The sequence below is a fragment of the Bufo bufo genome, chromosome 4 (genome assembly GCF_905171765.1).
Source record: "Bufo bufo chromosome 4, aBufBuf1.1, whole genome shotgun sequence".
Classification (NCBI taxonomy): Eukaryota; Metazoa; Chordata; class Amphibia; order Anura; family Bufonidae; genus Bufo; species Bufo bufo.
The window spans coordinates 307,996,157-308,258,413 of record NC_053392.1 but is presented as its reverse complement, the minus strand read 5'-3'; the positions used below and the strand labels follow the sequence as shown (position 1 = coordinate 308,258,413).

General features: G+C 42.6%; 1 protein-coding gene and 1 long non-coding RNA gene across 2 annotated transcripts; both read left to right on the top strand.

Moving 5' to 3' along the window:
• Window positions 1-3,767: 3,767 nt before the first annotated feature.
• Window positions 3,768-22,814, top strand: LOC120996944. The gene is made up of 3 exons (XR_005777993.1): window positions 3,768-3,899; window positions 16,227-16,230; window positions 22,799-22,814. It is a non-coding gene; the product is annotated as an uncharacterized LOC120996944 (long non-coding RNA).
• A 34,045-nt stretch (window positions 22,815-56,859) lies between these two features.
• On the top strand, window positions 56,860-182,150 carry LOC120998184 (gamma-aminobutyric acid receptor subunit rho-2-like). The gene is made up of 9 exons (XM_040428756.1): window positions 56,860-57,050; window positions 63,686-63,792; window positions 154,789-154,856; window positions 159,379-159,602; window positions 162,069-162,151; window positions 172,795-172,935; window positions 176,980-177,132; window positions 178,401-178,597; window positions 181,851-182,150. Exons 1-9 carry the CDS (start codon window positions 56,860-56,862, stop codon window positions 182,148-182,150), a joined length of 1,464 nt encoding a protein of 487 aa, XP_040284690.1.
• The last annotated feature ends 80,107 nt before the right edge of the window (window positions 182,151-262,257 follow it).

The following is a 262,257-nucleotide window of genomic DNA, read 5'->3' as shown; positions in this document are numbered from 1 at the left end:
CACTCAAAATTAAAGTGGAAAAACACACTACAGGCTGATCCAACTTTGATGTAATGTCCTTAAAACAAGTCAAAATGAGGCTCAGTAGTGTGTGTGGCCTCCACGTGCCTGTATGACCTCCCTACAACGCCTGTGCATGCTCCTGATGAGGTGGCGGACGGTCTCCTGAGGGATCTCCTCCCAGACCTGGACTAAAGCATCTGCCAACTCCTGGACAGTCTGTGGTGCAACGTGACGTTGGTGGATAGAGCGAGACATGATGTCCCAGATGTGCTCAATTGGATTCAGGTCTGGGGAACGGGCGGGCCAGTCCATAGCATCAATGCCTTTGTCTTGCAGGAACTGCTGACACACTCCAGCCACATGAGGTCTAGCATTGTCTTGCATTAGGAGGAACCCAGGGCCAACCGCACCAGCATATGGTCTCACAAGGGGTCTGAGGATCTCATCTCGGTACCTAATGGCAGTCAGGCTTCCTCTGGCGAGCACATGGAGGGCTGTGCGGCCCTCCAAAGAAATGCCACCCCACACCATTACTGACCCAATGCCAAACCGGTCATGCTGGAGGATGTTGCAGGCAGCAGAACGTTCTCCACGGCATCTCAAGACTCTGTCACATGTGCTCAGTGTGAACCTGCTTTCATCTGTGAAGAGCACAGGGCGCCAGTGGCGAATTTTCCAATCTTGGTGTTCTCTGGCAAATGCCAAACGTCCTGCACGGTGTTGGGCTGTAAGCACAACCCCCACCTGTGGACGTCGGGCCCTCATATCACCCTCATGGAGTCTGTTTCTGACCGTTTGAGCAGACACATGCACATTTGTGGCCTGCTGGAGGTCATTTTGCAGGGCTCTGACAGTGCTCCTCCTTCTTCCTCCTTGCACAACAAAGGCGGAGGTAGCGGTCCTGCTGCTGGGTTGTTGGCCTCCTCCATGTCTCCTGATGTACTGGCCTGTCTCCTGGTAGCGCCTCCATGCTCTTGACACTACGCTGACAGACACAGCAAACCTTCTTGCCACAGCTCGCATTGATGTGCCATCCTGGATAAGCTGCACTACCTGAGCCACTTGTGTGGGTTGTAGACTCCGTCTCATGCTACCACTAGAGTGAAAGCACCGTCGGCATTCAAAAGCGACCAAAACATCAGCCAGGAAGCATAGGAAGTGAGAAGTGGTCTGTGGTCACCACCTGCAGAACCACTCCTTTTTGGGGGTGTCTTGCTAATTGCTTATAATTTCCACCTGTTGTCTATCCCATTTGCACAACAGCATGTGAAATTGATTGTCACTCAGTGTTGCTTCCTAAGTGGACAGTTTGATTTCACAGAAGTGTGATTGACTTGGAGTTACATTGTGTTGTTTAAGTGTTCCCTTTATTTTTTTGAGCAGTGTAGTTTATATACTGCTTGAGTTATCATATTTTCTAAATTACATTAGTATGAAGAAATACAAAAAAAAAAAAAAAAAACATTTTTTTGGGACGGGCACTATAGTAATCTTATTAACACTGAGGTGGGTGGTGGGCGGGCGCAATTTAATCTTTCTCTGTTTTCCTGCCCTACAGAGGTCAGGGATCAATCTCCTATTTTATGCCGTCACGGTGGATTCATGGAAAAGGAATTACCTTTAAGCCTAATTCAGATTTTCTTTGTTTCTTTTTTTTAATTTTTTATTGCAAAATGTGTGTATTTCCGCTAGTGTTTTCTTTTTGGCATTTTTCCCCTATACAGTGACTTCCTGAAAAAACGGGAAGAACTACAGCTTAATACGTTTTGGAAAAGGAGCTAGAAGGATGAAAAACAGCATCTAATTAACAAAAATGTCAGTAGCAAAAACAAACACGTGTATGTCCTGCGTTTCTTATTTCCCATACATCTCCAGCTAACATCTGGAGCATACGTTTTTACCCCCCAAAAAAGCACCAAAAACGTGAGTACAAAAAACACAGCTAAAAACGCAAAAGTGCAAAAAAAATCTGCCACCCAATGCTGAAGTTTTTAAAGTGCTCAATCTGTGACACTGTTACTTTTGTACTGGGTTTCTTCTGTGATATTAACAGGATGCAATTGTTTTAACACCACTCATCTGTGAAGATTTACGTTAAAAAATTTCCAAAACTTTATTTATTGAGCGAAAGCTATGTCTGCACCATACTTTGTGTACAGTATATAGTAGGCATAAATCCATGGGAATGCAGCTGATGTATATACAGTACAGACCAAAAGTTTGGACACACCTTCTCATTCAAAGAGTTTTCTTTATTTTCATGACTATGAAAATTGTAGATTCACACTGAAGGCATCAAAACTATGAATTAACACATGTGGAATTATATACATAACAAACAATTGTGAAACAACTGAAAATATGTCATATTCTAGGTTCTTCAAAGTAGCCACCTTTTGCTTTGATTACTGCTTTGCACACTCTTGGCATTCTCTTGATGAGCTTCAAGAGGTAGTCCCCTGAAATGGTTTTCACTTCACAGGTGTGTCCTGTCAGGTTTAATAAGTGGGATTTCTTGCCTTAGAAATGGGGTTGGGACCATCAGTTGCTTTGAGGAGAAGTCAGGTGGATACACAGCTGATAGTCCTACTGAATAGACTGTTAGAATTGGTATTATGGCAAGAAAAAAGCAGCTAAGTAAAGAAAAACGAGTGGCCATCATTACTTTAAGAAATGAAGGTCAGTCAGCCGAAAAATTGGGAAAACTTTGAAAGTAAGGGCTATTTGACCATGAAGGAGAGTGATGGGGTGCTGCGCCAGATGACCTGGCCTCCACAGTCACCGGACCTGAACCCAATCGAGATGGTTTGGGGTGAGCTGGACCGCAGAGTGAAGGCAAAAGGGCCAACAAGTGCTAAGCATCTCTGGGAACTCCTTCAAGACTGTTGGAAGACCATTTCAGGGGACTACCTCTTGAAGCTCATCAAGAGAATGCCAAGAGTGTGCAAAGCAGTAATCAAAGCAAAAGGTGGCTACTTTGAAGAACCTAGAATATTACATATTTTCAGTTGTTTCACACTTGTTTGTTATGTATATAATTCCACATGTGTTAATTCATAGTTTTGATGCCTTCATAGTCATGAAAATAAAGAAAACTCTTTGAATGAGAAGGTGTGTCCAAACTTTTGGTCTGTACTGTACATTGGACCCATTGACTTGGGGTATATCTAAAGAGTGTCCTTTTTGTATATGTTTGGGTGGTATGCTCCAGAATGCCTTTTATTTGGAATTGAGCTAGAATGTGACAAGCGGTATACCATATAGGTATATAAATGGCTAGATCAGTCATTGCTAGGCATTATTATAATAGGAAAACCCATGAAACCCAGAAAAACTGTCTGGTGTAAGGACCCAGCATGTATAACTGGGATTGGATTACTATAGGGTCATTTTTTTGTGGTTGTCCTGTTTAGAAGAACAGTTATTGATACTTGATTTGGATCTCCTACCAGTGGCGTAGCGTGGGTTGCCAGCACCCGGGGCAAGCCAAGTATTGCGCCCCCAAATCTATGACCATGCCCCTTTCTACAAAAAATTCTGTAGATGTTACCTGCAGTCCTACGTAACACCACAGATAACACAGTGATAACTCTCTGAGTACAGATAATGAAGTAGATGGGTGTGAGGCCCCAGAATCCAAAACGCACACAGTGTGACCTAAAGTCTGGGGCTAGGCTTCGGCAGTGTGGGCCAAATTCTATATCCAACCCCCCCCCCCCCCCCCCCCCCCGAAACAGCTATTTGGATGGACATAACATACATTGCTATAAAATATACAGAATACAGCACCATACCTCTTACATCCAGTGACCTCTCCTGTGATGTAGACTTTCCTCAGCATCTTCATACGGAGATAGGACCATCATAATACCTTCTTTCAGCCACGTCTAGTCTCTGTAGAGTTTCACAGAATTTTTTTTAGATACCTCACTTTATTATCATCCTCAGATAACAGACCTCCCCTCCCCCCGTAGTGCCCATAAGTATAATGCCCTCTGTATAATTATAATATACAGTCCTGATCAAAAGTTTAAGACCACTTGAAAAATAGCAAAAAATCATATTTAGCATGGCTGGATTTTAACAAGGTTCCAAGTAGAGCTTCAACATGCAACAAGAAGAAATGGGAGTGAGACAAAACATTTTTTGAGCATTCAATTTAATGAAAACAACGAATAAACTGAAACAGGCTGTTTTTCAGCTGATCAAAAGTTTAGGACCACACCTCCAAAAAAAAAAAAGAAACCCCCACAAAACAGAAATCCAACTTCCAAACATGAACTCAGTAATGAGTAGCTCTGCCATTATTGTTTATCACTTCAAAAATTCGTTTCGGCATGCTTGATGCAAGCGTTTCCATGAGGTGAGTGGGAACATTTCTCTAAGTGGTGAAGACGGCCGCACGAAGGCCATCTACTGTCTGGAACTGTTGTCCATTTTTGTAAACTCCCCTTGCCATCCATCCCCAAAGGTTCTCAATTGGATATAGATCAGGGGAACACGCAGGATGGGCCAAAACAGTGATGTTATTCTCCTGGAAGAAGTCCCTTGTCCTGCGGGCATTGTGTACTGTAGTGTTGTCCTGTTGAAAAACCCAGTCGTTACCACACAGACGAGGGCCCTCAGTCATGAGGAATGCTCTCTGCAACATCTGGACATAGCCAGCCCCTGCACTTCCTGAAGCTCCATTGTTCCACTGAAGGAAAAAGCACCCCAGACCATTATAGCGCTCCCTCCACTGTGGCGCGTAGAAAACATCTCAGATGGGGTCTGCTTGTCATGCCAGTAACGTTGGAAACCATCAGGACCATCAAGGTTAAATTTTTTCTCATCAGAGAATAAAACTTTCTTCCACCTTTAAATGTCCCATGTTTGGTGCTCTCTTGCAAAGTCCAAACGAGCAGCTCTGTGGCGTTCAAGGAGACGAGGTCTTTGAAGACGTTTTTTGTTTGTGAAGCCCTTCAGTCTCAGATGCCGTCTGATGGTTATGGGGCCTTAGTTTGGGTCGAGGATCGTCCAGTGTCTTGACAAACAGCCAATTGGATCCTCCGGCTCTGTGCTGATGAAATTTTTTGGGGTCTTCCACTTGACTTTTTTTGTTCCATAACCCTCAGGATCATTTAAGAAATTCCAATTCTTACTGCGTCCAACCTCAGCAGCGATGGCGTGCTGTGAGAGACCCTGCTTATGCAGTTCAACAACCCGACCACGTTCAAAAAGGGAGTTTCTTTGCCTTTGCCATCACAACGTGTGACTACCTGACAGAAAATGACAATGAATCCACATCTTTGCACAGATTTGGCCTTTTAAAGGCATGTGGTCCTAAAATTTGGATCAGCTGAAAAACAGCCTGTTTCAGTTTATTCGTTATTTTCAAATAATTGAATGCTCAAAAAATGTTTTGTCTCACTCTCATTTCTTCTTGTTGCATGTTGAAGCTCTACTTGGAACCTTGTTAAGATCCAGCCATGCTAAATATGATCTTTTGCCATTTTTCAAGTGGTCTTAAACTTTTGATCAGGACTGTATAATGGCCCCTCTGTATTATTATTATTATTATTATTATTATTATTATTATTATTATTATTTTTATTGCCCCCTCTGTATTATTATTATTATTAATATTATAATGCCCCCCCTCTGTAGTATTATAGTAATAATTATGGCACCCTCTGTATTATAGTAATAATTATGGCCCCCTTCAGCCCCTCCAGCATTCAGTCCCATGTAAGATACATCACTCTCCTGCCTTCAGCCCCTCCAGCATACAGTCCCATGTAAGATACATCACTCCCCCTGCCTTCAGCCCTTCTTGCAAACAGTCCCATGTAAAATACATCACTCCCCTGCCTTCAGCCCCTCCAGCATACAGTGCCATGTAAGATAGAAGCTTCTCCCTGCCTTCAGCCCATCCAGCATACAGTCCCATGTAAAATACATCACTCCCCTTGCCTTCAGCTCCTCAAGCATACAGTCCCATGTAAGATACATTACTATCCTGCCTTCAGCCCCTCCAGCATATAGTCCCATGTAATATACAACCCGCCCACCCCCCGACTTCAGCCCCTCTAACATACAGTCTCCAGTACAAGGATTATTCCTCATCCTATCAGCCCATGCAAAAAGCCCCCCAAGTAAAAATAAGTCAATATTCTCCTCCACACACCGACCTGCAGCCTCTGCTCCTCTCTCCAACAACGTGCTCTGTAGAATCTCCTGCAAATCTTGAGGCCCTGCCCCCTGGATGACAAGAATCTGCCTCTTCCCCTGACATCATACCTTCCAGGAGCAACTCCATTCTAGTTACTACCGTCGCTCTACTGCCTCATAAGCTTCAGGCCACTAGCCTGAAGCCTTTGAGGAAGACGGAGGGGACAGGAGCCATAGACTCCCAGGGCCCTCATTGAAGTGCTTGCTGCCTGTAGCCCCCTGCAATTTTGCACCCGGGGCAACGGCCCCCCCACGCTATGCCACTGTCTTCTACAATCAAGCAGATTATTTACTAATGGGATTTAAAAAACGAATCATAACTTTTCACAATTTGCATTCAAATGGTCATTGTACAAAGATGTTTTCATGTTCATGCCTTTATAGAGTCACTACTTTAACACAATTTCATTTAATAGAGAATGGTGTACCGTATTTTACGCCTTATAAGACACACCTAGATTTTAGAGGAGAACAAGAAAAAAAATATTTTTCATTCGACCTCAGAGCAGACCACCAATCAGACCCCCCAATGTTAACTCTAGGATGGATACCAGGTTTTTCCATTGTTGCGTTTTCCTTTTTCTTCCCTGCCTTCCTGGATCCATAACTTTTTTTATTTTTCCGTTCTTGTACTTTCTAATGCCACCATTTAATATTGCATACAATGTAGCGGGGGGAATTCCAAATGGGGTGGAAATGGAGAAAAACGCAATTCCGCCTCCGTTTTACAGGTTTTGTCCCTGACTAAATACAGATTTTTTTTCATTTTTTTTTTTACATCACCATATTTTACCATTTTTTTTACATCACCATATTATGACCCCCAACTTTTTTATAGTTATGTCTACTGGGGTCCTCATTTTTTTGCAGGATGATCTGTAGTTTTAAATTATACCATTTTAGAGAGTGTGTAACTTTTTGATAACATTTTATTACATGTTTTGGAGTAAGAAGCGATGAAAAATGGCGATTTGGCCATTTTGATTTTTCCGTTACACCATACGCAGTATTGGAAAAATATTTTTATATTTTAATAGTATGGGTGTTTTTGGACGCGGTGATGCCCATGATGTTTATATTTTTATTATTTATGTATTTTTTTTTTATTCTAAGGAAAGGGGGTGTTGATTGAAATTATTATTTTTTTTTTTTTAGATTTAGATAATTTTTTAAAATGTTTTTATGTTTCCAAGTGGTATCTTAGAACCAAACCCGAGTTCAGGAACTGTTTTTTTACAGTAAAAATGTATTAATGAAGTTATTGGGCGAAGTCTCGCAAGACTTCGCAAAGCAATAACTTCGGCTCATCGGAGCCAATACATTCTAATACTGTACGGAGCTCCTGTTCCGTATAGTATTAGAACGAGGTTTTATGCGAATCGACTTTGGATGTTTCATCTGAAGTTGATTGGCTCATCCCTAGTAGCCACTCTAGGAGGCTACAATATCTACTACTGTGTTTTTTATAGACTATTTCTAAATTCCCATAGGGAGTATAGTATTACATGAATTGCTGATTTCCCATGTTGGCCTGCCACCTGCTGGCCAACATAGGAACTGCACCTCTAATACGCTGGTTCTCTTCAGAGAGACCCAGCCTATTAGAATTAATGACTGGCATCCAAAATTGCCGCACGGGGATGCTGGTCTTAACCCGGAAGCGCACACATCCGTTTTTTACCCTTTAGATGCCGTGATCACTTTTGAACATGGAATCTAAAGGCTGTAATGACTGTGATCGGCATCATTGCCGTGGGCCTCTACATGTACGGCGCTGGTAGTTAAACAATTAATCAGACCTCAGCTCACATCCCCAGCCAGACCCCAAGTGTACATAAGACCCTCAATCAGACCTCCAATGTTAATAAGACCCCAATAAGACCTCAGCTCAGACCCCAATGTGAATGACTCCCAATCAGACCTCAGATAAGATCCCCATTATAAATAATACCCCCCTATTCAGACCTCATATGAGAACCCCATGCCTCAGAGCAAATAAAAAAATAAAATAAAAATCATCTTACCTCTCCTCCTCCGGACGCCGCCGCTTCTAGGATCCAGTTTTCTTCCTCTTTCTGCCGCGCGCTGTGCTGTGACCCGACGCGCACAGCATGAGGTCACAGAGTGCTGTGCCACAGTACAGGAAGAGGCAAAGGACCAGGAAGCAGTTCACCACTTCCCGATTCAGTGGTACCAATTAGAGATGGCCTTACGGTGCGCCATATTCTTTTGCATTGCGCCGAACTTTGACCGATGACACATTCATCAGGTGGGACAGGACAGCCAATTGAGACATTTCAGTACATGGACACACCCCCTACCCTGTAAATAAACCCGATCTGGCCGCCATTTTACATTCAGTCTTTTGCCAGTGTAGGGAGAGGTTGCTGTGCAGAGCAGGGACACCAAACGCTAGCTAATAGGGCCACAAAAGTCCTTTTAAGGACTGGTATAGGTGTGTTATCGATAGGTGTGACATACTGAGGGGTGTGATATACTTATACTTTCTAACATAGAAAGTATATTATAGTGCATTTGTATAGTGCAGCATTTGTGTTCGGTTCTGCTGCGATACTGCAGCTATACAAAGAGACAAACACTATTGGAATAACTAATTGCAACTGGTGTGATATACCAGTTGCCCCCAAAAAACTGATTGAGGCAGGGGTGTGATATACCTATAATATAATTTCTATATAGTGCATTTGTATTGTGCAGCAGTTGTCTGCGGGTTTGCTGAGATAATGCAGCTATACAGAGGGACAAACGCTATTGGAACAACTAATTGCAACTGGTGTGATATACCAGTTGCCCCCCAAAAAAACTGATTGAGGCATGGGTGTGATATACCTATAATATAATTTATATATGGTGCATTTGTATTGTGCAGCAGTTGTGTGCTGTTCTGCAGCGATACCACAGTTATACAGAGGGACAAACGCTATTGGAACAACTAATTGCAACTGGTGTGATATACCTGTTGCCCCAAAAAAACTCATTAAGGGGTTTGGTATACCTGCTTCCAGCAAATACTGCTATTCTATAGGGACTTTGTCACAGGGTCATTTTGAAAATGACAGGCAGAGGAAGAGGCAGGCCATAACACAGGGGTGGTAGGGGTCAGGCAGGTGCACCAGGCCGGAGCCTAAGTGGGAAGTTGGAGAAGGGGCATGAGATTACGTCAAAGGATGCACCTGAGTTGGTTGAGTGGCTCACTCAGCCTTCCGCTTCTCTACCCTCCTCATCCTCTGTATCAGCACCCTCCTCACTCTCTGCTGTGTGCACCCCCAAAGACATTACCACCACCACCACCACCATAGCCCCTCAACTCGAGTCAGAGGAATTATTTTCCCATCCATTCCCAGACCATACAGATGCGCAGCCATTCTTGGCATCAGATGAGTAAGAGGAGGTAGCAACAGTCGCCACCCAGCGGTCTGACGACAGTACCCAGATCAGCCCAAGGAGGGTGATCCCCGCTGTTGCTGCCTACTCCAAGATCTCTAATGTCAGTGGTGGTGAAGGTGACGATGATGATGTGTCGATGGACATCATGTGTGTGCCCACAAGAGAGGAAGAGGAGGAGAGTTCAGAGGGAGAGACGGAGCAGCAGATAGGGAGGAGAAGGTCGAGAAGCAGGCAGAACTTGCAGTGCACTAGAGGCAAAAAGCAGACTGCAAATGTATCTGGAGCTAGCCATCCACCATGCACGGCCACATCTTGCGCTCCCAGGACGCTGGGACATGGCTCCGCAGTGTGGGCTTTCTTTAACGTGTCAGCTGCTGACAATAGTGTTGCCATCTGCAGCCTGTGCTGTCAATGCATAAGTCGCGGTAAGCCCAACACTCACCTAGGGACGACCGCCTTAAGAGGGCACCTGGCCTCCCATCACCGAGCCCAGTGGGAGCAACACCGTCAGAACCCACAAAGCCACACTCCCGGCGCTCCATGTCCTGCCTCTTCTCCTTCTCCTCTCCCCTCCCATTTATCCTCCACTCCAACTTCCACCGTGCTGTCATCGCGTTCATCTGGCAAAAGGCAGGCTTCTGTGGCCCAAATGTTTAAACGTAAAAAGTTGATGACGCCGGATAACCCTCTTGCCCAACTGCTGACCCCCGGCTTGTCGGAGCTGCTAGCCCACCAACTACTGCCATAAAAACTGGTGGACTCCTTTTCCACTGCTACTGCCTCTTCCACTGCACCCCCCCCAGCTCCCCAGAACCTATTCGACGTGCCAGGTGAGACGTTGCCATGCTGTGCTGTGGCTGTTGTGCCTGGAAGCCAAGAGCCACACTGGTCCTGCACTCCTTTCAGCTCTGCAGTCACAGGCTGATCAGTGGCTAACCCTGCTCAATTTGAAAGTTGGTAAAGTGGTGTGCGACAACGGTGCCAATCTGCTGAGCGTGCTGAAACGGGGCATGCATGGCACAAGTCCTGAACTTAGTCGTGCAGCGATTAGTTGCCAAATACCCCGGGATCCAGGACGTCTTGTGGCAGGTCAGGAAAATCTCTGGCCATATTAGAAATTTTTACACGGCCATGGCTCGCCTTGCTGACGTTCAGCGGCGACCCCACTTGCCCGTCAGACGTCTGATTTGTGACTGCTCGACCGCTGGAACTCCACCTTGTATATGCTTGATAGGCTGCTCCAGCAGAAACGTGCTGTTAACGACTACCTGTACGAACTCTGCGGCAGGACAGGTTTTGGGGAGCTTGGTTTCTTTTAACCACGCCAGTGGCTGCTAATGCGCGACACATGCAGACTTCTGAGGCCATTTGATGAGGTCACCAAACTGGTCAGTGCGCCATCAGTGACATCGTACCTTACGCCTTCTTTTTGGCGCGTGCATTGCGTCGTGTCATTAATCAAGCCGTCGAGGAGCAGGAGCTGGAAGATGAGGAAGTCGCAATGCTGAATGAATTCCCAGGAGGGGGCTACTCCATCTGAGACAAGTCAGCAGGAGTCTGAAGAGGAGTCAGAGGAGAATGGTGCCTTGGGGAGGAGGAGGAGCAAGAAGAGCAGGCGATGAGCAGGAGCCAGGCTGCTCCACTGCTTCCAAGTTAGGGCAAATGGGGGCCTTCATGCTCCAGTGTTTGAAGAGGGACCCCCTTATAAAAAGCATAAAGGGCAAGGACCAGTACTGGGTGGCAACGTACTTAGACCCGCAGTTCAAACACAAATTTGCAGACATGTTACCAGCATCACAGAGGGCTGTCAGAATGCAGCATTTCCAGGCCTTGCTTCGAGAGATGCTGCATTCTGCTGTTGCGGGCGCTGGCAGAGGAATTTCCACCCACAGAGAAACCGTTGCGGGTACCTATCCTACCGTGCATGCAAGAAGAGGGCGGTTTGAAGATGCGTTGGTCACTTCGGATATGAGATCATTCTTGCAACCAACCCATTGACAGCCGCCCTCCGGATCCAGCCTCAGGTAACGCCTAGACCGACAGCTGTCCGACTACATCGGGTTAACGGCAGATGTGGAGGCTCTGAGAAGCGAGGAGCCCCTTGACTACTGGGTGTGCAGGCTTGACCTATGGCCAGACCTGGCACAATTTGCCATGGAACTCTTGGCTTGCCCCTCGTCCAGTGTCCTGTCCGAAAGGACGTTCAGCACAGCAGGGGTGATCGTGACAGATAAGCGCACTCGCCTAGATCACAATTTCTAAAAATGAATGCGGCATGGATCTCGGAGGAATTCAACACCTGTGACGACCACGTTTAATTGAATTTTACCTATTACCATTATTATTTTTTTCAAGAGGGGGGATTTCGTTAGCCATGTTTTTAATCCAATTTTATATTTTTAGTTCTTTTAAACAAATGTATTTGACATGTATTGGTACTGGCCTGCAGTAAAATTGATATCCAATGGCCGTCTAATATACCTCCAGCCACATAATCACTTGATGTTTTCTGTCCGGTGAATGCCTAATGTTTGGGGCCTGTACTCCACTGGCCTGCAGTAAAATTGATATACAATGACTGTCTAATATACCTCCAGCCACATAATCACTTGATGTTTTCTGTCCGGTGAATGCCTAATGTTTGGGGCCTGTACTCCACTGGCCTGCAGTAAAATTGATATACAATGACTGTCTAATATACCTCCAGCCACATAATCACTTGATTTTTTTGTACGATCAATGCATAATATTTGGGGCCTGTACTCTCGTGGCCTAAAATGAAAATTCTCTAGGCTCCAGCAGGGCACATTTTTGAGAGTTTCCCTTTAAGACGCATAAAAATGGCCCCTGATTAAAATACATTTTTTGCCATTGATCCTCCTCTGGTATGTCACTGTCCATGTTGTGGGACGATTTGTGCACTTCTAGTAAGTATTTGGTGGCTGCAAATATGACCTGAAGGATTTTCGGGTTCACCTGCCATTAAAGGGAATGGTGCCCACCACGAACTTGCGGTTCGCGATAATTTGATCGCATTCGTGAATCGTCCCAGCCGATATTCGTCCATCACTAGTACTAATGAGTGCTAATTAGTATTCTCCCCATACGACGCACTGAGATTTACCGCCCACTTTGGAAAAAAGTATGTTATAGGACAAAAAATACAGTAAATAGAAAATTTCTAAATCACTTCATTTAAAAAATATGCCTGCATCCACCTGTTGTCAGGCAAGATCCGTCCCTAGTAACAGAGACACAAAACGGCAGAGTGGAAGTGGAGACGTGTCAGAGCTAGCTGAGATCCTGAGCCTGATGAAGAACTGCTTCTGAAGATCACGCGAGGGAGACGTCCCCTGCTTCTGAGAGAAATGCACCTAGCTGTGCAACTGAAGAGGGGAATAAATAGGCCAGAAAAGACAATGGGGAAGCCAAAAAAAGACCATTATGCAAACTTTGATAACTAAGGTATGCTTTAAACTGCATTTATATGGGCCAATTCACAGGGAGTTACCAGGAACAAACCTAACATTTCCATTAATTGCTGCATTTAAAGTCTACAATCATCACCACTGTGTGGGAATGAGTGATGGCTACTGTGATCGCTTGTTACCCTACAGATATTTGCCGGCAGCAAGACAATCTGCTGCCAACAAATGACAAGTTTGGGTGCTTGTTCATTGGGATATTGGCAGCACATTCACATTTCACAGTTATCGAGAATGTATATTAGAGAATGGAGTACCGCACACTGTTTTACTCTTCCCGATGCCAGCAAAGACCCGACGGTAATCCAACAATAGTATAAATATGTGGCACACAGAATATTTTTTACAATTTAAAGGTAATTTTATTTAGTGATTTTCACAATAAGGTTCATGATCCAGTTTATAGGAAATTAAATGCTGCGTAACCACTATCAATATATGTGCTGGCCGTTTCGTTCCATAGGGACCTTCTTCAGCGGCTTGGAGTTTCTGTGGTCAGAGAGAAAGGGATATCTGGATCGCCGAGTTATCGAGAATGTGTATTGGTACAATTGTTCATTTCTGCTAATCTGATCTAAAAGGGCCTTTAGAAACGTCAGATGACAAAGGCACTGTTACAATGACGGTTTATGGCTGCCACTGTCCTATGTGCACGGCAGCCAGCTTCCTGGGCGGATTTATAGACAGTTATCATGAGAGGAGTTATTACCACGAGAGGAGGTAATAGCTGCATTTAAAGTCAGCAAGTCAGACTGTGGCTCGGCGGGCCTTGATGAGCCAGTACAGAAACCTTGAGAGAGAGGTTATCCAAAAATCTGTTCCTCCGACCAATATTGTGCCAGTGAATACAGTCCGTTTAAGTGCCCAAATTAAAGTTCATTTTCTTGAATCTTTCCTTTCTGAAGTACTGGCACACCTGTCTCTACTGCTAGTAATTTTATTTTTTATTTTTTATTTTTTCAGATTTGGCTTGAAACTTCTTTTTCTCTATTACAGTCCCCTGTTCCCATGAAGACAGTTGCTGAGCCACTCATTCACAACCAGTATTCCTTATTTCCTTCTCCTGCTGTTTCTCCTATTACTTCGGAGGGTTTTGGACCAGAGGAGAGATCTTGGGAGCATTTGGAGAATTTTGATGCCCCTGTCCTTCTGCAAGTATCCAGACCAAAAAAGACAAAAAAGAGAGGGTCTGAGCGCTGGGGAGGTGGTGAGCGCTGGGGAGGTGGGGGTACTGTTACAATGGTGATTCATGTCCGTCGCTTTCTTGTGTGAATTAGGGCTGTTGTACATTGTATATCTCCTCAGTTGCAGTACTGCAAGGGTTAACCTTCTCTTGCTCTGTGAGCTGCTGCCAGGCTCTTTCCAATTGCTCATTAGCCAGGGCTACATAATCTGTGCTGTTTCTTTCATTCTTTGCCTCAGCAATTGCTCTAGCTTGATAGAGCCTGTAAAAGAGCTGGAAGAGCGCTGGCTTCTCTTCACTTTTTACCTGCTCCCTGTATTGACTGCACCGGCGAGCAGGTGTAACTACAACGCCACCATCTCATTAACTTCAATGGGACGGCTCCTTCCTTTTCAAATGAATAGGAAGAAACCGTCTCTTTGAAGTGAATGGGGACGGTGGAGTTGTAATTACACCGCTCGCTGCTGCCGTTGCGATGGCGAGCAGGTAAACAGTGAAGAGAAGGCAGCTTTCATACGAGCGCTGCATTCTCCTCAAACAGATGATCGTCGGGGGGTGTCGGGAGTCAGCCCCCCGCCGATCTGATATTGATGACCTATCCTGAGGATAGGTCATCAATATAAAAAAAGCAGACAGACCCTTTAAAGGATGAAAACCAGGGGACTGGCCCAAAGTCAAACCAGTTGGTTGACACAATGGGTCCACACTTGCTGCCTGTAACAGACACAGATCCATACACATAAGTGGCTGTGTGTGGTTACTGCAGCTCAGTGCCATAGAAGTTAATGGGGAGACAGCTGCATTAACCAGACATGACCAGAACTCAGTGTGTGGAGCTGTGCAACCCACTGATTGGAGGTTCCTGAAGTCAGACTCCTGTCAGTCTGATACAGATGGCCTGTCCTGAGTCCTGGAAAACTTCTTTAACTGTTTTAGTGACTCTTCCCTAACTGCACTTGGGCCAAAGAAGGTTACAGACTGATTCCTAAAGATTTCCGATTCAGTAACAATCATTATTGCTTTCATGTTTACAGGACCATTTATGCATTGTACTTACTTAAATGATCATTACTTTCTATGTTTTTATTGAATACTGTACATTTGTTAAATACTGTAAGCCAGTGGTCCCTCACCAGTGGCTCTGGAGCCATATGTGGCTCACAAGTCCCTGCAGTGTGGCTTGCCATGGAATACACTAGTGTTAAATTTCACACTGAAATTTATATCGGCAATTGTTTGCAATTTCATGTTTTTTTCTCCACATTTAAAATTTCTCTCTATTTTTGAATTCTCTGCATGGAAAGTTGGGGATCTCTACTGTAAGCAACCTAGAATAACTGGTCTCTTTTCTTTTGTTCCTGTTATCTTTTATACCAGTAGATGGCACATTTCCTTCAGAAATAAAGCTGGAAGATCTTTACTGTTTTATAAAAATGTAAAGGCCTCTTGCATGCGTAAAATGTGATGCTGATTGGAGTGACCCATTTTGGGTTATTTGCAATTCATCTGAACAGTTGGTTAATCCCCAGTTTTCAGTGCTTAAAACCACAAGTGTGAAAGGGCTCAGTGAGTACAATACACAAATATACATAATCGAGCACCATATATGGCCATATTATACCTTCTGTTTTCAGCCATCCAGTAAAATTTATATACTGTATTTCAACAAAGCAGTTTCTGATTCCAAGACTATTTTATTTGTAGTTTCAGTTCACGTAATAGTTATTAATCTTTTTAATTTTTTTTATAAAGAAAACTAAAAAATAACTGTGCTATCAAACAGTCCAACATTGTTATGCTCCCCACTTCCCCTAGCTCCCCCCTTCCATCTCCTATGTGGATCATAGTTGTTCATCATACTTTTCATATTTTTCGTACAATTCTTGTTAGGAAGGTTTGGCTTATGTACTGTTAAATGCTGGTGGACCTATCTCTAGGATTGTATGGATTTATACTCTACTGCAGCAGGGAGTAGAATAAGAGAGACAGGTTGTGTGGAGTAGGGACACTCAAGTAGGTTTAGCATAGTTTTAGCTACCTAGGAGACACCTGTGGTCAGGTGAAGGTCCAAGCCAAACAACAACATTAAAGATGACGTATTGTTAACGTTATGTAAATGTATAAATTTATAAAACCAGACCTGGCCCCCTAAATTGATTAAATGAGTCCAGACCATACCCCAAAAGTAATTAAGATCTCAGACCCTTAAACTCATGCCAGAAAGCTGGCTTGCCCAATCTGGATTTGGCCTGCGCTCCGCCAATTGAGGACCACTGCTGCATAGGATAAACCTACTATTCATCTATACTAGAACTGAATGCCGTAAAAAATAAATAAATAAAAATTATGCCAGAACAGACTTTTTTTGGTCACCTCATCTCCCTAAAATTATAATATCAAGAGATAAAAAAGTTGTAGGTACTCCAAAACGGTACCAATGAAAACACCACCTCACCCCACAAAAAACAAGCGCTCACACAATACCATCACCAGAAAAATAAAAAATCGAAATATGGCTTTCAGAAAATGGTGATGCAAAAATATGGTTATTTTTTTTAATTTTTTTTAGTACCTAAGTAGAACTCACAGAGCTGATGAAATGCCATATCTGTAGAAAACTTGTAATTTTCACTTTGTAGGGCCTGCTGCACATTAATATGTGCAAAATACCTGTTGAGTCAAAATGCCCATTTCACTCTTGATTAGCGGAGTTTCCAAAATGGAGTCACTTCTGAGTTGTTCCATTTATTATTTCACCTCAGAACCTCTACAATTATCAGCACAAGATGCGTAGATCACCACATTGGGCCTTAAATGCGTATGGTACCCTTTTACTCCTGGGCCCTGCACTATGTCCAGGCAAAGGATAAGGGCCATATGTAGGGTGTTGATAAAACTAGGAAGCACAGCATAATAATAATAAGAGGGTTTGCTTTTCACACTAACATATGGTGGGCACAACATATTGGGCGCTGAAATTACATTTCTGTGGAAAAATTTCAATTTTCAATTTGCACCATCTGCTACGAAATAATTTTTGCAATTCACCTGTGGGGTCAAAATGCTCACTACACCCCTTGGTAAATTCTGTGAGGGGTGTTTCTAAAATGGGGTCACTTCTTGGGGGTTTCTTTTTTTAATTCTATGAGGAGGTAAGTTCTAGACTTGACAGCGGCGAATCAATGGATGTCGTATATCTGGACTTCTCCAAAGCATTTGACACTGTACCGCATAAAAGGTTAGTATATAAAATGAGAATGCTCGGACTGGGAGAAAACGTCTTTTATGGGTTAGTAACTGGCTCAATGATAGAAAACAGAGGGTGGTTATTAACGGTAAACACTCAGATTGGTTCACTGTCACTAGTGGGGTACCTCAGGGGTCAGTATTGGGCCCTATTCTCTTCAATATATTTATTAATTATCTTGTAGAAGGCTTGCATAGTAAAGGTATCAATTTTTGCAGATGACACTAAACTGTGTAAAGTAATTAACACTGAAGAGGACAGTATACTACTACAGAGGGATCTGGATAGATTGGAGGCTTGGGCAGATAAGTGGCAGATGAGGTTTAATACTGACAAATGTAAAGTTATGCACATGGGAAGGAATAATGCAAGTCACCCGTACATACTAAATGGTAAAACACTCGGTAACACTGACATGGAAAAGGATCTAGGAATTTTAATAAACAGCAAACTAAGCTGCAAAAACCAGTGTCAGGCAGCTGCTGCCAAGGCCAATAAGATAATGGGTTGCATCAAAAGGGGCATAGATGCCCGTGATAAGAACATAGTCCTACCTCTTTACAAATCACTAGTCAGACCGCACATGGAGTACTGTGTACAGTTCTGGGCTCCTATAAACAAGGCAGACATAGCAAAGCTGGAGAGGGTCCAGAGGAGGGCAACTAAAGTAATAACTGGAATGGGGCAACTACAGAACCCTGAAAGATTATCAAAATTAGGGTTATTCACTTTAAAAAAATGACGACTGAGGGGAGATCTAATTAATATTAGAGTTGAGCGGACACCTGGATGTTTGGGTTCGGCAGGTTCGGCCGAACTTGAAAAAAAAGTTCGGGTTCGGGACCCGAACTTGACCCCGAACTTTTGGCCACTAAAATGTCTCTAAAATAGCCCTGGAAAGAGCTAGAGGGCTGCAAAAGGCAGCAAAATGTGCTTAAGAGCATGGCAAATGCTCTGCAAATAAATGTGGATACGGAAATGAATTAAAAAAACATAAAAGATCTTAAAAAAATTAAAATTAGGAATGATGTAGGAGGAAGAGGTTGAGGAGGCGGTGAATGGGTGGATGTGGCCGTGTAGGCTCACGTGGTGGTCTAGGTGGAAGCGGCGGCGAAGGAGGAATAGGTAGCCAACCCAGATGTGTGTTATTTAGCATTTTTACATAGGGGTATCCCCCAAAATATTGGGACATATAAAAAAAAGAAAAAAAAAGGAATAAGTGCACTTGAGTAGGATGGATGGTTGAGGCTGTTAGAACTGTCTATTCTGCACAAGGTACAGACAAGTCTTGTGGGATCCAGGCCTGGTTCAGTTTAATGAACGTGAGCTTGTCCACGTTGGCTGTGGACAGGCGGCTGCGTCTGTCTGTAATGACGCCTCCTGCCGTGCTAAATACACGTTCAGAGAGTACACTGGCTGCAGGGCAGGCCAGCACCTCCAAGGCATACAGGGCAAGCTCTGGCTATGTGGACAATTTGGAGACCCAGAAGTTGAATGGGGCAGAACCATCAGTCAGTACGTGTAGTCGTGTGCACAGGTACTGTTCCACCATGTTGTTCAAATGCTGCCTCCTGCTAACACGCTCCATATCAGCAGTTGGGGCCGGTTGTTGCGGCGAGGTGACAAAGCTTTTCCACATGTCGGCCATGCTAACCCTGCCTTCTGAGGTGCTGGCGCTGACACAGCTGCGTTGGCGACCTCTTCCTCCTCCCCTGCCTTCGCCTTGTGCTTCCACTTGTCCCCCGGCATCAGTCGGGAATGCGCTCAGGAGCGCGTCTACCAGCGTGCGCCTGTAGTCGCGCATCTTCCGATCACGCTCCAGTGAGGGAATTAAGGACGGCACATTGTCTTTGTAACGGGGATCCAGCAGGGTGGCCACCCAGTAGTCAGCACACGTTAAAATGTGGGCAACTCTGCTGTCGTTGCGCAGGCACTGCAGCATGTAGTCACTCATGTGTGCCAGGCTGCCCAGAGGTAAGGACAAGCTGTCCTCTGTGGGAGGCGTATCGTCTGGGTCCTCCGTATCCCCCCAGCCACGCACCAGTGATGGGCCTGAGCGGCGTTGGATTCCGCCCCGCTGTGAACATGCTTCATCCCCATCCTCATCTTCCTCGTCCTCCAGTAGTGGGCCCTGGCTGGCCAAATTTGTACCTCGCCTTGCTACTGCAAAAATCCTCTTTCTGAGCCACTTCTAAAAGACTGGCCTGAAAGTGTTAGAGATGACCCCTCTTCCTCCCCCTCTTCCTGGGCCACATCCTCTTCCATCATCGCCCTAAGTGATTTCTCAAGGAGACATAGAAGTGGTATTGTAACGCTGATAACGGCATCATCGCCACTGGCCATGTTGGTGGAGTACTCGAAACAGCGCAACAGGGCACACAGGTCTCGCATGGAGGCCCAGTCATTGGTGGTGAAGTGGTGCTGTTCCGCAGTGCGACTCACCCGTGCGTGCTGCAGCTGTAATTCCACTATGGCCTGCTGCTGCTCGCACAGTCTCTCCAGAATGTGCAAGGTGGAGTTCCACCTGTTGGGCACGTCACATATGAGGCGGTGAGCGGGAAGGCCGAAGTTACGCTGTAGCGCAGACAGGCGAGCAGCGGCAGGATGAGAACGCCGGAGGCGGGCACAGATGGCCCACACTTTATGCAGCAGCTCTGACATGTCAGGGTAGTTGTGAATGAATTTCTGCACCACCAAATTCAGCACATGCACCAGGCAAGGGATGTGCGTCAAACCGGCTAGTCCCAGAGCTGCAACGAGATTTCGCCCATTATCGCACACCACCAAGCCGGGCTTGAGGCTCACTGGCAGCAACCACTCGTCGGTCTGTTGTTCTATACCCCGCCACAACTCCTGCGTGGTGTGGGGCCTGTCCCCCAAACACATCCGTTTCAGAACGCCTGCTGACGTTTACCCCTGGCTGTGCTGAAGTTGGTGGTGAAGGTCTGTCGCTGACCAGATGAGGAGGTGGTAGAAGAGGAGGAGGAAGCCGAATAGGAAGAGGAGGCAACAGGAGGCAAAGAATGATGCCCTGCGATCCTTGGCGGCGGAAGGACGTGCGCCAAACAGCTCTCTGCCTGCGGCCCAGCCGCCACTACATTTGCCCAGTGTGCTGGTAGGGAGATATAGCGTCCCTGGCCGTGGTTACTGATCCACGTATCTGTGGTTAGGTGGACCTTGCCACAGATGGCGTTGCGCTGTGCCCACTTGTTTTTATTCGATACTTGGTTGTGCAGGGAGGGCACGGCTCTCCTGGAGAAGTAGTGGCGGCTGGGAACGACGTACTGTGGGACAGCAAGCGACATGAGCTGTTTGAAGCTGTCCGTCTCCACCAGCCTGGATGACAGCATTTCAAAGGCCAGCAGTTTAGAAATGCTGGCATTCAGGGCCAGGGATCGAGGGTGGCTAGGTGGGAATTTACGCTTTCTCTCAAAGGTTTGTGAGATGGAGAGCTGAATACTTCCGTGTGACATGGTGGAGATGCTTGGTGACGGAGGTGGTGTTGTTGGTGGCACATCCTCTGTTTGCTGGGCGGCAGGTGCCAACGTTCCTCCAGAGGCGGAGGAAGAGGCCGAGGCAGCAGCAGAAGAGGGAGCAGGAGGGGCCTGATCCCTTTTTTGGTTTTGAAGGTGCTTACTCCACTGCAGCCCGTGTCTCACATGTAGATGCCTGGTCATGCAGGTTGTGCTAAGGTTCAGAACGTTAATGCCTCGCTTCAGGCTCTGATGGCACAGTGTGCAAACCACTCGGGTCTTGTCGTCAGCACATTGTATGAAGAAGTGCCATGCCAGGGAACTCCTTGAAGCTGCCTTTGGTGTGCTCGGTCCCTGGTGACGGTGGCCAATAGCAGCGAACTGTTTTGGCCACGGCTGCTCTGCTTTTGCACCCTGCTCCCTCTTTTGCTACGCTGTTGGCTCGGTCTCACCACTGCCTCTTCCTCCGAACTCTGAAATTCAGTGGCACGACCTTCATTCCATGTGGGGTCTAGGACCTCATCGTCCCCTGCATCGTCTTCCACCCAATCTTCCTCCCTGACCTCCTTTTCGGTCTGCACACTGCAGAAAGATGCAGCAGTTGGCAGTTTCGTCATCATCAGAGACATGCTGAGGTGGTATTCCCATGTCCTCATCAGGAAACACAAAAGTGGTTGTGCGTCAGTGCATTCTATGCCTTCTACCCCTGGGGAAGGGCTAGGTGGATGCCCTTGGGAAACCCTGCCAGCAGAGTCTTCAAACAGAATAAGAGACTGCTGCATGACTTGAGGCTCAGACAGGTTCCCCGATATGCACAGGGGTGATGTGACAGACTGATGGGCATGGGTTTCAGGCGCGACCTGTGTGCTTTCTGCAGAAGACTGGGTGGGAGATAATGTGAACGTGCTGGATCCACTGTTGGCCACCCAATTGACTAGTGCCTGTACTTGCTCAGGCCTTACCATCCTTAGAACGGCATTAGGCCCGACCAAATATCGCTGTAGATTCTGGCGGCTACTGGGACCTGAGGTAGTAGGTTCAGTAGGACGTGTAGCTGTGGCAGAACGGCCACGTCCTCTCCCTGCACCAGAGGCTCCACTAACACCACCACCACCACGACCACATCCCTTATTAGATGTTTGCCTCATAGTTAGCATTCACCAAGCAAAGTAAAAAGTGGTTAAGTCTGTTAAAAATAATTAACCGCCAATAAAAACCCTGATGTAGGGTATTGCACTCTTTTTTTTTTTTAACTCTATATGACAGCGGTATTTGTGGCCTAAATTTCACAGTAACTTATGCACATCTAATCCCAGATGTGCAGTATATCAGAGGGTTTTTTAACCCCAGTAAGCAAAAAGCCGTATTTGTGGCCTAAATGTGACACTCACTTATGCATGTCTAATCCCAGATGTGCAGTATATCAGAGGGTTTTTATAACCCCAGTAGCCAAAAAGCCGTATTTCTGGCCTAAATGTGACACTCACTTATGCACGTCTAATCCTAGATGTGCACTATATGAAAAAAAGGTGTTTTTTTTAACCCCAGTGTCTCAAAGCAGTATTTCTGGACTTGCAGACATGCAGATATAGTGGTGTACTATTGTTGCATAAAATGGCTGCCAATTATGTATTGACTAACTAAAGGAAAAAAAGTTTGTTTTCAGTAGTAGTTGGCTCAGGGCAGGCTTAAAAAATTTATGCACTGCACCCACAAAAAACATTTGCTGTAGATCGCTGAGTAAAGAAGCAGTTCTTCATAAGATTTCTCCATGATCTCTCCCTCACAGCAGCTGCAGCCTATCCCTACACTAATCCGAGCAGAGTGACGGGCGGCGCTACGTGACTCCAGCTTAAATAGAGGCTGGGTCACATGCTGCAGTTGGCCAATCACAGCCATGCCAATAGTAGGCATGGCTGTGATGGCCTTTTGGGGCAAGTAGTATGACGCTTGTTGATTGGCTGCTGTGCAGCCTTTCAAAAAGCGCCGAACACCGAACCCGAACCCGAACTTTTACGTAAATGTTCGGGTTCGGGTCCGGGTGCCGAAAAACCTAAAGTTCGGGCTCGCTCAACTCTAATTAAGATGTATAAATACAACTCGGATTCCAAAAAAGTTGGGACACTATGCAAATCATGAATAAAAACTGAATGCAATGATGTGGATGTGCCAACTTCTAATATTTTATTCAGAATAGAACATAAATCACGGAACAAAAGTTTAAACTGAGAAAATGTACCATTTTAAGGGAAAAATATGTTGAATCAGAATTTCATGGTGTCAACAAATCCCCAAAAAGTTGGGACAAGGCAATTTTCACCACTGTGTGGCATCTCCCCTTCTTCTTACAACACTCAACAGATGTCTGGGGACCGAGGAGACCAGTTTCTCAAGTTTAGAAATAGGAATGCTCTCCCATTCTTGTCTAACTGTTAAATCGTCTTGGGCCTTCTTTGTTGCACCTTCCTCTTTATGATGCGCCAAATGTTCTCTATAGGTGAAAGATCTGGACTGTAGACTGGCCATTTCAGTACCCGGATCCTTCTCCTACGCAGCCATGATGTTGTGATTGATGCAGAATGTGGTCTGGCATTATCTTGTTGAAAAATGCAGGGTGTTCCCTGAAAGAGATGACGTCTGGATGGGAGCATATGTTGTTCTAGAACCTGAATATATTTTTCTGCATTGATGGTGCCTTTCCAGACATGCAAGCTGCCCATGCCACACGCACTCATGCAACCTCATACCATCAGTGATGCAGGCTTCTGAATTGAGCATTGATAAGAACTTGGGTTGTCCTTGTCCTCTTTGGTCCGGATGACATGGTGTCCCAGATTTCCAAAAAGAACTTCGAATCGTGACTCGTCTGACCACCGAACAGTCTTCCATTTTGCCACACTCCATTTTAAATGATCCCTGGCCCAGTGAAAACGCCTGAGCTTGTGGATCTTGCTTAGAAATGGCTTCTTCTTTGCACTGTAGAGTTTCAGCTGGCAACGGCGGATGCCACGGTGGATTGTGTTCACTGACAAAGGTTTCTGGAAGTATTCCTGAGCCCATTCTGTGATTTCCTTTACAGTAGCATTCCTGTTTGTGGTGCAGTGTCGTTTAAGGGCCCGGAGATCACGGGTATCCAGTATGGTTTTACGGCCTTGACCCTTACGCACAGAGATTGTTCCAGATTCTCTGAATCTTCGGATGATGTTATGCACAGTTGATGATGATAGATGCAAAGTCTTTGCAATTTTTCGCTGGGTAACACCTTTCTGATATTGCTCCACTATCTTTCTGCGCAACATTGTGGGAATTGGTGATCCTCTACCCATCTTGGCTTCTGAGAGACACTGCCACTCTGAGAAGCTCTTTTTATACCCAATCATGTTGCCAATTGACCTAATTAGTGTTAATTGGTCTTCCAGCTCTTCATTATGCTCAAATTTACTTTTTCCAGCCTCTTATTGCTACTTGTCCCAACTTTTTGGGGATTTGTTGACACCGTGAAAATTGGAATCAACGTATTTTTCCTTTAAAATGATACATTTACTCCGATTAAACGTTTGATCTGTCATCTACGTTCTATTACAAATAAAATATTGACATTTGCCATCTCCACATCATTGCATTCAGCTTTTATTCACAATTTGTTTAGTGTCCCAACTTTTTTGGAATCCGGTTTGTATATCAGGGGTCAGTACAGAGATCTATCCCATCATCTATTTATCCCCAGGACTGTGACGAGGGGACATCCTCTGCGTCTGGAGGAAAAAAGGTTTGTACACAAACATAGAAAAGGATTCTTTACGGTAAGAGCAGTGAGACAATGGAACTCTCTGCCTGATGAGGTGGTGATGGTGAGTACAATAAAGGAAGTCAAGAGGGGCCTGGATGTATTTCTGGAGCGTAATAATATTACAGGCTATAGCTACTAGAGAGGGGTCGTTGATCCAGGGAGTTAGTCTGATTGCCTGATTGGAGTCGGTAATTTTTTATTCCCCTAAAGTGGGGAAAATTGGCTTCTACCTCACAGTTTTTTTTTTTTGCCTTCCTCTGGATCAACTTGCAGGATAACAGGCCGAACTGGATGGACAAATGTCTTATTTCGGCCTTATGTAATATGTTACTATGTTACTAATTTCACCTCAGAACCTCTGCAGCTGTCTGTCAGTGCTATACAAATCACCAAACTAGACCTCAATGCACATGGTGCTCTTTCTCTTCTGAACCCTACAGTGTGTCAAAATAGCAGGCAACGGTGCTGCTGTGTTCAGGAGAAAATGGGTAAGAAGTAGTGTTGAGCAAACTTGTGTTTTAAGTTCAGCGTCCAAAGTTCGGGTTCGGGTTATCGAAGAATCCCGTTATGGATTTCGCTTCAACTATAACGGAATTCAGAATCTATAATGGGATTCTTCGATAACCAGACCCCAAACTCAAAACACAAGTTCGCTCAACACTAGTAAGAAGTTTCAGAGTCCTTTTTCTCCTGTTACCCCTTGTGAAAATAAAAATTCTGGTCTAAAGCAACACTTTATTCGAAAAAAGGTAATTTTCCATTTTCATAGTCAAGTGTGAAATGCCTGTGGGGTCAAAGCAATACAATCCTTGTGGGCTGTAGTTTCCAAAATGGACTTACTTTTTGAGGGGTTCCACTCACTTTGGGGCTAAAAAACCATTCCCTCAAAATCTGGCCTCCAAATACCATAAGGCGCTGTTTCCCTTCTGAGCCCTTGAGTGTTGCCGTATTTAGGTGAAAATTCCTCCTGTTACCCCTTGTGAAAATGAAAAATGTGAGGCTTATTTCATATAGGAAGAAATGAAATTTTTCATTTTCACAGCCAACTGTTTCTAACTTTTTTCAAAACACTGTGCGGTCAAAGTGCTCATTACTCTTGTCAATAAATTCCTTGAGGGGTGTAGTTTCCAAAATGTTTCTGTAAATTATAGAATTAAGTTAATAAATATTGAGGTTTGTTTTGCTGTTAACTCTTGCTGTTTCCATTATATAAGCCCCTCTAAGTGACTTTATAACTGAGTTGGTCCTTAAAAAAGTCTTGAAAGTTTTGGAAATTTTCCTAAAAATTAGAAAAAAAAAATGCTCTTTGGAATGTGGGCCCCTTTGCTCACCTAGGCTGCAAAAATGTGTCACACATGTGGTATCTCCGTATTCAGGAGAAGTTGGGGAATGTGTTTTGGGGTGTCATTTTACATATACCCATGCTGGGTGAGAGAAATATCTTGGTAAAAGACAACTTTTCCCATTTTTTTTATACAAAGTTGGCATTTGACCAAGATATTTATCTCACCCAGCATGGGTATATGTAAAATGACACCCCAAAACACATTCCCCAACTTCTCCTGAATACGGAGATACCACATGTGTGACACTTTTTTGCAGCCTAGGTGGGCAAAGGTGCCCAAATTCCTTTTAGGAGGGCATTTTTAGACATTTGGATACCAGACTTCTTCTCACGCTTTGGGGCCCCTAAAATCCCAGGGCAGTACAAATACCCCACATGTGACCCCATTTTGGAAAGAAGACACCCCAAGGTATTCAATGAGGGGCATGGCGAGTTCATAGAAAAAAAAAATTTTGCCACAAGTTAGCGGAAATTGATTTTTTTGATTTTTTTCTCACAAAGTCTCCCTTTCCGCTAACTTGGGACAAAAATTTCAATCTTTCATGGACTCAATATGCCCCTCAGCGAATACCTTGGGGTGTCTTCTTTCCAAAATGGTGTTATTTGTGGGGTGTTTGTACTGCCCTGGCATTTGAGGGTCTCCGCAATCATTACATGTATGCCCAGCATTAGGAGTTTCTGCTATTCTCCTTATATTGAGCATACGGGTAATGAGATTTTTTTTTTCCGTTCAGCCTCAGATTTCTTCATTCGCATCGATCAATGTGGATGAAAAAATCTCTGCCAAAAAAAAAAAGGAGGGGAAAGGCGTCTGCCAGGACATAGGAGCTCCGCCCAACATCCATACCCACTTAGCTCGTATGCCCTGGCAAACCAGATTTCTCCATTCACATCAATCGATGTAGATGAATAAATCATTGCCGGGATTTTTTTTTTTTTTTTTTTATATACAAAGTGTTTGCCAAAGCATAGGAACACCGCCACCTCCTCAGCTCATATGCCTCGGCAAACGTATCTTTTACTGCAGAGGAGAAATCTCGTCTTGCAGCGCCGCATACACCGACTTGCGTGTAATCTGACAGCAGCGCAATGCTTCTGTCAGAATGCACATCAGTGCTGCAGCTAGTCGATCGGTTGGTCCACCTGGAAGGTAAAAAAAAAGAAAAAACCAGGCCGCAACACAATAATTTTATTAACTTTGGAAGAGAACATATAAACTTTAACTTTTTGAACTGAACATTAAACTTTTTGCTTACTGGTGTTTTTTTTTTTTTTTGTTTGTTTTTTTACCTTTATAGAACAAACCTCTCCTTCCCCATGGGTCAATGTGCAAAGCGCAAATCGCCCAAAGATGTGGCGAAGTACGTTATGCACTTTGTCCCATGTGAAAGGAGACGTTTGCAGCAGCTGTGAGTGAATGGGCCCTAATAGCCCTGTGTGCCTGTCCTGGTGAGATGTGATCCCTATGCTAGGTGTACCTGTGTGTGGTACTTCCGGAAACACTCTCCTAAGCATAGGGTAGGGTGGTCAGGACAGTCAGGACAGAAATAGCTGGTGTCACGCCTTATTCCACTCCTGCTACAGACACAACATCTTTTTCGGGGTGACGGTTGGGTTGAGGTACCAGCAACGACATTGGGGAAATGTCGCTCGTGTAGACGGCTAACTACACTGGTGGATGGGGCCACGGAACCTTCTGGATACAGGAGGTTCTCGATGATCTCTTCCTGGAATTTGAGGAAGGATTGTGTTCTCCCAGCCTTACTGTAGAGAACAAAACTATTATACAGAGCCAATTGAATCAAATATACAGACACCTTCTTATACCAGCGTCTGGTTCTGCGGGAAACTAAATACGGAGACAACATCTGGTCATTGAAGTCCACCCCTCCCATGAGCAAATTATAGTCGTGGACTGAGAGGGGCTTTTCAATGACACGGGTTGCTCGCTCAATTTGGATTGTCGTGTCTGCGTGAATGGAGGAGAGCATGTAAACGTCACGCTTGTCTCTCCATTTCACTGCGAGCAGTTCTTCGTTACACAAGGCAGCCCTCTCCCCCCTTGCAAGACGGGTGGTAACGAGCCGTTGGGGGAAGCCCCGGCGACTAGGTCGCACGGTGCCACAGGCGCAAATCCGTTCTAGAAACAAATGCCTAAAGAGGGCCACACTTGTGTAGAAATTGTCCACATAAAGATGGTACCCCTTGCCGAATAAGGGTGACACCAAGTCCCAGACTGTCTTCCCACTGCTCCCCAGGTAGTCAGGGCAACCGACCGGCTCCAGGGTCTGATCTTTTCCCTCATAGACACAAAATTTGTGGGTATAGCCTGTGGCCCTTTCACAGAGCTTATACAATTTGACCCCATACCGGGCACGCTTGCTTGGGATGTATTGTTTGAAGCCAAGGCGCCCGGTAAAATGTATTAGGGACTTGTCTATGCAGATGTTTTGCTCGGGGGTATACAAATCTACAAATTTCTGGTTGAAATGGTCTATGAGGGGCCGAATTTTGTGGAGCCGGTCAAAAGCTGGGTGGCCTCTGGGACGGGAGGTGGTGTTGTCGCTAAAATGCAGGAAACGCAGGATGGTCTCAAATCGTGTCCTGGACATAGCAGTAGAGAACATGGGCATGTGATGAATTGGGTTCGTGGACCAATATGACCGCAATTCATGCTTTTTAGTTAGACCCATGTTGAGGAGAAGGCCCAGAAAAATTTTAATTTCGGAAACTTGGACTGGTTTCCACCGGAAAGGCTGGGCATAAAAGCTTCCCGGGTTTGCGGTTATAAATTGTGTGGCATACCGATTTGTTTCTGCCACAACTAAGTCTAAGAGCTCCGCAGTCAAGAACAGCTCAAAAAATCCCAGGGCCGAACCGATATGAGCCGTCTCAACCCGAACTCCAGACTAGGCGGTGAAAGGGGGAACTAATGGTGCGGCTGAAGTTGGTAAATGCCAATCAGGTTTTGCCAGCACCTCAGGGATTCTAGGGGCTCTACGGGCCTGTCTGTGCGGTGGCTGCGACGGGGTAACTACTGGACGTGCCACCGTACCAGCTTCAACTGCCCTTCTGGTGCTCGCTACTTCACCATGTTGTACGGCAGTGCTGGTACTAGGTCCAGGAAGGGCTGCGCTGCTGGTGTATGCCTCACCACGTGATCCGGCAGCGACAGCCCCACTCTGCTGCTCTTGAAGCGGATCCTGCGCAACCTGTGGTCTAGCGACACGGGACCGGGTACGCCTGGTGCTATCAGGGACCTCAGCCTCCTCGTCCGAACTTTGGGTCAGAGAGCCACTGCTTTCTACAGGTTCATATTCTGACCCGCTAGATTCGTCAGATGAGGGTTCCCACTCCTCATCCGACTGGGTCAGAATCCTGTAGGCCTCTTCAGAAGAATACCCCCTGTTTGACATTTTGGACTACTAAATTTAGGTCTATTCCCTGAGACTACCCAAGAAAAAAAGCAAGCCTGTCTTACAAAGGGGAGGCTAGCGAAGTACCGGAGGCCGCTGCGGTTGATAAAAAATATCAAAACTGATTTTTTTATCGCCGCAGCGCGTGTAGAGTGAATGTGCAGTGATCAAAAAATATATATTTTTTGTCACTGCGGCGGGGCGGGCGTGGGTGAACGCACGTGTGGGCGACCGATCAGGCCTGATCGGGCAAACACTGCGTTTTGGGTGGAGGGCGAGCTAAGGTGACACTAATACTATTATAGATCTGACCATGATCAGTTTTGATCACTTACAGATACTATAAAAGTACAAATGCTGATTAGCGATACGCTAAACAGCGAATAAGTGACTGCGGTGCGGTGGGCTGGGCGCTAACTCACGCTAAACTACCTAACCAAGGGGCCTAAACTATCCCTAAAACCTAACAGTCAATACCAGTGAGAAAAAAAAAAGTGACAGTTTACACTGATCACTTTTTTTCCTTTCACTAGTGATTGACAGGGGCGATCAAAGGGGTGATCAAAGGGTTAATTGGGGTGCAGGGGGGTGATCTGGGGCTACAGTGTACTGTTGGTGCTACTCACAGTTCAGTCTGCTCCTCTGCTGGATCCAACCGACGAAAAGGACCAGCAGAGGAGCAGACAAGCCATATAACAGATCATATTTACTAATATGATCTGTTATACGGCTTGTGATTCGTTTTTTTTAAAATCGCCAGCCTGCCAGCCAATGATCGTTGCTGGCAGGCTGGTGACGAAATTGTTCTTTAACTTTTGCGGGCCCGCGATGCGCATGCGCGGGCCGGCTCTGACCGAAATCTCGCGTCTCGCGAGATGACGCATGGATGCGTCCAGGAGGAATGAATCAACCACCTTCCGGACGCATCCGTGCTTTAGGCGGTCGGGAGGTGGTTAATGCTAGGGCTACACGACGACATGTGTCGCGCAACATTTTGTCTCAACAATTTTTATAAAGATAGGCTATGGTGTCGCACTGCAACATGTGACATGCGACACGACAGTTGAAAAAAATCCATCCAAGATGGATTTTTATGCGACTGTCGCATCGCAGTCGCAGCATGTCGCATGTTGCAGTGCAATACCATAGCCTATCATTATAAAAATTGTCGTGCAACATTGGTGCGACACATGTAGCAGTGTAGTTGTGCCCTATGTGTCTTGCGACTTATTATCGTCGTGTAGCCCTAGCCTAAAGGTGACCTACAACAGTGAAAAAAAATAGCTGGGTTGTTATGGAAACCTGGAGTAAAACTGTGTGTATGTGAAGACTAAGGGCCTGCAAGCTTCTATTGGCTGATAAGGGACATGTAACCGTGTGTATGGCAGTTGTGATATGAAGAGAAAGACTTGCAGGCTTGTATTGGCTAATGCAGGTAATTTTTTGGGAATATCTCAGGAACGGTATGTCCTAGAGAGCTCTGACCCCCACAAGATTTCTTTCCAGGTAGCAAGGCTAGTGTATACCAAGTTTAGTTGAAATCAATAGTTGCGTTTTTGAGTGATCGTGGAACATACATACATACATACATACATATATACGTCCTTCTTTATATATATATAGACTAGCTGAAGGACCCGGCTTCGCTCGGGTATATTTAATCTATTTAAATTAATGTTTGTGTGTGTCGTTAAAAGATATCAACACTATCTACTATAACAGTGACATCTACAGCACCCGCCCCCAAAACAGTGACCTCCACAGCCCCCCACCCCTTAACACTGATCCCCCCACAGTGCCCTGTCCCTTAAAATTGGACCTCCACAGCAGCCCACCCCCTTAACTTTGACCTTTACAGCAGCCTTCCCCTTTAACAGTTACTTTCACAGCATACCACCCCCTTGACAGTGACCCCCACAGGGGCCCGCCCCCTTAACAGTGGCCTTCACTGGATCGGGGGCATCTCCTTTTGAACAGCTCACTCTAAGACAGCAGCACTGTGCTGTCTGAGTGTGAGCTGCAGGGAGAAAGTCACCCTCCCTCCCACCTCTGCAGCTGACAGAGATTTTTACCTTTATTTTTTAAATCCCTGTCGGCTAAGGAGTGGAGGGGGCGTTGAAAGGATTCAGACCTTTCTGGACCTTTGGAACCACCTTGGTTTGACCCTACTGACGTCAGGAGAGTATTCCTCAGCAGCAAAGAAATGACACGCACATAGGTATCACTGAGAAACACTCTAATTTTATTGTCCTACAGTTCAGCCTTTTATTAGGCAGAGGGTATAATTTATATAGTGTGGCAATGTGAACATTGAGGTCTTGTTTCCCCAGGTTCCAGTCCGGGACTTAGGGCATGCTCATGTCCAGGGATCCTAATTAATCCTGCTACTGGATCTTGGGTGTGTCTCACTCTGGAGAGTGTGCAGACAGAGGCCTGGTGAGGCTCTGTCAGTGTGGTCTCAGCTAGGCAAGGCTGAGGGGCCACGAGGCTATGCAATAGCCTGGACTTTGGGGGACTCAGCGACACCTGGGAACAAGCATTGAAAGGTCAGGGTCAGGAGGACTCCTAGACCACAACCCCCTCCAAAGGTACTGCATTTGTTACAGCCTGAGGGCTGGTGGACTGTATGTCTGGCGTAAGCCGCACCTGGTTCCATGTGGGAACTCTATCGTATAGCCGAGTTAGGGACGCAAGGTGCCAGATGAGCCTGGTACATGCCAGCTTGGTAGCTGGGGACTATGTGCACAACAATCATGCGGATAGTAAGGACTATCCGGTGGCTCTCACTGAGTGTGAGACTCCAGTGGGAACTGGGACTTATACGTTTGGGGTTGCAAACAAGCTTGCGCATGATGTCGTTTTGGGCCTTGATTTCCCCTTGTTTTGGGAGTTGTGGAGTAATGGAGACACTTCTGCAGATAGTGACAAAACTCCTGCAGAACCTGTACCTGTCCCTTTAAGTGAAGATCTAAGGGAGCTGCACTTTGACCTGCATGGGGAAAGAATATTGACCATTGGAAACAATGGTGCTGCTAAATTGCAAAGTGATAGTGACAAAAATGCGGAAATGCATAAGGAAAATGTGATGTCATATGAAATATGTGGTGACAGTGATATATCTTTTCCGTTGCAGGTTGTGGTCAGGGGAGAAGCGCCCCCTGGTGGTAAAAATGTAAATGATGATGAAGCTGTATTTTCTGCATCTGCTATGTTTCATGAAGCGCTATATGACTTAATCAAAAAGTTAGAAGACATGCATATAAGTAGTGTGGAGCAAAGCCCAGCTCCAGCTCAGTGTTTGAAGGTGCAGGAAAATATGATAGGGCTAGAGGGTGTACCGCATGGACCAGAGGTGGACATGCAGTCTCCACAATGTTGGTTGGTTACTAAGGAAGTGTCCCAGGTGGGGATTAGCTCATCGGTGCCCCTAGAGGTGAGGATTGATAATGACACGAGCGGTATAGGTGACGAATGTGCTGTGACTGATAGCAACCCAGAGAATGAAGCTACCATGTCAAGGTCTGGCGAAATTAAAGTAGTTGCTAGTAGTGACCAGACAACAGTTACACCTGAGGTGACGAGAGTTAAGTGGGGAGACGTCAGCCTAGTGACTGAGACCTATTCCCAGGCAGTGGTAGATGACCAGACGTGTCAGTACAGCTGCAATCAGAAGGAGATAAGTGAGCTGAAGCCTGATATCCAGGTGACATTAGAGCGGCTGAAGGGTGGTTTAAAACTGACCAGCCGGATCTCCAACAAAAGTAGAAGGCGGGAGCTCCCCGTGGAAAATGCGGCTGTAAAGGTTGCGGAAGTTAAAGGTTGTGGGACTAAGAAGAAATCTAGAAAAGAAGCAAGCCAGAAAGCTAAGTTCTCCAGCGAAGAGATTACGGAGGAGGCCCTTAGACACTGTACTCTAGGTAGGAAGGCAGTGTTTATGACAAACCAAGCTCTGATGGCCTGGGTCTGGCAAAATAAAGGGAAACATGTGACACTGGCCATCTCTTCCAGGGGGAACGTTGAGCCGGAAGATGGCAGTATAATGCGGATGCCCTGTCACGAGCATCCAGTTGGTACATGTGTTCACCCCCACAGGTTTGAACAGAGGGGGGGGATATGTGGCAATGTGAAGATTGAGGTGTTGTTTCCCCAGGTTCCAGTCCGGGACTTAGGGCATGCTCATGTCCAGGGATCCTATTTAATCCTGCTACTGGATCCTGGGTGTGTCTCACTCTGGAGAGTGTGCAGACAGAGGCCTGATGAGGCTCTGTCAGTGTGGTCTTAGCTAGGCAAGGCTGAGGGGCCACGAGGCTATGCAATAGCCTGGACTTTGGGGGACTCAGCGACACCTGGGAACAAGCATTGAAAGGTCAGAGTCAGGAGGACTGCTAGACCACAACCCCCTCCAAAGGTACTGCATTTGTTACAGCCTGAGGGCTGGTGGACTGTATGTCTGGGGTAAGCCGCACCTGGTTCCATGTGGGAACGCTATCGTATAGCCAAGTTAGGGATACTATGTTTATTATGTTTAGGTAGAGCCCAGACGGGCAGGCTTTTGTTTTATGCCATGTTGTGTATGAAGAGTGTAAAATAAATTGCACTGTTTGGACCTGAAACCCAGTGGTTATGAAGATCATTGTGAGAATGACCCCCTAATAAGAGGCGATCCCTTACAATAGTAACAGCATTAACCAATCGTATGTAGGCACATATAGGCCGGTAAACATTAAGCCGGAATGACCTTGTAAAGCATGACTGTCTTCACTGAAATTTAGGAATTTCAAGAAACTGTCCAAGGACAGGGAAACGAAACCTAAATCCTAGTGGGGGAACTTGAAACAGTGCATGAACAAGATGCTATCACAATACATATTGTTAGAACAGACAAAATGGAGTCACATTTCTCTTCAATCCCCTCTTAGAACCAAATTTCATATAATATGGTTCTTATTCTTGCCCTTTTCTCTGTAAACAGCTAAATATTTTTTATAGCCTTCAGGGCAATGATCTTTAGTGTCAGGTATCAGGGTCTCATAGAATGACATGTTGGAAACACCTTTCGTTATCAATTTCCTGACGCACGGTATAATGCATATTGTGACGGCGGCTATTATAACTATGATTACTAAAATAATGATACCTAACTGTACAAGTGCTTGTTTCCAATTGGAGAACCAGCCAAAATATTGATCCCAGGGGTTATTAATACCTGAGTTCTTCTTGAGCTCGATGGATAAGTCCTCGAGTTTCTGTATCGCCAGTGTGACCTTACCATTAGGGCCGGTGTTGTTGGGTATGAAGGTGCAGCACCATGCATGGTCTGTCAATACCTTACAAACACCTCCTTTCTCTGCCAGTATCATGTCTAATACCATGCGATTCTGAAATGTCATGATGGAATCTGCCTGTAGCTGTTCTGCCACTCCTTGCATGGGGTCTCTAGTATAATTTATAAATCTCTGTTGATTATAGTAAATATAATTGATCCAATCTACATTTTGGGACGCCCACAGCGTCTATATACACATGAGGGTCCAAACTACCCATGGGGAGTGATCTTTTGGTCCTTGTCACTCTCCCTACACTAGGGGTCTCTTGTTCACTAAATATGTTTATATTCATTATGGCTTTAGCAAGAGCACATTCACCTTTCCATGAACCTTCTAATCTAGATCTTATCTTTCCATCCCCACAGATCCCCAATATTTGCATTCTTGTCCCCAGTAATTATCAGTTACACAGATATGTATACTCCTGGAATCGGGGGTGTCTCGGTACATGTTACACTGCCATGGAACCTGAGGAGGGCAACTTACCATATTACAAAAATCTAAAGAAAATGTAGCTATATGTGTGTTAGAGGAATTGTACCATCCTTCTGAGTTATGGCCACTTCTCCTTTGTTACCACCCAGAAAAGTCAATGAGATTTGACAGGAGTATTATGATGGTCTTGGACCATCTCCCAGAATTGGGGAAGGGCATCCTGGTGGAGGTCAGAGCTGTCTGCTCCCGTTAGTACCTTGTTCTGTTCCCCTTCAAGGTCAGTGCTGTCTGCCCCCGTTAGTACCTCCTTTTGGGATGTCTTTGTGACCAACTTTAATCTGGTGGCGTGTATCCAGATGGGTGTTTCTTCTGTAAGGACAGCTGTGCGGGTCACTGCTACCAATGTGGTCGGTGGTCCGTAGGTAAAGTCCCCTGGAGCTTTTCCTTTCCTCAGAGTCTTTACCAGCACAGTGTCTCCCACCTGAAATGGGTGGGTGGGTTCCTGTGGAAGAGAAGGAGACTTATAAGCAACTTTTTCTTCAGTTTCACTTAGGACCTTTATTAGTTTGGTAACATACTCTTCTCTGATGAGATCCATATCCCCTTCCTGCACTACCAGTGGGTGCTTGGCCCAAGGGGTGGGGAATGGCCTACCCATGAGTATCTCAAATGGTGACATCCCTAGTTTCTTATTAGGTGTCATCCTGATCTCAGCTAGCACTATTGGTAATACTTCTTTCCATTTTTCAAATGTGTCACCTGTTGCTTTTCTCAATTTATCTTTTAATTGTCCTGTTCATGCATTCCACAATGCCTGAGCTTTGTGGGTGGTATGGGATATGGAATTTCCATTCCATCTCCAGAATTTTAGCAAGTTCCTTATTTACCCTTGAGGTGAAGGCCGGCCCCTGGTCAGATTCAATCACCAGTGGGCAGCCCCATCTTGGAATGATGTTCTGTGCGAGTATCCTTGCTACTGTTTTTGCATCTTCTGATTTTGTAGGATAGACCTCTGGCCATCTTGAAAACATGTCAACTATGACCAAGGCGTATTCCTGTTTCCCTTTCTGCCTAGGTATGTGTGTAAAATCTACCTGCAAATGTGTGAAAGGAGTGGTGGGGTAGTCAAGATATTGGTGTGGGACTTTGACATTGTTGTTTGGATTGTTCCTCAAACATGTGAGGCATCTCCTTACATACACTGCGTGCAGAATAATTAGGCAAATGAGTATTTTGACCACATCATCCTCTTTATGCATGTTGTCTTACTCCATGCTGTATAGGCTCGAAAGCCTACTACCAATTAAGCATATTAGGTGATGTGCATCTCTGTAATGAGAAGGGGTGTGGTCTAATGACATCAACACCCTATATTAGGTGTGCATAATTATTAGGCAACTACCTTTCCTTTGGCAAAATGGGTCAAAAGAAGGACTTGACAGGCTCAGAAAAGTCAAAAATAGTGAGATATCTTGCAGAGGGATGCAGCACTCTTAAAATTGCAAAGCTTCTGAAGCGTGATCATCGAACAATCAAGCGTTTCATTCAAAATAGTCAACAGGGTCGCAAGAAGCGTGTGGAAAAACCAAGGCGCAAAATAACTGCCCATGAACTGAGAAAAGTCAAGCGTGCAGCTGCCAAGATGCCACTTGCCACCAGTTTGGCCATATTTCAGAGCTGCAACATCACTGGAGTGCCCAAAAGCACAAGGTGTACAATACTCAGAGACATGGCCAAGGTAAGAAAGGCTGAAAGACGACCACCACTGAACAAGACACACAAGCTGAAACGTCAAGACTGGGCCAAGAAATATCTCAAGACTGATTTTTCTAAGGTTTTATGGACTGATGATATGAGAGTGAGTCTTGATGGGCCAGATGGATGGGCCCATGGCTGGATTGGTAAAGGGCAGAGAGCTCCAGTCCGACTCAGACGCCAGCAAGGTGGAGGTGGAGTACTGGTTTGGGCTGGTATCATCAAAGATGAGCTTGTGGGGCCTTTTCGGGTTAAGGATGGAGTCAAGCTCAACTCCCAGTCCTACTGCCAGTTTCTGGAAGACACCTTCTTCAAGCAGTGGTACAGGAAGAAGTCTGCATCCTTCAAGAAAAACATGATTTTAATGCAGGACAATGTTCCATCACACGCGTCCAAGTACTCCACAGCGTGGCTGGCAAGAAAGGGTATAAAAAAAGAAAATCTAATGACATGGCCTCCTTGTTCACCTGATCTGAACCCCATTGAGAACCTGTGGTCCATCATCAAATGTGAGATTTACAAGGAGGGAAAACAGTACACCTCTCTGAACAGTGTCTGGGAGGCTGTGGTTGCTGCTGCACGCATTGTTGATGGTGAACAGATCAAAACACTGACAGAATCCATGGATCGCAGGCTTTTGAGTGTCCTTGCAAAGAAAGGTGGCTATATTGGTCACTGATTTGTTTTTGTTTTGTTTTTGAATGTCAGAAATGTATATTTGAATGTTGAGATGTTATATTGGTTTCACTGGTAAAAATAAATAATTGAAATGGGTATATATTTGTTTTTTGTTAAGTTGCCTAATAATTATGCACAGTAATAGTCACCTGCACACACAGATATCCCCCTAAAATAGCTAAAACTAAAAACAAACTAAAAACTACTTCCAAAAATATTCAGCTTTGATATTAATGAGTTTTTTGGGTTCATTGAGAACATGGTTGTTGTTCAATAATAAAATTAATCCTCAAAAATACAACTTGCCTAATAATTCTGCACTCCCTCTAGTCTGAAACTAACTCTTTGATACGCATAATATAAAAGTTTTGTGTTAGCAGCATGTATGTTGTGTGAATGATGTTGTGTCCTACTCCATGAAAATGTGCAATGAACAGAGGAGCACTGTGTTTTGGGTTTCCCCTCTCTGCAGATTAATCCAGTCTTAGGATTCTTCTGCAGAATTGGGAAACACCAATCAGCCATTTCATCTTCAGTGGCTGAGGACTGGAGGTCCACTAACATCTGGGTTACTTCTAGTGAAGGGGGTGCCAGTCTTGTCATTTGCAGTGTTGCTGGAGCCAACAATGCCGCTTTCTTAGCTTCTGCGTCTGCCAAGGCATTGCCCTGGGAAACGTGGTCCTTTCCTCCAGTATGTGCTCTACAATGAACAATTGCAAGTTGTGAGGGTAACCTGATGGCTTCCAGAAGCTGTGTGACAAGTTGTGAGTGTGAGATGTGCTTACCGTCAGCTGCAACAAATCCTCTTCTCTGCCAGATAACACCGTCCATGAGCATACCTACTGTCAGTGTAAATGGTCACTGGCTTACCTTTGTGTAATATGCATGCTCTGGTGAGTGCAATCAATTCAGCAGCTTGTGCAGACTGTTAAGTGATTGGTCTAGCTTCAAGGACAATGTCAGGTAACATGACTACTGCGTACCCTGCGTGGTAAGAATTGTCATTTGGTCTGCTGCAAGATCCATCTACAAAAACTTCAGGTGCATCCTCGATTGGTATGGATGACAAATCGGAGCGGGGGGATGTTTCATGTTGTATGGCATGTATGCAATCATGTATCTCTACCAAGCGGTCCTCAGGTCCCTTGAGTCCAAGCAGTGCATTGAGTATGGGTGCTGGGCCTGAGGTGTGTGCAGCATACTTGATCTGTAGGGAGGGGTTGCTGAGGAGCAGGATCTCATACCCAGACAACCATTGGGCTGACATGTGCTGTGTGTGTATGCCTTTTAAGAAGTCCTACAACATCATGTGTGGTGTACAGGATTGTATCATGTCCCATTGTCAGTGGAGTTGCGAGTTCAACCATCATTGCACAGGCTGCAAGAGATCTAAGACATGCTGGCATTCCTTGGACAGAAGCCGGAATTACCTTTGAGAAAAATGCACAAGGACGCAACTTGCCTCCGTGATACTGGGTCAGCACACCCGCCATGGTTTTACAATTTTGTCGAGCATATACGTGGAATGTGAGGTTGTAGTCGGGGAGGCCCAAACCTGGACTTGTCATTAAAGCACATTTCAAGTAATCAAATGCATTCAACATTTCCTTTGACCATTTAATCAAATCTGTATGTTCGCTCAGTGTGGCTTGCCTCAGAACATTGTCATAGTAGGAGCAATCAGGAATCCATTGTCTGCAGTAGTTTATCATACCAAGGAAAGATAGCATGTCTTTCTTGGTGTGCGGGGTGACCAGGCCCGCAACAGACTGGACTCTTTCTGTGTTGATTCTCCTTTCTCCCTTTGTGAGGACAAAGCCCAAGTACTCAACTTGCTTTTCACACCATTGCATTTTCTTGCGTGACACCTTGTGTCCACATTCTGATAACCATTTTAACAAAGATACACCATGAGTAACATTGGCCTCCTCTGACTTACTACACAATAACAAATCATCCACGTATTGCAAGAGCACAGAACCCGGGGTGTGCCATGGTTTTTAAACTGGCTTGGAGGACAATGCTGTACACTACAGGTGAATCAGCATATCCCTGTGGCATCCTGCACCAGGTGAGTTGATGACCCTCAAAAGGAAAAAGCAAAAAGGAGCCTAGTCTGCTTGTCAACCGGGATAGAGAAGAAGGCATTCTTCAAATCTATCACGCTGAAACAGACAGCATCTGCAAGGATAGCTGAAAGCAACTGTCATGAACTGATACCCTATTGTCATGAAGGGGAATGTCTCGTCACGGACATTACTCCTCAAACGTTGCGAGATGGGAGGACTTGCAAAACTAACACTCTGAGGGGCCCTCTTCTCCCTCAGCTCCCAAATCTTCCCCCTGCACTGAGGTAGAAGTGGGTGACTCAGCTGGTGGGCTTGTTGCAGCTGCGACCCCTGGTGGACCATGTGGGGGTTGCACCTGCTGTTGTGGTATCAGTAGCGTGGATGGTGCAGTGGGTTGTTGCTGCAGGCTAGTATGAGCTGCAGCTGCTAATTCTTCTTCTGTAAAACTAGGGTAGATCTTTTGTATATTACAACTTTTCTTACCCACCGAGCTCTCTGTATTGTTACAGGGGACATTAGGAACATGGTATGGAGGAAGTCTGTCTAAAACTTGACTCTTTCTACCTTTTCTTAGGTCTGCCTCAAGATAATGTTTCTTTGATTCATCAGGCATTCTTTTAGGTGGTTTAGTTTTCTTTGTACTCCTATCATACCAATGGGGCGCTATTTCTAGCCACTGTTCCCCTCCCTTCTGCATATATGTTGTATCCCACTCAGGATCTGGTTCAAAGTGTGGCCAGGCGACCTTGTACCCTAGGCACAACCCTTTGACCATATCCATGTGATAAGGACCATTGTCCCCGTCACGTGAAAAAGGACTACAGGCTTCCATGAATTCTGTCCAGCCCGCCAAATTATCTATCCATGGATTTATGAAATAGTAATTTGTGGGGCTAACCCTAGCAACATATTCTTTACATGTTTCTCCTACATTAGGGGGAGGGAAATCTAGTTTTGAACCTTGTCCACCCATAACAGGACACAATATAATGACAGTGGAGTATGTCTGCACACTTACCACCCAGACAGAATCTCCACACAATATAACAAATAATCTTATCACTCTATAATAATCTTATCACTTTACAAAGTTATCTATGTGGGTCAAACCATGGTAGGTTAGTCTCCCTGAGACTTATGCCTTATTCACGTTAGTCTCCCTGAGACTTATGCCGTATTCACAGCAATACGCAGTACTCCAAGTACTGACTATAAACTCCCTGAGTCTATATTAAGGCTTTAACTATGTATCCTGGATACAAAAGTAAAACTTACGGATAGAGACGTGACCAGTGCCCTCTGACCGGACAGGTGGACAAAAGGATGTCTTTCTTACCGGACGTGAGGATGACCTTCTCGATCCCGGACGAGAGCCCCTAAATTGAAAGGATTCGGACCTTTCTGGACCTCTAGAACCACCTTGGTTTGACCCTACTGACGTCAGGAGAGTATTCCTCAGCAGCAAAGAAATGACACGCACATAGGTATCACTGAGAAACACTCTAATTTTATTGTCCTACAGTTCAGCCTTTTATTAGGCAGAGAGTATAATTTACATAGTAACAGCATTAACCAATCATATGTAGGCACATATAGGCCGGTAAACGTTAAAGGGAGTCTGTCATCAAAGTTTCACCTTTATAACCCTTCCCATAGCTTTCTAGCAGCCTTACAGTTAATAAAAATGTTACCTTTATGAGCAATCCTGGACTTATAAAGTTGGCAAAAAACAACTTGGTAGCATATGCAAATGAGGGCTCGCAAGTGCCCAGGAGCGGCGTTACCCTCGTAGGTGCCCAGCTAGCTCAGCCTTATCGTCGCTTCCCCCCGCGACAGGACAGGGAAACGAAACCTAAATCCCAGTGGGGGAACTTGAAACAGTGCATGAACAAGATACTATCACAATACATATTGTTAGAACAGACAAAATGGAGTCACATTTCTCTTCAGGCGTGACCTAACCAGATATGGGCGTGGCTTAGCGGGACCTAGAAGTTGATTTTTAACTTAATTTTTTCAATCTGCCGGCTGAGGAGTGGGAGGGGGCGTGGCCTAACAGGATCGGGGGAGTGTCCTTTTGAACAGCTCACTCTAAGGGTTCATTCACACGTCCGTAGAATGGGTCCATCCATTCCGCAATTATGCGGAACAGGTGCAGACCCATTCATTCTCTATGGGGCCGGAAGAGATGTGGACAGCACACAGTGTACTGTCCGCATCTGCATTTCCGGAGCGCGGCCCCGATCTTCAAGTCTATTCTTCTTCGCAATTGCAAACAAGAATAGGCATTTCTATGGGGGTGCCGGCTAGGTGTATTGTGGATCCGCAATGCACTAAGGACGTCTGAATGGAGCCTAAGTGTAGTGGAGCCTAAGTGAGTGTAAGCTGCAGGGAGAAAGTCACCCTTCCTCCAACCCCTGCAGCTGACAGAAGTTGATTTTTTTACCTTCATTTTTTCAATCCTTGTGATCTAACTGGATCAGGGGCGTGTCTTAGCGGGACCTGGGGGTGGGGTTTTAAGTTTTTTGAGGGTGGACATATTGTGGCAAGGGGCGTGTCTGGGATCCTTCTTGCAAGAGTGACGCCCCTCTTGGTACCATACTGGCTCATTTGCATATCAAATAAACTGGATTTTCCGAGGATAAAGACATCTATTGCTGGAACAAAGGCACATCTAGAAATAAGGTACTAAGTGCTATTAGGCTAAGGCTTTACTTCAATAGCGATTATCCTGGTGACAGATTTCCTTTAAAACTCATCTACAGCAGTGAAAATAAATGGCTGGGTTGTTATGGAAACCTTAAGTAAAACTGTATGTGGAGGCTGAAGGACCTGAGAGCTTCTATTGGCTGATGAGGGTCATGTGACCAAGCTTCTATTGGCTAATGCATTTTTTGGGAATATCTCGGCAACGGTACCTCCTAGAGAGCTGAGACTAAAACCTGCTCTAAAACCTTCCCGGACACCTGATATACCTGTGTGCCAAATTTCGTGATTGTAAATGTGATGGTGCGGATTCCATTAGCGGACACACACGGACACACACACACACACACACACACACACACACACACACACTCAGCTTTATATATTAGATATATTCTCAAATACCTTTTTATTATTTATAATGGTTCATTTTGTCTGGGGAAACAAAATGGCCGCTGTCCCATTAGTTCACACAAAACCTGTCCTGATCACACATGAGGACAAGTTACTTTACAACACTGAGGTAAAGAGCTGCCTCATCCTCCTCTCTGCTCTACCTGTCAGGAATTATGATCCTGAATACAGATCATAATGGAATTTAGTTCATGAGGAGACATGAAGTACAGAGAGGACGGACAGGACAGACTGTGGTAATGTGTTGCTGTGGTAATGGAGACTGTAAACAAGTGCTGCTGCTCATTAGCCACCCCTTACCCTCCTCTCATGTCTCCTCATCATCTCCATTCCCACAGAGATTCACCTTTATTCGGGATCATGATTCCTGCTAAGCACATCAGAGAGGAGGATGAGGCAGCACTATGGCTCATTGTGGTGAAATATCTTGTCCTCCTGTGTAATTAAGACAATTTTGTGTGTACAAATAGGACGACGGCCATTTTATTTCTCCTAGTGATTGCTCCCTAGACAAAACAAGCCATTCTAAGTAATGAAAGGTATTTGTGAATATATTTAATTTAACATAATATATAGTATTTTTAATTTTTTTTAATTCCCGGAGAACCTCTTTAATACTTCCAACTGTCTTGAGACGGCTTCCAATGTTTATAGGATTCTATGCCCTGTTAACAATGATCTTTTATAGACTACTAGCAGAAGGACCCGGCTTCACACGGGTATATTTCATCTACTTTATGTTTCTGTGTGTCGTTAAAGGATATCGACAGACCTCTACAAAACCCCACTCCCTTAACAATGAACTCTACAGCCTCCAACCCCTTAACACTGACCCCCCCCTTAAATGGACCTCCACAGCAGCCCACCCCTTAACTTTGACCTTCACAGCAGCCCGCCCCTTTAACAGTGAGTTCCACAGCACTCCACCCCCTTGACTGTGACCTCCACAGGGGCCCACCCCTTTAAGAGTGACCTCTACAGCACCCCGCCCCTTAACACTGACCTCCATAGCAGACCGTCCCCTTAACTGTGACCTCCACCATTCCCTGCTCCCTTAACAGTAACTGCCACAGTACCCCACCTCTTTAACAGTGACCTCCACAGCGGCCTGCCCCCTTAACAGTAACATCCACAGCGAACACTCATTTAAAAGTGACCTCCACAGCGGATGACCCTTTATTAGTGACCTCCACAGTCCCACACCCTCTTAACAGTAACCTCCACAGCTCCTGCCCCTTTAATAGTGACCTCCACAGTAGCCCGCCCTTTATTTGTGACCTCTAAATTACCCCCTCTCGTTAACAGTTCCATAATAAGCGATGTGCTAATGTCAGCTGAACATAACTATATTAGTGCCATCTCACTGCCTAAAGCCTTTATTGAGAAAAACAAACTTTTATAATATGCACGACACATAGGACACAGCTACTGGATTGCACCTGCTCCTAGAGGCTCAGTTTGCCCACCTCTTTTCACGCCCTTCTTCTCTTGATTAACAGGGCCAGGGTAAAAATTTAACGGCGCAGACGCACTGAGTGAAGGACGCTTGGCGGCTGCTGGCTTCCTCACTGCACGGCTCAAAATCTTTACACTGCAGACACACGGCCGGCGGATGAAGAGCAGCGCTGCCCTGGCCCTGTCAATCAAGAGAAGAAGGGCGTGAAAAGAGGTGGGAAAACGGAGCCTCAAGGAGCAGGTGCAATCCAGTAGTTGTGTCCTATGTGTCGTGCGACTTATTGTCGTTGTGTAACCCTAGCCTAAAGCTGACCTAGAGCAGTGAAGAAAAATTGCTGGGTTGTTATGGAAACCTGGAGTAAAATGGCACAAAATAGTGATAATTAGTTGTATTAAAACATAACTTTTACTAATGTAATTAAAAGATAGGCCCTAAATGTGAAAATCATACAAAATGGTAAGATAAAAGAGCGGCGGTAGTGAAAACCAATGTGCACGGCGGCACCCAAACAATTGATTGTAAAGTAAAGGTGCACGGCGGCACCTGGGATTGATAACCGTACTCCTACCGCTCTGTCGTCAACGTCCAGGGTGCAGTCTGTGTCCTGATGACACCGGAGTTATTGACTCCAATCTGGACAATCGGCTGCTCGAGGCGGCGGGGTCAGAACAAACCCTAATATGACCCTGTGGTGTAGTCTAGAGCTTGCCCTGTTAACTAAATTCAAGTAGCAGCCTCACCACAGGGCACTCGTCCTTACAAGGGCGACCCCGTCAGGAACCTCTCCCTGTGAACTGGCCCTGTTTGGCCCTAATCTAGTCCCACTCCCTACATGCACGTTTCATATCTCAGAAATCATCAGGGGAAATTTAACTAGGACTTTTAAAATAGAGACAATCGGGTGATAGCAGTTATAACACACCCGTATGATCGTCTGTAAAATCTATGGACTAGTGGAAGAAGGAGTGCTGGATAAAGCTCCTGAACCACATGTACGGGCATCTGACTAGCCACGGGCAATAGATCGCTCCCTAGAAACATGGAGTAAAACTGTGTGTATGTGGAGACTAAGGGCCTGCGAGATTCTATTGGCTGATAAGGGACATGTGACCGTGTGTATGGCAGTTGGGATATGAGTGAAAGACTTGCAGGATTCTATTGGCTAATGCAGGTCATTTTTAGGAATATCTCAGGAATAGTACGCCCTAGAGAGCTGATGTACCTGTGTGCCAAATTTGGTGGAGATCGGTCCAGTCGTTTGGTCGCGCACAAAGGACAGACAGACAGAAACAAATTTTTATATATATACAGTCAGGTCCATAAATTTTGGGACATCGACACAATTTAACATTTTTGGCTCTATACACCACCACAATGGATTTGAAATGAAACAAACAAGATGTGCTTTAACTGCAGACTGTCAGCTTTAATTGACGGTATTTACATCCAAATCAGGTGAATAGTGTGGGAATTACAACAGTTTGCATATGTGCCTCCCACTTGTTAAGGAACCAAAAGTAATGGGACAATTGGCTTCTCAGCTGTTCCATGGCCAGGTCTGTGTTATTCCCTCATTATCCCAATTACAATGAGCAAATAAAAGGTCCAGAGTTAATTTCAAGTGTGCTATTTGCATTTGGAATCTGTTGCTGTCAACTCTCAAGATGAGATCCTAAGAGCTGTCACTATCAGTGAAGCAAGCCATCATTAGGCTGAAAAAAAACAAAAAAAAAAACATCAGAGAGATAGCAAAAACATTAGGCGTGGCCAAAACAACTGTTTGGAACATTCTTGAAAAGAAGGAACGCACCTGTGAGCTCAGCAACACCAAAAGACCCGGAGGATCACGGAAAACAACTGTGGTGGATGACCAAAGAATTCTTTACCTGGTGAAGAAAACACCCTTCACAACAGTTGTCCAGATCAAGAACACTCTCCAGGAGGTAGGTGTATGTGTGTCAAAGTCAACAATCAAGAGAAGACATCACCAGAGTGAATACAGAGGGTTCACCACAAGATGTAAACCATTGGTGAGCCTCAAAAACAGGAAGGCCAGATTAGAGTTTGCCAAACGACATCTAAAAAAGCCTTCACAGTTCTGGAACAACATCCTATGGACAGATGAGACCAAGATCAAATTGTACCAGAGTGATGGGAAGAGAAGAGTATGGAGAAGGAAAGGAACTGCTCATGATCCTAAGCATGCCACCTTATCAGTGAAGCATGGTGGTGGTAGTGTCATGGCGTGGGCATGTATGGCTGCCAATGGAACTGGTTCTCTTGTATTAATTAATGATGTGGCTGCTGACAAAAGCAGCAGGATTAATTCTGAAGTGTTTCGGGCAATATTATCTGCTCCTATTCAGCCAAATGCTTCAGAACTCATTGGACGGCGCTTCACAGTGCAGATGGACAATGACCCAAAGCATACTGCAAAAGCAACCAAAGAGTTTTTTTAAGGGAAAGAAGTGGAATGGTATGCAATGGCCAAGTCAATCACCTGACCTGAATCCGATTGAGCATGCATTTTTCTTGCTGAAGACAAAACTGAAGGGAAAATGCCCCAAGAACAAGCAGGGACTGAAGACAGTTGTAGTAGAAGCCTGGCAGAGCATCACCAGGGATGAAACCCAGCATCTGGTGATGTCTATGCGTTCCAGACTTCAGACTGTAATTGACTGCAAAGGATTTGCAACCAAGTATTAACCACCTCCGGACCGCTGTACGCACAGACGCGTCCTGGAGGTGGTTGATTCATTCCGCCTGGACGCATATACGCGTCATCTCGCGAGACGCGAGATTTCCTGTGAATGCGCGCACACAGGCGCGCGCGCTCACAGGAACGGAAGGTAAGAGAGTTGATCTCCAGCCTGCCAGCGGCGATCGTTCGCTGGCAGGCTGGAGATGTGTTTTTTTTAACCCCTAACAGGTATATTAGACGCTGTTTTGATAACAGCGTCTAATATACCTGCTACCTGGTCCTCTGGTGGTCCCCTTTGTTTGGATCGACCACCAGAGGACACAGGTAGCTCAGTAAAGTAGCACCAAGCACCACTACACTACACTACACCCCCCCCCTTCACTTATTAACCCCTTATTAGGCCCCTGATCACCCCTGATCACCCCATATAGACTCCCTGATCACCCCCCTGTCATTGATCACCCCCCTGTCATTGATCACCCCCCTGTAAAGCTCCATTCAGACGTCCGCATGATTTTTACGGATCCACTGATAGATGGATCGGATCCGCAAAACGCATCCGGACGTCTGAATGAAGCCTTACAGGGGCGTGATCAATGACTGTGGTGATCACCCCATATAGACTCCCTGATCACCCCCCTGTAAAGCTCCATTCAGATGTCCGCATGATTTTTACGGATGCACTGATAGATGGATCGGATCCGCAAAACGCATCCGGACGTCTGAATGAAGCCTTACAGGGGCATGATGAATGACTGTGGTGATCACCCCATATAGACTCCCTGATCACCCCCCTGTCATTGATTACACCCCTGTCATTGATCACCCCCCTGTAAAGCTCCATTCAGATGTCCGCATGATTTTTACGGATGCACTGATAGATGGATCGGATCCGCAAAACGCATCCGGACGTCTGAATGAAGCCTTACAGGGGCGTGATCAATGACTGTGGTGATCACCCCATATAGACTCCCTGATCACCCCCCTGTCATTGATTACCCCCCTGTAAAGCTCCATTCAGACGTCCGCATGATTTTTACGGATCCACTGATAGATGGATCGGATCCGCAAAACGCATCCGGACGTCTGAATGAAGCCTTACAGGGGCGTGATCAATGACTGTGGTGATCACCCCATATAGACTCCCTGATCACCCCCCTGTCATTGATCACCCCCCCGTCATTGATCACCCCTCTGTAAGGCTCCATTCAGACATTTTTTTGGCCCAAGTTAGCGGATTTTTTTTTTTTTTTCTTACAAAGTCTCATATTCCACTAACTTGTGTCAAAAAATAAAATCTCACATGAACTCCCCATACCCCTCACGGAATCCAAATGCGTAAAATTTTTTAGACATTTATATTCCAGACTTCTTCTCACGCTTTAGGGCCCCTAGAATGCCAGGGCAGTATAAATACCCCACATGTGACCCCATTTCGGAAAGAAGACACCCCCAGGTATTCCGTGAGGGGCATATTGAGTCCATGAAAGATTGAAATTTTTGTCCCAAGTTAGCGGAACGGGAGACTTTGTGAGAAAAAAATTAAAAATATCAATTTCCGCTAACTTGTGCCAAAAAAAAAAAAAATTCTATGAACTCACTATGCCCCTCATTGAATACCTTGGGGTGTCTTCTTTCCAAAATGGGGTCACTTGTGGGGTAGTTATACTGCCCTGGCATTCTAGGGGCCCAAATGTGTGGTAAGGAGTTTGAAATCAAATTCTGTAAAAAATGACCTGTGAAATCCGAAAGGTGCTCTTTGGAATATGGGCCCCTTTGCCCACCTAGGCTGCAAAAAAGTGTCACACATCTGGTATCTCCGTACTCAGGAGAAGTTGGGGAATTTGTTTTGGGGTGTCATTTTACATATACCCATGCTGGGTGAGAGAAATATCTTGGCAAAAGACAACTTTTCCCATTTTTTATACAAAGTTGGCATTTGACCAAGATATTTCTCTCACCCAGCATGGGTATATATAAAATGACACCCCAAATCACATTCCCCACCTTCTCCTGAGTACGGAGATACCAGATGTGTGACACTTTTTTGCAGCCTAGGTGGGCAAAGGGGCCCATATTCCAAAGAGCACCTTTCGGATTTCACAGGTCATTTTTTACAGAATTTGATTTCAAACTCCTTACCACACATTTGGGCCCCTAGAATGCCAGGGCAGTATAACTACCCCACAAGTGATCCCATTTTGGAAAGAAGAGACCCCAAGGTATTCGCTGATGGGCATAGTGAGTTCATAGAACTTTTTATTTTTTGTCACAAGTTAGTGGAATATGAGACTTTGTAAGAAAAAAAAAAAAAAGAAAAAAAATCATCATTTTCCGCTAACTTGTGACAAAAAATAAAAAGTTCTATGAACTCACTATGCCCATCAGCGAATACCTTAGGGTGTGTACTTTCCGAAATGGGGTCATTTGTGGGGTGTTTGTACTGTCTGGGCATTGTAGAACCTCAGGAAACATGACAGGTGCTCAGAAAGTCAGAGCTGCTTCAAAAAGCGGAAATTCACATTTTTGTACCATAGTTTGTAAACGCTATAACTTTTACCCAAACCATTTTTTTTTTACCCAAACATTTTTTTTTTATCAGACATGTAGAACAATAAATTTAGAGCAAAATTTATATATGGATGTCGTTTTTTTTTGCAAAATTTTACAACTGAAAGTGAAAAATGTCATTTTTTTGCAAAAAAATCGTTAAATTTCGATTAATAACAAAAAAAGTAAAAATGTCAGCAGCAATGAAATACCACCAAATGAAAGCTCTATTAGTGAGAAGAAAAGGAGGTAAAATTCATTTGGGTGGTAAGTTGCATGACCGAGCAATAAACGGTGAAAGTAGTGTAGGTCAGAAGTGTAAAAAGTGGCCTGGTCTTTCAGGGTGTTTAAGCACTGGGGGCTGAGGTGGTTAAAAAGTGAAAGTTTGATTTATGATGATTATTCTGTCCCATTACTTTTGGTTCCTTAACAAGTGGGAGACACATATGAAAACTGTTGTAATTCCTACACCGTTCACCTGATTTGGATGTAAATACCCTCAAATTAAAGCTGACAGTCTGCAGTTAAAGCAAATCTTGTTTGTTTCATTTCAAATCCATTGTAGTGGTGTATAGAGCCAAAATTTTTAAAATTGTGTTGATGTCCCAATATTTATGGACCTGACTGTATATAAGAGATTTAAACTCAGGAAGTAATTGCTTAATCCCTTAAAGGAGTTGTTTTAGACTTCAGATTTTAATGATCTATCCTCAGGATAGGATATCAGTATCAGAATGGGGGGGGTCCGATGGCACCTCCATTGATCAGCTGTTTCGGACAGCCATGGCACCTGAAACTATACAGTGTAAATAGCATAAGCTAAAAACTAGGTGTGTCTTATGGGCAGGTATGTCTTATATAGAGGAAAATACAGTGCGTGTTTGGTATTCTCATGATTTTAACAAACTGTACAATAACTTATAGTAGTTTACAAACAAGTCCCCCCAAAATTATCTGGTCCTTAAAGAGGTTATCCCATGACTAATGTAAAAAATTAAAATCAGACATCATATAGTACATGACAATCTCTTTCTAACAGAACCAGCCCTGTACCTCACATGGATCCAGAGATCTCCCCACTCATTGCTCAGCTAGATTTATATCAAGCTGACAGCTCAAGGGGAGTGTCTTTTCTGCTGCAGCTAAGGGGGCGTGTCCATGCTCTCCCTATCACAGCTCAGGAGGCGTGTCCATGCTCTCTTTATCACAGCTCAGGAGGCAGTTGAAGGATGAAACTGAGCATGGTGGCCATCTAAGTGAGCAGGTCAAAGAAATAAGAAAACACACAAACAGCAGGTGGTGCTATACAGATACATTTTATTGAATAACTCAATAGCTATACCAAAGGTTTGATTACATGCAAATAAAGTATTCAGATGCAGGTGCTCTTTTGAAAGCTGTAGAATATTTTTGTGGAACAACTCCTTTAACCGCCTCCGGACCGCCTAATGCAGGATCGCGTTCCGGAGGCGGCAGCTCTGCGCAGAGTCACACATATACGCGTCATCTCGCGAGACTCGAGATTTCCTGTGAGTGTTCACAGGATCGGAAGGTAAGCGAGTGGATCTCCAGCCTGCCAGCGGCGATCGTTCGCTGGCAGGCTGGAGATGCGATTTTTTTTTTTTTTTTTTTTAACCTCTAACAGGTATATTAGACGCTGTTTTGATAACAGCGTCTAATATACCTGCTACCTGGTCCTCTGGTGGTCCCTTTTGTTTGGATCGACCACCAGAGGACACAGGCAGCTCAGTAATAAGTAGCACCAAACACCACTACACTACACCCCCCCCCGGTCACTTATTAACCCCTGATCACCCCATATAGACTCCCTGATCACCCCCCTGTCATTGATCAACCCCCTGTAAGGCTCCATTCAGACGTCCGTATGTTTTTTACGGATCCACGGATACATGGATCGGATCCGCAAAACACATACGGACATCTGAATGGAGCCTTATAGGGTGGTGATCAATGACAGGGGGGTGATCACCCCATATAGACTCCCTGATCACCCCCCTGTCATCACCCCCCTGTCATTGATCACCCCCCTGTAAGGCTCCATTCAGACGTTCATATGTGTTTTGTGGATCCGATCCATGTATCCGTGGATCTGTAAAAAACATACGGACGTCTGAATGGAGCCTTACAGGGGGGTGATCAATGACAGGGGGGTGATCACCCCATATAGACTCCGTGATCACCCCCCTGTCATTGATCACCCCCCTGTAAGGCTCCATTCAGACATTTTTTTTGGCCCAAGTTAGCGGAAATTTTATTATTATTTTTTCTTACAAAGTCTCACATGAACTCACCATACCCCTTACGGAATCCAAATGCATAAATTTTTTTTAGACATTTATATTCCAGACTTCTTCTCACGCTTTAGGCCCCCTAAAACGCCAGGGCAGTATAAATACCCCACATGTGACCCCATTTCGGAAAGAAGACACCCTAAGGTATTCCGTGAGGGGCATATTGAGTCCATGAAAGATTGAAATTTTTGTCCCAAGTTAGCGGAAAGGGAGACTGTGAGAAAAAAAAATAAAAAAATTTCCGCTAACTTGCGTCCAAAAAAATAAATTTCTATGAACTCGCCATGCCCCTCATTGAATACCTTGGGGTGTCTTCTTTCCAAAATGGGGTCACATGTGGGGTATTTATACTGCCCTGGCATTTTAGGGGCCCTAAAGCGTGAGAAGTCTGGGATCCAAATGTCTAAAAATGCCCTCATAAAAGGAATTTGGGCCCCTTTACGCATCTAGGCTGCAAAAAAGTGTCACACATCTGGTATCGCCGTACTCAGGAGAAGTTGGGCAATGTGTTTTGGGGTGTCATTTTACATATACTCATGCTGGGTGAGATAAATATCTTGGTCAAATGCCAACTTTGTATAAAAAATGGGAAAAGTTGTCTTTTGCAGAGATATTTCTCTCACCCAGCATGGGTATATGTAAAAAGACACCCCAAAACACATTGCCCAACTTCTCCTGAGTACGGCGATACCACATGTGTGACACTTTTTTGCAGCCTAGGTGGGCAAAGGGGCCCACATTCCAAAGAGCACCTTTAGGATTTCACAGGTCATTTTTACACATTTTGATTTCAAACTACTTACCACACATTAGGGCCCCTAGAATGCCGGGGCAGTATAACTACCCCATAAGTGACCCCATTTTGGAAAGAAGACACCCCAAGGTATTCCGTGAGTGGCATGGCGAGTTCCTAGAATTTTTTATTTTTTGTCACAAGTTAGTGGAAAATGATGATTTTTAATTTTTTTTTCTTACAAAGTCTCATATTCCACTAACTTGTGACAAAAAATAAAAACTTCCATGAACTCGCCATGCCCATCACGAAATACCTTGGGGTGTCTTCTTTCCAAAATGGGGTCACTTGTGGGGTAGTTATACTGCCCTGGCATTTTAGGGGCCCGAATGCGTGAGAAGTGGTTTGAAATCAAAATCTGTAAAAAATGGCCGGTGAAATCCGAAAGGTGCTCTTTGGAATGTGGGCCCCTTTGCCCACCTAGGCTGCAAAAAAGTGTCACACATCTGGTATCGCCGTACTCAGGAGAAGTTGGGCAATGTGTTTTGGGGTGTCTTTTTACATATACCCATGCTGGGTGAGAGAAACATCTTGGCAAAAGACAACTTTTCCCATTTTTTTTATACAAAGTTGGCATTTGACCAAGATATTTATCTCACCCAGCATGGGTATATGTAAAATGACACCCCAAAACACATTGCCCAACTTCTCTTGAGTACGGCAATACCACATGTGTGACACTTTTTTGCAGCCTAGGTGGGCAAAGGGGCCCACATTCCAAAGAGCACCTTTCGGATTTCACCGGCCATTTTTTACAGATTTTGATTACAAACTACTTCGCACGCATTTGGGCCCCTAAAATGCCAGGACAGTATAACTACCCCACAAGTGACCCCATTTTGGAAAGAAGACACCCCAAGGTATTTCGTAATGGGCATAGTGAGTTCATGGAAGTTTTTATTTTTTGTCACAAGTTAGTGGAATATGAGACTTTGTAAGAAAAATAAAAAGAAAAGAAAATCATCATTTTCCGCTAACTTGTGACAAAAAATAAAAAATTCTAGGAACTCGCCATGCCACTCACGGAATACCTTGGGGTGTCTTCTTTCCAAAATGGGGTCACTTGTTGGGTAGTTATACTACCCTGGCATTCTAGGGGCCCTAATGTGTGGTAAGTAGTTTGAAATCAAAATGTGTAAAAAATGACCTGTGAAATCCTAAAGGTGCTCTTTGGAATGTGGGCCCCTTTGCCCACCTAGGCTGTAAAAAAGTGTCACACATCTGGTATCGCCGTACTCAGGAGAAGTTGGGCAATGTGTTTTGGGGTGTCATTTTACATATACCCATGCTGGGTGAGATAAATATCTTGGTCAAATGCCAACTTTGTATAAAAAAATGGGAAAAGTTGTCTTTTGCCAAGATATTTCTCTCACCCAGAGAAACTACTTACCACACATCAGCGAATACCTTTTAGGGTGTCTACTTTCTGAAATGGGGTCATTTGTGGGGTGTTTGTACTGTCTGGCCATTGTAGAACCTCAGGAAACATGACAGGTGCTCAGAAAGTCAGAGCTGCTTCAAAAAGCGGAAATTCACATTTTTGTACTATAGTTTGTAAACGCTATAACCTTTACCCAAACCATTTTTTTTTTTTTTACCAAAACATTTTTTTTTTTTTATCAAAGACATGTAGAACAATAAATTTTGAGAAAAATGTATATATGGATGTCGTTTTTTTTTACAAAATTTTACAACTGAAAGTGAAAAATGTCTTTTTTGCAAAAAAATCGTTAAATTTCGATTAATAACAAAAAAAGTAAAAATGTCAGCAGCAATGAAATACCACCAAATGAAAGCTCTATTAGTGAGAAGAAAAGGAGGTAAAATTCATTTGGGTGGTAAGTTGCATGACCGAGCAATAAACGGTGAAAGTAGTGTAGTGCAGAAGTGTAAAAAGTGGTCTGGTCATTAAGGGTGTTTAAGCTAAGGGGGCTGAAGTGGTTAAAGGTTATGGACGCCTTTTGAGGAAATTTTATTTTATAATTCCATTTTCCTCATTTTGGGCTAAAAATCATTTTTCATTTGGTCTTTATTAAAAATCTTCAGCAGTTTTTGTGATACATGCGGTTAAATGTCAGTCCATCTGCAAACTATCCTAAGGTCTATATAGCCTTTAAAGGGGTTGTCGATAGAGGTGACGGCATTGATTGTAAATGAATCGAAGTTAACCCAAATTTATCAAAAATTTAAGTTTTGTCCAAATCCAAAAAATTTGGGTGATTTGCTTCAAGCGAATTTTGAAGATAACGAGAGAAAAAAAACTAATTAAAAAAATTAAAGGTCAGAGATTAGGTGACCTAAGAGTTTCATCCACACATTTTCAGGACAATTGGAGTATCGTATTTTTCGCTTTATAAGACGCACTCCCCCCCCCAAAAGTGGGGGGAATATGGCAGTGCGTCTTATAAAGTGAACACTGCCATGTTTACTTTGGTGACGCTGATACATTGCGGCCTGCGATGTATCAGAGGGGTGGGAGGAGGGGACGGAGGCTGGCAACACTTGCGGCGGGGCCTGATGCAGTCACTGTACTGTAATACATTCTTAGTCCTTCACGCTCCTCCCACTTCATTCATGAAGGAGGAGCAGGAGCGTGAATGAGTGAGCATCGCGAGGTTACGCTGCCGTCTGCCTGACGCTTTCATAGTGAGTTGTACTACTACAGAGAATTGCCCTAGTTTAAAGCAGAGACACTGATTGAAGATTATAGACTTTACATATGAAAACTGCTTTCTTCTATAACAGGTCATGCTCCTCCCACTTCATTAATGAAGCTGGCAGGAGCGTGACTGACTGAGTGAGTGACGTCACATGCTGGCCGGACTGCTGCTTTTTATAGTGAGTACTGTTATAGAAGAAAGCAGAGCCATTAAAAGATTTTACATATAAAGTCTACTGTGTGCCCTGTGGTGTAATGGGGGTCACTATTCGCACAGGGACAATATACTGTCACACATATGATACTGTGACCACTATAAGATCATCTTATGCTGGTCACAGTATCATATGTGTCACAGTATATTGTCCCTGTGTGAATAGTGACCCCCATTACATAAGATGTTATATGTGTGTCATCCACACATCCCCCGTAGTAGTATATCATCCACACATTCCCCTCATAACAGTGCGTCATCCACAGATTCCCCATAAAAGTGAGTCATCCACAGATCCCCCCATAACAGTGTCATCCACAGGTCCCCCATAACAGTGCGTCATCCACAGACCACCATTAGTTCAAAACCCCCCAAAAGCACACCTTTTGGTTCAAAATATTTGTTTTCTTATTTCCCTCCTCAAAAATCTAGGTGCGTCTTATCATCAGGTGCGTCTTATAAAGCGAAAAATACAGATTTCTATCTGGGCAGAATCAATTTAGACCCAAATTAAGTTGATTGACCAATTCGGCTAAATCAATCTAAAATCACTATTGAAGGGCAGCGTTCCTTTCAGTGGATCCGGCTATTCATTTGAGTGGCTGCAACTGCAACTTCCTCAAGCAAAATCTGCTGAAAGGTTTTTCGAACCTAAATGTGAGGGCTCGGCCAGCTCCACTCTAAAAAGGATCATCTTCATGAGACAAACAGAGCTAAGTTTGGCAGCATAGTACATTTATGCTTTGTCAATTACTACTGTTCGTATCACTCTATCCATAACCTGTATAACTAATATACAGTCTTTCTCTAAATATTTAACATCTCTTTGTTTATAGAGCTTTAGAATATACGATATGCGGTTCTATATTATTAGTTAAAATGACAAAATACAAATCTTAAATCCACATTTCTAAATGTTTGAAAAGATTCTGTGGTTTACCATGAAAATCTAACCCAGATTAGTGCTCTGATGAATCATCCAGTGTGCCCATGATTGCATTGTGAACCACATGCCTATTATGTAAGGGGTTTAATGAAATCTCTGTTCTACGACCCCGGGGGATATGTAGTATAGCACAGCCAACTTCTAGTAGCCCTTTGAAATGGCCAGTGCTTATCATTCATGTAAGGAAAGCCAGTGATATCAGTAGTACTTTACAGGAATCAGAAGCACAGCCTGCACACTGATCTGTCCTGCCAGTATGTTTCCTGGGACAAACAGCTGACTCAATGTGTGCTCCAGTAGGCACTGCCACTGCTGGGAGAAACTACAGAGCAGATCATTTTCCATCCACTATTCTGAAAATGCCTCATTCATTTAAACTCCTTCTGTTGATTTTCTGCCTCATCCTCCTCACAGAAAGCAGAAAGCATAGGAGGAGAAGATGGGCAAATCAAATGGAAGTGCAAAAGCAAGCCAGGTAAGCATTCCTAGAAGAGGACGTACTGTCTTCTATGCGATTTTGTCATAGCTGTGCCTACTGTATTAGACTAAACCTATTGCATTACAGTAATATGGGGAGTTACCTTATGATGCAAAATGACAAATGCATTTTATCTGTATATGCCCTATATAGTATAACACAGCACTATATTTCTGCATATGGATTTACATGGTTTTTACTTAGAACATTGTATGCACTATCCTAAACCATGGTGATCTGATAATATAAACCCAGGATAAAAATAGGATGTTCCTAGTCTGGTGTATTTTGAGGCAAACAGTTGATTTGTTTCTGGGTATCATTGGTATTTAAATACTGTATTTAAAGTATTTATGTGGGAATTAGAGAGGGGTAAAAGTGATAGAGGGGAAACATTTATTCAGCACCACTTGGACACATACAGTAAATAATACACTTAAACAATTGTGAATAAAAATAAATACACCGCAGCACTTCCAGTATGTGAAAATAGTGGGATCCTTTTATTCACCCGTGCAACCTTGGTAAGGTGCAATACCGCTGACAGCCCTTGCTACTGGTTGTTTCATCAGGTATGCTGCCCTGAATTTTTGTATCTTCATATATATATATATATATATCATCATCTATAATCAGTAAGCTGTACAGTTGGCAAAGCTGTGGTTTTCAAGAATTTTTGAAATAATGATCTGTATTGCTAATAATGATGCCATGTCACACCTCATTCCTGTTCCCTAGAATGAAATGACTTGGAGATATGCCTTTATAGTGTAGTGCAAAGACAAGAGTTAGGAGTAAAGACTAGTGAATCTGGGTCTTGTGACTGCTAGAAGGCTTCGGAGACAGGTTGTGGTTTGCAGGTATGAGGGGGGGGGGGGAGGGACGACACTATTGTTTAATAGTATCCTATGGATATTTAGTAACATAAGTATGAATGTAGCAGTATAGAACACAGCTTCATAGGTCTAATGATTCCATAATGCCACAAATCTGAATGTCATCATTTCATTTAACTTCATATATAATTTAAAACATAGTGTTTTGCAAAAGAATTCACCACCCTTCACTTTTTTCGTGTTTTGTTACATTACAGCCTTAAGTTCAATGTTTTGTTGATCTGAATGTTATGTGATGGATCTGAATGTTATGTGATGGATCAGAACACAATAGTCTGGTGAAGTAAAATGAGAAAAATGTATAAATAAAACTATTGTTTGGAAATGGAAAACAGAAAATTAGCATGTGCGTATGTGTTCACCCCCTTTGTTAGGAAGCCCATAAAAAGCTCTGGTGCAACCAATTACCTTCAGAAGTCACATAATTAGTGAAATGATGTCCACCTGTGTGCAATCTAAGTGTCACATGATCTGTCATTACATATACACACCTTTTTTGAAAGGCCCCAGAGGCTGCAACACCCAAGCAAGAGGCATCACTAACCAAACACTGCCATGAAGACCAAGGAAATCTCCAAACAAGTAAGGGACAATATTGTTGAGAAGTACAAGTCGGGGTTAGGTTATAAACAAATATCCAAATCTTTGATGATCCCCAGGAGGACCATCAAATCTATCATAACCAAATGGAAAGAACATGGCACAACAGCAAACCTGCCGGCCACCAAAACTCACGGACCGGGCAAGGAGGGCATTAATCAGAGAGGCAGCACAGAGACCTAAGGTAACCCTGGAGTTCCACAGCAGAGACTGGAGTATCTGTACATAGGACAACAATAAGCCGTATGCTCCATTGGGCTTTATGGCAGAGTGGCCAGAAGAAAGCCATTACTTTCGGCAAAAAACAAAAAGGCACGTTGTGAGTTTGCGAAAAGGCATGTGGGAGACTCCCAAAATGTATGGAGAAAGGTGCTCTGATCTGATGTGACTAAAATTTAACTTTTCGGCCATCAAAGAAAACGCTATGTCTGGCGCAAACCCAACACATCACATCACCCAAAGAACACAATTTTTTAGCAGCCAGGACTGGAAAACTGGTCAGAGTTGAGGGAAAGATGGATGGTGCTAAATACAGGGATATTCTTGAGCAAAACCTGTACCACTCTGTGCATATTTTGAGGCTAGGACGGAAGTTCACTTTCCATCAGAACAATGACCCCAAACACACTGCTAAAGCAACACTTGAGTGGTTTAAGGGGAAACATGTAAATGTGTTGGAATGGCCTAGTCAAAGCCTAGATCTCAATCCAATAGAAAATCTGTGGTCAGACTTAAAGATTGCTGTTCACAAGCGCAAATCATTCAACTTGAAGGAGCTGGAGCAGTTTTGCAAAGAGGAATGGGCAAAAATCCCAGTGGTAAGATGTGGCAAGCTCATAGAGACTTATCCAAAGCGACTTGGAGCTGTGATTGCCGGAAAAGGTGGCTCTACAAAGTATTGAATTTAGGGGGGTGAATAGTTATGCACATTGACTTTTTCTGTTATTTTGTCCTATTTGTTGTTTGCTTCACAATATATATATATATATATATATATATATATAAAATAAAAAAAACATCTTCAAATTTGTGGGCATGTTCTGTAAATTAAATGATGCAAATCCGCAAACAATCTATGTTAATTCCAGGTTGTACTTGTGAGGCACCAAAACAGTAAAGGGGGTGAATACTTTTGCAAGGCACTGTAACGGACGAATATTCAGATGTTCTCACAATATGATAATTTTTTTTATAAAGGGGCAACAAATAACATTTCAATAACATTATTATCACATAGAATACATCTTGGCTTTACCTATGATAGGATGGTATAATCATGAAATATTATCTGGCTCAGTGTGCCCTGGGTTACATCAGAAACTAAATCTTTTAAACCAGTCATACAATCTGTCAATGGTCTCGATGTGCCCTTTGATTATAACATTATTTATAAAGTGCCCCTTTAGATTATTTGATAGAGCTGATTTACAGAAACCCAACCAGAGTATTCAGTATATTAGCCTCCAAAAGAAACAGTTGCATTTTCTTCACAAATGATTCTTCTTGGCACATATCCAACAAACATGTTGTACTTAGTCTAATATCTGAAATACGGATTTGTTAGAGTTTGAAAGTTCATTAATAGCAACATTTAGGAATAATTTAATGCTTCCCAAAATTTTTAATTCTCTGCAGATTAACGTGGTGTACGTACATAGAAACTGTAAAATGCAGGCTTTATGTATTGTACAAAGCAAGAGAAATGTTGGAAGTCCTGCTTTAGAATAAGCCACTGCTGACCGTAAAAAGGTATCACCTGAAGCCAAAACAAGGAATTTTCATTTAAAAAAATAAACTCTACGACTAAACAGACTATTTAGAAATGGTTTGGAAATTACATAATTACATAGGTCCCAATAGTTACAATATTAAAGGGGTTGTTGTGCTTAGTTTGCAAAGAGCCCTTCACGTGACCCAAAAATCTTAAAGATAATTTCTAACTGGCGTTCATAGGAATGCTCATTAGTGATTATCTGGCAGAGTAAATGTACCGCTGAATACCCGATGATTGTTCATCGGGTAATCCGATCGTTTGTGCAGACACAAAACTTGTTGTTTGCTTGCAGCAGATCGTGCTGTGTATACACAATCTGCTGTCAGCAAACAACAAATCAGTATGGGAAAGAGCGATGGCATTAGCGAGTGCTCCTCGTACTGTGGAGGAGATCGCTGCATGTAAATACAGCAGCCTCCTCTACCAGCAAGCAGCAGATTGTCAGGAAGGTTGACTTCCTTCCCGAGTCGTCCTGTGTAAAGAGACCTTAACTGATCACTCGGGACACAACCGCTGGGACCCCCACCAAACCAAGAATGGGGGGTCCCGTTTTCCCCATCTGATGTAGTGGCAGGTGGAGCATGTGTCCTGCTGCTTCATTCATTCTCCAAGGGACTGCCGGAGATAGCAGAGTACAGCGCTTGGCTATTTATGGAGGTCAGACCTCCAGCGGTCAATTAGTTATTCCCTATCCTGTGGAAAGGGGATAACTTTCAACCCCTTTAATTAATTCTGTGATGACAATTTTAACTTGAAACCATAATTCTTTGGCAAAGCAATAATTGCTTTTAAGGCCATCACAATGTCATATCAAAATAAGAAAAAAAATGATATAAAGAAATATAAAACTAATAAATATAAAGCAAATCGATCTGTATAAAATACAGAAATAACTGCTGGAAAAAAGGCAATAGCTGCTGGAAGCTGTAAAAGACAGGAGCTTCTTTAGGATCCAGTATAGTACACACAGGCCCTTATAACGCTGGTTTTGATAGGGCCTAAATGACACGCCTCCTACGGCATTCCGTGTTCCAAAATGAAATCTATGGCAGCTTAGGGCTGCCTTAAATTTCATTAATTATTTACACCAGTTTCTGGCAATGATGACTGTCCTAGAGCTGATGGCCCTGCCCACACCCCACCCCTTTCCACGCCCCCTTTCTGGAAACTTGGGGAGGGCGGTGTAAAAATGCCAGTTGTGACTGAAAAAGTCACAAAACCGAGTTTTGTGACTTTTTTAATGCCACAGAACTGGTGCTTTTCAGTAATACAGGTTTTGCTAGTGAAATACCCATGTTGATTGCCTGGATCTTCGAGTCAATTGCATGTGGTGCAAATCGGCAGTGTCTGTGCCACTGAATGTGGTTTCAAGTTACAGTGGTGCAAAAAAATACCATTGCGTGTTGAAATATTTGTGACCAGAGGCTATTATACACTACTCACAAAAAGTTAGGGATATTTGGCTTGTGGGTGAAATTTCAGGATGAACCTAAAATGCACTCTAACCTTTACAGGTGAACTTAATGTGACCTTCTCTAAACTTTCGAATGCACATGTCCAACTGTTGAATGTTTCAGTACTTTTTGCACAACTTTCTGTTCTCTATCAAGGAACTTAACGGCAAAATTCTCAACAAGTTTTTTGATCCATGAATCGCCCAATAAATTTCCTGGTTCAATTAAAATTGGTATTTAAACAGTCCTCCTCATCATGCTGTTCACATTTTAAAATCATGAGGCCAAGACGACACCTAACAATTGATCAACAGTACCTGGCCATTGCGAGGCTTGAAGCAGAATGTTCTCAGACGGAAGTTGCCACTGAGTTTAGAGTGTCACAGAGTGTCATCGGCAGGTTGCAACAGAGATACAGAGAGACTGGAAGAGTCACAGGATGGCATAGAAATGGACGTCCTTTGACCATATTCCACACTGATGACCGCTTCATTATGAACAATACTCTGCGGAACCGGATGATCAATGCTACACAACTCCAGGCACATTTAAGGAAGGTGAGAGGCACCCAAGTGTCACATCAGACCATTTGAAACTGTTTACATCAGCGTGCTAGACGACCTGCAAGGGTACCTGACCACAGGCGTCATCACCTTGCATGGGCCAGGGAGCATCTACGCTGGACAAGGGACCAGTGGGCCTCAGTGCTGTTCACTGATGAAAGTTAAATCACGCTGAGCAGAAATGATGTTGGAAATATCAAGGAAAGCACTATGCATCAGCCACTGTTGTCACTAGACGAGTCTTTGGTGGTGGTGGTGTTACAGTGTGGGCAGGTGTCTAGTCAATACAGAACTGCTGTACACTTTGTGACTGGTACAGTGACAAGCCCATACTACTTGAATAACATCATTAATCACGTTATTGTGCCTCTGCATAAACAACACAGGCCTAATTTCATCTTCATGGACAGCTCATCGAGGTTGCATCATTAGGGAACAGCTGCTGGAGACTGGGGTACCTCCAATGGAGTGGTCTGAGCATTCTCCAGACCTGAATCCCATTGAAAACCTACGGGATCAGCTGAGTCGTTGTGTAGAGGACCACACTTCAAGAGTGGGATGCCATGCACCAGAAGACAATAAGTTCACTTGTGAACTGCATGAGACACCATTGTCAAGCTAGAATTGATGCTCAAGGCCACATGACAAGTTTTTGTGTGTGTATACCGACCACTGTTGGCTTTTATTTCAATAAATTGTAAGAGATGAGGAAATCACCATTGCATGCTTCTACTTAAAGGCCCTACTTTCATGATATGATATCACTGTACCTTTTAACTTTTTATGTTTTCCATACATTGCACCCGAAAGCCAAATATCGCTAACTTTTTGTGAGTAGTATAATTTGAAGGACCCACTGTAGTTAAAGGGGTTGTCTCACTTCAGCAAATGGCATTGATCATGTAGACAAAGTTAATACAAGGCAGTTACTAATGTATTGTCCATATTGCCTCCTTTATGGACTTGATTAATTTTTTCATTGCATTATGCACTGCTTGCATCAAGAGGTTACATCCACCCTGCAATCCATCAGTGCTTGAACACTATAGGAAAAAGCGCCAGCATGTCTTGTGGCCGTGACTGTGGGAGTGAGCATAGGCATGCATGCACAGCAACTCCTGCCCTGGCCACCTCGTATCTGTATAATGTGATGAAAAAAATTGTCCATATTGCCTCCTTTGCTGGTTTGACTATCACAATACATTAGTAAGTGTCTTGTATGTTCTTTCTCTACATGATAAATGTCATTTGCTGAAGTGAGACAACACCTTTTAAAGCCCTTTTTTCTGGGGAATGATTAAGGTAATCTTTACAAACTGATAAATTATACATTTTTATTTTTCAGCCATGTATATAAAAAGAATCATGATCTCACTAAACTTCGAAAACATAAAAATGATCAGCTGATTAGAGTTGATGAACATGATTTTACTATGAGGCCAGCATTTGGAGGTAAGATTTTATTCACATTAAAATGGCATGTAGCCATACTTTTTGAACCACGATCCGATGCCTAGACATATACAGTATATATGGTTCAATGGGAAGAATATCTAGGAAGGACATTGCTTGACAACGCCAGGTGTCTCATATGGAGGAGAGTAGCGAAGTCTTCATGGTCCATTATATCTAAAGTGAATCAGTAGAAGATACATATTTATTGGTATCATACTTCCGACCTCCTCCATAGGATGAATCCGGCGGTTCCAGGGGTATGTTGGAGGTGTGGGACTTCTGGGGGAACTCTTTCACATATTTTTTTGGGATTGCCCACTCATTCGTCTTTTTTGAGGTAATGTTAGCACTCTCCTCTATGACCTCTTGGGCTGCAATATCTCCCTTGCCCCTTTATCATATCTACTGAACATAACGCCCACACCAGTTAGGAAGTACTCACTTAAATTGTTGTTACAGGTACTGACGGCAGCTCGCTGCCTTTTTACCTAGTTTTGGAAGTATACTGATCCTCTAGGTATTTCGGATCTACTTACTAGGGAGGCGGAGGTCAGAACTATGGAATACTTGACTACATTAGTGCAAGATAAAGTGGACCTCTTTCCTATCTGGGATGTGTTGGATTCTTACTGCGTTGCCAGACAAATGTGACCCTGGAGTTTGGCGAAATAATCCTTTCCCTTCATCCTTCCTGTACTCTACTCTTACAGTGTCTGTCTTGTCAGTAGTCATGACTGTTTTTTTTCCCTTTCCATTGTTTTTCCATTTCAGTTGGCAACCTCTGATTGACGTCCTACTAAGAGTTTCTTCAGTGATTCCTAATAGTTAGGACACCTAATATAATAATGATAGCATATAGAAGTTCGATAAATTGATTTCTAATAGTTTTTTTTTAGCTTTTTTTTTGACAGTGGTCACTTTTGGAAGCTATTAATTCTGCATTGCTGATGCTGTTTTGTTGGTTGATCTTTCTGCCTTTGATCCTGATTGTAATTCCTGTTCAAAATGAAAAATCTTTAATAAAATTACAATTAAAAAAGTGCATGTAGCAAAATATATTTGTGAATTGTGACAATTCATAATGTGTATGATTAATGGATGGATTGCTGGTGAACTGCAAGATTTGAGACTTTTTTAGCTCCTTAATACCATACGTGTTTTGGATGTTAACCCTTCAAGGACTGAGACAGTTTTGGCCCATGTTTTAAATCTATAATGTGTCACTTTATGTGGCAATAACTTTGGAATGTTTTTACTTATCTAAGCAAGTTTTTTTTTACATGACACTTATGTTAATCATAAATGTTGGCCAATATATTTTGGAGGTTATTTATTAAGACTGGCGTTTTAGACGCTGGTCTTAATAACCCTTATAGCTGGTAGTGGATTTGCTGAAGTTATAAAATAAAGTGCAGGCCTCTACATAACTTCGGCGCATCCAGTGCCAGTCTAAATGTAAGCCAGCTTCCTTGCTGTCTTAAATTTAGACCATTTTCTACACCTAAAACAGGCATAGAAAATGATGAATAAGACGGGCCTGCCACCTCATCTCCTTCCCTGAACCCACCACGCCCACTTTTTTAGACCTGGCGTGAGCGGGGAAAAGTTGTGATTGCAGCACAAATAACCTTTGTGCCGTAATGTGCACCAGAAATACGCCTATAGGCGTATATCTGGATAGTTACATAGTTAGTTACATAGTTAATACGGTTGAAAAAAGACAAACGTCCATCAAGTTCAACCAAGGGATAGGTGGGGACACGAATCCCAGGAGGAAGTGAGACTTAGATTTCTACACGTTTTCATAAGCATTTATGTTTTTTACTTTTAAGAATTCGTCTAAACCCTTTTTGAAACTGTCCACTGTTCCTGCTGTGACCACATCCTGAGGAAGTCTATTCCACAGATTCACAGTTCTTACAGTAAAGAAGCTTTGACGCTTCTGGAGACTGAACTTTTTCCTCTTCAGTCGGAGGCAGTGCCTCCGACTGAAGAAGTAAATGACCCCCTTTGTTTTTTTATTTTTTTTTAAATCCAAAATGTAACAAAATTGGTAGTTTTCCAAATCTGAATTTCTCTGCTTTTAAGACAGTCATACCTGACAAAATGGTTAATGAAGGGTTCTCCGGGATTTACATATTGATGACCTATCCCCAGGAGAGGTCATCAATATGACAACAGCGGGGATCCGACTCCTGACAATCACCTATATGAATCGGCTGCAGTGCTCCATGACCTCTTAGGCCTTTTCTAAGGCTAGGTGACGTCACATAGCCTATGCACAGCTCAGCCCCTTTCAAGTGAAAGGGGCTGAGCGGCAATAACAAGCACAGCCACTATACGATTTATGGCGCTGTGCTTGAGGTTCTAGGAGTCGGACCCCAACTGATATCACATTGATGACCTATCCTAAGGATAGGTCATCAATATGTAAATCCCTGAGAACATCGTTAAAACTTGCCATATGTCCAGTTTGGTATAATTTTCCAAAACATGTTAAAGGGCTTATAAGTTTAGCAGCAATTTATCAAATATATATATAAAAAAATAATCCTAAACCTATTTTTAATGGACCAGTTCAATTCTGGAGTGGCTTTGAGAGGCCTATGTATTAGTAACCTCCCATAACTCACTCTCTTATAAAACTGCAACCCTCAATGTATTCAAAGTGGCACTTAGGAAGTTTGTCAACAGTTTGCAGAAATTATTGCAATTTTTTTTATTGTATATTTTCAATTTTAATTCAGTTTTGGAACACAGGTGATAAAAAATAAATTTATATTTATTCCCTTAATTCAGCAGTTTATATAAATATTCCATATGTGGCCTAGAGTGCTACTTGACTCAAACACCAGCTTTAGAAATGGATGTGCTCCTTGCGGATTATGGAGTCTCAACTTTTAGTAAGTTTTTTAAACACCATTTCAGTTTTTCAGGGCCTTGAGATGCCAAAAATCCTGCTCAAAGGACCTACAGTATACCCCTCAAGGAATTTATCTAGGGGTGTTGGGAACATTTTGACCCCACACAGATGTTTCATTAAATGTATTAGAATTGGAGTGTGAAAATAAAAAAAATCTATTTTCACCAAGGTTAACAGGAGAAAAAGCGCCACAGAGATTGTTAGATAATGCCTGTCAGGTATAGCAATAACCCATATTTGGTCATAAACAGCTGTATGGGCAAATCACAGACCTCACAAGGGAATGGAGTGCCATTTGGCTATTGAAGCACTCAAGCTTGACTTCAAGTGTGAAAGATGTTGCTTCCTTGATTTCAAAAACCTTATCTCCATATGACCTGCAGGGGAATAAAAGTTGTTTTACGGCGATCATGCAACTTGGACATCTTACACAAGAACATCATTCATCATTAGAAACCTGATGTCAACAGCTTTAAGGTACTGCTGGCGGTTTATGGTCCATTTTGGTGCTAACAGGTTCCCTTTAAAGATCATTAGTTTTTTGCATTGCCATATTCTAATACCCATATGATGGTTTGCTTTTTGTAGGACCAGCTGTAGTTTTTATTGTTATCATTTTGGGGTACATATGACTTTTTAATCTTTTTTTTTTATATCATTTTGAGGTGACCAAAAACAGCAATTACATCTTTTTTTTTTATACTAGTAGTGTGATCTCTTTATAGATCAAGTTGTTATGGATGTGGCAATACCAGTTATGTGTATCTTTTTTTTTATACCATTTTTTGGGAAGTGAGGTGACCAAAACAGCAAGTCCATCTTTTTTTTTACTAGTAGTGTGATCTTTTTATAGATCAAGTTGTTATGGATGTGGCAATACCAATTATTTGTATCTTTTATTTTTTCCAGTTGCTAACAATAATAAGTAACTGGATATGGGGGGGAAAGCGATTTTTATTTTTACGTTAAAATTTTGATATTTTTTATTTTTATTTTCATACCTCTGTAAGATAATGTTTCCCGTGATCGAGTTGTGGGGGGCCCAATGCTGTACAGATGGAACCCAGTTCCTCTGTAAACCATGTCATGGTTGCTGCAGCAATAATTGTTTTACAACCAGCTCCCGCTGCAGATGGTGTGGGCTCAACTACTGAACCCCAGCTATCCGTATACATGTACGGTTCTGGGCCTTGAGAATCAGTGCCCAGCAATGTACATGTATGTGATATTGCGTTAAGGGGTTAATGGACAATCAAAATTTTTTTTAAATTATTTTTCATTAGTTTTTCATTTCAAGACCCATAACTTTTTATTTTTGTATTGATATAGGGCTTGTTTTTTGCAGGACCCGTAGTATTTTTGAATTGTACCATTTTGGGGTACATGCAATTAATTGATTAAAGGATTATTCCCATCTCAGATATTGGGAGGTTATCACGAGGATATGCCCCAATGTCTGACAGGTGCAGGTCCCACCTCTGAGACTTGTACCTATGCTTAGAATGGAGCCCACAAAGCATGCCCGGCTGCCCTCCATTTATTCCTGTGGGAGCGCCAAAAATAGCCAAGCTATTTCTGTCAGCTCCATAATGTCTGAGATTGGAATAACCTTTTAATTTTTTTTTTTTTTAGACGGATTGATGCAAAAAAAATCCTCCAAAATGTCACCATTGTTTTTTTTGTGCTTTTTTCCCCTGCTGTTTACATGTCTTACTATTAATAAGCTAACTTTATTCTATGGGTCATTCCGAAAAAAAATAAGTGAAGTTTTTTTGTGTTTTAGAACCTTTTGCATAAAGCATGCATTTTTGGAAAAAGTTATTTTTATTTTGCTGTATTCAATGTACAGTAGCCTTATAAGGTCTTGTTTTCTGCAGGTAATATTGAAGTTTTTATTAGTACTATTTTGGATTAACATATAATTTATTATTCATTTAATAATTTTAGGGGGAGAGAGAAAACAAAAAAAAGCCTTCGGTTCTGCCATTTTTCATTTTTTACTTGCAATTTACCATTTGATGTAATTAACAAGTTAACTTTATTCTATGAGTTGTTAATGGGTTTCTGTCACCTGAAAAATGGGTATTATGCTGGCTGATGTTAGCGATGTGCTAATGCCAGCTGAACATAACTATATTGTGCCATCTCACTGCCTACCGGCGTTATTGAGAAAAACGAACTTTTATAATATGCTAATTAGCCTCTAGGAGCAGGGGGGGCGTTGTACCTGCTCCTAGAGGCTCAGTTTGCCCACCTCTTTTCACGCCCTTCTTCTCTTGATTGACAGGGCCAGGGCAGCGCTGCTCTCCTCTCCTCCCGCCGGCCGTGTCTGCAGTGTAAATCTCACGCCGTTCAGTATTCGGCGCAGGCGCAGTGAGGAAAGGACGCTCGGCGGCTGCTGACTTCCTCACTGTGCCTGTGCCGAATACTGAACGGCGCGATATTTACACTGCAGACAGGGCTGGTGGTAGGAGACCAACGATGCCTGCCCCTGTCAATCTAGTGTAGCAGGGCGCAGCCAGAGGTGGGAGAACAGAGCCTCTAGGAGTAGGGGCAACGTCCCCCCCTGCTCCTAGAGGCTAATTAGCATATTATTTAATATATATAAAAAGTTTGTTTTTCTCAATAACGGCGACAGGTAGTGAGATGGCACTAATATAGTTATGTTCAGCTGACATTAACACATCGCTAATGTCAGCCAGCTTAATACCCATTTTTCAGGTGACAGAAACCCTTTAGGACTGTAATGGTACTAAATATGGTTTTGTTTTTATAGTGAACTGTTTAAAAAAAAACTTGATTTCTTTAGGGGGGTGCACGTTTTGTTTTATGAAACTTTTTTTTAGACATTTTTTCTATTTTTCGTCCTCCTAGAGGACTTAAATTATTTTTTTTCATTTTGTTTCTAATGCTTTGTACTGTAGGTATTTTCTGTCCTGACAGACAAACTTATAGGACGTACCTCTGACAAGACTTAAAGGGAACCTGTCACCGGGATTTTGTGCATAGAGCTGAGGACATGGGTTGCTAGATGGCCTCTAGCACATCCGCAATACCCAGTCCCCATAGCTCTGTGTGCTTTTATTGTGCAAAAAAAACGATTTGATTCATATGCAAATTAACCTGAAATGAGTCCTGTATGTGAGATGAGTCAGGGACAGGACTCCTCTCAGGTTAATTTGCATATGTATCAAATCGTTTTTTTTACACAATAAAAGCACACAGAGCTATGGGGACTGGGTATTGCGGATGTGCTAGAGGCCATCTAGCAACCCATGTCCTCAGCTCTATGCACAAAATCCCGGTGACAGGTTCCCTTTAATAGACAAATACTATACTTATGTCAGGCCAGTGGTCTTTGATAGGCACCTGCCAACTTTCATAGTAAATTGGTCCAGTGGGTGAGAGATTGGGCCCCTCCCTCTTTTAAATGCTATTAACAGCACAATTTTTCTTCAATTTTGGCTCAATTTACAGCGAGGTCTGGATGCACTCATATTAGTAGATGTGGGACAGTGTGCACCAGTTTAGGGGTAATTTAAAAAACAATTCTTGTGGGTAGATATTGACTAAGCGAAAAATTGATCAGAGCCCTGATGCAATTCAGGCTTTGAATACACTCCGAAGTAATGAGCAGGCAATGGGCCCCTATGCAAAGGGAGGGGGGAGTGTACTTATTTAAAATGTAACTTTTAATAAATTATGCGATAGGCAGAGTAAAAAGGACTCACTAGACGAATAAAACATACAAACATAGATAGGACCAATTGGTACCAGGCTGGTACAAATGAAAAATTCTGCTCCGTCCGTGAGGACGCGAACAGTCTTACCAGACCCTTTGTAGTTAGTGGGTACGGTTCCTTGGTAACAGGAGGCAGGAAAACCTGGGAGTATGCCGGGCGGAGGACGGATGCTTCAGCTGTGCAGTCAGGTAGATCAGACAGTGTAGTCAGGTAGATCAGACAGTGTAGTCAGGTAGATCAGACAATAGGAGGAGTCCTATATATCCCTATCAAGGTGAGAGGGGCTATTATGCTGCTACCTGTCTATACAGAGCACTCGCCGTCCGGTAGCCTGTCCCTATGGTGGACCTGTACCCTGGAACAACAGAAGGTTTTTTTCAGTGATGAATGGATGGTGATACTTCCAGTGGTCACCCGACGTGGCACGTTTCTGTCCGTGACTTCTTCAGGGGGAACGACTGCAGGAGGTAACAGTATAGCCGTAGGTATTTAGCCTTAGGCTAGTTTAACACTGAGGAAAAAAGAACAGGCTGTAATGGCCTGTGGACTGCTAAAGCCTGGTTGGGCTGCAGTGACTGCTTAATCCAGGGTGGAAAGCAGAGTGGCACAGGAGGGGTAGTCCTGTGCAGGACGGTCTGGGGAATCTAATAATCCCTTTCAAACATGTGCAACCCCTATGGTTAGGGGTGACAGTATAGACCAGCCGCGATTGTATGTCTCAAAAGTGAGTTTTAAATAGCCGCGCCTCAATTCCGTCGCCCCGCCCCCCCAGTGACGTCATCGACGCAGGACGCCACCCGGGAGCGCCGCCGTACGTCCAGTCACGTGACCCAAGCATCAGGGAAACCCGAGGAGAGTCACAGTGAGCAGAGCAGAGGGCGGACGCAGCCAGTGACGTCACACGCCGGCAACACCACTCAGGCAAGGCGGGATAGCGGCAGAAGGTGGGCGGAGACCAATAGTCACACAGCCAATGTCTAGGTGGTCTGGTGACGGCGTCGGACGCAAAGTATATGCGTCACCTAGGTTACCAAGTAAATAATAATAGAGCCTGGATGCGGCTAGTGGCATTTAGTGCAGGGTGGACGGGCACAGGGCGGGATACAGATGATGCTAAAGATATAACTAGCTGGGCCACATGAAATTGATATATAGATATGGGCGCACTTTTGTGGTGGACAGGGGTGCCATGAGATGGTGTATCAGGGGTCCCTGTAAACAATGCACCATATAGTGCAACCACAGTATTATGTGGATGGCAGTCAAAACGTAGTGGCTGCATCAATTCCGGAGGGGAAATGGGCCAAAACCGGCGCATATACCCCAAAGGAATTGAGTCAGGGGTAGCACATGTGTGTAGTCGGGCGCAGATCACATACATGTGATGATGCAGAAGGGGCGAGGGGAGGCTCTGCACTGTGTGCCCATGCACCGCAATGCGTGTCTGAGAATGCGCAGCAGTCAGTGCCTGCCCAGGTGCGGCTCACCTCCCCAAAGGGCCATAAGGGAAGAACATGATTGTATTAGTCTTTATAAGCCAGGCTTGATGACAGAAATAGAGTGTCATTGTCACAGAAAGCAGGCATAGTTTAGCCTCTTGTTCATGCCGCCTGGTGCAGCTGTTTTCAAATTGAAAATCCAGCGTGCTTCACGTTGGAGTAGGCTTTTGTCCCAGTCCCCTCCTCTTGGCGGGGGTTTCACAAGGTCTATGCCCATGAACTTCAACCGGGCCTTGCCATTATGATTGGTGTGCACGTGTTTGGACAAAGGGGTGTCCCTCTTGTGTGTGACATCCCCCATGTGCTCACCAATCCGCCTCCGAAATTCCCTAATGGTTTTGGCCGACGTAATTCCAGACCACACTCACATAAGATGCGATATATCACACCTCTGGATTTGCAGTTGATGAAGTGTGGAATGGAATACGTCTTGCCCGTGACCGAACCTGTAAAGGTTTTGGTGGTCAAGATGTGCTTACAGGCAACGCACCTGCCGCATCTATGACTGCCCACCACGGTGGACCGCAGCCATGTTGAATGCATGATAGGTGAATAGTGGCTGCGGACCAATTTATCACGCAGGTTGGTGCCACGTCTGTATGTAATTTGTGGACTGTCACCTAGTATATCCTGGAGGTCAGGGTCCATCTTGAGGATCCCCCAGTGGCATTGTAGGATTTTTCTGACCTGGTTCGAACCTCTGTCGAACGTAGTAATTATACGGGACAGTTTAGTGGTAGGAGCGTTCGGCTGTTTAGTCATTAATAGGGTGGGTCTCTGTCGTGTAAGAGCTGCTTTGTAAGCGGATCTTAAGATGTAGTCAGGGTACCCCCTTTGTAAAAATCTTGTCCTGAGGTCAGCTGCCTGGGCCACAAAATCCTTCTTGTCTGAGCAGTTTCTGCGCAGACGAAGATACTGCCCTTTTGGTATACCCCTCCTGAGTGGGAGAGGGTGACCGCCCGGCATACTCCCAGGTTTTCCTGCCTCCTGTTACCAAGGAACCGTACCCACTAACTACAAAGGGTCTGGTAAGACTGTTCGCGTCCTCACGGACGGAGCAGAATTTTTCATTTGTACCAGCCTGGTACCAATTGGTCCTATCTATGTTTGTATGTTTTATTCGTCTAGTGAGTCCTTTTTACTCTGCCTATCGCATAATTTATTAAAAGTTACATTTTAAATAAGTACACTCCCCCCTCCCTTTGCATAGGGGCCCATTGCCTGTAGATATTGACTACTCTAACAATCCATCTTCCTTGACAACCACCAAAATGAAAGGAATAATACTAATAATTACAACTCATATTTTAGTGCTTCGGACTGACATTCATCTCTCTCTCATGGGTGCTGGGTACAGAGTTGCTATTGGCACACCAACCCTGTGTGTAGTACCAGCCCTTCATCCAAACAGTAAGGATAGTCTGCAGTGGGCAAGGAGATTTGTTGGTGCCATCTATGTAGTGTGGCCCACTACATATCAAAGAACACATACAGACCTTCCTAATAATGAATAATTATAATGGGAAAGCACTCTTTTATTCTTATTTTTTCTCATTCAAGTATTTTATTGGGGTTTTAGTATAGTTTTTTCTTCGTCAACAAATGATACAATCTCGGAATAGACATATAATAAGGGTGAACACATATATCTTCCTGTGTCCATAAGTACCAAACCATGAGGGTGAATAATCATACATAAAACATAACTGATTGAGTGACTAAAAAGAAAATAGAGAGCAGGAGAGGGGAAGGGGAAGGGGGGTAGGAGGCTGAATGTGTTTGACTCACAGCTGTAGGTTCTGGAACTTCTCGGTTACGGAATGTGTCTTGTGGGCTCCAGGTTTTCAGAAATCTCGAGGAGTCTAAGGGGGTTAGGATAATTAGGTCCTCTATCCGCTGATACAGAGCGACCTCCTTGAACCATTCCTCTAGTAAGGGTGGGGAGGGGGGTTTACAGTGTTGTGGAATGACTGCTTTTGCTGCCTGAATCATGTACTTGAAGTGAGTTCTTATAGGCAGGGATGTTAAGGTCAAGCACAAATAATAGGAGAGATTCAGGGGAGTTTGGTACAGGGATGCCCGTCACCTCTTGGATTGTCTTGTGTACAGAGTCCCAAAAGGGGCGTAGGGCAGCACAGTGCCACCAGATATTAATCATCATACCTTCCGCTGTGTGACATCTCCAACAGGCGTCTGATACTGTGGGGAACCACTTGTGGAGAAGCGCAGGCATGCTATACCATCGGGAGAAAATCTTATAACTCGTTTCCTGGGCCTTAGTGAAGATCAGCGCTTTAGGAGAGAGAAGGAAGCTCCTGTTCCACTGAGAGGGGGTGAGGTGTATACCTAAGTCACGTTCCCAGGCCTGACAGAAGGGGAAGGGGGGGGAGTGAAGAGCGTTGATGTAGTAGTAGCTTGTATATAACTGATATATTTCTAAATATTGCTGACATGGCCACGCATAACTGTTTGAATGCCGAGAGGTTTTGGGTTAGTGTGTGGGTCATGCGTAACAGTAGAGATAAAGGTTTCAGGGAGAATCCCGAGAGGACATGACAGAACCTGAGCGGGCACATTTTCGTGCTTTGGAGAAAAGAAGAGGGGGAGTGCCCTGGGGGGAAACGTGGATGATCAGTGTAACGGATCCGCTTCCGTTAATGGACGCTTCCTAGCTTGCGCCGAGGTTTACAAGCACCGCACTGGACACCAAAAGCACCGCAGACTCCACAACCGCCGTAGCTTAACTGGAGCCCCGCCGTCTTCCTTCCACCCTGAATGAACCTCCAGCATTCAGGACCGTGTGGGAAAGATCTCTCCTCCAGGGAATATGCAGAGCATAGCAATCCCCAGCGTGATGCAGCAATTCCCTCCAATAACGAGACGAGGCTCCGTTTTGAAGTGTTAGAAAAACATGAACTGAACTCTTTATTGAGGGCTACCCGCCCGTATTTATGCAGGTCCCCACAATGCATCATGGTTTCCTCCTCTCTGCCTGGAGACACCCGAAGTGCAATTCAATTATCTCCCAGGACAAAGGGAGATCACCAATACACATGTGGGAACAATAGGAGAGGAATACCCACCCGAATACACAAAATCCTCCCTTCTGTCTGGGATATAATTATGGATTAACATAACTATCACAGACAGTAAAAATACAGTTTTTAAACATACACTGTAACTTTAAAACCATACATTCCATCTCCATAAAAATTACATATTTAAACTCTGCATACATCAAACATAAACACTTCCAAAAATCCCACAAATCCCTCCAGCGGATCAAAAGTTAAGTGGAAGTCCTTTATGACCGACCGCAAGCACAATTTCCTGCCCAAAACAGTTCCATAGATTCTTTAGTATACACCGCTGACCGCGTTCGGTCCTAAGAACAGTCCAGACATGCGGCATATTTCTGTTCTTGAAGGGTAATATGTTGCGGGGCCATAGTCGTAGGGTAGGAGGCTAGCCATCAGTCCTCTACAATGCCCAGTGGCAAATGGCAGTTTGTCACAATCAGCAATTGGGATGAGGGGGCCTTTAGGGTCAATGAGAGAGGTGTGACAGCTAATGGATGCTAGTATCGCAAAAGTATGGTGGGGGATGAAAGACCACGTGGGAGAGGTAGAGCGTGGAGTACCTACCAACCAGGGGAGTACTGTCAGAGAACAAGAGGAAAAGTCTTGTGCTATTTGTACCCAGGACTTGGAGCTATCAGTGCTCATCATGTCTAAAAGCCTAGCATAGGCAGTAGAATGATTGTATAGGCAACAGTACAGAAGACCAACCCCTCTCGCCTCCTTAGGACAGGTCATTATTTCCCACTTGATCGTGGTTTACCAGGAGACCATACAAATTTCGTGAAGCAGCAGCATATCTGGGACCAGAATAGTGACAGTATGTGGAGGGGGATGGTCTGCAGGAAATAGAGTAATTTCGGTAGCAGATTCATCTTTAAAATGCTGATTCTGCCAAACCAAGAAAAGTCCCACCGATGCCAGGACTCGAGGTATTTCTAATTGTTGAAGAAGAGGGGTGAAGTTAAGTCTACAGAGTTGTGACAGGTCAGCGGTAATTTTGATATTTAAGTATGTTATCCCATTTGATGGCCAGGCGAAGGGAAAAGAGGCTTTGAGAGAGGAGACCAGGGAACCAGGTAAGGAAACATTTAAGGCTTCAGACTTGGTCATGTTGATCTTAAAATTGGTCCATTCACCAAAGCGGGAGATCTCACGGAGCAAAGATGGTAGAGAAATGCGGGGGTTAGTTATATAGAGCAGGACATCATCAACGAAAGCCGCGCATTTGTATTTATGGCCTCCAATTTTTACTCCTGAGATGTCTGGGTTACTGCGGATGGAGGACATAAGATGTTCCATAACCAAAACATAAAGCAGAGGAGACAATGGGCAGCCCTACCATTAGGAATAGGGAAGGAGGGGGAGAGGGTGCCTTTGACTTTGACCCGTGCTGAGGGTTGCTGATATAAGCTAAGAATCTTTAATAGAAATCCCGAACCTACGCCTATGTGGGAGAGGGTGGTGTGGAGAGAATACCAGGAAATACGGTCAAAGGCCTTTTCAGTGTCTAGGGACAGGATCATGAGACAGGTATTGTTTGTTTTTGCGTGGTGGATAAAATCTAATGTACTCAGTGTGTTGTCACGAGCCTCCCGTCCCCACACAAACCCCACCTGGTCAGGGTGGATGATCGAGGGCAGAAAGATGTTCAGTCTGTTACCCAGTAATTTGGCATATATTTTAAGGTCTACATTTAGGAGGGAAATAGGACCATAGATGGCACTTGTGTGGGTCCTTATCAGGCTTAGGAATAACTGCAATATGATCCTCCTCTCAGGAAGGGAAGCTCATCAGACACCATGTTAAAGACCCGGAGCAAAAAGGGGGAAAGAAGTCAAGAAAGTTTTATAGAACCTAACTGTGAACCCATCAGGCTTTTGCCCCCCGGTAGAGATTTAAGGATCGTTTGGAGTTCAGCCTCCGTGAATGGAGTTTCTAAACTGGCAGACTCCAGTTCAGATAATCTAAAGGACTGAGGGGGGAGTTCAGGTCCATGTTCTGGTCAACTCGAAGCAGAGCGGGGTAGGTTATAAAGTTCAGAATAGGAGGAGTGAAAGGAGGAGGCAATATCTGCGGAGGTATGGACCACACGACCCGCAGGATTCTTGATGGCGGGGATGTGAGAGGTAGCCAATTTTCCCCTGAGAGCCCTTGCCAGCAGACGCCCACTCTTGTTGCCGTATTCGTAGAATTTACTACGGCAGAGTTGGATCATGCGCTTCTAAGATGATTCCAGGAGGCGTTTAGCGTCTAGGCGTGCGTTCTGGAGATCGCGGAGAGTCGATAAAGAGAGTGCTCGTTTGTGGGCAAGCTCGAGAGAGGCAACCTTTCATGCGAGTTTGAGAGAATGTGCCTTCTCCTTCTTGAGACGAGAGCCATGTTTAATGAGTACCTCGCGTAGAAAACACTTCAGAGCTTCCTATTGTGTTTGGAGAGAGGTGGGGTCTGTGCGGTGGTCGGTGAGGAAATTTTCTATGGTGCTGGTAAGACCAGCAGCGCATACTGACTCAAGGAGGAGAGATTCATTCAAACGCCATGTCCACTTCCACTTGGTAAGGAAAGGAAGGTTTAAAGAGCAGTATATCGGGGCATGGTCTGAGCACAAGATATTGCCTATGTGTGTGGAATCCAGCCACGAGAGAGTCGGTTGTTGGAGCAGAATGTAGTCTATTCGGCTATAAGAAGAGTGTGGGGCGGAGTAAAAAGTGTAATCTTTGTCTGCAGGGTGTTGAAGATGCCACGAGTCATATAATTGTAATTGGAGTAGCGCTTTCCTAACTTTTTTAATGGCCGAATAGGAAAGGGAAGCGCGCCCAGTAGAGTTGTCAAGCGTGGGGTCTAGGGTGAGGTTAAGGTCACCCCAGAGGACAACCGTACTATAGACTAGGGGCAGGGCCGTATCGACAAGGTCTAAGAGAAAGGGAACCTGGTTTTCGTTGGGGGCGTAAGCATTAAAGGGCTTCTGTCACCCTCCCAAGAGAGTCTTCTCTTCCGGGTGTAGGGCTGACATCATCGGCGCAGGCGCACTGAGGAAGGAGCAGTCAAGCGAGCGTCCTTCTCTCAGAGCGCCTGCGCCGAATGAGGACCGGTATGGCGCGGGATTTCAGCTGCAAACAGGGCCAGCGGAAGGAGGAGAGCGCTCGCTGGACCTGTCAATCAAGTGGAGGAGGGGGCGTTTTTTTAGACCGAGGATGCGGCGGCTAGTGAAGAAATTTGCATATCACAAAAGTATTATTATTAAAGAATTTTTAAAGTACAGCCAGAGGTAAGAGGGGTATATATGGACTCTGCGTGCATTAGCAATTATATTAAGTCCAATACTGAAAATTGCTGTTTGGGGGGTGACAGAAGCCCTTTAACCCCTTATGCTGGGTTCACACATGAGCTTACTTTGTTGCGCTCTGTATGCGCGATTTTATCGGGCGTCTCACATACGCGGCTCTGAAACAAGCAAACGCCCATTGTCGCGCGTTCCCGGAAGTCTATGTAAGGGAACGCACGACCATACGCCCCAAAGAAGCTCCTGTACTTCTTGGGGCGTAGGGCATTTTACAGCGCGTTCGTACGCGCTGTAAAACGCTCAGGTAAGAACCATTCCCATAGGGAATCATTGGTTCTTGCCTGTTGAGCGCTTTACAGCGCGTAGGAATGCGCTGTAAAACGCTCAGGTGTGAACCCAGCCTTAAGGACTCAGCCCTATTTCACCTTAAAGACTTGGCCATTTTTTGCAAATCTGATCAGTGTCACTTTAAGTGCTGATAACTTTAAAATGCTTTGACTCATCTAGGCCATTCTGAGATTGTTTTTTTGTCACATATTGTACTTCATGACACTGGTAAAATGAAGTAAAAAAAAATTCATTTTTTTAAATAAAAAAAATACCAAATTTACCAGAAATTTGAAAGAAATTGCAAATTTCCAAGTTTCAATTTCTCTACTTCTATAATACATAGTAATACCGCCAAAAATAGTTATTACTTTACATTCCCCATATGTCTACTTCATGTTTGGATCATTTTGGGAATGATATTTTATTTTTTGGGGATGTTACAAGGCTTAGAAGTTTAGAAGCAAATCTTGAAATTTTTCAGAAATTTTCAAAAACCCAATTTTTAGGGACCAGTTCAGGTCTAAAGTCACTTTGCGAGACTTACATAATAGAAACCACCCAAAAATGACCCCATTCTATAAACTACACCCCTCAAGGTATTCAAAACTGATTTTACAAATTTTGTTAACCCTTTTTAAGTGTTCCACAAGAATTAATAGAATATAGAGATACAATTAAAAAATTTCACTTTTTTGGCAGATTTTCCATTTTAATAATTTTTTTCCAGTTACAAAGCAAGGGTTAACAGCCAAACCAAACTCAATATTTATGGCCCTGATTCTGTAGTTTACAGAAACACCCCATATGTGGTCGTAAACCTCTGTACGGGCAAACGGCAGGGCACAGAAGGAAAGGAATGCCATACGGTTTTTGGAAGGCAGGTTTTGCTGGACTGTTTTTTTGGACACCATGTCCCATTTGAAGCCCCCCTGATGCACCCCTAGAGTAGAAACTCCATAAAAGTGACCCCATCTAAGAAACTACACCCCTCAAGGTATTCAAAACAGATTTTACAATTGTCGTTAACCCTTTAGGTGTTCCACAAGAGTTATTGGCAAATGGAGATGAAATTTCAGAATTTAAATTTTTGGGCAAATTTTCCATTTTAATCAATTTTTCCCAGTAACAAAGCAAGGGTTAACAGCCAAACAAAACTCAATATTTATGGCCCTGATTCTGTAGTTTACAGAATCACCCCATATGTGGTCGTAAACAGCTGTACGGGCACATGGCAGGGCGCAGAAGGAAAGGAATGCCATACGGTTTTTGGAAGGCAGATTTTGCTGGACTGGTTTTTTTGACACCATGTCCCATTTGAAGCCCCCCTGATGCACCCCTAGAGGAGAAACTCCAAAAAAGTGGCCCCATTTTAGAAACTACGGGATAGGGTGGCAGTATTGTTGGTGCTAGTTTAGGGTACATATGATTTTTGGTTGCTCTATATTACACTTTTTGTGAGGCAAGATAACAAGAAATAGCTGTTTTGGCACCGTTTTTATTTTTTGTTATTTAAAACATTCATCTGACAGGTTAGATCATGTGATATTTTTATAGACCAGGTTGTCACGGATGCGGCGATACCTAATATGTATACTTTTTTTTTATTTATGTAAGTTTTACACAATGATTTCATTTCTGAAGCAAAAAAAATCATGTTTTAGTGTTTCCATAGTCTGAGAGCCATCATTTTTTCCGTTTTTGGGCGATTACCTTGGGTAGGGTATGATTTTTGCGGGATGAGATGACGGTTTTATTGGCACTATTTTGGGGTGCATATGAATTTTTGATCGCTTGCTATTACACTTTTTGTGATGTAAGGTGACAAAAAATAGTTTATTTAGCACAGTTTTTATTTTTTATTTTTTACAGTGTTCATCTGAGGGGTTAGGTGATATTTTTATAGAGCCGGTCGATACGGACGCGGGGATACCTATCATGTATACTTTTTTTTTATTTATGTAAGTTTTACACAATAACAGCTTTTTTCAAACAAAAAAAATGTTTTAGTGTCTCCATATTCTGAGCCATAGTTTTTTTTATTTTTTGGGCAATTGTGTCAGGTAGGGGCTTATTTTTTGCGGAATGAGGTGACTGTTAGATTGGTACTATTTTGGTGGGCAAATGCCTTTTTGATTGCTTGCTGTTGTACTTTTTGTGATGTATGGTGACAAAAAATGGTTTATTTAGCACAGTTTTTATTTTTTATTTTTTACGGTGTTCATCTGAGGGGTTAGGTAAGGCGATACCTAATATGTAAACTTTTTTTTTTCCCTATTTTTTACCCATTTTTTTTACTTTATTTGGGGAAAATGACGTTTTTGTTTATTTTTACTTGAAACTTTAATATTTTTTTGGGAAAAACTTTATTTTTTAAACTTTTTTTTTCACTTTATTTTTTGTCCCACTTTGGGACTTGAACTTTGGGGGGTATATTCCTTTACAATGCATTCCAATACTTCTGTATTAGAATGCATTGGCTGTATGAGTAATACTGTGTGTATTACTCATACAGCTTCCGGGGCCTGTGAGATCCAGGGGGATGGATCTCACAGGCTTTTCACCGGAAGGCAGCGCCGATGCCTTCCTTAGACATCGCACTGCCTTCCATGCCATCGGGTCCCCCCTACAGCCGCATGGGAACCCAATGGCACCGCCGCACAGCCGCCGCAACCGCAGGTCTGAATTGCCGATAGGGGGGGTCCCATGACCCCTCCCCCCAACATTGTGACAGGATGCCCGCTGAATGATTTCAGCGGGCATCCTGTTCCGATTAACCCCCGCCGCAATCACGGTTTAAACCCATGACGTACCGGTACGTCATGGGTCCTTAAGGACTCGGGAAACATGCCGTATCGGTACGTCATGCGTCCCTAAGGGGTTAAGGAAGGTGAATTCTCGTCCGCCAATCAATAGCAAGAGAATCAAATACCTGGCTTCAGCATCAACAGTGCAGCCCAGTCAAAGATTTGTGGATCGCTATGGCGACCCCCTTTGTCTTATTCGCTGGGTTGTTTGCAAAGTGCCAGGTCATTTAGTGTTGATGCCGAATGCTAGGGGTACTACCCTCTTTGAAATGTGTTTCCCTAAAACAGATAACATGTACCTTCTGGCGATGAAAATGGTAAAGTACTTGGACCTTTTTTTCAGGAGTGTTAAGGCCTTTCGCGTTGAAGGACACTATCTTGAACAACGTCATAACTGCGGGGAAGGGAAGAACAAGAGGAGCAAGGGGAGGGGGCAGGAGGGTATAAAAAAAAGAGAAACAAATGAGGTTACCAAGTAGAGAAGGAAAAAAGAAGGCAAAGCAACAAAAGAGAAAAAGAAAGAACGAGATAACTATCTAGTGTGACCAAAAGGAGACAATCACCAGGAACCAAACGAAGAAAGGTCTTGCAGCGCGTGATGGGGGTCCCTTCATGAGACAAGGGAGATGATTGTCGAGCTTTGTTCAGGATTTGCTCTTTAATTGCATAGAAATGGATTCTGCAAATGACATCTCTAGGTCTAGCGCCATCTGTATTAGGAGGCCTGAGGGCACGATGGGCCCTGTCAATCTCTATGGGAGTACTTGGCGGGCGGCCCAAAATGTTGTTGAATATTCCCACAATCGTGGGCAGTAAGTCAGCCATTGCTTCTGACTCTGGGAGACCTCTGATCCATATATTGTTGCGGCGACTGCGGTTCTCTACATCATCCAAATGTTGTAGGACATAGAGTTGGGCATCATGAGTTTGGCTCTTATCTTGTCGGGCTTTGACATCCTCTGTCATGGCGGTATGGTCTTGTGTGACAGAGTTCACTCTTGTGTCAATTGCTGCCAGCTCAGAGCGGATCTGGGAGAATTCCTGTTCACATTCTCGTAAGATGTTGGTAGCAAAACTGGACAGGCCTGCCTTAGAGGGTAAAGAGAAGATGAGGGTACGTAAGTCTGCCATGGTCGGCGGTCTAGAGTCCTTGTCAAATAAATCTGCAGGGGATGAAAGTCTCAAAGAGGAGTGCAAAGGAGACCCCTGGGGGGGTATGGCTGCGAGATCAGTTGTGTTCTTGGGGCCAGGGGGTATTGTTTCAGGCGCCTGTGGATGGGAGCGGGGATGAAGATCCAGTCGACCAGTGCGGGGATGCTGCCAGGGAGGGTCCAGGGGAGTGAAAGGATGAGAGAAGGGGGTCTTGTACAGTAGGAGAAGAGGGGATATGGTGCGCAGCCAAGTTGAAGGACCGTCGCTGGTGGTCCAGAGGCTGTCTCTGATGGGGGGACCAGAGCCTAGCAGTGGCTGGTCACAAGAGGGCCCATGGTGGGTATCTGGGGAATTTAGCACCGTAGGTGGGGGCATTCTGGGCCAGAAAGGGTGAGCTGATGGCCTCAGTGCAAAGTCCACATGGCTAACAGGGCTAGCAGCTGCTGCTGCTGAAGATAGTAAGGAAGGGGGTGAGCCCCCTGGACTGACCTGTGGTGCTGCGGTCCATTACAGAGTCCAGCAAAGGTTCCAGCAGGTGCAAGGAGGTGAGGCCAGAGTGCGCACATGGTGAGTGTGATTGTGATGGCGTCGGGGAGACCCGGTTGGGGCCTTGGAGATGCTCATGGTGCTTGGCAGGAGAGTGCAAGGAGGGCACTGATGCTGAGCGGCGTCCTTGAAACTGTAAAGAACGTCTCCCAGGCGCAGCAGGCATTGATTCAACAGTCTGCGAGGTATGAGCGCCAGCGCCATCTTGGGAGCGCATGGCGCGGTCATTCAGGGCCGGGCCCAGGGAAATGGATTGCCGGGCAAAGAAGTGTGGCAGATCACCTTGAGAGGATGTCAGGGGAGCACAAGTTATTTTACAACACTGAGGTAAAGAGCTGCCCCATCCTCCTCTCCTACTTGTCAGGGATTCTGATCCTGAATACAGATGATAAGTACTTTAGCGGAATCTCTGGGGAATTCGGTTCATGAGAAGACATGAAGTACAGAGAGGACAGACTGTGGTAATGGAGGCTGCCTACAAGAGCTGCTGCTGCTCATTAGTCACATCCACACACTCCTCTCATGTCTCCTCATCATCTCCATTCCCACAGAGATTCACCTGTATTCAGGATCATGGTTCCTGACAAGCAGAGCAGAGAGGAGGATGAGGCAGCACTATGGCTCACTGTTGTGAAGTAACTTGTCCTCCTGTGTGATTAGGACAGGTTTTGTGTGTACTAATAGGACGGCAGCCATTTTATTTCTCCTAATGATTGCTCCCTAAACAAAACAAGCCATTCTAAGTAATGAAAGTTATTTGTGAATATAATTTAGTTTTTTTAATTCCTGGAGAACCCCATTAAGGGTCCATTCACACATCCGTGTGTGTTTTGCGGATCAACGGATCCGCGGATCTGCAAAACACGGACACCGGCAATGTGCGGTCCACATTTTGTGGACCTCACATTGTCGGCATTATTAGAATATGCCTATTCTTGTCCGCAATTGCGGACAAGAATAGGGCATGTTCTATTTTTTTCGGGAACGGAAATGCGGACCCTACAGTGCGGGCCCGCATTTACGGATCAGGGCCGCACGTCGTGCGGCCCCATAGAAATGAATGGGTCCGCATTTCCGTTCCGCCAAATGCGGAACGGAATTGCGGATGTGTGAATGGGGCCTAAGAAGAACAATTTCTTTTTGGTCTATTATCCAATACATTCCAGAACTGTAAGGTTACATAGCATTATAAATCAGTATAATGCTATGTGAATCCCGTCAGTGCTGGGAGGTCAGGCCGGGTGCTGCAATGCGGACTCGCTGCGGGAGGAACGCTCGCCTGCAAGGGGCCTAAGTTTGGAGGTTGATGTGAACCCAGCTTTAATTGTGATGCATCTGATATTTTGTGAATTAAAAATTTCTTTCTATCTGTTCCCTGACTCTTTGTGGTCACATATTTGCAAGGAAAGAATTCAGTAGCTGCAAGTGCCCAGAATTTTAATACTTAAAGGGAACCTGTCATGTGGATATTTGATTATAATCTAACTAATTATATACAATCATTAACTACTAAAAAGTGCCTAAGGCTACTTTCACACTAGCATTCGGGGCTCCGCTTGTGAGCTCCGTTTGAAGGGGCTCACAAGCGGCCACGAATGCATCCGTACTGCCCTAATGCATTCTGAGTGGACGCAGATCTGCTCAGAATGCATCAGTCTGGCAGCGTTCAGCCTCCGCTCAGCAAGTGGACACCTGAACGCTGCGTGCGGAGGCAAGCGGATCCGTCCAGACTTACAATGTAAGTCAATGGGGACGGATCCGTTTGAAGTTGACACAGTATGGCTCAATTTTCAAACGGATCCGTCCCCCATTGACTTTCAATGTAAAGTCTGGACGGATCCGTCTGAAGCTACTTTCACACTTAGAATTTTTTCTACAATATAATGCAGACTGATCTGTTCTGAACGGATCCCAAGTCTGCATTATATGAGCGGATCCGTCTGGGCAGACATCAGACGGACCCGCTCTGAACGGTAGTGTGAAAGTAGCCTTAGATGTATTCACTTACTGGTGTGACAGATGGTTATCTCATAATATACAAACAAAGATGCCACATGCCGCATGCTAATGAGCTGATTTGAGTCCAGCGTGATGTCATTGAGTCCAGCGTATATTTAATTCAGAGCTATAGCCACTCCCCTGCCTACCTGCTGCTGGTTCATATGGAAACAAACTGTCATTCAGCAGCAGGTGGGCGGGGAGAGTCAGGAGCTCATGAATATTCATGACTCATCATTATCAGCTGGAGCTTTTCAATACAAGATGTTGGCAGATTGACTGGGTCAATTAAAGAAAGTGACCCAGCATTGTGCTAAGAGAATCAGTCACTTATTTATGTTGCCCTTAGTTAGGACACCATAAAACTGGTGACAGGTTCCCTTTAAAGAGTAACTAAAGTTTTCTAATAATTTTTAATATGTTGTCCCTAATCCCCTAAATAAAATTTTTCTAATATACTTTATTTATTACTCATGTGCTATGTACTATGCCAAGATTAGCTGAGCGGAGCAGGCTCCTGCCTGTACCTGCTCCGCAAAGCTAAGAGAACTGTCATGCGGTTCTCTTAGCTTAGTGGAGCAGGCAGAAGCAGGAGCCTGCTCCGCTCCACTCAGCTAATCTTGGCATAGTACATGGGTACAGGGTACCCATGTACAATGCTAAGAGTTAGTAATTGTCCGTGGAGCACGGGCAGGAGCAGCAATGAGCGCTCCTTCCCGTACTCCCTGCGCTGCTGCGGCCCCATTCATAAAATGAGTACTCCGTACTTTGTACACCAGTGAGCTGTCAGCGGTGTAGGGAGAACAGAGTTTTAAGTGCACACTGAATGGTGCGCTTTAGGGATATAAAAGTACAGTAAAAATACAAAATTAATAAAGTATATTAGAAACATTGTATTTAGGGGATTAGGGAGAACATATTAAAAATTCTTATAAAAGTTTAGTTACTCTTTAAAATAGCCTCAAACTGCTAGACAATTATTATACTGTATGTACCGTATTTTAAAGTGTATGTTTACCATTGGGTTATATATTAGAAAACTGCATAAACTATGTATTAGAAAACTAAATAAACAGCAAGTCTATGGAATATATTCATATTGCCCAGTATGCATTTTGCCCAAGTGGGTACAATATGATAATATACTTAAAGGGAACCTGTCGACTTCCATATGCTATTCCCACTGTGGGCAGCATAGTGTAGTAACAGACCTGCTGACAAGCTAGGAACCTATAGCTCAGGCACTTTCCCATAGGGGAAGGCACCCTATATTCCCCAGGGAACACTGCAATTGGATGGGGAAAGATTAGCCTGTGCACCCTTTAAGACCCAGGGCAGCATGCGCCATAAGGATAAAGGAACGAGCAGCAGGAAGCAGGTGGGGACAGACTGTAGGAGCACACAGCATGAAGCAGAGAAAGGGTGAGTGCTCAGGCAGCTGTACTCACCAGGAGAGGGGAGATGGAAATGGTCACTAACCGCTGGCATTACAAAGTAAATGTATCAACTTATTTTTTATTATTTATTTTTTAACTAAAAATCTGATACTGCAGTATTCTTTTATATTAATCTGTGTTTTATTTTCTGTACATGATTATAGGGGCAGCCATCTTGCCTGAGCTGTTTACAGTGTACAGGGATATGCTTTACAGTAGCCACGTGGACCATAAGAATATGTAGTCTGGAGATAATGACATTAACTTCTATGAAAGAGTTTTGTAGGCATGCTGACCAGTACAGAGGCCAGGTATATATAGAAGCAGCTGATTAATAATAGGACACAGCCATGCAGCTACTCTCTAGCAGTTCTGAAGACAGAGTTACAATAAATACAAGCTCTAATTCAACACACCAAGCCAGCATCTGCATGCACAGGACAACAGTGGCCATAAACCGTCATTGTAAGAGTGCTTGGTCAATGATCACATAGCTAAAGTGGTGCTCCCCCGATGGTATGTCATTCCAGACTCTTTCAACTTGGGCTTATAGTTCAGTCAAGGTGGTTGTTGGCTACTGTGCATGGAGGATTCATTCCCCCATCCAGACATTCTCGATGGTAGAAGGATCTGGCAATTGAGCTGGCCATGGGAGCTGCTGGATACCCTGAAGAGCATGTTGTGTAGCTTGGGCACAGTGTGGGTGGACGTTATCTTGTTGGAATATCACATCCTCTAACTAAATTTTAAAAAAAAAAGCAGTAGGACTGGTTCCACAATGTACTCGTCATACTGAAACCTTGGTCAATGTTTTGTTCACGAAAACCAGATGCAAACAGCCATGCTAGCTAATGGCAGCCAACAGCATGACACCTGGTGTTGGACCCAAGTGTCTCTGCACTATGCATGATGGCATTAGGCGCTCTTCAACCCTACTACAAACTCTGATGTGGTCATCATTAGTAACAAGGGAGAACCAGCTTTTATCACTGAACACTATTATTTGCCATTCTTGCCTCCAATAAGCTCTCTAGCAGCACCAGAACAGGCGTTCCTGGCAATAACGAGAGGTTAGCAGCAAATAAGCTAGTGGAATATGCAGTCTTGCTTCAGGGAGATGGTTTCTTATGGTTCAGGTGGTCAATGCAGGTACTCCTGCAGAACTAATTTGTGATGCCATGGTCATCCCTTGAGATATAGCAGCTTATCTCATATGGCAATCTTGATATGAATCTGTCTCTCTTAAGGGAATTTGCCACTTTGCATTATTTTTTTTGTTTCACACTGTATTTGTCACTGCTGAAGTTGTCCTCACTAGCACCATCATATTATTTTTGTTGTCCTTTTACTGCTCCTGGCTGTTACCCTGGCAAGCAGTGCCTCTGCACTCCTGCTGGCAGTGTGCACTCCTGACCTGTTTTCTGCTGTACAGACTCACCATCAATTGTTTGGCATCTGCGCGGTAGAAACAATTCTCTGCCTCCAGTGTCCCGGCTTGGAAGAATATGAGCAGCCACTGCTCTTTTCTCCTGGCCTCAGAGCACAACTGACTATAGAAATTAGCATACTATGAAAGCCTGCTACAGTGGCCAGAAATGGGTTGTCAGTGGGCTCTATCAGATGCCTCTAGGTTAACTTTGTTCAAAATACACCTGTCATACTGTATGACAAGTGCACTTTACCTCTAGGAGACCTGTAGCACTGGCCATTGAAAACACTGTCCTGGAGTAAAATTAACAAAACATCTGTCAAGTGTTGAAGATTATGTTATTAGGAGATAATAGCTTCTGGCTGTTTTTGGAAATGAGTCCCTATATTTATCATACCATTGTTGCCTACTTTTTGTACTGTACATACTAGATGTTTTATCTAAAAAAAAACTCATCAGGGCATTTAGGGTTGCTGTTTGTATCCTATATCAGCAAGAGGGCGACAGATGCTTGAACTCTGTTTCTACCTTTGGTGCCCAAACCTTTGAAAAAGCAACTGCAGATTATTAGCTCACTGGCGGTGTTGTTTGTGCACCTTATGGCAATGTTATTTGTACACTTTAGCCTTTGTCTTTACTCAGTGGCTCAAACTACTATATGATTGTATGTTGATTCTGTGAGGAATCTATATAACAATAAAAATCCTAGCCATAATCTCACAGCCTTGCATGTGAGGTCTGTATCCAGATCTTTTCAGATGACTTTGATGGTTCACGTGTGCAATAAACATCTGGAACCATACAGCATGTGTGTGGGTGTCTTTACAGGGCAAAAGGATTAACTAGAGAAGCTTCCTAATGATCATAAGGATTAGTTGAACAAAAAACAGCAGGGCATCTATGTGAGAGTGATCAACAGCTGCTTAACCTGCCCTGAACCCCCTCTTGCATTATTTTATGCTGGAATTCCCCATTAAAATCAAAATATTACTTTATTTTACAGTGCATAATGCTAATGTCGTAGCCACTATCTGCCACATGTTTAAACCTCATACGACAGCTTGTTCATCTTGTAAGCATGTATACATAGAACACCCTCTCTGGTGATGCAAGTGTTTTGCTGTGTTTGTTCTTTTATTTTTTTAACGTACATTTTATGACATTAATCGAAAATAAGTTGTTACAGTGTTCAAACCTAATGAAGGAAAAGAAGATCTGCAATAAGATGTAAAGAGAGCTGGATTATAAAAGGAGATGTTGCCCAGTAGGATACCACATTTTAAAATGAGAATCAGAAATGATTGGCCAGTTCTCAAAGTCTGCTTAGTAACCCACTGTCATTGAGCTTTAACTGTTGGAGATCAAGACTTACAGACCACTAGGTTTGTTACTATAAGTGTTTCCAAATAAAAAAAATTATTTTTTCTGCCAATTTATAAAAAAAATCAAAACAACATCAAAATTAGTAATGAATGATTATAAATAATATATGTCTATAGCAGCTCAATATACTGATATAAACTCAGCATTTAAGGTCAGTTGTAACATGACGATAATGATAATCACAATGATCTATTTTGAACTTTTGTCAGGCAGAGGAAGAGGCAGGCCATTCTGCAGGGGTGGTAGGGGTCAGGCTGGAGCCTAAGTAGGAAGTTGCAGAAGGTGCGTGCGATTACGTCAAAGGACGCACCAGACTTGGTTGAGTGGCTCACTCAGCCTTCCGCTTCTGCACCTTCCTCATCCTTTCTATCTGCACCCTCTTCACTCTCTGCTGTGTGCACCCCCAAAGACCCCACCACCACCATATCCCCTCCGCTTGAGTCAGAGAAATTATTTTACCATCCATTACAAGACCTTACTGATGCGCAGCCATTCTTGGCATCGGATCCGGAAAAGGAGGTATCAACGGTCGCCACCCAGCAGTCTGACGACAGTACCCAGATCAGCCCAAGGAGGGTGCTCCCCGCTGTTGCTGCCTACTCAAAGATCTCTAATGTCAGTGGTGGTGAAGGGGACGATGATGACGTGTCTATGGATGTCACATGGGTGCCCACAAGAGAGGAAGTGGAGGGGAGTTCAGAGGGAGAGACGGAGCAGCAGATAGGGAGGAGAAGCAGGCAGAACTTACAGTGCACAGGAGGCAAAAAGCAGACTGCAAATGTATCTGGAATGAGCCATCCACCATGCACGGTCACATCTGGTGCTCCCAGGACGCCGGCACATGGCTCTGCAGTGTGGGCTTTTTTTAACGTGTCCGCTGCTGACAATAATGCCATCTGCAGCCTGTGCTGTCAATGCATAAGTCGCAGTAAGCCCAACACTCACCTAGGGATGACCGCCTTAGGAAGACACCGTCTGAACCCACAAAAACACACCTGGTGCTCCACGTCCTGCCTATTCTCCTTCCCCTTCTCCTCTCTCCTCCCATTTGTCCTCCACTACACCTTCCACCATGCCGTTGTCGCGTTCATCTGGCAAAAGGCAGGCTTCTGTAGTCCCAAATGTTCGAGCGAAAAAAGATGATGACGCCGGATAACCCTCTTGCCCAACGACTGACCGCTGGCTTGTCGGAACTGCTATCAGCGCGCCATCAGTGACATCGTACCTTATGTCTTCTTTCTGGAGCGTGCATCGCATCGTGTCATTGATCAAGCCGTCAAGGAGCAGGAAGATGATGAAGATGAGGAAGTCGCAATGCTGGATGAATTCCCAAGGGGGGCTACTCCATCTGAGACAAGTCAACAACAGGAGTCTGAAGAGAAGGATGGTACCGGGGTGGAGGAGGAGCAAGAATAGCATGCTTTAAATGTTTCTGGGATCCCTGGTGTTGTCAGTGGCGGGGGGGAAGACCGAGGATGACATTATCCTGGACGATGAACAAGAGCCAGGCCACTCCACCGCTTCCAGTTTACTACAAATGAGGGCCTTCATGCTCCAGTGTTTGAAGAGGGACCCCCGTATATAAAGCATAAAGGGCAAGGACCAGTACTGGGTGGCAACATACTTAACCACTTCCTATCTGGGCCATTTGCACCCTTCCTGACCAGGCCTAATTTTGCAAATTGGACATACCTCACTTTATGTGGTAATAACTTTGGAACGCCTTTACTTATCCAAGTCATTCAGAGATTTTTTTCTCGTGACACATTGTACTTCATGATAGTCAGAAATTTGAGTCAATATATTTCACCTTTTATTTATGAAAAAATCCCAAATTTACCAAAAATTTGTAAAAATTTGCAATTTTCTAAATTTCAATTTCTCTGCTTTTAAAACAGAAAGTGATACCTCATAAAATATTTATTACTTAACATTCCCCATATGTCTACTTTATGTTGGCATCATTTTGGAAATGTCATTTTTTTTTTTTTAGGACATTAGAAGGCTTAGAAATTTAGAAGCAATTCTTCAAATTTTTAAGAGAATTGCCAAAACCCACTTTTTAAGGACCAGTTCAGGTCTGAAGTCACTTTGTGGGGCCTACATAGTGGATACCCCCATAAATGACCCCATTGTAGAAACTACACCCCTCAAGTTACTTAAAACCGATTTTACAAACTTTGTTAACCCTTTAGGCATTCCACAAGAATTAAAGGAAAATGGAGATCAAATTTTTTTTATTTCACTTTTTTGGCAGATTTTCAATTTTAATCCAATTTTTTCTTTAACACATCGATGGTAAACAGCCAGTTTTATTGGTACTATTTTTGGGTACATATGATTTTTTGATCACTCATTATAACACTTATGGGGCAAGGTGACCAAAAAATTGGTTGTTTTAGCACAGTTTTTATTTATTTATTTTTACAGCGTTCACCTGAGGGGTTCGGTCAAGTGACATTTTTATAGAGCAGATCGTTACGGATGTGGCGATACCTAATATGTATACTTTTTCTTATTTATTTAAGTTTTACACAATAATAGCATTTTTAAACAAAAAAATAATGTTTTAATGTGTCCATGTTCTGAGAGCTATAGTTTTTTTATTTTTTGAGAGATTTTCTTATGTAGGGGCTCATTTTTTGCGGGAGGAGGTGACGGTTTTATTGGTACCATTTTGTGGGACATACGCCTTTTTGATCACTTGGTGTTGCACTTTTTGTGATGTAAGGTGACAAAAATTACTTTTTTTTACAGTTATTTTTTATGGTGTTTATCGGACTGGGTCGATCATGAGATATATTTATAGAGTCAACCGTCACGGATTCGGCAATACCAAATATGTCTATTTTATTTTAATTTTTCTATTTATAAAACTTTTTTTTATTCCTTACTTGGGGAATTTTTTTTTTTACATGTGAAACCTTTTTTTTAATTTTATTTTGTTAACACTTTATTTATGTATTTTTTATTTTACACTTTTGGTCCCCCATAAGGTCATACAAGACCTCTGGGGGACATTTACGTCACATAATTTTTTTTTTTCACTGTTGATTTCTCCTATAACTGGGGCTGACATAGTAGCCCCAGTTACAGGAGAAATACACCCCTCCAGAGAGGCTGTACAGCGCAATACAGCGCTGTACAACCTCAGTGCAGGGCTGATCGAGGTCTCTGAAAGACCTCACACAGCTCCTGCACTCTCCGATCCCGGCGATCACATGACCGCCGGGCCAGAACAGGAAGCGCATAGCGATTCCTGCTCTGCATACACAGCGCTCGGTGAGCGCTGTGTATGCAGCGATCCAGAAGGCAGGGACACCTGGGAACTGTCCCTGCCTTCTCTCTGGGTTGCCCTGCTGTCACTGACAGCGGGCAACCCGATCAGTAGCTGCACGATTACCGTGCAGCTGCAGTTTCTAAATGGATGTTCTGGAACGTCCATTCAGAAATAGAGGACCACCTCCCGGACGTTTATAGTCTATGGGCGGACAGGAGGTGGTTAAACCCCCGGTACAAACACAAAATGGCGGACATGTTACCAGCATCACAGAGGGCTGTCAGAATGCAGCACTTCCAGGCCTTGCTTAGAGAAATGCTGCATTCTGCTTTTGCAGGTGCTGGCAGAGGAATATCCACTCACAGAGAAACAGTTGCGGGTACCAATCCAACAGCACATGCAAGAAGAGGGCGGTTTGAAGATGTGTTGGTCACTTCGGATATAAGATTATTCTTGCAGCCAACCCATCGACAGCTGCCCTCCAAATCCAGCCTCAGGGAATGCCTAGACCGACATGTGTCCGACTACATCGGGTTAACGGCCGATGTGGACTCTATGAGAAGCGAGGAACCCCTGGACTACTGGGTGTGCAGGCTTGACCTGTGGCCATTTCTGCCACAATTTGCCTCTGAACTCTTGGCTTGCCCCTCGTCCAGTGTCCTGTCCGAAAGGACGTTCAGCGCAGCAGGGGGGATAGTGGCCGATAAGCGCACTTGCCTAGCTCACGACAGTGTGGACTACCTCACATTTCTAAAAATGAATGAGGCATGGATCTCGGAGGAATTCAACACCTGTGACGACCACGTTTAATTGAATTTCCTCATGCCATATCCTACAACAACAAGAACAAATATTAGTCCCTGTCTTGAATGCCTTTTCTGTCCTTTAAATGCCTAATGTTTTGGGCCTCGGAGGAATTCAACACCTGTGACGACCACATGTTTTAACAATTATTATTAAGGTTTTTTTTTCAAGAGGGGGGATTTCGTTAGCCATGTTTTTAATCCAATTGTATATTTTTAGTTATTTTAAACATATGTATTTGACCTGTATTTGTACTGGCCTTCAGTAAAATTGATATCCATTGACCGTATAATAGACCTCCAGCCACATACTTACTTGTTCTTTTATGTACGCTGAATGCATAATTTTTGGGGCCTGTAGTCCACTGACCTGCTGGAAAATTGATATCCAATGACCGTGTAATCTACAGGGTGGGCCATTTATATGGATACACCGTAATAAAATGGGAATGGTTGGTGATATTAACTTCCTGTTTGTGGCACATTAGTATATGTGAGGGGAGAAACTTTTCAAGATTGGTGGTGACCATGGCGGCCATTTTGAAGTCGGCCATTTTGAATCCAACTTTTGTTTTTTCAATAGGAAGAGGGTCATGTGACACATCAAACTTATTGGGAATTTCACAAGAAAAACAACTTTATTCTTTCATGAGTTATTTACAAGTTTCTGACCACTTATAAAATGTGTTCGATGTGCTGCCCATTGTGTTGGATTGTCAATGCAACCCTCTTCTCCAACTCTTCACACACTTATAGCAACACCGCAGGAGAAATGCTAGCACAGGCTTCCAGTATCCGTAGTTTCAGGTGCTGCACATCTCGTATCTTCACAGCATAGACAATTGCCTTCAGATGACCCCATAGATAAAAGTCTAAGGGGGTCAGATCGGGAGACCTTGGGGGCCATTTAAATGGCCCACGACGACCAATCCACTTTCCAGGAAACTGTTCATCTAGGAATGCTTGGACCTGACACCCATAATGTGGTGGTGCACCATCTTGCTGGAAAAACTCAGGGAACGTGCCAGCTTCAGTGCATAAAGAGGGAAATACATCATCATGTAGCAATTTCGCATATCCAGTGGCCTTGAGGTTTCCATTGATGAAGAATGGCCCCACTATCTTTGTACCCCATATACCACACCATAACATCAATTTTTTTGTTCCAACAGTCTTGGAGGGATCTATCCAATGTGGGTTAGTGTCAGACCAATAGCGGTGGTTTTGTTTGTTAACTTCACCATTCACATAAAAGTTTGCCTCAACACTGAACAAAATCTTCTGCGTAAACCGAGGGTCCTGTTCCAAATTTTGTTTTGCCCAATCTGGGTCATGCTCATTGAGATGCTGCAGTAGCTGGAGTTTGTAAGGGTGCCATTTGTGAGTAGCTAATATCCGCCGAAGGGATGTTCGACTAATGCCACTCTCCAGTGACATGCGGCGAGTGCTACGCTGTGGGCTCTTGCTGAATGAAGCTAGGACAGCCACTGATGTTTCTTCATTAGAGACAGATTTCATGCGTCCACATTTTGGCAAATCCAACACTGAACCAGTTTCACGAAACTTAGCAAGCAGTTTGCTAACTGTAGCATGTGAGATGGGTGGTCTCATAGGGTGTCTTGCATTGAAATCTGCTGCAATGACCCGGTTACTGCGTTCACCAGACATCAACACAATTTCTATCCGCTCCTCACGTGTTAACCTCGGTGACATGTCAATGGCTGTAAACAAAGAGAAACTCATGAAAGAATAAAGTTACGTTAAAACCAAGCACACCGTTGTTTTTCGTGTGAAATTCCCAATAAGTTTGATGTGTCACATGACCCTCTTCCTATTGAAAAAACAAAAGTTGGATTCAAAATGGCCGACTTCAAAATGGCCACCATGGTCACCACTTATCTTGAAAAGTTTTCCCCCCTCACATATACTAATGTGCCACAAACAGGAAGTTAATATCACCAACCATTCCCATTTTATTAAGGTGTATCCATATAAATGGCCCACCCTGTACCTTCAGCCACATACTTACTGTTTTTATGTATGCTGAATGCATACTTTTTGGGGCCTGTAGTACACTGGCCTACTGTAAAATTGATATCCAATGACCGTGTAATCTGCCTCCAGCCACATACATTTGTTCTTTTATGTACGCTGAATGAATAATTGTTGCAGCCTCAGAGGAATTCAACACCAGTGAAGACCACATGTTATCGAATTTCAACTATTATCATTAGGTTTTTTTTTTCAAGAAGGGGGATTTTGTTAGCCATGTTTTTAATCCAATTTTATATTTTTACTTATTTTAAACATATGTATTTGACCTGTATTTGTACTGGTCTGCAGTAAAATTGATATCCATTGATCGTGTAATATACCTCCAGCTACATAATCACTTGATTTTTTTCTGTCCGGTGAATGCCTAATGTTTGGGGCCTGTAGTCCAGTAGCCTACAGTAAAAATTTTATCCATTGACCGCATAATGTACCTCGAGCCACATAATCAGAATTTCTTTTATATCAGGTGAATGCCTAATTTTTAAGGCCCGTACTCCCGTGGCCTAAAATAAAAATTTTCTAGGCTCCAACAGGGCACATTTCAGAGAATTTCCCTTTAAGACACATAAAAATGTCCCCTGATTAAGATACAGATTTTTTTGTTGGAATTTTTTTCATTGTTCCCCCTCTGGTATGTCACTGTCCATGTTGTGGGACTATTTGTACACTTCTACTAAGTATTCGGTGGCTGCAAATATGAGCTGAAGGTTTTTCAGGTTCGCCTGCCATTAAAGTGAATGGGGCCCACCGTGAACTTGCAGTTCGCAAACATTTGATCGTGTTTGCGAACTGTCCCGGGCGATGTTCGTCCATCAGTATCACCAGCCTCAAAACAATCACAGAAGCATATATTTTATTCATGGGCACTGGAATAAGTCCCCTATTTTTATGGACTATACAAGAATTTCTGATCATTTGACAACACTGGTAATTCTATCTATCTATCTGTCTATATCTATCTGTACACTACTAAACATTAAAATTGCAATGCTAAGAAGGAAGTTGTGAACGTATGGAAATCACAATCTATAGACATTTTAATGATATGCAAATGATAAAATATGGAAACAACCAAACCACAACCAAATCAATGTAATGCCAAGCTGTTAGTATATATGAAATGAAGACTAGAGGGTTTTGCCTACCGTAGATTATGCCACACCACACCAAAATCCTGGGAGTAGGACTGGAGTGACGTTCACTTGTGAAGGCCTTTTTATGGCATTGTCCATGTGGTCTCCAGAACAATCATTGCATCTGAGACAAAAAAAAGCAGCACTTATTACTGAAGAGGATAGACTTCCAATCCATCTTCTATTGGCATCTTACTGTGCACCATGATAGCCTTTGAGGGTGGTGGCGTGAAGTCAATGGAACACCCATAAGTTGGACGTCTATCTCGTAGCCCAGCTTGTAGCCCAATGTCATGCAAACTCCTACAGATGTTTTGTGTACTCCCTATTTTCCACCCTAGACTTGATGTCCAATTTCACTTGAAGTACAGAATGGGTTACTATGTGGTATTCTTCTAATCAAACAATCAGTCCATGCAGAATTTCGCCTCTGTGCATCTCTTGCTGTCATTCCAGTTTGGTGTTGTTCTCCCAACCACTGGGACACGCAATGTTGAACTGTGCTGACGGCCGAGGCATGTAGCAATCTGCCTGAGTGATAAACCAAAGTCTCTCAGTTCAAGTATTCTGTCCCTCCCAGTTACCGACAAGTGGCGATAACTGGCACGTCAGTGAACAGGAAGCATTGCACAATCATTCCACACAGCTTGATCAAACTTTTGAGGTTTCATGTGGCTAAAAAACTTTTCTTTCAATCTTTTATGCCCCTTCCACATGCCTCAGATTGGAGCTAGGTGCTAAAATATGTTCAACTGAAGATCTTACCAGCACCTGCTACTTTCCCAATTTGCTTGACCTTATGGCTTGTCCTTTTTGATGTTGCAATTTAAATTTTGAGATTTTGGTGTGTGTGTGTGTGTGTGTGTGTGTATATATATATATATATAATTACAGTACAGACCAAAAGTTTGGACACACCTTCTCATTCAAAAAGTTTTCTTTATTTTCATGACCATGAAGGCATCAAAACTATGAATTAACACATGTGGAACTATATACATAACAAACAAGTGTGAAACAACTGAAAATATGTCATATTCTAGGTTCTTCAAAGTAGCCACCTTTTTGTTTTGATTACTGCTTTGCACACTCTTGGCATTCTCTTGATGAGCTTCAAGAGGTAGTCCCCTGAAATGGTCTTCCAACAGTCTTGAAGGAGTTCCCAGAGATGCTTAGCACTTGTTGGCCCTCTTGCCTTCACTCTGCGGTCCAGCTCACCCCAAACCATCTCGATTGGTTTCAGGTCCGGTGACTGTAGAGGCCAGGTCACCTGGCTCAGCAAGGATAAAAAATGAACAAACTAATGTTCGGTACCAGCGCTGGGGATATAATAAATAGTATTAGTTTGGTAATTACCTTATTCCGGCAGGACCAGGGGTTTGGTCAGATAAGGTGTGCACCGACTGTCCGGTGTGGAAGCAAGATGAGGTGACTTTGCAGTGCTTCTTACTTCTTTTCTTCTTGCTCAACCTCGAAGCGCGTATGCCGCCCCGGCCGGTGGCTGGCGTGCGCACGAGGGAGCTGTGATGGTACAGGGTTCCGGAACGTGCGGCGTGACGTCACGACTGACCTACGGAGTAATCCAGAGACCAAAAACGATCCTACACGTTTCGAAGCCTACGGGCTTCTTCGTCAGGGATAGTTGTTCTGTTTGTACTCTGGGTTAAGTAGGTGCCCGGTCCCCATGGCAACTGCTATTAATTACCTCATCAAACGTCCTGAATAAAGTCCTGTGTGAGATCCCAAATGGATAGAGGGTGGCATCTACTTACTTATAGCAAACATCAATTAGGTTTTACAGTGATGGTGATTTAAAATGCAAATAGTTCCATCTCTCGGTTCAGGCCGTTAGGTGCTAGGGAATTCAACCTAAATATCCATTTGCTTTCACATCTTGATAATTGTTTAATAATATCTCCGCCTCTCGAATTTATTTTTTCAATGCCCCCAAAAAACGAACCAAAAAAACTGCCTGCGTGGTATTGGGCATAGTGACGGGACAGAGGATGACCGTCATATTTTTTCTTTATATTATTGAGATGTTCCCCCATCCTAGTTTTTAGTTCACGTTTGGTTCGGCCCACATATATTTTTAAACATGGACATTTTAATAAAATATATCACGCCTCGGGTATTACATGAAATATACTGGTTGATTTTGTATATGTGGTGGTTGTCCCCTATGTCTGTGATGGGGAATTTGGTTATGCCATGTTTAATTTTCCTACAATTTTTGCACATTTTACATGGGAAGAAACCTTTGTGTGTCAGGTGACCTAATTTCTTGGTTTGGGGCAATTTCACAGTGGGCGCTACCATAGTACACAAATTTAAAGCTTTCCTAAAAATAAAGGTCAGATTTTTTTGGGATCCTATCACCTATTAGTTTGTCTTGTCGCAACATTTCCCAATGTTTTCTGACAATTCTTTTAAGAATTATTGCCCCTTCATTATAGGTAGTGATTATCGGGATTTTTATAGGGGCATTAGTGCGATCGGTTGCAGCAAGTTTTTTTGGATCCTGCACTTTGTTCTTCAATAATAGGTTGCGGTCTACCTCTCTAATTTGTTTGATGGTAGGTTCCAAATCCTCCATTTTGTACCCTTTTTCAATGAATTTAATATTAAGGTCTCTAGTTTCCTTCTCAAAATGACCAATACTTGTGCAATTCCTACGTATCCTGATGTATTGGCTACGAGGAATATTCGTAAGCCACGTAGGTAGATGGCAGCTTCTAAGGGGGATGTAACTATTGCAATCCGTGGGCTTACAATATGTCTTGGTGTGGATCTGCCCTTCCTCAATAAATATCGTGAGATCTAAAAAGTTGACCTGCTCTTTACTATATTTAGGTACAAACTCTAGATAAAATTCATTTTTATTTAAATTATTTAAAAAGTGGTTCAAGCCACCCCATCACTCTCCTTCATGGTCAAATAGCCCTTACTTTCAAAGTTTTCCCAATTTTTCGACTGACTGACCTTCATTTCTTAAAGTAATGATGGCCACTCGTTTTTCTTTACTTAGCTGCTTTTTTCTTGCCATAATACAAATTCTAACAGTCTATTCAGTAGGACTATCAGCTGTGTATCCACCTGACTTCTCCTCAACGCCACTGATGGTCCCATCCCCATTTATAAGGCAAGAAATCCCACTTATTAAACCTGATAGGGCACACCTGTGAAGTGAAAACCATTTCAGGGGACTACCTCTTGAAGCTCATCAAGAGAATGCCAAGAGTGTGCAAAGTGTGAATCTACAATTTTCATAGTCATGAAAATAAAGAAAACTCTTTGAATGAGAAGGTGTGTCCAAACTTTTGGTCTGTACTGTATGTGTATATATATATATATATATATATATATATATATATTAGTAGGAAGGCGGAAGGGTCCGTCATTGACGGAAGGTATGTGTCACCGAGATTCCTGGTCTCGGTGAGGTAAGAGCAGGTAATTTCATGTGTCAGCGGCATCTAGTGTCGGCTGACATGGTTTTGCTATTTAGTATAGCTGTAAAGCCGATCCGGGCCGGCTTTTACTGGGAGCAGCCAAAGTGCTTCTCCCCACGTTCAAGGCCGGGTCTTGGTTTGGGCTATAAAACACAGGCAGCACTGTCAGGTGGTAGGAATTTACTCCTCTCTGACAGTGAAGCTATGTCAGTCTCTGTGTTGGGACCTGGGAGTTTGGGCCTGGGTAAAGGCCTGCTACCTTGTTGGTGTGAGAGCAGGTGGTTTCTGCTATGTCCAAGGGCTTCTGCATTGCTGCATGGAGTGAACAAACACCAGACTCAAGGTGACTGTTTTCCTTAATACTGACTTTTTGGTTTGCTTATCCTTATGTGTGAATAAATACCGAACTGTTTAAGTTAAAGACGTCGTCGTTGCCGCTATACTGCGTCCGCAAGCCTGTCTATCAGAGAAAATCCCCACAATATATATTATGTTGCAGCCTTCTGCTAAAATGAAGAAAAAAAATTATTACATCATTCTACACAAAGTGAAATCAGAATGTTTGGAATCTCTGCAAATTTATTGAAAATAACAAAAAATTTAAATAAAATACAGGGTGGCCCACGAAAAAGTAGCCCGCCTTCAATATCTCCAAATCAAACAGCCTAATGGTAAACTGTCTTAGGCTGAGTTCACACTTCCCTTCAGTTATTTGATCAGTTATTTCCACCAGTTATTGTGAGCCAAAACGAGTCGTGAAGTCTACTCAGAGATCAGGTGTAATGGAAAAATCTGTACCTGTTCTGTGTTTTTGACCTGCACCTGGTTTTGGTTCACAGTAACTGATGGAAATAACTGATCAAATAACTGAAGTGTGAACTCAGCCTAAGTTATCCATAGCAACAAATCAGAGATCAGCTTTCATTTTTTCAGAACCCTGTAGGAACTGTAAGCTGAGCTCTGATTGGTTGTTATGGACAACTAAGACAGATTTACTATTAGGCAGTTTGATTTGGAGATATTGGAGGTGGGCTACTTTTTCATGGGCCATCCTGTATTAACCAGCTCCTGACCGCCTAACGCAGGATTGCGTCCTGCGGGCGGCCGGGTTATTCCTCCTGGACGCATCGGCGTGTCCTCTCGCGAGACGCGAGATTTCCTGTGAATGCGCGCACACAGGATCGGGAGGTAAACGAGTACATCTACAGCCTGCCAGCGGCGATCATTCGCTGGCAGGCTGTAGATGCGATTTTTTTTTTAACCCCAAAAAGGTATATTAGACTCTGTTTTGTTAACAGCGTCTAATATACCTGCTACCTGGTCCTCTGGTGGTCCCTTTTGCTTATATCGACCACCAGAGGACACAGGCAGCTCTGTAAGTAGCACCAAACACCACTACACTACACCCCCCCGTCACTTATTAACCCCTTATTCATCACCCCATATTAGACTCCCTGATAACCCCGCTGTCATTGATCACCCCCCTGTAAGGCTCCATTCAGACGTCCGTATGTGTTTTGCGGATCCGCAAAACACATACAGACGTCTGAATGGAGCCTTACAGGGGGGTGATCACCCCATATAGACTCCCTGATAACCCCGCTGTCATTGATCACCCCCCTGTAAGGCTCCATTCAGACGTCCGTATGTGTTTTGCGGATCCACGGATCCGCAAAACACGGACACCGGCAATGAGCTTTCCGCATTTTGCGGATCCGCACATTGCCAGAACTATATAGAAAATGCCTTTTCTTGTCCGCAATTGCGGACAAGAATAGGACATGTTCTATAGGCTCTACAAAAAACGCAGTGTTCGCCCGATCAGGTCTGGTCTTGTGCGCACACTTGCGTTCAGTCCGCCCCACCGCAGTGACTGAATTTTTTTTTTCTGATCACTGCAAAAACACCGTAAAATCGCTGCGGCGCTATAAAGATCACCTTTGAGGGGCATGGCGAGTTCATAGAAGATTTTTTTTTTTTTGGCACAAGTTAGCGGAAATTGATATAGATTTTTTTTTCTTACAAAGTCTCATATTCCACTAACTTGTGACAAAAAATAAAATCTCACATGAACTCGCCATACCCCTCACGGAATCCAAATGCGTAAAATTTTTTAGACATTTATATTCCAGACTTCTTCTCACGCTTTAGGGCCCCTAAAATGCCAGGGCAGTATAAATACCCCACATGTGACCCCATTTTGGAAAGAAAACACCCCAAGGTATTTCGTGAGGGACATGGCGAGTTCATGTAAAATTAAATTTTTTGTCACAAGTTAGTGGAATATGAGACTTCGTAAGAGAAAAAAAAATATATATATTTTTCCGCTAACTTGTGACAAAAAAAAATATTCTAGGAACTCGCCATGCCCCTCACGGAATACCTTGGGGTGTTTTCTTTCCAAAATGGGGTCACTTGTGGGGTATTTATACTGCCCTGGCATTTTAGGGGACCTAAAGCGTGAGAAGTAGTTTGGAATCCAAATGCGTAAAAAATGCCCTGTGAACTCGTAAAGATTCTCATTGGAATTTGGGCCCCTTTGCGCACCTAGGCTTCAAAAAAGTGTCACACATGTGGTATCGCCGTACTCAGGAGAAGTAGGGCAATGTGTTTTGGCATGTATTTTTACATATACCCATACTGTGTGTGAGAAATATCTCTGTAAATGACAACTTTTTAAAAAAATTTATACAAAGTTGTCAGTTTATAGAGATATTTCCCTCACCCAGCATGGGTATATGTAAAAATACACCCCAAAACACATTGCTCTACTTCTCCTGAGTACGGCGATGCCACATGTGTGACACTTTTTTGCAGCCTAGGTGCGTAAAGGGGCCGAAAGTCCAACGAGTACCTTTAGGCTTTACAGGGTTGCTCACAATTTAGCCCCGCCCAAAATGCCAGAACAGTAAAGACACCCTACAAATGACCCCATTTCAGAAAGTAGACACCCCAAGGTATTCGCTGAGGGGCATATGGAGTCCATGAAAGATTGAACTTTTTGTCACAAGTTAGTGGAAAGGGAGACTTTGTGAGAAAAAACAAAAAAATATCTATTTCCGCTAACTTTTGCCAAAAAAACAACTTCTATGAACTCGCCATGCCCCTCACGGAATACCTTGGGATGTCTTCTTTCCAAAATGGGGTCACTTGTGGGGTATTTATACTGCCCTGGCATTTTAGAGGCCCTAATGCGTGAGAAGAAGTCTGGAATCCAAATGCGTAAAAAATGCCCTGTGAAATCGTAAAGATACTCTTTGGAATTTGGGCCCCTTTGCGCACTTGGCTGCAAAAAAGTGTCACACATGTGGTATCGCCGTACTCAGGAGAAGTAAGGCAATGTGTTTTGGGGTGTCTTTTTACATATACCCATGCTGGGTGAGATAAATATCTCTGTAAAAGACAACTTTTCCCATTTTTTTTATACAAAGTTGTCATTTCCGTGAGGGGTATGGGGAGTTCATGTAAAATTTTATTTTTTGTCACAAATTTGTGGAATATGAGACTTTCTAAGAAAAATAAATAAATAAAAAATAATCATTTTCCGCTAACTTGTGACAAAAAATAAAAACTTCCATGACCTCACTATGCCCATCAGCGAATACCTTAGGGTGTCTACTTTCCGAGATGGGGTCATTTGTGGGGTGTTTCTACTGTCTGGGCATTGTAGAACCTCAGGAAACATGACAGGTGCTCAGAAAGTCAGAGCTGCTTTAAAATGCGGAAAGTTTGTAAACGCTATAACTTTTGCGCAAACCAATAAATATACACTTATTGCATTTTTTTTATCAAAGACATGTAGAACAATAAATTTAGAGAAAAATTTATATAGAAATGTAGTTTTGTTTGAAAAAAATTACAACAGAAAGTGAAAAATTTCATTTTTTTGCAAAAATTTCGGTCAGTTTCGATTACCGGTAATAACAAAAAAATAAAAAATGTCAGCAGCAATGAAATACCACCAAATGAAAACTCTATTAGTGAGAAGAAAAGGAGGTAAAAATTAATTTGGGTAGTAAGTTGTATGACCGAGCAATAAACCGTGAAAGTAGTGTAGTGCAGAATTGTAAAAAGTGGTCTGGTCATTAAGGGGGTTTAAGCTAGGGGAGCTGAGGTGGTTAAATTGACATCAAGTATTCAGACCCTTTACGCTGTACTTAGATGAAGATCCTTTGGCAGTGATGCCATTTTCTCAGCAGATATTCTCAAGCTCTGTAGAGATGGATGGGGAACATCGGTGGATAGCCTCTAGAGAGATGTTTGATTGGGTTCAAGTCAGGACTCTGGCTTGGCCACTCCTGTGTTGTCTGTCTGCTTAAGGTCATTGTCTTGTTGGAAGGTGAACCTTTGGCTTTGTCCAGGGCACTGGATCAGGTTTTTATTAAGAATATCCATGTACTTTGCTCCATTCAGCTTTCCCACAACCATGACTAGGCTCCCTGTCCCAGCTGCTGAAAAACATCCCTAAAGCATGATACTGCCACCATGCTTCATGTAGGGATGGTGTTGGGCAGGTGATGAGCAGTGCCTAGTTTCCTCCAGACAGGACTCTTAGAATTGAGGCCAAAAAGTTCAATCGTGCTTTCATCAGACCAGAGAATCTTGTTTCTTACAGTCTGACAGACCTTTAAGTGAATTTTTGCAAACGCTGTGTCTTTCACTGAGGAGAGGCTTCTTTTTGACCACTCACCACCATAAAACCCAGATGGGTGGAGTGTTGCAGTGATAGTTGACCTTCTGTATGTTTCTCCTATTTACACATAGGATCTTTAGAGCTCAGTCAGAGTGACTGTTGGATTCTTGGTCACCTCTTTAACAATTATAGATATGCTTTGCAGCAGCTAAAATGGCTGTAGGTCACAATGGACATGAGATTTTCATTGACTTCCATGGAAAAGTTTTCTTGACATTCTCTGTGATGTGACCAGAGGTCATTTTTTCATAGAGGAAGATTAGATAACTTACTTCATCTATTGTAGATGTTGAGTTCCTGTTATGCATAAATATATATTATCTGTCATTGTAATTCTGCCTGTGATGATAATAAGATGATGGTAGGGCCCCACAGCAAAACTTATTAGTGGCCCATCTTGCCACTAATTTGCCAGTATGTGTGTATAAAGCACTCACAGGCAATAGGGAATGCAAAGCACAACATCCTGAATTATTGATGAATTTACAATTTTTTTTCAACAAAATAATTTTAATTAAAATAACGTGATAAAGTTCCACTTTATTTGACTTCTATGTTGTAAAAAGTGGAACAAGTGCTTCAAAAATATGGTGCTCATTTTGAAGACCATATTTCTCAAGTTATTTACACCAGAAAACTGGCATAAATACAAAGATAAATTCTGCTTCACTTCACATATTACAAATCTGTCTGCCTGCTGCTACCACTAGGGGGAGCTCAGTGCATAAGAGTTTACACAGTGAAATGGAAGCTATGATAATGTCTTTGTACTGAGGCCCCACCCCCAGTGGAGGCTGCATATTTCCACTTTCGGATGAAAGAAGGAGTTCAGTGCTGGGCCTACTTTCACCCAAGCCCGGAAGCAGTCGTGTGGTCCTTCACCGAAGACCTGATTGTCCATATTGCTTCCTTTGCTGGTTTGATGAATTTTTCCATGACATGTAACACTGCTCGTTTCCATAGTTACGACCACCCTGCAATCCAGCAGAAGTAGCCATGCTTGCAGACTATAGGAAAAAGAGCTGGTCCCGGCCACCAGAGAGGCAGTTTTTTTTTCCATAGTGTGCAAGCACGGCCACTGCTGCTGGATTTTAGAGAGGTGGTAACCATGGAAATGAGCAGTGTATAATGTGACGGAAAAATGAACCTTGCCAGCAAAGGAGGCAATATGGACAATCAAATACATTAGTAAATGCCTTGGATGAACTTTGTTTACATGATAAATGCCATTTGCTAAAGTGAGACAACCCCTTTTATACATCTCCTGCAGTTTCAAGAATGAACATGTCCATTGTTTTTTCATGGTGTGGAAAATCGCCATATGACCCAGGCTTGGGATTCCTTCACATGAATTTGATTTCAAGTTTTTTTTTTTTTTTGTAGCGGGGAGTGGAGATGCCAGCAACCATCACTGACAGTAAGTGCTACATACAGGGACATAATACACTTACTGTCAGTGCTGATTGCCTCAGCATGCTCCCCTCTATCTTCCTTACTAAATAAAGAAGGATGGCGCTAGAAAGATAGAAAAGAGCGGGGTTGCCAGCAATGAGCAATGGCAGCAGATCAAATAGGCAGGTACACTTAGAATAGTCAGGGACTGCTATTGAAAATCATAATAAACCACTTATTTTGGAGAGAGGCAGGGACAGCAGAGGCTGACTGAGAAGCCTCTCTCTACACACTTTACAGTTAGCCGACTTCAACATGTACAGGTGAAACTCGAAAAATTAGAATATTGTTCAAAAGTCCATTCATTTCAGTAAGGCCTCATGCACGTGGGCTTTGTTTTGGTCCGCATCCGAGCTGCCGTTTTGGCAGCTCGTATGCGGACCCATTCACCAATGGGGCTGCAAAAGATGCAGACAGCACTCCATGTGCTGTCCGCATCCATTGCTCCGTTCCGTAGCCCCGCAAAAAAAATATAACATGTCCTATTCTTGTCCGTTTTGCGGACAAGAATAGGCATTTCTACAATGGGCCGCCTGTTCCGTTCCGCAAATTGCGGAAGGCACACGGGCGGCTTCCATTTTTTGCGGATCCTCAATTTGCGGACCACAAAAAACAAAACGGTCGTGTGCATGTAGCCTAATGCAAATTAAAAGGAATTGCATTAATGCAGCTTAAAATTAGAATTTAGTGAAAAGGTTCAATATTCTAGGCTCAAAGTGTCACACTCTAGTCAGCTAATTAATCCATACCCCCTGAGCAAAGGGTACCTCACAATTGTTACTTTGGGGGCTTCATAAGCCGTAAGCCATAATCATCCAAATTATAACAAATAAAGGCTTGAAATATCTCGCTTTGCATGTAATGAGTCTATCTCATATATTAGTTTCACCTTTTAAGTTGCATTACTGAAATAAATTAACTTTGCACGATATTCAAATTTTTCGAGTTTCACCTGTAGTAAATCTCAAAGGGTTGCTAAGGGGATCCTTTTAAATGCTGTTTTTTTAATAATATTACACATTCATTACCTAATAAAGAATATTACAAAAGGTATTAACATCACTGACTCTACAAAAACAATTAAATGACAGTTACTGTCACGGCTGAGGGTGGGGGAAACCCTCAGCCGTGTGCCGGAGGATGTTGGTCGCTGCTTGACCAGGACGAACAGGATTAGGGAGCAGGTCACCTCCTAACAGCGTCCCTAACCTGACCCTAACTCCTACCTGCATGGGCCGACCTTGAAGGTAGGAGGACCCATGCGCAGGAACCTCGGATCCCTACTCGCCCTCCGCCGGTCCCTAGGCTAGGAGTCAGAGTAAGACATCCTGTTCCTTCTGGATACGGAGGAACAGGAGTCTAACTGGCCAAGCTGCAAGGAAGGGAGAACAAGTGCAACCTGTGGCAGTGGCAGGTACTTGCCACAAACATCACACTGACCTGCCACAGACAACCAAGCCTGGAACCCATGTGGGTGTACTGCCCACAGACAGCAGGACTCAGCACACAAACATACAACACACGGGAACCCAGGACCACAGGTGCAATAAAAGAACATAAAGCAAACACATCTTCAGACACCAAAGGACATATATAAGCTTATGACCAGAAGGTTGGCCCCCACTGGCAGTTGGTAAGTAACCAGGAGGATGTCTACAGCCAGCATGGCTGAAACACCCTCTCTGGCTACTGCCTACAACTGAGGCTTTATAGGGCCAAGAGGCCACACCCAACAGTCAGACACACCCCGTGACTCAGACACACAGAAAGGGAGTTAACCCTTCCAATACCACAGAAGGGAAAACATAACTTAAAGGGGAAGTGTCAAAACTACAAACACACTGTGGCTGTTGCCGCAGGCAACGACATGGGTGGCAAGCGTGTCCTGGGAGTCAGCCCGAAGGCCGGGACACTGCCACCACATGTACACATACAACCAAACGTTGCCACGGGCAACCACAGTGAAGGGAAGATGTCAGTGCACACCACACACAAAACAGAGTGCACACAGACATACAAAAGTGCAATACAAACGTGCACATAACTCCAAGGAAACCGCACACATAGGTGTTGTCCGCGGCAACCGCACCTGAGGCCAACTACATAATGCCTCAAGCTGCGGTTGACACCACAACCCAAAACCGCGGGCAACAGTATGCGGCTCCCAAGGAGTCACGGCCTAAATCGTGGCCGTGACAGTTACACTTTAAAAAACTTGAAAAGCCATTGACACCTTTATGGAACTTTAATTATTGCATTCTACTTATCTTGGACTAAAAACTAATTTTTCAATGGGTCTTTGTTAAACATTTTCAACAGTTTTCCCACTGCTTTCAGTTTCATTCCATCTGCAGACTATTGCTTCTCCTTCTCACTGAATTGCTCTGATGGCTAGATCTGTAGCCCTTATCTCTTCACTTGTAAATTCTTATAAGTTTTATAAAATTTTAGTTTAAATGAGTGCTTTTTAGGGTACTTTCACACTTGCGTTAAACTTTTCTGGTACTGAGTTCCGTCCTAGGGGCTCAATATCGGAAAAAAACTGATTTTTATCCTAATGAAAACTGAGTTTTATCCTAATGAATTCTGAATTGAGAGCAATCCGTTCAGTATGCATCAGGATGTCTTCAGTTCAGTCACTGTACCGTTTTTGGAAGGAGAAAATACCGCAGCATGCTGCGGTATTTTCTCCGTCCAAAATTCCAGAACACTTATTTTCCATTGAAATGCATTAATGCCCAAGTGTTCCGGAAAAACGGATCCGGTTTTGCTGTCTGCGCATGCGCAGACCTTTAAAAATGTGAAAAAGATAAATACCGGATCCGTTTTTCCAGATGACAACCGGAGAGACGGATCCGGTATTGCAATGCATTTGTGAGACGGATCCGCATCCGGATCCGTCTACAAATGCTGTCCGTTTGCATACAGATTGCCGGATCCGGCAGGCAGTTCCGGCAACGGAACTGCCTGCCGGAATCCAGCAACGCAAGTGTGAATGTACCCTTAGCTGTTAGAAAACTAGAGATGATGGCTACAGATCGAGCAGCTTTCTGACAGTCTCACAGAGAGGAAGCGACAGTCTGCAAATGCACTGAAAGCTATAAAAGCAAACTGTTGAAATGTGTAATAAAAATAAAAAATAAGTATGATAGTCTTAACAGACAGTGGTCAACTACGTAACTACACTCTGCTGTACAGCCATGTTCCACTTTCATTATTAGGCCTATTGCACACGACCGTATGGCTTTTTCAGTGTTTTGCGGTCTTTTTTTCACGGATCCGTTGTTCCGTTTTTTGTTTCCGTTTTTCCGTTCCGTTTTTCCGTATGGCATATACAGTAATTACATAGATAAAATTGGGTTGGGCATAACATTTTCAATAGATGGTTCAGCAAAGAACGGAACGGAAACGGAAGACATACGGATGCATTTCTGTATGTGTTCTGTTTTTTTTGCGGACCCATTGACTTGAATGGAGCCACGGAACGTGATTTGCGGGCAATAATAGGACATGTTCTATGTTAAAACGGAACGGAAATATGGAAATGGAATGCATACGGAGTACATTCCGTTTTTTTTGCGGAACCATTGAAATGAATGGTACCGTATACGGAATGCAAAAAACGGCCAGTAAACGGGGAAAAAAAACGGCCGTGTGCAGGAGGCCTTACACAGAATTAAATTATTTATTGGCATTCAACAATGTACGATACTTCCACAACTTTTGAGTATTCTTGTTTAGGAGAAAGCAGCCAAACATGTAGTACCTGGGAGATTTGTTAACTCTTCTAGCAGTACAGAGGAGTTGCCCATGGACAGTTTCCCATGACAGACCTGGGAGTCTAAATAACGCCCCAGGCTCACATAGCAATCAATTAGAGCCCCGCAATTTCACCACAGAGGCTCCTATCATAGGGAAATTGAAGCCCCTTCCCTCTGTCTAAACCCTCAAATGCCAAAGTCACTATTAACCATGACATCAGAGGGGTTAAACGACTAGGGTCAGAGTTATCTATTATCTGTATGTGGATATTTATCATGTGATCCCCGGCGGTCAGTGGTACATACAGCCTCCTTGTGGTTGTTAACATTCCCTGCACAGTGAGTTTGTTGTGGTGGTAGGTTTTATTCTTTTGTAGTACAAAAGAGTATGGGGGTATTGGTGGGAGATAGGTGATAAGCAATGGAAAGACAAGATAAGATAATCTTTATTAATCCCTACAAGCAGGGAAATTACATTGTTGTTACAGCAGTATATCATATCCTACAAAAAACTGAAAAGTCAAACAAACAACAATCAAATACAAATTAAAGTGAAACTACAAGAAAAGAAAACAAGCAGAGGGCATTTCATGCCCACCAATATTCCGAGAGGTAGCAGCCTGGTGGCTCCACTGCAGTTAAGTCAAGATCCCTGTATAGGGGCTAAAGGGTGAATACCAGGGGGCTGCCAGGATAACGCTTTTAGCTCTAGCCCAAAGTCAAACCGGTTGGTTAGCACAGCGGTTCTACAACCATTGTCCTAACAGAGGATGAAAAAAGTCAGTGGATCCAGGCCACTGGACACGAGAAGTGAGTAAGGTAGCACCCATGCCTGCCCAGGAGAGTGAGACAGCAGTGGGCACAGGCTGCTGTACTAACAACAAAGATCAAGAGCAGATATACGTACCTGGCTGAGTTGTGCAACACACCCAACTCCTTATACGCGTGATATGCTGCAGCAACCGGGCGACTCTGGAAACCAAGTCCAGGAAGTCAGTAGAGCGAACAAAAAGCCTCCAGGTTGCACTTACAGCCAGGAACTGATTTGACAAAATAGGCTTTATTGGATCTTGTATTCTGTAAGATATTTTGGGGTACTAGACACCCCTTCATCAGACAGTGAACAGGTACCAGTGATAGAAAGTGGCCAATGATGTTAGATTTGCTTATGTTTTGTGGCCTATTGACTGTGTTGGCTCAGATGTTTATGAACTAGTAATGTCAGTAAATGTGAAATAACCAGCAAGATGCTTTTCAGTTGTTCCTTAGTGGCTGACAGTGGAGAGGGAATTTATCTGTTACATTGTCATCACCAGGTAGGGGTCCATAGTGCGGCCTAATGGGCTTTTTCTTGACTTGTGGGCCCAATGAGCACAAAGGATACGCACACAACTGTTGCACAACCTATTGCTATATCATTATATGTTGCTCAATAACTTAATATAGTCATTGATTAGGGAATCTGTCACTAGTAACCTCCCTATCCAACTGTTTGCATAGACACATAGTTGTAGATCACATGATTAAAACGCTGTTTTTCTTTTGTTGATCCAAGGCCCCATTCCAGAGTTATACTTTATCTTAAAAGGATTATCCTATGATTAATGTAAAAAATAAAACTCATACATTATGTAGTACATGACATCCTCTTTTAACCCCTTAGGGACCGTGCTCATTTGCACCTTAAGGACCAGCCCATTTTTTGCAAATCTGACCAGTGTCACTTTATATAATGATAACTTTAAAATGTTTTGACTTATCCAGGCCATTCTGAGATTGTTTTTTCGTCACATATTGTACTTAATGACACTGGAAAAATAGAGTAAAAAAAAAAAAATCATTTTTATTTATAAAAAAATACCAAATTTGCCAAAAAATGTGAAAAATTTCCAAGTTTCAATTTCTCTACTTCTATAATACATAGTAAGGGTCTATTCACACGTCCGTTGTATCTTTCCTGATCTGTTCCGTTTTTTGCTGAACAGATCTGGACCAGATCTGGACCTATTCATTTTCAATGGGTCCTGAAAAAAATCAGACATTGAGCTGTCCGTTTTTTTCCAGGACCCATTGAAAATGAATGGGTCCAGATCTGGTCCAGATCTGTTCAGCAAAAAACGGAACAGATCAGGAAAGAAAAAACGGACGTGTGAATGGACCCTAATACCTACAAAAATAGTTATTACTTTACATTCCCCATATGTCTACTTCATGTTTCGATCATTTTGGGAATTACATTTAATTTTTTGGGGATGTTATAAGGCTTAGAAATTTAGAAGCAATCTTGAAATTTTTCTGAAATTTTCAGAAACCCACTTTTTAAGGACCAGTTCCGGTCTGAAGTCACTTTGTGAGGCTTACATAATAGAAACCACCCAAAAATGACCCCATTCTAGAAACTACACTCCTCAAGGTATTCAAAACTGATTGTACAAACTTTGTTAACCCTTTAGGTGTTCCACAAGAATTAATGGAAATAGAAATACAATTTCAAAATTTCACTTTTTTGGCAGATTTTCCATTTTAATATTTTTTTCCAGTTACAAAGCAAGGGTTAACAGCCAAACAAAACTCAATATTTATGGCTCTGAATCTGTAGTTTACAGAAACACCCCATATGTGGTCGTAAACCGCTGTACGGGCACACGACAGGGCGCAGAATGAAAGGAATGCCATACGGTTTTTGGAAGGCAGATTTTGCTGGACTGGTTTTTTGACACCATGTCCCATTTGAAAAATCCCTGATGCACCCCTAGAGTAGAAACTCCAAAAAAGTGACCCCATTTTAGAAACTACACCCCTCAAGGTATTCAAAACTGATTTTACAAACTTTGTTAACCCTTTAGGTGTTCCACAAGAATTAAAGGAAAATAGAGATACAATTTCAAAATTTCACTTTTTTGGCAGATTTTCCATTTTAATATTTTTTTTCCAGTTACAAAGCAAGGGTTAACAGCCAAACAAAACTCCGTATTTATGGCCCTGATTCTGTAGTTTATAGAAACACCCCATATGTGGTCGTAAACTGCTGTACGGGCACACGGCAGGGCGCAGAAGGAAAGGAATGCCATACAGTTTTTGGAAGGCAGATTTTGCTGGACTGGTTTTTTGACACCATGTCCCATTTGAAGCCCCCCTGATGCACCCCTAAATTAGAAACTCCAAAAAAGTGACCCCATTTTAGAAACTATGGGATAGGGTGGCAGTTTTGTTGGTACTATTTTAGGGTACATATGATTTTTGGTTGCTCTATATTACACTTTTTGTAAAGCAAGGTAACAAGAAATAGCTGTTTTGGCACCGTTTTTTTTTGTTATTTACAACATTCATCTGACAGGTTAGATCATGTGGTATTCTTATAGAACAGGTTGTCACGGACACGGCGATACCTAATATGTATACCTTTTTTTTATTTATGTAAGTTTTACACAATGATTTCATTTTTTAAGCAAAGAAAATCATGTTTTAGTGTCTCCATAGTCTGAGAGCCATAGTTTTTTTCAGTTTTTGGGCGATTATCTTGGGTAGGGTATGATTTTTGTGGGATAAGATGATGGTTTGATTGGCACTATTTTGGGGTGTGTATGACTTTTTGATCGCTTGCTATTACACTTTTTGTGAGGTAAGGAGACAAAAAAGGGCTTTTTTTTACACCTTTTTTTTATTACGGTATTCATCTGAGGGGTTAGGTTGTGTGATATTTTTATAGAGCAAGTTATTACGGATGCGGCGATACCTAATATGTATACTGTTTTTTTTATTTATGTAAGTTATACACAATGATTTCATTTTTGAAACAAAAAAAATCATGTTTTAGTGTTTCCATAGTCTAAGAGACATAGTTTTTTCAGTTTTTGGGTGATTATCTTGGGTAGGGTATGATTTTTGCGGTATCAGATGACAGTTTGATTGGCACTATTTTGGGGTGTGTATGACTTTTTGATATTACACTTTTTTTTTTTGTGATGTAAGGTGACAAAAAATGGCTTTTTATACACCGTTTTTTTAACGGTATTCACCTCAGGGGTTAAGTCATGTGATATTTTTATAAAGCAGGTTATTACGGACGCAGCGATACCTAATATGTATACTTTTTTTTAATTTATGTAAGTTTTATACAATTATTTAATTTCTGAAACAAAAAAAAATTATGTTTTAGTGTGTCCATATTCTGAGAGCCAGAGTTTTTTTTAAATTTTTGGGTGATTATCTTAGATAGGGTCTCATTTTTTGCGGGATGAGATGACGGTTTGATTGGCACTATTTTAGGGTGCATATTACTTTTTGATCACTTGCTATTACACTTTTTGTGATGTAAGGTGAAAAAATTTCTTTTTTTACACTTTTTTTTTTTTTTTTACGGTATTCCCCTGAGGGGTTAGTTCATGTGATATTTTTATAGAACAGGTTGTTATGGAAGCGGCTATACCTAATTTGTATACTTTTTTAAATTTACTTAAGTTTTAGACAATAACAGCTTTTTTAAAACAAAAACAATTATGTTTTAGTGTCTCCATATTCTAAGCCATAGTTTTTTTATTTTTTGGGTGATTGTCTTAGGTACGGGACCATTTCTTGCGGAATGAGATAACGGTTAGATTGGTATTATTTTGGTGGGCATACACCTTCTTGATCGCTTGCTGTTATACTTTTTGTGATGTAAGGTGACAAAAAATGGTTTATTTAGCACAGTTTTTATTTTTTACGGTGTTCATCTGAGGGGTTAGGTCATGTGATATGTTTATAGAGCAGGTCGATACGGACGCGGCGATACGTAATATGTCTACATTTTTTTCCCCTTTAATTTTTATCAATTTTTTTTTAACTTTATTTGGGGAAAATTACGTTTTTGTTTATTTTTACTTGAAACTTTAAATTTTTGGGGTAGAAAACTTTATTTTTTCAACTTTTTTTTTCACTTTATTTTTTGTCCCACTTTGGGACTTCAACTTCTGGGGGTCTAATCCCCTTTACAATGCATTCTAATACTTCTGTATTGGAATGCATTAGCTGTATGAGTAATACAGTGTGTATTACATATACAGCTTCCGGTCTGTGAGATCCAGGGGGCTGGATCTCACAGGCTCATCACTGGAAGGCAGCGCTGATGCCTAAGGAAGGCATCGCGCTGCCTTCCATGCCATCGGGTCCCCCTTACAGCCGCACGGGGACCCGATGGCACCGCTGCCGCCGCTACCTGTAAAAGCCGCAAACCGCAGGTCTGAATTGACCTGCGGTTTGCGGCGATCGCCGACACGGCGGGGGTCACAGGACTGCATTGTCCCCGGGTGCCTGCTCAATGTTTTGAGCAGGCACCTTGTTCCGATCACCGCCCGCCGGGTGGCGGTGATCGGAACTACACATGACGTACCGGTACGTCATGTGTCCTTAACCTCTTTAGGACACAGGGCGTACAGGTATGCCCTAATGTCCTGGTACTTAAGGCGGGCGGTGATCGAAACAAGGTGCCTGCTCAAATCCATTGAGCAGGCACCTCTGCTAAATGCGCGCGGGGGGGGGGGGTCCCGTGACCCCCCGTGCCGTGGGGCTATAGGGGGGACCCATTGGCATGGAAGGCAGCACGATGCCTTCCTGAGGCATCGCTGCTGCCTTCCTGTGACGTGCCTGTGAGAACCAGCCCCCTGGATCTCACAGGCCGGAAGCTGTATGAGTAATACACACAGTATTACTCATACAGCCAATGCATTCCAATACAGAAGTATTGGAATGCATTGTAAAGGATTAGACCCCCAAAAGTTGAAGTCCCAAAGTGGGACAAAAAATAAAGTGAAAAAATTGGGACAAAAATTAAAAGTTTTAATTAAAAATAAACAAAAATGTCATTTTCCCCAAATAAAGTAAAAAAAAAATTGGGACAAAAATAGGGTTATCGCCGCCTGCGTATCGACCGGCTCTATAAACATATCACATGACCTAACCCCTCAGATGAACACCGTGAAAAATAAAAACTGTGGCAAATAAACAATTTTTTTGTCACCTTACATCACAAAAAGTACAACAGCAAGCGATCAAAAAGGCGTACACCCACCAAAATAGTACCAATCTTACCGTCACCTCATCTCGCAAAAAATGAGCCCCTACCTGAGACCCAAAAATAAAAAAACTAGGGCTTAGAATATAGAGACACTAAAACATCATTTTTTTTGTTTTAAAAAAGCTGTTATTGTGTAAAACTTACATAAAAGCGATCAAAAAGTCATATGCACCCCAAAATAGTGCCAATCAAACCGTCATCTCATCCCGCAAAAATCATACCCTACCCAAGATAATCACCCAAAAACTGAAAAAACTATGGATCTCAGAATATGGAAACACTAAAACATGATTTTTTTTGTTTTAAAAATGAAATCATTGTGTAAAACTTACATAAATAAAAAAAAGTATACATATTAGGTATCGCCGCATCCGTAACATGATTTTTTTTGTTTTAAAAATGAAATCATTGTGTAAAACTTACATAAATAAAAAAAAGTATACATATTAGGTATCGCCGCATCCGTAATTAGGTATCGCCGCATCCGATCAAAAAGTCATATGCACCCCAAAATAGTGCCAATCAAACAGTCATGTCATCCCGCATAAATTGAGACCCTACCTAAGATAATCACCCAAAAACTGAAAAAACTATGGCTCTCAGAATATGGAGACACTAAAACATGATTATTTTTTTTTGTTTCAAAAATGATATTATTGTGTAAAACTTACATAAATAAAAAAAAGTATACATATTAGGCATCGCCGCGTCCGTATCGACCAGCTCTATAAAAATATCACATGACCTAACCCCTCAGATGAACACCGTAAAAAATAAAAACTGTGCTAAATAAAAAAAAATTGTCACCTTACATCACAAAAAGTGTAATAGCAAGCGATCAAAAAGTCATATGCACCCCAAAATAGTGCCAATCAAAACGTCATCTCATCCCGCAAAAATCATACCCTACCCAAGATAATCGCCCAAAAACTGAAAAAACTTTGGATCTCAGACTATGGAAACACTAAAACATGATTTTTTTTGTTTTAAAAATGAAATCATTGTGTAAAACTTACATAAATAAAAAAAAGTATACATATTGGGTATCGCCGCGTCCGTAATAAGTTACTCTATAAAAATATCACATGACCTAACCCCTCAGGTGAACACCGTAAAAAATAAAAACAAAAACGGTGTAAAAAAGCCATTTTTTGTCATCTTACATCACAAAAAGTGTAATAGCAAGCGATCAAAAAGTGCCAATCAAACAGTCATCTCATCCCTCAAAAATTGAGACCCTACCTAAGATAATCGCCCAAAAACTGAAAAAACTATGGCTCTCAGACTATGGAGACACTAAAACATGATTTTTTTTTGTTTCAAAAATATAACATATTAGGTATCGCCGCGTTCGTGACAACCTGCTCTATAAAAAATACCACATGATCTAACCTGTCAGATGAATGTTGTAAATAACAAAAAAAACGGTGCTAAAACAGCTATTTCTTGTTACCTTGCCTCACAAAAAGTGTAATATAGAGCAACCAAAAATCATATCATAAACTAGTACCAACAAAACTTCCACCCTATCTCGTAGTTTCTAAAATGGGGTCACTTTTTTGGAGTTTCTACTCTAGGGGTGCATCAGGGGGGCTTCAAATGGGACATGGTGTCAAAAAACCAGTCCAGCAAAATCTGCCTTCCAAAAACCGTATGGCATTCCTTTCCTTCTGCGCCCTGCCGTGTGCTTGTACAGCAGTTTACGACCACATATGGGGTGTTTCTGTAAACTACAGAATCAGGGCCATAAATACGGAGTTTTGTTTGGCTGTTAACCCTTGCTTTGTAACTGGAAAAAAAATATTAAAATGGAAAATCGGCCAAAAAAGTGAAATTTTGAAATTGTATCTCTATTTTCCATTTATTCTTGTGGAACACCTAAAGGGTTAACAACGTTTGTAAAATCTGTTTTTAATACCTTGAGGGGTGTAGTTTCTAGAATGGGGTCATTTTTGGGTGGTTTCTATTATGTAAGCCTCACAAAGTGACTTCAGACCTGAACGGGTTCTTAAAAAGTTGTTTTTTGAAAATTTCTGAGAAATTTCAAGATTTACTTCTAAACTTCTTAGCCTTTTAACGTCCCCCAAAAATAAAATGTCATTCCCAAAATTATCCTAACATGAAGTAGACATATGGGGAATGTAAAGTAATAACTATTTTTGTAGGTATTACTATATATTATAGAAGTAGAGAAATTGAAACTTGGAAATTTGCCAATTTTTCCAAATCTTTGGCAAATTTGGTATTTTTTTTATAAATAAAAATTATTGTTTTTTCGTCACATATTGTAGTTCATGACACTGGTAAAATGGAGTAAAAAAAAAATCTCAGAATGGTCTGGATAAGTCAAAGCGTTTTAAAGTTATCACCACTTAAATTGACACTGGTCAGATTTGCAAAACATGGCCTGGTCCTTAAGGTGAAATAAGGCTGTCTCCTTAAGGAGTTAAGTACCGGGACATTATGCCGTATCGGTACGTCATGTGTACGCAACAGGTTAAAGAAAGCTAGATCCAGCCCTGTACCTCAGATTCATCCAGAGATCTCCACATTTATTGCTCCAATTGCTCATCTAGATTTATTTCAAACTGGCACCTCAGAGGGCATGTCCTTTCTCAGGGGGTGTGTCCTGTCTGCTGCAGCTGGTGGCAGTTGAAGGATGTGACTGAGCATGTGCTCCAATCTCAGTGAGCAGGACAGAAAAATTGTAAAAATGAGCAAACAGCAGGTGGTGCTATTCTAATAGATTTAATTGAATAACTCGGTGGCTATAATACATTTTTTATTGCATGCAATTACAAAAGTATTCAGATCCAGGTTCTGGTTTGAAAACTGTTGAATATTATTAATGGAACATCCCTTTAATATGCAAATTAGGCCTTTGCTGCAATGAGGACATCACCACTGCTCTTGTTGCACCCAAGCTCCACTTTAATCTGTGGCCATTCCCTCCCACACTGCTTTTACACTGCTTGGCCCTGTGAATAAAATCAGCCAGGGAGGGGCTGGCCACAGCAAGGAGTGATGCTTGGGTGGAACAAGAGCAACGGTGATTACCTTATTGCACTAAAGGCCTAATTTGTATATTAAGCAAAAGTTTCTTTACTCAGGAATGCAGCCTTGGATCAACAAAAGAAAAACAGTTACAAATAGTTGGATAGGAGGTCACTGGTGACAGATTCCCTTTAAGATCAATAAAACAATAAAAATCTAAATCATCCAGCCAAGAGTAAATTAAACTGGTGAGACAAAAACTTCATAGTGTGATACACATTTGGCTCAATGGCACTGTTCCCTTTATGCGGCTTTCTCTGGAATTGAATTTAAAACTGTGCAGCAGGTAAAGCTCATATTGGGCTAGGTAATCCTGGTTACTGGTTGTTTTAACCCCTCACAGTTTAGAGGTCCCAAGCAATCATGATATAATTCAAATAATTGGGATTGAACATTTGAAAGCTGAAAGGATGACAACAAGATGGATTTATCCTTCATCCCAATGCCTTCTATTATCCTTACATTTGTACATATTGGATTATTGGAGTCAATATGTATGTCCATTATCTTACATAATAAATCCCTGCTTGCATCCAAACATGTGGTTATCCTCATCATCTGATACCGAAACTCTGTGGAGAAATGATGAAACTGAAAATCCAGCTTGGGAAAGCAGATCTCACAAGAGCAGTAGTAGTATATCTACTAGTAACATTCGGAAAAAGATGCTGATTTCCCCCTGTATTATAATGCCCTCCCCTATAGTGCCCCGGCCTGTAATTCTACCCTCTAGTAGTATTCCAGCTGGTAATGCCCCCTGTAGTGCTCCAGCCTGTAATGCCACCCCCTGTAGTGCTCCAGTCTGTAATGCCACCCCCTGTAATGCTTTAGCCTGTAATGCCACCCTGTCACGCTTCGGTGTGGGAGGGAAACACCACACCAAGCATAGGAGGGAAAGGGGAAACAGGGAATCAGACCTGAGAACTAGGGAAGAAAGATGGACACCTCCTAGTGAAAACCCTAACCAAAATCCTGACTACCAGTATGAAAAGACCCCAAAGGTAGGTGAGTTCATACGCAGGAATACCTAGAGTCTTATATAGCCCTATAGGACCCTGGTACTAATGGCAGGGACGAGACTACCTGTTCCTCCAAAAGAAAGGACGAACAGGAGTCTCCTTCAGGCCTACAAACAATAGGGAAATGCAACACACAGAACCCAAACAAAATACAAAAGGCTTGCTTGCGGCCTCTGATGTTACCTGGCTGCCACTGCAGTGCTGGGATGAAAAGGCCGGCACGATGCGGGTGCTGTGAGGCAGGGACTGGCAGTCACTGCAGATGGTGGGATGCAGGGACTGGTCGCCTCTGCGGGTGCTCTGTGGTAGGGACCTGCCGGCCGCAGCAAGTGCTGGGTGGTACAGAGCAGCCGGCCCGAAGATGCGATTTTATGGAGGAGGAGGAAAGTTGATGGGATCGCGGGAGCAGGCAGACGAGGGGCAGAGCAGACTTCCCAAATATTTTTTTTTCTCCTATTTTCACCCTCTAAAACCAAGGTGCATCTTATGGGTAGGTACGTCTTATAGGGCGAAAAATAAGGTAACTTCAAAGAGGGTGTGGAAGCACCAGGAACTCAGCCAAGATCCAACCACAAACAATCCACAGGCACAAAAGCTATAAACCGCACAGCATAGTGGGAGAAGCAACTATAAATAAGGAAGGTTAAATGACCACATAAGCAACACCTGGAGGCAAGGGGTGTGTCCATTACCAGAAACAACACAGACACCTATTGATCCACAAGGAAAACCTGTGAGATCAAACCACGTGTTTCCTGTTTCACAGATCTCCTGCCACTCGCTGTCACCGGACAACTGTATGTCTCGCAACGTCCGTGACACACCCCTTATAGTGCTCTATCCTGTAATGCCACCCCCTGTAGTGCTTTAGCCTGTAATGCCACCCCCTGTAGTGCTCCATCCTGTAATGCCCCCCAAGTAGTGCTCCAAACTGTAACACCATCAAACTAAATAGTGGTCCAGCCTGTAGTGTCCACAGATATATATAAAAATAAAAATACCTGATTCCTGTTTGCCACCGTCTGTGCTGCAGGCAACAAGCCGGTGTTATTGCATCTAGTCGCAGGCAGTCACAATGACCTCGCCACAACCTCCTGCACCGGGTCTCAGGCGGTGCAGTGACGTGATCATGAACCCCTATATTCTTATGGAGGTGTTTGTGACCATGTCATCGTGCCACCTGATCCGGGACAGGAGGTTGTGATGATGTCATCGAGACCTCCTGTGTCGTTCCACCACCTCATAGGCTTAATGCCTACTGGCCTGTGGCCTATAACTGAAAGATGGGTTCGGGAGCCACTAGACTTCACAAATACAAAGAATTAAAAGATAGAATTATGCAACAACAACATATTGACAGAAAATATGTTTATATGGAGAAATCTATAAATATACATATTAAGTTGATATTGAAGAAGCTGTTCTGCTTTCTCAAGATTATATATACAGTACATCATCCACATAGCCCTAGTGTTGAATTATGCTAAATACTGTAGTAGGTGTCACTGTAGGATTTCTATTCAGAACATCTTCTGATTATGTAATATTAGCCAAATATTTCACTGATACTGCAGACTAAATGATACAAGTTCCCTAATCGTTAGAAAAATTTTAAGACATGGATTTGTGAGACAGTAAATCTACAGTACTACGGTGATAGGTTCATTGCAAGAGGGATTAGAAAAGATTAAAAATTGGTTTATGTGGATCTTGTTATTCAGAATAGCTCACCTTCTCCATGCCATACTTATTTATAGAAACGCTGGAAAAGCAACATATTCTATCCGATAAACTGGAATATTAAAATGCTGAGTACTCTGAATCTACTCGGTGACTTTAAAGGACCACTCTGATCAAAAATCATCCATCACCAGATGTAATATATGTTCCCTACTTCTACATTGTAAAGGATTTCTGCTAACTGCTAATAAATATTCCCCACATTGTACAAGGGACTGCCTCCTCCATGACCCAGTTTTCTTCAAGCTAGTAATATAGTCCGTCATATGTTAATTACCGCTCAGTACATAGATGTCAGTGGGCGGTGCACACAGTTAAGCCTCTCCCACAGAGCTGAATGCGCAAAACTAGCAGTTAGAAATGATCCATCATGGAGCCTGAGAGACACAAACCTGAGGTAATTTTACTTTGTAAAGTATGATCTAAGCCCCATCATCTCAGGTGTCTTGTTAGTATTCTGGAGTAGTCATTGTAACACTATGTAATGCTCTGCAAGTACAGTATATTATTCACATGTCTGTGCATTAATCCTGTTTTTTTTATTTTTTTATTATTGCAAAAATCACGCCAATACATTTAAGGCTACTTTCACACTAGCGTTTTTGCTGTATCCGGCAGGGTTCAGCAAAAACGCTTCCGTTACTGATAATACAACCATCTGCATCTGTTATGAACGGATCCAGTTGTATTATCTTTAACATGGCCAAAACGTATCCGTCATGAACTCCATTGAAAGTCAATGGGGGACGGATCAGTTTTTTATTGTGTCAGAGAAAATAGATCCGTCCCCATCGATTAGCATTGGGGGTCATGACGGATCTGTCTTGCTCCGCATCTCAGGGCTGAAAGCAAACCGCAGCATGCTGTGGTTTGCTTTCTGGTATGAGAATGGAATGCATTTTGGAGCATTTTGTGCTGTTCAGTTACGTTTTGTCCCCATTGACAATGAATCCTATGACGGATCTCAATACCAGAAAACATTAACGCTAGTGTGAAAGTAGCCTAAGTCACAGTTTGGTTTATACACTCAGGGGGTCATTTATTAAGACCAGCATTTTAGACGCTGATCTTAATATTCCCTATAGCTGGTGGTGGATCCTGCTGGACTTATGTAGACAGCTTCTTTGCTGTCTTATATTTGGACCTTTTGCGACACCTAAACCAGGTGTAGAAAATGGTAAATGAGACAGGCCGGCCAGCTGCCCATCCCCTTCCCTGCCCACACCACACCCATTTTTTTAGACCTTGGGCGAGTGAGGGAAAGTCGCAGATTGTGATGTAAAGGACCGCTGCGCCACAATCTGCACCAGAAATACGCCTAATATAAGGCAGTAATAGGCCTAGAAGCCTTGTACAGGCTCTGGACTATTACTACTATGGAACGCCTTCCCTGACCTCAGTCAGATGAAGACGTTCCTGCTTCATAAAAGTTCACTTTTTTTGCCTTTCAGATGCCGTGGTCATATTTGACCACAGCATTGGAGAGGTTAAACGTCCGCAATTGATGATATCTTCGATAAAAAATATTAGCCTTGGGTACCTGCTGTGTGAAACAGCAGCACTGTGGTTTCTAAAATAGCATAGTATCTTAGGTAATAACATCATTTTGGTTGCTGAGATAAGACCAAACCAAGAAATAATTAATTAGGAGTATTTCAAAATGTCTTTCTGTATAGTAGATAATAGGGTAGCAAGCGCAACACCCAAATATGTAATAGAACCAGGTGACCATTTATATGGGAAAGTATTTTGCAGCCATTATTGAATATCAAGAGCCTGCCCCAAGTTGAGAATTAGAGATTTTGTAAAGCTTATTTTATAATAGTTAACTCTCCCAAAGTCTTCAATGAGTTGTGATACATGAGCCACAGTCTCTGGAAACATGAGGCATGATAATACATTATCCTTAAAGAGACTAGTGCAGTGTTCTATTGACCCAATAATAATGCCAGTAATGTTAGTGGATAGCCAAATGGATTAAGCAAGGAGCTTCATCACCAAAGCAAAATGAGAATGAGAACAAGCTTGTTAGGTGCCATTGGTGTTAGGAAATGCGTTAGATAGTGTACCCCAAGGATATACCTGATTAGACAAGCAAGTGTATAGTGCCGTAATTGAAGTAACAAGTGAATAAACCCAAAGGCAGGAAGCACATCTCACAAATACCCCCAGTAAACCCTATCAAACGTCTTCTCTGCATCCAAAATTAGGAGCAGAGAAGGCATTTGCTAAAGGCACACTGCAATAATATTGATGAAGCACCGCGTCCCATCCTTTGCTTGTTGTCCCTTAATGAAACCTATCCGATCCCGATATACTAAATGGGGCAAAACATCCACCAATCCATAGGCTAGAGCTTTAGCATATACACATTTGAGTTGCATTATTATGACCACTTCCTACTTTCAATGTCGGCAGCACATAGCCCTTACAGGGAAGTCATGTGTCTTGAGCTGGTGGATTGAAATACTGCAGTGGAGCAGCTCACTGCCAAAATGAACCAGACATATGTCTAAAACAACTCTTTCGTGAACCCTACTGCGTATTGGGCTCTGAAGCAGACAAATGGACACTGCAACTCTGCAAGGTTGCATTGGCAGGAAAGGCTTTCATTTTTGTAGCAGTAATGCCACAGTCGTTACCTCTGGCTGTGACCTTCCGTTCTTGCTCATTCGGTGCTCCTCGCTGAAGTTCTGTTTCTGTGTATTATTTGTGGTTCTGTATGGGTTAACTCCCCTGTGTTCCTATTAGGAGTTAATTCTCTGTCTGCTCCATGGGTGTGGTCTCTCTGCTGCACCCATGGAACCTGTATATAAGGCTGAGGTTTCCTCAGTTCTGTGTCAGCTCTCCTGGTGTGTGTTGTCTGTCCTGTTTTGTACTCTCTCTCCCATGCTGCGGACCCATGGGATCTGTGTCTGTCTGTTTGTGCTCTGTGAGTTTCCCTACTTGTTCATTAACGTCCTCTTTCCTGTCTTTCTGTTATCTGTTCTGCCTGTTGTTGTTTTAGTTGCTTTGTGTTTATTCTGATGTCTGTGTTCAGCAAGCCTTTGCAGCAGAGTGGCATGACAAGGCCATGCAGTTTACTACTGGTGGAGCAAGTCCTTCTCTGCTCATTGCCACTCCTGCTCCCTTGCGTGAACTCCTGCTTGTATCATTAGTTGCTCTGTTTTGTATTTGCCTGTATGTTATGTATGCCTATGTGCCGTCGGTACCTTCTGGTACCTGTTGTCCATTTGCTCCTGCTGTCACTGTCTAGGTCACGCTCCAGAGTGGACCCTGGCAACTTCCTGCGGCTAAGTCTAACCCTACCATCTAGGGCTCTAGTGAAAACCAGGAGTTGCTTAGTTACGCCCCTCTGGAGTATTACTAGACAGTGGCGCAGTGGGGGTTTTCTCCCACTGTGCTGACGGTACATAGAGCTCATGTTTTATCTGTGCTGCTTTCCATGTTTCTGTTTGTGCAATAAACTCTTATGTGTCTGTACCTGATTTCCGTTTATTGCTTGACGACGCGGTGGTCTCTCCTGGGACCTCCAACTCGTGACAAGTAACTCTGCTGATTGGCGAAGGGTTGCCTTCTCTGATGAGTCATGTTGTCTGCTTCATCAAACGGATGGACTTTGGTGCGTCATGCGAGAAACACCAGAGATCAAACTCCCTGAAACCATTGCTGGAAGAACGCAAGCTAGTGGTGGCAGCAATATAGTCTGGGGAATGTTTTTGTGGCATTCTTTCTGTGACATGTCCAACACTGTTGGAAAATGAATGACCAAGACTTCCAAGTATTACCCTGGCTACTTAAATGTGCCGCTGATCACCCAGAAATAATTACACATAAATAATTTGTCGGCAGCACACTGACCTGTGTAAACAACCATGAACTGCCAACAAACAATCTTTATTTGGCTGAATGCTCGTAGTAATGATCGTTCATCCTCATACAGAAGCGATGATCAGGAACAGGGGCAGACTGGGAACTTAAAGTGGCCATGAAAAAAATCTAAAAGTGGCCAGTGTTGTTAACAGGTCTAAATTGATAGAAGGTGGGGCAACACAAGTAGAGTCTGCAATACCACAGTACAGCACAAAATAATGAACCAGCGCAACCAAATGCCACAGTGCAGCACAAAACACTGACCCAGAATCTGCCCTTCTGTGGTGGCTAGCACCAGCTGTCATGTTCTGTCCTCCTCCTCCTCCAGTTGTCTCTAATTAAGATATGGAGCAGTGGCTTACGAGGTAAGATGCTGGACACAGCAACAAGCCTGCCCTACCTTCAGCATTCTGCCTGGACTTCTCCTAGTAATGACGTTTTAGTGCCCCCAGAAGTATGCTCCCCAAGTAGCCATTTGTACACTGCCTCTTATGGTAGGCTGTGGCCTATAAGGGTGAATGGTGGGGCAGAGAGCCATGAGCTCCTGTGCACTGCTGCAATATTCAATTGTATCACCATCCTGAGGATGATATTACAAATAGATTTAGGAGGGCACCTGCAGCTGCCAGCCAGGTATGGGAAGTACAGTCCTGATCAAAAGTTTAAGACCACTTGAAAAATGGCAAAAAATCATATTTTACATTGTTGGATCTTAACAAGGTTCCAAGTAGAGCTTCAACATGCAACAAGAAGAAATGAGAGTGAGACAAAACATTTTTTGAGCATTCAATTAATTGAAAATAACGATTAAACTGAAACAGGCTGTTTTTCAGCTGATCCAAATTTTAGGACCACATGCCTTTTAAAAGGCCAAATCTGTGTAAAGAGGTGGATTCATTGTCATTTTCTGTCAGGTATTCACACGTTGTGAAGGCAAAGGCGAAAAAAATCTCCCTTTTTGAACGTAGTCGGGTTGTTGAACTGCATAAGCAGGGTCTCTCACAGCACGCCATCGCTGCTGAGGTGGGACATAGTAAGACAGTAATTTGGAATTTCTTAAATGATCCTGAGGGTTATGGAACAAAAAAGTCAAGTGGAAGACTCAAAAAAATTTCATCAGCACTGAGCCGGAAGATCCAATTGGCTGTCCGTCAAGACACTGGACGATCCTCGACCCAAATTAAGGCCCTTACTGGTGCTGACTGCAGCCCCATAACAATCAGACGTCATCTGAGACTGAAGGGTTTCAAAAACAAAAAAACGTCTTCAAAGACCTCGTCTCCTTGAATGCCACAGAACTGCTTGTTTGGACTTTGCAAGAGAGCACTAAACATGGGACATTCAAAGGTGGAAGGAATTTTTATTCTCTGATGAGAAAAAATTTAACCTTGATGGTCCTGATGATTTCCAACATTACTGGCATGACAAGCAGATCCCACCTGAGATGTTTTCTAAGCACCATAGTGGAGGGGGCGCCATAATGGTCTGTGGTGCTTTTTCCTTCAGTGGAACAATGGAGCTTCAGGAAGTGCAGGGGCGTCAAACGGCCGCTGGTTATGTCCAGATGTTGCAGAGAGCATTCCTCATGACTGAGGGCCCTCGTCTGTGTGGGAACGACTGGGTTTTTCAACAGGAAAACGCTACAGTACACAATGCCCGCAGGACAAGGGACTTCTTCCAGGAGAATAACATCACTCTTTTGGACAATCCAGCGTGTTCCCGTGATCTAAATCCAATTGAGAACCTTTGGGGATGGATGGCAAGGGAAGTTTACAAAAACACTTCCAGACAGTAGATGGCCTTCGTGCGGCCATCTTCACCTTTTAGAGAAATGTTCCCACTCGCCTCATGGAAACGCTTGTATCAAGCATCCCGAAATGAATTTTGGAAGTGATAAACAATAACGGCGGAGCTACTCATTACTGAGTTCATGTTTGGAAGTTGGATTTCTGTTTTGGGGGGGTTTAGTTTTTTTTTTGGAGGCGTGGTCCTAAACTTTTGATCAGCTGAAAAACAGCCTGTTTCAGTTTATTCGCTGTTATCATTAAATTGAATGCTCAAAGAATGTTTTGTCTCACTCCCATTTCTTCTTGTTGCATGTTGAGGCTTTACTTGGAACCTTGTTAAGATCCAGCCATGCTAAATATGATTTTTTGCCATTTTTCAAGTGGTCTTAAACTTTTGATCAGGACTGTATCTGATGCTTCCAGCGTTAATGAACATAGAGAGCGCCAGATCATTATGTACCTGGCCAGCGGCAGCGAGGAGGGCTTTGGTGGCCCCACTGAGCATCGGCCCAAAGGGAAATTTCCCTGTAGGGTCTATGGCCAGTCCACCCTAGATCAGGAATGAACAGTTTATTCCCAATCATTGTCCTTTGTATTGGCTCATGTAAGTGGAAAATCATATAAAGACTGTCGCTGTTGTGTTTGTGTGGAAGGGGAGCACAAATTCACGATGGGAGACTCTCGGGAGCTCACCCAGGACATTGATTAGAACCTCTGCTGATTTATTATATTATAAGCAGGCTCAGAATTCTGTACGGGGGGGCACTGTACAATGCTCCTGAGTGTAAGATAGCAATGCATCATAGCAGGTGTGTGCTCATTCCTTCTGAAGCTGACATTTAGAGATGGAACATAGAGAGGGGGAAGAATACTGAAAATAACAGATTCTGATGTACAGTACAGACCAAAAGTTTGGACACACCTTCTCATTCAAAGAGTTTTCTTTATTTTCATGACTATGAAGGCATCAAAACTATGAATTAACACATGTGGAATTATATACATAACAAACAAGTGTGAAACAACTGAAAATATGTCATATTCTAGGTGTAACGGACCGTTTCCGCAGACAAGGGGTTAAAATCCGTTTAGGCAATAGGCCCCTTTCTGAGAGACAGGCACAGCTACTGCAGGACACCAAACCCGAACTGGATACAAAGTAGCACTCCAAACTGGAACCTCACGAATAGCTGCTAGCAGACGAACAGGAATCAGCTTACTCTCCTGGCAATCAGTCTCTAACCGCATACAGCGGATCCCCCCAATAACGAGACAAGGCTCCGTGTTGAGGGTCAAGCAGTGGTCTGAGGTGCTGGCACACCCAGCCTGGTTTTTATTACAATTGTTGCAAATACAGGTCCGCCCACAGGGGTTTGAAATACAGCCAATCAATATGTTACAACACATACAATGTAAGTACACGCCCCTAGGGGACCAGAAGGAAGACTTGTGACATAGGACAGATATGCAGCACTGTAGGATACACAGAGACAATACATCCCCACAATGCATCATGGTTTCCTCCTCTCTGCCCTGGAGACACCCGAGGCGTAATCCAATTATCTCTCAAGACAAAGAGAAGTCACCAATACACATGTGCAGACAATAGGACAGACGTCACCCTTTAAACACACAATGGGACAATGGCACAATAGAAACACACCCAGGATTTTCCTCCCAAGCTGACAAGTTACACTTATTATAAATTGTTACAACTTTGTGAGTTTACATTGGCCATACATATAACTTACATCAATTTAAACAGTATAACTTGGGGACAAACCTATCCAAAATACACTTGAATAGGTTCAGGGGTTTAAAAGTTAGTATATGGCCCATAATCCTGGGGCAAGAGGCTGATAAACAGGCCTCTCCAAAACCCAGTGGCGAGGTTGGTTTCGCCACACTAGGTTCTTCAAAGTAGCCACCTTTTGCTTTGATTACTGCTTTGCACACTCTTGGCATTCTCTTGATGAGCTTCAAGAGGTAGTCCCCTGAAATGGTCTTCCAACAGTCTTGAAGGAGTTCCCAGAGATGCTTAGCACTTGTTGGCCCTTTTGCCTTCACTCTGCGGTCCAGCTCACCCCAAACCATCTCGATTGGGTTCAGGTCCGGTGACTGTGGAGGCCAGGTCATCTGGCGCAGCACCCCATCACTCTCCTTCATGGTCAAATAGCCCTTACTTTCAAACTTTTCCCAATTTTTCGGCTGACTGACTGACCTTCATTTCTTAAAGTAATGATGGCCACTCGTTTTTCTTTACTTAGCTGCTTTTTTCTTGCCATAATACAAATTCTAACAGTCTATTCAGTGGGACTATCAGCTGTGTATCCACCTGACTTCTCTTCAACGCAACTGATGGTCCCAACCCCATTTATAAGGCAAGAAATCCCACTTATTAAACCTGACAGGGCACACCTGTGAAGTGAAAACCATTTCAGGGGACTACCTCTTGAAGCTCATCAAGAGAATGCCAAGAGCAAAGCAGTAATCAAAGCAAAAGGTGGCTACTTTGAAGAACCTAGAATATGACATATTTTCAGTTGTTTCACACTTTTTTGTTATGTATATAATTCCACATGTGTTAATTCATAGTTTTGATGCCTTCAGTGTGAATCTACAATTTTCATAGTCATGAAAATAAAGAAAACTCTTAGAATGAGAAGGTGTGTCCAAACTTTTGGTCTGTACTGTACATTTTATTGCAGTTAGAAATACTGTTTAATTAGTCAAATACACAAACATGGCGATTTCTTTAAAAAATGGTAATATGTAAATCAATTTTGTATTAATTAATTTCAGTAGGGAAATACGTTGGAATAGTATTTGGGGTTATTCAGCTTTATTTTTCATTCTGTTTTACTGTTTGAAATTAAAAACATCTTTTTACTCCAATCAATTAACCCTTAGAGGCAATTTTCCATTTTTGCATTTTCGTTTTTCCATTCCCATAGTCCTAACTTTTTTATTTTTCCGTTCACATAGGGCTTATTTTTTTGGCAGGACAAGTTGTCCTTTCTAATAGCGCCATTTACAGTTGCATACAATGTAGTGGGAAGCGGAAAAAAAATTCCAAATGAGGAGAATTTTTTTTTTTATCACAATATTCGGACCCCTATAACTTTTTTATAGTTATGTGTACGGGGCTGTGTGAGAGCTCATTTTTTGCGTGGCCATCTGTACTTTTCAGAGATACCAATTTGAAGTGTGTGTGACTTTTTGATCACTTTTTATAAAACAAATAATATTGGGGAGTTGAAGTGACAAATGGCGCATTGGCTGTTTTTTTTTTTTTTCCTGTTGCTCCATTTGCTGTGTGCCATTAATATTGTTATATTTTAATTGTATGGGCATTTTCGCATGCGGCAATGCCCATGATGTTTATTTTTTTATTGGTTAAGTATTTTTATTTTAAGGAAAGGGGGTTTATTTGAACTTTTATTTAATTTTTTCATTTTTTATATTTGTAAAAACTTATTTTTTTTAACCTTTTTTTAACTTTTTTTTAAGTCACTCTGGATGACAATTACTGGCAATGATTAGATTGCCCTTTGTGGTCATTGATAGCTATATAGCCATCATTGAACACTTAATTTTCAATATAACAATACAGAGCTGCCACCTAGTGGCCTGTATAGGTATATTTATCTAATAGACTCCAAAGCCTGCTTGAGTCTTCGGGCTATTAGAGCATTGTAACAGGTTCCCCCTGATCTCAGCCGGGGAACACTGTTGCCAGAGCGGGAGCGGGCGGCTTCCGCTTCTGGACTGCTCAGATGCCGTGGTCACATTTCACCTTATGGCTGATTACATACATGTGCCGTGGGTGTCTGCTATTTTAAGCAGCAGAAACCCGGTGGCTATGGCGCCTGGTGCAAGTGCGAGCGGCCACTGTTTTAAGACCGTACATGTATGGCAGAGGTCCTGAAGGAGTTAATCATAATCACCTTTCCATTGCTTTTAATGGGGATGACTAATGCATAGCAGAAGGGAAATAACATTGAAATGTGGATAGCCAAGAATCACAATATTTCTGCAAAGACATTAAAAATCACTCGTATTGTCCTAGTGTGCTGTTCTGGCATGTGACATCTTACCATTAATCTGAGGTTGGCAGGCAGGAGACATGATACAATCTCATAACAAGAACAGAAAGGTCACATCAAGCTTTTGGCTTGGTCTGGAGGAGATTTGTATGATAGTGAGGGATATACGAAGAGGCTTTATTCTATAGATAGAGATATATCAAATAGCAAGTTACAGTGCAGGGAGAATCAGAAGCAGCAGCTTAAATGTAGAGTAAAATACTGTATAAATTGTATGAATGATGTAAAGATATAGCAAATGTTGTGATACAGATTTAAAGAGGCTGGCTAATCTAACACATTAGTGGTATATCGTTTGGACTTGTCACCTATTATTCACAATAATATATTAAATAGGTGACAAGTCTGAGAGGCTAGAAAATGCGTAAAGGAAGAATAGTTTAAAATATAATACGTCAATTTCTGTAGGATTGAGGGATAGTAAGTACAATTTTCTATTATCATAAATACCATACTTACCCATTGTTAAATGGTTACTAACTTTTCAAACAGCTTTGCTTAAATCAATAGTACAAGTGACCATAAGAAACATTTTTATATGTTAGAGAGAAATTTCTAGTTAACATGTTATCAGCTTTTAGCCCCCCCCCCCCGATAATTACTTTTCTCCATATGTCAATATTAGTGTTGATCGAGCACCAAAGTGCTCGGGTGCTGTAGCCGAACACATCGGTATGCTTGTGTGCTCTACCGAGCACCCGAGCACAATGGAAGTCAATGGGAGAACCCCAGGCACCCCCTGCTCGGAAGAGAAGAGGGTGTCTGGTTCACAAAAAAAGGTTAGAAATTGTTGGAAACCCCATCAAAATGGTTTGGAAACAGCATTAAGAGGATAGCTGGATACGTCTTGGACTCCTATTATCTACGACATACAATAGATACAAACACAAAGGCTATATGCCAAAAGCCAGGTATGTGCAAGCCATCAATCTATCCATGAGACAGATAACAGGCTTAGTCAGCATACCTTACAATGGCAGCCTTGTGCACTATGGGGCATTCAAAACCAGCTCTCATCTGACTGAGAGCCAGTAAGCCTCAAAGCAGCTTCACATCTGTTGGATGGCTTTGGTGGACCTGCGCACCTAGATTTCCGTAAAAGTTCGGGTTCGGTGTTCGCCGCTTTCTTGGCGCTTTTTGAAAGGCTGCACAGCAGCCAATCAACAAGCGTCATACTACTTGCCCCAAGAGGCCATCACAGCCATGCCTACTAATGGCATGGCTGTGATTGGCCAGAGCAGCATGTGACCCAGGCTCTATATAAGCTTGAGTCACGTAGCGCTAGCACTATAGTTTTACCCTGCCCTGAGCTCATTGACCAAAAAATTCTGTTAGTTAGGTGGGTGGCGGCGGCGGCCATTTTATGCATGATCAGTGCACCAGCACTGCATCTGAGCTTTTGGGACATTGCAAATCACAATTTTTTGGGGGCAAACTACAACATCTGTATTAGTCAGTGTGCAATTTAAGGTAGAAATACACCCATCATTTTCTGGGGTTTGAAAAACACACTTTTTTTTTCTTAAAAAAAACTGTATTTTCCAGATCTGCAAGTGCTAAATTCAAGTTTAATATCTACAGCTTTTATATTCTGTTAGCAAAAAAAGACTTTTTTGGCCATCTACAACATCTGTATTAGGCCTCATGCACACGACCGTATTTTTTTGCGGTCCGCAAAACGGGGTTCCGTTTTTCCGTGATCCGTGACCGTTTTTTCGTCCGTGGGTCTTCCTTGATTTTTGGAGGATCCACGGACATGAAGAAAAAGTCGTTTTTGTGTCCGCCTGGCCCTGCGGAGCCAAACGGATCCGTCCTGAATTACACTGCAAGTCAATGGGGACGGATCCGTTTGACGTTGACACAATATGGTGCAATTTCAAACGGATCCGTCCCCCATTGACTTTCAATGTAAAGTCAGGAGTTAATATACCATCGGATCGGAGTTTTCTCCAATCCGATGGTATATTTTAACTTGAAGCGTCCCCATCACCATGGGAACGCCTCTATGTTAGAATATACTGTCGGATTTGAGTTACATCGTGAAACTCAAATCCGACAGTATATTCTAACACAGAGGCGTTCCCATGGTGATGGGGACGCTTCAGGTTAGAATATACTAAAAGAACTGTGTACATGACTGCCCCCTGCTGCCTGGCAGGTGCTGCCAGGCAGCAGGGGGCAGCCCCCCCACCCCCTGTAGTTAACACATTGGTGGCCAGTGTGGCCGCCCCCCCCCCCTCCCTCCCCTGTAGTTAACTCATTGGTGGCCAGTGCGGCCGGCCCCCCCTCCCCTGTAGTTAACTCATTGGTGGCCAGTGGGCCCCCCCTCCCCTGTAGTTAACTCATTGGTGGCCAGTGCGGCCGGCCCCCCTCCCTCCCCTGTAGTTAACTCGTTGGTGGCCAGTGGGCCCCCCCCTCCCTCCCCTGTAGTTAACTCGTTGGTGGCCAGTGGGCCTTCTCCCCTCCCTCCCCCTCCTAATTAAAATCTCGCCCCTATCATTGGTGGCAGCAGAGTGTACCGATCGGAGTCCCAGTTTAATCGCTGGGGCTCCGATCGGTAACCATGGCATCAGGACGCTACTGAAGTCCCGGTTGCCATGGTTACTTAGCAATTTGTAGAACCATTATACTTACCTGCGAGCTGCGATGGTCTGCGTCCGGGGGAGGGAGGGGGGGGTTTGGACTGGCCACCAATGTGTTGACTACAGGGGGGGGGCCCACTGGCCACCAATGTGTTAACTACGGGGGGGGGGGGGCTGCCCCCTGCTGCCTGGCAGCACCTTCCAGGCAGCAGGGGGCAGTCATGTACACAGTTCTGTTAGTATATTCTAACCTGAAGCGTCCCCATCACCATGGGAACGCCTCTGTGTTAGAATATACTGTCGGTTCTGAGTTTTCACGAAGTGAAAACTCAGCTATGAAAAAGCTTTTATGCAGACGGAAAACGGCACAACGGCCACGGGTGCACACAACGGTCGTGTGCATGAGGCCTTAGTCAGTGTGCAATTTAAGGTAGAAATACACCCATCATTTTCTGGGGTTTGAAAAACACACTCTTGACAAAAAACACTATTTTCAGGCCTTGCAGCATCAGCACGTGTGAAATTACAGGCTTATATACTGCTGTCAAATTCAGTTTTTAAACAAACACTCATTTGGGCACAAAAAATTTTGTTGGCAGCCTTTGATGCAGATGTCATTGTGAGATACAACCGTAATACATTTGGGTTACATTCAGAGATTTTAAATACCGCCATTTGGTGCACCAATATTGAATTCAGGCCTACACTAGTTCAGGCCCTGTGAGATACCCCCTCTACATACAGGGATTTGAATTCGGCATTTGAAATACAGCCATTTGAAATACAGCCATTTTGTGCAAAGATATATTTACTTCAGGCCTACACTGATTCAGGGCGTGTGTGATCCCCCCTATACATACAGGGGTTTGAATCAGGCATTTGAAATACAGCTATTTGAAATACAGCCTTTTTGTGCAAAGATATATTTACTTCAGGCCTACACTGATTCAGGGCGTGTGTGATCCCCCCTATACATACAGGGGATTGAATTAGGCATTTGAAATACAGCCATTTTAAATACAACCATTTTGTGCAATGATATATTTACTGCAGGCCTACACTGATTCAGGGTGTGTGTGATCCCCCCTATACATACAGGGGTTTGAATTAGGCATTTGAAATACAGCCATTTTGTGCAAAGATATATTTACTGCAGGCCTACACTGATTCAGGGCGTGTGTGATCCCCCTATACATACAGGGGTTTCATTCAGCCATTTAACATACAGCCATTTTGTGCAAAGAAATCTTTACTTCAGGCCTACACTGGTTCAGGGCGTGTGTGATCCCCCCTATACATACAGGGGTTTGAATTATGCATTTGAAATACAGCCATTTGAAATACAGCCATTTTGTGCAAAGAAATCTTTACTTCAGGCCTACACTGATTCAGGGCGTGTGTGATCCTCCCTATACATACAGAGGTTTGAATCAGGCATTTGAAATACAGCCATTTGAAATACAGCCATTTTGTGCAATGATATATTTACTGCAGGCCTACACTGATTCAGGGCGAGTGTGATCCCCCCCTATACATACAGGGGTTCTAATTAGGCATTTGAAATACAGCCTTTTTGTGCAAAGATATATTTACCTCAGGCCTACACAGGTTCAGACCGTGTGTGATTCCCCCTATACATACAGGGGTTTGAATTAGGCATTTGAAATACAGCCATTTTGTGCAAATAAATCTTTACTTCAGGCCTACACTGATTCAGGGCGTGTGTGATCCCCCCTATACATACAGAGGTTTGAATCAGGCATTTGAAATACAGCCATTTTGTGCAAAGATATATTTACTTCAGGCCTACACAGGTTCAGACCGTGTGAGATACCCCCCTACATACAGGGGTTTGAATCAGGCATTTGAAATACAGGCATTTGAAATGCAGCCATTTTGTGCAAAGATATATTTACTGCAGGCCTACACTGATTCAGGGCGTGTGTGATCCCCCCTATACATAAAGGGGTTTGAATCAGGCATTTGAAATACAGCCATTTGAAATACAGCCATTTTGTGCAAAGATATATTTACTGCAGTCCTACACTGAATTCAGGGCGAGTGTGATCCCCTCTATACATACAGGGGTTTGAATTAGGCATTTGAAATACAGCCATTTGAAATACAGCCTTTTTGTGCAAAGATATATTTACTTCAGGCCTACACAGGTTCATACCGTGTGTGATCCCCCTATACATACAGGGGTTTGAATTAGGCATTTGAAATCCAGCCATTTGAAATCCAGCCATTTTGTGCAAAGATATATTTACTGCAGGCCTACACTGATTTAGGGCGTGTGTGATCCCCCCTATAATTACAGGGGTTTGAATCAGGCATTTGAAATACAGCCTTTTTGTGCAAAGATATATTTACTTCAGGCCTAAACTGATTCAGGGCGTGTGATTTCCCCTATACATACAGGGGTTTGATTCAGCCATTTGACATACAGCCATTTGAAATACAGCCATTTTGTGCAAAGAAATCTTTACTTCAGGCCTACACTGATTCAGGGCGTGTGTGATCCCCCTATACATACAGGGGTTTGAATTAGGCATTTGAAATACAGCCATTTGAAATACAGCCATTTTGTGCAAAGAAATCTTTACTTCAGGCCTACACTGATTCAGGGCGTGTGCGATCCCCCCCTACATACAGGGGTTTGAATCAGGCATTTGAAATACAGCCTTTTTGTGCAAAGATATATTTACTTCAGGCCTACACTGATTCACGGCATGTGTGATCGCCCCCTATACATACAGGGGTTTGAATCAGGCATTTGAAATACAGCCATTTGAAATACAGCATTTTGTGCAAAGATATATTTACTTCAGGCCTACACTTGTTCCGGGCGTGTGTGATCCCCCTATACATACAGGGGTTTGAATTGGGCATTTGAAATACAGCCTTTTTGTGCAAAGATATATTTACTTCAGGCCTACATTGAATCAGGGCGTGTGTGATCCCCCCTATACATACAGGGGTTTGATTAAGCCATTTGAAATACAGCAATTTTGTGCAAAGAAATCTTTACTTCAGGCCTACACTGATTCAGGGTGTGTGTGATTCCCCCCTATACATACAGGGGTTTGAATTAGGCATTTGAAATACAGCCATTTTGGGCAAAAAAATCTTTTATTGAGGCCTAGTCTGGTTCAGGCCGTGTGAGATACACCCTTTACATACTGTCGTTCTATTCTACTATTAATTAAACACCCATTTAGTGCAAGATCTGTGCCAGCTACACGCACAAGTGAAACCCCTTCCTCAGGTGCGAGTAGGCGACAAAACCTGCAGCGGTATTTCGCCGGGCCTAATGATGCTCTACGAATGGTGAGGCCTGAACAAGTACAGGCGATAATAGATTGGGTTGCTGACAGTGGATCCAGTTCCTTCACATTGTCTCCCACCCAGTCTCCTGCTGAAAGACCAAAGTTGGCACCTGCAGCCGATGTCCATCAGTCTTTCACCTCACCCCCTTGCAAATCAGCCAAGCAGTCTGAGCCCCAAGTCATGCAGCAGTCTCTTCTGCTTTTTGATGACTCTGTTAGCAGGGTTTCCCAGGGCCATCCACCTAGCCCTGCCCCAGAAGTGGAAGAGATTGAGTGCACTGATGCCCAACCACTTATTTTTCAAGATGAGTACATGGGAGGACCATCGCAGCACGTCTCGGATGATGACGAAACACAGGTGCCAACTGCTGGGGCTTTCGAAAGTGTGCAGACTGACAAGGAAGTCAGGGGTGAAGACTGGGTGGAAGATGATGTGGAGGACGATGAGGTCCACGACCCCACATGGAATCAAGGTCATGCGAGTGACCGAAGTAGTTCGGAGGAAGAGGCAGTGGTCGCACAGAGCCACCAGCACAGCAGAAGAGGTAGCAGGGTGCAAAAGCGGAGTGGCCGTCTTCTAGACAGTACGCCTCCTACTGCCCACCGCAGCAAGGGACCGAGCACACCAAAGCCAGCTCCAAGGAGTTCCCTGGTGTGGCAGTTCTTCGGACAATGTGCTGACGACAAGACACGATTGGTTTGCACGCTGTGCAATTAGAGCCTGAAGCGAGGCATAAACGTTCTCAACCTGAGCACAACCTGCATGACCAGGCATTTAAGTGCAAAGCACGAGCTGCAGTGGAGTAGACACCTCAAAAACCAAGAAAGGTCTCTGGCTCCTCCTGCTTCCTCTTCTGCTGCAGTCTCAGCCTCTTCCGTGACAGTGCCACCTGGCACCCCGCAAACAGAGGATCTGCCAGCAACACCAACACCTGGGTCACCAAGCATCTCCACAATGTCCCATGGAAGCGTTCAGCTCTCCATATCCCAAACGCTGGAGAGGAAGAGGAAGTACCCCCCTACCCACCCGCGATCCCTAGCCCTAAATGCCAGCATTTCTAAATGACTTGCCTTTGAAATGCTGTCATTCCGTCTGGTGGAGACGGATAGTTTTAAAGGCCTTATGGCGGTGGCTGTCCCACAGTACGTCGTGCCCAGCCACCACTACTTTTCAAGGCGAGCCATCCCTTCCCTTCACAACCAAGTATGGGACAAAATCAGGTGTGCACTGCGCAACGCCATCTGTGGCAGGGTGCACCTGACTACGGATACGTGGACCAGTAAGCACGGTCAGGGCCGTTATATCTCCATAACAGCACACTGGGTAAATGCAGTGGCGGCTGGGCCTGAGGCGGATAGCAGTTTGGCGCATGTCCTTCCACCACCGAGGATTGCAAGGCGCTTCAGTTTGCCTCCTTTTGCTTCCTCCTCCTCTTACTCTGCTTCCTCATCCTCTACTAGCTCCTCATCCGGTCAGCGTAACACCTTCACCACCAACTTCAGCACAGCCAGGGGTAAATGACAGCAGGAAGTTTTAAAACGTATCTGTTTGGGGGACAAACGCCACACCGCGCAGGAGCTGTGGATGGACCTTGAACAACAGATCGGTGAGTCAGCCTCAAGCCCGGCCTGGTGGTGTGCGATAATGGACGAAATCTTGTAGCAGCTCTGGGACTAGCCAGTTTGACGCACATCCCTTGCCTGGCGCATGTGCTGAATTTGGTGGTGCAGAGACTCCTTAAAAATTACCCTGACATGTCAGAGCTGCTGCATAAAGTGCGGGCCATCTGTGCGCGCTTTCGGCGTTCTCACCCTGCTGCTGCTCGCCTGTCAGCGCTGCAGCGTAACTTCGGCTGCAGCGTAACTTCGGCCTTCCCGCTCACCGCCTCATATGCGACGTGCCCACAAGGTGGAACTCCACCTTGCACATGCTGGCCAGACTGTGAGAGCAGCAGCAGGCGATAGTGGAGTTTCAGCTGCAGCACGCACGGGTGAGTCGCTCGGCGGAACAGCACCACTTCACCACCAATGACTGGGCCTCCATGCGAGACCTGTGTTCCTTGTTCCGCTGTTTCGAGTACTCCACCAACATGGCCAGTGCCGATAATGCCGTTCTCAGCGTTACTATCCCACTTCTATGCCTCCTTGAAAAAACGCTGCTGGCGATGATGGAAGAGGATGTGGCACAGGAGGAGGAGGAGGAAGAGGGATCATTTCGTAGGGTTTCCGGCCAGTCATTCCCAAGTGGCTCCGAGGGCGGGTTCCTGCACCCACAAACCCAAGGTACACAATTGTCCAGCCAGGGCACAGTTCTGGAGGATGAGGAGGTAGAGGATGAGTAGGAGATTCAGGAGGAGGAACCATGTTCACAGCAGGGTGGCACCCAGACCAGCTCATGGCTATCACTGGTGCGTGGATGGGGGGGATACAGAGGACACAGACGATACACCTCCCACAGAGGACAGCTTTTCGTTGCCTCTGGGCAGCCTGGCACACATGAGCGATTACATGCTGCAGTGTCTCCGCAATGATCGCCGAGTTGCCCACATTCTAACTTGTGCTGATTACTGGGTGGCCACGCTGCTGGATCCCCGTTACAAGGACAACGTACCGTCCTTTATTCCGTCACTGGAGCGTGATCGTAAGATGCGCGAAGAAGACTTGTCTGTACCTTGTGCAGAATAGACATTTATAACACCATCAAAAATACATTCTTGTACTCAAGTCAATTGCAACGATTCTTTGTTTTCTTTTTTTTTTATTTGTCACAATATTTTGGGGGCTACCTACCCCAATAAAAAATAAAAAAAACATTGTTGGCTACCTCCTCCTCCTCCATTGCTGCCTCCACCTACAATACCACATTCACCGCCTCCTCAACCTCCGAATCCATATCCACCTCCTTCTCTGAGTTGCAGGTTAATAATTTTGTCATTTTTAGTTATTTTATTTTAAGTTATTTCCCGATCCACATTTGTTTGCAGAGCAGTTGCCATGCTCTTAAGCACATTTTACTGCCTTTTACATCCCTCTAGCCTTTTCAAGGACTATTTTAAAGCCATTTTAATGCAAAAAAGTGCCAATTTTAGTGCCCTAAATTGAAATAATTCTTATTTTCAATTGTCGGGTGACATTTTAAAATTTTTGGCGTATACAAACCCTTGCTGTGCCTGGGGGACAGGGGCCTAAATCTCTCAAAATCCTCTGTTCTATTGCTGGGTGACATGAACCCCCTTTTGCCGTGAATGAACTCCTGCTGTGCCTGGGTGACAGGGGCCTAAATCTCTCAAAATTCTCTGTTCTATTGCTGGGTGACATGAACCCCCTTTTGCCGTGAATTAACCCCTGCTGTGCCTGGGTGAAAGGGGCCTAAATCTCTCAAAATCCTCTGTTCTATTGCTGGGTGACATGAACCACCTTTTGCCGTAAATGAACCCCTGCTGTGCCTGGGTGACAGGGGCCTAAATCTCTCAAAATCCTCTGTTCTATTGCTGGGTGACATGAACCTCCTTTTGCCATAAATGAACCCCTGCTGTGCCTGGGTGACAGGGGCCTCGTTCTCTCAAAATCCTCTGTTCTATTGCTGGGTGACATGAACCCCCTTTTGCCGTGAATGAACCCCTGCTCTGCATTGCTGACAGGGAACTAAATTTAATGAAAACATCTGTTACTGATCGGAAGATGCGCGACTACAAGTGCACGGTGCTGATGGCATTCCCACCTGACAGCGGGGGCACAGTGGAAGCACATGGCGAAGGCAGAGGAGGAGGAAGAGGTCGCCAAAATAGACATTTATACCAGCCTCAACCATCCATTCTTGTACTCAAGTGCACTTATTCTTTGTTTTATTTTGTTATATGTCCCAATATTTTGGGGGATACCCCAATTTAAAAATAAAAAATAACACAAATCAGTGTTGGCTACCTATTCCTCCTTCACCGCCGCTTCCACCTACACCGCCACTTCCACCTACACCGCCACATTCACCCATCCATCGCCTCCTCAACCTCCTACTCCTAGATCCAGATTGTTATTTTTAATTTTTCTGTATTTTATGTTATTTTAAGTCATTTCCCTATCCACATTTGTTTGCAGAACAGTTGCCATGCTCTTAAGCACATTTTGATGCCTTTTGCAGCCCTCTAGCCCTTTCCAGGACTATTTTAGAGCCATTTTAGTGCCCAAAAGTTCGGGTCCCCATTGACTTCAATGGGGTTTGGGTTCTGGGTCAAGTTTGGGTCCCGAACCCGAACTTTTTTTTCAAGTTTGGCCGAACTCGTCGAACCCGAACATCCAGGTGTCCGCTCAACTCTATTCAATAACCCTTCTATACAGTTTTGTCATGTAAAAACAAATTTGCATAAACATGGGCATATGGGAAAGACATGCAAATGAGCAGAATCTGCCCTGTTTTTCAGCTGAAAAACCATTTGCATGGAAAATTTGCGATCTACACTACTCATGAACATCACCATCTATTGGATTCATAGTCCTATAACAAGACTAATAGTCTTGTCATAAGACTATAAAACCAATAGATGGCGCTGTTCAAGACTCTATGTCTAGAGAAAATCTAGAGAAAACTTTCCACATTAACACAGAAGAAGATTCTTTACTGTAAGAGCAGTCAGACTATTAAACTCTATACCAGAGGGGGTTGTGATGGTGATCTCACTAAAAGAAGTGAAAAAGAGTATAATAAAATAACAAGTTGTAGTTACTAGATTTCTGGAGAAGGATCGTTGATCCAAGGGTTATTCTGATTGCCTGGTTTTAGGCGAGAAAGGAATTCTTCCTCCTAAATTAAGGAATAGTTTTCTAACTTGTGAGGTTTTTGCTTTGTTCTAGTTCAACTATGAAGCATAATAGGCCTAAGGGCTCATGCACACAAACGTATTTTCTTTCCGCTTCCATTACGTTTTTTTTGTGGACCGTATGCGGAACCATTCACTTCAATAGCTCAGCAAAAACAAAGGGAGGTACTGCATGTGCATTCTGTTTCTGTATTTCCGTTCTGCAAAAAAGTAGTGCATGTCCTATTATTGTCCGCAAATCACAATCCGAGGCCCTATTCAAGCCAATGGGTTCTCAAAAAATACGGAACGCACACAGAACACATCCGTATGCCATCCGTATTTCATCCGTATTTTGCGTATCCATAGTGTAGAAATGCTATGCCCAGCCCATATTGCTCATGTGTTTGGTGATTAATAAGTTACTGTTTCCGATCCGCAAAAAAAGGATCCCATACGGATATGTTTTGTGGAATAACAAAAAAAACAACTCAGATACGGAACAACGGATCCATGAAAAACGGACCGCAAAACCACAACGGTCGTGTGCATGAGCCCTAATTCTGAGTAAGTATGAGAAGGTTAGAAAGCAGATTCTCCTCTGTTTTCTGTATGCTGTGGATAGCAGCTTGTTTCCACCCATCAGATCTGGGAGAGCTGCAAACTAGACATTCACCATGCAAAGGGCAAAACTGGTAAAATAAAATGCCAGATACAGGTCATATAGTGGCCAGAAATTGTGTTATTCCTCATTATTTCTCATTCACACAGTACTATTCATTAATGCAAAGTTTATTGAAAGTTTAAGTATATTTTAGGTATGCTTTAAGTATGCTATAAAAACATAGGGACTATTTACTAACAGAAATTCGCATATTTTTGACGTATTTCGGGCGCAGATTGTGGCGCAAAGGTTATTTGCGCCACAGTCTGCGATTTTTCCCCCTTATGTAAGATCTAAAAAGAGTGCTTGGCATGGGTGGGGAAGGGGACAGGCCAGAATGCCCGTCTCATTTATCATTTTCTACGCCTGTTTTAGGCATAGAAAATGGTCTAAATTTAAGCCAGCAAGGAAGCTGGCGTAGATTTAGACTGGTGGTGGATGTGCCAAAGTTATGTAGCAGCCAGCGCCTCTTCATAACTTTGGCGGATCCACCACTAGCACACGGGGTTGTTAATACTGGCGTCTAAAATGCCTGTGTTAGTAAATGACCCCCATAAGCCTTATAATATACCTTATCAGGTGAAAGTGGCTTCTTCCTCACCAGAAAATTGTGGCTTCCATGATTGTGTCTGCAGTCATGCTCTATATGTTCAGAACCCTAATCTGTCCCCAAAAATCCATCTAATGCAATAAAGGTAAACAGTAGACACCAATAAGGGGCATGGAGCTGCAGTTTCTGTGTCTGGTAGACTTCATGCTGTGAAATTAGAGTGGGAGCAGAAGTTGGGAGACATCTGATTGATTGAGAGTGCTAACCCTAGCACAGATTTCATATTAGGAAGAGCTTCAATGTATGCACCCAATGTAGACCCTCAATTAAAGCAACTACAATCCTGAACATTGAATTGGAATACCAAGAAGGAAAAGTCGTGGAATTATGGAAATTACAGGATCAATAGACATGTTAATGATATGCAAATGATAAAAAGTGGAAACAAAATATCTCAGTTTATTCAGTATTTAGTATGAGCTCCATGCACAGAAATACATGCACTTACTTGGCATGCTATCAATGAGGTTATTAATGGTTGTCTGAGGAATGTTCTGGCTTGCTGAATGCATTAGGGCATGGAAATCATCAAGATTCGCTGCTGTCAGCTCACTTTGCAATTGCCGACCAATGATTTCCCAGGTGTGCTTGATGAGAGATAAGTCCGGAAACGCTGCAGGCCATGGTGGCAGGTCTGGCCTTGTCCTGTTGAAAAATGTCTCCTGTCACCTACCACCCTACTAATCCTCTAAACTCTGCAGATAATCTAATACTAACATCAACTATAATCCAAACCTCTAACTCACATCTCAAAGACTTCTCTCGAGCTGCCCCAGTTCTCTAAAGTGCACTACCCCAAGCAATTAGGTCAGTTCCCAATACCACAGTTTTAGGCTCTCCCTAAAAACACATCTTTGAGAGTGGCCTATCACATCCCCTAATATAACTTTTATCCATTCATACCCCTCTCAATCTCATCCTTCAGAGCTTGATCTGTCATCCAACTGTATCCACTTCATGCATTCAGAAGCACTACAAATATTGGATTGTGACTGGATCACCTGGATCATGCAGCTTTATATAAACTCCCCTATTTTGTTAAGATGGCTGGACCAATGTACTAAACAAGCACCCCTATCTCCTCATAGAGGAGAGGCCTTAGGAGCAGGGCCCTCATTCCTCTTTTAACTGTTCACTTGTTTGTTGCTATGTAATGTATGATTTTATTTGTACATGAACCTTTTGATTGTTAAGTTCTGCAGAATATGTTGGTGCAATATAAATAAAGATTATAATTATTATTGTTATTATTACTATACCACTGGTTCCCCAAGCAAATCAAAGAAATACAGAGCTGTTAGTGTACCTGAAATGAAGATTGGAGGGGTCTAGCTACCGTACATATGCCCATCATATCATATTCCCTAGGATCGGCATGTTCTCTTCTGAAGGCCTCTTCATAGCTTTGCTTCATGTAGTCTCTAGACCAATAACCAGCTACCATTGTGTCCGAGACAAAAGCGGTACTCATTACTGAAGAGGATAGGCCTCCATTCCTGACTTGCTGTGCACCGTGATAGCCTATGAGAGTAGGGGTGTGAAGGAAATGGAACAATTGTAGATGGATGTCTAGCTTGTAGCTCAATGTCATGAAAAAACTTCTAATGGTTTATGTAGACACTATTTGCTGCCATAGGCTTGGTATATAACATCCAATTCCACTTGCAGTACAAAATAGATTACAATACACCATTCCTCTAATCAGATGATCCGTTCATGCTGAGGTTCGCATCTGTGCACCTCTTGCTGTCATTCCAGTTGGTCGCCGTTCTCCCAACCACCAGGAGATGCAACATTGAACAGTGTTGACATTTCAGCCTAAGCACAGCGATCTTTTGGAGTGATAAACCAAGGTCTTTCAGTTCACAAATTTTGTCCCTCTCCATTTGCAACGGGTGCCGATGACTGTCAATGAACAGGAGGCATAGCACAATCATCTGACATGACTGCATTTGATTTTTGAGGTTTCATGTGGCTAAAAAACATTGCTTTCAATCTGGCTTTTAATACCCCTCCCCCACCTTGGAGCTAGGTGCTTGAAAATGTGATCATCTGCAGATCTTAGCGACACCAGCTACTTCTCCAGTTTGTATAACCTTAATGATTGTTCTTCTTGGTGTTGTAATTTCAGTGTTGAGGAGTGTATATGCCAAACAGTTGTACAAATCATCCATAGGCTGTTATGTTCAAAACAAAGTTAAACTGCATACTATACTTTTTTGAGATGGCATGGTGTGCTTTCATATACATTAAGTTGTTTTCTGACATATGGCTGCCATAGGCCCTAGTGGACCTCCAGAGGTCTCTACTAAATGTGGTGTGAATAGACTTTAACTTGAATTTTAGATCCACTAGTAGATATCTAACTGGGCCTCAATTGTTGAATGTGTAGGTAGAAGCCACCTTTTTCTGGGCATCCCATCTTAAATGGCAATTAGAGTATCTAAGCTTGAAATCCTATCTTATTAGCAGTGCTAAATGTATTAGGCTGGGTTCACATCTGTGCTGTGAATTCCAGCAGTTTGTTCCAGCGGAGGAGCAGACTGACGAAGTTTACCATATCCGGCATATGCGCTTTTCAGTATATATGCCGACTTTTGGATGGACAGAAAATGTTGCATCCGGCATGTACGCTGGATACAGTGACAGGATTACAGTGCCACAGTTCACAACGCAGATGTGAACCTGGCCTTAGGTATCCCCTTCCTCCTTCACTCTAACAACAAAATTCTGCTAAGCCAATCTGATTGGTTCTTATTAATTATTTCTTTTGATATTGATATCTAAAGCAATATATACGTGCACATTGATAAAACTAATAACCCTGTGTGTAGCTGTTAATGAAAAAAAAGACTCTGGCCTTACAAAACAATTGGTAATTTAATGGTACTTACTTTCTTTTTGGCAGCAATGATCATATGTATGTTATGTAAAAAAAAGCAAATGTTAGTATTCTATTTGGTTACACTGTAACAATCTGAGAAATACTCAGAAATACTTGTAACTGCTCTTCAGAGTGAGGGACCATCTTCTGGGGAGAACAAAACTTCCTATTCACGCTGCTACTGTATATTTTACCTGCTCTCAACAGACAATCTACATTGTACTGTCAGCAACTTTGCAAGGTCAAAACTGGTGACAGACTACCTTCAAAGTGAACCTGTCACCATAATGTGCAGTGCAGTCTGTAGGCAGCATGTTATACATGTATAGAGCAGGATATGCTGAGCACGATGCCATAGTGACAGGTTCTCTTTAACCTCTTCAGGACACATGACGTACCGGTACGGCATGTTGTCCTGGTACTTAAGGACACATGACGTACCGGTACGTCATGTATAGTTCCGATCACCGCCGCCCGGCGGGCGGTGATCGGAACCCGGTGCCTGCTCAAATCATTGAGCAGGCACCTTGGCTAAATGCGCAGGGGGGTCCCGTGACCCCCCCGTGTCGGCGATCGCCGAAAACCGCAGGTCAATTCAGACTTGCGGTTTGCGGCTTTTACCTGTGGTTGCGGCGGCTGGCAGCGGTGCCATCGGGTCCCCATGCGGCTGTAGGGGGGACCCGATGGCATGGAAGGCAGCGTGATGCCTAAGGAAGGCATCGCGCTGCCTTCCGGTGACGAGCCTGTGAGATCCAGTCCCCTGGATCTCACAGGCCGGAAGCTGTATGAGTAATACACACTGTATTACTCATACAGCCAATTCATTCCAATACAGAAGTATTGGAATGCATTGTAAAAGGGATTAGACCCCCAAAAGTTGAAGTCCCAAAGTGGCATAAAAAATAAAGTAAAAAAAAGTTGAAAAAATAAAGTTTTCCCCCCAAAAATTCAAAGTTTCAAGTAAAAATAAACAAAAGCGTAATGTTCCCCAAATAAAGTAAAAAAAAAAAAGGTAAATAATAGGGGGAAAAAAAGTATACATATTAGGTATCGCCGCGTCCGTATCGACTGGCTCTATAAACATATCACATGACCTAACCCCTCAGATGAATACCGTAAAAAATAAAAACTGTGCTAAATAAACCATTTTTTTGTCACCTTAGATCACAAAAAGTACAACAGCAAGCGATAAAAAAGGTGTTTGCCCACCAAAATAGCACCAATCTAACCGTCACCTCATCCCGCAAAAAATGAGCCTATCTGAGACAATCGCCCAAAAAAAAAAAAACTATGGCTCAGAATATGGAGACACTAAAACATCATTTTTTTTGTTTTAAAAAAGCTGTCATTGTGTAAAACTTACATAAATAAATAAAAAGTATACATATTAGGTATCGCCGCGTCCGTATCGACCGGCTTTATAAAATATCACATGACCTAACCCCTCAGATGAACACCGTAAAAAAATTAAAATAAAAACTGTGCTAAATAAACAATTTTTTGTCACCTTACATCACAAAAGTGTAATAGCAAGCGATCAAAAAGTCACACGCACACCAAAATAGTGGCAATCAAACCGTCATCTCATCCTGCAAAAATCATACCCTACCCAAGATAATCGCCCAAAAACTGAAAAAATTATGGCTCTCAGACTAGGGAAACACTAAAATTAGGTATCGCCGCGTCTGTGACAACCTGGTCTATAAAAATACCACATGATCTAACCTGTCAGATAAATGTTGTAAATAACAAAAAATAAAAACGTGCCAAAACAGCTATTTTTTGTTACCTTGCCTCACAAAAAGTGCAATATAGAGCAACCAAAAATCATATGTATCCTAAACTAGTACCAACAAAACTTCCACCCTATCCCGTAGTTTCTAAAATAGGGGTCACTTTTATGGAGTTTCTACTCTAGGGGTGAATCAGGGGGGCTTCAAATGGGACATGGTGTAAAAAAAAAACAGTCCAGCAAAATCTGCCTTTCAACCGTATGGCATACCTTTCCTTCTGCGCCCTGCTGTGTGCCCGTACAGTAGTTTACGACCACATATGGGGTGTTTCTGTAAACTAAAGAATCAGGGCCATAAATATTGAGTTTTGATTGGCTGTTAACCCTTGCTTTGTAACTGGAAAAAAAATATTAAAATGGAAAATCTGCCAAAAAAGTGAAATTTTGAAATTGCATTTCTGTTTTCCATTAATTCTTGTGGAAGACCTAAAGGGTTAACAAAGTTTGTAAAATCAGTTTTGAATACCTTGAGGGGTGTAGTTTCTTAGATGGGGTCACTTTTTTGGAGTTTCTACTCTAGGGGTGCATCAGGGGGGCTTCAAATGGGACATGGTGTAAAAAAAAACAGTCCAGCAAAACCTGCCTTCCAAAAACCGTATGGCATTCCTTTCCTTCTGCACCCTGCCGTGTGCCCCTACAGTAGTTTACGACCACATATGGGGTGTTTCTGTAAACTACAGAATCAGGGCCATTGAGTCTTGTTTGGCTGTTAACCCTTGCTTTGTAACTGGAAAAAAAATATTAAAATGGAAAATATGCCAAAGTGAAATTTTGAAATGATATCTCAATTTTCCATTTATTCTTGTGGAACACCTAAAGGGTTAACAACGTTTGTAAAATCAGTTTTGAATACCTTGAGGGGTGTAGTTTCTATAATGGGATCATTTTTGGGTGGTTTCTATTATGTAAGCCTCGCAAAGTGACTTCAGACCTGAACTGGTCCCTAATAGATGGGTTTTGGAAAATTTCTGAAAAATTTCAAGATTTGCTTCTAAACTTCTAAGCCTTGTAACATCCCCAAAAAATAAAATATAACTCCCAAAATGATCCAAACATAAAGTAGACATATGGGGAATGTAAAGTAATAACTATTTTTGGAGGTATTACTATGTATTATAGAAGTAGAGAAATTGAAACTTGGAAATTTGCAATTTTTTACAAATATTTGGTAAATTTGGTATTTTTATATAAATAAAAATAATTTTTTTTTACTTCATTTTACCAGTGTCATTAAGTACAATATGTGACGAAAAAACTATCTCAGAATGGCTTGGATAAGTCAAGGCGTTTTAAAGTTATCACCACTTAAAGTGACACTGGTCAGATTTGCAAAAAATTGCCTGGTCCTAAGGTGAAATAATGCTGTGTCCTAAAGGGGTTAAGTGTCTTTTAGTGCAGCAATATATAAAACTGGAAAGTAATACTGCGATCATGAATTTATTTACCACTATTCCAATATTATTAAAACTATTGAATATTAACATTTTATGGTATTTTACACTTTTGAAACACTGTTAACAGTTTCATATCTTAAAGGGGTTATCCAACCCCAAAATGACCCCTAATGCACAAGCCCCTCATACAGATTATACTTACCCCAATCCCGGTGATCCACGTCGCTCCTGATCCCCGCACGGTTGCTTCATCTCCCCATTGCGCTGATCAAAACTTCCGGCGACAAAGGGGGGGTTGTTGTTTATCAGCTAATAGCAGGCCACAACCGCGATTGGCAGATGCAGCGTCAGCCGTGTGAGAATCAGGAGTGACGTGGGTGCCGGGGAGCAGGGTAACTATAATCTATAGGAGGTGCCCGGGCATTGGGGGGGAGGTCATTATAGGGGTTTTAATAGAAAATATAGGAGCTGCACTAGTGTGTTATAATTGTTATGTATTCAGCATAAACACAGAATTGGGTTGGGGAAAGCAGAGATTAAAGCAGATATCAAATCAGTTTTTAGAGATGCAAGAAGAGATTAACTGTTTGAAATAATTTAGAAAATGAGAATGAAGGGTAAAGAATATCTCATTACCAGGCAGTTATTGGAAAGCTAGATACAGGAGCAGACAAGAAAAAGGGAACAGTGCTATGATTGCTTGAATTAATAAATCCTCTTTAATGCTGGCAATATAAAAACATGACTTGTGATACATCTAAATAATAGATGAGCAAAAATTGATTCAGTAACTCAGCTGTGCTATCATTTTTCATGGAAATGAGATAATAAACATACATTTTAAGCATATTTGTTATTAATATAAAATGTTTGTGTTGTATTTGCTTATCGAATTATACAGTACTATAACAACACTTGTCACCAGGATCAACCCTATTAAAGCTAGTTTCACACTAGCGGTAAGAAATCCGGCAGGCTGTTCCTAAAGTGCTGTATGAGCACTCTTCAGAAGGGAAGGAGCACCATATGGTTTTGGAGCAGGGGTGAGCACAGACAGCAGAGGGCTCCTGTGCAAAGAATGTGTCTGGGCCCCTCCCCCCCAAGACAAATTCTCAACCTAACCTATTCCGTCCTAACAATACTTACAGCAATACAAAACATATAAAACATACAGGATAAGGCAAGATTCACACTGGCGGGACTACGATTCGGCCACCTGATCCGCAAAGAATGCAAGGAATCGGCTGGACACAAACCGTAGCATGCAGCGGTTTGTGTCCCGCTGATTCTCTGCATTTTTGCCAGATTGTGTCCGGATCTCTGCTGCACCCCATTATATTTCATGGGGGCGGCGGGCATTCTGTCTACATCCAGCAGTGCTGGAGCATTCCAGCAGGCTGTTCTCTGAATCACTAACTCAGATGTGAAAGGAGCCTAATACAGCACCTCATACCTCTTACATTCAATGACGTCTCCTTTAATGTAAATGTTCTCTGTCCTTATCATCTTCTTTAAGTCCAGACCGCCATGATGATTTCTTTCAGCCATCTCTTCTCTTCTTCCAATAGTGCTCTTCTCATCCCTTCTCCATAGTGCCCCCATGTGTGCCAGTATATAAAATAGGGCCCCCATAGTGCTCCTCTCCCTCCATAGTGCCCCTATGTGTGCCAGTATATAAAATAGGGCCCCCAGTAGATGCCCCATAGTGCTCCTCTCCTCCTTCTCCATAGTGCCCCAATGTATGCCAGTATATAAGATAGGGCCCCCATAGTGCTCCTCCCTCTCCATAGTGCCCCCATGTGTGCCAGTATATAAGATAGGCCCCTCAGTGCTCCCCCTCCATGGTGCTCCCTATGTGTGCCAGTATATAAGATAGGGCCCCCAGTAGATGCCCCCATAGTGCTGCTCTCCCCCCTTCTCTATAGTTCCCCCCATGTGTTCCAGTATATAATATAAGGCCCCCATTGTGCCACCATGTGTGCCAGTATATAAGATAGGGCCCCCATGTGTGCCAGTATATAAGATAGGGTCCCCATAGTGCTCCCCCATCCATAGTGCCCCCCATGTGTGCTAGTATAAAAGATAGGGCTCCCATAGTGCTCCTCCCCCTCCATAGTGCCCCCCATGAATTCCATTATATAAGATAGGGCCCCCATAGTGCTCCTCCCCCTCCATAGTGCCCCCCATGTGTGCCAGTACATAAGATAGGGTCCTCAGAATAGTGTGAATGAAAAAAATAAAATCACATACTTACCTCCATGCCACTTTCAGCGATGTGATGCAGGCCTCTTCTGGACAGTGTCCCGTGCTGTATGGCACAGATGGCGTGATGGCATCATCGCGCTGCTTGCAGCGGGCTCTGATAAGCTGCAGGCTAGTGCCTATAGCCTATCAGAGTAACGGGGAAGGGAAATGCCTCTCCCCTGCCCCGCCGCACCATTAATCTGAGGACAGCGATACAGATGAATATAGAGAGATGAGCGATTCCACAATGGAAGCGCTCATCACCTGCTTTCCTGCCGCCGAAGCTGCACAGGGGCTCCCCTCCCACACTGTGCAGCCGAACTGGCTGCACAGGCGGTGTGTCCGCCCCTGTTTTGTAGGGCAGCTCTTGTTAGAATGGTTTTTGGGTGCTATGTCACATTTGAAGACAGTGAGTTGCCCTTGCAGTGGAACCCCCCAAAATGTGACACCATTATAAAAACTACACCCCTCAGGGAATTTATCGAGAGGTGCACTGGGCTCTTTAAATCATGTTTCATAGAATTTAGAAACATTTGGCTAGGAGTAATAGCAACACCCTCATTGCTCCTAGAGGCTCATTTACATATATTAAAACTTAAGCGTTCTCAGCAAGGCAGGCACATATGAACATGGGACCAGCACAGATGCCTTCAGCTGCCAAGCGCACACGTAACAGGTCAGTTTCATAGATACAGATCTGCTAACAAATGCCCTTCATCATCGGCCAGTAGATTTAGACCTCGGCCGTCCATGTACAGCGGAAGTTGGGACTTCAAAGATAAATATACTTAGGTACCTAACTGTTTAGATGAAGTGTAGCATGAAGAAACCAGGAGCAAGTCCAAAAGCACACTGTGTGGCAAGTCGCTCCAGACAGCAGTGCTGGTTACATGATTTTATATTTTGGATCCTTTGTGAGTATGGAATAAAACCTATACTTTTAACATTGCCTACCAGTCTGCACTATTTACCTCTAAATTCTAGTGATCTCTTCCTTTGGAGAGACACAAACACAGATCCATCTTCTCCTGCTGCAGCTCTTCCCAATAGTCACTGACCTCACACAGACATCCTTCCTTCTGGTAGCTCACCTGGCCATTTACATCTTGCTGCTTCTTCCATTTATACAGGCAGAGTATTTTACCTGTTCCAGTCCAGTAAACCATCCCCCCCACCCTCTTCTGCTCATTGGGTAATAAAAGCTAATGCTAAGTCATTCTGCCTCCAGTAACGTCCAGGGGGCATGGCTTTGCACCGATAAACTCCACCCACTTTTTGGCCCGCAGTTCTGATCTTCCTATGGCCCATACACAGTTGCAAGAAAAAGTATGTGAACCCTTTGGAATGATATGGATTTCTGCACAAATTGGTCATAAAATGTGATCTGATCTTCATCTAAGTCACAACAATAGACAATCACAATCTGCTTAAACTAATAACACACAAAGAATTAAATGTTACCATGTTTTTATTGAACACACCATGTAAACATTCACAGTGCATGTGGAAAAAGTATGTGAACCCCGAGACTAATGACATCTCCAAGCTGCATTAATGCAATTCCTTTTAATTTGCATTACTGAAATAAATGGACTTTTGCACGATATTCTAATTTTTAGAGTTTTACCTGTACTTTTTAAAAAAAGTTTGTTTTTTTCACGTCTGTCTCCTAGTACCCATTGTGAAAAACGGCCAGCTTGTAGATGGTATTTGTGTGCTATCTGTTTTTTTTGCTGACCCATTGACTTCAATGGGTGAGTCTAGCAAGAAAATTGAACCAAAGTAGTGCATGCTGTGATTTTCTCTGGATGGGCTAATGGTCCATTTGGAAAAGAATTGTCCCATTGACTATATATAACGTGTCAGTGTTCATTCCATGTCACATTATACAGAACACAGAAGTGAATATCGCTCCTGTAAAAAATGGATTATGGGTGCAAAATATAATCCATTCATACTATCCATTATTATCATACTCAGGTCATTATCTAATTACTTCTAGGTACTAGGTAAAAAGATAACAACGCCAAGACATTCCCTCCTCCACCTGATATAGTTGGTGCATGGATAGCATTGTCAGTGCTACAACATGTCTCTTTAGATTGCTAGAACCGACTTGCTTCAAGAGATTTCCTTTCTATGTGATTTCCAGTGCAGAATATACAGGAATGACATGCTTTACAGTAATAAGATAGACCATTAGTACAATTGTCTTTCAGCTTCAGCGATTCCACTGCAAGAAAAATGACCTTAATATTTCTGCAGATCATTTTGTTCTCTACACAATAGTAAACAGCACAGAATCACTGATAGAAGAGGAGGACAATAGTAAAACTGGGAGATGTTCTAAAACGTACCCTCCAATTCCAGTTCAGGGATCTATTAGCTTTTTCCATCCATCGCCTGCAGTAAATTAGGTGAATACTCTTTTGTGAACACGGCATTATAACCATCTACTGTATAGCAGAAATTGTCTTACTGACTTCTAAACCTGCATGGATGACTTCATATATTTATGTATATCCAATAAAAAAAGGTTTCAGTGACCTACAAAAGGAAATATTAAGGATTGTATTTACTTACAGTAGGTCTGTAAAATCCTAGGCTTCCATGGCTAACAGTTTTATACACAGTAGATTGGTAATGTTCCAGTTGTGTTAAAGTGAAGAGAACAAGCTCTATTCCATAAAATTCAAATATGATTTTTCTTAAATTTTATATATATCAAATTCTATTATTTTCCATGAGCTAAAGCGTTTGAGTGCATTTTGACAGGTCATGGGAGGTTACTGACAGCAGGAGGTAAACAATCTGCTTAAATCTTCTTTATGGCAGGTCCTGCAATCCCTGTTGGAGTGGATGTGCAAGTTGAGAGTCTGGATAGCATATCTGAAGTTGATATGGTAAGCTGTAATTGATTTTGATTTTAGTCGAGAATGTTACATGATATAATATAATACATAATGAATATAGGTATCCTTTTTAACGTGTGCTGAGTAAACTGAAGAACCTGTCAGCTCTGTTATGGTGCACTGTCTGAGGACTGCTGATTTCACCTGCACCTTAAAGGGGTTGTCCAATAATATATAATGATGACCTATCGGTCATCATTATCAGATCGGCAGGGGTCCGAGTCCCAGAACCCCCGCTGGTCAGCTGTTACAGGGAGCTGCCCCACTCACTGGAGCTCTGGTGAGCGCTGTAAGCTTCTCTCCCAAGCGGCTTCAATGGGGCAGAACTGCAACTTGGCCATGTGACTGATGTATGGTGACTTCACATGGCCTAGGAAGAGGCCACAACACTCACCGAGTGCCCGACCTCTTCTAACAGCTGATCAGAGGGGCTGGAGGATGTTGCAGGCAGCAGAACGTTCTCCACGGCGTCTCCAGACTCTGTCACGTCTGTCACATGTGCTCAGCGTGAACCTGCTTTCATCTGTGAAGAGCACAGGGCGCCAATGGCGAATTTGCCAATCTTGGTGTTCTCTGGCAAATGCCAAACGTCCTGCACGGTGTTGGGCTGTAAGCACAACCCCCACCTGTGGACGTCGGGCCCTCATATCACCCTCATGGAGTCTGTTTCTGACCGTTTGAGCAGACACATGCACATTTGTGGCCTGCTGGAGGTCATTTTGCAGGGCTCTGGCAGTGCTCCTCCTGTTCCTCCTTGCACAAAGGCAGAGGTAGCGGTCCTGCTGCTGGGTTGTTGCCATCCTATGGCCTCCTCCACGTCTCCTGATGTACTGGCCTGTCTCCAGGTAGCGCCTCCATGCTCTGGACACTACGCTGACAGACACAGCAAGCCTTCTTGCCACAGCTCGCATTGATGTGCCATCCTGGATAAGCTGCACTACCTGAGCCACTTGTGTGGGTTGTAGACTCCGTCTCATGCTACCACTAGAGTGAAAACACCGCCAGCATTCAAAAGTGACCAAAACATCAGCCAGGAAGCATAGGAACTGAGAAGTGGTCTGTTGTCACCACCTGCAGAACCACTCCTTTATTGGGGGTGTCTTGCTAATTGCCTATAATTTCCACCTTTTGTCTATCCCATTTGCACAACAGCATGTGAAATTGATTGTCACTCAGTGTTGCTTCCTAAGTGGACAGTTTGATTTCACAGAAGTGTGATTGACTTGGAGTTACATTGTGTTGTTTAAGTGTTCCCTTTATTTTTTTGAGCAGTGTATAAAGGTTCCTCAATTTAAATAAATATTAACAGTAAAGCCCTGACATTAGCTGGTGGAAGTCACTATCTATGTATAAGAAACCTTTTCTGGGAGCCGCTCTAAGCAGATGTCCAAAGGAGTAGCTCATCCTGGTACAGCAGTACATGCCCTTCAAGAACACTTTATTTGTAAAGTGTTGTGGAATATGTTGGAGCTATATGAATAATAATTATTAGGTGTTTTACCACTGAAGTGCCTATGCTGATAGGCTTAATCTTCTAACCAGTCATATGCCATACAGATTGTACATTGGCCATCATTGCATATTATAAAGACCTTAGAGGTCAGAGGGTACCAGAACTATACTATTCCTCTGCAGGAAATAAACTGTGTGCCATTACCTTCATAGTGATGTTGTGGAAACTGAAAAACATTATCTTCCTGCTCTATAAGAATTTCCTATATTCAGTTAGGAAAAGTTCAGTTTCATGACTATCCTCACATTCACAGACTAGAACCCTTTAGGCGTATATCACTACCACCTGTACCACCATTATGCACATTTCTATAGTCCACCTGACTAAAAGATCATTAGAAAGAGAGATACTATTATTTTGACCTCTTACTTCTGTATATACTGTGCCTTGAAAAAGTATTCATACTCCTTAAACTTTTCCACATTTTTTCACATTACACCCACGGACTTAAATGTATTTTATTGGGATTTTATGTGATAGACCAACACAAAGTAGCAAGTATGTTTGAAGTGAAAAGAAAATGATACATGGTTTTCAAAAAATTTCTGAAATAAAAAACTGAAAAGTGTGGCATTTGTATTCAGCCCCCTGTACTCTGATTCCCCTAAATAAAATCCAGTGTGACTAATTGCCTTCAGAAGTCACCTAATTAGTAAATAGAGTTCACCTGGTTGTAATTTATTCTCAGTATAACTATAGATGTTCTGTGAAGGCCTCAGAGGTTTGTTAGTGAACATTAGTGATCAAACAGCATCATGAAAACCAAGTGACACACCAGACAGGTCAGGGATAAAGTTGTGGAGAAGTGTAAAGTAAGGTTAGGTTATAAAAAAAAATCCCAAGATCTAGACATCTTGCAAAGCACTGTTCAATCCATCATCTGAGAATGGAAGGAGTGTGGCATAAATGTAAACCTAACAAGACATGGCCGTCCACCTAAACTGAAAGGACAGCACTAAACAGAGAAGCAGCCAAAAGATCTACAGCTCAGGTGGAAGAATATGTCCACGGGACAACTATTAGCCATGTACTCCACAAATCTAGCTGTTATGGAAAAATGGCAAGAAGAAAGCTGTTTTTGAAAGCAAGCTGTAAGAAGTTCCATTTGCAGTTTGTCACACGCCATGTAGGGGACACAGCAATCATGTGAAATAAGCTGCTCTGTTCATATGAGACCAAAGTTAAACTTTTTGGCCTAAATGCAAAACGCTATGTGTGGCGGAAAACGAGCACATCACATCACCCTGAATACACCATCCCCACTATGATGGCAGCATCATGCTGTAGGGATGCTTTTCTTCAGCAGGGACAGGGAAGCTGGTCAGAGTTGATGGAAAGATGGATGAAACTAAATACAGGGCGATCATGGAGGAAAATGTGGTAGAGGCTTCAAAAGACTTGAGACTAGAGCGGAGGTTTACCTTCCAGCAGGACAACAACCCTAAACATACAGCCAGAACTACAATGGAATGATTTAGAACAGATCAAAGCATTTTCATGTGTCAAAGTCCAGACCTAAATCCCATTGAGAATTTGTGGCAAGACTTGAAAATTGCTGTTCACAGATGCTCTCCTTCCAATCTGACTGAGCTTGAACTATTTTGCTAAGAAGAATGGGCAAAAATTTCAGCCTCTAGATGTACAAAGCTGGTAGAGATATACCCCAAAAGACTTGCAACAGTAATTACAGTGAAAGGTGGTCCTACAAAGTATTGACTAAGAGGGATGCCAGACTTTCCAGATTTTTATTTATTAGAAATTTTGAAAACCATGCATCATTTTCTTTTCACTTCACACGTACATATACTTGCTACTTTGTGTTGGTCTATCATAAAAAATCCCAATAAAATACATTTAAGTTTGTGGGTGCAACGTGGAAAAAATTTGAAAAAGTTCAAGCAATATGAATATGTTTTCAAAGCACTGTATTTTACTTTTTATATCTTTTGGCACTTTATTATCTCTTCGTGAAGTTCATGAATTTGACATTCAACAGCTCTGTCTGATAAACTGTTCAAAATTAAAGTTGAAATAATTAAAAAAATAATGTGAAACTCCCAGTCTCTCAGAAAAATGTGGTTCGGACTAAATCTAGAGCTCATATTTAGTCTTCTGTATACGTGTATTATTTAGGCTGGTTTCACACGGGCGTTGCGGGAAAAGATGCGGGTGCGTTGCGGGAACATGCACGATTTATCCCCGTGAGTGCAAAGTGTTTTAATGCGTTTTGCAAGTGCGTGAGAAAAATCGCCATGTTTGGTACCCAGACCCGCACCCGGACTTCTTCACAGAAGTTCAGGTTTGGGTTCAGTATTCTGTAAATTTTATTATTTTCCCTTATAACATGGTTATAAGGGAAAATAATAGCATTCTTTAATACAGAATGCTTAGTAGAAGGTCAACTGAGGGTTAAAAAAATAAAATAAAATTAACTCACCTCCTCCAATTGATTGCATAGCTGCCGGTCTCCTGTTCTTTCTTCAGGACCTGTCAAAGGACCTGTGGTGACGTCACTGAGCTCATCACATGGTCCATCACCATGGTGATGGATCATGTGATGTATCATGTGATGAGCACAGTGATGTCACCACAGGTCCTTTGACAGGTTCTGAAGAAAGAACAGGAGACCGTCAGCCGTGCGATCAATTGGAGGAGGTGAGTTAATTATTATTTTAACCCTCAATTGACCTTCTACTAAGCATTCTGTATTAAAAAATGCTATTATTTTCCCTTATAACCATGTTATAAGGGAAAATAATACAGTGAATAGACTTTCATCCTAGCAACCATGTGTGAAAATCGCACCGCATGCAGCGATTTTCACGCAACACACAAGTGATGCTTGAAAATCACCGCTCACGTGCACAGCCCCATAGAAATGAATGGGTCCGGATTCAGTGCTGGTGCAATGCATTCACCTCACGCATTGCACCCGTGCGGAAATCTCGCCCGTGTGAAAGAGGCCTTAGAGTTAACTTTATTTTACTTTCTTCTATACAGGACTTTACAATGACTCTGTACCTGAGGCATTACTGGAAGGATGAGCGTCTGTCATTCCCTAGCACAACAAATAAGAGCATGACCTTTGATAGCCGACTAGTAAAGAAGATCTGGGTACCTGATGTGTTTTTTGTGCATTCAAAACGATCCTTCATTCATGATACAACAACAGATAATATCATGCTACGAGTTTATCCTGATGGCCAAGTCCTTTACAGTATGAGGTTAGTAGTTTCTGCCAAGGAGAGTTTTGGGGTGTTAACTTGTCATGTAGTTGATGATGTTAGAGTTGCTTAGGTATATACAGTACAGACCAAAGGTTTGGACACACCTTCTCATTCAAAGAGTTTTCTTTATTTTCATGACTATGAAAATTGTAGATTCACACTGAAGGCATCAAAACTATGAATTAACACATGTGGAATTATATACATAACAAACAAGTGTGAAACAACTGAAAATATGTCATATTCTAGGTTCTTCAAAGTAGCCACCTTTTGCTTTGATTACTGCTTTGCACACTCTTGGCATTCTCTTGATGAGCTTCAAGAGGTAGTCCCCTGAAATGGTTTTCACTTCACAGGTGTGCCCTGTCAGGTTTAATAAGTGGGATTTCTTGCCTTATAAATGGGGTTGGGACCATCAGTTGCGTTGAGGAGAAGTCAGGTGGATACACAGCTGATAGTCCCACTGAATAGACTGTTAGAATTTGTATTATGGCAAGAAAAAAGCAGCTAAGTAAAGAAAAACGAGTGGCCATCATTACTTTAAGAAATGAAGGTCAGTCAGTCAGCCGAAAAATTGGGAAAACTTTGAAAGTAAGGGCTATTTGAGCATGAAGGAGAGTGATGGGGTGCTGCACCAGATGACCTGGCCTCCACAGTCACCGGACCTGAACCCAATCGAGATGGTTTGGGGTGAGCTGGACCGCAGAGTGAAGGCAAAAGGGCCAACAAGTGCTTAGCATCTCTGGGAACTCCTTCAAGACTGTTGGAAGACCATTTCAGGGGACTACCTCTTGAAGCTCATCAAGAGAATGCCAAGAGTGTGCAAAGCAGTAATCAAAGCAAAAGGTGGCTACTTTGAAGAACCTAGAATATGACATATTTTCAGTTGTTTCACACTTGTTTATGTATATAATTCCACATGTGTTAATTCATAGTTTTGATGCCTTCATAGTCATGAAAATAAAGAAAACTCTTTGAATGAGAAGGTGTGTCCAAACTTTTAGTCTGTACTGTATATATCCTGCAAATGTACTGCTAAATCATGAGATGCCTTGTGTCATCTTTGTATCAAGGCTTCCTTTGTTTGCCTTTGAGCACCTCTATATACAACTGCTTTAATTTGTATGGCGCTACAGTATAATGCAGAGTCCATAGCAGTATATAAAGCCGACCTGTACCTCTATATGCCTCTGATTCCATATGTGGCATGTTTTATTAGATAACATAGTCCAGAGCTATTATACCCTAGAAGGCCTGCTTATAGAAGAGAATATTTTTGTAACATAGTTCCTAATGAAATCATTTAATGGCAGCACACAGAGTGCCTACGGCTCCATACTATAGAGACATGGGGAGTCTGTGTGCCACTGTACAGTACAGGCTCCTTAGGCCTCCATTGGAGGCGATGCTGCCATTTATTTCCACAACCATGCCAAGAAAGGACATTTCCTTTCTTGGTGTGGTGTCCGCATGGACAACTCTGCAGGTGTCACCTTACGGTTTAGCCCCATTCAAAGTAAACCATAAGCATGTCTGCAACATTAATATAAAAAAACTGCAGAAGAAACTGGAGGGTTTCCATTGTGAAATCTGCAGTGGATTTAGATGACCTATCCCTTTATCTGATCGTTGGGGCTCTGACACGGCCAGCAATCAGCTGGAGAGCGGCCTTTTCACGGCATACCAAACACTTAAATGCGACTGAGCTACACATAGGCCATGTCACTTGATTTTTAAAGTGGAAAACAACTTTAAAACTTGAAACCAAACTCGGCTTTGCTTCCGAATAGTAGCTGGTTTTCCACTTTAACAATCAATTACCGAAGTTACTCAACGAAGTCGCGCACGATTTCGTGGATAACAAACTTTGGCTCATTCTAATACTGTAGGGAAAAGAATCTCCGTACAGTATTATTTCAAAGTTTTGAGGGAAGCGACTTCGGATGAAGCATCTGAAGCTCGCTTCGCTCAACACTACGGCTGATCAGCGGGGGAACCTGTGAGTGGGACCCCCATCAATCAGATTTGATGACCCATTATGAGGACAGTGATGAAAGTAAAAGCAGCAAATCCCAAGTTAGGACTTCTTTTATGTCTTTCAGAAGGTGATATATAAATCTGGCTGTTCAGTGCAATATTGCTGTTTTTATACTTTTTTTTTTTATACCTGAATGTGCTCAATACTTTATTTTCTCTTTAAAGAGCACAATATGGCAGTTCTGTGGTAAAATGTATCCACATCATTAGAATTAAAAGTGAGAATCAGGTAGTTTGGCTCAATAACTCTTTGGAACAATTATATACAATTGATTATTACAAAAAAAATTGCAGTTCACAGATGAATACCTGCACATTCAAACACTTGTAATTACCATTCACGTAAGCATCAACTGAATAGCGTAAATAATTTCTTTATGATACATTTTGCTAAAGTAATGTAATTTTTTCATAATTTCTTTTAAGAATCACTGTGACGGCAATGTGCAACATGGACTTCAGTCGTTTCCCTCTGGATACTCAGACTTGTTCTTTGGAGCTTGAGAGCTGTGAGTAAACCAGCCAATGTATTCATATTCCTCAATTTACCATTCTGCATTTACTTGTCTTTCATTGGAAGTTATTTAAGTGAATCCAGGACAGGTCGTAATAATACTAAACCAGTGAGTTGCATGCACTAAATTGTACCTCAAAATACTACACACAAGGTTAAAAAAAAATCTGGCCATTTTCTGCAAACATGTGTGGGTGATGGCCAGTTTTCACTTAAAATGTTTGTCTGGTTTAGAGGTGTGGTTATAGAAGGGAGTCCCCCACTCAGGCTTCAGTGTATGAACCCCTTCCCAGTGCAGCCATTTTCCATTCTTGCTCCTTGCTTTCCAAGTTTTTCGTACACATACTTGTATAACAGCCTGTCTTTTTGTGGTACATGCTGTACTTTCTATTGGCACTATCTTATATTCCATAAGATGCATTGGGATTCCACATTCGGAAGCTGCAAAAAATTATTGAGTTGGAAAAAAGACAATATGACATTTTGTGGACTTTAATTTTATGGTGTTACCTGTGTGGTAAAAAAGACAGTACCTTTATTCCATGGGGCAGTACGATTACAGCAATACCAAATTTATATTGATTTTTAGTATGTTAGAATACTTAAAAATAAAATAAAAAACTTAAAGATAAACTTTTTTCTTGCAACATCATTTTCTGACACCCATAATGTTTCTGTCTATGAAGCTGTGTAATAGCTCATTCTTTACGGGAAGATGTGTAATTTTGTATTGATGCTATTTTGGGTTACTTTTTTGATTTACTTTTGAGTCAAATTTTTAGGGAGGAGAGACAACAACAAAAAAAAGTATTCAACCATTTACATTTTTTTTCCTTAGAGTTTATCATGTGAGATAAATACTTTTATGTTTAATAATTTGGGCATTTTTGTACGCTCCGCTATTAATGATGTATATTTTTTAATGCTTATTTATCTATATATTTTCTTAAGGCCTCTTGCACACAAACGTATTTTCATTCCGTGTCTGTTCCGTTTTTTGTGCAGACCGTTCATTTCAATGGGTCCGCAAAAAAAACAGAAGGTACTCCGTGTGCATTACGGACAAGGATAGTTCTGTTCTATTAGGGGCCAGCTGTTCCGTTCCGCAGAATACGGAATGCACATGGACGTCATCCATATTTTTTGCGGATCCGTTTTTTGCGGACCGCAAATTACATATGGTCGTGTGCAAGAGGCCTAAATGGGGGTTACATTTTAACTCTTTATGTTTTTGTTTTTTTAACCTTTTTTCCCTTTATTTGTTAGCCCTCCTAGGGGAACATGAGATTATTAAATAATTTCCAATGTAGATTGCAATGGTTTACAACTACAGTATGTGGGAAACTTGCTATATTCCTATTGATCTCTACCAAAAGCAGGGATCAATAGGAACTTTAATATGGCAGACCTGGACATCATTGAAGGGGTGTTCAGTCACTGCTAAATGACTGCTCTGATGCTGTGGTAGCAATTGACCACAGCATCTGAGGGGTTAAATGTCAGGGATCGAAGTTGTTTCTGATAACAAACACTGTCAGCAAGTCCACCAGTCCCTGCTCATCTCCTGAGTGAGAACCATCTTTAGAGACCAGATATACACATTACATGTACAGCAGATATTGGGAAGGGGTTAAAACTGTTGTTCAGCTTTGTGACTTCTTAATGTGCGGTAGTACCTAGTCTCCACCACTTCATTTTGGGTGCCTGGCACTCTTCAGCTGTCTTCTGGTCCCCATCCTGTAAGCTTTCAGATGGAAAGGGTCACATGCACCATAACCAGCCTCAGGAGTGATGTGTCCCGAAATGGCATGTGACACAACATGACATGCCACTTAGGGATGTGTCCACTTTGAGGCCAATCATTGGCTGCACTGACACCCCGTCCATCCAGAAGTTTACAGTAAGACTGCCTAAAGGAGCCAGAATGAAGTGATAGAGATCAAGTGAGTATGATTTTTTCAATAGGTACAACATGTTGCTTCCACCAATTAAAAAAGTCCCAACCCTCTTTAAAGGGATATTCCAGGATTTTAACCCCCTTGCCACATTTGGACGTAGTTGTACGTCCAGATTTCAGGTAATTTACTGCAAACAGGCGTACAGTTACACCGGAACTGTTAATCGGGGCTGTGACACTATAAGGCTCCATTCAGACGTCCGTAGTGCATTGCGGATCCGCAATACACCCGCCCGACACCCCCATAGAAATGCCTATTCTTGTCTGCAATTGCGGACAAGAATAGGACATGCATTATTTTTTTCCGGAGCTGCGGACCGGAAGATCGGGGCCGCACTCCGGAAATGTGGATGCGGACAGCACACTGTGTGCTGTCCGCATCTATTCCGGTCCCATAGAGAATGTTTAACTCTTTAGATACCGCGGTCAGTAGCCACATGCAGCATCTACGGGGTTAACAGAGGGAGCACCCTCTCTCCCTCATCCCACAATGCGATGAGAGCATCCTGATGGTTACCATGGCAACCAGACGCATTAGAAAGTCATCCAGGCTTGCCATGTATCTAAGCGTGACAGACCCTGAGGGTCTGATCAGGCTTAGGCCTCCTCCACACGGCCATATGGCTTTTTCAGTATTTTGCGGTCTGCTTTTAACGGATCCGTTGTTCCGTTTTTTGCTTCCGTTGTGTTTCCGTTCCGTTTTTCCATTTGGTTTCAATTTGTGATCCGTTTTTTGCGAATCGGAAACGGAAGCATACAATAATGTTTCAACAATAAGTACATCAAAAAATTGGGCTGGGCATAAAATTTTCAATAGATGGTTCCGCAAAAATGGAATGGATATGGAAGACATACGGATGCATTCCGTATGCATTCCGTTTTTTTTACGGACCCATTGACTTGAATGAAGCCACGGTCCGTATCCGGAAAACAAAAAACGGAACGTAAACGAAAAAAAGAAAAACAATTGTGTGCAGGAGGCCTTAGCATCAGTGTAAGGCCTCATGCACATGAATGTATTTTCTTTCCGTGTCTGTTCCATTTTTTTTTGTGGACCGTAGGCGGATCCATTCATTTCAATGGGTCCACAAAAAAAACGGAAGGTACTCAATGTGCATTCCGTTTCCGCATGTCCGTATTTCCGTTCCGCTAAAAAAATAGAACATGTCCTATTATTGTCAGCATTACAGACAAGGATAGGACTGTTCTTTTAGGGGACATACCGCAAAATACATACGGTCGTGTGCATGAGGCCCAAAACTGAAAGTACTATACTCCATATATGCCATAGAAGAGTATAGCAGAGTATATTAAAGCCATCAGCCCTACTGGATCTTGAAGATCCAAGTGGAGCTTGATAAAAAAAAAAGCAAAAAAAAAAAAGTAAAACAAATTAAATGTAAATAAAAATAAATAAATAAAATAAACTATACATAATTGGTAACGCCACATCTGTAACGACCTGATCTATAAAAGTATCATGTTACTAATCCTGTGTGGTGAACACCATAAAATAAAAAACACTGACAGAATTGCAATTTCTGCCCACCTCACCTCCCAAAAAATGGTATAAAAAGTAATTACATATGCATCCCAAAATGATTTCAATAAATACTACAGCCCATACCACAAAAAACAAGCCCTCACAAAAGCTACATTGGTGAAAATATTAAAATGGTATGGATATTAGTATATGGCGATGCAAAATATAATTTATTTTTAATACAAAAGTGATTTTATGCTGAAAAAGTAATAAAACGTAAAAAACTATATAAATTTGATAACGCTATAACCATATCAACCCACAGAATAAAAGTATCCTATCAAATATACCACATGAGGAACTCCATTAAAAATAAAAACTGACAGAATTGCAATTTTTGCCCACCTCACCTCCCAAAAAATGGTATAAAAAGTGATCAAAAAGCTACCCCAAAATACTAATAAAAACTACAGATTGTCCAACAAAAACAAGCCTTCACACAGCTACATTGGTGAAAAAATAAAAAAGGTATGGCCCCTAAAAACTTTTTCAGCAAATTCCTCGTAAGAAAATCCTGATGCCGCTCCTTCCCTTCTGAGCACTACTGTGCCCCCAAACAGCAGTTTATGACTACATATGGGGTTTTGCCATATTCAGAAAAAATACATAAACTTTGGGGTGCATTTTCTCCTTTTATGCCTTGTGAAATTGAAAATTTTGGGGCTAAAGCAATATTTTACTGGAAATAAAATGTAATTTTTCATTTTCGCAGACAAGTGTTTCTAAATTCTATGAAATGCTAGTTGAGTCAAAGCATTCACTTCGCCCCTCAATCCATTCCGTGAGGAGTGTAGTTTCCAAAATGGGGTCACTTTTTGGGCTTTCCTTTCTAGAGGTATCTTCAAATGTGAAATAGCACCCAAAAACCATTCCAGAAAAATCTGCCCTCCAAAAACAATATTGTGCTCCTTTCCTTCTGTGCCCTGCCATGTACCCAGAGATTTACGACTACATATGGGGTGATTCTGTAAACTGTAGAATCTAGGTAATAAATATTGAGGTTTGTTTTGCTCTTGACCCATGCTATGTTACAAGAAAAATTGATTAAAATGGAAAATGTGCACAAAAAAATTTCACCTCCATTTTGCTTTAATTCCTGCGGAACACCTAAAGGGTTAACAAAGTTTGTAGAATCAATTTTAAATATATTGAGGGGTGTAGTTTCTAAAATGCGTTCATTTTTGGGTGGTTTATTTTATGTAAGCCCCTAAAGTTACTTGAGAAATGAATTGGTCCTTAAAAACACAGTTTTTTTAAATTGCTTCCAAAATTCTAAACCTTCTAACGTCCTAAAAAACTTAAATGAAAGTTACTAAAATTATGTCAACATAAAGTATACATATGGGGAATGTTAATTAATAACTATTTGGTGAGGAATTACTATTTGTCTTAAATTCAGAGAAATTCCAAATTGGAAAATGGCAAATTTTTCAAAATTTTCAGTAAATTTTGGATTTTTTTTATACATAAAGGTAAAATATATTAATTCAAATTCACCACTAACATGAAGTATGATGTGTCATGAGAAAACCTTCTTAAAATCGCTTAGATCAGTAAAAGTGTTCCAGAATTATTACCAGATAAATTAACACGTCAGATTTCAGAAACATGGCTTCGGCGTTAGGTCCAAACTGGGTTTTTCTGGAAGGGGTTAATATTGATGGACTATCTTCATGATAGGCAACTCATATCAGACCCAATACCCCACACCACAAGCCATCAGCTGTTTCAGAGTAACTCCATTGCCGGATATACACAACTCCATCAATTGTGCAGTGGGCAGAGTATGTACAGTGGGATGCGAAAGTTTGGGCAACCTTGTTAATCGTCATGATTTTCCTGTATAAATCATTGGTTGTTACGATAAAAAATGTCAGTTAAATATATCATATAGGAGACACACACAGTGATATTTGAGAAGTGAAATGAAGTTTATTGGATTTACAGAAAGTGTGCTATAATTGTTTAAACAAAATTAGGCAGGTGCATAAATTTGGGCACTGTTGTCATTTTATTGATTCCAAAACCTTTAGAACTAAATATTGGAACTCAAATTGGCTTGGTAAGCTCAGTGACCCCTGACCTACATACACAGGTGAATCCAATTATGAGAAAGAGTATTTAAGGGGGTCAATTGTAAGTTTCCCTCCTCTTTTAAATTTTTCTGAAGAGTAGCAACATGGGGGTCTCAAAGCAACTCTCAAATGACCTGAAGACAAAGATTGTTCACCATCATGGTTTAGGGGAAGGATACAGAAAGCTGTCTCAGAGATTTCAGCTGTCTGTTTCCACAGTTAGGAACATATTGAGGAAATGGAAGACCACAGGCTCAGTTCAAGTTAAAGCTCGAAGTGGCAGACCAAGAAAAATCTCGGATAGACAGAAGCGACGAATGGTGAGAACAGTCAGAGTCAACCCACAGACCAGCACCAAAGACCTACAACATCATCTTGCTGCAGATGGAGTCACTGTGCATCGTTCAACCATTCGGCGCACTTTACACAAGGAGATGCTGTATGCAAGAGTGATGCAGAGGAAGCCTTTTCTCCGCCCACAGCACAAAAAGTGCCGCTTGAGGTGGGCTAAAGCACATTTGGACAAGCCAGCTTCATTTTGGAATAAGGTGCTGTGGACTGATGAAACTAAAATTGAGTTATTTGGCCATAACAAGGGGCGTTATGCATGGAGGAAAAAGAACACAGCATTCCAAGAAAAACACCTGCTACCTACAGTAAAATATGTTGGTGGTTCCATCATGATGTGGGGCTGTGTGGCCAGTGCAGGGACTGGGAATCTTGTCAAAGTTGAGGGACGCATGGATTCCACTCAGTATCAGCAGATTCTGGAGACCAAAGTCCAGGAATCAGTGACAAAGCTGAAGCTGTGCCGGGGCTGGATCTTTTAACAAGACAACGACCCTAAACACTGCTCAAAATCCACTAAGGCATTTATGCAGAGGAACAAGTACAACGTTCTGGAATGGCCATCTCAGTCCCCAGACCTGAATATAATTGAAAATCTGTGGTGTGACTTAAATAGAGCTGTTAATACTCGGAAGACATCAAACCTGAATGAACTAAAGATGTTTTGTAAAGAGGAATGGTCCAAAATACCTTCAACCAGAATCCAGACTCTCATTGGAACCTACAGGAAGCGTTTAGAGGCTGTAATTTCTGCAAAAGGAGGATCTACTAAATATTGATTTCATTTCTTTTTTGTGGTGCCCAAATTTATGCACCTGCCTAATCTTTTTTAAACAATTATAGCACACTTTCTGTAAACTCAATAAACTTCATTTCATATCTCAAATATCACTGTGTGTGTCTCCTATATGATATATTTAACTGATATTTTTTATCGTAACAACCAATGATTTATACAGGAAAATCATGACGATTAACAAGGTTGCCTAAACTTTCGCATCCCACTGTAACTGTAGAGCTGCTCCAATTTATTTCACTGGAAGCCCTGCTACAGTAATCAGCTCCGCTTCACAATGGTGTGGGAGCTACTCAGGAGAAGTTAATTGCCAGGGTACGGGGTGTCAGGGTACGGGGGGCTGAGCAGATGGCCTATCTTGAGAATAGACCATCAATAATAAAATCCAGGAATATACCTTTAAGGAAATGATCAGCACATTTACTTTACGGGCAGATTGGTTATGTATATAGTAAATGGGAAAGATAATTGTAAAAGCTTTTATTAAGTACATTAATTAAATAGACCTGGACCAAGTGGAAAATCTTGTTGAAGGGAAGTCTTGGATAGTCATCATTGTCATTTTGCCACACATCCAAGCAACTGACCAGATATTGTAGCTTGTTTGAGTTCAAAACGTGCTGTTAAACTAATTTATGATAGGCTACATTGATTTGTTTGTCTGGGCATTGATACAGTTGCCTTTGAGAAAGGCCATGCCACTTCTATGGGGCCTGTTGTAACATAGTAATATAGAAACATAGTCCATAAGGCCGAAAAAAGACATTTGTCCATCCAGTTCGGCCTGTCATTCTGCAAGTTGATCCAGAGGAAGGCAAAAAAAAAAACTGTGAGGTAGAAGACAATTTTCCCCACTTTAGGGGAATAAAAAATTCCTTCCCGACTCCAATCAGGCAATCAGAATAACTCCCTGGATCAATGACCCCTCTCTTGTAGCTATAGCCTGTAATATTATTAAACTCCAGAAATACATTCAGGCCCCTCTTGAATTCCTTTATTGTACGCCCCATCACCACCTCCTCAGGCAGAGAGTTCCATAGCCTCACTGCTCTTACCGCAAAGAATCCTCTTCTATGTTTGTGTACAAACCTTCTTTCCTCCAGACGCAGAGGATGTCCCCTCGTCACAGTCACAGTCCTGGGGATAAATAGATGATGGGATAGATCTCTGTACTGACCCCTGATATATTTATACATAGTAATTAGATCTCCCATCAGTCGTCTTTTTTCTAAAGTGAATAACCCTAATTTTGATAATCTTTCAGGGTATTGTAGTTGCCCCATTCCAGTTATTACTTTAGTTGTCCTCCTCTCGACCCTCTCCAGCTCTGCTATGTCTGCCTTGTTCACAGGAGCCCAGAACTGTACACAGTACTCCATGTGTGGTCTGACTAGTGATTTGTAAAGTGGTAGGACTATGTTTTTATCACGGGCATCTATGCCCCTTTTGATGCAACCCATTATCTTATTGGCCTTGGCAGCAGCTGCCTGACACTGGTTTTTGCAGCTTAGTTTGCTGTTTATTAAAATTCCTAGATCCTTTTCCATGTCAGTGTTACTGACTATTTTACCATTTAGTATGTACGGGTGACTTGCATTATTCCTTCCCACGTGCATAACTTTACATTTGTCAGTGTTAAACCTCATCTGCCACTTATCTGCCCAGGCCTCCAATCTATCCAGATCCCTCTGTAGTAGTATACTATCCTCTTAAGTGTTAATTACTTTACACAGTTTAGTGTCATCTGCGAAAATTGGTATTTTACTATGCAAGCCTTCTACAAGATCATTAATAAATATATTGAAGAGAATAGGGCCCAATACTGACCCCTGAGGTACCCCACTAGTGATAGTGACCCAATCTGAGTGTGTACCGGTAATAACCACCCTCTGTTTTCTATCACTCAGCCAGTTACTTACCCACATACAGACAGTGTCAAATGCTTTGGAGAAGTCCAGATATACGACATCCATTGATTCACCGCTGTCAAGTCTAGAACTTACCTCCTCATAGAAACTGATTAAATTAGTTTGACATGACCGATCCCTCACGAAGCCATGCTGATATGGCGTTATTTGCTTATTTCCGTTGAGATGCTCTAAGATAGCATCTCTTAGAAAACCTTCAAACAGTTTACCCACAACAGTTTACCCACAAAGGATCTGTTTTTGGATCCTTTTTGAATATTGGCACCACATTATGCGCCAATCCTGTGGGACATTCCCTGTCAGTATAGAGTCTGCAAATATCAGAAATAAGGGTCTGGCTATGACATTACTTAATTCCCTTAGGATACGGGGGTGTATGCCATCCGATCCTGGCGATTTGTCTATTTTAATCTTTTTAAGTCGCTGTTGTACTTCTTCCTGGGTCAGACAGGACACTTTTAATGGGGAATTTATTTATTTTTTACATTCAGCATTTCATCTGACAGTTTATCTTCCTCAGTGAATACATTGGAGAGAAAAATATTTAACAGCTTTGCTTTCTCCTCGTCGCTCTCTGCGACTCCCCCCTCATTACTCTTTAAAGAGCCGACACCTTCAGATTTATACTTTTTAACATTTATATAATTGAAGAAAATTTTAGGGATAGTTTTACTCTCTTTGGCAATTAATCTGTCGGTCTCTAGTTTGGCCACTTTTATTTGTTTTTTACATGTTCTATTTTTTTCCTTATAGTTTTTCAGTGCTTCCGTGCTACCCTCCTGTTTTAGTAATTTATATGCTTTCTTTTTGTCATTTATTGCTTTCTTTACAGTTCTATTTATCCACATTGGTTTCTTTTTGTTCCTTAACCTTTTATTCCCATACGGTATGTACCTCTCACAATGAGATTTTAGGATGCTTTTAAAGATATCCCATTTTGTGGCTGTATTTTTATTTTTGAGGACTTTGTCCCAGTTAGTTAGGCCTCTTAGTTGGCTAAATTTAGATTTTTTAAGAAGTTTGGTATTTTTGTTCCTCCCTGTAGAAAAGCTCTTTTGAATGATAATTGGAAGATTATTACTTTATGGTCACTATTTCCCAGGTGTCCCCCAACCTGCACATCTGTTGTTCTGTTAGGCCTATTGGTTAATACTAAGTCCAGTATGGCCGACCCTCTAGTCGGGTCCTGAACCAGTTGGGAGAGGCAATTGTCTTTGATTATTGCCAAGAACCTGTTTCCTTTATGAGATATACAAGTTTCAGTTTCCCAGTCTATATCTGGGTAGTTGAAGTCCCCCATAATAACCACCTCATTATGATTTGCCGCCTTGTTGTGAAAGGGAGGGGGCTGGTGCTCTTGCTTCCCAATTTGAAACCGTAGCATTTTTTTGCATACAGCACTAGGGGGAGCACAGTGTGTACAGATTTTACAGTTTCCATTGACATCAATAGTAATTATATAAATTCCTATGCACTGAGCAGACATATTTATAATATAGTGTGTAATACATTAATATATTTATGTTAGTTGTCTGATATAGATACATTGAGAAATATAATGTTCAAAATAAGTGCCATATTCATGAAGTGATGAGGCAGTACAGAATCTCGTCCATAAATAAAATAAAAAAAAGGTAAATTCTGCAGAAATCTTACGAGGAAGAGGGCTCTTATTAAGTTTGCTAGGGGGCCCTATGATGTCTTTATATGCCACTGCATTTGGCCACATGTGTTGACAAAGTAAGGTGTCTATTCTTTCAAAAATTATTTTTATTAGAATTTTGTAATCTTACATTTAAAAGATTGAAATATGTTTATGTAAATACAAGCAATAAAGAATAATTTTTGCAAACGTTTCCAGTTACATCAAAGTATTGGTAATATGGTTTAAATGTAGCAGGAATTTATACATTTTCGTGCTTAAGGTATCTATTCTATCATCTCCAAGTATTCTGTCTCGAAGTGATGAATGCTAGTCTTTTTATTAATAGATGCCTATACCGATGAAGACCTGATGCTTTACTGGAAAAAGGGAAATGAGTCCTTAAAAACAGATGAGAAGATTTCATTATCTCAGTTCTTGATTCAAAAATTTCATACCACATCTAGACTTGCATTCTACAGTAGCACAGGTAAATACAATATCAGTGCAACAAGTGAAATAAATTCATTCATTCCTTATTATTCCACCTGATAATGGTAAAATATAAACTTCACAAGACTGTCTACCTTTTATCATCATGTTGGTTTTAGGTCGAATTTTTTTTATAGCAGTCAGAGCTCTGTTTTTAGATAGAAAACTTGTAATCTCCTACATACATATAGATTGCAGAGAGAACATGCTCACTGCCTGAGGTGTTATTTTCCTTTTTTCAATCTTATATCCAAAGAGGTTTTTTGGATTCCTATTGTAAATATGTTTCCATTTTGAATACATCAATGCTGGATATGCTGTTCCAAAGCAGCATCTATCCTCCCCAGCTTCTTTAACCCCTTTGTATTATATGACCGCTATGACAAGCTGAGCCTTCTCCTTACTTGGCAGATGCTGGCTGTTTATTATAGTTGATGACTCTGATCTCATGCATATAACCTCTCTTATCATCACAGGGCTCTGATTGATTTATATGACAGCCTGGGGCCTGTGAAGGCTCCCAGGTCTGCCCTAATAAACTGTCTGTTAAGCCCTGTATCAAGGCAAAATTAAAAAGAAATGAAGAGGATTCCTACAGACTGCAATTATATACTATTGCAGTCTATGTTCTAAGTGACCAAAGATTGCAGGTTTAACCCCCCTAGGGGGACTAAAAATTATATTAAAATAAATGTTTTTAAAAACACAAAAATATAAAAAATTCTAATGACCCTCCCCTTTCCCAAGTTACATTAAAAAAAATACTTGGTTTGGTCACACCTGAAAATATCCAAACTATTTAATTATAAAAGTTTGAATTTTGTCTGGTAAATGCCATAATGCGAAAAAATATCCAAAATTGCCTATTCCCCATTTTTGTTCACTTTGTTTCCCCCAAAAATGTAATAAAAAATAATCAAAAAGTCTTATTATCCCAACATGGTATAATGCAAAAGTTCAACTTGCCCTACAAAAACAAGTCTTCACAGAGCTCTGTATATGAATATATGACATATTTTATGGCAATTATGGGTGTCAAAATATGATGATACAAATCATTTTTCAGCTTTTTTAAAAAAAAATAATACAGTGGGGCAAAAAAGTATTTAGTCAGCCACCAATTGTGCAAGTTCTCCCACTTAAAAAGATGAGAGAGGCCTGTAATTTTAATCATAGGTATACCTCAACTATGAGAAACATAATGAGAAAAAAAAAAATCCAGAGAATCACATTGTCTAAATTTTTAAAGAATGTATTTGCAAATTATGGTGGAAAATAAGTATTTGGTCAATAACAAAAGTTAATCTCAATACTTTGTTATATATCCTTTGTTGGCAATAACAGAGGTCAAACGCTTTCTGTAAGTCTTCACAAGGTTTTCACACACTGTTGCTGGTATTTTGGCCCATTCCTCCATGCAGATCTCCTCTAGAGCAGTGATGTTTTGGGGCTGTTGCTGGGCAACACAGACTTTTAACTCCCTCCAAAGGATTTCTATGGGGTTGAGATCTAGGCCACTCCAGGACCTTGAAATGCTTCTTATGAAGCCACTCCTTCGTTGCCCGGGCGGTGTGTTTGGGATAATTGTCATGCTGAAAGACCCAGCCTCGTTTCATCTTCAATACCCTTGCTGATGGAAGGAGGTTTTCACTCAAAATCTCACGATACATGGCCCCATTCATTCTTTCCTTTACACGGATCAGTCATCCTGGTCCTTTTGCAGAAAAACAGCCCCAAAGCATGATGTTTCCACCCCCATGCTTCACAGTAGGCATGGTGTTCTTTGGATGCAACTCAGCATTCTTTCTCCTCCAAACACGACGAGTTGAGTTTTTACCAAAAACTTCTACTTTGGTTTCATCTGACCATATGACATTCTCCCAATCCTCTTCTGGATCTTCCAAATGCTCTCTAGCAAACTTCAGATGGGCCAAGGCATGTACTGGCTTAAGCAGGGGGACATGTCTAGCACTGCGTGATTTGAGTCCCTGGCGGTGTAGTGTGTTACTGATGGTAGCCTTTGTTACTTTGGTCCCAGCTCTCTGCAGGTCATTCACTAGGTCCCCCCGTGCGGTTCTGGGATTTTTGCTCACCGTTCTTGTGATCATTTTGACCCCACGGGGTGAGATGTTGCGTGGAGCCCCAGATCGAGGGAGATTATCAGTGGTCTTGTATGTCTTCCATTTTCTAATAATTGCTCCCACAGTGGATTTCTTCACACCAAGCTGCTTGCCTATTGCAGATTCAGTCTTCCCAGCCTGGTGAAGATCTACAATTTTGTTTCTTGTGTCCTTCGACAGCTCTTTGTTCTTGGCCATAGTGGAGTTTGGAGTCTGACTGTTTGAGGTTGTGGACAGTTGTCTTTTATACTGATAACAAGTTCAAACAGGTGCCATTAATACAGGTAATGAGTGGAGGACAGAGGAGCCTCTTAAAGAAGAAGTTACAGGTCTGTGAGAGCCAGAAATCTTGTTTGTTTGTAGGTGACCAAATACTTATTTTACCAAGGATTTTACCAATTAATTCATAAAAAATCCTACAATGTGACTTCCTGTATTCTTTCCCCCCATTCTGTCTCTCATAGTTGAAGTGTACCAATGATGAAAATGTGCAGGCCTCTCTCATCTTTTTTAATTGGGAGAACTTGCACAATTGATGGCTGACTAAATACTTTTTTGCCCCACTGTAATTAGTACATACATTTTAAAAAAGCATCATATGGCTTTGTGAGTAGAAAAGTAAAAAAGTTATGGGTTAGAGGGCAGGAGAGAAGAAAAAAATATAAATGAAAAAAAAGAAAATTTTCAGCATCCTTAAAGAGCCTCTGTCAGTATGATCATTGCTATTAAACCATGCATACTGCCTGGTAGGGTTGATCATGCTGATTAAAACCATACCTTTCTTTAGTCTGCTTGTTAAACAGCTGCTTTTGTAACAGGCCTGTGCTCTGCACACACCCCTCTCCCCTTGATTGACAGGGCTAGACATCAACAGGCTGAAGGCAAACCTGTGTCCTAAAACTATGTTCTAGCATATACATTTCGTATACACTACTTACTATAGACTTACCCTATTGAGAAGAGTGGATTTCTATGTTTAGAAAGATAATACATATTACTGGTTTATTCATAGGCACAATATGTGATTATAAAAAAACAGTAATATGTCTTAGCTTTCTAAGTAAAGAAAAGCCACATGTAATGTGGCAAGGCTATAGGCTGGTGGTAAATTGTTAACTTTGTAAGTAAAGACCCTAGGTTCAAGTCTCAAGAGAAACGTTTACATTTTTTTCTTCAGTAATTTTTGTTTCTCTCTCATTGAACCCATGATAAAAGGTTGTAGTCTTATCATATTGAGAATATAATTTTTCTATACTTAGAAAGCTAAAATATATTACTGGTTTATCCACAGACACAGTATATGATTATAAAGAAACCAGTATTATGTATTAGCTTTCTAAGCATAAAAAGCCACTAGTCGTAATGTGATAAGGCTATAGCCTTTTATTATGGGTTAAATGAGGGAGAAAAAAAAATATCTTCCAAGATTCAAAGCAGGGATCTCTACATGTAAGGCTGACCACCTACCTCCAGACTATAGCCTTATTTACAAGACCCTTATAGAACACCTGTCAGCAGGATAAGCCCTATTAAACCATACATACTGCCTGATGGGGATGATCCTGCTGACTAAAATAATACGTGTTGTGAAAATTGGTTGTGGCATTCGAAGAAAAAATACTTTTATTGTTTATGCAAACAGAGGCTTCAGTGCACCGAGGGACATGGCCAGCTGAGGAGCCCGATCACCGAAGTCCACAATTGCATAAAGAATAAAATAATTTTTACTTGGAAACACCACAACCAATTTTCAGAAGACAGGTTTTATTTTAATCAACAGAGTCAACCTTACCAGGCAATTTTCCTAGTTTAATACGGTTGAGCCTGATGACAGGTACTCTTTACGCAATCATGATACGTGAAGAATGGCTGACAGTAATAACAACTGCACCTATATAAAATGTAACTTTTCTTTCTCATAGGATGGTACAATCGCCTGTATATTAACTTCACACTGAGACGTCACATCTTTTTCTTCCTCCTACAAACTTACTTCCCCTCAACTCTAATGGTCATGCTTTCCTGGGTCTCTTTCTGGATAGATCGCAGAGCAGTCCCTGCCCGAGTCTCTTTGGGTAAGACATCATGGGAACAATCGTCTCTGGGTCATGTTACTTAAAAACAAACTTACCTGCAAATCCTATAAGACACCCATCAAATCTATCATGAATAAAATAACTGAATACTGTTCAAGTGTTGGGTAGCTCATTGATCAGTCTATGCAGTTATATTAGATATATTAGGACATTGATTTAATAGCATTTCTATAATATAATGTTATTGGAATTGCCTCCAGTAAGTATAGGAACATTTCATTAATATATATGACTGAAATAAGGCATTTCAGAATGGCCTGTAATCTAAAGGTCTTTGAGAATAAATATTTAGCTATTCAGCTTCATAATAGATTTTTAAAGTGTCAAATTTACAATCTGTACAACTAAATGTCACACAAATGGATTAGTCTGGATACTACAGATCTAAGATTTCCTCACAAACAACATTTATCTCCGTTCTCTTCATTTTTATGGGGCGAAGTCTACTTTTACACTTGCGGCAAAGCAATCTGGCAAGCTGTTCCAACAGAGAACAGCCTGCCGGAGTTCTCCGGATCCAGCCTGACAAAAACCGTTGCGTGCAGCAATTTTTGTCCAGCCAAATCTCAGCATTTATGCAGGGGAGAGGACAGATTTCCCACAGATCCCATTATAGTCTATGGCAGGGATCAGCAACCTCTGGCACTCCAGTTGTTTTGAAACTGCAACTCCCAGAATCCTCCTTTCACTTCTTTGGGTGTTAGGAGTAAAAGTACATGATAGGAGTTGTAGTTTCACAGCAGCTGGAGTGCTGAAGGTTGCTGATCCCTGGTTTATGGGTCCGTAGTGCATGCAAGACTATCTGGCTGTGCTATGCTGGATCCAGAGAACTTGAAGTTCTAGAGAACTTCACCGACTGTCCAGTAGAAATGAATGGAGTGATGGTCAAGCTGGCAAATTACTGCATCATTCACATGGTGACTCGGGGACCTCTGATTGCTGGAGTTCCAGTGATTGGACCACAGGTTATCACATTGACAGCGTGGGAAAACCCTTTAATTTTACAAGAAATTTACACAAATGGGCTTCCAGAGACAATGCCACACTTACACTTAAAACTGTGGTGGATCATTGTTTGAAGCAAATCTAGACCAAGGTGGAGCTCCTTTGTAGCTGTTTGTATATTATTGGTGAGATTGCAAAATGGTGCAAGGTCTCTGAGGTCAACGTATTTTTGTTATACTGAGACAATTCACAGGTAATTCATATGTAAATTAAGAAATATTACCCTATTTGGTTTTATGTAGGTATAACCACAGTGCTCACCATGTCCACCATCATTACTGGAGTAAACGCTTCTATGCCTCGAGTGTCATACATAAAAGCCGTGGACATTTACTTGTGGGTCAGTTTTGTGTTTGTATTTCTATCGGTGCTGGAATATGCAGCTGTGAATTACCTGACCACAGTGCAAGAACGGAAGGAAAGGAAACTAAGAGAAAAGGTAGGTAAATTAATATTCTTTTTGTACATATACAGCTGTGGTCTTACTTCATCCAGGGCAAAAATTCAGTTTGCTACCCTAGGCCTAAATAAACTGGCCAAAACAGAGTAGCTTGTTGTACCAAAGAACAACTGTATGGAACAGAGGAAACATTTTTTTTTTACTTTTTGATCTACTGAACACAATGTTATGTACATCTCATATCTATCTATCTATCTATCTATCTATCTATCTATCTATCTATCTATCTATCTATCTATCTTAGAGGGAAGTAGCACAACTCTAAGGGCTCTTTCACACTTGCGTTCTTTTCTTCCGGCATAGAGTTCCGTCGTCGGGGCTCTACGCCGGAAGAATCCTGATCAGTTTTATCCTAATGCATTCTGAATGGAGAGAAATCCGTTCAGGATGCATCAGGATGTCTTCAGTTCTGGACCGGAATGTTTTTTGGCCGGAGAAAATACCGCAGCATGCTGTGCTTTTTGATCCGGCCAAAAATCCTGAACACTTGCCGCAAGGCCGGATCCGGAATTAATGCCCATTGAAAGGCATTAATCCGGATCCGGCCTTAAGCTAAATGTCGTTTCGGCGCATTGCCGGATCCGACGTATAGCTTTTTCTGAATGGTTACCATGGCTGCCAAGACGCTAAAGTCCTGGCAGCCATGGTAAAGTGTAGTGGGGAGCGGTGGAGCAGTATACTTACCGTCCGTGCGGCTCCCCGGGCGCTCCAGAGTGACGTCAGGGCGCCCCACGCGCATGGCTGACGTGATCGCATGGACACGTCATCCATGCGCATGGGGCGCTCTGACGTCATTCTGGAGCGCCCCGGGAGCCGCACGGACTGTAAGTATACTGCTCCCCCGCTCCCCACTACTACTATGGCAACCAGGACTTTAATAGCGTCCTGGCTGCCATAGTAACACTGAACGCATTTTGAAGACGGATCCGTCTTCAAATGCTTTCAGTTCACTTGCGTTTTTCCGGATCCGGCGTGTAATTCCGGCAAATGGAGTACACGCCGGATCCGGACAACGCAAGTGTGAAAGAGCCCTAAGTTGGGTGGGTGCTTTCGTTCCAGGACCCAATGCCAATGTCCTGCTAATAATTCTCAAAAACATGAGGCTTGACAAAGGCCCCATTGAGCAGGGTTGAAACGTTGCATTGGAGAATAAAATAAACTTTATATTTTTTTTTCACCAAGGAATTTGGAGTGCTGCCTCATTTTTGAAGTATGTATCTCATTATGTTCTTCTTGGGGGTCATTTATCAAACTGGTGTAAGGTACAACTGAGTTGGTTCCCCATAGCAACCAATCAAATTTCACCTTTCATTTTGGACAGCTGCTTTGGAAAATGAAAGGAAGAATCGGATTGGTTGCTAGGGACATCTAAGTCAGTTCTACTTTACACCAGTTTGATAAATGACCCCTCATATCTATCTATCTATCTTTCTATCTATCTATCTATCTATCTATCTATCTATCTATCTATCTATCTATATATCTATCTATTATCTATCTATCTATCTATCTATCTATCTATCTATCTATCTAATATCAATATACTTTATGTAATATGGAAACAAGCTGAAAGTATAGACGCCATATAAAATATATATTAGTGTGACCCTGAAATAATGTAACAATTGTTATTCTGTACGTTTCTTGTTTTGTAATTATCAATGTCATATATATATTTTTTGCAGTACATTAGCAGCTTATGCTTTAAGCAATAGACTATTTGAACTAAAGTGCATTGACCTATGTGAAGGATTTTCTAGCTAATAAACTCACAATAAGGCTGTAATTAGCCAGGATGCTCCTATTTTGAGGACATGCTGTTCATAGTTGCTCATATTTTTATGGGTATATATGGCTCATAGTTTTGTTTTAATTGTCTTTGCTATAATCATCATTTGTAATGCAAATCTGCAAAATTGTACTTTCATAACAAGCAAACAAAGGGAAAACTGAGGAACATAGATCACCAGAGTACAGGCCCCAGGCTACTATCTATCTATCTATCTATCTATCTATCTATCTATCTATCTATCTAACGAAAAACAAACTCCACGGCACTTCCAAAAATGTGTACGTTTATTCACCAAACAATGGGACCTTTCTCAAGCAGTGACAACAATGTAATGGTGCTCAATACAGATATAAATACATGCCCACATGATAATTGATCATTAAGAATAATTAACGAATAAAGGTAAATAATGTGTACAAAATAAAAGTGCAATTCATGATCCAAACATCATACTGTCATAAATAAAAAATGTCCCCAATTCATATGTAATAAATCAAATCCAAAGTGTATATATAATAATCCACCATTAAATATATCATAATTAGGGAATTAAAACCACATGACATGCCCGATCACGTAATGTCACAATCACACGTGCCATCTGGAACGCAAGTTGGAGCGCAAGCAGAAGGAGAATCACTCCAGAATCCATGCGCACAGAGAGTCACGTGACGTAACAACATCAGATAATCGGGCTGAGGCTGAAAAGCAAATTGAAGCGCAAAAAAGCGCTTATCCATGAGATAATATTGCGCATAACAATGCAATCGTATTCTTCAAAGGATAGTAATGCATCCACTAGGCTACTATTTCAATGTGTGACATAATCGAGTATAGATGTATAAATATAATTATTAAATAACAAGTCCATGCAGTGCAAACCATCTATAAGTATGTATTAAGAAAAAGGAACAAAACTAAAACTAACGGATGGAAAGCGAAACATGATCAACAATATTACGGAGAGTGGTGCACCGCAAGCCACAGCCAAACCCCATAATGTAGCGGACACCAATGTTGGATCATGAATTGTACTTTTTTTATGTTATTTTCTACACATTATTTATCTTTATTCGTTAATTATTCTTAATGATCAAATGATCAATTATCATGTGGGCATGTATTTATTTCTGTATTGAGCACCATTACATTGTTGTCACTGCTTGAGAAAGGTCCCATTGAGAGGACCGAAATGTTGCTGTTGTTTGGTTAATAAGTGTACACATTTTTGGAAGTGCCTTTAATTTTATCATTTGAATTTGTCATGCACCATTTTCATCTTTCCTCTCATGAACAAGTGGAGAAAGACATAAAAACGCGAAAAAGAAGAAAAACACTTTATTTAATTGTATACTTAATTGCATATTACTTTAAATAGCTCATTTTCAAAGCAGAGTGGTAATTAACAGATTTATCACAATTGTAACGTTTGTTTTCCAGTTTCCTTGTACATGTGGAATGTCGCACACAAAAACAATGATGTTGGATGGAATTTATGGTGACCCCGACTCCAACAGTCTGGCTGGATACACCAAAAGTCAAATTGTAGCAGAAGACGTAGAGAAGCAAGTTGTACACCTGGCCATAAGTCCAAACTCTAGTGCCTCTCGGAAGAAAGGAAAGGGTCATGTTGGTTTGCGTTTAATGCAAAATACTCATGCAATTGATACCTATTCCCGAATGATTTTTCCAGCATCATTTATATTTTTTAACTTGATATACTGGTCTGTGTTTTGCTAGAGTCCTATATTAAGGCCTCTGAGTGTCCTCTAGATTTTTCACAATGTGAATAATGGAAATGTACTGTATGGATTGGCTTTTCATTTGCCTTTGCCACAGGTTGTGTTTGCAATACCTCCATAAACAGGCACTATAACAATGTACTAAATGGTAGAGTACAAAGCCAAGATATGGGGTTAATTACAAGAGTACATATATAGTCATTGTATTACTTTGCATAAATGTATACAGTTGGAACTGACCATACCCAGTTGTGCTCATAAGTTTACATACCTTTGCAGAATTTATGATTTCTTAACCATTGTTCAGAGAATATGAATGGTAACACAAAAAATGTTCTTTCATTCATGGTTAGTTGATGGCTGAAGCCATTTATTGTCAAACAACTGTGTTTACTCTTTTTAAATCATAATCACAAGATAAACTACCCAAATGACCCTGTTTAAAAGTTTACATACCCCAGTTCTTAATACCCTGTGTTGCCCCCTTTAACATCAACGACAGCTTGAACTCTTTTTTGGTAGTTGTTTATGTAACTCTTTATTTTCTCAGATGGTAAAGATGCCCATTCTTCCTGGCAAAAAGCCTTCAATTCCCCTAAATTCTTGGGCTATCTTGCATGAACTGCACGTTTGAGGTCTCCCCAGAGTGGTTCAATGATATTGAGGTCTGGAGACTGAGATGGCCCCTCCAGAACCTTCACTTTATTTAGCTGTAGCCAAAGACAGGTCGACCTGGCCTTGTGTTTTGGATCATTGTCATGTCCAAGTACGTCCCATGTGCAGCTTCGGGGATGATGAGTGCAAATTTTCCTCCAGTATTTGTTAATACATTACTCTATTCATATTGCCATCAATTCTTACCAAATTTCCTGTGCTCACACATCCACAAAACATCAGCAATCCACCACCATGTTTCACAGTAGGAATGGTGTACCTTTCATCATAGGCCTTGTTGACTCCTCTCCAAATTTAGCGTTTATGGTTGTGTCCAAACAGTTAAATTTTAGTCTCATCACTCCAAATGACTTTGAGCCAGAAGGTTTGAGGCTTGTCTCTGTGCTGTTTGGCATATTGTAAGCGGGATACTTTGTGGCGTTTGCGTAGTAATGACTTTCTTCTGGCAACTCGACCATGCAGCTCATCTTTCTTCAAGTGCCTCCTTATTGTGCATCTTGAAACAGCCACACCTCATTCTTTCAGAGAGTCCTGTTTTTCACCTGAAGTTATTTGTGGGTTTTTCCTTGCATCGCGAACAATTTTTCTGTCAGTTGTGGCTGAAAGTTTAGTTGGTCTACCTGACCATGGTTTGGTTTCAACAGAACCCCTACTTTTCCACTTCTTAATTAGAGTTTGAACACTGCTGATTGGCAATGTTCAAGTCCTTTGATATTTTCTTATATCCCTTTCCTGTTTTATAGAGTTCAACTACCTTTTCCCACAGATCCTTTGACAATTCTTTTGCTTTCCCCATGACTTAGAATCCAAACAACATCAATGCAGCACTGGATGAAAGATGCAAGGGTCTGTCAGGAGTCAAGAAAGTCATTGATCTTTCATACACACCCACTATTTATAAGCAAACAGATCACAGGTGAAGATGTTACCTTTAATAGCCATTGTAACCATTTTGTGTCAAGTTGTGTGCATGTTATCAGGCCAAATCACCAGGATATGAAAACTTTTGATCAGGGTCATTTGGGTAGTTTGTGTTGTGATTATGATTTAAAAAGAGTAAACACAGTTGTTTGACAATAAATGGTTTCAGCCAACCACTAACCATGAGTAAAAGAAAAGTTTTTGTATTATCATTCATATTCTCTGAACAATGGTCAAGAAATCATAAATTCTGCAAGGATATGTAAACCTATGAGCATAACTGTACATGAACAAAACTGTACTGTATTGGAACATAACAGCACTGTGGGGTAATACAGGGGCCAGCAACCTTCAGCATTCCAGCTGCGAAACTACATCTCCCAGCAACTTGGCTGTTCTTATAACTCCCAAGGAAGTGAAATGAGGATTCTGGGAGTTGTAGTTTCAGGAAAGCTGGACTGCCAGAGGTTGCTGATATCTAAGGTAATATATAGAAATTATCCAAAATGCACGTTTAGAGTGTACCTACAGTTTCATGAATGTTTTAAAGAAATATGTAGCATGTATGAACTTGAACAAATTTTCAATTTTTTAATACGGTATTAGAACATCATTCCTTTAGTACTGCATGCCAACTTTCCCATTTCCCCACACAGTAACTTGTCAAAATACTGACAGCTTCTTTCACTAGGACCTAAATATACTGTATACAGATTCGACACATTAGTGAATAGAGAGACCTCACAACTGGTCTTTTGCACATATACACATATGCACAGATACTCAGGACATGCTCTCTTCTATATTAATCACTGTGAACTCAACCCACTGAAAGCCTCAAGATTTCTACAGCAAGACAGAATCAATACAGGCTGTATTTTGGACTGGGCTCAATGTCCTTATTGTCGTCTGTGGGGTGATTTTTAAAGAAATTTTAGGATCAAAAGAATTTTCCATTATAGTATTTTGTGTAAAATATTTACATGTGTTCAATTGTTACTGGCATGTACCTGATAGGCCCAATTTAGCATTTATCACTGTCCTAAATGCAATTAGAAATAAAACTCTAATAATTTCTCTAACACTGCATCCTACACAGTAGTAAGGAAGTAGTCCAGGAACTAGTGTAAACTTTACTACAGTGATTCATTTTGCGGATTCTGCTTCACTACACTTATTATTACACTTAGAACTGATTCAGTTGTACTCTATTAGGTTAAATGGCTTTTCCTGCTGCTATTCTCCGCTCTTTCAGAAAACATTTTATAGAGGAAAACTATTTGGATTGCTGGTTGTAGACAATGCTGAGAACTAGAGTGTAAATTTACACATTTTGTAACACTGGTGAATATAAAGTAAATCATCTATGTCATTTATGAGCATTAAATGCATAATTCTTCCATTAAAAAAATATTTTAATTGATTGTAGATGTTTTATTTTAACAAAATGGATCCAAAATTCTTTACAGATTTAGTCCATAGTATACATTTGAAGAGGCTACATTTTTCTGTTACAGAGTTCCAAATTCTCTGCATAGCCATTTAGTTGTATGAAATAAGTTTTGCTGCCTGCAACCTCCACTAGGGGGAGCTTACTATATACAGCCCCCATTGAACATAAATGTGTATGCAGTAAATTCCCCCAGCAAGTGTATTGCAAGCATTTTATAATGTAAAGGGGTTGTCTTATGAAGAGAACCCATTTTGACTGGAAACCAGTGCGATAATATATTATTCAGAATATTTATATGCTTCAAATCTATAATTGCTTGGTAGCCATTCACTCCACTTCTGTCTTGGCTCATAATGGGTAGTCCTGAAATAGGTCTCCCCCTCTATGACATCCATATGCCCTAATAGGGCCTATGGGTAGGGTTTGTTTTCATGAGATAACACCTGTAAGATGGGTTTCCAGTAGTAACATTTTAATGACCTATCCCCAGGATAGGTCGTCAATATCAGATCAGTGGGGTCCAACTCCCAATTATCTGTTTTGAAGAGATTGTGGCACTGCGGCCAGTGACGCAATGTTCATTGGTCACATAACCTATGTGCAGCTCAGTCTCATTCAATTGAATGGGCTTGGGCTCCAATACAAGCACAGCCACTATACAATGGATGTAGCCGTGCTTAATATGCTGTGAGGAGGCCACTGCACTCATCCCAGTGCAGCAGCACTTTCAAACAGCTGACTGTGGGGGGAGCCAGGAGTCAGACCCCCACCAATCTGATACTCATGACCTATCTTAAGGATAGGTCATAAATATCGCACTCCCGGAAAGCTCATTTAACTCAGTTGCTCTGATAAGAGTAGCAGAGGATTTGTTGCTCAACCCCTATGAAGACATTATTCAGCAGAGAATAAGGATGTAAAAATAACATGGTGTTAAAAGTTGGCATTTTGCTGAATTGTTTATTTCTACGTATGAAATTAGACCTTTGTTGCAAGTATTTAATATAAAGAGCTAGATTCTTTGCCAGGAAAGGTAAGAAAAGAAAGCGCTGTAGATTCTTTTTCAATCATGTACACACAGTCTACTTCATAGAGCAAGTATGAAAAGAAGTAACTCCTAGAAATCTTTTTTTATTTATGGATATGTAAAATGTTGTGTATATATGTATATAAAGTGTATATTATTTTTTATGTTTCATTGGTCACAGAGTGCTTGCAGTACAAAGACTTATTATACATTGCTTAATGACTAAAGCTGGATTTACAGTATATGTACTAATAAAGTTTATTGGAGTCATTTTTGTGTCTTCTCTCTTGTGTAATGCATAGTGATAGTGTGCAATATATTAGATGTGTGTTGTTATTTTAATTTATCAATAATCAGAAGGATACAAGAAGTTTGTATGTCAGATGTCACGTACAGTATAAACGACATAAAAAAATCTCTCCTTCAGTGAGGAGCCTAAAGCTGGCCATACACTTGAGATAATTGTTAAAACATCCTGCATGATATGATAATGAATGTTGCGGATGTACATGGCTACATTTATACAGTCACAGAAAAGAATGCACTGTAATAATAGATGCAAGCATAACATATGGACTAAGCCCTCACTCTATTGATAAATTCTGAGACACTTGGTCAATACATTTTGATCAAAACACATCAAAGCCCACCTACCAAGCGACAAGGTGGTCTCAGGTCAGGCGGGTCCTATGCTAAACCTGCCTATGCCGTTCTGCATTTATGTTCAGGAGTGCAGACGCCGCACATATGGTGTGTTGCTCCTAGTTACATCCATGTGCAGCGGCAACTGGTGGGAGGAGGAGCAAGCACACCTATATGTACCACCTTAATCAAGGTCGCCTATTAGATAGGTGGGGCAAAAGTTATGCTTGCATCTATTATAATAGTGCATTATTTCTGTGACTGAGATAATTGTTAGCCAAACGCTCATTCATGTTTTGATATCTTTTTTTTATAGTACTGAAATGCATAGTTTGCTACATTCTTCAGAACTACAAGAAAAATATGTGTATGTTAACCGCCTCACGTCCGCCCATAGACTATAAACGTCCTATGGGTGGACGTCTATTTCTGACAGCACGTTTTAAAACGTCCTGTCAGAAATAGCAGCTGCACGCTAATCGTGCAGCTGCTGATCTGGTTGCCCGCTGTCACTGACAGCAGGGCAACCCTAAGACAAGGCAGGGACAGTTCCCAGGTGTCCCTGCCTTCACGATCGCTGCAGACACAGCGCTCACCGAGCGCTGTGTCTGCAGAGAAGGAAGCGCTGTGCGCTTCCTGTTCCGGCCCGGCGGTCATGTGACCGCCGTGACCGGAGAGTGCAGGGGCTGTGTGAGGTCTCTCAGAGACCTCGATCAGCCCTGCTCTGAGGCTGTACAGCGCTGGATTGCTGCTGTACAGCCTCTATAGGGGTGCATTTGTCCTGTAACTGGGGCTACTATGTCAGCCCCAGTTACAGGAGAAATCAACAGTGAAAAAAAAAAGAAAAAGTGAAGTAAATGTCCCCCAGAGGTCTTGTATGACCTTATGGGGGACGAAAAGTGTAAAAAAAATAAAAATAAAAGGTTGAAAATAAAAAAATAAAAAAAAGTTTCACATGTAAAAAAAAAAAAAAGTCCCCAAGTAAGGAATGAAAAAAAAGTTAAAAATAGAAAAAATAAAAAAAAGTATACATATTAGGTATCGCCGCGTCCGTAAAAACCAGCTCTATAAAAATATCACATGACCTAACCCCTCGGGTGAACACCGTAAAAAAAATAAAAATAAAATAAAACTGTGTCAAAACAAGCAATTTTTGTCACCTTGCATCACAAAAGGTGCAACACCAAGTGATCAAAAACGCGTATGTCCCACAAAATAGTACCAATAAAACCGTCACCTCATCCCGCAAAAAATGAGCCCCTACATAAGAAAATCTCTCAAAAAATAAAAAAACTATAGCTCTTAGAACATGGAGACACTAAAACATCATTTTTTTGGTTACAAAAATGCTATTATTGTGTTAAAGTGAAACAAATAAAAAAAAAGTATACATATTAGGTATTGCCGCATCCGTAAAAACCAGCTCTATAAAAATATCACATGACCTAACCCCTCGGGTGAACACCGTAAAAAAATAATAATAATAAACTGTGTCAAAACAAGCAATTTTTGTCACCTTGCATCACAAAAGGTGCAACACCAAGTGATCAAAAACGCGTATGTCCCACAAAATAGTACCAATAAAACCGTCACCTCATCCCGCAAAAAATGAGCCCCTACATAAGAAAATCTCTCAAAAAATAAAAAAACTATAGCTCTCAGAACATGGACACATTAAAACATAATTTTTTGGTTTCAAAAATTCTATTATTGTGTAAAACTTTAATAAATGAGAAAAAGTATACATATTAGGTATCGCCACGTCCGTAACAATCTGCTCTATAAAAATGTCCCTTGACTGAACCCCTCAGGTGAACGCTGTAAAAATAAATAAATAGAAACTGTGCTAAAACAACCAATTTTTTGGTCACCTTGCCAAATAAAGTGTTATAATGAATGATCAAAAAATCATATGTACCCAAAAATAGTACTAATAAAACTGGCACCTTATCCCCTAGTTTCCAAAATGGGGTCACTTCTTGGGAGTTTCTACTGTAAGGGTGCATCAGGGGGCTTCAAATGGGACATGGCATCTAAAAACCATGTGGAGTTCCTTTTCTTCTGCGCCCTGCCGTGTGCCCATACAGCAGTTTATGACCACATGTGGGGTGTTTCTGTAAACCGCAGAATCTGGGTAATAAATATTGAGTTTTTTTGTTTGGCTGTTAACCATCGATGTGCTAAAGAAAAAAATTGATTTAAATGGAAAATCTGCCAAAAAAGTGAAATTTAAAAATTTGATCTCCATTTTCCTTTAATTCTTGTGGAACGCCTAAAGGGTTAACAAAGTTTGTAAAATCGGTTTTGAATACCTTGAGGGGTGTAGTTTCTACAATGGGGTCATTTATGGGGGTATCCACTATGTAGGCCCCACAAAGTGACTTCAGACCTGAACTGGTCCTTATAAAGTGGATTTTGGCAATTTTCTTAAAAATTTGAAGAATTCCTTCTAAACTTCTAAGCCTTCTAACGTCCTAAAAAAATAAAATGACATTTCCAAAATGATGCCAACATAAAGTAGACATATGGGGAATGTTAAATAATAAATATTTTATGAGGTATCACTTTCTGTTTTAAAAGCAGAGAAATTGAAATTTAGAAAATTGCGAATTTTTCAAATTTTTGGGTAAATTTGGGATTTTTTCATAAATAAAGGTGAAATATTTTGACTCAAATTTATGACTATCATGAAGTACAATGTGTCACGAGAAAACAATCTCTGAATGACTTGGATAAATAAAGGCGTTCCAAAGTTATTACCACATAAAGTGAAATATGTCAGTTTTGCAAAATTTGGCCTGGTCAGGAAGGGGGCAAAGGGCCCAGATGGGAAGTGGTTAAAATAGTTGTTTGGTTTAGAAAACACATTTTCAAATACTGTACACAATAATTAACTTTATAGTTAAAGGGACTGTCCTGGCGGTAAGGTGACCAGGCTTACTGAAACAGCCGAGCAGGCTTGGTCCTCTTCTATCTCCATATGTCCCATTATAGTGAATTGGAGCAGTGCAAACAGAGAACCTTAGCTACATATTGCATATCTTTCTCAGGAGGACATTACATGAACAGCTGAAGTAAAGAGAGGTCAGACAGGACAGACTGTGATAATGTAGCCAACTGCAAACAAGTGCTGCTGCTCATCATTCACATGCACAACTCCTCTGTGTACTTCAGCTGTCTCCTCAAGAACTCCATTCCTGTGTACTTCAGCTGTCTCCTCAAGAACTCCATTCCTACAGAGATTCAGCTGAAGATTTATCAGCTGTCTTCAGGATCATAATCCCTGACAAGCAGAGCAGAGAGGCATTTATTTAGCTCAGTGTTCTGAAGTAACTTGGCCTCCTGTGTGATTAGGACAGGTTTTGTGTGGACTAACAGGACAGCGGCCATTTTATTTCCCCTGATGATTGCTTTCTAGACTAAATGAGCAATTATAACTAATGAAAGGTATTTGTGAATATATTTGTAATAAAGTAATATTTAAGCATTTTCAGTATTTTTATTTTATTAATTCCTGAAGAAACCCTTTAAGTAGAAAATTCAAGGGAATCTGTCAGCAGTGCTACCAGATTCTAACAGCTCCAGTACATGCCAACAAGTCCTGATACTCATGATCTTCTGGCTTTGTCTGTCCCCTGCCACTGATTTCCAACTAAAGTAGCAGTAGGGGGCGGAGAAAGCCAGAAGCTCATGAATATGGGGTCACATCATTATCCACTGGAGCTGTTAAATACATGATTTTAACAAAATGGCTGGGACAATTAAAGAAATTGTCCCAGCATTGTGTTAAGTGGATCTGCCACTTGTATAGGTTGCCCTTAGACTTAGCACACCTTAAAACTGGTGACAGATTCCACCAGATCCACAGTTATTTCTCGGGGCCTCTTTGGCTAAGGTTCTCTACATGAACTCTGCAAATCAAGGTAATCTATATCTATAAACTGTATATAGAAATGAAAATTTGTATGTTTGTTCTTCATTGGCTCCTACACGTACATGCCTTGATGGATCTGAAAAAAACTTGAAACATATACTCACCGGGATGCAATTTAAGATATTGGGGGTAGGGGCTGTCACGTGCATCCAACAGGGTTCTGAAAGGTTCTAAGAAAGTAATGTGTTTTTTGTTGCAGCATGCATTAATATACACTAATGTGTAACTGCTGTGGCACTGCTTCTCACTCTGCAGCTCATCACCACCAATCATAGCAGCTTTCATTTTTCTACATCGCTTCTCACAAGACTGTATAACAAGGGTGCACAACCTTTTTTGGTCTAAGGCTGCATTGTCCCATTGCTCTACTTCAAGGGGCTGCAAAAAAAAAAGATGATCGCCTCTTGTTTGCATCAGCCTATTACACAGGTGATTGAGAAGTGAATGGGGAGGAATGATCACTAGCACAGTTGTTTCTCCCTCATTCAGTTCTATTGATTATTGGCAGCACATCCCAGATTACACAGGGAGATGTAATGACAGCAATTGTACATACTTTATTCTGATGAAAGACGCAAATCAGCCAACAAACGAGTGATTGCTTATTTATCGGCTGACTGGTGGCACATTTATACAGGACAGTTATCAGGAATGATAATTTCTATGAACACTTGTTCCAATTAATTGGCCAAAAAATGGCGTAGTGTAATAGTAGCTTAAAGGGAACCTGTCATGTGGATATTTGATTATAATCGAACTAATTATATACAATCATTAACTATTAAAAAGTACTTTAGATGTATTCACTTACTGGTGTGACAGATGGTTACCTCATAATATACACACAAAGATGCCGCATGCCGCATGCTAATGAGCTGATTTGAGTCCAGCGTGATGTCATTGAGTCCAGCGTATATTTAATTCAGAGCTATAGCCACTCCCCTGCCTACCTGCTGCTGGTTCATATGGAAACAAACTGTCATTCAGCAGCAGGTAGGTGGGGAGAGTCAGGAGCTCATAAATATTCATGACTCATCATTATCAGCTGGAGCTTTTCAACACAAGATGTTGTCAGATTGACTGAGTCAATTAAAGAAAGTGACCCAGCATTTTGCTAAGAGAATCAGTCACTTATTTATGTTGCCCTTAGTTAGGACACCATAAAACTGGTGACAGGTTCCCTTTAAGTGGCGATATTTCCTTCCCTGCTGTCCTGCTTCCTATTCATAAGGGTCCATTAACACGTCCGCAAAATGGGTCTGCATCCGTTCCGCAATTTTGCGGAACAGGTGCGGACCCATTCATTTTCAATGGGGCCAGAATGTGCTGTCCGCATCCGCATTTGCGGATCCGCACTTCCGTTCCGCAAAAAAAATAGAACATGTCCTATTAAAGGCATTTTCTATAAGAGTGCCGGCGATGTGCGGTCCGCAAAATGCGGAATGCACATTGCTAGTGTCTGTGTTTTGTGGATCCGCAAAACACATACAAATGTGTAAGTGGATCCTTAATGAGCGCTTTTCTTCACTACTGAGGACAGTGCTCATTGGTTATTACCATCTCCTGTCCCCCAGTTATAGTTTAGATCTGTGTGACCAGCGCCCTGCAATAATCAGTAAGACCTTTCCCTTAACAGCAGAGAAAGTGCTCATTGGTTAACCCTTTAATAACAACGCCTGAAAAGGCCTTAACAACCAGGCACTTTTTCGTGATTTACCGCATGTGGTTTAATGGTTGAAACTTTTTTGGTGAACTACCAAAATAATTTTTGGCATCATGACACATAGGGCTTTTTAATATATATTTTTTTTTAACATTTTGTCTTCTTCAGTTTTATTTGGGGAAAACTGGAAAATATTTCTAAAAAGTCATACACCAAAAACTTGCTAAATGTGTCTGGAGTACTGGCAATATTATTTATAAAAATATTTTATATTATATATAGTAATCTCATATAGTTAATCAAAAATATATAAACAATACATGAAACAATTGCAAATATATGTATGCAGTCCTGGTGGATCCTTCACTGTTACGGCTCCTGCAATCTCTTTCTCTTATATATATAAAAATGAGTTTCTGTCTGTCTGTCTGGACGTTTTTTATGCACGACAAAACAAATGGACCGATCTTCACCAAATTTGGCAGACAGGTATATCTGGTGTCCAGGAAGGTTTTAGACCTGGTCCCAGCTCTCTAGGACTTGCCATTCCTGAGATATTCCCCCAAAATGACCTGCATTAGCCAATAGAAGCCTGCAAGTCTTTCACTCATATCTCAACTGCCATACACACGGTCACATGTCTCTTATCAGCCAAAAGAAGGTCCTATTCCAGGTTGCCATAACAACTGATCACAGGTTTTAGCAGTTTGCAGGTCCTTAAATATTCAGTCATATGACGTATGACTGCACAACTACACTGCTACATTCATGGGGGGCAGGGGCCACTATTAAACAGACGGGCGCTGTGGAGTTCACTGTTAAAGGGGCGGGCACTGTGGAGGTCACTGTTACAGGGGCAGGCACTGCGACGGTCACAGTTAAACAGGCGGGCACTGTGGACGTCACTGTTAAAGAGGCGGTCACTATTAAAGTGATGGGCAAGCTGGAGGTCACTGTTAAAGGGGCAAGCACTGTGGAGGTCACTGTTAAAGGGGCAGGCAGTGGGGAGGTCACTGTGTAAGTCACTGTTAAAGGGGCGGGTACTGTGGGGGTCACTGTTAAAGGGGCGGCCACTATGAAGGTCACTGTTAAAGGGGTGGTCAATGTTAAAGGGGCGGGCACTGTAGATGTCACTGTTAAAGGGGCGGGCACTGTGGAAGTCATTTTTAAAGGGGCGGGCACTGTGAAGGTCACTGTTAAAGGGGAAGCCACTATGAAGGTCACTGTTAAAGGGGTGGTCAATGTTAAAGGCATGGGCACTGTGGAGGTCACTGTTAAAGGGGCGGGCACTGTGGAAGTCATTGTCATAGGGGCAGGCATTGTAGAGGTCACTGTTAAAGGGGTGGGCACTGTGGAGGTTACTGTTAAAGGGGCGAACACTGTGGAGGTCACTGTTAAAGAGGCAGGCACTGTGCTGGTCACTGTTAAAGATGCAGTCATTGTTAAAGGGTTGGGCACTGTGGAGGTCACTGTAAAAGGGGCGGGCACTGTGGAGGTCAATGTTAAAGGGGCGGCCACTGTGGAGGTCACTGTTATGGGGGATACTGTTGATATCTTTTTACAACACACAGAAACATGAAATGAAATAGATGAAATATACCCGTGCAAAGCCGGGTCCTTCTGTTAGTCTCTTATATACTGTATATAAAAATGAATTTCTGTTTGTCTGTCTGTTCTTTATTCACAGCCAAATGACTGGTCCGATCTGCACCAAATTTGGCACATAGATACATCAGATGCCTGGGCAGGTTTTCGTAAAGGTTGCCTAGGACGCACCGTTCTCGAGATATTTCCAAAAATGTATTAGCCAATAGGAGCTTGCAGCTTCACTAATGTCCTAACTGCCATACACATGGTCACATGACCCTTATTAACCAATAGAAGCTTGCAGGTCCTTCAGTCTTGACATACACACAGTTTTCCATGACAACTCAGCCATTTTTCGTCATTGTTATAGGTTATAGGTTGTTAAGAGGACGGGAAGTAGTTGAGCTCACTGTTAAAGGGTCGGGGTGCTGTAAATTCACATTTTAAGGAGGTGGGCTACTGTGGGGGGGGGGGTCACTGTTAAGGGGGTAGGCTTCTGTGTAGGTCAATGTTAATGGGTGATCTCTGTGGAGCGGTCATTGTTAAGGAGGTGGGCTGCTGTGGAGGTCACTGTTAAGAAGACGGGGTTCTGTGAAGGTCACAATTTAAGGGGGCGGAGTACTGTGGAGGGTCACTATTAAGGGGTTGGGCCACTGTGGAGGTCACATTTTAAAAATACGGGGCACTGTGGTGGGGGGTCACTGTTAAGGGGGCGCAATGCTGTCAAGATCACTGTTAAGGTGGTGGTCTGCTGTGGAGGTTAAAGTTAAAGGGACGAGCACCTATTAAGGTGGCAGAGCGCTGTGGAGGGTCACTGCTAAGCGAGTGGGTCACTGTTAAGGGAGCAGGCTGCTGTGGAGGTCAATGTTAAGGCGACGGAGCGCTGTGGAGGGTCACTGCTAAAGGGGTGGGTCACTGTTAAGGGAGGAGGCTGCTGAGGAGGTCACTGTAAAAGGGGTTGTCCGAGTTATGATCTGATGGGCGGCAATATATTACTGAGCTAAGCAAGTATTAGGTAAAAAAAATTATATTTCCTCATTTCCCTGGTTCTCTTCTGGCCCTTTGTTTACCTGCAATAACAACAATCTCTGCCCCTCCCCCTGCTCTGCAAAGGGAGTGAATACAAGAGCTGCCCTGAGTTACATGTCTGCCTGCTGGGAGACTCAGCAGCATGTTGTATGTGTAGGACTACTAGTCCCAGATGTACAACGACTCTGCTGATACACACAGGATCTTCCCTCTACCTGTTCTTGTGCAGAACTCCTCTAGTCTGTCAGCTCCTGTGCCCAGCATTTGTCTCCTCACTGCGTGCATCTACTCAATAAAGCCTTCAGCCCTGGGTCTGTTCAGCTGAAGGGGTTAATCTTTCCTGAAGTATCCAGTGGGAGGGAGACACATGGCAGAGAGCAGCAGCAGACGACAGAGCAGGGGGGCGTGGCCAGCCCAGTGACATTTCGTGTACAGACACATATCTGATCTCTCAGGCTTCATGCACGAAACATCATCAGAGCAGGGAGAGAAGCTGACATCACAGGTCATGTAATCCTCAGTGAAATCTGAGAAACCAGCCACTGGAGATAAAGTAAATTGTAAAATCCTTTCATTTGACTAGTTAGAAACATACAAGGAACAAAAAAAATAACTCGGACAACCCCTTTAAGGTGGCAGAGGACTGTGGCGGGTCACTGCTAAGGGGGTGGGTCACTGTTAAGGGAGCAGGCTGCTGTGGAGGTCAATGTTAAGGGGTCAGCCGCTGAGGAGGTCACTCTTAAGGGAGTGGGGCCCTGTGGAGGTTAGTGTTAAGGGGGCAGGGCGATGTGGAGGTCACAGTTTAAGTGGGAAGGATGCTGTGGGGTGGTCACTTTTAAGGGGGTGGGCTGCTGTGGAGGTTAATGTTAAGGGGGCAGAGCCCTGTGGAGGTCACTGTTAAGGGACCAAGCTGCTGTGAAGGTCAAAGTTAAGGGGGTGAGCTGCTGTAAAGCTCAATATTGAGGGCCAGGGTGCTGTGGAGAGTCAGTGCTAAGGGGACAGGCCACTGTGAGGCTGTTATAGGGGGCTGTTTTTAACCAGCTCCCGACCGCCTAACGCAGGGATGCGTCCTGCGGGCGGCCGGGTTATTCCTCCTTGACGCATCGGCGCGTCATCTCGCGAGACGCGAGATTTCCTGTGAACGCGCGCACACAGGAGCGGCGTTCACAGGATCGCAAGGTAAACAAGTTGATCTACAGCCTGCCAGCGGCGATCATTCGCTGGCAGGCTGTAGATGCGATTTTTTTAACCCCAGAAAGGTATATCAGACGCTGTTTTGTTAACAGCGTCTGATATACCTGCTACCTGGTCCTCTGGTGGTCCCTTTTGCTTGGATCGACCACCAGAGGACACAGGCAGCTCTGTAAGTAGCACCAAGCCCCACACTACACTACACCCCCCCTGTCACTTATTAACCCCTGATCACCCCATATAGACTCCCTGATCACCCCCCTGTCATTGATCACCCCCCTGTAAGGCTCCATTCAGACGTCCGTATGTGTTTTGCGGATCCGCGGATCCGCAAAACACGGACACCGGCAATGTGCTTTCCGCATTTTGCGGATCCGCACATTGCCATAACTATATAGAAAATGCCTTTTCTTGTCCGCAATTGCAAGAATAGGACATGTTCTATATTTTTGCGGAATGGAAGTGCAGACCCGGAAGTGCAGATCCGCAATTCCGTATCCGAGCGGGACAAAGTCTGTCCTTAGAAATAAATGGATTAGCAATTCCGTTCCGCAAAATGCGGAACAGAATTGCGGACGTGTGAATGGGGTCTAAGGGTCCCTTATCACCGCCAGTTAGTTAGCCACTTATTAGGTAGTTAGCGCCCAGCGCACCGCAGTCACTGATTAGTCGCTGATTAGCGTCATCGCTGTTGCTAATCAGCACTAGTACTATATAGTATCTGTAAGTGATCAAGACTGATCGCAATCAGATCTATATTAGTACATTAGGCTCACCTTAGGCTCTACAAAAACGCAGTGTTCGCCCGATCAGGCCTGATCTTGTTCGCACACTTGCGTTCAGTCCGCCCCACCGCACCGCAGTCACTGATTAGTCGCTGATTAGCGTCATCGCTGTCGCTAATCAGCACTAGTACTATATAGTATCTGTAAGTGATCAAGACTGATCGCAATCAGATCTATATCAGTACATTAGGGTCACCTTAGGCTCTACAAAAACTCAGTGTTCGCCCGATCAGGCCTGATCTTGTTCGCACACTTGTGTTCAGTCCGCCCCACCGCAGTGACAGAAATGTTTTTTTTTCTGATCACTGCAAAAACACTGTAAAATCGCTGCGGCGCTATAAAAATCACTTTTCAGCTTTTTGGATCTTTATTAGCGATTGCAGCTTTTTTTTTTTTGCACATTTTTGGGCAGAGATTTTTTCATCCACATCGATCGATGCGAATGAAGAAATCTGTGCCGTTCATTTTTTCTTTCAGCCCAGAGGCTGAACGAAAAAAAAAAATAATCTCATTACCTGTATGCTCAATATAAGGCCTCATGCACACGACCGTGCCGTTTTTTGCGGTCAGCAAACCGTGGTTGCGCAAAAAACGGAAGGCGCCCGGGTTGACTTCCGCAATTTGCGGAACGGAACGGGCGCCGGCAATATAAATGCCTATTCTTGTCCTTAAAGCGCGGACAAGAATAGGACATGTTATATTTTTTTAGCGGGGCCGCGGAACGGAGCCACGGATGCGGACAGCACACGGAGTGCTGTCCGCATCTTTTGCGGCCCCATTGAAATTAATGGGTTCGCATCCGAGCCGCCAAAACGGCGGCTCGGATGCGGACCCAAACAACGGTTGTGTGCATGAGGCCTAAGGAGAATAGCAGAAACTCCTAATGCTGGCCATACATGTAATGATTGCGGAGACCCTCAAATGCCAGGGCAGTACAAACACCCCACAAATGACCCCATTTTGGAAAGAAGACACCCCAAGGTATTCGCTGAGGGGCATATTGAGTCCATGAAAGATTGAACTTTTTGTCACAAGTTAGCGGAAAGGGAGACTTTGTGAGAAAAAACAAAAGAAAATCAATTTTCGCTAACTTGTGCCAAAAAAAAAATCTTCTATGAACTCGCCATGCCCCTCACGGAATACCTTGGGGTGTCTTCTTTCCAAAATGGGGTCACATGTGGGGTATTTATACTGCCCTGGCATTTTAAGGGCCCTAAAGCGTGAGAAGAAGTCTGGAATCCAAATGCCTAAAAATGCCCTCCTAAAAGGTACTCGTTGGACTTTCGGCCCCTTTGCGCATCTTGGCTGCAAAAAAGTGTCACACATGTGGTATCGCTGTACTCAGGAGAAGTAGGGCAATGTGTTTTGGCGTGTCTTTTTACATATACCCATGCTGGGTGAGAGAAATATCTCTGTAAATTGACAACTTTGTATAAAAAATGCGAAAAGTTGTCATTTACAGAGATATTTCTCTCACCCAGCATGGGTATATGTAAAAATACACCCCAAAACACATTGCCCTACTTCTTCTGAGTACTGAGATACCACATGAGTGACACTTTTTTTGCAGCCTAGGTGCGCAAAGGGGTCCAAATTCCAATGAGTACCTTTACGATTTCACAGGGCATTTTTTACGCATTTGGATTCCAAACTACTTCTCACGCTTTAGGTCCCCTAAAATGCCAGGGCAGTATAAATACCCCACAAGTGACCCCATTTTGGAAAGAAGACACCCCAAGGTATTTCGTGAGGGGCATGGTGAGTTCATGTAAAATTTTATTTTTTGTCACAAGTTAGTGGAATATGAGACTGAGTAAGAAAAAACAAAAAAAAAAAAACATTTTCCGCTAACTTGTGACAAAAAATAAAAACTTCCATGAACTCACTATGCCCATTAGCGAATACCTTAGGGTGTCTAATTTCCGAAATGGGGTAATTTGTGGGGTGTTTCTACTGTCTGGGCATTGTAGAACCTCAGGAAACATGACAGGTGCTCAGAAAGTCAAAGTGCGTAAATACATTTTTTTGCACCATAGTTTGTAAACGCTATAACTTTTACCCAAACCAATAAATATACACTTATTGCATTTTTTTTTTAAATCAAAGACATGTAGAACAATAAATTTAGAGAAAAAATTATATAGAAATGTAGTTTTATTTGAAAATTTTTAAAACAGAAAGTGAAAAATGACATTTTTTTGCAAAAATTTCTGTCAATTTTGATTAATATCAAAAAAAGTAAAAATGTCAGCAGCAATGAAATACCACCAAATGAAAGCTCTATTAGTGAGAAGAAAAGGAAGTAAAATTCATTTGGGTGGTAAGTTGTATGACCGAGCAATAAACGGTGAAAGTAGTGTAGTGCAGAAGTGTAAAAAGTGGTCTGGTCATTAAGGGGGTTTAAGCTAGGGGAGCTGAGGTGGTTAAGGGCGGGGCCTGTGAAGGTCACAATTAACAGGGTGGGGCACTGTGGAGGTCACTGTTAAAGAGGTGGGCTGCTGTGGAGGTCAAAGTTAAGGGGGTGGGCTGCTGTGGAGGTCACTAAAGGGGGAGGAGTACTGTAGAGGTCACTGTTATGGGGAACACTGTGGATATCTTTTAACCTCACTCACTCACAAACATTAAATTAATTAGTTTAAATATACCAGTGCGAAGCCGGGTCATCCTGCTTGTATAATATGAAATTAAATTTTTTTAAAACTAAAGGGGTTGTCCGGGTTCAAAGCTGAACCTGGGCATACCCAGAATTTCAGCCAGGCAGCCCCCCTTTTATGAGCATTGGAGCATTTCATGCTTCGATGCTGTCCTTTGCCCTGCTCTGAATCGCACAGGGCAAAGGCATATTTTGAAGATCTGGTGATGTACCGGGCTCTCCATAAGGACTGCTAGGCGGAGGCTTCTGCCCAGCAGTGAGACCAGTAACGTAACCGGCTCCGATGTGTGGGCTTTACCGCTGCCCTAGCCTGTAAAACAATTCAGGGACTTTAGGAGAGGACTACATTAAGTCAGTTGCTTATCACTGCACTCTTGTATTGTATTTTTTATTTCTCTTTTCTTGCATAATCCCTATTAATATGTGCTCCATTATTGACAGCGCAGTCCAGTGCACATCTTGTCTAATGTATGCAGTCCTGGAACACCCATTAGAGGGTGTATATCTTTATTCAAAATGTGAACCAATTGCTTGTTTGTAATCGCATGGAATGAACGAGTTTCGACACTGAGAAGCACTGGCAATTTGGAAAAGAGTTTGCTGCTCGCTGAGCAGGCACTCTATGGGGTAGATGTTGGGGACAGTGGTAGCATGTAGGCTCAGGTGAGTCAGTGAGGTAGGTAGCTGGATAACATTTAGAAAGCAGAGTAGAGGGAAGAGTGCCAGGGAGGCTAGCCCTGATCTAACACACCCAAACAAGTTTGCAAGGTTGGCAGATGAGGGGGATGTTAGTTCAGGGATAGTACTGCTGCAGCCAGACACTTCCTCTACCAGTCAGGGGAATGTTGGCTCCAGTAAGCAGGGGACCAGGAAAGCAGCAGAGGCCATACAGGTGCTAGTAGTGGGAGACTCAATTATTAGGGGTACAGATAGGGTGATCTGTCACAAAGACAGGGATCGTCAAACGGTATGTTGTCTTCCTGGCGCTCAAGTTCGACATATCGCGGATTGGGTTGACAGATTACTGGGAGGGGCTGACTAACATCCAGCAGTCATGGTCCATATTGGAAACAATGACAAAGTTAGAGGTAGGTGGAGCGTCCTTAAAAATGATTTTAGGGATTTAGGTCACAAGCTTAGGGCAAGGACCTCAAAGGTGGTGTTTTCCAAAATACTACCTGTATCACGAGCCACACAAGAAAGGTAACTGGAGATTAGAGAGGTTAACAAATGGCTCAAGAACTGGTGTAGGAAGGAAGGGTTTGGGTTCCTGGAGAATTAGGCCAACTTCTCTGTCGGCTACAGGCTCTATCGTAGGGATGGGCTGCACCTCAATGGGGAAGGTGCAGCTGTTTTTCGGGGAGAAGATGGCTAGAAGGTTGGAGGAGTGTTTAAACTAGTAACTGGGAGGAGGGTAATTACATTATAGGAGGAGAAGATAGCGCAGATAGAGACCTGGGGCAAGGTAATGAAATTAGGGGAGGAATGGAAGCAGGGACTGGAACAATTCATAAGTAAAGGGGTAGAGTAAAAAAAAAGGAAAAATTAATCTTAATTTAAATCTTAAATATATTGTAATGGATCGCTCTCTCTCAGGGGGTCGCAATCACAGACTTCTTCGCAGACAACAGGATTTAATGTCCAAACTGGTGCTTTATTTTGACACTTCAGCACCCACACAAACATAAACATCAAATAAACACCTGCCCGTCTAGGCACTTCCTAATACACAGTAGTTTTCCCTGACTCACCTCTAAGCACAGCTTGTACACAGGGTCTCAGGCTCCAAGCCTTAGCAGGTCTGCTCATCAGACACAAGTCCAGACAGGGAAGATATCAGGCTTTACATAGCCTCGTGGCCCCTAGGCCCTCCTGGCTGAGACTACCCAGAGCCTCTGTAGGCCTCTGTTTCCAAGTTTTCTCTCCTCAGACTGGCACACAGACAGTTGGTTTTTATCCCTCCTTGATTACAGCAGGCCTCCCCTGCGATCACCTCAGGTAAAATACAACATCCTTACTGGAAGGGTGTGGACTGGCAGATCCCACTACAAAACCTATCCATCAGTCCAAATGAAATCCAGCCCAGAACAAAGTGTAAACAAAACTATCTCAGCAAACTACACTTTGCTGAAACCCCTACAGCTTTCTGGATTTTATTTATCTCACCCAGCCAAGGTATCTGGGTGGGATATACATGCCTTTCAGCACTTATACTGTCCACATCACCACATATACCCCCCCCCCCCCTTTTCTTTAGACAGGAGGTATGAGCACTTTCCCACATCGCACCGTGTCCTCCGGAAGATGTGGCCGGTGTCACACTTTTTCCTTTATTCTGCCACACCCAGGCCAGTAGAGCTCGATTTGTCACAAACACTGACTATCTACCCAGTAGATAATGCCTGAGGGACTCTGGTGCCCATCCAATGGCCAGATACTCCTGGAAAGCGTTGGCGACGGAGCGGATGTCTTTCATGACCAAGTTCTGGCCACTCACTGCCATGAGTCTCTTTGCTTCTTCATCCATATCAGCCCTTTCAACTTGTTCAGCAGAAACTTCTTCCATCTTCTCTGCCTCTGCCGACACCGCAGTGCCACTATCTTCAGAACCATTCTCTACAGGTGCTGACTTGGATTTCTTGGCCTCTTCTACCTGGCGCTTCAACTGTTCAGCATTGCGCCTTTCATCTTCAAGCTCGGCTTCCATTTCAGTGCGCAGCTGCTTAAGTCTTTCTAACTCAGTCTTCATTTTAAGGGCCTCTTCCAGAGAGTGTGCCAAGGAGAGCGCTTTGGTCTCTCTTTCACGAGCCTCTGCTTCAGCATGGTCACGTTCTTCTACATCTTCCTTTGGGATGGTCAGACCGGCCAGGAATTCTTCCACTGACTGAGTATAGTTCTCAAACTCTATACTGACTTCTCCCCACTTAATCAGGTTCATGTCTGCATATGAGCTCACTATCCATAGAACACTGTGGAGACCTCTTATCCGCACGTGGTACGTGTGGTACACCCTTTAACACTGCCACACTTTCCTGCACATTTACTACAGTGGGTTCCCTCAGCTGTGTGCTCTCAACATTATCAATCAACATTGTCACATCACATACATTTTTTTCACCAGGGGAAGCTTCTTCCCTGAACACAACCTGTAAAGGAAAGGGGTTTTATCATCATTATATGGCCCCACATTTTCATTAGGCATTTTCTCAGTAACCATATCTGTTTCAGATTTTACAACAGTTTTGTCAACCTCGGGTTTCATTACCCTGCTTCCTCTTACACGGGTTAGCGTAGGATCCCTGAGTTTAGCCATCCCAAAGTTACCTCTTGTAACTGACAATTCACTTTGCACCTTATCTGCATCATTGTTTTCAATGGTCATTTCACTTAGACCATTGGGTTCAATGTGCATTTCCCTCACACCTTCATTTAAAGGGAGAGGCACGCGTTCTGCAGAAGTTTCGTCACTTGCTGCAGAAGTGTTTCCATTTCCCCACAACTCCCGGGATAAAGGGGAAATCACAGCCCAATATAACATCATGCATGAGCACTGGAGTCTCACCCTCAGTGAGAGCCACTGGATAGTCCTTGCTATCCGCATGAATGTCCACCAATGCTTGGACCGGACTGCCATCCACCACAATGTCACACCTTTTTGTAGCAGTCTCCAGTTCTGGTGTCTTAACACCTACCGGCTTGGCAGGTATCAACTGCCGCCGGCTCACACCACAGTTCATAACTTCTGAGGTACCAGTGCACTGGTCAGCAACATGCCCAACCTCCAGAGCCTTGCTCACTGTCACTTTGTCTGCTACACAAGCAATAACAGGAACGGTCTTACCCATTGACATCACAGGCTCGGCACTCCTGGCAGATGTGGGTGCTCCAGGAACATCTTCCCCGAGGTCATCATCCTTTTCCTGGATCTTAGGAACATCCGGCCCTTGGTTCCTGGCGCCACGATCACATTCAGACTCCTCAATGCAGTGGTTGCCATGGGAAACACCTTGGCCTTGAATCCCGTTTTTTACCGGACTATGAGTCCCACACTCTACTAAAGACTTTTCCTCGGATTTTCCAGCTGCACAATTTGAAGCACTTTCTCCCCTTCATAGATGCCAAAACAACAGAAAGTATGACTTCCTCATTTAGGGTCTCACATATCAAGAGCTCCCATTGTACAGAGCCCCAGTCCTTTACAAAGGTTAGAGACACAGTGGAATCTGTCTCTGGCCCCCTCTTCACAAATTCCAGAACTTCGGGCCTGACCCGCGGCACTTGTTTGCGGGAATCTAGCGTGACCCATGTTCAGGAGTCCCCCAATCACCAGATCGCAGGATCTCTCACATGCTTCATCATGTCTCCTGATCAAACGATCCTCCATTGCACTTTTCGCCCATTGGTTGCCCTTAGCAACAGCACACATCGCCTTTTCCTCTGGAACTAGAGGCACATTGCTATCACCTTGGACCTTTGCAAAGTGTCCCTACAGCGTTGAAGAATTTCTCTTCAGGGTCAGCTGGAGTTGCGCCTCCAAAGCCTTCCGCTCTGCATCAAACCGCACCATTTCACTTTGGGGGTAACCAATCAGTGTGGTCATGTCTTCCTGCTGCTTTATCCGCCACAACCGCCTGACATATTCTTCCATGAGACCCATGGTAACAGACAGTCCTGTAGCAATTAGTGACTCAAAAAAAAAAAAATCTTTACAGATCAGCCTCTTTCACTGCAGCTTCTGGCCCTTTAAATCACTGCAAGATTTCCTTGCAACACAGCAAAAATTGTCTAGATCTGCAACAACAACAGATTCACCGGAGAAACAGGCTTTTGGCCGTTTAACTCCCACACCGTAGCAACACAGCATTCAGCAGCACCGCCTCCTTCGGTCAGGTCATTGCCACTTGCAACACTTTGCCTTTTTACTTTCCGTTGCCCCTAGCAACAACGTTGTGCCCTTTTAGCATGGACACTTGCTGGATGCACGCATCCTCCACCAATTGTAAGGAATCGCTCTCTCTCAGGGGGTCGCAATCACAGACTTCTTCGCAGACAACTGGATTTAATGTCCAAACTGGTGCTTTATTTTGGAGCTTCAGCACCAACGCAAACATAAACATCAAATAAACACCTGCCCTTCTAGGCACTTCCTAATACACAGTAGTTTTCCCTGACTCACCTCTAAGCACAGCTTGTACACAGGATCTCAGGCTCCAAGCCTTAGCAGGTCGGCTCATCAGACACAAGTCCAGACAAGGAAGATATCAGGCTTCACATATCCTCGTGGCCCCTAGGCCCTCCTGGCTGAGACCACCCAGAGCCTCTGTTTCCAAGTTTTCTTTCCTCAGACTGGCACACAGAGGGTTGGTTTTATGCCTTCTTGATTACAGCAGGCCTCACCTGCGATCAGGTAAAAGACAACATCTGTACTGGACTGGCAGATCCCACTATCAATCCTATCCACCAGTCCAAATGAAATCCAGCCCAAAGTGAAAACAAAACTGTCTAGGCAAACTACGCTTTACTGAAACCCCTGCAGCTTTCTGGATTTTATTTATTTCACCCAGCCGAGGTATCTGAGTGGGATATACACGCCTTCCAGCACTTATACTGTCCACATCACCACAAAATGTACACTAATGCCAGAAACCTGACTAATAAAACCGGTGAACTGGAATTAGTGATGTGTAAGGAGGACTATGACATAGTGGGAATAACAGACATAAATGGATGATAGCTAAGACTATGCAATTAACTTACAGGATTACCATCTGCTTAGAAAGAATATTCAAAACTGGAGAGGGGGAGGGGTCTGCCTTTATGTAAAGTCCTGTCTAAAGCCCACACTCAGGGAAGATATAAGTGAGGGACATGAACACGTGGAGTCACTGTGGGTAGAAAATCATGGTGGCAAAAACAATAATAAAATACCAATAAGCCACCTAATATACCAGAGTACACAGAAAATCTACTACTAAATTAGATAGATGAGGTAGCAAATCATGAGGTTGTTATTATGGGGGACTTCAACTACCCAGATATAGAATGGGAAACTGAAACCTGTAGATCTCATAAAGAAAACAGGTTCTTGGCATTAAGACAATTTCCTTTCCCAACTGGTTCAGGACACGACTAGAGGGATGGCCATACTGAACTTAGTGCTAACCAATAGACCTAACAGATGTGCAGGTTGGGGGACACCTGGGAAATAATGACCATAAAATAATAACTTTCCAATTGTCATTCAAAACAGTGTTTCTTTAGGGCAGCACAAAAAAACTTCAAAAAAGCAATATTTAGCCAACTAAGAGAGGCTATTGGCCTAAATAACTGGGACAAAGTCCTCAAAAATAAAAATACAGCCACAAAATAGAATATTTTTAAAAGTATCCTAAACTCTAATTGTTTTATGGAAATAAAAGGGTAAGGAACAAGAAAAAACTAATGTGGATAAATTGCAAAGAAAGCAATAAATGACAAAAAGAAAGCACAGGAGGTTAGAAAGGAAGCACTGAAAAACTATAAGCAAAAAAATAAAATATGTAAAAGACAATTAAAAGCGGCCAAGCTAGAGACAGAGATATTCATTGCCAAAGAGAGTAAAACTAAGTCTAAAATGTTCATCAATTATTTAAATAGTATAAATCTGAAACTTTACAGAGTGATGAGAAGGGGAGTTGCAGACAGCGATGAGGAGAAAGCAAAGCTATTAAATATTTTTTTCTCCACTGTATTCCCCGAGGAAAATAAACTGTCAGATGAAATGCAGAATATAAAAGTAAGTTTCCCATTAAAAGTTCCCTGTCTGAACCAGGAAAAAGTACAGTGGCATCTTAAAAAGATTAAAATAGACAAATCGTTAGGACCAGATGGCATACACCCCCGTATCCTAAGAGAATTAGGTAATGTCATAACCAGACCCTTATTTCTGATATTTAAGGATTTTTTATTGACAGGGGGTGTTCCACAGGATTGGTGCTTAGCAAATGTGGTGTCAATATTCAAAAAGGGGTCAAAAACAGAGCCTGGAAACTAAAGGCCGGTAAGTTTAACCTTTGTCATGGGTAAACTGTTTGAAGGTTTTCAAAGAGCTGCTATCTTGGAGTACCTCAATGAAAATAAGCAAATAAAGCCATATCAGCAGGGCTTCAATAGGGATTGGTCATGTCAAACTAATATAATCAGTTTCTATGAGGAGGTAAGTTCTAGACTTCACCATGGCGAATCAATGGATGTTAAATATCTTGACTTCTCTAAAGCATTTGATACTGTACCACATAAAAACTTAGTATATATAAAATGAGAATGCTTGGACTGGGAGAAAATGTTTGTATGTGGGTAAGTAACTGGCTCAGTGATAGAAAACAGAGGTTGGTTATTAACGGTACACACTCGGATTGGGTCACTGTCACTAGAGGGTTACCACAGGGGTCAGTATTGGGCCCTGTTCTCTTCAATATATTTATTAATGATTTTGTAGAAGGCTTGCACAGTAAAATAAAAGATTTTGCAGATCACACTAAACTGTGCAAAGTAATTAACACGGAAGAGGACAGTATACTGCTACAGATGGATCTGGATAGATTGTAGGCTTGGGCAGAAAAGTGGCAGAGGTTTAACACTGATAAATGTAAGGTCATGCACATGGGAAGGAATAATGAAAGTCACCAGTACATACTAAATGGTAAAACACTGGGTAACACTGACATGGAAAAGGACTTAGGAATTTTAGTGAACAGCAAACTAAGCTGTAGAAACCAGTGTCAGACAGCTTTTGCCAAGGACAATAAGATGATGGGTTGCATCAAAAGAGGCATAGATGCCCGTGATGAGAACATAGTCCTGAAACTTTACAAATCACTAGTCAGACCACACATGGAGTACTGTGTACAGTTCTGCAGAGCTGTAGAAGGTTCAGAGAAGGGCAGCTAAAGTAATACCTGGAATGGGTAGACTACAATACCTAGAAAGATTATCAAAATTAGGGTTATTCACTTTAGAAAAAAGATGACTAAGGGGAGATCTAATAACTATGTATAAATATATCAGGTGTCAGTACAGAGATCTCTCCTATCATCTATTCCCAGGACTGTGAGGAGGGGAGATCCTCTGCGTCTAGAGCAAAGAAGGTTTTTACACAAACATAGAAGTGGATTCTTTATGGTAAGGGCTGTGAGACTATGGAACTCTCTGCCTGAGGAGGTGGCGATGGTGACTTCACTAAAAGAGGGTCCTGGATGTATTTCTGGAGTGTAATAATATTATAGGTTATAGTTACTAGAGATGGGTTGTTGATCCCAGGAGTTATTCTGATTGCCTGATTTCCCCCCCCCCCTAAAGTCATGAAAATTGGCTTCTACCTCAAAGTTGTTTTTTTTTCCTTCCTCTGAATCAACTTTCAGGATAACAGGCTGAACTGGATGGACAAATGTATTTTTTTCAGCCTTGTAAACTACACTCACCTAAAGAATTATTAGGAACACCATACTAATACGGTGTTGGACCCCCTTTTGCCTTCAGAACTGCCTTAATTCTACGTGGCATTGATTCAACAACGTGCTGATAGCATTCTTTAGAAATGTTGGCCCATATTGATAGGATAGCATCTTGCAGTTGATGGAGATTTGAGGGATGCACATCCAGGGCACGAAGCTCCCGTTTCACCACATCCCAAAGATGCTCTATTGGGTTGAGATCTGGTGACTGTGGGGGCCATTTTAGTACAGTGAACTCATTGTCATGTTCAAGAAACCAATTTGAAATGATTCGAGCTTTGTGACATGGTGCATTATCCTGCTGGAAGTAGCCATCAGAGTATGGATACATGTTCTCATTCTGTTTACGCCAAATTCGGACTCTACCATTTGAATGTCTCAACAGAAATCGAGACTCATCAGACCAGGCAACATTTTTCCAGTCTTCAACAGTCCAATTTTGGTGAGCTCGTGCAAATTGTAGCCTCTTTTTCCTATTTGTAGTGGAAAATGCTTCACAAATGCTTCACAAATGCTTTGCTGCATACCTCGGTTGTAACGAGTGGTTATTTCAGTCAACGTTGCTCTTCTATCAGCTTGAATCAGTCGGCCCATTCTCCTCTGACCTCTAGCATCCACAAGGCATTTTTGCCCACAGGACTGCCGCATACTGGATGTTTTACCCTTTTCACACCATTCTTTGTAAACCCTAGAAATGGTTGACTGAGCAGATTGTGAAATACTCAGACCGGCCCGTCTGGCACCAACAACCATGCCACGCTCAAAATTGCTTAAATCACCTTTCTTTCCCATTCTGACATTCAGTTTGGAGTTCAGGAGATTGTCTTGACCAGGACCACACCCCTAAATGCATTGAAGCAACTACCATGTGATTGGTTGACTAGATAATTGCATTAATGAGAAATAGAACAGGTGTTCCTAATAATTCTTTAGGTGAGTGTATATTACCTTCAATTGCTTTTCAATGGCTTTTGTTGCAAGATATCATGAGGAGTTAAGAAATTTGAGTTAGTAACATAGTAACATTGTACATAAGGCCGAAAAAAAGACATTTGTCAATCCAGTTCGGCCTGTTATCCTGCAAGTTGATCCAGAGAAAGGCAAAAAAAAAAACTGTGAGGTAGAAGACAATTTTCCCCACTTTAGGGGAATAAAAAATTCCTTCCCGACTCCAATCAGGCAATCAGAATAACTCCCTGGATCAACGACCCCTCTCTAGTAGCTATATTCTGTAATATTATTACACTCCAGAAATACATCCAGGTCCCTCTCGAATTCCTTTTTTGTACTCACCATCACCACCTCCTCAGGCAGAGAGTTCCATAGTCTCACTGCTCTTACCGTAAAGAATCCTCTTCTATGTTTGTGTACAAACCTTCTTTCCTCCAGACGCAGAGGATGTCCCCTCGTCACAGTCACAGTCCTAGGGATAAATAGATGATGGGATAGATCTCTGTACTGACCCCCAATATATTTATACATAGTAATTAGTTCTCCCTTCAGTCGTCTTTTTTCTAAAGTGAATAACTCTAATTTTGATAATCTTTCAGGGTACTGTAGTCCACCCATTCCAGTTATTACTTTAGTTGCCCTCCTCTGGACCCTCTCCAGCTTTGCTATGTCTGCCTTGTTTACAGGAGCCCAGAACTGTACACAGTACTCCATGTGTGGTCTGACTAATGATTTGTAAAGTGCTAGGACTATGTTCTCATCACGGGCATCTATGCCCCTTTTGATGCAACCTATTATCTTATTGGCCTTGGCAGAAGCTGCCTGACACTGGTTTTTGCAGCTTAGTTTGCTGTTTATTAAAATTCCTAGGTCCTTTTCCATGTCAGTGTTACCCAGTGTTTTACCATTTAGTATGTACAGGTGACTTGCATTATTCCTTCCCATGTGCATAACTTTACATTTGTCAGTGTTAAAACTCATCTGCCACTTATCTGCCCAAGCCTCCAATCTATCCAGATTCTTCTGTAGTAGTATACAGTCCTCTTCTGTGTTAATTACTTTACACAGTTTAGTGTCATCTGTGAAAATTGATATTTTACTATGCAAGCCTTCTACAAGATCATTAATAAATATATTGAAGAGAATAGGGCCCAATACTGATCCCTGAGGTACTCCACTAGTGACAGTGACCCAATCTAAGTGTGTACCGGTAATAACCACCCTCTGTTTTCTATCACTCAGCCAGTTACTTACCCACATACAGACGTTTTCTCCGAGTCCGAGCATTCTCATTTTATATACTAACCTTTTATGTGGTACAGTGTCAAATGATTTGGAGAAGTCCATGTAGTACCTCCATGATTTATAATGCCTTCTACCATTAATATGCTCCCCCTGTAGTGCCCCCAGTATTTATGATGCCCCTGTAATGCTCTCAGAAATAATGCCCCAGCACCTGCACCATACATTCCCATGGAAATAACATTACACCCTCTCTCTAACCCCCTCCAACATACAGTCCCATGTAAATAACATCACTCCCCCTCCCTTCAGCTTCCTCCAACATACAGTCCAATGTAAATAACATTGCTTTCTCCCTTCAGCCTCCTCTAATTCACAGTCCCATCTAAATAACATCACACCCTCCTTCAGCCTCCTCCAGTATACATTCCCATGTAAGGCTACATGCACGCAAACGTAAAAAAAAACAAAAAAACTTTAGGAATGGACACAGTGTTAGTTCTCCCCTGGCCATTTTTCAACCATTTGTGCATCCACTTATTTTTTTATTTTTTTTTCACGTCTGATCTGAGGTTGATGGTGTCTGATATGAGGCTAATGGGCCCTGATCTGAAGCTGATGGGGGTCTGGTCTAAGGCTGATGGGGTCTCATCTGAAGCTGATTGGGGTCTGATCTGAGGCTGATTGGGGTTTGATTTGAGGCTGATGGATCTTGGGAATCTGTGGGTCTGATCTGAGCCTAATATAGAGCTTAGGGGTCGGATGGAGCTTAGGGGTCTGATTTTGGGGTTTGATTTGAGGTCTGATGAAAAATGTGGGTTTGATCTGGGGGTATAATGAGGATTACACTGAATTTCATGGTGACAGGTTCCCTTCTACCAGAGTTTTTGCTAGGTCCCTCCTTCTAGTGCCAAGTTCTTAGTATATTTGAGTTAGTCTACTTTCACACTCGCATTTTGGCTTTCCGTTTGTGAGATCCGTTCAGGGCTCTCACAAGCGGTCCAAAACGGATCAGTTTGCATTGTAATGCATTCTGAAAGGAAAAGGATCCGCTCAGAATGCATCAGTTTGCATCAGCTCAGTCACCATTCCGCTTTGGAGACGGACACCAAAACGCTGCAAGTCCGTCTGACGAAACTGAGCCAAATGGATCCGTCCTGGCACACAATGCAAGTCAATGGGGACGGATCCGTTTTCACGGACACAATCTGGCACAATAGAAAACTGATCCGTCCTCCATTGACTTTCAATGATGTTCAAGATGGATCCGTCTTGGTTATGTTAAAGATAATACAAACAGATCTGTTCTGAACGGAAGCAGACGATTGTATTACTCGCACAAAACTCGAGTGTGAAAGTAGCCTTAAAGGGATTTTCCAGTAGTTAGATATTGATGATGTTATAAAATATCAGATGGGTGGGAATCCAGCATCTGTTACTCTCACGATCTGCTGTACAGGGAAGCTGCCAGTACCAAACATTATACAGTGAATTGAGCTAGGTTACTACAGTTCAGCTCCTGGTCAAATGGAGCTGAGCTGCAGTATGTCTGCACTTGAAACTGCACAGTGGACTGAGCCGTCTGCCTTCGGCTCTGTCCCTGTATAGTTTCCAGTCCTGGAGGCTTCACCAAACAGCTGGGGGTGCCAGGTGTCAGCCCCTACCCCTGATCTGATATGGATGACCTATCTTGAGGACAGGTGATCAATATTTAGGTACAGGAAAACCCCTTTAAAACTAATGGTATAGAAACTTCTCCACATTTACTTGACTGATGCAATACCAGGTACAACCAGGAACATGAGTGGTGCTATTTCTGGGTAAAAAGCAGAGCATACTTTCTAATCCCGGGCAGCTCCTTTAAGGGTTAATAGGGAAGAAACTAACAACTGTTGTAATAAGAGTAAGAGCAGCAGCGCATCATAACTATACCACTCAAATTAATATAGTAGTAGAATTAAATAGAAATTACTACGGTACTCTATAATTTATAGCTAGTGGTCATTTTTCTATTTTAAGGGACATGCTCTTTAAACTAAGGAAAGCTGATGGGTGTTTTCTGTTTGGTAGCTGGAAGTTGATAGTAGATATGTCAGTAAATATTAAATCTGTGTATATTACTGTTATTTCTGCTCAGCATTAACTGTTTGCCTGGAGCAACTCATGCAATTAGGGACACAGTAAAAGATCAACAATAGAAAGAAATATCCTTCCAGACATTTTCAGAGCCACCAAGGAATAAAAACATCAACCCACCCTTTGTGCAATACATACATATTGAATAAAAAGTATAATTCAGACATGAAAGGGGATTATGTTGATTTTTTAATTATTGGTTAAAGGGACTCACCAGAAAAGTCACTGTTAAACCTGCCCTGTAGGACTAGCTCAACTGAATGTAATACTACCTTTCACTTACTGATCCATTGCTTCATTCTGCAGATGGCTGAAGGTGGCCAAGCCATACTCACTAGTGCCAGTCAATGAACGTACAGTCTTACAGTTTAAGGTTCCATTCACACGTCCGCAAAATGTGTCCGCATCCTTTCCGCAATTTTGCGGAAAGGGTGTGGACCCATTCATTCTCTATGGGGACGGAATGTGCTGTCCGCATCCACATTTGCGGATCCGCACTTCCGCATCCGTGCTTCCGTTTCCGCAAAAAAATAGAACATGTCCTATTCTTGTCCGCAATTGCGGACAAGAACAGGCATATTCTATTATGTCGGCAATGTGCGGTCCGCAAAATGCGGAACGCACATTGCCGCTTTCCGTGTTTTGCGGATCCGTGACTCTGTGTTTCCGCAAAACACATTGCGGACGTGTGAATGTAGCCTAATCGTGCAGCCATTGGCTACAGAGAGTGGATGTGGCTTGGTCGCATGTGGACATTTGTGCTGTCTGACCATAACCTTAATCCATATGCAAATGAGCTGTTAAGTGCATTGAGGGCGGACCCAAACCCGTTTGCACCTTTGCTCGTCCTGCTTCCTCTGCAAGCCCCTCTCTCCTTGACTTACAGAACCAGGTTCCTGCATAGTCATTTTTACCTGGACCTGTCAATCAATAAGGAGATGGAGGGTACCAGGAATGAAGTAAAGAATCACTAAGGGCACATTCACTGAACGTGGTTTGGTTCCGCATCCAAGCCGCATTTTTTTTACGGCTTGGATGCGTACCCATTCACTTCAATGGGGATGCAAGAGATGGGGACAGCACTCCATGTGCTTTCCACATCCGTTGCTCCGTTCCATGGCCCCGCAAAAATTATAGCTCATGTCCTATTCTTGTTCGTTTTGCGGACAAGAATAGGCATTTCTATAATGGACCACCCGTTCCGTGTCCGCAATTTGCAGACCGCAAGAGCCCTAAGTGAAAGGTATCACTACACTCAGCTGAGCTAGCCCTACAAGGCATTGTGCTCGGTTTAACAGTACATTTCCTGGTGTCATGATCCTTTAGTTGTAAAATGCATAGTTATGGACAGGTTTAATCTAGTATCCTCTGGCTGTTTCGGTAAGGTTTTTTCAGTGATTTTGTTGCACCTTTTACACCCAGTCAGGGAGTTAACCCTTACAGCACCAGACAGAGGGAGGCTACAACTTAAAGGGGAAGTGCACACACAAGCATACTAAACCACACGTTACCACCTGCAACAGCATGCGTGGCAACCATGTCACGGCAATCACCCAGAAGGCCGAGACACTGCCACCGCATGCTCTCACAGCAACACGTTGCCGCGGGCAACCGCAAGTGTGGCAACAGTGTCACAGCGCAAACCAAAGGTCGTGACAATATTTTTTTCTGATTTTCCTTCTCTAAAACCTAGGTACAACAAAAAATACTGTACTGGGGTGACCTGTGTGCAGTTTTGACACTTCTGACATTTATTCAAACTGTAGGAGGCCCTACGTGATGCATTTTCCATGTGTTTTGCTCCCACAGACACCTATTTTGCCAAAACCACATAAAAAATACAACTGCAGTGTTTTTGCAAACAATATACAGTTTCTATGCAGATCTTTGCACCATCCATGCTGACAATTCAAAGTTTTTCAGCAAATGAATGAGCATTCTGTGGCTGTGGAAATGCACAGGATGCTTGATTTCTGAGCTCAATGTTCCTAGTTTATGTACATTGCATTATGAAAACCCCTTCCACTTGTATTATAATAAATTATTGTTGATTTGCAGTATGGAATCCGAACCACATTTATGCAGCAAATCCATTGCTGCTTATCAAAAGAAAAGGAAGAACTCCACCAAATATATTGCTCCAGAGTTTGCATTGTTCTATATACCAATCTGTGGATGGAATACATTGAACGGGCAAAGTTGAGTATCCAGAGCTTGATTTCCAGAATTTGGCTGTGAACTATGCCCCAGGATCTGAGATAATTTCCTCATATATGCCATGTAACATTACAATCTCTCTAATAAGGACTTAAGCTGTTTTAGCAGCAAATATGGGATCCTTTAAGGCAATTAACTCATCTTTGTCATCCAATCAACTATTATAGAAATGATGTAGTATTTTGCAGGTCAGTTTCCCCAGAGATTTAAAAGATCTGGAAGAGACTGGAGGTATCCAACGTATCTTGTATAAGATGTCTGCTTTGGGGACAAACTGAACAGGACCTACTGATTTGAGAGAATTTTCAGTCAAAGGCAGTAATCAATTTAATCTGTGTTCTACAGAGTGCAGGTGCAACTGAAAGAAGGCATCTGGAGATCCAGGGAACTAGACCTGGTGCTATCTAGGTCATTGTGACCACAGAAGGATAGTATTGGGCTATTTGATACTTTATATACATGGAAAACCCCATTTAGAACACAGCCAATTTTCATCTTCAGGACACAGCCTAATTCTCGTCACATATTGTACTTCATGACAGTGGTAAAATTGAGTCAAAATATTTCATTTTTATTTATAAAAAAATACAAAATTTACCAAATATTTTGAAAAATTCGCAAATTTTCTAAATTTCCATTTCTCTTCTTTTAAAACAGATAGTGATACCTCCTGAAATAGTTATTACTTTACATTTCCCATATGTCTACTTCATGTTTGGATCATTTTGTAAATTATATTTTCTTTTTTGGGACGTTAGAAGGCTTAGAAGTTTAGAAGCAAATCTTGCATTTTTTTCAGAAAATTTACAAAACCCACGTTTAAAGACCAGTTCAGGTCTGAAGTCACTTTGTGAGGCTTACATAATAGAAACCACCCATAAATTGCCCCATTTTAGAAACTACACCCCTCAAGGTATTCAAAACTTATTTTACAAATTTTCTTAACCCTTTAGGTGTTCCACAAGAATTAAAGGAAAATGTAGATGACATTTCAGAATTTCACGTTTTTGGCAGATTTTCCATTTTAATCCATTTTTTCTGCTAACAAAGCAAGGGTTAACAGCCAAACAAAACTCAATATTTATTGCCCTGATTCTGTAGTTTACAGAAACACCCCATATGTGGTTGTAAACTGCTGAACAGGCACACGGCAGGGCGCAGAAAGAAAGGAACGCCATATGGTTTTTGGAGGGCAGATTTCACTGGGATAATATTAAGTTGCCATGTCACATTTGAAGACCCCCTGATGCACCCCTAGAGTAGAAACTACAAAAATATGACCCTATTTTGGAAACTATGGGATAGGGTGGCTGTTTTGTTATGATTTTTTGGTTGCTCTATATTACATTTTATATTACATTTTTTGTAAGGCAAGGTAACAAGAAATAGCTGTTTTGGCACTGCTTTTATTTTTTGTTATTTGCAATGTTCATCTGACAGGTTAGATCATGTGATATTTTCATAGAGCAGGTTGTTGCGGACGCGACAATACCAAATATGACTACTTTTTTGGGTTGTCTGTTTCAGTTTTACATAATAAATAATTTTTGATTGTCTTATGTAGGGGCTCATTTTTTTCAGTATGAGATGATGGTTGGATTGGTACTATTTTAGGGTGCATATAACTTTTTGATTGGCTTTTTTGACACACTTTTATTTCATTTGTTTTACGGTGTTCACCTGATGGGTTAAGTCATGTGATGTTTTTATACAGCAGGTTCTTACAGATGTGGCAATGCCTAATATGTATAATTTTTTTTAATTATTAAAATTTTACACAATAATATCATTTTTGAAACAACAAAAATCATGTTTTAGTGTCTCCATAGTCTGAGCTCCATATTTTTTTTTTGCTTTGGGGGATTGTCTTAAGTAGGGTCTCTTTTTTTGCGGGAAGAGATGAAGGTTTGATTGGTACTATTTTGGGGTACATATGTATTTTTGATTGCTTGGAATTACACTTTGTGTGATGTAAGGTGACAATAAAAATTACATTTTTTGCTCTTTTTTTTTACAGCATTCACCAAAGGTGGTAGATTATGTGACGTTTTTATAGAGAACATTGTTACGGACGCGGCAATACCTAATATATCAGTTTTTTATTTAATTATTTCTTTAAACACTATTTTATAGTAAGGGGGGCTTTTCTTACTTGAAACTTTTTTATTATAAATAAAACACTTTTTTTCAGGGTTTGATACCTTTTTCAATTCTCCATATTCAGAGTTTTATTTTTTTCGGGTGATTGTCCTAGGTAGGGTCTCATTTTTTGCGGGATGAGATGAAGGTGTGTCACGGCCACGGTTTTGGTCGTGACTCCTTGGGAGCCGCATACAGTTGCCCGCGGTTTGGGTTGTAGTGTCAACCGCAGCTGGAGGTATAATGTTGTTTGCCTCATGTGCGGTTGCCGCGGACAACAGCTATGTGTGCGGTTTCCTTGGAGTTGTGTGCGTGTATGTATGCACTTATGTATGTCTGTGTGCACTCTGTCTTATGTGTGGTGTGCATGGACATCGTTCCTGCACTGTGGTTGCCCGTGGCAACGTTTGTAGTGTGTACATGTGGTGGCAGTGTCCCGGCCTTCGGGCTGACTCCCAGGACATGAGTGCCACCCATGTCGTTGCCTGCGGCAACAGCCACAGTGTGTTTCGTGTTTTGGACACTTCTCCTTTAAGTGTGTGTTAGTGTGTGTTTCCCTTCTTTGTTGTTGGAAGGGTTAACTTCCTTCCTAGTGTGTGTGTGCACTGGGTGTGTCCGTTTGTGGGTGTGGCTGCATGGGCTATAAAGCCTCAGTTAAGACATTATGTCTGAGGGGTACTCCAGCCTTGTTGTAAGCTGGAGGAACTCTCCTGGTCACATTTCCATCTGCCAGTGAGGGCCACCCTTGTGGTCATACTGTCACGGCTGAGGATGGGGAAAACCCTCAGCCGTGCGATGTACAGAGATGATGGTCGAGCAGCGACCATCATCTCTGTACATCGCACGGCTGAGGGTTTTCCCCATCCTCAGCCGTGACAAGGTGTGATTGGTATGATCTTGGGTTGTGATGTAAGGTGACAAAAAAATGGCTTTTTTACACGTTTTTTTTTTTTTTTTACATTGTTCATCTGAACGGTTAGGCAATGTGATATTTTTATAGAGCAGGTCGTTACGGATGTGGCAATACCTAATAAGTATACTTTTTTATTTATTTAAGTTTTATACAATAATATAATTTTTTAATTTTTTTTTTTAATCTTTTTTTAGTGTCTCCATAGTCTGAGAGCCATAGTTTTTATTTTTTGGGGGCGATTGTCTTAGGTAGGGTGTCATTTTTGCAGGATGAGATGACAGTTTGATTGGCACTATTTTTGGGGGCATATGACTTTTTGATCGCTTGCTATTACACTTTTTGTGATGTAATGTCACAAAAAATGGCGTTTTGACACTTTTTTAAATGTTTTTTTTTACCTGAGGGAGTAGGTCATGTGATATTTTTATAGAGCAGGTATTTACAAACGTGGCAATACCTAACATGTATACTTTTTTTTATTTATTTAAGTTTTACACAATAATATAATTTTGGAAACCAAAAAAAATCGTCTTTTAGTGCCTCCATAGTCTAAAAGCCATAGTTTTTTTTTAATCTTTTGGGAAATTGTCTTAGGTAGAGTCTCTTTTCTTTGTGACAAGAGATGACGGTTTGATTGGTACTATTTTGAGGTATATATGTATTTTGATCGCTTGGAATTACACTTTTTGTGATGTAAGGTGACAATAAATTTTTTTCCTCTTTTTTTTTTTTTACATTCTGTATTGTACTGAATTGAACTGTCAGCGTCTTACACAATAAGATGCTGACAGTTGCCTAGGAGACCCAGCCCTCAGGCTGGATCTCCTGGGCTTCCATAGCTGGCAGACTTCAATGCCTGTGTAAGGCATCGGGGCTGCCATGGCAACCATCGGCCCCCTGTCGGTGCAGCACGGGGGGCCGATGGAGTCAGAGGGAGGGAACCCCCTCCTTCTGTAAACCCCGCACATGGCACAGTCAGCGCTGACCACGGCATGTGAAAGGGTTAACAGTAACAGCCGGGCCAGTGCTGCGGATCACATCACATATATGCACATGAGGATGTGGTAAGGCACCACATTCCCCCACGTACATGTAAATGAACGGTAACTATTGCAATTGTTTTAGATATTTAAAAATGTAATGTAATATATAGTTCTAAAGGATTTTATAGATTGATTGCACAGTAAAATATCAAGTTTTACAGATAATACTATACTGTGTGTTACGGCCATGGTTAAAGAACCACTGTGTCAACCAACTGGTTTGACTTTGGGCTAGACCTAAGGGTGTTATCCTGGCAGTCCCCTGTCATATACAATATAACTCCTATACAGGGATCTGGACTTTGCTGCAGGGGAGCCACCAGGCCACTACCTCTTGAAATAGTCATAGTGTGGTTGGCGGCTGACCCACGGGGATCACAGACACTGGTACATGACAGGATCAGGCAATACTAGTAATCAGGAAACAGGAAGATATGAATCTGTAAAATAATCCAAAGGTCAGAGAAAGTGGCAAAGGATCAGCACAGTGAACAGGTCGAGGTCAGGAACCAGGAAGACAAATGGATACGAAAATTAACCCTAGCAGTGCTGAAGACAGTACAACAAATATAAGCCCTAAATCATACATAGGATGCTGGCACCTGTGCACACAGGACAGCAGCAGCAGCAGCAGCAGCCATGAACTGCTACTGTAACACTGTTTAAAGTAATTAACACAACATTGGACAGTATACTGCTACAGACAGATCTGGGTAGTTTGAAGGCTTGGGCAGAGAAGTGGCAAATGAGATTTCAAAAAAATGTGTCATCAAAAGATGACTTATTATTTTATTCACATTTTTATGTTTAACATATCTTAGAGAATTTATGGTGAAAATGTTATTTTTAATTTCCATGTCAATATCTATATTTAAACAAAAAACACAAAATCCTGCAGTTTTCCCACTGGCTACTAAGTCTAATAATAGGCCTCACTTAGTTTGTACAGATCACTTTACTGCAGTTACCTGCTTATTTATACACAGAGGAGATATCATTACAGGCAGGATTAGAATGCCAGATAAGACAGGACCCACCAATTACAATAGGTGATTGTCAATGACCTCTGCAGAGGTCATAGAGCATGTCTAGAAAACTCTCCCATATAAGTCATGAGGATCCCCTACTAACCATTGTGTCTATGGACCATTAATTTTATCAATGCTTTCTAAATGCTGTTAAGAACAGCTCAGGCAAGATGGCAATCGCCATAATCATGTTCAGGAAATAGAATTAAAACATCTAAAATCAGAAAACAAAAAGAGATTATAAAACAAAGATGTCTTGCTATCTGGTTTTAACAGGCAGAATACGTTTGGTAAATGTAAGGTTATGAACATGGGAAGGAAAAATACAAGTCACAAGTACATACTAAAAGGGGAATTGTGATTATAACAAGGGGACATTCTCTATGTCTAGAGCAAATAAGGTTTCCACATCAACACAGAAGAAGATTCTTTACTGTAAGAGCAGTCAGACTTTGAAACTCTATAACAGAGGAGGTTGTTATGGTGAACTCACTAAAAGAAGTGAAAAAGAGTATAATAAAATTACAAGTTACAGTTACTAGATTTCTGGAGAAGGGTCGTTGATCCAAGGGTTATTCTGATTGCCTGATTTTAAGCCAGAAAGCAATTCTTCCTCCTAAATTAAGGAATAGTTTTCTAACTTGTTGGATTTTTGCTTTCTTCTAGATCAACTATGAAGCATAATAGGCATGTATGCATTTTTCAGCCTTACTATGTGATTGTTAATAGCCAGATGTGGGTTTCTAAACCCTATTTCACTATTATGATTAAAGGGGATCTTTCACTAGATTTGTACCTATAAAACTGGCTGACCTGATATGTGCGCTTGGCAGCTGAAGGCATCTGTGTTGGTCCCATGCTGAGAAAAATGAAGTTTAATATACACTACTCACAAAAAGTTAGGGAAATATGACTTTCGGGTGAAATTTATGGAAAACGTAAAAAGTTCACGCTACAGTGATATTACATCATGAAAGTAAGGCATTTAAGTAGAAGCTTGCAATGGTGATTTCCTCATAGCAAACAATTTATTGAAACAAAAGCCCCAAAAAAAAGTGGTGGGTATACCCCCACAGAAAAATATCAATGTCTTAATAGCTTGTCATGTGGCCTTGAGTATCAGTTGCAGTTTGACAATGACGTCTCATGCTCTTCACAAGTCAACTTATTTACTGCTGAGGCATGGCAACCCACTCTTTTTGAAGGACAGCCCTCAGTTCCTTGAGGTTCTGGGGTACAGAGTTATGAACCTATTCACGGTGAATCAGCTGATCCCATAGGTTTTCAATGGGATTCAGGTCTGGAGAAAGTGCTGGCCACTCCATTTGATATACCCCAGTCTCCAACAGCCATTCTGTAATGATGCGACCTCGATAAGCTGGCACATTGTCGTCTATGAAGATGAAATTAGGCCTGTATTGTTCATGCAGTGGCACAATGACGGATTAATTATGTTATTCAAGTAGTATGGGCTTCTCACTGTACCATTCACAAAGTGTAGGGCAGTTCGGTATTGACTAGACACACCTGCCCACCCTGTAACACCACCAAAGGCTTGACTGGTGACAACAGTGGCTGATTCATAGTGCTCTCCTTGATGTCTCCAGCATCGTTGGCGGCCATCATTTCTGCTCAGCTTGGATCGACTTTCATCAGTGAACAGCATTGAGGCCCACTGGTCCCTTGCCCAGCGTAGATGCTCCCTGGCCCATGCAAGACAATGACGCCTGTGGTCAGGTATCTTTATACGTCGTCTGAAGGTTTTAAAAGAAACCGTAGCACTCACAATCTTCAATCCAATCGTGTATTTATTGGCACCGAACAGAAGCAACGTTTCGACTCAAGAGTCTTTTTCAAGCTACATGTAGCTTGAAAAAGAGTCTTGTGAGTCGAAACGTTGCTTCTTTTCGGTGCTAATAAATTCACGATTGGATTGAAGATTAGGAGTGCTACGGTTTCTTTTAAAACCTTCTGACCATTGAGGGGTCCCTGAGGCCGGGGCCTGACACCGTGTGCACTGCCGCCTAAATCATGGACTAACATATGTTAGTAAGTGGTGCTGTCCCTTCTTATTGCTTTATACGTCATCTACCACACAGACCACGCTGATGTAAACGGTTTTGAATGGTTTGATGTGACACTTGGGTGCCTCTCACCTCCCTTAAATGTGCCTGGGGTTGTGTGACATTCATCATCCGATTCCACAGGGCATTGTTCACAATGAAGCATACATCAGGGTGGGATGTGGCCAAAGGACCTCTACTTCTATGCCTTTCTGTGACTCTTCCAGTCTTTCTCTATCTCTTTTGCAACCTGCTGACGACACTCTGTGACACTCTAAGCTCAGTGGCCACTTCCGCCTGAGAGCATCCTACTTAAAGCCTTGCAAAGTACTGTTGATCAATTGTTAGTCTTGGTGTCATGATGTCAAAATGTGAATAGCATGATGAGGAGAATTGTTTAAATACTAATTCTAATTGAACAAGGACTTTTATTGGTTGATTCATGGATCAAACACCTGTTTTGAATTTTGCCGTTAAGCTCCATGTTAGAGAATAGCAAGTTGTGCAAAAAGTACTGAAACATTGAACAGTTGGACGTGTACATTCAAAAGTTTAGAGAAGGTCACATTAAGTTCACCTGTAAAGGTTAGATTTTAAGTTTGTCCTGATATTTTTCCCACAAGCCAGATATCCCCAACTTTTTGTGAGAAGTGTATGTAAATGTAGCTGTAGGAGCAACGGTGGCATTGCTGTTACTCCTAGAGGCTCAGCACTCTCTGCAACTGTGGCAGCCTCTCCACTTTGACTTAAGGAGAAGTCAGGGCCAGGTGTAATTATGTTTACACTGTCTGGCCCTGTCAAAGTGCAGAGGGTGCAGCAGTTGCAGAGAGAGCTGAGCATTGCCCACATTGCCCCTATAGGCTCATTTGCATATATTAAAACATCTGCTGACAGATGCCCTTTAAGTATCCATTAATTAATTTTACTCACTTATATAGATCTGACACATTCCACAGCACTTTACAGACATTATCATTGCTTGCTGTCTCCAATGGAGCTCACAATCCAAGTTTCCAATTATTATGTATTTGGAGTGTGGGAGGAAAAGGGAGTACCTTGAGAAAACCCACACAAATATGCGGAGAACATACAAACTCCATGAGATTCCAATTTGCAGAGTTAGAGGCTAATGAACTTCTAGGCTTTGCTAATATCACTGACTATAGAAATATAGATAACTAGATTTAAAAGCATACTTTATGTTCTGCCCAGCAGGGTTAGAAAACGGTTCTATTTCATCCTGCCATGGTTTTGGTATTTCTTAAGTGTTTAATGTGGTTATAGCACCATCTAGCTGTGTTAAGTTGTATTACACTTTGTTTTTCCTATTACAAAAACTGCTGCATTGTGGGTGGTGCAACGCATTGTGGGAGTGAAAAAAAACATGGGAAAGAGAAGTCTCCAGTCACCAGGATACATCAGCAGAGCTGTCCTTCTGCATATCTCCTTCTCAAACTCCACCATCCTTGTAAAAGCGTATCTGGTAAGAGATCTTCCTTTGCTTCAGGGATATTATGTTATACAGAGCTGTTCAGTCAGTTGTAATTGTTACTCAGGGAGTTGTTACTACTGTTAGTTAGACCTGTAGTCCTATGTTATGCAGCCATTTTACCATGTGCTTCAGTGTTATGCAAATGTTACAATACGTGCTATTATATACATTATACTTATACATGTTATTTGTATTCTTGTAGTTTTACCGCACACTTGTACAATCTCTCACTCAGAGAGTACAACCTGTTGACCAATAAACAAGTTAGACTACAAAGAACAGTTCTCTTATTTGGAAGACAGGAATGGTTTATGCTGAATGTCAGACTGCACACTGTGTGAGCGTGTATGAAGACAGAACACTTTACTAGAAAAATAGAGCAGAATGCTGTCTTTAATTTTTCAGTTTGTTTGTAGAGGATATCTGATCTGTTCCTGGCTTGAAAGAGCTCATCAATGTTCTATAATATGAAAATTATATTGCATAATCCACTGAGATAAAGACTTATGTACTAATATGACAAAGGACAATGGTTTTCCTCAACTAGTCATTATATTTACACATGGTTGCAATACATTTACAATCTGAGGCATTTTATGAATTTTTTGTTTCATCTTCCATATATTGTAGCCTCTAATTTATAACTGTTTTTTCAGTTATTTATTCAGGATTTCTTATAGAAAAAATGCATGTCTTACCATATTTTATAGCTGATATCTTCTAGGCTAGCTGCAAGGTGAATATGGGCCGATGTGTGAGGGGTTATTTCTAGATTACTGCAGAAATGGCTTTACAGTATGTTCTGTGGAGGCCAGAAGGGACACAAATATGACAAAGGGGTTAATATAGACAATAGTGAAAGACATGGATAGAGGACAGGGAGGGAGCAGAAAGCAATAAAGAGTCCTTGTATACCTCTGTGACTGGATGACCAGAGAATTCAGCTTCATGGCAAGATGAGGGATGTCTTATTATATTGAGGTTGTATTTAATCATAATGCATTTGCTTTTTATATGTAATAAAATGCTACCTTCATCTGCTCTCCGAGTCTCTGTGGTGCTCCCTTGAGAAAACAAAACTTTATGTGTTCTCTATAAACTATATGATGGGCCAGCATATTTTCATGGCATTTGCTGACTTTAAGTGGCTATCTAATCACTTTTCTGAGATGTGTCCATGTCATGACATGCCATTAAATTGAAGCCTTAAAGATTTTGACATTAGTTACATTGTCTGCAAGAAACAATGAGGACAAATCATTGTCACACAACTAAGCCAATCAAGAAAAGTTGCTGATACAACTGTATCTCTTTTTAGATGTATTTTCCTTTTATTGTAATATATATTGTCTGATTAACCCCTTCAAGACGAAGCCTATTTTCATTTTTACTTCCCCATTTTTCAAGAGCCATAACTTTTTAAATTTTCCGTCCAGATAGCGATATGAGAGCCTATTTTTTTTAGGACAAGCTGTATATTTTAATGGCACCGTTTAATTTACCATGTCTTGTATTTGAAAATAGGAAAACATTTTTTGTTGTGTGAAATTGAAAAACATCCACAATTCCACCAAGGTTTTTGGGGTTTTGATATTACAGCGTTCACTGTGAACTAAAAATGACATGATCTCCCGGGGTTAATACGATTACAGAGATGCCAGTTTTTAGTTTGTTTTACTATTTTTAAAAACATCAAAATTTAGATCCACAGACCTATATGAAAGCTTGTATTTTTTGTGGAATGAAATGTAGTTTTTATTGGTATCATTTTGGGGTACATACAACTTTTTGATCACTGATATTCAATTGTTTGGGGGGACAGGAGACTAACAAATGGAGACTTGTGTTTTTTAAATTTTTTTTTCTTTACAGCCTACACCTATTTTTAGATTTTAATAGTCCAGACACTTTTGCATGTGGCTATGCCTGTTTTATTTATTTTTTATTTATTTTTATATGTAAAATTGGGAAAGGGGAGGGATTTCAAATTTTTTTATTTTTAGGATTTTTTTTTGTTTTTTTTGCATAATAACTTTTAGCTCAAGTGTAGATCGATCTTTGGAGGTAATCATACTTATCTAATCTGTGTGCTTGGTTCTGGCTCCTTTGCTCCAACTGAATCACTGTAGCTTTCAGTTCTCCCCATATCAATATCCAGTTTGGCACAGATTCAGGCAATGACTGGCTGCAGTGGTGACATGTCTGCCATGCACCATGTGACCCAGTGACATGACACATCATATTGCTATCATTGGCTGTAGCAGCAACACGGCCCACGTTAAACCGGATGTTGACACAGGGTGACCTGAGAGCTGCAGTGGCCTGGGGGTAGCAAAGGAGCTGTAACCCAGTGGCATGAATCAGGTAAGTATGATTCCCTCCACAGGTCCAGCCATGCTGATGGGTCTGCCCAAGAGGCCCCCCAGGGGCGAACAACCCCTTTAAAGGATTAAATACTACTATCGTATTTTTCGCCCTATAAGACGCACCGGCCCATAAGACGCACCTAGGTTTTTGGGGAGGAAAATAAGAAGAAAAAAATTTGAACCAAAAGGTGTGCTTTTGGTGGGTTTGGAACTAATGGTGGTCTGTGGATGGCACTATTACTGGGGATCTGTGAGGGACACTGTTATGGGGGGATCTGGGGATGGCACTGTTATGGGGGATCTGTGGATGACGCACTGTTATGGGGGGATCTGTGGATGACGAACTGTTATGGGGGATCTGTGGATGACACAGTGTTATGGGGGATCTGTGGATGACGCACTGTTATGGGGGATCTGTGGATGACGCACTGTTATGGGGGTATCTGTGATGGACACTGTTATGGGGGGATCTGTGATGGACACTGTTACAGGGGGATCTGTGGCTGACACTGTTACAGGGGGATCTGTGGCTGACACTGTTACAGGGGGATCTGTGGCTGACACTGTTATGGGGATCTGTGGATGGCACTGTTATGGGGGATCTGTGGGTGGCACTGTTATGGGGGATCTGTGGTGGGCACTGTTATATATGTGCCATCCACAGACCCCCCACCCCATAACAGTGCCATCCACAGACCCCCCAGCCCTTAACAGTGCCTTCCACAGATGTTCCCCATAAAACTGTCATCCACAGATTCCCCCCCCCCACCGCTCCAGTGCTGCAGTATACAAATATAAAATGTCTCATTCAATTAAAAGTGATTAAACATGCCCCCTCACTCCTAATATTACCGTACATCCTAACAGCTTCTGTACAACGCAGGCAGGCCGGGCGGCCGGTGCTCACTCACTGACGTCACGTGCCTGCGCCGCCTGCTTCATTCATAAAGTAGGCGGCGCAGGCACGTGACATCATGGAGTTACGCTGCCGACGGCCCGGTCTGCCTGCCGGCATTCTACAGAAGCTGTTAGGGTGTACGGTAATATTAAAAGTGGGGGGGGCATGTTTAATCACTTTTAATTGAATAAGACATTTTATATTTGTGTAGTGCAGCACTGGAGCGGCGGGGAAGGAGTACAGTGACTGCACCGCCCCACCGCAATTGCCGGCCCCCAGCTCTTCCTCCCAGTCCCTCCCCGCTCACTCATACATCGCAGCCTGCGATGTAAAAAATTTTAATTTTCGCCCCATAAGACGCAGGGGCATTTCCCCCCCATTTTGGGGGGGGAGTGCGTCTTATGGGGCGAAAAATACGGTATGTAAATTTAGGAATTTGTTCCACAGGCCAGAGGAAATTGAAGACTAATGCTGAAATCATGAAAAGTAGAGGAAAAAATGGTCGGCACTTCCCGCAAGACTTGGTACTGCACTAATCAGATACGAACTTCGGTGGTGCTCAGCATAAAAGTATCGGCTAACATAAAAAATAGAAGGAAAGACATGCGGCACTCACCAACTCTTAGAGTTGGTGAGTGCCGCATGTCTTTTCTTAAATTTTTAATGTAAATTAAATCACACATTATATTTTTTATCGTGTGTCTGGCTAAAATATACTGCATCATTAACTGCCACAGAAACTGCATGAGTGATTCCAGCTTTAATCTGGCCATACACATGAGATATATATTGGCGAATTGCTCATTCGGAAGCCAGCTATCTCTTCCGAGATATGTGCAGTGAATGGGGTAAGGGGAGAAAAAGAATGGCAGATTGTTCTGGCAGCACCTTTTATCCCTGCTAACACAGAAGATACAGGATAAACAGGCAAACAGGGTGATAGTGAGGATATAGATGAGGCAGGCAGACAGACTTAAAAACAGACAGAATTGAACCTGAAACTGAAAATGCTGGAACACACAAACAGGGCAGAGAGAAACTGGAGCATAGACAGGAACAAACGCAGGATAAACACAGGTAAATTGCAGTAGCACAAGACTTCAAAACACCTTTGCTGACCACTAGGGAACCTAAAGCTCAGGAACCCTCCAGCTGGAAAGGGTACCTAAAATACCCATGGATCCCCACGTATTGACTAGGGAAGGATTTGGAAGGTGCACACACTGGCCTTTTGAGAGGCCAAAGGTGAATGTGCACGCCCTAAGGACATAGGCTGTAGCACAAGGCACAAGCATGGTGAGTAGCGCAGGTGTCATGCCTCTAAGGGAGAGCAGAGCAGCGGCGGACAGACAGCTGACCTAATAGGGTATTTAATACCTTGGGAACTTGGGAAAGAATGGCATCTAAACCCAGTGATTTGTTTATTTTATTGTTTTTAGATGGTGTTGTACTTCTTCCTGGGTTAAGCAGGTGACATTTTACAGAGAAATGACATCCATAATCATGTCATCTGTGTTTTGTGCATAGACATCCAATAAATATGTATATCATGTGCATTTTTTTCTTTTAGAATGGATATAAAATGGTGTTGTGTGCCACTCCATGCATATACAGTGTAATATGCCATCGGTATACAGTACGTTGGCAAATCTCAATGACGTATACCTCCAATGTACACTGCAAATGTTTTACATATCAAATCCATTATTGTAGTATTCTTGAAGGTTATGTTCATTAAAGGGGTTGTTCCATGAAAAATATTCTACACTTTTCAAACCAGCACAAGGATCTGAATACTTTTGTAATTGCATGTAATTAAAAGTTTTGCATAGCCACAGAGTTATTTAATAAAATGTATCTGTATAGCGCCACCTGCAGTTCGTTTTTTTCTTATTTCTTTGACCTGCTCACTTAGAAGGCCGCACATGCTCAGCTTCATCCTTCAACTGCCTCCTGAGCTGTGATAGGGGAAGCTGAGACACGCCCCCTTAGCTGCAGCAGAAAAGACACGCCCCTTGAGCTGTCAGCTTGATATAAATATAATCTAGCAGAGCAATGAATGGGGAGATCTCTGGATCCATGTGAGGTACAGGGCTGGTTCTAGCTTTGTTAGAAAGAGGTTGTCATGTCCTATATGATGTCTGATTTTCGTTTTTTACATTAGTCATGAGATAACCCCTTTAAGTTGGAGCATTTTAAGATGTTCTGTTCTTTAATTTAATTTAAAAAAAGTGTACACAGAAAATTTATTTTCAATCTGAACCACTTGAAAGCCTCAGCCAGTACCCAACTCTTTTGTGTCAAAATAATAAAATTAAGATTTTTAAAAGCATATACATTGTATATACTTATACAATGGACAGACTACATCTTTTCTGTCACTCATCATGTACGACCCATTGGATGTGCAAAAACCAGTTTTTTTATATATAATTTAACAATAATATATATTTTTAAATTTGATATTCACACCATATGACAAATATGTAAGTATATAGACAATACGTGATTCCAGTTTTACTCATTTATTTTTTCCTGAATATACTTAGCATCATTGCCTGAATTCGGTAAATAAACAGCAAATTAAGTAAATAGCTTCATTCAACAGAACAGTTACACATAAAATCCAGTAGAGGCCCTCCAAGCACAGGAAAAGAAACATCAGGACTATCTAATAAAAGTATGGCAGCACAACATTTCACATACAAACAATAGAACTGAGAAATGGGGATCATTCTAAATTAAAGTGGTATTATACCTACTATAAATGAAAAAATAGAAGCGCTTTGTGCACATTTTTGATCAAACGTGGTCCATCTATCAGGCGTCAAATCTAAATTTTCTTGTAGTATATATATTTGTTTTACTTCACATACTTTATTGTATAAAATATATATTTACATTCCAGGGGGATATTTACATACAATTTAGTACAAAAATAGAGATAATCTACACAGTATCAAATAATATATACATTTTTGACTTTAACATCAAAGAGCCCACATAGCTTACAACCAGTGGGTCATCCCAACCCACCCTGGAACCTCCCTATAACTCACCCACCCAAACCTCCCATTAATGTCTCTGTGTCTCGGGGGCTACCCAGAGGAGCCGGGGGGCCCCAGCCTTCCATCTATCCTGGAATATATGCACTTAGTGTAAGTCAGCAGCGATAAATCCTAGTCCTAGTTCCCAAATGTTTTTCCAGGGACCCTGTCCTGGCTATGGCCAGAATGACCAAATTTGCTCCCATTCCTTTTTTTTTTCCCCAGCTCTGTCCTATAATTTTTTCATATCTTTTTACTCTCGTAATTAAATTTTTCCATTCCTCAAAGTCTGGTTGGGACTCTGACCCCCATTTCCGCTCTATAACTACTCTAGCCAGAAGAAGAGTTTTAAGCCAGAATTTGTTAATTTTGCTGGTTATTTCCCCAAACTGTGGGGTCAGACCCAGTATCACAATTGAGATGTCGATAATGGGTGCCCGATTTACTAGAGAGTTCCTCAAGCACTCTACTCCAAAAACGTATAATCTGTGGGCATGTCGAAATCATATGTATAATATTCTGCCCGTTCTGTGTTACATTTCCAGCAGCTATATTTTGAGTTTTTATATATCTTGGCGAGGGTGGCGGGGGTATAATACAACCGGTGTAAAATTTTAAATTGAATCAACCTATGGTCATTGGAAAGAGACGATTGTTTTACATTTTTGTAAATTTCTTTCCAGTTTAAAGCCACCCCAATATCTTGATCACATTTCACTTCACTATTAAACCGACATTCCTTTTTTTAATCCATTTATAATTTTTTTTAAATACCTGTGAAATCGAGACCTTATTTTCTCTAAAACAAAAACTAAAATCTGTGAAGTCATGTGAATCTACAATTAAATATTCCTGATTCTGTGTTTGTAAAAACGCGTGTTAAAGTTGCGCGTATCTAAAATTTGCCAACACCCTGTGTTTATCTAGGGGAATCAATTCCCCAATACCTCTTATATTCCCAGTGGAAACTATTTGTAACACATTTATTATCTTTAGATTTATCCAGTATCTTTGGTCTTCCATAATGAAAAATTCCCGAAATGTATTATTATACCAAAGTGGTGTGAAAGATAAAGTGTGCGTAATACCTAATATATGTTTTATTTTTTCCCATACTATGTGTATTCCCCTGCTAATTATAAATTTTTCCCCTCGTCTACCCAAATATCCTGCCTCAAGAGCACTGAAAATATCACGTTGAGGGCCCGGGAAGTCTTCTATAAAATATTGTAGAATTTTACCGGCGTCATTCATAAGCCACTGAATCTGGGCGGCTAGATAGTATCCCTGGAGTTATGGGATGGACAATCCTCTGTCCCCTTCTGCGAGCCAGAGATTTTTCTGCTTTATCCTAACTCTTTTCCTTCCCCAGATCAAGTCGTTTAACACACCTTCAATTTGCCTAAAAAACATTTCATCAATCCAAATAGGACAAGCGGAGACTTTATACAGAATTTGTGCAAGGAGAACCATCTTTATCAAAGCTATCCTGTCCATTTGACTGAGGGGAAGCTTTTGCCATACCCTCGCTTTCTTTTTCATCCCAGTGATTAATGGTACAATATTTAGCTTACAGTAGTCTTGGTATTCAAATGACTGATCTGGGGAAAGAAGCCGGATCCCACCTTCTATCTCGGGGGATCGAGATAACGGTAATCAGACGGATTTTGTCCAATTAACCTCATACCCCGAGATACTCCCAAATCAATTGATCAATTGCATTACATATGGGAGCCCCTTATAACCTTCTTGAAGAAAAATTAATACGTCGTCCGCATAAAGGCTTATTTTGTCTTGTATACCCAGTCCACCAAATCCCGCACCTGATCATCATCGCTTATCATGCATGATGACAGCGGTTCTAAGATAATAGCGAATGAAAGAGCCGAAAGGGGGCACCCCTGTCTAGTGCCACGAGATAGGATAATCCGGTCTGTACATACTCTGTTAATTTTTATTCTTGCCGTTGGTGAAGAGTAGAGTAACTTCACCCAACTGATAAATTTGGACCCCAAATTCATTCTATTCATGGAATACCATAGGAAGTCCCACTACATCCTGTCAAACGCTTTTTCAGCATCCAGAGACAGGTCGGAGTGGCCCCCCCCCCCCACCCAGCTGTATATTAAATATCGTTCTTATCGAATATTTTGTTGGGCCTGTCTTTTATGTATAAATCCAGCTTGATCGGTATGTATGATTTTATGAATAATTTTTTAAAATCTGTTAGCTAGTATCTTAGCATATATTTTATAGTCTGTATTGAGCAGTGAGATAAAGCGATACGAGCTAATCTTGCATTCGTCCTTGTCCTTCTTCAATATCAATATAGTGATGGCCTCGGTCAATGATGGAGGTAGTTTCCCCTCCTCCCATGCCCCCTTCAGTACCTGCAGGAGACAGGGGAGCAGCACATCGCTATACCTCCTGTACAGCTCAAATGGAAAACCATCCGAACCCGGAGATGAGTTTCCACTTATCGTATTCAAGGCCTCCTGTAATTCACCTATTTGTATAGGGAGGTTTAGTATATTGCTATCCTCTTTAGATAAAGATGGTAATGTTAATTTAGTGAAAAAAGAATCTATATCCTGCTCCCTCTGTCTCCCTCCAGTCTGATACAGAGAGGAAAAATAGGCAACAAATTCTTGTTGAATATTTTCCCAATCAGAGGATAGCAATCCTCAAATTAATTCATAAAAATGCGATATGACCAGAATGTTTAACGTGTCTAATGCAGCAATTTACATAGACTCAATATATCTGTAGGGAGAATCATTACCCCCTTAGTCCCACAACTAGATTGGCATGTATATTTACACCTTTCCGTGCCCGACTTTTCCCATCAAATCAACAGGAACAATTCCTATGGTTGACAGCGAAAGAAATTAGTGACTTTTCTAATACACCAAATGTTCTATTTTGTTCTCAGCACTCAGTATACAGCTCGGTGCATTAACCAGAGTGGGTGCATCAGAAATTTCTGAATCTCAGGCTCCGTCACGTTTTATGGTTTTCATCATATACCGTCCAAAGCATACCGTCCAAGCCTGCTCAATATATCAAGGTGACTTAGCTCACGAATGAGCAAGATAAGCTGATAATGATGCAGACTTGATACAGTTATTACTAATTTCCCAAGTATATTTCTGGGTAGTAACAGATATCACAGAAACTCTGCAAAAGGTCGAGTATATTATATAGCATTCTCAAACACGCAACCAATTTCTGATCCCGGGTTTAATTCGATGCCCCCTCAGGAGCACAGTTCGGTTCTTCCCCACATTAACCCCTCCATCTATCAAGATTTCATTCCACAGTCTGTAAAAAATTGTCATTCCTACAAATGGTTTCAGTAAGGGGAAGAGAGGGGGGGGGGGGGGGGCAGTTGTAAGAGAAAAATCCGGGCAGACCAATCACACAACTCATGGATCCCCATGTCTATTCACCAGCTCAATCTCGGCTGTACACCTCCTTCACGACGCTGACAGGGGAGAGGAGTCCGCCCTCGCAGCTTCTCAGCCAGCAGACACAGCAGCGTCACACAAGGGCTCCAGTCTCCTCCTGATGTCCGCAAGCAGGTAAATGATGGTCCGGGATCGCAGAGTGGGCAATGTTAAGAAGTGCCTTCAGCACACCGGGCGATTTTCTTTCCCGCTACCGGTGCTCCAATCCCCAGGGCGGTTTAGGGAGTCTGCCGTCAACCCCTAGTAGCAGGGTGCTTGCTGCATATTATCCCCTCTGCATTCCGGATAGTTGGGGTGAATCTTCCACTGCCCTCCGCGCCTTCTAAGCCAGCGCTGGAGCGGGTGGCCGGTCGCAGCAATCTCTGCGCTTACCGCTGTTTGCTGGGGGCGGGGGGAGGAGCCACGGCGTGTCTACGACATCACTTCACGCCGCTACGCCTTGTAGTATATATTGAGGGTAGCGGCCTCTTTTAGACTGAGCAACGCCCATCTGCCTGGGGCTTCTGAGGAGAGTATAAATGTATCTGGTCCCTACACTGCCCTGAATATTGTAGGCTTAGGTAAGTCCAAGAGAGGCAGTTCTGTTAGTGTTAGGGACCCATCTGTGGAAGCCACCTTGACACCTGGTAGATGGACCCGACACAAGTTTGAATGATCCCCATTTCTCAGTTCTATTATTTGTATGTGAAATGTTGTGCTGCCATACTTTTATTAGCTTTCTGTATGCTCGCTTAATGGATATGCACCTGTGACCATGAATGTGCTAGTCTAAATTTTCTTGTAGAAGATGAATTTATATAATGAGATTTCCTACTGTGGAACATACTTTCTTGATTGGATCATTTAAAAATTATTCAGGTTTTTGATGCAGTTTTTGAAGCTAAAACCAGGAATGGTTTAAAATAAGAAAAGTAGTACTTGTACTCGCCCGTAATACTTTCTCTCCTTTGTACGATTTTGACTTCACCAACAAAAAACAACCACACAGTATACAGTATGCAATTAAATAGTACATCTTTATTCCAACATGATTTAATAAATAATACATCTTTATTCCAACATGATATAATAAATAGTCACATTAAAAATTATCCACAATCTTAAATGAACACCAAATGTCACCAGAAAAAACAATCCCCCAGATTATACTATGGTCATATAGGTATTGTCCAATATTAAAAGGGATATCCAGCAATTTCCAACTTATACTATGGTCGAATGAATACAATCAATTATTGTCACTGATCAAATATATATAATCTGATCAAATAGTATAAAAGGTGCCCATAAATTACTCACTGTTAAAAAGGGCAATACCGTCTGCTGTATATTTATCAGTATTACTGTTAAGAGGGCAATGCCTTCTGCTATATAATTATTAGTATTAATATAACACTTTGACCACAGCTACAATTTCTCCCAGGCAAAAAAGGCAATCCTATGATGTATAGAAAGTATAAGCATAAATAGATATACCAGACCAAAAGATCCAGGGGACTGGGTTATCGTCACCCCACTATACCTTTCGCCCAAAGCTTCTTCCTTCAAAATCTGTAGAAAATCTGTGGAAAGTGTGGCAGAAAACCTAGGGCAACCCTCAGGGCATTCTTACAATTAGTGGTTATCCAGAGCTCAGACGAGAACTGCATGGCAATAACCACAAGTGGTTTTATCATGAATTGCTGCATTTTTTTAATTTGTATTTTGAAAAGTACAAGTGAACCAGAGAAGCAGATGAAAACCCTTGTACCCATGTACTTATTGCACTCCCATAAACTGCATTGCATACTCCCATACCATGTGTAGTTTTTGCTGGACTGTTCTATTATGGCCTGGACGTTCCATTCCACAAAATGCAGAAAGCTCACCTCCAGTAACCGTGTTTTGTGGATCCGCAATTTGAGAATCACAAAACAGGCAAAGGTTGTATACATAAGGCAACAACATCCCTCTCAGAAGGTCTAGAAAATGCCCCCATTTTTGACTGGTAGCGTGGGTCTAACAATGTGGATAGCCAGTTAGTCATCCCGCTGCAAAATTCTGACAATGTGGCTGTCAGGAAGCATACAAGAAAGCATGCATCTGGCCATTTGTCCAAGGGATGCTGAGATTTTCCCTGCCTCCATCACTACTGCATACTGTCATGGTCTGTCAGGTTCATCTGTGTCGTCTTCGTCGGTGGCCTCCAGCTCCTCCTGCTCCTCTGCTGTCGCTTGGGCAGATAAACCACCTAGTTGTGTATAGAGTTCATGGGTGTTTATGTCCTACTCCTCGTCCTCATCCTCCACAGGGCTTAGGTGTCCATGAAATGTAGGTGCCACATCTTCTGTCCCCTCGTCAATCAGATTTGTCAGCATTCCCTCCAGGACATGAAGGTGTGGAATGACATCATTCATCCCATAGTTCTGCCGATTAATAAATAAGGTGGCCTCCTCAAAGCGCCTGAGCAAACAGCACATGTCACGTCTTGTTTAAACATTTCTCTAAATTGTGCAGAGTCCACTACATGGAAGGGGAGGGACTGTAGTACCAACAACTTTGTCATGTGTATGTTCAGCTTCTGTGCCATTGGATGAGTGCACGCATACTGTTGTCTTTTTGAAATCGCCTCTGTGATCGATTGCTGATTAAATGAGTGACGAGGAGGAGGAGGAGCAGGAGCATCAGGACCAGTAGATGATGGTAAGGAAACACAGCTCCCTTCTGCTGAGGTGATGGAGCCTTGACTGCAGGAAAAGTGGTGCGGGCCACTGGGTCATGCAGTGGTTGCTGCCTCAGGCTGTACAACTACATTAGCGCTTGTTGTCTTTTAGCAATCGCCTCAGTGACCGATTGCTCTCGAAACACGTGATGAGCAGTAGGAGGAGCGTGTGTTGACGCAGGGCCGCTGTGTCACGATTACCACCCTGGCCGTACCTCACCTTCTGCCCACATATCCTGCATACTGCCATGCTAACGCCTGCCAGCGGCTTGCTGAAAAATTCCCACACTGGCGAGTATGGCATTTTTCCTCCACCATTTTGTAATGCCTGCCTGTCACTGCTTTTATAAACCCGTTCACTGCTAGTGGGTTCCTCACAGGTAGTCTCCTGAGTAGCAGACGGTGTACCCCTCCTGCGTTTGGCTGGAGATCTCCCACTGCTTCCTCACTGCTGTCTCATGGGCACACTGCCAACCTGCTGTCTCATGGAAACACTTCCACCCTGCTGTCTCACGGGCATGCTGCCAACCTCGTCTCATGATGATGACGATGCCCCCTCTTCACCTGGCTCCCACGTGCAAATAACAACATCGCCATGTAAATCACTTTGTTCCCCACTAATATCAACCTCACCAGTCTCTTGTGTACGTCCTTGACCTCTCGCAACATGTACTCCCACCCAACTGTCATCGTCGGTAGTTGCATGCCTAGAGGAGTCTGCAGCGGACCTCTCCTCCAAGTCTATGCTTGCCTGTAACTGATGACTGTCCTCAAAAAGATCAAAGCGGAGCAGAGTCGGTGGCATATCTTACTTGGCTAGGAGAAGATGCAGAAATAGCACAATGCAGGTTCAGGACAGGTGAGGGCACAGAGGCAGTTCCTGGGCCATGCGAACAAAGCGTGGTGTCAGAGGAACTCACCGATTTATAGCTGTGTCTATCTGTTGTCACTCGAGGTGATTTTGAAGAGCAATTCAACCATTCCAGTACAGCTGGATTGTTGGTCAAAACACGACCGCTGGATGACAGCTCTGGCCTGTTGCTGCAGTTTTTTCCCATTCACTTCAATGGGGATGAGCTGCGCCTTGGTCATGTGACAAATTAATGTGACATCACATGGCCTAGGGTAAGCTGCGAGAAGGCCGCAGCACTACTGTGAGTGCAGATGCCTTCTAAAACAGATGATTGGCAGGGGTCCCAGTTATCAGACCCCACCAATCCAGAGGATAGGTCATCAGTAGAAAATTCTCAGAAAAGCCCTTTAAGGCCAGTGTGTGCTGCCTAGTAAATATGGGCAATATGTAGAATTTACTGGATCAACTTTGATTTGACTGACCTGAACTGAATAAATAAATACTTCAGTAGGTTGCAGAACACTAATTTAGAATAACTAATGCAATGCAGAATAAGAATAAATCACTAAAAGAAAAGTAAGAAATGCCAAGCTCAATAGGGAACAAGATGGGGAGTCAGAAATGTGGCAGGTAATGCTGATAATAGAAGTAAGGCGGCCAGACATTTCTGATGGCAGTTTTGGTAAAAATAGCAAGATACAACTGGGGTCCTTTTTTAGGGGCAACTAAAATACCCATGTTTGGTGTTCACTTCCATTCCTGTTAACCTCTACCCTATGAGAGAAGTCCTGTTATAGGTGGCTGTCAGCTGGGCTCGCTTGCTTCATCTATAATATATAGTCACGTGGATTCCAAGTTAAACTTAAGCCTCACATACTCTACTCTAGCTGGGCTACATAAACAGAGAATTATTTTTTTTACAGCCTGGGGAATGATGATGATGGTAATGAGTCAACTACATCACAGAACAGAATCAGACACAGTTATTCGGGTTATAAGGAGGCTTGAAAATAGCTTCTGCATTGGTAAAATTAAAGGGGTTCTGCAGTTTGCTTTAACTGATGATCTATCCTCTGGATAGATCATCAGCATCTGACTGGAGGGGGTCCGACACCCGGGACCCCCGCCGATCAGCTGTTTGAGAAGGCAGCGGCGCTCCAGCAGCGCCACGGTCTTCTCACTGTTTACCGCTGGCCCAGTGAAGTCATGACTAGTATCAACTTGCCTGGGCGCGGCTAAGCTCTGTTCACTTGAATAGAGCTTAGCCCCGCCCAGGCCCCGCGGCAGCAGATTGGCGGGGGTCCCGGATGTTGGACCTCCGCCGGTCAGATGCTGATGATCTATCCAGAGGATAGATCACCAGTTAAAGCAAACTGCAGAACCCCTTTAAATAATGCTAGGCTAAATGTGTATAGGAACGTTGAAATTTATTCCCGAGGGGAATATGTCTGATCATGTCTTGACAATAAAGGAATATGCCATTTTCTTTTTTTGTCATAGAATAATATCCACAAAAGGTGTTCATACTGTACTTTTTTTTTTTTTCATCAAGAGATATATGACATCTGTTAGACAGCCACAGAATAAGGCAAGGGTTACATGAGGAAATTTGGTCAAAATGCAAAAATTCTAACCTGGAATTATTTTTTTGCAATTTTCTGAACCGGTGGTCACATTTTACCATGGCATCTGAGGAATTAAATGTGTGTGATCTAAGTTATCATTGATTGCATATACCATATTTTTTGCACCTTAGATCAGCCCCTTATTTCAGACCCTCATCAGACCTCAGATCAGCCATCAATGTGAAACCCCCATCAGACCTCAGATAAGCACTTTATTTCAGACCAGACCCCTATCAGACCTCAAATCAGCCCTTATTGTCAGACCCCCCATCAGACTACAGATCAGCCCTTATTGTCAGACCCCCAATCATAGTTCCTAGCCAGAACCCCATCAGACCTCACATCAGAATAAAATAAAAAACTTCTCTTACCTCTCCTGCGCCGCGGCTCCTCTCCATCTCCTGCAGCAGTCCCACTCCCATGTCTTCTGCGGTCACCTGACTGAGTGCAGCGTCAGGTCATATTGCTTGCACTACACCCTGATGCTGTACAGGTTCAGGACAGTGCAGCGCTGGCCCCAGGAATGAAGACCAGGAGGGTGAGTATTACAAGCGCTTGCAGCGCTTCACTTCCTACCCCCAGCACCTAAAGCATAATAGTGAACGCTTTCATAATGGAAGCGCTCACTAGTATTCGCTTTATAAGACGCACAGCCATTTCCCCCCCCACTTTTGGGGGGGGGAGTGCGTCTTATAAAGCGAAAAATACAGTATTAGCTTCAGGTGTCTGCTGTTTAAAACAGCAGGCACCCAGCAGCTATGGCACACGCTGTGTTTCTGAGCAGGCGCCATATATAAATACCCGACTTCTGCCATAAACTTACGGCGGTCTATATCTGAATACGCATTTTTTAAACAAAAAATATGAGTGAATGTTTTTTTGGGATATTTCTTTTTTAAATCACTCCACATAACTTCCTGTCCTAAAGGGTTAATTTGGTTATACGAAGTTATACTCTATCGATAGTATAGGAGCTAACTATTAGATTGGTGGGGGTCCTACTACTGGGACCCTCACTGATCACGAGAACAGGGGCCCTAAGCTCAGTGGAGCACCGTGAAAGGAACGGAGCGGGTAGTTGGAAATTCACGTGACTGCTCCATCCATTTCTATGGGAGTTATGAAAATGGCAAGTGCTCGGAACTATAGAAATGAATAGAGCAGTTGCGTTCATTTCTCACCACCCACTCCATTAATTTCAGGGGAGCTCCATGGGGTTTAGGGCCCTCGTTCTCATGATCAGTAGGGGTCTCAGCAGTAGGACCCAAACCAATCTAATAGTTATCCCCTATCCTGTGTATAGGGGATAACTTGATATAACCGGAATACCCCTTTAACTTCCTCTTTGTTTGGACTTTTAGCACAGCAGGCAGTCTTGCTTAACTTTCTCAGTCAGACTATTTCTTCCATAAAAAAAGGAAGGTGACCGAATTAGAGTATTGCACTGATCTTCAATGGGCATCTTTATTAATATTTTGTATTAAAATTTTAAATGGTACAGGACTACAAGAGTGAAAAAGAAAAATGTTTTCAAGACACTTACTAATTAATGTACTGTGGTTGTCCATATTACCTCCTTTGCAGACTTCATTCATTTTTTAAGCACATTTTGCACTTCTCGTATCTTGAGATGTCGCGGAAATAAAATTTTGCCGTTCGCGAACGGCGAACGGGAATTTCCGCAAATTTTCGTGAACGGCGAATTGCCATAGACTTCAATAGGCAGGCGAATTTTAAAACCCACAGGGACTCTTTCTGGCCACAATAGTGATGAAAAAGTTGTTTCAAGGGGACTAATACCTGGACTGTGGCATGCCGGAGGGGGATCCATGGCAAAAATCCCATGGAAAATTACGTAGTTGACGCAGAGTCGGGTTTTCATTTATAAAGGGCATAAATCACCTAACATTGCTAAATTGTTTGGAATAACGTGCTTTAAAACATCCAGTGTGTGTATACGATCAGGTATGATGTTGTATCGATCAGGTAGTGAAAGGGTTATCCCCGCTTCACAGTGACAGACCAAACTCTGACAGACCAAACTCCCCATTTAACGCACCGCAAACAACCGCAAACAGTCCATTTGCACAACCGCAAACTCCCCATTTGCACAAGGTTGGATACCAAGCTAGCCATGTCCCGTTCCTTGTCCTCACTGACGTCATTGAAGGTCTCTTCCTCCACCCAGCCACGTACAACACCAAGGGTCCCCGAAAGGTGACAACAAGCCCCCTGGGACACCTTCCTCCTCTGACTCCTCTTCTTCAGACTCCTCTCTCTGCATTGCCGCAGGTCCAGCAATCGACGATGACAAGGCTGCTTCTGGTGGTGATGGTGACCACAACTCTTCCTCTTCATGCTCATCTACGGCCTGATCCAGCACTCTTCGCAGGGCACGCTCCAGAAAAAACGCATATGGGATGAGGTCCATGATGTTGCCTTGGGTTTGACTGACCAGGTTTGTCACCTCCGTAAAAGGACGCAAATACCCAGCTCCGCAGAGGCTGTCCTCTTGTTTTTAAATAAAAAAAATCTGTTTTTACCAGTTTAATCTCTGTTTTGTCCCCTATCAGGGGCCGGTGTATGGAATAGATTTTAGGAACCGGGTGATGGAAAAAGATGGTTGGTCGTTCCTCTTACTTCCAATTTGGGGCACTGCGCGTGCACCGTGCAATGTACTGTGCCACCCTATATGAGTGGTGTGTTAAGTAGTACTATTCCTATCAGTTTAATCCCTGTTACGTCCCCTATCAGGGGCCGGTGTATGGAAAAGATTTTAGGAACCGGGAGATGGAAAAAGATGGTTGGTCGGTCCTCTTACTTCCAATTTGGGGCACTGCGCGTGCGCAGTGCAATGTACTCTGCCACCCTATATGAGTGGTGTGTTAAGTAGTACTATTCTTATCAGTTTAATCCCTGTTACGTCCCCTATCAGGGGACGTGTATCGAATAGATTTTAGACAACCGCAAAGAGTTGTCAATAGTTGACACACTCATGACAGAAATTTTATTCCTCTATGCGTCAATCTTGGTGTAGTGATGACTGTGCTCGTGCGCACGTTTGGGAGATTGCAGGTGATTTCAAAGCCTATGGTCGTGCTGAGGTAGTTCAGTGACAGTTAAGTGACCCAGAAAACAATGATTCTGCAGTGTGGGCCCACTGTTGGCCTAGTAGGCTTTAATGATCACCTTAGATGATCACAAAGAAAATGTATGTTTTTTCTATGCAAAATTATCCAGCCGATCGCTTTTGGTCTCTTCACAATGAAGCAACAACCTTATCATCTGGGGTGTGCCAACATTGCCAACACACTCATAGAGGTGATCGCTTCATTGTGATACGCAAGCCCCTTCACCACAACAGGGTAACAATCACGAAGGGGAATTGACACATGTATGTGCCTTTTTTTTGGTTTTGTTTTTGCAGCCACAGTGCAGCACCAGAGGCCAGAAAAATTAGGCATGTACACATGCCTGAAAAATTAGGTATTGTTGCAGCCGCTGCTGTAGCAGTGGCCGGAAAAATGTATGTTTTCCAGGCAGAAAGTGCACTAAAACATTGCGGCTTGAACCCTAGTTGGTGGCGGAGAAGTCACGCAAGTCATCCGGCATGCAGAGATTAAATACAGCAGCGTGTGGACCATTTTTAGCCCAAGGCATCTCATCAGGCCTTTTTTAGTCAAATGCATCCCCCACTGTCAGTCCCTTTGGGATCCATGCCTCATTCATCTTAATAAAGGTGAGGTAATCTAGACTTTTTTGACCTAGGCGACTTCTCTTCTCAGTGACAATACCTCCTGCTGCGCTGAAGGTCCCCTCTGACAGGACACTTGAAGCGGGGTAGGCCAGAAGTTCTATCGCAAATTGGGATAGTTCAGGCCACAGGTCAAGCCTGCACACCCAGCCTGTCGGTCGAGTCATTCTCTGAGGGTGGACCCCGAAGGGCTGTGGCGATGCGTAGGACTTAAAAAGCTCTGCATGTCCTCCATCAACAACACGTCTGTAAAGCATCCTGTCCTTGCCGGTGTGGTCGTGGTAGGAGGAGGATTACTTTCACCTCTTCCCCTGTTAGATTCCCGTTGTGCTGTGACATCACCCTTATACGCTGTGTAAAGCCTACTTTTTAACTTGTTTTGGAACTGCTGCATCCTTTCCGACTTCCGGTAATTCTGTAACATTTCAGCCACTTTCTGCTTATACCGGGGGTATAGTAGCGTGGCCACCCAGTACAGGTCGTTCTCCTGCAGCCTTTTTATACGAGGGTCCCTCAACAGGCATGACAGCATGAAAGACCCCATTTGCACAAGGTTGGTTGCCGAGCTACTCATGTCACGTTCCTCATCCTCACTGATCTCATTGAAGGTCTGTTCTTCCCCCCAGCCACGTACAACACCACGGGTACCAGATAGGTGACAGCAAGCACCTTGGGATGCTGCTGTGGTTGGTCTTCCTCCTCCTCAAAGCCACATTCCTCCTCTGACTCCTCTTCCTCAGACTCCTCTTCCAGCGTTGCTGCAGGTCCAGCAAGCGATGATGATAAGGCTGTTTCTGGTGGTGATGGTGACCACAACTCTTCCTCTTCACGCTCATCTACGGCCTGATCCAGCACTCTTCGCAGGGCACGCTCCAGGAAGAAAACAAATGGGATGAGGTCGCTGATGGTGCCTTCGGTGCGACTGACTAGGTTTGTCACCTCCTCAAAAGGACGCATGAGCCTACAGGCATTGCGCATGAGCATCCAGTAACGTGGCAAAAAAATACCCAGCTCTGCAGAGGCTGTCCTAGCACCCCGGTCATACAAATACTCGTTGACGGCTTTTTCTTGTTGGAGCAGGCGGTCGAACATTAGGAGTGTTGAATTCCAACGTGTCGGGCTGTCGCAAATCAAGCGCCTCACTGGCATGTTGTTTCGCCGCTGGATATCTGAAAAGTGCGCCATGGCCGTGTAGGAACGCCTAAAATGGCCACACACCTTCCTGGCCTGCTTGAGCACGTCCTGTAAGCCTGGGTACTTATGCACAAAGCGTTGTACGATCAGATTCAACACATGTGCCATGCACGGCACATGTGTCAACTTGCCCAAATTCAATGCCGCCAACAAATTGCTTCCGTTGTCACACACCACTTTGCCGATCTCCAGTTGGTGCGGGGTCAGCCACTGATCCACCTGTGCGTTCAGGGTGGACAGGAGTGCTGGTCCGGTGTGACTCTCTGCTTTCAGGCAAGTCAACCCCAAGAGGGCGTGACACTGTCGTATCCGGGATGTGGAATAGCCCCTGGGGAGCTGGGGGGGTGCAGTTGATGTGGAGCAAGACGCAGAAGAGGACTCAGCCGAGGAGGTTAGCGAATGAAGTAGGAGGAGTAGAGGAGGCGGCAGCAGGCCTGCCTGCAAGTCGTGGCGGTGTCACCAACTCCTCTGCAGAGCCACGCATTCCATGCTTGGCAGCCGTCAGCAGGTTTACCCAATGCGCAGTGTACGTGATATACCTGCCCTGACCGTGCTTTGCAGACCAGCTATCAGTGGTCAGATGGACCCTTGCCCCAACACTGTGTGCCAGACATGCCATGACTTCCTTTTCAACAATAGAGTACAGGTTGGGGATTGCCTCTTGTGAAAATAAATTTCGGCCGGGTACCTTCCACTGCGGTGTCCCAATAGCGACAAATTTTTTTGAAGGCCTCAGTCTCCACCAGCTTGTATGGTAAAAGCTGGCGGGCTAAGAGTTCCGACAAGCCAGCTGTCAGACACCGGGCAAGGGGGTGACTCTGTGACATTGGCTTCTTACGCTCAAACATTTCCTTGACAGACACCTGACTGTGGGCAGATGAGCAGGAACTGCTGAAGGGGAGAGGCGGAGTGGTGGGTGGTTGAGAGGGAGCAAGGAGGACAGCAGTGGTTGACATGGCTGAAGATGCTGGACCAGGAGGAGGATAGTGGCTTTGAGTTTCTGTGCTGCTTGTACTCATCATGTGTTGATCCCATAGGCGTTTGATGTGAGATCATGTGCCTTGGCAAAGCAGTTGTACCTAGGTGGGTGTTGGACTTCCCACGACTCAGTTTCTTTTGGCACAGGTTGCAAATGGCAACGCTGTTATCAGAGGCAAACACACACAAAAAAATGCAGCACTGCTGAGCTTTACAATGACGGCATTCTGGTGGTGGCAACAGCATGCATTGATTGGCGTGCTGTCTGGCTGACCCCGGGTGCCGATACATGCTGTCTGACTGTGCCACTAGCTCCTTGCGACGACCTCCCCCTGCTTCCAACTCGTCTCCTCCTCCTCTCTGTCTCCCCATCTGAACTTTCCCACTGTTCTTCTTCTCTTCGAGCGGGCACCCACGTGACATCCACGGACACATCGTCATCATCAACCGCTTCACTTGTATCTGACAACTCAGCAAAGGAAGCAGCAGCGGGTACAACATCATCATCATCAAACCGTACGTCCATGTGTGTAATGCAGCCTGACTGAGACATATCCCTGTTATCTACATCCTCTGGCAATAATGGTTGCGCATCACTCATTTCTTCCAACTGATGTGTAAATAACTCCTCTGACAGATCAAGTGAAGCGGCTGTGGTGCTAGTGTTGGTGGTGGCGGCGGGCGGGCGAGTGGTAACTTGAGAGGTGCCCGAAGATGAGCTTTAGGAGGATGGTGCGTCAAGGTTCCGAGCGGAAGCTGTAAAAGATTAGGTGTCCTGTGTTAGCCAGTCAACTATGTCCTCTGAACTTTTCGAGTTCAGGGTACGTGGCCTCTGAACACTGGGCATTATTCTAGGGCCAAAAGAAATCACAGCACCACGACCACGACAGCCCCTGCGGGGTGGCCTGCTTCTGCCTGTCATTTTTTTTAGATTAGTGGTACTATGCGTGGAAGGTACTGTGCCACCCGATATGAGTGGTGGGCAGTGGGCACAGTACAGTCTGTGGGCCTGACACTCACTGGCAGGCAACTGCAATTATATTACAGAGAAAAAATTTCATTACTTTTTTATCTGCAAGGTACTGTGCCACCCGATATGAGTGGTGGGCACTGTCAGTGGGCACAGTACAGTCTGTGGGCCTGACACACACTGGCAGGCAACTGCAATTATATTAAAGGGTAAAAATTTAATGACTTTTTTATCTGCAAGGTACTGTGCCACCCGATGTGAGTGGTGGGCAGTGGGCACAGTACAGTCTGTGGGCCTGACACTCACTGGCAGGCAACTGCAATTATATTACAGAGAAAAAAATTAAATTACTTTTTTATCTGCAAGGTACTGTGCCACCCGATATGAGTGGTGGGCACTGGCAGTGGGCACAGTACAGTCAGTGGGCCATACACACACTGGCAGGCAACTGCAATTATATTACAAAGAAAAAAAAAAATTACCGATATGAGTGGTGGGCAGTGGGCACAGTACAGTCTGTGGGCCTGTGGCCTCTCACACACGGTCAGGCAACTGCAATAAATATATATATATATATATATATATATATATAAAATTTTTAAAAAAGCAGACTGATGTACCAGCCCTAAAAAGGGCTTTTTGGGGTGCTGTCAGGACGCTGTCCTTACAGCAGATGAGTCTTTGATGACTTGTTTGGACACAGAACACTAGCCTCGCTAACGATTTCCCTATTAATTCAGCAGCAGCAGCACTCTCCCTGCTCTAACTAACACTGCAACTACTGAATGAATCTAAGATGGATGCTGTCCTTGCTTTTTGATAGGAGGTGGGAGGGTCTGGGAGGGAGGGTATGCTGATTGGCTGGAATGTGTCTGCTGACTGTGAGGTACAGGGTCAAAGTTTGCTCAATGATGATGTATAGGGGGCGGACCGAACATCGCATATGTTCGCCTGCCGCGGCAAACGCAAACAAGCGATGTTCGCTAGGAACTGTTCGCCTGCGAATAGTTCGGGACATCTCTACTCGTATCCAGAGATTACGGCAACCCTGAAATCCAGCAGCGGTGGGTGTGCTTGCACACTATAGGAAAAAGCGCTGGCCTATGCGCACTCCTGCAGTCCCGGCCACCATAGAGGTGTTCCCCTGCTGAAGTGAGACAACCCTTTTAAGGAAGCCGCCAACTTAGGCTACTTTCACACTCACGTTTTGGCTTTCCGTCTGTGAGATTCGTCATGGGTTCTCACAAGTGATCCAAAACGAATCAGTTTTGCTCTAATGCATTCTGAATGGAAAAGGATCCTCTCAGAATGCATCAGTTTGCCTCCGATCAGTCTCCATTCCGCTCTGGAGACGGACACCAAAACGCTGCCTGCAGCGTTTTGCTGTCCGCTTGACGAAACTGAGCCAAACGGGGACGGATCCGTTTTCTCTGACACAATCTGGCACAATTGAAAACTGATCCATCCCCCATTGACTTTCAATGAAGTTCATGACGGATCCGTCTTGGCTATGTTACAGATAATACAAACGGATCCGCTCATGGCGGATGCATGCGGTTGTATTATTGTAACGGATCCGTTTTTGCAGATCCATGATGGATCTGTCCAAAACGCAAGTGTGAAAGTAGCCTTAGAACTTGTAAGAAATTATATGTAGACACTGATGTACTTATCCTCTTTGCACTCTATGATTTCATTTGTTTTGACAGCAGCGGACTGGCATTGAATTCTAAAGTTAAGTCTGCTGTCCACCAGTCTTTTTCAGTGGCAGTATTATTGTGTTTTACTATTTAATGCATACCGTCTGTTTCCTCAGCATAAGGCCTCCTGCACACGACCGTTTTTTCCCCCCGTTTACTGGCCGTATTTTGCCTTCCGTATACGGTCCGTATACGGAACCATTCATTTCAATAGTTCCGCAAAAAAACCGGAATGTACTCCGTATGCATTCCGTTTCCATATTTCCGTCTTTCCGTTCCGTTTAAAGATAGAACATGTCCTATTATTGCCCGCAAATCACATTTCGTGGCTCCATTCAAGTCAATGGGTCCGCAAAAAAACGCAACACATACGGAAATGCATCCGTATGTCTTCCGTTTCCGTTCCGTTTTTTGCGGAACCATCTATTGAAAATGTTATGCCCAGCCCAATTTTATCTATGTAATTACTGTATACTGTATATGCCATACGGAAAAATGGAACAGAAAAACGGAACAGAAACGGAAACACAACGGAAACAAAAAACGGAACAACGGATCCGTGTAAGACAGACTGCAAAATACTGAAAAAGCCATACGGTCGTGTGCAGGAGGCCTAAAGCTCCATTCACACGTCCGCAACGTGTTTTGCGGATCCAAAACACGTAAAGCGGCAATGTGCGTTCCGCATTTTGCGGACGTGTGAATGGAGCCTTAGTGCGCAACTATACATTTATCCACATTAAACTTTGCCATTTCTCTGCCTCCGGTTTCCCCAAATCCCTGTGTAATATTATATTATCCTCCTCTAAGTTGATTACCTTACAGAGCTTAGTTTCATCTGCAAATGTTTAAATTCTGGTCTGTAAGCCCTCTACAAGGTCATTAATAAATATATTTAATGTAGAGCCCCAATACTGACCTTTGTGGAGTTTCAGCATTATGAAACCTTCAAGATAAATGAAATCACTACCTCAAAATATTTTTATATACCATAATCCCAAAAATGCATTCATTCTCCACATGTGGATGATGGTCGTATATGTTATTCTGAGAGTCTATGATTGCTTTGTTAGTTTTCATATTGCTTTCTGTTCTGTCATACACGTTCACACAGTGTGCAGTCTGACATTCAGCATAAACCATTCCTGTCTTCCAAATAAGAGGACTGTTCTTTGTAGTCTAACTCGTTTATTGGTAAAACAGGATTGTTTGATTGGTAAAACATATATGCTTATACAAGGATGGTGGAGTTTAAGAAGGAGATATGCAAAAGAACAGCTCTGCTGATGTATCCTGGTGACTGGAGACTTCTCTTTCCCTTGATACTTTTCACTCCCACAATCCAGTGTACCACCCACAACGCAGTAGTCTTTGTAACAGGAAAAACAAAGTGTTATACAACTTAACACCGCTAGATGGTGCTATAACCACAATAAACACTTGAGAAATACCAAAACCATGGCAAAATGAACTAGAATCATTTTCTAACCCTGCTGGGCAGAACACTTTCAGTTACAGTATTTTTCACTTTATAAGACACTCTTTTCCCCCAAAAGTGGGGCAAAAATATCAGTGCATTTTATAGAAAGTGAATACTAGTGAGCACTTACATTAAGGAAGCCATTGTTAGTATGCTGGAGTGGGGGGAGTGGAGAGTGAATTGCTTCAAGTGCTTGCTGTACTTACTGCTCCCTGGTCTTCTCTGTGCCCATACTGCACTGTCCTGGCTGCTTACACTGATGTGTGTGTCAGGCCACAGTGCAACAGAGGCCCGGAGAAGAACAGGGAGCATGACTACAGGACAGACCACTGGACCTGCAGAGTAGCAGTGGAATAGGATAGGTAACTTAATTTATTTATTTTAGCTCTGATGACAGTCTGATCTGAGGTCTGATGAGGGGCTGACATGAAGGTCCAATCTGAGGTCTGATGGGGGCTGATCTGACATCTGATATGGGGGTCTGACATAGAGGTTTAATGGGGATCTAATCTGAGGTTTGGTATGAGAGTCTGATCTGAGGTCTGATATGGGGGTCTGATCTGAGGTCTGCTATGGGGGTCTGATATGGGGGTCTGATCTGAGGTCTGAAATGGGAGCCTGATTTGAGGTCTGATATGGGGGTCTGCTCTGAGTTCTGATACGGGGGTCTGATCTGAGGTCTGATGAAAATTCTTTTTTTCTCTTCTAGAACCTAGGTGTGTCTTATCAGGTGTGTCTTATAAAGCAAAAAAACACAGTACTTCCTAAGAGTTCACATTTAGACCAATCATTCTATAAATTCTGTTCTCAGAACTGCCTGCTCCCGGAGACCGCATTTCATTTCAGTCCGGCTCGCGCACAGGCACAGGTAAGGACTTACCTGTGCCTCGCCGGACTTGTCAGTTAAGATGGCAGATCACATGTGTTCGCTGGCGAACACTGCAAACTGGCCATCACTGTTTCTTTATACCCAAACACAGTAGAAGGTGGTGTCCACGAAACTGAACTAATTCTCTAAATATTGCTGTTCAGGTCACAGGTTCTCTAATTATTATGTATTCTGACTGTGACTGCATCTGATTCTCTTGTATGCTCTTCAGATCACCAGTGTAGACCTGGTATCTGACCACTGTACGGTCACTAAATTTCAGTATTACTAGTTATGTTGGTTCTTGTTTAAAGGGGTTCTCCAAGAATAATTAAAATGAAAATACTTAAATATTATTTTATAATAAATATATTCTAAAATACCTTTCATTACTTATAATGGCTTATTTTGTCTAGGGAGCAATCATTATGAGAAATAAAATGGCCGTAGTCCTATTAGTACACACAAAACCTGTCCTAATCACACAGAAGGACAAGTTACTATGTTCAAATGGAGATGATGAGGAGACATGAGAGATGGGTGAGGTGTGGCTAATGAGCAGCAGCACTTGTTTATAGTCTCCATTACCACAGCAACACATTACGACAGCCCGTCCTGTCTGTCCTCTCTGTACTTCATGTCTCCTCATGTACTCCATTCCTACAGAGATTCAGCTGAAGATCTTATAATCTGTGTTCAGGATCATAATCCCTAACAAGTAGAGAGGAGGATGAGGCAGCTCTTTACCTCAGTGTTGTAAAGTAACTTGTCCTCATGTGTGATCAGGACAGGTTTTGTGTGAACTAATGGGACAGCGGCCATTTTGTTTCCACTGATGATTGCTCCCCAGACAAAACGAGCCATTATAACTAATGAAAGGTATTTGACAAATATTTATAATAAAGTAACATTTAAGTATTTTCATTTTCTTACTTCCCAGAGAACCCCTTTAATGATAGCGTATACTTGTCCCTGACTAAAAAAAATTATATCACTGCCTGAACATTTGTTTAGGTACTTCTATGTGTCATTACTATTTTCTTTTTTGTTCATAGTGTGGTTTACATATTTGCCAAAGCATGCATTGCACACTGCTATTTTTCAGTATGATTGGTGATAATTTATGTGGGCTGGGTTGTGTTTGTATGGGGAGGGGGGAAAGGGTGTGTGCCAGTCCAACCCTGGTCCTGAGCAGGACAGACTACAAACGTTTATTGTCAGGGAGGCACTATTAAGAATAGATATTATCTTACGTGGACAATCCATTGAAGGCTAAATCCACTGCATTCTTTCTGCAGCATCCAGTTGTTAAATAAATTATAAATGAGGTCATTATAAAAAAATATATATAAATTCATTTTGCATTTGAAAATCACACATATGTTAGAGGTTAAATAACTGTAGCATGTCCTATTTGTAGTACTTTTACTTTGGTTTCTTATCTTTTGACTACAACATGTAAAAATATGCTGAGAATGTCACCATCTTCAAAAAAGCTGAAAAAAAGTATGTAAAATAAATGTTTTATATGATGTATGACTGTACTATTCCAATATTGTTAAATTCAAGAATATTATGATACCATGAAGATTTTGTCCCTCCCTTGCCAAAGATTTGTTCCTTTCTTTCCATCCCCACTGATCTGCTGCATATAGGAATATTTAAAGAATCCTCTCTGGGGACATTTATTACAACTGACTGATTTCTGGAGGTTATCATCAAGCCACTGTTCAGATAAAGCTTTCTGCAAATGATCTCTGCTCCACAACTTCTATTTTTTTAATCAAATTTTTATTAATTTTGATGAGAAATATAAAACAGAAACAGGCAAATGTTTCTTAAAATCGAGGATATATTACATCATTTATAACCCCGACTTCTAGTTTTACAATTTTCTACATTGCCCTAAGCAGCAAGCATAAAAGCAGTTCTGAAAGAGACATGAATTCACCACAGCCTGAAAATCCCAGCCATCTGACGTAGATGGATTTATAGGTTTAGTGGAAATTGCTTTCCCCTGCATCCAGATTAAATACTGAGTGGCGTTTCCTTTCTGTATGGGTAAACATCCCTCTAATAATGAGATGACCCACCAATGTCTTAAAGAAAAAACAAAATTTAGTCCTACCGTTTTCTCTTCGAACTATTTTTGGGCAGTAGTCTTGAAGGTATCATGCTGACTACCAGTTTTGTTGGGATTTGCACAGTATTTGTTCTTTGGGCATCTCATTTGTTTGCTGACAGCAGAGTTCATCTACAGGCAAGAAGTGTACCTGAAGTATTAAAGCAAGGCAGGTGAGTACTAATGCAATTTCCTCTTACAGTGCTAGTAAATGAAATGTATTATGACTGATAAGATTGTTAACCGTAATACACATTCATTCTAAACAGCAAAATATAGGCTAATGACTTTTCTTATTATTTGCCATTGAAAAGCACTGTCTCTCCAAATCTGTGCATGGAAATCCTGATCCCCAGTTTCACATTGGCTAAAGACATATTAAGATATGACATGGAAATTTTCCTGTTTTGTAATACTCTGGTGTAATAACCTGGCATTGTGCTTATTTTCATCTACTCATGAACTTGAATATAGACTGATAGAATTATTTATTAAAACATTGCTTCATTCTACATTACAGAGGAACAGCCTTATTTTCTTCTCAATATATTTATGTGCTTTAATGGGTTAATATAAGCATGGCTGAACAGTATACACATATTAACTGCTTTGAAGCTTACCCACAATGCCTGCAGCTCTGACACAGATGTGTGTGTGTGGGAGGGGGAGGGGAGTGGGGCATTTACAGTCTTCGGTTCATTGGGTTACTAGCAATGCCGTGTTGAGCTTCACTTGAAACTAGACACTTATGTTGCACGTTACTCAAATATAAATTTTGTTTGCCGTCAATTTTAATAGCTCTATTCTAGCCTTCAATTACTACTACAAATTCAGAAATGTTTGGTTCTCTAGCCTTGGCATACTTGGAATTCTGAAGACTGTCATGGCTTGCTGGTACCTGGGGGGTCATTTATGACAAAAAATATGGCCCTTTTTGGCGTATTTTAGGTGCAGATTTTGTGTCTTTTCCCAGCTCACGCCACTTTTCCAAGGTGGCTGAAATAAGGTGGTGTGGCGTGGCCAGGGAAGAGGGAGGCCAAGCCTGTCTCAATTACCATTTTCCACACCACTTTATGGTGATATAATCACAGTTGCAAGCCAGTGTGTGTCAGGCCCACACAGACTGTATTGTGGCCGCTGGCTAGTGGCTAGGCCTCCACTTATAACGTTACAGGGTGTCACTCACTCACAAATACCTCGCAGATAAAAAAAGTTCTATTTTATATTTTTCTGTGATCTAATCACAGTTGCAAGCCCGTGTGTGTCAGGCCCACACAGACTGTATTGTGGCCACTGGCTAGTGGTTAGGCCTCCACTCATACCGTTACAGGGTGTCACTCACTCAAATACCTTTCAGATAAAAAAAATTATATTTAATATTTTTCTGTGATATAATCACAGTTGCAAGCCCATGTGTGTCAGGCCCACACAGACTGTATTGTGGCCACGGGCTAGTGGCTAGGCCTCCACTTATACCGTTATAGGGTGTCACTCACTCATAAATACCTCGCAGATAAAAAAAAATTCTATTTAATATTTTTCTGTGATATAATCACAGTTGCAAGCCCGTGTGTGTCAGGCCCACACAGACTGTATTGTGGCCACTGGCTAGGCCTCCACTTATACCGTTACAGGGTGTCACTCACTCACAAATACCTCGCAGATAAAAAAAAATATATTTAATATTTTTCTGTGATATAATCACATTTGCAAGCCCGTGTGTGTCAGGCCCACACAGACTGTATTGTGGCCACTGGCTAGTGGCTAGGCCTCCACTTATACTGTTACAGGGTGTCACTCACTCAAATACCTTTCAGATAAAAAAAATTCTATTTAATATTTTTCTGTGATCTAATCACATTTTCAAGCCAGTGTGTGTCAGGCCCACACAGACTGTATTGTGGCCACGGGCTAGTGGCTAGGCCTCCACTTATACCGTTACAGGGTGTCACTCACTCACAAATACCTCGCAGATAAAAAAAATTATATTTAATATTTTTCTGTGATATAATCACAGTTGCAAGCCCGTGTGTGTCAGGCCAACACAGACTGTATTGTGGCCACTGGCTAGTGGCTAGACTTCCACTTATACAGTTACAGGGTGTCACTCACTCACAAATACCTCGCAGATAAAAAAAAATTATATTTAATATTTTTCTGTGATATAATCACAGTTGCAAGCCAGTGTGTGTCAGGCCCACACAGACTGTATTGTGGCCACTGGCTAGTGGCTAGGCCTCCACTTATACCGTTAAAGAGTGTCACTCACTCACAAATACCTCGCAGATAAAAAAAAATTCTATTTAATATTTTTCTGTGATCTAATCACAGTTGCAAGCCCGTGTGTGTCAGGCCCACACAGACTGTATTGTGGCCACTGGCTAGGCCTCCACTCATACCGTTACAGGGTGTCACTCACTCAAATACCTTTCAGATAAAAAAAATTCTATTTAATATTTTTCTGTGATCTAATCACATTTGCAAGCCCGTGTGTGTCAGGCCCACACAGACTGTATTGTGGCCACTGGCTAGTGGCTAGGCCTCCACTTATACCGTTACAGGGTGTCACTCACTCACAAATACCTCGCAGATAAAAAAAAATTCTAATTAATATTTTTCTGTGATATAATCACAGTTGCAAGCCCGTGTGTGTCAGGCCCACACAGACTGTATTGTGGCCACTGGCTAGGCCTCCACTTATACCGTTACAGGGTGTCACTCACTCAAATACCTTTCAGATAAAAAAAATTCTATTTAATATTTTTCTGTGATCTAATCACATTTTCAAGCCAGTGTGTGTCAGGCCCACACAGACTGTATTGTGGCCACGGGCTAGTGGCTAGGCCTCCACTTATACCGTTACAGGGTGTCACTCACTCACAAATACCTCGCAGATAAAAAAAATTATATTTAATATTTTTCTGTGATATAATCACAGTTGCAAGCCCATGTGTGTCAGGCCCACACAGACTGTATTGTGGCCACTGGCTAGTGGCTAGGCCTCCACTTATACCATTACAGGGTGTCACTCACTCACAAATACCTCGCAGATAAAAAAAAATTATATTTAATATTTTTCTGTGATATAATCACAGTTGCAAGCCCGTGTGTGTCAGGCCCACACAGACTGTATTGTAGCCACTGGCTAGTGGCTAGGCCTCCACTCATACCGTTACAGGGTGTCACTCACTCACAAATACCTCGCAGATAAAAAAAAATTATATTTAATATTTTTCTGTGATATAATCACATTTGCAAGCCAGTGTGTGTCAGGCCCACACAGACTGTATTATGGCAACGGGCTAGTGGCTAGTCCTCCACTTATACCGTTACAGGGTGTCACTCACTCACAAATACCTCGCAGATAAAAAAAAATATATTTAATATTTTTCTGTGATATAATCACATTTGCAAGCCCGTGTGTGTCAGGCCCACACAGACTGTATTGTGGCCACTGGCTAGTGGCTAGGCCTCCACTTATACTGTTACAGGGTGTCACTCACTCAAATACCTTTCAGATAAAAAAAATTCTATTTAATATTTTTCTGTGATCTAATCACATTTTCAAGCCAGTGTGTGTCAGGCCCACACAGACTGTATTGTGGCCACGGGCTAGTGGCTAGGCCTCCACTTATACCGTTACAGGGTGTCACTCACTCACAAATACCTCGCAGATAAAAAAAATTATATTTAATATTTTTCTGTGATATAATCACAGTTGCAAGCCCGTGTGTGTCAGGCCAACACAGACTGTATTGTGGCCACTGGCTAGTGGCTAGACTTCCACTTATACAGTTACAGGGTGTCACTCACTCACAAATACCTCGCAGATAAAAAAAAATTATATTTAATATTTTTCTGTGATATAATCACAGTTGCAAGCCAGTGTGTGTCAGGCCCACACAGACTGTATTGTGGCCACTGGCTAGTGGCTAGGCCTCCACTTATACCGTTATAGGGTGTCACTCACTCACAAATACCTCGCAGATAAAAAAAAATTCTATTTAATATTTTTCTGTGATCTAATCACAGTTGCAAGCCCGTGTGTGTCAGGCCCACACAGACTGTATTGTGGCCACTGGCTAGGCCTCCACTCATACCGTTACAGGGTGTCACTCACTCAAATACCTTTCAGATAAAAAAAATTCTATTTAATATTTTTCTGTGATCTAATCACATTTGCAAGCCCGTGTGTGTCAGGCCCACACAGACTGTATTGTGGCCACTGGCTAGTGGCTAGGCCTCCACTTATACCGTTACAGGGTGTCACTCACTCACAAATACCTCGCAGATAAAAAAAAATTCTAATTAATATTTTTCTGTGATATAATCACAGTTGCAAGCCCATGTGTGTCAGGCCCACACGGACTGTATTGTGGCCACTGGCTAGTGGCTAGGCCTCCACTCATACCGTTACAGGGTGTCACTCACTCACAAATACCTCGCAGATAAAAAAAATTATATTTAATATTTTTCTGTGATCTAATCACATTTGCAAGCCCGTGTGTGTCAGGAACACACAGACTGTATTGTGGCTACTGGCTAGCCCACCACTAATACCGTTACAGGGTGTCACTCACTCACAAATACCTCGCAGATAAAAAAAAATTATATTTAATATTTTTCTGTGATATAATCACAGTTGCAAGCCAGTGTGTGTCAGGCCTACACAGACTGTATTGTGGCCACTGGCTAGTGGCTAGACCTCCACTTATACCGTTACAGGGTGTCACTCACTCACAAATACCTCGCAAATAAAAAAAAATTCTATTTAATATTTTTCTGTGATCTAATCACATTTGCAAGCCCGTGTGTGTCAGGCCCACACAGACTGTATGGTGGCCACTGGCTAGTGGCTAGGCCTCCACTTATACCGTTACAGGGTGTCACTCACTCACAAATACCTTGCAGATAAAAAAAAATTATATTTAATATTTTTCTGTGATCTAATCACATTTGCAAGCCAGTGTGTGTCAGGCCCACACAGACTGTATTGTGGCCACTGGCTAGTGGCTAGGCCTCCGCTCATACCGTTACAGGGTGTCACTCACTCACAAATACCTTTCAGATAAAAAAAATTATATTTAATATCTTTCTGTGTTCTAATCACATTTGCAAGCCCGTGTGTGTCAGGACCACACAGACTGTATTGTGGCCACGGGCTAGTGGCTAGGCCTCCACTTATATCATTACAGGGTGTCACTCACTCACAAATACCTCGCAGATAAAAAAAATTATATTTAATATTTTTCTGTGATATAATCACATTTGCAAGCCAGTGTGTGTCAGGCCCACACAGACTGTATTGTGACCACTGGCTAGTGGCTAGACCTCCAATTATACCGTTACAGGGAGTCACTCACTCACATATACCTCGCAGATAAAAAAAAATTCTATTTAATATTTTTCTGTGATCTAATCACAGTTGCAAGCCCATGTGTGTCAGGCCCACACAGACTGTATTATGGCCACGGGCTAGTGGCTAGGCCTCCACTTATACCGTTATAGGGTGTCACTCACTCACAAATACCTCGCAGATAAAAAAAATTCTATTTAATATTTTTCTGTGATCTAATCACAGTTGCAAGCCCATGTGTGTCAGGCCCACACAGACTGTATTATGGCCACGGGCTAGTGGCTAGGCCTCCACTTATACCGCTACAGGGTGTCACTCACTCACAAATACCTCGCAGATAAAAAAAAATTCAATTTAATATTTTTCTGTGATATAATCACAGTTGCAAGCCCATGTGTGTCAGGCCCACACAGACTGTATTGTGGCCACTGGCTAGTGGCTAGGCCTCCACTTATACCGTTATAGGGTGTCACTCACTCAAATATCTTTCAGATAAAAAAAATTATATTTAGTATTTTTCTGTGATATAATCACATTTGCAAGCCAGTGTGTGTCAGACCCACACAGACTGTATTGTGGCCACTGGCTAGTGGCTAGGCCTCCACTTATACCGTTACAGGGTGTCACTCACTCACAAATACCTCGCAGATAAAAAAAATATCTATTTAATATTTTTCTATGATATAATCACAGTTGCAAGCCCATGTGTGTCAGGCCCACACAGACTGTATTGTGGCCACTAACTAGTGGCTAGGCCTCCACTTATACCGTTACAGGGTGTCACTCACTCAGAAATACCTCGCAGATAAAAAAATATATATTTAATATTTTTCTGTGATCTAATCACATTTGCAAGCCCATGTGTGTCAGGCCCACACAGACTGTATTGTGGCCTCTGGCTAGTGGCTAGGCCTCCACTCATACCGTTACAGGGTGTCACTCACTCACAAATACCTTGCAGATAAAAAAAAATTATATTTAATATTTTTCTGTGATATAATCACAGTTGCAAGCCCGTGTGTGTCAGGCCCACACAGACTGTATTGTGGCCACTGGCTAGTGGCTAGTCCTCCACTTATACCGTTACAGGGTGTCACTCACTCAAATACCTTTCAGATAAAAAAAATTCTATTTAATATTTTTCTGTGATCTAATCACATTTGCAAGCCCGTGTGTGTCAGGCCCACACAGACTGTATTGTGGCCACTGGCTAGTGGCTAGGCCTCCACTTATACCGTTACAGGGTGTCACTCACTCACAAATACCTCGCAGATAAAAAAAAAATTCAATTTAATATTTTTCTGTGATATAATCACAGTTGCAAGCCCATGTGTGTCAGGCCCACACAGACTGTATTGTGGCCACTGGCTAGTGGCTAGGCCTCCACTTATACCGTTACAGGGTGTCACTCACTCACAAATACCTCGCAGATAAAAAAAAATTCAATTTAATATTTTTCTGTGATATAATCACAGTTGCAAGCCCATGTGTGTCAGGCCCACACAGACTGTATTGTGGCCACTGGCTAGTGGCTAGGCCTCCACTCATACCGTTACAGGGTGTCACTCACTCAAATACCTTTCAGATAAAAAAAATTCTATTTAATATTTTTCTGTGATCTAATCACATTTGCAAGCCCGTGTGTGTCAGGCCCACACAGACTGTATTGTGGCCACTGGCTAGTGGCTAGGCCTCCACTTATACCGTTACAGGGTGTCACTCACTCACAAATACCTCGCAGATAAAAAAAAATTCTAATTAATATTTTTCTGTGATATAATCACAGTTGCAAGCCCGTGTGTGTCAGGCCCACACAGACTGTATTGTGGCCACTGGCTAGGCCTCCACTTATACCGTTACAGGGTGTCACTCACTCAAATACCTTTCAGATAAAAAAAATTCTATTTAATATTTTTCTGTGATCTAATCACATTTTCAAGCCAGTGTGTGTCAGGCCCACACAGACTGTATTGTGGCCACTGGCTAGTGGCTAGGCCTCCACTTATACCATTACAGGGTGTCACTCACTCACAAATACCTCGCAGATAAAAAAAAATTATATTTAATATTTTTCTGTGATATAATCACATTTGCAAGCCAGTGTGTGTCAGGCCCACACAGACTGTATTATGGCAACGGGCTAGTGGCTAGTCCTCCACTTATACCGTTACAGGGTGTCACTCACTCACAAATACCTCGCAGATAAAAAAAAATATATTTAATATTTTTCTGTGATATAATCACATTTGCAAGCCCGTGTGTGTCAGGCCCACACAGACTGTATTGTGGCCACTGGCTAGTGGCTAGGCCTCCACTTATACTGTTACAGGGTGTCACTCACTCAAATACCTTTCAGATAAAAAAAATTCTATTTAATATTTTTCTGTGATCTAATCACATTTTCAAGCCAGTGTGTGTCAGGCCCACACAGACTGTATTGTGGCCACGGGCTAGTGGCTAGGCCTCCACTTATACCGTTACAGGGTGTCACTCACTCACAAATACCTCGCAGATAAAAAAAATTATATTTAATATTTTTCTGTGATATAATCACAGTTGCAAGCCCGTGTGTGTCAGGCCAACACAGACTGTATTGTGGCCACTGGCTAGTGGCTAGACTTCCACTTATACAGTTACAGGGTGTCACTCACTCACAAATACCTCGCAGATAAAAAAAAATTATATTTAATATTTTTCTGTGATATAATCACAGTTGCAAGCCAGTGTGTGTCAGGCCCACACAGACTGTATTGTGGCCACTGGCTAGTGGCTAGGCCTCCACTCATACCGTTACAGGGTGTCACTCACTCACAAATACCTCGCAGATAAAAAAAAATTCTATTTAATATTTTTCTGTGATCTAATCACAGTTGCAAGCCCGTGTGTGTCAGGCCCACACAGACTGTATTGTGGCCACTGGCTAGGCCTCCACTCATACCGTTACAGGGTGTCACTCACTCAAATACCTTTCAGATAAAAAAAATTCTATTTAATATTTTTCTGTGATCTAATCACATTTGCAAGCCCGTGTGTGTCAGGCCCACACAGACTGTATTGTGGCCACTGGCTAGTGGCTAGGCCTCCACTTATACCGTTACAGGGTGTCACTCACTCACAAATACCTCGCAGATAAAAAAAATTATATTTAATATTTTTCTGTGATCTAATCACATTTGCAAGCCCGTGTGTGTCAGGAACACACAGACTGTATTGTGGCAACTGGCTAGTGGCTAGGCCTCCACTCATACCGTTACAGGGTGTCACTCACTCACAAATACCTCGCAGATAAAAAAAATTATATTTAATATTTTTCTGTGATCTAATCACATTTGCAATCCCGTGTGTGTCAGGCCCACACAGACTGTATTGTGGCTACTGGCTAGCCCACCACTAATACCGTTACAGGGTGTCACTCACTCACAAATACCTCGCAGATAAAAAAAAATTATATTTAATATTTTTCTGTGATATAATCACAGTTGCAAGCCAGTGTGTGTCAGGCCTACACAGACTGTATTGTGGCCACTGGCTAGTGGCTAGACCTCCACTTATACCGTTACAGGGTGTCACTCACTCACAAATACCTTGCAGATAAAAAAAAATTATATTTAATATTTTTCTGTGATCTAATCACATTTGCAAGCCCGTGTGTGTCAGGCCCACACAGACTGTATTGTGGCCACTGGCTAGGCCTCCACTCATACCGTTACAGGGTGTCACTCACTCAAATACCTTTCAGATAAAAAAAATTCTATTTAATATTTTTCTGTGATCTAATCACATTTGCAAGCCCGTGTGTGTCAGGCCCACACAGACTGTATTGTGGCCACTGGCTAGTGGCTAGGCCTCCACTTATACCGTTACAGGGTGTCACTCACTCACAAATACCTCGCAGATAAAAAAAATTATATTTAATATTTTTCTGTGATCTAATCACATTTGCAAGCCCGTGTGTGTCAGGAACACACAGACTGTATTGTGGCCACTGGCTAGTGGCTAGGCCTCCACTCATACCGTTACAGGGTGTCACTCACTCACAAATACCTCGCAGATAAAAAAAATTATATTTAATATTTTTCTGTGATCTAATCACATTTGCAATCCCGTGTGTGTCAGGCCCACACAGACTGTATTGTGGCTACTGGCTAGCCCACCACTAATACCGTTACAGGGTGTCACTCACTCACAAATACCTCGCAGATAAAAAAAATTATATTTAATATTTTTCTGTGATATAATCACATTTGCAAGCCAGTGTGTGTCAGGCCTACACAGACTGTATTGTGGCCACTGGCTAGTGGCTAGACCTCCACTTATACCGTTACAGGGTGTCACTCACTCACAAATACCTTGCAGATAAAAAAAAATTATATTTAATATTTTTCTGTGATCTAATCACATTTGCAAGCCCGTGTGTGTCAGGCCCACACAGACTGTATTGTGGCCACTGGCTAGGCCTCCACTCATACCGTTACAGGGTGTCACTCACTCAAATACCTTTCAGATAAAAAAAATTCTATTTAATATTTTTCTGTGATCTAATCACATTTGCAAGCCCGTGTGTGTCAGGCCCACACAGACTGTATTGTGGCCACTGGCTAGTGGCTAGGCCTCCACTTATACCGTTACAGGGTGTCACTCACTCACAAATACCTCGCAGATAAAAAAAAATTCTAATTAATATTTTTCTGTGATATAATCACAGTTGCAAGCCCATGTGTGTCAGGCCCACACGGACTGTATTGTGGCCACTGGCTAGTGGCTAGGCCTCCACTCATACCGTTACAGGGTGTCACTCACTCACAAATACCTCGCAGATAAAAAAAATTATATTTAATATTTTTCTGTGATCTAATCACATTTGCAAGCCCGTGTGTGTCAGGAACACACAGACTGTATTGTGGCAACTGGCTAGTGGCTAGGCCTCCACTCATACCGTTACAGGGTGTCACTCACTCACAAATACCTCGCAGATAAAAAAAATTATATTTAATATTTTTCTGTGATCTAATCACATTTGCAATCCCGTGTGTGTCAGGCCCACACAGACTGTATTGTGGCTACTGGCTAGCCCACCACTAATACCGTTACAGGGTGTCACTCACTCACAAATACCTCGCAGATAAAAAAAAATTATATTTAATATTTTTCTGTGATATAATCACAGTTGCAAGCCAGTGTGTGTCAGGCCTACACAGACTGTATTGTGGCCACTGGCTAGTGGCTAGACCTCCACTTATACCGTTACAGGGTGTCACTCACTCACAAATACCTTGCAGATAAAAAAAAATTATATTTAATATTTTTCTGTGATCTAATCACATTTGCAAGCCAGTGTGTGTCAGGCCCACACGGACTGTATTGTGGCCACTGGCTAGTGGCTAGGCCTCCGCTCATACCGTTACAGGGTGTCACTCACTCACAAATACCTTTCAGATAAAAAAAATTAT

What these genes read in the sequence shown, in the direction of transcription:
- LOC120998184 (XM_040428756.1), top strand. Translation starts at nt 56,860, where the DNA reads ATGTGTGCTCCAGTAGGCACTGCCACTGCTGGGAGAAACTACAGAGCA. An exon ending in TATGAGGCCAGCATTTGGAG is followed by an intron (nt 63,793 to 154,788) that starts GTAAGATTTTAT and finishes TCTTTATGGCAG; the next exon opens with GTCCTGCAATCCCTGTTGGA. An exon ending in CCCTGCCCGAGTCTCTTTGG is followed by an intron (nt 177,133 to 178,400) that starts GTAAGACATCAT and finishes GGTTTTATGTAG; the next exon opens with GTATAACCACAGTGCTCACC.